Genomic DNA, 288,358 nt, shown 5'->3' with positions numbered 1-288,358 from the left:
TGCAGTGGTTGAGAGTCCGCCTGCCAATGCAGGGGAGGCGGGTTCGTGCCCTGGTCTGAGAAGATCCCACGTGCCGCGGAGCGGCTGGGCCCGTGAGCCATGGCCGCTGAGCCTACGCGTCCGCGTCCGGAGCCTGTGCTCCGCAACGGGAGAGGCCACAGCAGTGAGAGGCCCGCGTACCGCAAAATAACAAACAAACAAACAAACAAAAAAAAAGCTTTAAATTTTTCTACATAAAGTTTTGTTTTTGTTAAGTTTATTATTAGTTGCTTTACTTTCTGTGTTGTTATATGGTAGGATTTTCTTTAAAACTATGCTTTCTAATGAATGTTGCTGTGTCTAGGAGAACATTTGATCTCTGTTTTATCGTATCTGGCAAACTTGGTGAACTCTCCTATTCATCTGAAAACTTTGCCTGCAAAATCTCGTATATCTGCTATGTTGACAAGTCTATTTCACCCTTTTCATGCCTTACAAGTTGATTTTCTTATTTCACTTTCCTCTCTAGAAACGCTAATAGAATGTTGAATGACACTGAGGGATGTGACAATCACTCTTACCTTATTCCTGACTACAAAAAAGAATCCTTTTAATCTGTAAATATCATATCATGCATAGTGTCACAGCGTGGACTCTCTGGAGGTAGATGCTAAGAGAGAACTTGGGGCAAAGGATGTTTATGTTGGATCATAACCGTGAAGGGAGAGGAGGTTGACCGGGCAGATGAAGTTTAACTGTGACCAGGTCAAGCTTGGCCAGCCTCCTGGGGAAACTCTAGGGTGAGAGTTGCCGACCAGAGCTGTTCCACGTTGGGCCAAAATGGCCATAACTTTAGTTCCCCTCTCAGCTCATCCCCAGATGAGATTTACCCCAGAGCGGCATATCCTTGGGGAGAGGCACCTCTACTGTTGAGGCTACACCCGAAGGGGCAGATGGCCGAAGACTCGCTGCTGACTCTACTCCATGTAGCTGGACAGAAGCTCCTTCCTTGTAGGAGAAGGACAAGGACACCTCTCTGTCCACCATAACCAGGGTGTGTCCTCTTCTAATTTCCTGAGTTTTTTAATGAATATAAGTTTTTACTAAAAATGCTTTTTTCACAGCTATTGAAAAACATTCCCCTGATTTAGTGTCACTGTAAGGAACTCCATTTTTAAAACGTTAGTGGTACCACATCTTTGGATATGTTGGAGAAACTCTGCTTCGACAGGATGTACCTTCTTGACCATGTACGTTGGCGGATGAGATTTGTAATATGTTGCTATTTTTTAGAAATTTTGGCTCTATTGTCACCAATGAGACCGGACTGCACGTTCTCTTTTTCCTTCCTCCAATTTGATATCTTGGCTCTGCTGGCGTAAAAAAATGGATTAGGTCTGTTCCCCTGTTTTATTTATTTATTTTGTAGCCTATGAGGCTATTTGTATAAGATAAGGATTATTTCATTTCTGAATGTTGGGTTGAACTGTTGTGTAACGCTACATGGACCTGGCCACCTTCTCTCTGGTGGCAAAGTGAGCGTGGGGAACAGAAGAGACCTTGGCCGGGCTTCGGACTGAAGATTTCATTTCTTTAGCGATTTTACATCTGACCCACGCAGTCACCAGCGCTCTCTCATTCGCCACCCCCTCTCCTATTACATTTGCTTTCTATAATGCATCACTCACCTAAAGCTTTATCTATCTGATTGTTTATTATCTTCCTTCCTGACTAGAATGTAAGTTAATTAGGGACTTTGCCCATTTGCTGCTATATTTCTAGATAATGGAAAAGGCCTGCCACATCAAAGCACTTCATAAAATTTGAAAGACTGCGTGACATTATATATTTAGAATATTGAGCTTCTCCTAAGAAAACTGGAATTAGTCAATATTCTCCTTTACTGCATCACATTGTTACATCAGTAGCAAACATAAGGTCATCCCAATAGAGAACAAAATACATTTAGGTAATAAATATATTTTTTAATGAGTCTAAAGATTTTATAAGGATAGCTACTAACAAGTAATATGGTGTGGCAAATACAGGTGCAGATCTATTTCTCCTGGATCCAAAAATATTCTTAAAGTGTGACCTATGCTCCAATTCCCAAGCTAGAGCTGGGAGGGTAAAAGAGACAGTGCCTGCCCTAGGTGGACCTCAATTAGCTACGCGAGGCAACCGAATCCAAATAGTGTACAACAGTGTGGCTTGTTTTCTAAATAAGATGAGCCTGGGGCCCAGGAAATGTTTTCCTCATTAAGTGTCTCCTGTGTGTGGGTCTCAGCCTGTCAGTAAACAGCCCTGTGGCTGTACCAGCCCTTGTGGTTCTTATTATGACTGCAAGATACCCTTCAGCAACAACCATTCAGAAACCGAAAAATAAAGGTTTATTACATGCAGGGATTGCAAATTACACAGCACACCTGGGACCACACAGAGAGGTCATGGGTAGAGAGACTGAGAGCAGACCCCGGGGTGCTGCTTTTATTGGGGTCAAGGGTGGGGCCCGGGGTTATGTGGGCTCACTCTTTAGTGGTGAATTGAAAACACAAGAGCAGGAGTTTAAAGCACTGGAAGGGAAAAAGCAAGTGGCTAAAATGGTCAGTTATCAAAATCCATCAATGTCTCTAACCAAAAGAGCCTCGGTCAGAGGAGGCAGCCTGTCTCTTTACCTAGTCTTGTGGCTGCAAGGTGTCTGTTCTAGAAGACCGCCCTTGAAGTGGGTGCTTCTTCCAATACCCAAGCTTAAGCCAGGCACTTTCATTACAAAACAAACAGCCACAGTTTACACTACAGTATCTTAATTCTTAATTAAAAGGGGTAGCAAATAATAAATAATGTATACTTTAAGATGCTAACTTTCCTACACTGTAGGATTTCACAGAGCTGTTAAGCATATGAGGATTGAAGAAAAGTGTATAGCAAGTATTTCCCTCTAATTTATTTGGCTGTGTGACTCCTTTTTATGCAGAATAACTAGAAAAAGTATATTTCAAAAATGAAGATGAAATAAACATACTTTCAGACATACAAAAGTTGAGATAATTCAGACAGACATGAACGAAAAACATAAATCCTATATCACTCCCCTGTTTTAAAGAACTTTAGTAGGTTCCTGTGGCTCTAAAAACATAACAGTAAGATAGATAGACGGAAGATTAGACAGATAGATAGGTAGGTAGATAGATAGATAGATAGATGATAGATAGATAGATAGACGGAAGATTAGATAGATAGGTAGGTAGATAGACAGATAGATGATAGATAGATAGATAGACGGAAGATTAGACAGATAGATAGACAGATGATAGATAGATAGACGGAAGATTAGACAGATAGATAGGTAGGTAGATAGATAGATGAAAGATAGATAGATAGACGGAAGATTAGATAGATAGATAGGTAGGTAGATAGACAGATAGATGAAAGATAGATAGATAGATAGACGGAAGATTAGATAGATAGATAGATGATAGATAGATAGATAGATGATAGATAGATAGGTAGATAGACGGAAGATTAGATAGATAGGTAGGTAGATAGATAGATAGATAGATGATAGATAGATAGATAGATGGAAGATTAGACAGATAGGTAGGTAGATAGATAGATAGATGAAAGATAGATAGATAGGTAGGTAGATAGATAGATAGATAGACGGAAGATTAGATAGATAGGTAGGTAGATAGACAGATAGATGAAAGATAGATAGGTAGACAGATAGATGATAGATGATAGATAGATAGATAGGTAGATAGATAGATAGATGATAGATAGATAGATAGACGGAAGATTAGATAGATAGATAGGTAGGTAGATAGATAGATGAAAGATAGATAGATAGACGGAAGATTAGATAGATAGATAGGTAGGTAGATAGACAGATAGATGAAAGATAGATAGACGGAAGATTAGATAGATAGATAGGTAGGTAGATAGACAGATAGATGAAAGATAGATAGATAGACGGAAGATTAGATAGATAGATAGATGATAGATAGACAGATAGATGATAGATAGATAGACGGAAGATTAGACAGATAGATAGGTAGGTAGATAGATAGATGAAAGATAGATAGGTAGACAGATAGATGATAGATAGATGATAGATAGATAGGTAGGTAGATAGATAGATAGATGATAGATAGGTAGATAGATAGATGATAGGTAGATAGATAGATAGGTGATAGATGATAGGTAGATAGCTAGATGATAGATAGGTAGACAGAGAGATAGATAGATGATAGATAGATGATAGATAGATAGATAGATAGATAGATAGGTGATAGATGATAGGTAGATAGATAGATAGATGATAGACAGATAGATAGGTAAATAAGTAAACCCAATATGTTTGCTGTGTCTTTGTAAGAACCTTTGGCATCTGGGTACAGAATCCTAGGTTGACGGGTTTCCCTCACCCCATCCCTTCACTGTCCTTTAAAGCTGCTAACCGCACTGTCTTCCAGCTCATGTTGCTTCCAGCAAGAAACTTTCCGTTATTGTTGTCTTTTGTAGGCACTGCGTCTTTTTTCTCTCTGTGTTTTTAGCATCTTCTCTGTATGATTGACCTCGAGCAGTTTGATTACGCTGTGTTTGGTGAAGGTCTCTTCATATTTATTGTGCTTGGAGTTTGTTCCACTTCTGGGATCCGTGGGTTTATAGTTTGCGTTGAATTTGCAAAAGTTTTGACCATCATTTCTTTAAATACTATTTCTGCCCCGCCCCATCATCTCCAACCTTCAGGGCATCCAATTACATGTACATTAAACTAGACCCACAGCTACTGATGCTCTTTCCACTTTGGTGCAGTTTTTCCTCTGTCTGCTTTATTTTGGATCAGTGCTATCCCTGTGTCTTCAAGTTAACTGACCTTTTCTTCCTGTGCTGTGGACGACAATGAATGCCAGAGGAGAATCAAGCAAAAATGAATGAAAAGACAGTTTAACTGGGTCTCAGAAAGTTATACAGAGTTCCCCAGACAGAAGGGGCAGGGAGGGGGGCATTTCGGGAGGACGGGCAGGTGGAGGCGTCTGTGGGGCAGGAAGCACTGTGTGCACGCCTGGCGGCTCAAACCCTACCAGAGCCACGGGCACATTTTCTGTCACTTTTGCTGAGACGAGTAAAGACCCTGAAGCTGCATTTGGGTTCTCCGGGCTCTCCTGAGGCTTTGTGCCTCTGAATACCTGTGCATGTTCCCCAGAGAGTCGCCTGGTGTCCTGCAGCACGTGGCGCCCCAGCTTCCCTGCTTCTGCTCCGGCGGATGGATTTCCGTGTGCTCCCAACAAGGAGGGTGTGACAGCCCAGGCTCCTTGGAGTGGCCGAGAAGAAGGTGCTGTCACTTGCCCTCCCTGCCCCCAGCCCTGGCCGAGGTCCATTTGCCGTGCCCCCTGTCCCGACCCCGGACCACGCCCCTCTTGAGCCTCCCCAGAGCTCTCAGGGCTGCATCTCTCCCACTGCCCTCAGGTCACTATCCTGCTGCCAGGCCACGCTACAGGGAGGGCAGACACTTCCGGTTTTACTTATGTCCAGTGGGACCCCTGCATCCCGCACAGTGCTTGGCAAACAGCAGGCACTCAGGACATCTGCCTATAAAGCTTGCATTACTTGGAAGCAGATGGCAGCTCTCGTGCTGCCTTCTTAGAGGCCCAGTGTCAAATTTCGGGGGCTGTGGAATGAAGGAGATGGACTGGGTGCTCAGCCTGTGCATGGGGACACCCCAGGGCGCCCTGGACCGGAGTTGAGCCCCCCTAGTGACCCTGTGCTGGGACCGAAGGTGCTGTCTCCATTACTCCTTCCCTGCCCCGGGGACAACTTACAGAGGGAGATGCCGCCCATCCCAGCGAGGATGTCCATGCCTCGGCCCCACTAGGGGACGCCAGTCCCCCGCCCACTCCTGGACAGGAATTCAGTACTCATCTCATTCCACACCCATTACTTCTGAAGCTTTTGATTTCACATCAAGAGGCTGGGCCTGGCGTTCGATAAATACGTCCTGAAGAATCTTAGAGAAGCTAGAGTGGATAAAACTGCTGGAGCATGTGGGGCGTTGGAGTATTCTCCCAGCATTTCTCCAGGCACCTCGGAGCTCTCATCCTTCCTCTGGACTGGACAGGTTCAGGGAGCACCGTGGAGCATCCTCCTGCCAGCCTCCCACCAAGACACCCACCAGGACGCCCACCATACAGGCCCTTTGCAGTTATGCTGAGCACAGAACCAGCCCAAACTTCTGTTTTCCTTTAGAGCTCCCAGAAATCCAGGTCTGCTTTGTCCCCTGTATGTCGGGCTACACCACACCAAGGTGTCTAGATCAAAAGTGAAAACAGCAATCACCTGTCCCATTTTGTCTCTCTCGTGAAATGACGGACTGGCTGTTAGCGTTCTTGGATGAATGATCTCACTTTGGAGAGGGTCTTCCAGCCGTTTTGGTGCCGCGGGCCAGCAGGTTGGGGCAGGGGGAGCCGGGTTTCTAACGCTGTCCTTCCTTCAAGCAGTGACAGATATGCTGTGTGAGGGGGAAAAGGGTGGTCGTATTTCGTCATTTACAGGATACCTGGAGAAAATATGATTCCCGGTGGTATGGAATCAAGCTAGATAAAGAAAAAATTTCTTATTTCAGCCACTCTTTAACATCACTTTTTAGCTGTCTCCAGGCCTGGGTATTATGAGAAGCAGAGAGCTGCGCTCCATAAAAAATCTTGCAGCATGATTTTTGCCAAGTGAGTTCTCTTGTCTCCCTCCCCTGGCGAACGATTAGGCAGAAGAGCTCGTGCGAGATGGTGAGGCATAGGTGCAAAGTGAACGTCTCTTCGGGTTGGCCTTCCTGTGCACAGGCCGGCTTTTCTGTTTATAGCAAGCGCGTTTGCCCCCGTGGGGGGGCGGTGTCTGACCAGTCAGGCCGTTTCAGGTGCTGGGACGCCCCGGCCTGGTTCTGTGCCACCAGGAGGACACGGTGGCGAGTCAGATCCTTTGCACCTGGACCGAGGGTCAGCCCTCAGGTGGTTCCTACCTGGACCATGGGAGCCAATACCAGCACCCGCCTCTCCAGCAAGGTCAGATCCATCTCTTCCTAGAATTCGCAGGGTCCCCTCAAGCCCTCATGAAGGTAGAACACCTCCCCTCCCCCAAGGACAAGGCGGACCAACCTCTGAGTCCAGGACAAGGAAACCTTCCCAGGGTACTGACCACCCAAGCGTTGAAGTCTGGAGGGATTCAGCACTGCCCCCCGATCCTGAAGAGAGCCTTTCTCATTGTTCATCGGCGCCCCATCTTCTATGCCTGAGGAGCTGCTCTTTGGCATAGACTCATTGCTTCCTTTGTGCCCTTTAGGTGTCAAGAAGGCCACTTGGTGACTTAGCTATTTCCATCTTCTTGCAAATGAACGAGAGCTCCCAACCCCAGAGCAGCTGAGGAGGGCCAGGTGGTTGGTATGAGAACACCTGCGAAGGACATTAGCAGAGGGAGTTGAAGGTACCACACGCAAGGGCAGTTTGTAGGGTCACCACCAAGCCCAAGGGGCCCCGAGCGCCGGCCCCGCTCCCTCTGGACTGTGCCTCTCCGGTCTTCCTTGCCCCCAGCTACTCCATTTCACCTGGAAATGAGCCCCGCCACACATGCCTCATCCCCCTTCTCATTTCCTGCCTGTTCTCCCACTCTCTGGACTAACTTTCAATGTGGGAGCATTGATGAGTCTTCCTTGTAAAAACACCTGCACAATCGAGGGGTCCTCAGTGCCTCACTCCGGGCTCGTCTGAGATGCAGGTATGTAATCAGAGGACGGGTCAACAGCACATTCCTGGGCACCTGGGTCACTTCCCGGGGCTGGAGCCGGAGCCGCAGCCACTGTGAGACCGAGTGCCTAATACATGGCGGAGCAGATTCCAGCCGAGCGGGCGTGGCTGCGGCTCCGATGTGCTTTTGTTCATCTTTCCGGCTTTCTTGTTTCCACTCTGAAGCCCTCCAGTTGCTATGGAAACAATGGGATCCTCTGGGCTCCCTTACGGTTACCCACAAGGAGCATCGATCTCCATCACGGTCTGACGGCAGAGCCCAGCACACGCGGTGCAAACCATTACAGACTCCGCCTCCCCTCTTCCGTGTGGCAGAGACCCTGCCCGCCCCCGCCTTGAGCCCAGGTGTAGGCACCACGCTTTCCCCTAACTCATCTGTGAGCTGTGAAATCGAGAACCCAGCCACACCGCCATGCAGCTGCAGAGAAACGTCCATTTTGATGTGCGTCTCCTCGTGTTTCTCTGCCCTCTCGGGGCCTCTTGTCTGAGACCCCATCAGACGCACCTCCACGGCCTCGCACGCTCTCCCTCCGTGGCCCCTGCCCTCCAGGATTCTCCTCTGCTCCCCCACTCCCGGTGCTCTTGGGGGAGCCAGGCCCGCGGCCGCTCGCATCCCCGTCCTGAGGCCCCGGGACTAGCTGAGTGACCCCAGGATGGCTTCTTAGGGCTGGTCCGGGGCAGGCTTACCTTCCAAGACCCCAGGGGCATGGAGCCAGGACAACCCGCGGTGCTTGCCCCCCTCCAGGGTTTGTCAGGTTGGTGTTTTGTCTCCAAAACAGGCTCCTTGCGGGGGCAAAGACCACATGCTTCTCTGAGACTTGAACAGCCCTGCCTCCCCAGGGCCTCTGGCTCCTTTCTGAGCCCAGCGTCTGGGTTCTTCAAGCCCCTTCCTGGAGAAAACCAGGTGTTATGGGTGTCAAGGACTCTCAGAGCTCCTGAGCCTGGGCAGGGCCGGCCAGACACTGCCTGGGGCTCCTTACCTGCTGGGGCACAGAGAGGGCGCAGGCCACCTCCCTGGACCCCGGGTCCCAACACTGGCCGGGCCTTTCACTCTTCTGCCCAGGGAGGGGCTGCCCTTTCCGGCTCCAGGGGACCCCCTTACCGTGAACTCCGACAGTGACATTGAATAACCAGGTCCATCTGCTTCTGTGGCCTGTGACCTCTCAGAGCAGGACACACACCAGACATGGGCCTGCAAAACCCCGTGGGCCGTTCGCCTACGTGGACGGCAGGGCCGTCACCCCACCCACAGGAAGCTGGAGACTCTCCCAGAGCAGCATATTACATGCAGTCTTTCATGATGACGTGCAAAGCAAACGCCAGGGTACTAGAAGAGACGGGAGACGTGTGTGCACGTGTGTGTGTGTGTGCCTGCAGAGAGAACGAGGGAGCATGTGCACCGACATACTGACGCTTTGGGGGAGGGCTTTTCATCTTCTATAGTCTTTTCATATATTTCTCTAATGACTGAAGTTTATATAAGATGCAGAAATTATTTTTGAAATCAGAAAAAAAGCAGGCAGTACACCGTTGGCGTGGGAGGATCTGAGACGGTGAGGCCAGTGTGGTGCAGAGATGCTCCCCGTCGCCCTGACTCCGTGTCCCTCTGCGTGGCCATCATCCATCCATTCACGTCCACTCCCAAAGGTCCACTGTGGAAAAAGCACAGTGACTTGCTGTCTCTGCTGAACACTGACCGCCTCCCAGATCATTCCAGGAGCCAAAGGAGTCTAGAATGTTGCCGAACGTGGGAAGAGAGGGACGCACACCAAGCCTCAGCGAAGAATGAGGTTTCTGGATGCTTCCCTGATGGTGTGTGTGACGAGTGTGCTCCCGCAGGATAAGCGAAGGGCTGTCCAGAGACCTGGGAGCTTGCTGAGTAACTGGCAAGGGCAGGACAAGCCCGCGGATGGATTCTTGGAACGCTCACTGCACAGACTTGTTTGCGCTGCCACTTCTCAGCTACCCCTTAGCTGTCTGAGCCCAGCACTCTGCAACTCCCTGGTCTTCCCCGCTCCCTTTTAGGCCAGAGGGTAGGGCTGAAATTCAGTCTACCTGGGAGCCCAGTTCTGTGGAACCATGAGCTGCGTCTGAAGACAAAGAAGTGGTATTTAAATTATCTACTAACCCCTGCCTTCATGCAGAGGATGGACAATTGACCAAAGCCTGAGTGGATGAGGATTAACGAGCTGGCTGATGAAGGTGTCAGCTGGGCAGGGCCCCACCCAGGAGAAGGATGGATTGAGTCCAGGGCAAGCATTTGGATCATCTTGTCCACAGTCCTGGCCGTGCAAAGAGCAGTGAACTCAATGACTTGATCCAGACTGTGCACTTGGAGGCCCTCATGCGTCTTGATGCTCCGGAAGGCTCCTCCTCCATCTGGAGACCCACCCACCTCCCAGGCTGGGCTCTGGACCGGCGCAACCCAGAGCAAGCTGTTTACCAGGCAGAGAAGCTGGTAAACAACCTCGCCCTGGCTCACGTGTTGATTCAGACAGTCTTTTGCGTGAAGTTGGAGATTCGGATGAGAACACAAGGGGCCATGTTGCTGAAGCTCATGTTTATAATCGCGTGGCCTCCAGGGGCGGGGCTGGTCCCTGCGGTGAGCTGGGGCAGGACTCAGAGAGCTCAGAGCAGGGCTGCCACAGGCCTTCCGAAGACAGACCTAGTGGGCCCCCTGAATCTCAGAGTCTTCCTTGTATTTCCTCTCTCCCTCCCTCCTTCCCTCTCCCCACTCCTCCCAGGACAGAATTCACCAAAAGGACTCCTGGCCCGTCAAATATTTGGGGAATACCGTTTAAAATGGCAAGTTGTTTATCCACAGACCTGCTTCCCAGCCTCTCTCAGCTTTAAATAAAAACATTTGTAAACAAGCTTATAACTGTCACAAACGTCCCATCTATGAAACAATCAGAACAGAACAATCCGCTCAACATATAATTGAGAAGTAATTTTCTGGATAAAAGGATGATTCTCTTGAGATCAACAGAGAAGAGGCTACATCCCAGGATTGTCACGTACCTAATGGCGAGACCTCAGCAGAGCCATAAACACTAAAATTACAGATTTGCTAAATGCTTCTCTTGTCCACGCACCTGTTGCCCAATATGCCTTTACTGGGAAGGACCGCACACTGGGAGGGGGGTTGGGAACAGCGCCCATGTGCGATGGAGCCAGGTGTGCAAGTTGGAACTGGTTCAAGGACATTTCAGCAAAGTATTTTTCTTCCTGTATATTTGGATGAAAAATTGTATAATTGTATGTTTTGTATATATACGTGCACCACTACAGACACACACAGTGTCTATATGTGCGTTAGTGTATGCAAACACATGTATGCAAGCCCCCCTAATTTTATCGCACTTTGCTCCATCGCACTTAAGAGAACTGCGCTTTTTACAAACGGAAGGTTTGTAACAACCCTGCTTTCAGCAAGAGTACAGCACCATTTTTCCAACAGCGTTTGTTCACTTCATGTCTGGGTCATGTTTTGGTAATTCTCACAATATTTCAAACTTTTTCATTATTATCGTATGTGCTGTGGAGAGCTGTGGTCAGTGATCTCTGAGGTTACTACTATGACTCAGATGCTGAAGGCTCATGTGATGGTTGGCACGTTTTAGCAATAAAGTATATTTAATTAAGGTGTGTACATGTTTTAGACATAATACTGTTGCACACTTAATAGGCCACAGTATTGTGTAAACACAACTTTACATGCAGTAAGAAACCAAAAAATTCATGTGATTTGCTTTATTGCGATATTAGCTTTACTGGGACCAAACCCACAATACCTCTGAGGTTTGGTTGTACAGCTATATGCATATATAGTCACACATGTATGTGTATAGCTGTGTATACATATATATACCATACATACATATAAAAGAAACATTAATTTATTCAGATGCATAGAGAGACCAAACAACATGGGGAATATCACACAGAAACACACACACACGCAATTCTGCCAGTAGGAAAGCTGGAGGGGGCCCAAGGCACAGTTCAATCTTGACCTTAAACTAACAGGGGCCCGCTTCCTAACCTTTATTGACGAGCTAAATGGGCCGCGTGTCCAGGTGCGTCCAGGACACACACAGGAGGGTCTAGAGAAGGTAACCTGAGGAAAACAATCACAGGTTTTCCCCTCAGCCGTCAGCAGACAGATGGAGGTGACAAGAGGTAATGCACGTAACCCCTTCCTTTGATCCTAAATTGTCTGTTTTCTTTTTAATGAAATAGATGGTGGCATTTGGGGAGGAGAAGCACTGATGCATTTTGTGCTTAAACAGTAAGCCTGAGCTCTCTTGTATTTAGTATTTTCATTGGTCAAAAAAAGTCATATAAAACACCTTCCCGGGCCCCACCTGGGATTGCCCGTCTCTGTGATGTGATCCTGCAACAGTCCAGCCGATTGCCTTAAAGACATATTTGTTCAAATGATCCAAGTCAACAGCTTTATAATTTTGTCCACTCTATTCCTGGATTTAAAGGCCTTGTAAAAAGGGGACATTCGAGTTCAACTGCTCACCGAGTTATTCTCCATGGTCAGGGGTGTTCTTTCCTGTTAACTATGACTGAGTCAGCAACACATCTGCACAAGGCTCAGAAGGGAGCTGTGCGTGCTTTAGAAAATTCCAGAAGGTGTTTCTTGTTCCAATTCCAGTAAGTATTGGAAATTGCATTTTATTCCTTCTAAATGGAAATTAATCAAGGCTGTCACTTAAACTTAAAAACTGTTCCCAGCTCATCAGAAATGAATTTGACATATTCCACAGCAGCCTGACCAGTCCTGGCAGCATGTACTGGCTCTGCAGCCCTAGGGCAGCGCTTCCAAGATGGGCGTTTGCTGCTGTATTGGTCACGCAGGTGGGTGACGCGGCCACCGCCGGCCACCCAAAGATCTCAGTGCAGGAAAGAGCATCTGCCTCTCCCTCTCACCACCTGTCTGTGATGTGACGGCCAGAGGGGGCTTCTGCTCTGTCGTCTTTGCTTAGGGACTCAGGCTGCAGGAGGAGATAACTTCCTGTTTCTGTATTGTTCAGGAGGGAAGAGGGGACACAACAAATTGGCCCCGGGCTCTTCACCTTTCCGCCCAGAGGTGACATGTGTCACTTCTCACACCTCATTAGTCAAAGCAAGCTCCAGGTCGTGCTTTATGTCATCAAGGGCAGAAGCTCTGATTCTCCCTTGGGTCCGGAAGGAACTGAGTGGTAGATATTTGCTCTGCAGATAAATATGGAACCCATTAAAAGCACCTCCAGGAAGCTGGGGATGCTGGGGGTGGAAATAAAGACACCTGCAGACACGTCAGAGGCTCTCGCTCTTGCTTCCTCAAGGTGGAGGCCTCCTGCACCTAGAAACTGAAACAGTGCATCTGACTTCATTCTAGAAGTATAGCCACCACCCTGACAGCCCCCATCTCTGCTGGAAATGGAACTGGGGGCACAGCAGGTCACAGCCCCCCAACATAGGCATCCTCTCTTCTTGGGAGCCCGTGAAGTGCCCTGCGTACAACTGTCTGTGTCCCCCAAGCCCCCCACCTGGCACACTCTACCAACCCTGAACCCCTTAGTTAGACAATATGGGGCACGTACCTCCCCTCCTGTAGGAGAAGGGCCTGGGGGTGGGCTGTGTCTCTGGTCTCGGAGCCCCTCCTGGACCTGGGCCGAGTCTTAGGAACGAAGCCTCAGTCAGTGCGATGATGGAGGTGGACCCACGGTGGGGAGCCGGTGCCCACCTTCTGCTCGTGTCCCGGATGGACTCTTCTTATTCTCAGGGCCACACAGCACACGCATCGCCCTCCCCCCAGTTGCTCTCTTCTCCCCCGCCCCGAGGCACAGCCTTTTTTTTCTTGAGTAGGTGCACGGTACCGGAAAGACAGCTTACGCTGCACCACCACTTTCTGGTCGTTTGATTGATTCTAGAAGCGCTTTCCACATTATTCCGAGGGAGCTACCTGGGTCATCGAGGAAGGGCTGGAGGAGAAGCATAGTATTTCAGAGTTGGGGGAGCCCCACCTCTTCATCTGAACTCTAGGAAATGAAGGTCCTGAATGGTCTCAGAAGAAGGACTGGAACCCAGGGCCAGGATGCCCAGGCCAGCCATCACCAAGTTGCAGAAAGCACCCTGTGCCCCGGACTCACCCCGGGATGATCTCTGGCAAAGGCATTTGCAGAAGCCTGGTCTTGAGACCAGCTTGTCCCAGGCCACACCAGGCCCAGCGGGGCAGCCAGACTGAACCCCATCCCTGGGGGCAAGGTCAGGGGGACACATCGGGCGGGCCTGACCCTTGTTTCCGGTGTGATTGCGGCAGTGGGTGTTTACCAGGAAGCAGAGTATTGGGGGTGGGGGTGAGCCGAGGAGACAGAGCCAGCGCTGCCCGTGGTGGGGGCCTGGGGGGTGACGTCCAAGGAGCTGCCTGGGAGGGGACCAGCGTCGGAGCCTCTGTTTGCAGGACAGTGGTGCCCCTGTGTTACTCTCCTGGGGCTCCGTGACAAAACACAACACAACACACTGCAGGGGCTTAAAACACCCGAAATCCATCCTCTCGATGCTCTGGAGGCCAGACAGAAAACAAGGTGTCGGCAGGGCTGGTTCTTCTGGGGCTCCGAGGGGGATCTGTCACACCCCTCCCCTCCCTTCCAGCGGCCCCTCCCTCCCTGGTACCCCCTGGGTTGTAGACACATCCTCCATCTCCACATGGCCTTTCCCTCCCATGACTCCCCATTTCAGGTCCCCCCTCTTTTCTCTTGCAAGGACACTGTCTTCGATTTGGGGTCCAGCCTGAATCCAAGAGCCTTCACCTGACTACACCTGCATGGACACTAATTCCAAATCAGGCCACGCTCACAGGTTGGGGGGTTACAATGAAGACACATGTTTTGAGGGTGCACTGTTCAATCCACTCTGGTACCCACGCACTCTGGTTTCTAAGGATGGCTGGGGGCATACAGAAGAAGACAGCTTGGGGGTCCTCAGCCTACAGGGGGAGAAGGCAGAAAGCAGAACTGGAGAGAGACCATGGGCCTGTTTAGAAACGGGAGCTTTTCAATCCTGCTGGGGCTGGAACGAGCCCCACGGCCAGCAGGGTGAGGTGCGGGTTGCAGCGGGGCCATGGGGAGGCAGGGCTCCTCTGAGAGCCCTGGGAGGGCTGGCCCTCAGGAGGGGGCCGCGTGTGGGCGCTGCGTGCGGAGGAGCCCTCTCCCTGAAGTTGAAACTCCTCGGCACCCTGCCCAGCTCCGCAATGCCAACAGCGGTGTTCCGAGGAATGACTGAATAAATAAAGGAGTCAAGTCAATAATTTATACTCCTAGCGTTTCAGTATTAATAAATTCAATGCTCCATTTGTTAAATTTTAAAAATGAGAACAAAACACCAGAAATGAGACAATTTCCCTATTCTAATCACAAATTCACATTCCTCTGTTTCACCTCATATCACCATGTAGAACATGTTATTATATTGAAAAATCAGATTATGCCGTTCAGGTTGCAAGGCTCAGAACTAAGCCTCTAGGAAAGAGAATAAGCCTAGAATATTAAAGGTTGAGTGTAGAGTCTGAGGCGCTGGGAGGCTGGCGCAGTTTCTAGCTGTGACTTTTCCACAGCCGAGCAAACTTGACTGTGTAAGCCACGGACCTTCCTGCCTCTGCTCCCTGTCGACAGAGCTGCACCAGCCCTGCATCTGGACCCCGTGGCCAGGGGCCCGTGAGACCCAGGAGGCAACACATGCAGAAGCTCCCGAGAGATTTAAAGTGTTCGATGAAAATATGCTTCCAATGAGCAGTAAGAGAAGAAACAGAATAGATGTTGATGGAGAACCTGTGTCTCACTGTAGTAGATGTTCTCCTGTGTGTTTCAGCCCCTAAAACTGCTCTCACATTTGTCTTTTAGGTGACAGCACGTTGTGATTTGTCTACGTCTCTCTTTCCCTCCCTCTCTCACTTTCTGCTTCATATGTTTTGAAGCTCTGTTATTAGGCACACGGGTTTATGATTGTTATGTCTTAGCAAATGTATGGCTCTTTTCATCATGAAATGTTATTTGACTTTTAGTTGTATTTCTTGTTCTATTTTGCATGATATTAACAATATAGCCTCCCCTGTTTTCTTTTTTTTTTTTTCCCTTTGCGGTACACGGGCCTCTCACTGTTGTGGCCTCTCCCGTTGCAGAGCACAGGCTCCGGACGCGCAGGCTCGGTGGCCGCGGCTCACGGCCCCAGCCGCTCCGCGGCACGTGGGATCCTCCCGGACCGGGGCACGAACCCATGTCCCCTGCATCGGCAGGCGGACTCTCAACCACTGTGGCACCAGGGAAGCCCTCCTCTGTTTTCTTATAATTACTGTTTGCATATACATATATATAATTTATAATTAATACATATAAACTTTATAAACACACATATATATAAAGATATTTACACCTTTTTATTGTGGTAAAATATATATAACATAAAAATTTACATTTTAACCATTTTTAAGTATACAATTCTACAGTATTAATCATATTTACAATGTTGTACAGCCGTCACCAGTGATTCCAAAACTTTTCGTCATCCCCAACAGATACTCTGTACCCATTAAGCAATAACTCCCCTCCCCCTGGCCCCTGGTAGCCTCCAATCGACTTTCTGACTGCATGAATTTGCCTACTCTAGATAGTTCATATAAGTGGAATGCTATGTATCTACCCAAAAGAACTGAAAACAGGGACTGGAACAGATACTTGTACACACATGTTCACAACAGCCTTATTCACAATAGCAAAAAGGTGAAAACAACCAGGTGTCCATCAACAGGTGATGGATAAACAGGATGTGGTCTAGTCATACAATGGAACACTATTCAGTCACAGAAAGGAATGCATAGTATATGTTTTTCCTTCATTTGATTTTATCCTAGTGTTGTCTTTGTTTTTAAAATGCATTTGTTTTTGCTGAGAGCATCTGATTGGGTCTTACTTTTTTAAATCAGTCTGGCAATCTTGCCAGACTTGCCGCAGCACAGTCCCATTTACCTGCTCACTTTCCTCTCTGCTCTTCCACATCCGTTAAAGCACAACAAAGAGTTCATTTTTTGTTTGCATTCATGAGTCATTTTATGCACATGATCACCACATCTGCTGCTCCTTGTGACGCTCTGCTCTCATTTTCCTTCCTTGTGAAGTTTTCCTTTAGTATCTGCCGCTGACAAATCCTCTCCATTTTTATTTACCTACAATGTCTTTATTTCATCTCTGTGTTTGAAGGGTCATTTCACTGGATATGGAATTCTGGTTTGACTTTTTGTTCCTTTCAGTATTCCATTGCCTTCTAAGCTTTATTGTTCCTGATGGAAAGTCCACCTACATTTGTATGATTTCTTTCTCTTATATCCAATGTATTTCTTCAGATGCTTTTACGATTTTCTCTTTGTATTTGGGTTGAAGCAATTTGATCATGATGTGTCTGGGTATAGTTATTATTTATTTATTTATGCTGCTTAGCATTTCTTTTTTTTAATTTTTTATTATTATTTTTTTAACATCTTTATTGGGTGCTTAGCATTTCTTGATCTTCATGGATCTATAAATTAATGTTCTGCATCAACTTTGGGGACATTTTTGCCAACTTCTTCAAGTATTTTTTTCTGCCCTCTCTTTTGTCTCCTTTTAGAACTTCAATTTTATATATATATATATATATATATATATATATATATATATATATATGCTAGTAGGCTTGATATTTCCATGCATGACTTTGAGGTTCTGTTTTATACTTTTAATTTCTTTTCTTTCATTTTATTCTTCAGATTAGATCATTTCGGATGATCTATCTTCAAGTCTGCTTTTTTTTCTTCTCAAACCTTCTGTTATGCCTTCCTAGTAAATTTTTTCATTTAATTTTTGTACTTCTTGAGCTGTCAATGTTCCACTCGGTTCTTTTTCTGTCTACATATACGCTGAGCATCTCTGTTTCTACACTGTGTGTTTATTCTTCTTCAAGTCCTTGAACATGTTAAGAAGAGCTGCTCAGTGTCGCCACATCTGGGTCATCTCAATGTCAATTTCTATTCAACTTCTTTTCACTCTTAGTTTGGATTACATTTTACTTTTTATCATTATTATTATTACAATTAGATAGTGGGTGTTATGAGTGATATGTTGTGGAGACCCTGGCTGTTCTTACGTTATCTGAAGAGTGATTTTTGTCTTAGAAGGCAATTAACTTACTTGGAATCAAACCATCTTCTCTGTTTCTTCTGTGGTGGAAAACTCAGTTATTTCAATTTTCAATCCTTCTTTTCTACCAGCCCCTGTCCCTCCACACGCAGGTTTAGTATAACGGAAGCCAGGGATTTGTCAGGTCTTACACACAGTTTGGGAGGTTCCCTCCCTGCCCGGCTTTCCTCACTGATTTTATGGCTGCCCTGAGCATTCTGTTTGCGGTCAAGTCTCACTGGCGTGAGTGGTCTTCTCCCACCCCAGTCAAAACCCTGCAAACTGGCAAACCTCACCCACTGCAGTTCAGTGCTCAACAGAAATTCCCTCCAGTTTCCCTAGTTTCCAGTCTTCCTCAGTGCCTGCCAAAAGTTATATTCTTGAAAAATATTTTTAGTCTAACATTTATGATTATTATCTGTGAGCAAGTTGGTTTGCTAAGCGAAGGTCGTTAACCTCTAATAGCTTTTTGCTAACGATCTGGTTAAGTAACACTGATTCTGGATTCTTAAGGAAGAATGTTTAAAAGGCCATATTTTAGGTTTAGGCAACAGCTAGAAACTCAACAAGATGGTGACAATAGGCTTAATCATTTACCTCTACTAGTCAGCTTAAAAAAAAATCATTCTGTGATTAAATTATGAGGTGCTGAAATCAGAGTATAATTATTGTACCCACAAAACATTGTTGCTAAGGTTTTTGTACAGTTCCCTAGGGTTTCAAATCAAACTGTGTCAGAGACCATTCCATCAATTACTTTGGTACTTGTGCTCCTTGATGTATGGTACCTAACGAGCTAGTCGACTGCCCGTGGGGTTCCAGACACTCCCTTCCTGAAACACAGGGAGACTCCACAGTGTGAGTGCCCGTGGGCGCCTCCCCGCGAGAGCAGAGAGCTCTGGACACAGGCTGTTCATGGGACACCAGGGGGACAGGAGGGGCCGCTCTCTGGCGTTAGAGCTGGGCCAGATGTGAATCTGAGCAGGCCCACTCCTGGCTGCGGAGGTGGGATTTCACCCTGATGACAGTGAGAAAAGCCTGCAGGAAGCGATGAGGAGCGGATGGTGGAGAGAGTTTTTTTTTTTTTTTTCCCTAACTTTTTGTTACTTTCTGTGTTTGTCCTTCCAAATTTGGGAAAAATACTGCTTTATAGGCTAGGGAGGATGAAATGAAAAGAGAGTATTTAGTGATACAGGAGGAGAAGGCGTAAATGTGGGGACAGGGTCTGCAAAGGGCTTTGGGAGCGAGATTCAGGTTTGGATGGAGGGACCTTGAGTGGGATGAGTGGCTTTGCTCCATTTCCACGGAAGTGACAGATGGAGCGAGGGGTGCCGGTAGAGATGTTAGCAGGTGAGAATTAACCCCGCTTCTTGAGCGATCAGCAACACCAGTGCCTGGTACCAGGCCGTGGGAAGGCGAGGACATCTTCCTGCTTCCCTCGTTACTGAGACAACACAGGCAGATGGACCCCTGCTGTTCTCACCTTCTCATCCGAAAGCAAGGCACAGAGGTCATCCTGCCAGGTTACAAGAAGAAAGAAAAGCATCCCTGCAGAATTAAAGATTGACATGCCATCATTCTATCTTGGGGACGAGGAACAGAGGTTGAGACAGGACCTGGGAAAGGTCCTGAGTGAGGCCCCGAGCTTCCCCGTCCCAGCTCTGCTGTGGGCACAAAAACCGTCCGCAGAATCATGTTCACTGCAGAGCCCGCACAAAGAAGAGCACGGCGTTTCCTGTTTAGAACACTGACACGAGCCAGTACTGAGCGTCTTCTCTTGGCAAAGGTACACACTCCAGGATGGCATCCACTGAGGCCGTGCTGCCCTGCCCCTGCTGTCCAGGGTTGGAGGGGGTAGGGACACGGTGAGGCGCGCTCTGGAGATCCAAGCACAAGGTCGCCAGATGCAAAGGGGAGACAGAAACAGCCAGACCCTCACAAAACCAGGCTTTTCTTACGTTCCACGAGTGAATAGCGTGTGTCATGTCCACACGGGGATGGACACTGGCAGTGGACACCTGTCTGGACAGCTGGGCAAAGTGAGGATTCCAGGAGCGCTCAGGCCCCGCTCCATCTGGGCACAGCTGCTCACCAGTCCTCAGACCTCGGGCTCCAGGCACGAGGAATAACCAGCCGCCAGGTGCTCTGGTGGTCCTGCTTATCGTGGCTCACTGCCCTGCCCCACCCGGGAGTCACCTGCCCTCCAACAGCCCCCGGGAGGCCAAGGGGGCTGCCCAGGCTCTGGGGCTTGTCCTCAAAGGGATCCATCATCCCGACTCACTCAGGCTGCGATGGGTCCCTGTGTCCAGCTGTCCACGTGGGAGCCGCCCGCCCTCACGGAAGCAGCATGTCTTTCCTGAGGTGAAACCCCTTGGGCTGCCCAGCTCGGGTTTCTCACTTCTGCTGGCTGAGCCGTCAGCACCAAGAGCATCTCCACTGGTATTTGTCAAGCATAATGTTTTCTCCCGTGTTGCTCAAAGCACCTGTTTCTCAATAAGACAGGCTTCTTTTTCCCCCCTTTCTAAAACCAACGTTCCAAGCCTTTTTGCATATTATTTAAGAAACGTCATCGTTATAGGGACAAAAATAAACATTTCCTCTCTTTTCCCTCTTCCTGAGGGAAAAAGTCTTAGAGGAGGCCAGCTGTGTTTTCAAGGAGACCATGAAAGATATTGTGAAGAGGCAGTGGGTGTGGGAACAGGGTTGGGGGGCGGGGGTCCCTGTTCCGGGGGCGGGAGGTTGAGCTCCAACCCGTCTGTGATGCAGAGCGAGAAGCAGAAGCTTGAGGAAACGAGGGGCCTGGCAAAGCTTCGGTACAGCCTGAGAGCTGGGGACCCGGCTGACGTGCCTGCAGGGCGGACGGGAAGGGCTGCCAGGGGCCCAGAAGTGACCCATGTCAGCGGGAGTCAGGAGTTTCTCTGTGCTCAGAATTCCCTTGTGTTCTGTGGTCGGGTGGGGTCTTCCCTTGGAAGAGTGGCCAGGACTGGGTTCCCCCTTTCTCCTTCCCCCCTCACCCCGTGACCACTCACAGCCACAGAAGACCAGGGGAAGCCACAGCCGGGCTCCCCAGGGCCTCCGTCTTGGGCGCTGGCCTCACCTCACCTCACCTCGTCTGTGGCTCTGATATCTCTCAGCCTCTGGGTCTCCAGACCCCCTGCTCTACCCCTGGTTCAGACACAATCCCCACCGGGTCCAGGAGTTGACCTGGTGTTTTCACTCCCTGCCTGGGGTGCCTGGGGGCGGAGACGCCCTCGGGCAGCTGGGCTCCTGCCGGCCTGGTGGGCATCTTTCTCCCCTTCACAGCCATGGGTGGACACACAGGCAGGGCTTCCCTGGTCCCCCCACAAAAGGCAAGTGCCGGCAGAACAGGAGGCCCCCTGCCTGGGTGGAATACGTGCTGGTCGTCAATTATCCATTTACTCTGTGATGGTGTGTCCCCAGCCCCGCCCATCCCCCCAAGTGTCCTTGCCCTGTGGGAGAAGCCACGTGTCACGTGACTTTGCACCCCCTTAAATGGTAGGACATCTTTTCATAGGTCTTTGATTCCCAGAACGTTTTCCTAGTCTTGGCTTCGCCAGGGATCCAGCCCAGTTTCATACACAGCGGCAAAGTGTTCCCTGTCTTAGAAACTCACGTTCCCTAAAGAACCATAGAATAGCGAGCTTCCCTGCAAAAGACTGGCTTCCTCCACCAGAAGTGACTGAGGCAGAACGGGCTTTGCTGAACTGATGAAGCCTTTGAAGCCTCCGATTTCTGGCTGCCTGCTGTGGTCCCCCCGCTTGAATCTCAGTCACTCCTGGGTTCCTGGCCCCAGGGACTCAGAGCTGCCTGGAGATGTGTCTGTGTGGACGGAGAAAGGGGGGAGAGGGGGGCTTTCTCTTCCTTCCTCAGCTGTAGGCTCTGTGCACCGTGTGGCCAGGGGCCTCCTGCACACAGAACACCCCCGGGGGGATCAGGGGCCTCGGGGCTGTGGGAAGAGGCCCCATAATCCTCGGAGGGCTCTGGTCTGTGTGCTCCTGGGGGGATCCCCACGCCTGCATGAGGCCGCCGCTCAGTATTCAGGATACGAGTTCTTCCCTTACTGGATCTGTAAGAAAAAGAAGAAAGGAAGACAAGTCTTCTTGTTTTCACTTATTAGACACAAGACAGACATTGGCAGGGACGGAATTCTGGTGAAGCACTTGGTGGAAATACGATTTCACCTGTTGAACTATTTGAGGCCAAGAGATTTACGGCCATGACCCCTCTCACTCCTCATGAATGCCTCTGAAAGTTCCGGGGGCCAGCCTGGCCACGCCACAGACGTTTGCATCCTGGCTTTGCACAAAAATATAATCTGGTTTCACAGTCAAGCTCGAAGGCAGCATATGGACTTACAAATCTTTTCAATAATCCAGTCTGCACCTGTCTCAGCCTTGTCACGGCCAAGCAGTGCTGTGGGCACCAGCGGCAGGAAGGGCACCGCCTCTCCTGCTCGAATGGTGGGATCTCTCCAGGCCAAATTTGCTGCTGGTTAAGGACCTGTTAGGGATGGAGAGCGATCCATGGGTGGTGATGGGGAGCAGCAAAGTGTCAGCATGCAAATAATGACCCTTCTCTCTTTCCTGCTTGTCTGGCCTCAGAAATGATGAGGGTGTGAATTTCAGTTCATGTCACCCCACCGTGGCCTAATATAGTTTCCTCAGAGCTACCATCTTGGTTCTTATAATGGTTCTCCATGTTCTCATGTCACAACTGGGCTCTGGTTTTGAGGACAAGAAAAAGCCAATAGGCTTCTATTCTGACGAAGCCCCTGGATTCTCCCCAAGGCTTGCTAAAGGGATTCTATGTGCCCATCATTCCCCTGGGCTGCCAACTTGTGGTAAGAGATCCGACGTTAATATTCCTTTCCCCACCCCTCCTGCCACACCCATTCTCTGCCAGTCTCACAGGATGGGTCATCCCCACCGATGACATAAGAACCTGTTCTGTGAAAGATGGTTTCCTTTGCATTAATCGATATGTTATTTACTTAGGAAGTTAAATTACCTGCACGTTGACCTTGAGGTGCTAAAATATAGATGGTTTTTATAAGCTGGGAATGAAACACAAGTAACACGTCTAAGTCATAAGTTTTGTGATAAATGAAGAGAACAAAATTAATCTGATATTTATGGCCATTTTGGGTCTGTTTCATGCTGCCAGCCATGAGGAGAGAAATCAGATTTACGCTCCAGAGCAAGAGAGCTGAGGCCCCTCGGCAGCCTTGAAGATGCTGCATTCTGCTCTCACTGAAACGCTGCGTCTTTCCGGGGAGCCCTGACTCCCGAGGACCTTCCCCGCCCCCAGCACACGGGGCCCGGGGGGTCAGGGCGAGGGTGCAGCAGCAACATGCCCTGGACTGTCCCCCCTCCATTGATCCATGCCTGTGTTTACAAGGAGCTGCATAAGTCTTGCCAGTTAACTGCACCCTGCAAACCATTCTGCTCCAGTTGGCAGCAAAGAAGAACAGTGTCGGAGGTGGGGCTTGCAGCTGGAAAAGCCCCTTGCTCTCCGTGACCCCATCTGGTTCTCTCAGTGGCAGGGAGAGCAGATGCGGCACGTTTGCAGGGGGCAGGCACAGAGGAGTGGATGAGGCTGGGATGCTCAAGAGGGGAAACTGAGTCTGGGATGCACTCAGAGATTTGCTTAGGAGCTCAGAGTGGTAGAGCCAGAACCTGCACCCAAACTATTGACACGTTAGCCCGGGTCGTACCGACCATGCCTGCGGACTTTTCATTAAGTCCTGGGAATGATTTCAGTGCTTAAACACACGGCGAGAATTTGAACTGCATTGTGATGCCCCGAGGGTATTTCGTTCATTTTTGAATGCTAGACCCTAACACAGGGATCAGTGCACAATTGTACACAAATCCATTTTGTGCATAGCTCGGACCAGTTAAAAGTCTTTTGTTTGCGTCCTTTGTGATGCCTTTTATTGCATCAGATGTCATTGAGCTGTTTTGTCTCCAGAGAGAGGCAGAGAGTATGGTCCCTTTAGGAAAGGACCCCTGCCTGTCTTCCTGGATGGAAAGGGCTCCCTGGCTGATAAACATTTGAAAAGATGCTCATCACCCCGGAATCAATGCAGGTGTGGAGAGCAGGGAGCTCCACAAGATTTCCTGTCGGTTTGCTGGGGTGGGGGCGGGGGGGGGCGGGGGGTGTGGGGGGGTGGGGGGTATTAATTAGTAAAATTACTTTGGAAAACTGTTTGACATTCTCTCCTAAAGTCAAATATTCATATGCCTTTTTCCACAGACATTTCACTCCTAGATAAATACCCAAGGGGAATTCCTGCCTATGGACACCTGGAGACACACGTTCGTATGTTCTTAGCAGCACTGTTGATATAGCAAAGCCCTGGAAATAAGTCAAATGCCCATCAGTGTAAATGGATGGATAAAAACTGTGGTGCACTCAGCAAAGCATTTTCTAGAAACCAAAGCGAATAAACACAATAATACAACCTGATACGGCTTAATCTTAGCAATATAATGTTAAGCGAATAATTAAATCCCTGAAGGTTACAGGCAAGAAAATAGCGTTTTTATAAAATTAAGAGTAATGAAAATTAAGAATAATGAAAATTAAGAATAATTTTTTTGGCAAGATCCTAATTTTTGTTTTTGACAGTGGATTTGCTGGCACTTAGAATATCATAAAAATAACTTAGTAAAATATAACTAAAGGAAAGAGCTACATGTTCTGATAAAAGGTTCCTCTCAGAAAGCCCCACTATGTGCAAGGCAGTACTTTAAGAAATGATGTAATATTTAATACCGCAACTTTTTTATAAGGTAAACACTCTAAATTTCAAAGATGCTGTCTAAATTTCAAATCAGGAAACAAAGGCAGTTTCTAAACCCAGGCTGCCTAGAACATAGTCTAAGGCACGTTTAAAAATTGCAGGCACAGCAAATTCATTGTTTTGAAGAACCACCTTGAAATAAAAAATGTTTTCAGGAAAATAAAACCAGGCAAATTGACCACCCTCAAAGCCTGCTCTAGGGAGTTCTAAGACATGCACTTCAAGGGGAAGGACTGTGCTCTCAGGAGGGCGATCTGAGGGGGCAGCAAGACTGGTGAATGGGGTTCAACCTAAATAAAAACAGACTGTGTGAAAATAATGGATGCTTTGGTTTCTGGTGGTAAAATGGGGACAGGTGGTAAAGAGCCCAACAGTGAATGGGGAGCTGGGGTCAGAGTTCAAGTGCTTTAGAGAATTTGTGTTTTTCCTGCAGAAGAGGGAACTATCGATTATCTAGTCTCTGTTCAGCCTACAGTGGAAATTTCCAGCATAACCACGAAAGGACAGCACTGGGGCCTTGGGGAGGCTCTGGGGTGAGTGTCTCGGGGTAGGGGGGTTATGACGTGCGGGGTGGCGTGACCTCCAGAAAGGACAGCTGGGCATACGGAGGAGATCCCAGACAAGACTGGATTCCCTGTCTTTCAGCCATAGGTGGAGAGCGACAGTAGTGACCCTCCGGAAGGGCCTGCTTGTCTGGGCTCTGGGCGGGACCCGGGGCTGCGGTGTGCCCCCCGGGCGAACCTAGCCCCTGTGCACAGACATCTAGCACAGGGAGCTCACACCAGGCCAAACGTACTTTCAGCACCTCTAAGAGTGTTGTTTTTCTCACCTTAAGAATATAGCTGGGTTTTCTTTTCTAATATAACTTTAGACCCAGTAGCGTGTCTGTGGGAGAGAAGAAGTTGGGAGTGTCTACGGCCATCAAGAGAGTGGTGGGAGAGGGGGTTCATAGCTTAGCTGTTCACCATTCTGGCATCAGGAGAACGTGGTATGAGCACTGAGATGTGAGGATCTCCAATGCTTAAGATGCAGTCTAGGAAATCCCCCAGACACCCAGACTTTATGAAATCTGCATAGCTACTGGCCCAGGTCTGGTCCCCTAGAACCAGCACTGGAGATGGGAATGCATGGTCCATTGATGTGTTGTGGGGATGGCCCTGAGGATGCGGGTGAAGGAAGAGGGTGGGGCTGAGGACAGCTAAGCAAGGGTGGGTCTCGGCTGGAGACTGGTTTCATTCTGAACTGCGGAATCTCACAGGAGAGCATGGAAACTCCTTGCCATCGTCCCATTCAGGGCCCTGGAAGCCTCTTTCAAATCAGGAAAGAGATGGAGGGGAAACTTTCTCCCTTCTCTCCCCATGAAAGATCCATTCATCTGCCCCATGGTGATTTCATGCAGACGCGCTGTGTGATGTCCATCCCGTAAATGTGCCTCCACCTCTGCTTTCGAGGAGGCTTGGAGGAGGTGCTGGCGCCAGATGGTCAGAGGCGGAGTGCGCAGCAGGGAGCAAGTGGAGGGAAACTTATAGTCTAAGTAGCAATAGCAGCTCCTCGTGTGTCCTGACGGGGGCCCAGCAAAGGAGTTTAGATAAGGGTTTAGATAAGGGAGTTTAAAGGGAGTTTAGATGAGGAGACCACGAAGGCACCTGCATGGTGGCCGTGCTCCTCCTTTCCCAGGAAAGCATCCCTTGTGGACCAGAGCGCATTTCCTGACCACTGGCCTCTCAGTCATTCCCAAAGCAGCACTCCGGGAAGGCATCACGGGTCATTCGGGGTGGGCAGGCGACTTGGACTCTATTTGCCTTGGCTAATCTAGTCCGCGGAGCGATACCGAGGCGTTTTGATTAGGGGAATAATCTGAGCGATGCTTTAGTAAGACTAACCAGGCAGGAGAGATGAAGGAGCGTAGAGGCCAGGACCACAGACAAGGGCTGTTGGCTTTGACGGTCATCCTAGTAAGGGGTGAGGACTGCTAGGAGGTGGGTGGGCGCCGCAGTCAGTGCGATGGGAGTGGAGCAGTGCCTGCGTGGGTTGTTGGTGTGGAGGGGGCCATGCTCTTGCCTTTGATGGAGAAGGAGGCTTCCAGGGGGTCCTCTACCCACAGCCTCTGCCCAGGAGAACAGGATCGGAGATTCGGAAGCAACGACTGCTGGGGGACGAGCACGCTACCTAGATCCAGTCAACCGGGGCACCGCCTCTCCCCTTTCCTGATGGTTACAGGCAGGAGGGAAGGTGAGTCCCACAGCCACAGAACTGGCTCTAGGGCATTCTCAAGAACGTCCCCGCCCACACCCTCAGCCCCTGTGCTCACTGGTGTGAAGCTCACAGCTCACTGCCTGAGTAAAGGCACCATCTCTTCTCCCCGAGAAAGGGCACGTGATGCGTAGAAAGACCATCTCCTCAGTGCTTCTCCTTTCCGGGAGCCGGGGCTGCAGGACTCACTGCAAGCTTCCTGTCCCCTGTCCAGAGTGCCATCCCAGGAACTGAGGGGAGCGAGGCCAGGCGTGGAGGCACCCCAGCGTCTGCAGGGGCACCTGTGCAGCTCCCAGGCTCTGTCGCAGGCTGGTCACTGTGTCCAAGGTCATCGGCTGGGCTCGTTTGTCTTAAGCAGAGCCACGAAGCACTCATGTCAGGAGCCTCGCTGGACACTGGCCGGACACAAGCTGCGCCTCCCCGAGGACCTGGGCGCCCCGGGGTCACACTTCTGTAGGAAGACGCTGACGCCCCTGGGACAAGGGAGCTCCTCCTGCTGCTGTACGATGAGGCAGCTGCTGCCGGGGAAGAGATGCTCGTGTTCCCGGGTGCTTAGCGCAAGTGAGGGACAGGACCGGGTGGCCTGCATCTGCCCCTGCCTTGTCGTCCCCAGGGACCTGTTCCCTGTAACATGGGCCAGTAAAGTACAACAAGAAGCTCAGGCCTTCCCCTTCTCCCTCTCTCTCTCTCCCCCAACCACTACCTCTCCCTCCCTCCCTCCCCCCCCCTCCCCCCCCCCCCCCCCCCCCGCTTTCTTGCAGTCACCATGGCAATTTGAGCAGATGTTTTCGTCTCTCTCCTTCACCCCGCCAGAGCACTTGGGTGGGTGCAGCTGAGCTTCTGATCACTGATCTTCAATATCGCACTAATTATAGCCACAGAAATCAGGCCACAGGGGCAGGAGAAGGGAAACCAACGTTCACGGAGCCCACTGTGAGCCGGGCCTGCGCTGGCGCCCTGGCGCACAGCGTCCTTGGATCCACACCAGTAGCCAGGGTCCAGAAAGGCTTCTTGTGCAGACCCTGGTCCCGTGGCTGGTGCGTCTGCCCCCTCCAGGTGAGTGAGGACCCCCGCAGAGCCTGGGGAGCCGACCTGAGTCCAGATCAGGCCAGGGCACCGCAATGAGGAAGGCAGGTGGGTTCTCCCACAGCCCTGTTGAGGTCCCTTCCAGCCAAGACCATGCTGTTGGTCTATGTGGAACTCAGCCTCAAGCACCTCCAGTGTGAGGGGACGGGCTACCTCATCCTTCCTTTGGCATCTCATTAGAGGGAGAGGGAGACAGAGAGAGAGAAGGCGGGGGAGGGGAGGGGGGGAGGGGAGGGGAGGGGGAGGGGAGGGGAGGGGGAGGGGAGGTGGAGAATAGAGAAAGGCGGGCAGTTCTTGTTCAATTTTTCCGCCTTTAAGCATCTTGATCTGGCATCCTGGGGGTATAGCTTGTAAATGAGAAATTTCTCCACTAGAAAAATACTACAAAACAACTATTAAATAAGGGGAGCAGGTACCATTCATACCTTAACATATGACTAGAAAAATAGAGCAAATTTTCTAATTTTTGAGACAAAGATGCATTTTGCATCTGCTCTCTGCCTGGCACGTGTAGGTTCACTGTGGAGGGAAATAGTGACCAAAAAAGGTGTGGTTTCCCCAGCACTTCCTCCACTTTCGTATTATCTAAATTCTAGCATAGGGACAGAATTTAATCATAAAATATACATTAAACAAAGTAGTCATCTGATAAAATTATGCAGAGGAACATGGATTTGCTACAACATTTCTTTTCCTATTCGTGTTTTTCATGTGAAACACCCAGTCAGTCACAGGTTAGCTCCAAGGTGTTATGAAACCCAAATAAATCTGGCCTTTTTGCTACTTGCTTTAAGGCCCATCTCAGCCTAGTTCCACATCTGAAAGAAATACATTTACCTCTAGAAGCCTTAAAGTGCACGAGTATTCAAGGAAGGCATTTTTTAAGGGGCTGTATCAAGAAATGACATCGTGTAACTCAGGGCAAAATTTCTGCCTGATCCCGGCACCATTAATCTCCCCACAGTGCCCCCAAAACCCCTTTCACAAGAAACTTGCCTCTAAATAACACTTCCCCTCCCTCGCTTCTCTCCTCGCCACTCCCCTTTCTGGCCACCACCAGGAACGCTTAAGACAAGAGTTTGGTCCCTGTCATAACTGCAGTGGACCTTCCTTCTGCCTCTGGGAATCTCGTGGGGGAAGAGACAGAATTTAGGAGCTCAGAGGCCACTCTGCCAGGCTGTCACACCTGGAGGGGGAACAGCATGGGCGAGGTGGACTTCCAGCACGGTCCCCATGGATGGATGCCATGTGCCTGGTCCCCCAGGTCAGGGGCAGAAGGCCACACTGAGAGTGCTGTCATTGCATCCTGGACACAAGGACTGACCATCCCCAGGCACGGCGGCCTCGTGCACGTGGAGCCTTGTCCACGGGAGCTTCCACTTTCTGGCCTAGCTGGGGGCCAGGGGACAGTCCTGGGGGGCAGAGGCCAGGGAGATTGAGAGCTGGCCAGCCGTGCAGGGGGGAAGAGGAAAATGTAGGATTACAGAGGAGAGAAGCTGTGAGAACAAAGGCTTGGGCGGGAAGTGGCTGGTGGGCTGGGAGGGTGTTAACCACGGTCGGGGAGGAGGCTACGATGCTGTGAGCACTGTGTGAAAGGGACAGTGGGATGAGGGATAACTAGATGCTGGACTTAAGGGGAAGGATGGGGTAGCCAGGTCTCTGGCTCCGGAAAGCGGGACCCCAGAAGCCATGGTTAGTTCCAGTAGGGGACAGAGAAAGTAGAGTGAGTCTCAAAGGAAAAGGGGTGGGAGACTTTCGAACACCTGAGTTTGAGAGGTTGTGAATGAAACTATGTAGATCGTCAGAAATTAGGGTCAAGAGCAATAGAGTTGGGGTCTCATGAGTAAAAGATGGTACCTAAAGCCAAGAGAGTGGCTGAGCCTCCAAGGGAAGCATTGTGACGGTGGCATGAGAGGAGGGACAGGGGGAAGTCCTAGGAGGGCACTGGAGGAGAGACTCTGGGGAGAGTGAGAAGATGTCTGAGATGTCTGAGCAGAAATGGGAGAATGTGGGGTCAAAGAAGCCAAGAGAAAACATCTTGAAAATTAAAGCATGGAGATGGTGCCAGATTCTTCCAGAAGAGGGAGATGAAAGGGAGGAAACGTGCGCTGGCTTTCCCGCCAAGGCCGAAGCCCTCTTTCAGATGTCACGCTTCGAGGGAAGAACGCGAGCTGAAGAGGCGAGAAGACCTAAAGCAAAGCATTCTTTTCTATGACGCTTATTTCTGAAGGAAAAGAGCGTGTGGTGGGGAACCCTGGCTCTGGGCATGGATTCCAGAGAGAGATTTTTGACAAGAGACACAGCCATGTGAATGCCGAGGGGAGGACACTCCTGGAGGACACCTGCCAGAGATGCACAAAGAGCTCACCTGGAGGAGGTGCCCAGGTAGGAGGATGAGATAGGACCAGAGGGAGGGCGCCTCTGGAGCCCAGTGCACGGGAAGGAGCCAGGGAAGTGTCAGAGGCAGGAGCACCTGCAGGTTTGCGGTCGGGACATTGATGGGGCTCCTGGAGCCCCATGACGCCTCCAAACTCTAGGTCCCCAGATGGCTCCTCTCCTCCCAAAGCCCTGGGAGGGACCCTAGTGAAGTCCCTCTATATTTATTTTTTTTGCGGTACGCGGGCCTCTCACCGTTGTGGCCTCTCCCGTTGCGGAGCACAGGCTCCGGACGCGCAGGCTCAGCGGCCATGGCTCACGGGCCCAGCCGCTCCGCGGCACGTGGGATCTTCCCGGACCGGGGCACGAACCCGCGTCCCCTGCATCGGCAGGCGGACTCTCAACCACTGCGCCACCAGGGAAGCCCTGCAATTACTTTTGACTGAAATGGCGTGGAATAGAATTTATCAAAATTCCCATCCCATATGGCACACAATTAGCAGGACTGCCTAGAGCCCCTTTCCCCACCCAGTCCGCTGCTCTCACGCACTCACATAAACTCACCGGGGAAGTATTTATATTCTCTGCTCAGATGACACGAATGTTTGCATCAAAGAAGATAACATAAGACTCATACCGCATGAGTCCGTCAATGACAAACTAGTTAACGAGTGTTGGCAGCTCAGTGACTCATTGAGATTCAGCAGCTGCATAGGACACTCAAATGCCCTGAAGTATTAGGGTTCGTATATGAAAGAAACCTGACGAGATTTTCCCACATTTGACCACAGTCCTAAAATGTACACAACGTTCCCAAGAAGTCGGGAAGCTGAAAGCAATTGTCTAAGCTATCGATTAAAAAGAAAAAAAGAAAAAAAAAGTTTGATCTACCGTGCTCGAGGAAAGAACTGATTCATCTTATTATTCTATGTAGAAAATGTTTTGCAAAACCACGTTAAGTGAAGAGTCATTGAAGAGCCCACGGTCAAAAATGTAGTAAAAATACAAAGGATCCTGTGAATGTCAGGCTGCTGACACACGTACGGTGGATTCTCTGCTGGGGGAAGGGGTTTGTGATGTTTCTGGTAGTTGTCATTATTTTCAGATTTTGTAATTTGTTGTGATTTCTCTTGTCATTATACATATGTATTTGCGTATCTAACTTACATTTGTAATTTCGTTGTCTTTCTCAAGGGTTTTTCTTTTTCCTCCCCATCAGCAGGGCCTGGCAGGTGATGGAGCAGGCAGGAAAGGATAACTGTCTTCCTAGGGAAGGACACGGGGCTCAGATAAAGTGACGTGTTGTTGATCCAGACCAGGTGGAGATGGACGTGAAGACGAGAAGGAACTGGTGGGGCAGAATAAGGACCCGGGGCTGCTCGCCCTGATGAGGTCCAAGAGGGGTGCTGGGAACCAGGACATGCGATGCAGAATGACAGGCGCCAGGGCACATGTTAGTTTCGGGTCTCAGAGATGCCCCCGTGCCACGGCGAAACTGGGTGCGGGGGCTGCAGCGTGTAGAGGTGAGAACAAGGCACGAGGCCCAGGCATTCGGATGGCTCGTTCCCAAGGACCTAGGTCACTCCAGATGCAGGCGGGCATTCGGGCCCAGGAGAGCATCATACTGTCCAAACACCGTCTTCAGGGCGACCAGGACAAGAGTAGATAACAGATAAGGAAGAGGGAAGCTTTTCTCAAGAGAACACGAGCCTTGAAAGAAAAACAGAGCTTTGTTGTTCCTGTTTTGTGAAGAAAAATGGAACATTACCTGGAAGGAGAGTGAACATTCTCTCTCCTCTGAACTTGGAGCAGCAGTTAATGACCACGGGAGATGCCTTTGGTGTTCAAGTCACATCCTCTCCACCCTATTCCCATTTCAGCCACAGCAGCAGCGGATGGCACAGGCGCCATGCTAATAGCTGGGGCGCTTGCCCCTCAGACCACCCCCCCCAAGCTCCCCTGAGCACCGGGGGGCCTAGAACTGGGGCTGCAGAGGAATGAGACCTCAGCGTAGAGGGAAAGCTTGGCAGTACGCTCTGAAAGTGAAAGTCCAGCAGGCAGGTGCTTTCAACACATACACAGGAACCAGCACTTTAGATCTGACCCCATTCTTGAGAAAAGATCAAAATCCAAATATCCCCCCTCCACTGTGGACACTGGAGATAATGCCCATCAATATATAGCAAAGACTGCAGCAGCTGTTCTCACGGCACCTTGCCTTCATTTGCTCAAAAGTAAAGACACACCGCCACTTTACAGGAAAGTAAGAACCCTCCACGTTAAAGAGTAACTTCTCTTCTCAGAGTTTGCTTTTTATCTGCTCTATTGGAAAAAAAACTGCCTCTGTGCTCAGTGAACTAATGAAAGGTTTCCGCCCACCCACCTCCACTGCACAGTGTGTAATCCCTTTAGCATCACAAACGGGAAAATGAGCCAGTCTTCCTCCAGGCTGCCCCCCACAGAGTTAATCTTCAGGATTGTCAACAGGAGGGGCACACTTCAGTGGGCCCAGTCGGTTGCAGGGGGAATGATGATTGGGACAAATGACAATATTTTTCAATTACTCATCCCTTGTGCTTGGATGACTCAGGCTAAAGAGACCCCAGTGGGTGCTGCCCTGGGCTGTCTGGGTGCCTGGTCCCTGCTCTCCAGGGATCCTGGTTCTTCTCCTAATCCCTCTCCTGGTCTGATTCGTCAAAGCAACACTTTACTGAGCAACAGAAATGCTACCACACAATAAAATACAGTTGTATTTTCCACACAGTGAGGCAAGCCACTAATATCACTTTTTAACAGTTTTCTGAGGACTTCCCCGGTGGTCCGGTGGTTAAGACTCCGTGCTTCCACTGAAGGGGGCGTGGGTTTGATTCCTGGTCAGGGTGAAGCCAAAAAAACAAAAAACCCACAACAACATTTTTCTAGCAGCCACATTTAAAAAAAAATGAAACAGGCGAAACTAACTTCAATAGTATTTTATTTAATCCAATATATCAAAAATATTATTGTTAAAACATGTAATCAATATAAAAATCGTTAATGAAACATTTCCCATTTTTTTCACACGAAGTCTTTGAACTCTAGCGCGTGTTTCAGCCTTAGAGCCCGTCTCAGCCTTGCTCAGCCCCATTTCAAGGGCTCAGTAGCCTCACGGGTCTAGGGCATCGCTTGCCATAATCCTCTGTGCAAGAACTTCACTGACTTATTATTGCTTCTTCAGGGGTTCAGACTGTGGGGTGCAGAGTCAGACCACCTGGGCTAAATCCTGCTACACCTCCTCTCGGTGACCTTGGGCAAGTTGTTTCACGTCGCCAAGACTTGGTTTCCTTATCCATAAAAATACCATAATACCAGTGTGTAGTTCATGGACCTGATGTGTCATGGCGCTTGTCTCATAGGAAGTGCTGAGTCTGGGATCCCCAAGCCCGTTGGGCAAGACTGTGGGGCTGCTCCCACCGCAGCCATGGTTTTGAAAGCAACTCTTTTGTCTTTTTCTTTCTTTTTTTTTTTTTTTGTGCGGTACACGGGCCTCTCACTGTTGTGGCCGCTCCCATTGCGGAGCACAGGCTCCGGACGCGCAGGCTCAGCGGCCATGGCTCACGGGCCCAGCCACTCCGCAGCATGTGGGATCTTCCCGGACCGGGGTACGAACCCGTGTCCCCTGCATCAGCAGGCGGACTCTCAACCACTGCGCCACCAGGGAAGCCCTGCCCTTTTCTTGTTTGCCCGTTCCTGTTCCCCTCTAACCTTAAAAAGAACCTGATTACAGGAATGTGATCACAGGCACTTTAACCTGACTTCTGACATGCTCCACTCAATCCGCACCATGCCTTACCTGACCTGCTGATTCTTCTCCTAGATGAAAAGAAGTAAGAATGAAGAATGAAGTAGCTGGCTGGTAGCTGGCTCGCAGTCTCAGGGTTTATGGGGATGGGGTTAGTTTTCAGGTTGTCTCTGGCCAATCGTCTTGCTTGGCCCGTATTTGGTCTGACTCAGGGTCCTTCCTGGGGGCACGAATATCTCTCATCCAAGAGGGACTCCAGCACGAGGGTTTTTGGGAGGTTGGCAGGACATATTATGGGCTGGTGTCTCCGCCCTCTTGTGTCCCCTCCCGAATTCTCCCAGGTAGTTTTTGGTGGCAGTAGCATCATGTTCCTTATCAGACCTCCTGCTGTGAGACAAGTCATGCAAGCGGTTATCATTGTGCCTGGCCAAGGCAGTGGTTTCTTTCAACAATTCCCTAACAGAATCAGGTAGAATACCAATCATTACCACCATGTTATAGCCTCTAATAATCTTTATGTCCAGCAGCCAGAATTTTTAAAAACTACTTTGTCATTATTGATGTTTTTTTTGACATTTCTTTTAACATAATTGAGGTAAGCAAAGAAAGGAAAGCACAGCAGAGAGAAAGTGTCCTGGAATTTACTTCTGTCCCTGAGTGGAGTGGGAGTCAAAGGGCACAGAGCTTCTTGTTAAGGTTGTTGGCAACTGACACACTTAGCAGTGCTTTACTTCTGTGCATCTGCATAAGTACATTGGAGAATTTGGATCATTTCAGAGGAGAATTGCTCTTTTTGAAAAGACTGTAATTTAAGCAAAACTCAAACTGGTCCCAAGGCAAAAACTTTGCCTTGAAACACCCTGAAAGGCTGCTCATTTCCTGCCAAGTAGAAAAAGCCACATAAAAGTGGGAAGCCATGAAAAAAATCCTGGGTCCTGGAAGAAACTGGATTTGTAGCTTAGAGTGGAGGAACGGAAGGGAAGCACTGCCTCTGTTTAATGATGCAGCCCTTTCATGTGACACACCTGAGCAGGTGTCCCCTCCTCATGCACCCAGATGACTCCACTGGTACCTGCTTTCCACTGTGTCCACTTGTTACCAAACACAAGTTCACATGCCCGACATACAGCGAGGCCAAACAAACTGAAACATCAGAGTTTGGAGCAAAGAAAGTTTTATTGCAAGGGCCAAGCAATGAGAACAGGTTGTTCAAGGTCTAAAAACCCTCACTCACTGATGGCTTTGGGGGGAAAGTGTTTCTAGGCAAAATTTCAGGTGAGGGCTGCAGGGTGTATGACTTTCTTCTGGTTTTTTAGTGGTGGTGCTCCGGGGATCTTGTGCTAAGCCTGAAGTTACCATCCTCAGCCCGGGTGCAGGCCTCAGTTCCTGCAGAAGAACTCAAAGATATTGTTATGTATATCCCTTGAGGAGGAGCCAGGACCCTGCTTTAACTGTTGGATAACCATTTCTTGACTATTCCTCCCTTTTTTCTGCATTCCCTCCCTTCTCTGATTAACAACTGTTTGAATCTGTACCTTGGAACTCAGGGAAGCTCTAGGAGGCTGAATGATACCTATTTCCTCCAAACAGGAAGTGGGGGACATGGAAAGGATTTGTCCCCGGGAGGGTCCCACAGGGTCCTGCTCAGTTTCACACTCTGCCATCGTGATCTGTACGCTTGCCTGTCCTTCTCTTCCATCTCCTGCTTCTTTTTTAAACTTCAAAGGATGTACGTATCTTTGAAATTGTGGAAAGTTTTCATTCTAAGAGTAAGTCTGACTCTAATAATAATCTTAGTATTCAATACACAGACAGGATGCCTCCTGTGTCTGGCAACCCATCTGGCTGTGCTGCTTTTGGTGTAGGAATAAGTGCCATGAACCATCCTGTCTCTTCACATCCAATATCAGATTACACTCCAACACCATCAATTACCTGGAAAATGTCTATGACCATGGATTTATCAAATTCATAAGAGACAGTCTTGAATTACTGCCTTTCAAGAGATTTTTTGTCAAGAAATGGAAGTAGGATGTAAGATTTTTCTCCGCAGAAATCCTTTTGCTTTTCAATCTGTTCTTAGGTGCCCACTTGAAACTCGTACATACACTTCGATTTGCGGGAAAAGAGGAGGTGGCTCTGGGGACAGTTTGACAGGAGAGATGTAATTCACAGCTCGGCTCGCTTGGTGAATTCTGCTGACATATGGGCAAGGTAAGCAATGTGATTAAAAGTCCCACCACCACCACGTTGAGTGCGACTGCAAAGTTTCCACGGAAGAGAGCCTTGTGCTGCTTCAGAAATTCAGGGCTGCCTCTCCCATATTTCTGCAGACAAAAGTCCAGAAGAAAATACCTTTCCATTTCTCTTTAAAAAGGAACCTGGGGCTTCTTCCAGCAAGATGGAGTAGATGAACTTTTCCCTGTGCTTCCCACTGAGTCCACCACCACCCCAGATGCTGTGTATGTTATAGACACGGGAAGACTGTGCCCGTGCAGGGAGCGTGGACGGGTGAGCCACCTCGGAGGTCAAGGATGACAGGCTGCCATGTCCAAGTGCCAGCTCCACTTTCAACTCACTTAAGTCCGTCTGTGGAAATCTTCTCGTTGACTTTTTCTGTTATTTAAGTGCACTTTTTTGTCTTACTGGTCTAACGAACATTTGTGTAAGGTATCTTACATGAACTGGAAATCAATTTTTGCATGAGAAAAAATGAAGGCTAAAAGACATTTCCTACAAAATGTGGACACTTGTTTTTATTAAAGATAGTTGTCGGGGCTTCCCTGGTGGCGCAGTGGTTGAGAGTCCGCCTGCCGATGCAGGGGACACGGGTTCGTGCCCCGGTCCGGGAAGATCCCACATGCCGCGGAGCGGCTGGGCCCGTGAGCCATGGCCGCTGAGCCTGCGCATCTGGAGCCTGTGCTCCGCAACGGGAGAGGCCACAACAGTGAGAGGCCCACGTACAGCAAAAAAAAAAAAAAAAAAAAAAAAAAAAAAGATAGTTGTCTCTGGTGCGATATACCACAACTGTATGCAAATGTCTATAAGCATGTGTCAGTAGAATATAGCTTTGCTCAGAATCACAGAGATCCATGATCATATATATATATATATATATAGTGAAGAAGCACTGAACTTCTAGACTTTAATAACTTGTAGAATTTCCCAGTAGGAATTACTTGCAGAGTGTAGTTTAGACCAAGGGTCCCCGACCCCTGGGCCTCGGCCTGTTAGGAACTGGGCCGCACAGCAGGAGGTGAGTAGTGGGAGAGCGAAGGTTCACCTCCCGCTGCCCATCGCTCCCCATCGCTCGTATCACAGCCTGAACCAACCCACCCACCTGAGTCCATGGAAAAATTGTCTTCCGCGAAACTGGTCCCTGGTGCCAAAAAGGTTGGGGACCGCTGGGTTAGAGCATCTGCATATTATTTACTGAGAAAGGAAGATGAGAAAGAAGCTGCTGTCCTCAGAAAACAGAGGCGCGATGCATTGGGTTAAGAGCATACGCACGAGGCCCAGGTGGCCTTGCTTAAAAGCGTCGCTCAGCCCTCGCTGCTCTGAGCCCCTGTTGCCTTTCGGAGAGACGGTGCTTAGGTCTCTGAGACAATGACGTCAGTCCCGGTCTAAAAATGACCTGCTATGGAATATCAAAACCGGAAATCTTTCACTCTGGGTGATAATCTCCCTCCCTTGAGTTTCAAGCAAGGGCCTTGGTTTCCTCAACTGTGACACGAGGGGCAGATATGAGTTATTACTAAGATCTCCCTGTGCTGATGCTTGGAGACCACGTGTTCCTGCATATGTTTGAAGCATCCTCTCGCTGGTTAAGCAGTATCGCTTCTTGGCCCTCTGGGCCTCTACTGACGTGGCTGTCTTTGGGTTGAGTGCTTGTCATTACTATTATTTTTAGGAAGTGATACATGCTTATAAGGAAGTATAAAGAAGAGACATATTTTAAAGCAGAAATGTATTCTAAAGGCCTATAATGCCACAACCCAGGGGTAAGCACTGTTAAATTCATCTGCATTTTCTGCTGGGCTTATGCACAGAGATTTACATAATTGGAATTATACTGCATGTGCAATTTTGTATCCTGATTTTTTTTCAGTTAATATTGTGTAGTAAAATTTTGTACGTGTCGTTGACAATTTTCGAGAGGTATTTTCCTGGCGGTACAATTATCTGTTGAGTGATCTGGCACGATTTAATTATTCCCTGTGGTTGGACGTAAGACTTGTGCATTTTTTCACTGTTATGGGTAATATCAAGACGAGTACTTTTACCAAGAAGTCTTTGGTGGTCAGTTTGACTGTTTCCTGATACTAAGAAAAGTAAAACAGATACTAAGAAAAGGAATCACTGGGTCAAATTTTGTGAGTCAAGAAAGAATGTGCCAGTTACCCCTTAAGTAGCAGAAGCAAAGCTCGCCGCACTCTTCCCGGACAGGCAATAACTATTGTCGTTATTTTTAAACTTTTCTAATTTAGTAAGTAACAAATATCTCACTGTTGTGATAAATTGTCTCTCACTAATCACCAGCAAATTTGAATAATTTTTAAGTTGGTTTATCAGGAATCTCCTTGTAAATAATCTACTCATTTCCTTCAACCACTTTTCAATTAAGGAAAACAAAAGACTTTATTGATTTCTCTTGAGATTTCGTCACTTAGGAAATTAACTCTTTGTTTGTTTGTAGAAATTCTCTTCCCTAACTCCTGCTCCCCAGGTTATAAATCATCTCATGTGCTTTTCAAATAATGTTTTAAACATTTATTTCATCCTATCCAGAACATCACCTTCTTGTGATTTCTTTTATTGTTTATCTACTTCAAACAAAAAAGGAAACAGCAAACAAGAAATTTCCACTCATCCAGATATCAGGTGATAATCTCCTAAATTTCCTTCTTTTCTCCTGTCCTCAGCGCTGTGCTTCTGCCTTTAGCTCCACGTGGCTTTTGTTTTGTTATAATCGTGTAGTGTAAGAACCCTACGGCCCCCTTATTTTTTTCAAGATAAGAAATGTCTTGGTAGATTACACTGACTAATGCATCTCTCCCTGATTAAGCAGCAGCAATTCTCTGATTAAATATTAAGCCCTCAGACTCAGTTGGTTCCATCTGTGAAAAGTCTTTTCTGTTTCTCTGATCTCTCCATTCTTCCAAAGGCATCCACTGTTCCAGTTCCTTCAGGATTACAGCATCTGAAGACTTCCTCCAAAATGGCCCCAGCTCTTCTCACCTGCCGATTATTCAAACACGTTTCTCTGAATGACCGAGTGTAAGCAACTGTCTGATGGGCGTCTAAGAAAGGAGCGCTGCCCCTGCCCTTCATGGGAATTGCGCTTTTACAACCCACCTGCAAGCACAAGGGGGTGGAATGCTGGAGGCCAGCAGGCTCAAGGGCCCCCTAGTCCACCTCCTAAATCCTACCCCACTCGAGGCCTGTGGCATTGCCGCCTGCCCCCGCCCTGGCCCCTGAGGGGCCCATCCTTGGTGACTCAGGGCTGCTGACCCCTCTGGGGCTTCCTGCACCCGCAAGGACCTGAGCCCTCCAGAGCCACAGGGAGCGAGTCACTACTGCCCCCGTGAAGATGGTCCAGAGTCTATGGAACCAAGTTTGAGACAGAGTTTACGGGGCGGGGCCTATCAGGACGCAGGCTCTCGGCGGTGGGGAGATTCTTCTGCTCCTTGGACCACCTAGGAGATGATCCTGAAGTGATGCCTTCCAAGGACCAGACTTACGGTTTCTTCCTTTAGACAGTGCACTGCGTGAGTCTGGATAAGGAAGCTGGGCTGGGAAAATGTCATTTCTGATACAGAAAGTAACAGGAGTGACTCTAAGCCGATGAGGAAATTTGAGGAAATATCCTCGAAGAGGCTGGAAGTCTGGGTTTTCATCCGGAAACCTGGGGACACTTTTTGAAAAAGTCAGCCTTAAAATGTACATTTCGTCTGAGTGCCGTCTTCCAGCAGGAATGCTAACATGATAAAATCCATGACTATTAGAAAGATAGGAAAAACTGTTTGTTAAAAAAATAGGAGAAGAGACTATATCCTGCATACATCTTTAACTTAGCTCACAAAAGGAAAATTCAAGGTTGACCAGTGATCATTCAATGAATGAATTTTCTCGAGAGTTTTAAATGCCAACATTCTGAGAGAAACACAGAAGTAAGTAAGAGTGGTTCTCTGCCCTCACGTGTAAACAACTGAAAATAAAACAAGATTCGATTTTAAACTCTGTGGGGCAAGGACCGGGACTTTCCTTCAGCCCGTGGTGCCCAGTTCCTGGCACAGGCTACGTACTTGATAAGCGTCGTTGAAAGAGTGGGAAGCAGCCGTCCCGGCAACCTTCAGAGCTTGCTGTTGACGTGACTCTCCCACCTGTCATCGTGCTGGCGTCTCCAACAGTGTGTGGGGGAGCATTTGCTATTCCACAGCAGTTACTGAGGCAGGAGCCGATCACAGCTCGGCTCTGCGTCGACCTCTCAGCCCCACCAGTGCCCCTGCCCTCACCGCACACGCGCCAGGAACACTTGTGGTTGCGGGGCCACAGCTCTCCTGGCATCCTCGCCGCGGGTGAGGTGCCCCGGATTGTGGGAAGATCTGTTTGCTGGTGACACACAGGAAGTGGGTGTCTGGGTTGACACGTGGCTTTGTGGGGCCAGTAAGGACCAGGTGGTCCCCAGGGTCTGGAATTGTGGCCACTGTGGATCCTGCCCCATTCCCAGCTGGATCCCAAACACTCGGGGCTGTGTTACAGCAGCAGGGCCAGCACCTGCTCTGAGGGAGAGCTTCCCTCTCAGAGTTTTGTTGGATGGGAACAGTGGTCAGACACAGAGTGGTGCTTCCTGGAAGCTCCGTAGCAGCTCGGCCCCCAGAGCAGCCGGCACAGGGTGAGGGCTATGGGGGTCACCTCTCAGGCACCTCCCACTCACACACAAGCACTTCTTCACGAACACTGGGGTCCAGAGCGGGGGAGCTTGCCATGAGATTAAAGACCAGCCTAGGGCTTCCCTGGTGGCGCAGTGGTTGGGAGTCCGCCTGCCGACGCAGGGGTTGCGGGTTCGTGCCCCGGTCCGGGAAGATCCCACATGCCGCGGAGCGGCTGGGCCCGTGAGCCGTGGCCGCTGAGCCTGCGCGTCCGGAGCAACGGGAGAGGCCACAACAGTGAGAGGCCCGCATGCCGCAAAAAACAAACAAAAAAAAACAGCCTAGAGCACCAAACCGAGGAATTAACACAGCTTTTCTTTTCATTGAATTTCCATTCTTTTCCTTTAATTGAGGTATGGTTGATTTACGATATTATATAAGTTTCATGTGTACAACATAGTGATTCACAATTTGTAGAGGTTATGTTCCATTTACAGTTATTATAAAATGTTGGCTATATTCCCTGCGTTATACAATAGATCCTTGTTGCTTATTTATTTATTTTATTTTTTCTGTATTTTTTTTAATTGAAGTATAGTTGATTTACAATGCTGTGTCAGTTTCAGGTGTACAGCAAAAAGATTCAGTTATACATATACACTTTTTCAAATTCTTTTCTCATATAGGTTATTACAAAATACTGAGTATAGTTCCATGTGCTATGCAGTAGGCCCTTGTTGTTTATCCGTTTTATTTATAGCTTTTTAAAGAACTTAACCCCGACCCATCAGTGCATCCAGCTGGTGCTCAAACTCAATGGGCACAATAGGTGTTCATCTAATGCCTGGTTTGCTTAATGTTGAGGGAGGAGGCTGGCCGGGCTCAGAGCACACGGCCCTTTCCTCTCACAGGAAGTTCTCTCAGGAGCTGGACCTCTCCCACCTGAGCATGTCTGGCTGCCATGGACAAGGGCCACCCTGCATGTGGGACACAGAAGCTGCGGCCTCTGCTCCTACAGTCTTTTATTCCTTTCTGCCGGTCGACCCAAGTCCTGAATGCACAGCTCCTGATCCATGGTAGGTCTACATCTCAGAGGTTGCACAGCCGGTGAAGCAGACACAGTGAACCCCTCTTGTTTTCACCCTGTAGTTTCCAAGGACACAGTGCTTGGACACAGCCCTGTGTGGAACTTCATGCTTGATTTGTGGCTTCTACAAATCCCAAGGCCAGTTCCTGATTAAAACAGCAACAACAAAGATGCTCAGTTAGGTAGGAATTGATGGTAACAACCTTGACGTGATAACATATCCCTCAGTCCCAAAGCCAAGCTGCTTCCTAATAAGAAAACGCGGTGAGACGCCACGTGCACCGTCTCCATGCCTGCTGAATGTTGCACAGGAGGTGTCAGCCAGTGCAATCAGACAGGAGGAAAGAATAGAGGGGCAGGAAGAAAACCTCCTGTTTGCAGCTGTGTAAGCATATCCCTAGAAAACCCAGGAGGATCAAGGATAAAGCTAAATTTACTAAAGTAAAACTGAAACCTAGATGTACAAAAGCAAAGCTAATTCAGTGAAGTATCAGGATATAAAATTAACACAATAATAAATAGCTTCTGTGTGTAGAAACGATCACATAGAGGGGATGGTGGATTAGAGAGCACCATTTAAATAGAATAAGAAGAAAAAAAATACAAAAACTAAACTTAACAAAACTGTGAACTTATATGAGGACATCTTTTAAGTACTTAAAAAAAATAAAACTAGACTTGCCTGAATAGAAAGGCGTCTTCTCTTTTGGGGTGAGACTATTCAAAGCTATGAAGATGCCAGGTCCCTCAGGTTAATGTATAAATTTCCTACGATACCAATAAAAATACTAATGAGTTTATTTTTTTCTGAAAACAAACAAGTAGATTCTAAATTTCATATGGAAGCTAAAGCAAAAGATCTTTTAAAAAATTAAAAGAAGGACTTCGCTAGTGGCACAGTGGTTAAGAATCCACCTGTCGATGCAAGGTACATGGGTTCGAGCCCTGGTCTGGGAAGATCCCACATGCCGCGGAGCAACTAAGCCCATGTGCCACAACTACTGAGCCCATGCGCCATAGCTACTGAAGCCCACATGCCTGGAGCCCGTGCTCCGCAACAAGAGAAGCCACTGCAATGAGAAGCCCGCGCAGCACAACGAAGAGTAGCCCGCACTGGGCACAGCTAGAGGAAGTCCATGCGCAGCAACGAAGACCCAATGCAGCCATAAATAAATAAATAAATAAATTTGTAAAAAAATTAAAAGAAGGGCTTCCCTGGTGGCACAGTAGTTGGGAGTCCACCTGCCGATGCAGGGGACGCGGGTTTGTGCCCCGGTCCGGGAAGATCCCACATGCTGCGGAGTGGCTGGGCCCGTGAGCCATGGCCGCTGACCCTGCGCGTCCGGAGCCTGTGCTCCGCAGCGGGAGAGGCCACAACAGTGAGAGGCCCACGTACTGTGCAAAAAAAAAAAAAAAAAAAAAAAAAAAAATTAAAAGAAGAGCAATGAAGGGAAACATTAGATATTAAAAATATGATAAAGCATCTATGATTAAAAGAGTGTAATATTGGGACATGAATCAACAGACCAATAGATGAAAATAGAAATCTATAAATCAACACAATTATATGTGGAAATTTAGTATGTTTTAAAGTATATTTGACTATCTCTCAAGTCTCTGGGGAGAATATAAATGTTGTTTAGTGATTTTAGGGACTTGACAGCCCCTTGGAAAATGTGGCCATCCCTCTCATCTTTCATCATAACGCAATTCAGATACATCTGAAGATAAAAATAAATATATGCAAACATTAGGGGAAAGCAGGGGTGAACTTCTTTGTAACCCAGAGATGAGAAAAGCTTTTCAATTTGGAAATAAAAATTTAGAAACAATAAAATGAAAGACTGATAAACGCAGCAGCATACTTTTAAAATTGTGTGGTACAAATCCCCATAAATAAATTCAGGAAAAGAGCAAACTGTGAAAATGTATTTCCAGCTTTACTCATATAGGAGAGTAATACGTTAAAACAACGTGTTGATCCCATTTCTCACCTCTCAGATTAACACGAATTCATAAGTTTGACGACACTCCCCTTGGCAGGTAGGGGGAGGAAGGGCCCCTTTCCCAGTGACGGCTGGCGTACAGAATGCTGCTTCCTTGTGGCGGGAACTAAACTGAATGTCTAAGAAAATGGCATAAGCACACACCTTGGCCTCAGGGTGCACGTCTAGGAACCCCCTCAAAGATGAACCCGCCTTTGCACACATTCACCAGGGCAGCGTTTTTCCCTCTGGGAATAGTGGAAGCATCCCGGAGATAGTCATGTGGACCACAGCACCTCCTGCTGGTGGGAAGTCAGGAAACTGGAGAAATGACCAGGGGCCTCTCTACGCTGAGAGGGCAGGACCTGTTCTATTATTACTTTTACTTTTTAAAAAAAATTGGAGTATAGTTAACATACAATGTTGTATTAGTTTCAGGTGTATAGCATCAGGTTTATATATATATATATATATATATATATATATATATATATATATATATATATATATTCTTTTTCAGATTCTTTCCCATTATAGGTTATTATAAAATACTGAGTAGAGTTCCCTGTGCTATACACTAGGCCCTTGTTGTTTATCTATTTTATATATAGTAGTTTGGTAATACAAAACTCCTAATTTGTCCCTCCCCCCACCTTTGGTAACCATAAGTTTGTTTTCTATGTCTGTAAGTAAAAACAAAAAGTATAAAAAAATGCACATAGTACACAATCACCTAGTGGAGAACGGCCGAGCTGGAGAGCATGCGTACCTCCCCAAGTGGGGAGAGGGGTCCTGCTCAGTCCCAGGCTGGTCACGTGGCCCCAGTGGGGTCAGTTCTTCCAATTTCAAGAGGATGCAGAAATTTGGATCTTTATATGAAAATTTCCAATGTTTAGATTTTGGCAGCCAATCTACAACATTAAAAAAAAAAACAAAAAACAAAAAAACAATGGGGCTTCCCTGGTGGCACAGTGGTTGAGAGTCCGCCTGCAGATGCAGGGGACGCAGGATCGTGCCCCGGTCCGGTAAGATTCCACGTGCCGCGGAGCGGCTGGGCCCGTGAGCCATGGCCACTGAGCCTGCGCGTCCAGAGCCTGTGCTCCGCAACGGGAGAGGCCACAGCGGTGAGAGGCCCGCGTACCGCAAAAAAAAAAAAAAAAAAAAAAAAAAAAAAATATATATATATATATATATATGAATAAAATTCCATGTATCTCTGGTGTAATCGGGTGCATATATGTGTGATGTGTGTGTCTATACGTGTATGTATATATAATCTCCTGTATCTGCCCAGTAAAAGGAATCAGCATTCCTTGGAGCCTGGTAGAGGGACAGTGGCACATGAACCCAGGACACCTCATTCTCCCAGAAATAAGGCAGAGCCCGAAGCCAAAGGACTCCATGGCAAAAGGACACAGATGACGATTTCAAGGGCCTCTGACTGGCCACATCTGAGACCATTTGAGCATCAAAAAGGATACTGGTGATAACGCATTGAGAAACCTGTTTGTACAGAAGACCACGAGAGAGGAACAGGCAGAAAGGGATATTTCTCTTGACCAGTGTAACACACGTGTCCCACTATTCTGCCGCCTGTCGTTCCCTAAGTGAAGGGTCGTGACCCTGGGAGGGAGGCGGCTGGAACCAGGCGTCCACGCAGGCTCAGCATCGCCCACTGAGTGCCCAGCACTGCAGAGCGCGTTTCCAAGGACACCTCCCACCTTGGGGACCGATGACGGAGCAAGCGCCATCATGCGCCTCCTGACAGGAGGCAGGGGGAGGATGACATAGTCGCGTTCTGGGTGAAAATGCTGATTCCGTGGTTAACCACGTGGGACGACCCGACAATCCCAAGTGCCGCTGCTGATCTTCCAAAGAACCAAGGTCCTGAAAAATAAACAAAATACTGGGAAGCAAAGGGAGTTCCGGATTTTTAAATGTCCAAAGACAACTGACCAAATCCAGTGAGTGAAATTGATTGTATCCTGAGGGAGGAAAAAGTCCGACTTTTTTTTTTTTTTCCGGTACGCGGGCCTCTCACTGTTGCGGCCTCTCCCGTTCCAGAGCACAGGCTCCGGACGCGCAGGCTCAGCGGCCATGGCTCACGGGCCCAGCCGCTCTGCGACATATGGGATCTTCCCAGACCGGGGCACGAACCCGTGTCCCCTGCATCGGCAGAGTGGACTCTCAACCACTGCGCCACCAGGGAAGCCCCTCATGTTTTTATAAATAGAAAAAACTTGAATGTGGACCGTGAGCTGATGTTATTGCATTAATGTCAAGACGCCTTACGTGTGACAATGGCATTTCTGGCTAAGTGGGCAAGAGTCCTTATTCTTTGGAGACTCATGACGAAGCATTTAGGGGTAAAATGTCACGATGTCTTAAATGCACTTTCAAATAATTTAGAAAAAAGGTAAGTGTGTTCATAGATGTGTATGTGTACGTATGTGTATACATATGTAAAGAGAGAGCACAGATATGACAAACTGCTGAAAACTTATGAATTTGAAAAGTACAGGACTGTTTGTTTTACAATTTTTAAACTTTTTTTGTAGGTTTCAAAATTTAAAACTGGAAGCCAGGTAACAAAGAATAATTCTATGTACACAAAGCTAGGTCATTTCTTTAATCGCTAATATGAAAGGTGAGTCAGAGCTGATTCTAGCTGGAAAAGAAGGAATCCCTCAGAAAAGCAAGTATCTCAGGCCACCACCCGACAGGGACCGGAATTGCCTCTGGCCCTTTGGGACACGGGGGAAGAGTGGGCTCTGGGCACAATGTGGACAACGGCCGCATCCTCCTCCAGTCCTGGGCAGAGTGTCCTGGTCTCTGCCCTCCCATCCCTGGCTGGGTGGTTTGTTTTCAATGCCCAGAGATTCCTCAAAAATACCCCCTTCCCTAAGCTGTATCCCTCCTAATACACGCTTGTAAAATTGTTCGGCACGAATCTACTCGCCCATGATTCCATTCATGCAACAGCTATGTGATGTCCGATGTTTATGTGCTCACTACGAAATATTTTTATAGCAAAATAAAATTCATATTTCAAAAGGAAGTAATGCCTTTAATCATTTCCGTACCCAAATTATCTCACACTTGCATTTCCCAGCGTGTGTGGGTGTGTGGACACAGGGTGCGCTGGGTCTTGTGTTGAATGAACACACATCCAGGGCTTTGTTCTCCCCGTTGTCAGGAAACCATAGGCCCCGTCTTGCTGCTGCCTGCCATCCAATCCTGCAGTCCAGGTGTGGACAGATCACCCACCACGTGGCACTCTTCTCCTTTCCTTTCCATGCACACACACGTGCACACGCGCACACACACACACACACACGTGCGTCCTTGCTCCCCAGGTGCTTTCAACTCTACGTGGCATGTTTAACCCTCATAGCTCAGACCGTAGAGCGGGTCCCTACAGCATCCATGCTTCCAGAGTGTGAGAGCTCAAAGCATCCCAGCCCAATGGGTCAGTGGTCCCTGCATCCTGGTGGCCCACACAGCTCACGCTACCTCTACCCTGAGCACCCCTGCACCCAGCCTGGCCTGGCCTCCACTGCTGCCTGTCTATCCAGGCTGAGCTCAGTAAATGTCGTCCAGGTAATTGAGAAAAGCAGAGTGAAATTGTTGGGTTGGGGCTCATGGCAACAGGCATGAGTGGCTGAGAGCCACAGGTCAGCAAGGACAGAAATGACCCTGACCCAGATGGAGAGACCCCATGTGTGATGTTCCAGGGGAGGGCCCACCTTAGAGCCCCGCTGGGCATGTGCTCTGGCCATGGTCTCAGCCCCCAGGGACTCTGTTGGAGGGAAGGGTGTGGCATGTGTCCCTGCAACACAAAAGGGGCTGCTGTGGCCCCTTGAGGACCGGCACCAGGCTGTCTAGAACACGGGAGGAAAGAGCCCAGGAACACAGAAGTTTCCACCCAGAACCAGGCGGCTCTGTGGGGTCTGTGGGACAGCCTCGGGGCTGTGCTCCTTCCTGCACATGACCCCATCTTCAGATCGCTCCCTTCTCAAGCAGATCCCCGGCCCCTCCTCCAGATCTCTGCAGCCCATTCCTTTCCTGACGGCAAAGCACCCCGAGCACTCCCTTACAGAAGACCCTAGTCACAGGGAGAGTCCTCACGTCACCTCCACGAAGGCTGCTGAAGCCAGAGGCGCACACGCGTCACCGTCACCGGCACTGTCCCTCCAGCCTCACAATGGCACACACGACCCTCCCTGCAGGGCTGCACCCGGGCAGGGCGTGTGGCCTCAGTGAAGGGCCTGGTTATGATGGGGGGAGCTCATCCGGCCCTGGCTGCAGAGTAACTACCCTCCAGTCCACTCAAAGCACAAGCTTTTCGGTCCAGGGGTTTCGGGAGACATTCTTTTCCTGCGTTTCTGTATTGAGTCTGACCAAGAGAGTTCTCAATGCCTCTCTCGTAGAAAGAAAAGTCTTTTAGTTAATCAATAGTTGTCTAACGACTCTGCTGAGACTATCAATAAACTTCTAAAGATGTAGGTTTTGTCCTAAGCTCATTATTGGCCCTTCATCACAAATTTCTATTTCGAGCAGCTGATTCTAAACTCAAGGAACAGCAGGAAGGTCGGCTGACCTTGAGCAGTGCGGGGTCAGGCCCTTGATGACCGAGGACCCAGCAGGACCTGAGAGGCTGGGCCCACGCGGACGAGCGGTTTCTGCACCTGCTGAAGCTCGTCTTCCCAGGAGAACTGGGCCGGCCACACCCAGATGTCACCTCCATGGAAACTGGTCTACACGGCACAACGCCGCCCAAACAAGTGCACGCAGAACCGAAAACGAAAAGAAACATCAAGCCAGCCGGTGCACAGAGGACCCGGCGGGCCGAGAGGCTGGATTTCCGCGGGCCTAGGGAGGAGGTGGGCTTTGTTGGGAGGTAGACGTGGGCTGGTCATCCCTCGGCAGCACGAGGCGGGAGCAGGGGCCTGGGGGCCGGACTGTTTCTCTCGTCATGTCACAACCACAGGGTCAGGGCCGTCTCCACTCCGGGCAGGGCTGAGAGGGGTGCTGATGCGGGCCTTGTGCCCAGGAGCCCTCCTCCGTCACCTCCTGACCCTAGGTGCTAGCTCTGTGGAGTCTGAAGTCTGGATCTGGAGGAGGACGGGGCACCCAAAGGCTCAGCTGTGGGGACTGGGATTTGGGGTCCTGGGGGTCACTGCTTTCTCTCCACTCTTCTACATGTTTGAAAAATTCCATCTTAACATTTTTTTTTTTTTTGCGGTACGCGGGCCTCTCACTGTTGTGGCCCCTCCCGTTGCGGAGCACAGGCTCTGGACGCGCAGGCTTAGCGGCCATGGCTCACGGGCGCAGCTGCTCCGCGGCATGTGGGATCTTCGCGGACCAGGGCACGAACCCGCGTCCCCTGCATTGGCAGGCGGACTCTCAACCACTGCGCCACCAGGGAAGCCCGGCATCTTAACATTTTTTAAAGGCCTTAATTCATCCAGGTCAGCATCTCGTCTAGGTCCGTCTGAGTGTTGCTCAGAAACAGGGAAGGGTGAAGGTTAGGACGTGTAAGGACTTCGCCTTTCATTCTTCTGGTGCCGAGTCAGCCCTTGTTCCCTCCTGGGACCTCGCTTTCCCCGTCCTGGTCTCCAGCCGTGCCTCCATCCGCTTCGGGCCATCACTGCTTGCCGAGAGGAGACGTGTTACTCCCCATGCGGTCCCAGCCTCGCTGCCTCCTGGGTCCATCCGCTCCCGGGCTGAGCAACCCAGACGCGGCCAGAGCCTGCCGTAAAGGCGGCCCAGCCCTGGCCTGGACCCCTCGGTCACCAGCGTGATCTGAACCGGCAGCGTCCCTCGCCTCCCTGCCTTTGCTCCCAGACAGCCTCTCGGTTTGGTGCCAGGACTGCTGAGAAGGTGACTAATTCATGCAATATGCATAAAGGTAACGAGAGGCTCCACTAAGCTCGGAGCATTCAGCAAGGCCTCTGCGGCGACCTCCTTCACAGCCCGGGGACGCTGCCAGAGGCTGGGAGCAGCACAGAACCCACAGAAGGAGGCTTGGAGATGATGGAACCCAAACCCTCACCTACAGGTGGAGAATTACAGTCCCACAGAGGAGGAGGGATTGGCCGGCTTGTGCTGTTGGATGCCGCCCCCCAGGCCAAGCCCGGACCAGGAGGAGGCGGTGCTGCTGGGGGGGGCGGAGCACAGGTGAGGACACCGCTTCCCCCCAGCCACGACCCCCCACCTGATCAGAGGCTCTTTAAAAAGCCACCCTGCGCCTGGCCTGCTTTCTCAGCCTGTGGACGAAAGGAACAGTTAAATCCTCAATATTTTCACATAAATTTGTCTTTAGACTTAATACTAAAACCACAAATGATCGTGGAAGTGAACACCATAGCTGAAAGGCTGATTTTTTTTCTGGACATATTTTCATTATTTGATAAGGATATAAATGGATTTTAACTACCTCCCCAGATAGTTCTTTTTAAATGTTTTAATTTTAAGAGCTTCCTGGCTTCATATATTATATGGTACATAATCAGGTTACATATTCTCTATCTTAACTCTGCCTGAATAATAAGAAAATGGGATTATAATAGTATCTCTGCAGGGGCGATTAAATGCAGCAAGGCTGGCCTCCTCCCCAACTGAGCTGAGCGGGGGGAGTCTTTGTCCCCATACCTGCCACCTCCCCGACCTCCTCCGCCCCGCTTCCACTGTCCGCCTCCGCAGGCCCAGGGTCCTGGCCACGCCCAGTGCAGTCCAGACCCCAGGGTTCCTTCCCTGAGATAAGGACGTCTTGGAGGCCTAAGATGTTTTGTGCATGTGGCATCGGCTGGGCCTCTCTTGTGCCAGCCGCCTGCACGTGTGACCCCCTCGCCCTGCAGCCCTCACGAGACGGGAACCGCTATCTGGCAGCAGAAGAACCGAATGGCCTCTTCCGAGAGTTTACAGGGCCAGCCCTAGCTTGCTGGCTGCCCGCCAGCCCTCGCTGACCCTCTGGCTCTATTCCAAACAACACTGGACCTGAGTCAGCCCTGGAGGGACCACGAGGTCGGGTGTGGGCTAGCTCTGTGGCCCTAGGTATGTGCCTTCTGTCTGAGCCTCAGAAGGCATAAGAAAGGACTCCTGAGACCTGGGTGAGTGCGGGAGGGGAGGGGTTAAAAGGATTGATGGGGCTCTGGGCCCAGAGTTGTCATCACAGGAAGGTCTCTCTCCCTGGAGGTCACCTCCCGTACTGACTGTGAGGGGGCCGTGTGGAACGGTGGCTGGACACCCAGGTCCTCGAGACAGCCAGCTGTGCTCCAGTCACCGCCCCAGTGCACACGGCCTCTCTTTGACTCAGTCTGTCCATCTATAAAATGGGGCGATAATCTTGACCAGCTCCTGGGTGCACGTGAGGACCACAGGAGTCTGCAGTGTGAAGCAGAGAAATGCCTGGCAGGGGGTCTGCACTGAGGGCATTGAGGGCCATTGTTGCCTTCGGCCCATAACACCCTGGACCTGGTTGCGCTAGGTCAGCAGGGCCCCGTCTCACCTCTCCCTTGTCTCCACTGTGAGCCCTGGATGCAGAGGCTGGGTCTGCCCCTTCCATCTCCAGACCGTAACAGGCCCTGACACTTGGTAGGGATGCAGCATCTGTTTTGCCAAGTTGCCACGTGGGACCTAGTTGTCCCACCGTCCACAGCTAGAGATAAGGGTGGTGGCAGGATTCGGACAGATGACAACCCCCTGGGCAAGGGGCTCCTCAAGTCGAGAACCCAGGGTTTGCTGAGCTGACCTCAAGGAAACTGTCCCGGCTGCCGGAGTTCACAGTCCCCTGAATTGGCGCCAGGAACCCTTTACGCTTTACTGCGAGCAGCCTGGAGGGAAGCAGCCCTTCCCTTTGCCTCCCGGGCTGTGCTGATGCGTTCACGGCGGACTCACCGGCTTCTTTATGGGCTGTTTCCATTTCTAAAATATGGTGTCAGCTGACAAGTGGTAACGCATGTGACAAGAAATATTTATCATGTGCAGGACCGTAACAAATATTTCTTTTATATCCTAAATAAAACCTAAAACTCATGAGCATTTTGTGGGCCTATTTTATGTCTTCCCATTATGGACCTTGTCCTGTGATTTAGCCAAAATGTAGTGGCCTTGCACGTGAGCTACTGTGGGGCTCCCCCGACCCCAGGCAGCTGTCAGCACTTGGTGCCCAGAGTAGGTTCCATCACCTTTGTCCCGAAGGGAGACCCCTAGGGGGGCGGAAAGCAGGGGGGCATGGCTGAGAGGGACAGCTTTCAAAACACGGGAAGTGGGGCTTCCCTGGTGGCGCAGTGGTTGAGAGTCCGCCTGCCGATGCAGGGGACGCGGGTTCGTGCCCCAGTCCGGGAGGATCCCACACGTCGTGGAGCGGCTGGGCCCGTGAGCCACGGCCACTGAGCCTGCGCGTCCGGAGCCTGTGCTCTGCAACGGGAGAGGCCACAGTGGTGAGAGGCCTGCGTACCGCAAAACAAACAAACAAACAAAAAAAACCACGGGAAGTGGCCTCTGATATGCTGATTCCTGCCTTCAGGAGCCATGGTTAGATCAGGATTTCTGTTTTCAGATCTCGGAGGGCAGTGCGTTGTGTAAGAGGTAAGAAAGGTGAAGACAGTATGTTTGCAAATACTGCTGGATTCAGAGAGCATCTCAGCGCTGTCGGTCAGACCTACAAAATGGGGGGTGCTGGTGTGGGCCTCAGACTTGCATATGGAGTGTGGGTATTGGCGGCAAAGTGGTAGAAGTTGGAAGGAGTGGAAGTGTGTGTCATTCCTCGACACCCCTGGCCAGAAGGTGATTTATCGTAAGAGGCATATGGGATGCCCACATTCTAAGGTTTCGCTGGCAGAATAGGAGGATGGGAACGGAGAGGTTCACCTCGGACGACGTGGAGATGAATTCCGATGAATCCAGCAGTGCTACCCACCAACGCCAGCACCCAGTCCACCCGTGACTGTAGGGGTGTCTGTCCTCCCCGGGGAACCGTCGTCCTGTCTGTGGTCGTAGGGTCCTGGCTGTTATCCCCACGAGGTGGCAATCATCTCCCTAAGACTGGTCCACACAGGACCAAGACAGGGCCCCTGGAGGACGGCTCACGGAAGAGAGTTCAGAGAACAGACACATCCAGGTGGGGCACAGGGGAACTGGAACCACTCATGGTCCCCAGCATCCTGCTGAGACGCTCACTCTAAAACAGCCTCTGAGGGGACGGACTGCCTAAGGACAGGTGAGCGCGCGCCAGAAGGTGCAGAGAGACGGCGCTGTTTTGGTGCACACTTGTGCTCCAGGCGTTGTCACGGGGCTGTTCACACACACACCGCACACGCGTGTACACATAGAGACACGTGCACACACCTCACACACGGGGACACACACTCACTGAGGCGGGAGCAGCACGGGCTGCTGGGACCTCCGCCGCCGGCCACCAGGCACACAGAAGGCTTGATCCCGGCTCTGCTCTCCAGGGCAGCAAAGCCACAGGGCTATTTCTCCTGATACTGCAATCAATCCTCTTGAAATGAAAATGTTTCTACTCCTTCTCGCCGCAGCTGGCGCCTCGACCCCCTCTGCCTTCTCTTAGACGATCCCCTCCTGCGAGGGGTGGTGGAGGCAGTGAGGATGGTTCCGGGACCGAGGGACGACACGGAAGCAGGTGGAGAGTGTCCTCTTGCTCTGACCGGTGTCCAGTGAGCCCGCTTCCTGTAGCTCACAAGGTCATAGCCCAGCAAAAGCAGAGAAACAAGAATCCAGACCAAAGGACAGGAGTCCCCCCGTCCACAGAGACGCTGTTTTGGACCATCTGAGCCAGGCCTGCGTGAGCAGTGGGTGGCGAGTAGGTGCCCATCTCACGGACGTGAACCTACCAGTAGAGATACTGCTTTAAAATCCTGCCTCTGGTTCTCGCAGAAAACACACGTTCTCGCGTGGAAAAGCCCTGCAAGGGAAGAAGCTGAGCCGCGCGGTGAGCTGAGCACAGAGGCTGTGGGTCCCCGTCTCCTCCCGGCAGGTGGAGGCTGAGACGGTCCTGGAAGAGCTGGTGTTTGGCCTGGAGGAAAGAGGTTCGGGCCGCGGTGGAGGATGTGACATGGGCAGGTGTCCCCCAGGCTGGCAGGCCCGCCGGGCACAGGCACTCCCAGGCCGGGGCACCTGGAGCCCAGGGTCCCCGCGAGAGCAGGTGAAGGGGCACATGTGCTGCTGGCCACCAGGCAGCAGGAGGGTCACCTGGGCTCTTCCCATCAGCTCCGTGGCATTTCTGAGAACAAGGGACCTGCCGATATGTTACTCGATCCTTATTTCCCTTTCCTCCCGACCCCCGATCCACCACAAATTGAAAAGTGACAAAGTTCAGTGTGTCCTCAGAGAACCAGCTGGGTGGCCTGCTGGAGCCCGCGTCTGGGGCATTCCCACCAGGTGCGCGGGGGTCTGCTGACCTGAGTGTCCGGAACTCCCGGAGGATTGACGATACCCCCAAACAGAGTCCACCAAAGAGGCGGGTGGAGGGCTGGCCTGGACAGAAGGTTGGCAGACAGCTGGCTGAGGACTGACCGTGAGGGCACAGCACTGCTGGCGTGAGGCTTTACCTGCTGGAGACAGTGTTCCTGGAGAACGTGGAGGAGGGCATTTGGAATAAAGGGGGAATGGGGACGGCAGCCCCCTAGGACATTCTCCATGAGCAGCGGCTGGAACCCGGCCGGGGGGCTGCTAGGGTCGCCGGGAGAGTGGTACCTCCTGGGTACTGCATGGGACACCCTCTGCTGTTCTTGGGGCGACAAGGATATCCCAGATCATGCCAGCCTGGGAACAAAGCCAGGATCCTGGGGACAGGGGCAAAGTGGAAAAATAGGGACCCTCTGGTTTAGGCCCAACCTGCTAAGGCATGAGCACCCTTGTCACCCCCCCTCCACAGGGCGACATGGGCCATTTCTAAAGGTGTCGTCTGGCTTCACAGCGGCTCCGGGGAGGGTCCGTCACCCATGTGTTTGGGTGCGTCCTGATGCCCTGGGCGGGATGGAGATGGAGTTGGGTTTCGGCTGAGGGCTCGGCTTCTGCACACTCCGTTCTCAGGTTATTCTCTCAGTGTTCACAGCAAAACGCGTGTGCCGGGCTTCGAAGAGAATGAGTTGATAAAGTCATCTGATTACAAGTTTTCTGTGTCGGGGCGAGGTGTTACGGAGCAGGGAAGCAGCTGTTTTCATCTGTGGTTTGCAGGAGGTCACCAGGTTGAAGGCCTCGGGGTGAGGTGACCGGGCTGGGAGCAATTGGTCATTTCAGGACGGTCTCGGCCAGCGCTGCAAATTCACAGCCGCCTGACACCAACTGCATCTGCAACCCGGAGCCTGTGTGCTGGGTGAACGGGGAGACCGCACAGCTCATTGGCTGCACCGTTTCTCTCACGCGATAGCAGGGAGATGGGCGGAGCTGAGGAGCTGCCAGCTGGCGTCACCCAGGCCAGGCACACAGTGGATTTAAAGTCACCCCTTCCCTTTCCTGGGGTGAGAGGACACTGACGTCCCAGCCCCCGGGGCCTGAGCCTATGAGACCGAGGGCAGGGCAGGGACTGGATGAGAATGGTCCCGTGACGGGACCCAAATCAGACGTGAACTGGAATCAGGGTAAGGGCAGAGATGAGACGGGCTCCCGGCCAGTGACCAGCGAGGTCTGGCTCCGCCGGGATGGAGGGCTCCATGCTTCTAAAGAACAAGGGGGCGTGAGGCTTGGAAGACCTGGGAGAAAATGGGGCAAATACCAGTGGTGCTGATTCAAGTACTGTCCAGGGTGGAGGCTGGGTGAAATGACCCTGAGGACCATGGGCGCCTGGGGAAGGCCGTCCCCTCACCGGGGTGAACGTGCAGCCCTCGCACCCCTGTGGCTGACGCACCCCTACAGAAGGTGCTCTCTGCTCCCACCACAACCGCCACATCCTCCCAAGAACCACGGCGCAGCATGTTCACCGGCCCTGGGGTTTTGGTCCCACTGAGCCCTTGACCTGGGACCTGCCCCCTCCCGTGCCTGCCCAGCCCCATCTCCGCTCCCTGGGAGGCTTCCCCTGACTATCTACACTGGGCACATGCCCCTGGACCTCTGTCCCAGCCACGACCCCTTTGTGACCCCACATTCAGGCCAGGTCATTCCCAGAGGGCGGGGTCACATCTCTTCGTTTCCCCATTTCCTGCCTGACACCTCCTAGAAGCTCCCCAATATCTGTGGGTCAAATGAATGAGACCAACCAACAATATGACCTTGCTCTCCATGGACACACATGTTGCAGACTCTGAAGAAGCTCCCGGGCCATGTCACTGACTCAGCCTTTGGTGTGTTTGTGCTGCATGCTTCCCAGGAGGGGCCGGGAACTGGGTCCTCCCTGGGCCTCAGGTGCGTGAGACATGCCCTCGCGGGGTCACTGATGCTGGGGCAGGATGTCGCGGGAAGTTCCCGGGGCTGACCTCGCCCCCTCCTCTGAGCCTTTGCTGAGCTCTTCCCTCCCCCTCCAGCCCTGCCCCTCCTCACGCTGCCCTGCGGCCTCTCCTGCAGCACCTACCTAGCTCTGCATTAACCGCTCCATCACGGGCTGAGCCTCCTGCTGGCCTGGGAGCCGCTGCTGGGGTTTCCTTCCCACAGGGCCTGGTGCGAAGACACACGGTAAAATGTGAACGTCCCTGAGTAAAGCAAGGAATGACCACTTCCGACCACAGGAGCCTGAGTCCCACGTGCCCTGTGGGGGTCGGGGGTCAGGGAGGGTGGTGGTTTAGAGCACAGATTCCAGAGTCAGACCGACTTCTGTGCAAGCCCTGCCCGCGTGGCAGTCTAGGTGCCTTTGGGCAAAGTGCTCACCCTTCCAGACCTGAGATTCTCCTGTGAACGGAGGGTGGTAACAGAACCCACCCCAGAGGCTGCCGAGAGGACCCGGGAGGCCCTCGGCCAGTGCCTGGCACGGAGCAGCGTTCGTGACACCAGCCACCATGATTGGTGTCTCCGTTATCTGCACATCAGGTGTGCCGGTCACTTGGAGCCAGGAGCTTGTCCCGGTTACCGAGTCACTCTGAACCGCGGCGGCTCCCAGCAAGGGCATGTCCCGATTTGCTCCCAGGCCTGCAGTTTGGGTGAGGCTGGTGTCTGCTCCCCGCAGGGTCAGCTGCTGCCTCTCTGAGGCCGGGAACCACGTGCAGGGCCCCCAGCTGGGGCCGTGAGTGGGACACCCGCACCGGGCCTTTCCCAGGGGCCAGGGCTTCCGCACAGCACGGCGGCTCCCCGGAGGAGCTAGGAGAGGCGGCACCCTCTCCCCTCCTGGCCCGGGGAGGCTCGGCACCGCATCTGTCTCTCTGCTGGTGCAGGCGGGTGCAGACTCCCACCAGCTCCCACCTTGTTGGGAGCGTCAGGCAAGACGAGCAGGCAGGGTGCGAAGGGGGGCACTCATTTTGGGGAAACACGATTGGCCACAAAACTGCACCAGAGGGAAGTGTGTGGACTGAAAATGTCACGGCCATACCAGCAAACAAAGGATGTTGCTGGTGAGCCCGAGGGAACTTGGGATAGAGGCAGGATTTGCCGCCCACTCCCCCACCTAGCTGTCAGCCCCTGCAGCCAGCGGTGCCCCGAGGGCACTCAGGATGGAAAGCACAGGACGCTGGCCCCAGAGAGCTGAGGTGCACATCAAAGGAAGGATTTCAGTGAGCCGGGCTCCCGCATCTTCTCACACACAGAGAAGTGCTCCATTCCTTAACCTGAGATGTGTCTGGTTTTCTTTATTTGACAGTAATCTTTTGATGTTCTGACTGCCTGGTCTTTGTTGCAAAAACTCCTCTGTATCCTGGCTTCACCCTTACCTCTTCAGAGCAGTCCCTCAGGGCGATCTGAGATGCTGTGTCCCGGGATTAAGTCCTCAGTTTTGTCCACCGAATAAAATATAACTCGCATCTTCTAGGCTGTGCGTTTTGTTCAGTCGACAAGAGGATGCTGCTGGGCCCTGTGCCTGGGAAAAGCACACCCAGGTCCTAGGAGAGGTCAGAGCTCCCTGTTCTCCCACTTCTGCAAAGAGCATGGATCCTCTTCATGGTCATAAAAACAGTTTTAAATGTAATGCAATTTTTAAAGATTGTTTCTTGGGAAATAGAAAGTGGAGGAGGAGAATGATCACACGGCAAAAATCTCTAACGTTCCATTTAAACAACCCTGTTTGCCCCGCATTCCATTCTCCTGAGAGGCTGTCTGAGCCCCTCTCTCCTCTCGCTCGTGCCCACCTGCCCTCTTCTCTCCCCACATCATCCCTCTGCCCCCCACCCCCCGGCTCTGCCTTTGGACCTTATAATTGTCTGCAGAGGCGAGCACGGTGGTTTTTCAAAGGCTTTCCCCTAAGCATCCTTTCATAGCAGTGACCCCCTGCGAAATCATCGCTTCGTTATCTCAACAGCTGTTTCATGAATCGTCAGGAGGCTTTAACCTAGTTGACACTTCAAATATTTTATGGGGAAAATATAAACAAAGCAAAGTTTACGTATTTGGGGGGAAAAAGACACAGGAACAACTTTCCCTCATTATTGTTGATGAATTGTTTGAAGCATGTCATCCCAATGAAGCAACCAGAAAATGAACAGTAAAGACAGTAAACATTTAGTAAGAAAATAAACACTCAGCAGATCAAGGACAAGAAATCTGTCACAGCTGCCAATAAGGACACAAGTGGGAAGGAATCCACTCGTGTTTGTCATTCTCGTTCGTGTCAGCAGACAGTTCAAAGGTCCATCCTAATATCACTGCTCCAGGCCAGTAAGACCCAGGTCCAGGCCCACTGCCCGCCTTCCAAGGACCCTCCCTGCGGGGCTGGGGACCCGAGGAGGGAGATCAAAGGGGCTGAGCTCTCCCAGGACGTCTGCCCTGAGCGAGAGGTCCTAAGTTGATGAGGAAGTGAGGGACGTGGCATCAAGAAGGACTTGAAAACTGTCAGCTGGAGAGAGGAAGCGGGTCACTGCCGACCCGAGGACCGCAGACAGGACCCCACCTGTGAGTGGTGTGTGGCAGGATAGCGGGGGAAGCACGGTCTGGAGGACAGGTTCTTGTCTGGGTGACACACGGGAAGAGAAGCAAAGGGAGGGGGTCAGGTTGAAGCGGAGCAGGACCCTAGGGTCCTTCCCCTTCTAATCATCCTCCGCCTACCTTTGGTCTGTGGAAAAACTTAGCCAAAGAATAAGTTTAATCAGAGAAGTGAGAAAATGCAGAAACAGAGGAAAACAGCCCAACAAGACTAAATAATAACAGTTTAGTCATTAAGCAAAGTCAAGGACATTTAGTTCCTCCTCAAGGGCTGTAGATCATATTCTGAGCCGTAGCCCGTGAGCTGTCTTGTAGATACTGAAACCCTCCACCCACCAACTCCATGATGACCAGGCTGTAGCCGTGGCATAAGCTGCCACGATCCTGAGAACTGGCCTCAAGGAAATGGGAACAAACGACCCTGGAACTGAAGAGTCCCTGTACCTAAAACAATCAAGAGGACGCTGGTCAGACCACCGATGACCAGTTTCAAGATGACTGTCAGAGCTGCCTGGGCTGTTTCTGCACGGAGCCCCCTCCCTCCGCCTGTAAAATCTCTTGCCCCCTGATGGGAGGGGGAGGGGGAGGGATGGCGGGGGCGGGGGCGGCCTTTGGACAGGTGTCCGCTCTGCAACCCCACCCCCGCCCCGGTTACCGGCATACAAAATAAAGCAAACTTTCCTTTCCACCAACTTGCCTCTTTATTGGCTTTTGAGCGTCGAGCAGCCGGACCCCACTTCCGGGTACAAGGTGACAGAGGACCAGGATCGGAGCCACGTGTCCTGAAGCTCTGGCCTCTGGGGCGTGAAAGGAGGTTTAACGCAATGATCAATGACGGAGAGACCCACCTCTTCTTCCAAAACTCACCTTTGTCCTTTGATTGGCTTCGGTGTTAACTGAGTGACATGCTCACAGTGTCCTGCTAACTTTTTTTTTAAGAGACACAAATGAGGTTTATGTTTTTTCTCTACTTTTCACCCATTTCTCCCACCTCTACCTCTTGCCCCTGGCAACCACCAATCAGTGGTTAGTGTCCTACTAATTTTTAACAGCTGAGAAGTCACTACTGAGTTAACCTAATCTATGCTAGTGGCATTTAAAACGAACGTGAAATGTGCAAACATTGAACTTACCATTTAAAAGAAATCTTTGTCTACTGTATTTTTACAATGACTTAAATATATACAGAAGTCTAAAAAATGTTGACTACTTCTGCAGCCCTGAAAAGGAGCAAGTATTTCAAATATAGTCCATGTACAAAGATAAACCAGCTTTTTTGAAACTTGTGTTTCTCCTTGAGGGCTTGTCTGATTAGACCCTAGCTGCCCTTTCCCCTCCTGCAACATACTGATTGATAAGTGATAGGTGTGAATCTAGATGTTGATATAAAGACAATCATAGAGATGATCTGTCTATCCATCTACAACTTTAAACCATTTAATTTTCTTAGATTCAAAATCACGATTATTATGTGAACTAAAATGTAAGCTTCCAAATACTTGGGTGAAAAGCAAAAACGTCTAGAAATTTTCCTACAGGCCGTCAGGCACCTGTGTCTCTCTAAGCACTAAGATATGTATAAGTTAAGCTTATAGGCAACATTCCTTTAGTGATTAACTTGTAGCAAAAGCAGTAGAATACAAAGGTTAAAGTAAAAGAAACAGATCCAATGTGGAGTCAGCTTTGTTCTTCCCGGTTACAGTTTCAGTTCCAAGAGGAGTCAACACGGCCAGAATCCAAGCGCCTAACTGAGCAGAACCAAGGCGCTGGGTTCTGCCCTTGGGCACCAGGCCCTCCAAACTTACCAAGCTGTGGGCAGTGGGAGTAAGAATTCCCTGCGTGGGTAACTGAGAGGGGGCCCTGCCCCCTCCCCTCCCACTGCAGTCGGCACGGGGAGACAGCCCCACACCCTAGCTGCGGGTTCGCCACCTCCTGTGAGAATCACCCAGCCTCACGGGGTCTGTCCCTCCAGTGGCATCGTGTCCACACCGTCAGCGGGCTGTCCAGCACTTCATCAAGCCAGCTGCTTCTGGGGGATGAGACCCACGGTCGCACCAGTGAATTTGGTGGGCAGAAGCCCAGTGTTGCATTGTTTCCCTTAAAAATAGTTCCGTGGTCAACAGGACGTTCTGTGGGAAGCCAGGACGATAGACAAGTCCTCCTGCGAGAGCATGGACTGTAATGATGGCGGAAGCGCTTTGGGCAGGACAGGAATCTACATCTTAGGGATTCATTTCTGCACGAGGAGAAATTGCTACCCCGTTAACAGCCGGAGGATCCACGTGATCTGCCTGGAAGGGGGCTGCAGTGGGGACTCAGAGCCACCTCTTGTGGCAACAGCTACGCCACGGTGACAGCGATGTTGCTAAACTCTCACACACACACACACCCAGCATCGCAGTCTCTCTGCAGGTTGGACCACGGAGCAAGGATCCAGGGGAGGACGCGGCTGACATCCTGCAGGACTGCCCACCTGGCCCACCTGGCGTTGAAAGCTCTTTGTGACGCTCGTGGGGCATCAGTACCCCAGCTCTGTGGTGACCTCATCATCACCCATCACCCCAGCCGCTGGTGCCGCATGAACCCCAGCCCAGAGCAGCGTGGATTCCTGCCTCGGGCCACCTCCCCCTAGTGCAGCGGATGACGCAGTTTCCAGAACGGTTGCTTGGAACAGCCTCAAGCTCCCCACCGAGAGACTCTACCTCCACTGGTGCTTTTGGGGTCTCTCCTGATCAGGGCTGCGAGGGGCAAACAGCAGCTCATGGCTGGGGCCAGCGGCACATGAATTAGATCACTAACCCAGGCCGCACCTTCTAGGTGATGCACAGGAGGCAGGAGGCAAAGCCGTAGACGGGGAGAGGCAACCGGAGGGGGCCGTGGGTTCTCTTATGCCTCCAGAACGGCTGAGGCCCGGTCTCGGCTGTAGTCGTTCATTTTATTTATTTATTTTTCTTTTGCGGTACGTGGGCCTCTCACTGTTGTGGCCTCTCCCGTTGCGGAGCACAGGCTCCGGACGCGCAGGCTCAGCGGCCATGGCTCACGGGCCCAGCCGCTCCGCGGCATGTGGGATCTTCCCAGACCGGGGCACGAACCTGTGTCCCCTGCACCGGCAGGCGGACTCTCAACCACTGCGCCACCAGGGAAGCCCTGTAGTCGTTCATTTTAAACGATGCTGTCATGCACATCTGGTGCTATGCTGCGGGATCAGACGGCAGTTCATGGAGGGCGACCCGGGCTGCAGACGTCTGGTGTTCTGTAGTCAGGTGGCCAACACCTCCCCACACCCCGGGCCAGAAGCAAGCAGCTGGCTTGCAGATGGTGCAGATGGCAGGAGAGAGCACAGGTTTCGTGCAGAGCCCCAGGGCTCCCCGGAAGCCCCTTACTGCAGCTCCCAAGGGCTAGGGAGCCAGAGCCTCCCCTCCCAGACACCTTTCCTGTGGTTCTGGGCAGAGGGCAGCTAATGAGACATGGCCACAGGGCAACCTTCCCCCAGAGGGTGGCTGACCAGCAGCTCCCGTCGGCTTCCCGGCAGTCTGCTCAGCTGAGCTGTGCCCTCTCTGGCTGTGTCTGGACCTCTGCGCTGGTGGGGAAGCTTGTCTGAGCTGGGGCAGTGGGTGGGGATGGCCGCTCCTACCTCTGCTGTTCCCATGTCCTTCAGACTTGTCTCTACTCACAGCCCTCATCACCCCAGTTCCCTTTCTGTTCAGTTCCTCCCTTCACATTACAAGGGGATTTCTATCTCCTGAGGGACCCTGTCTGATCTGCCATGCATCTCAGAGCCCATCCCTGCAGCGCTGACGGCCGCAGACCCCCAGCCCCACCGGGTGATGGTCTGAACCTGAGCCATAGCTCCGGAACCCACAGAGGTCACTGGCATAGACGGTAACCAGTTAACAATACGGGCATTAAGACCAGGGCGCACCCCAATAAAGAGAGGATCCCTCCTTGCCCACTTCCCTCCTAATATGTGTGGCAAAAAGTGTTCTTTTTTTGGGAACTGACTGATGAGAAAAAGGGTAGGTGTGGAGGAGGTGCCGCTGTGAGCTGGGGACAAAGACAGCGCATCCGACAGTGACTCCATAAACCTGAACTCTATGGACAGATGCTCAGTAACTTACAGAATGCAATTAATTAGCTGGAGTTCTATCAAGTATGGTTCCACCCGGAACTCGTAATTTGAAAAGCAAGATTTCTATTTGAGTAGTGCTTTCACAGCCCTTACGTGCAATCGTAAATATTTGTATGAATCTTTCCAAATAGAGTATCTTTAGCTGAAACACAGTTTTGTTGCTTAAGATTGTGTTGGAAGTCTAAGCCACAAAAATACACTGGTTTAAAATATTTATTAATTCAAAAAAATTTTGAATTTTTTATACAAAGATGGTGAGAAAAATCTCATGCAAACTCTGGGCATACAAGAAAATAACTTAAATATTAATAGGATGATTTTGTACAAAATAATTCTTTTTTAAGTAGGACCTCCCACAGAAAGCACAGCCCCCTTCTCCAGGCCCGATGTCCCCGGAGGGGGCTGGGGCGATCGCCCTTTGACCTGTAGGTGGTCCACGGTCCATGTGTCCAACGGTCACAGGTGTCACTATGATGATGAACAGCCTATACACTACTACTCAGAAAACTAGACCCGGGGACCCGAGCCGGGACGTCCCAACACCACAGAACTCCTGAAGGATGGAAGGAACTCATGAAGATTTTCAGAAAAGTTTCAGATAATCAGCTCGACTCATGAAAACACCTTGAGATGGTGTTTGTTTCTGCTGAGGTACAAACCTGCAGCAGATTTAGAATCTGTCTACATTACAAGTAATTTGCATAATTAAAGCAATGAAGGGAGCAACATATCATGGCAATTAGAAATGCATCAAACTCGGAAAGTTGTACCAAAGAGAGCTTCAATATGAAACAATAACCCTCTGAGAACGAAGCCCACGGCCCCTGGGGCTCCCGACCTGGCTGCGTGGGCGCCCGTCCGCCCAGCCCCTGCCACGCCCAGCCTGATGGCATCTGCACACACTCATCTCATTTTCCGCAGCCTGAGTCTGTTTTCCTTGTCCCGTTTCTTGAGAATAAGGATGAACTGGTTGAAAAAATGCTCCTGGTCCTTCCGTTTTTGGACAAGTCGAAACCTCTGATCCCGGCCGTACTTCTCAGCAAACTCCTTAAATGTGGTCCTGAAAGACCAAAAGCATCCTGTGACCCCTTCCTGGAGAAGAGCAGGTCCTGGGGCTCTGAGTACCTCCTGCCCGAGCTCAGGGTGGCGAGCTCCCTCTTCCAGACCCGGGAGCAGGACCCTTGGCAGGAGGATGGGCAGAAGAAAGAGCGCTGGGCCGCCGACACCACCTGCCTGCTCCCTTCACGGGCTGTTATTCCCCACTCGGCCCGGCAGGGGCCTGAGCCACGTAATTCACACACTTGCCCATCTCTGCATCCAACCGGCCTGTGGGCATGAGCCTGGCCTCACCTGCCTCCTGGGCCTGGTGTCACTCCGAGCTTCTCACTCCCCGCCCCCGTCCCCGCTCCGGCCACACAGGTCTTCTGTCCGCTACTCTCACCGTGCTGCAACTTGCCGTGGTCGTTGCCTATGCGGTTCCCTCTGCCTGGCACACCCTTCCCTCATTTCTTCACTCACCATGTGAAGCCCTCTCCTCATTAGACGTCAGGACCAGCCTGTCTTCCTCAGGGAAACGCGTCCTATCTACGGGTCAGAGAACTGGGTATCATCTCGATGAGCCTCAACTGTGCAGTGTTACTCGCCTCTCCCTGCTCGAGGAGAAGTGTGTCACCTGCTTTGTTTTCTGTGGAGCATCTCGAATGTCTAAGCCCAATGGCCGGCGTGTGCTCAGCACCCAGATACTGACTGAGTCCATGATTGCCAGGCCAGGGAGTCCCCCGTAAGAGACTCAGTGGCGCCAGCCAGGCCAGGCCAGAGCGGGTGGGGCAGCTCAAAGGGCAGAAGGAGTGGACGTGGCTTTGCAGACAAATGGAACCTTTGCCAGCAGCAGCTCCCCACGGCTTCCTCTTCTCCCAGGCCGGAGCTTGAAGCCGGTGGTTGGGGCGGCCCCAGGCGGTGGGGCGGGGGCGGGAGGGGAGAGCGGAGGAGCCGGTTCCTGCAGACGCTTCCGCCTGCCTTCTGCTTGCAGAGAGCTGGGCTGGAGCTGCAGGAGGGGCCCTGGGTGAGCAGAAGCGTGCTCGCCCTGTGCCCGGGGAGGCCCCTTGCTCCTCCTATTTCTCTTTGTGGAGAAATGTATATTTCATTGCAGACATTTAATTGTTGCATTAAATTATTATAACTTAATGGTTCTCTCTTTATACGTGAATAACAAGATTATACTGACATGGCTGTTAGGAGACAAGATGAATAATTAGTAGACCCATCCTCACTGCTGTCACTAAACGATGAGTCTCATTCCTTCCTCACCAAGCACTGCTCTCCTCCCTGCACAGCCCGGGATTCCGCGTGCCAGACGCTTCCCGAGGAGAGAAAACTCTTCTCTCCGGTTTTCAACTTTCTCCGTTCGTACTTTCCTTCTTTTCCTCCCTCCCTCCCTCCCTTCCTTCCATGATTTCACAATTGCCATGAGGTGTGACTAACACACACTTATTTGAGCTTCCATCGCTGACCTTCTTGGGAAAAGCAAGATGCTGAGAGACACAGGGGGCTTGTTATTTTGGTCGCGTGTCTAGGGGGAGCCCGAGCATCTTCAATCAGGGGCTGGGCGGAGCCCCTTCTAGAGAGGTCCTATTCTGGGCACCTCTAAACAGAAGTATCCCTGAAAAGAAAAAAGAAAACTCCGACCCTTTAGCCGGGCCCACGGGGACAGCCTGGCTTACTGCTGACCCTGGCGGACCGTCCAGTGAGCCTGGGGAAGTCCTCTGAGTCACCTGCACTGCGTCTCTCTTTCCCCTGGGGACGTGGCCACCCGCAGTTGAAGGAGGTGGCCGCTGTGGCCAGAGCACCAGTCCGCCAGCCCACGGGGAGGTCCCCGGAGGCTCCTCTCCCCTCTCCAAGGCCCTGAGAGCTGGGCAGGGCTGGGATCTGGCCCTGGACTATCCCCACGGCTAGGATCAGAGCCAGGATGACTGGAGGCGGGGCTGAGGGTACTCAGGATGCCTGCGCTGAGCCCGCTGGCGACCAGTGGACGCCTGCGAAATGGCGGGAAGAGAATGTAAAGAAGACCTGAAGAGGGTTTTGAAATGTCGCAGAATTAGCTACGTTTGCAATAAGAACTAGCTTTATAATTATAAAAGCAATATATGCCCAGTGTACATTGCTAACAAACGGCAGGCAATCACATCTAACTTCAAAGAAGAGTAGCTTCATTTCTACCGCTGACTTTCCTTCTCTGTGTGCGGAATCGTCTTCGCAATTGCTGAATACATTCTGAACATTTCTCCTTTGCCTTCATAACATATTCATGGGAGGGGGACTAGGTTGGCTCTTGTTAACATTTTGCCAATGGATGGACACAGACAGCACCGGTGGTAATGATGGGAGCTCTCCAGGACCTGCCAGGAAGACCCACACACCATCCTCCTAGCGGCCTGGGGGGCAGGGCGGCTACACCCCCTCAGATCAAGACACCTGAGCTGTGAAGGTCCAGTGCCTGACCCTGCAGCGGGGGCCAAGGATGGGCAGGGCTGCTGCGCACTGAGGCAGGGCTCTGGATCCAACTCCCCCCTCCCACCCAGGGTCACCAGCTGGGGGGACAGGGCAAAGCCATGGCTAGAACCCAGAGTTCTCACAGAAAATCACAATTTACAAGTCGTTAGGCCCACATTTGCTTTCCGAGGTTAGCATTTGGTGATGGGGACGATTCATGTGAATTTTTTTCCCATTCAGAAAGTATCTATCCTTTAAATAGTCGAAGAAGTTTTCTGAGGCCTATGTTACCAACACTAAATTATATTATCCAATTATTGGCCAATGAATTAAGCAATTATTGATCAAAATGTAGATGCCTACATCTGCATGGAAGGCAAACATCAATTAATGTTCATTTAAATATGATTTATGCATTATTATTAAAAATGCATGATGTCAGCCTTATTAAAAATCATAATGTGTAAATGTCCATTTAAAAATAATGTCCCAATTTAAAATAAAAATACATCAAGATCAACCATTTTTCGCTCTTAAAAGTTATACTTGTATAAGTAAGTAGTTCTTGTGCATTAATTTTTAAATGTCAATTAAAGCTAATTTTAAAGTCGAGCTCAGCTTATGTATTCTTCTAGTTTCTAACATCGTTTTCATATTAGTTTGTTGTATTTCATGGGAATAATGCCTGAGTATCTCAGGTGAGGTTGACAGCCAAGTTCACTCAGGCCCTTTGCTGGTGTGGAACGTCTTCACTTCACACTCTGGACAGCTGCCCAGGCGTGTGGAACCCAGGGGCTGGTGGGGTTTATTTTGCTATTGCTGTGTATCGTTTGTCTTGCATTTGTACCCCTCCATCATTAGATCAGGGGAATCAGGCCCCATCTCACGAGGGCTGACCTATTGATGAGTTATTTTGGCCTTAGAGTCAGGGCTGCTGACCTGTGGAAAACCACCACGTAAGCTGGACAGAGCTGCTGGGATGCCTTTGGTTAGCAAGCAGGGCTGGGAGGTTTGCTCACGGCCGGCACAGGGGAGAAGGGCTTACCTCTCCAAAATTACATGTTTGATGTCTGTGGAACATAGGTCACATGATTTAACCCAAACTGACTTTAAAAGACCCCTTACAAAATTTGGTAAATTCCCAGCCCCAGAAATCGCCTGGACTTAACTCACTTTCCATACCTGGGTGAGACTTTAGATTCCTCTAGAAGTTTTTTGAATTCTTCTTTGGCCAGCAGCAATTTGCTTTTCTTTTCCTTGTATTCTTCTTTTATTCTTGTCTTGACAAACTGTTCAAATATCTTAAGACACACACAAAACAGAACTATTACAAGAATGCGTATTGGAAATGAACTCCTGCGCTTCAAACACCACACAAAACACAGCAAGAATCTGAGATAAGCCTGTCTTTTTCACAGTTGCTGGAGCTAAAAACCAGAGCCTTTAATCTGGCCTCTCCGTGAAAGCAAGTGTCTGGACAATTACACCTGCTCTCCCACGAGGCCAGTGCGCTTTTCCACGTCCAGACACCATCTGGGGGCCAAACGCTGAATCAGCCTGCTTGGAAATCCTGGGTATGAGTGGGCGGCCCTCTCTAGAGGTGTGGCGGGAGCAGTGGACAGTTTGGAAATCCCAGCTCCAGTGCTCCGATATTTCTTGTTTTGGAACCTCTTGAGCACCACTTACCTGCACGCACTGTCTCACCGACTTTCACATCCTGGCCAGCGGTACCATGACACGTGAGAGTCTGTACTTTGTTCTAGTAATCCCTGTGGCAATGTAACTGGCATTTGAGTCTCCAAAATGACTTTGAACTTGTGAAAAGAAAGTCAACCTAGCATCTCTTGTTTCCCACACTCTAGTCTTCAAGAAGACCCACTTGTGAACAAGGGTCTGGTTCCCCAGGGGCTCCTGTGGGCAAGGTGAGCCTCTCCTTGGTGTCATGGAAACACCCAATGAGGAGACCCGACCACCGGGCACTGCACTCCCTCTCCCCAGCTCGACGAGAATGGGCTTTGAAGGCTACCTCCACAGGAAAACCAGACCCTTAGCCCACAGGATATCGATATTGTCTGGTAGGCAAATCCATCCAAGACCCTGGGAAGGTTTCTCTTGGGTACTGGCAGCCGACATGACAAAATGCCAGCAGGGAATCATCCTTTGCAGTAGACCATAGAGTGAGCCTCCCTTGCTTGGATTAAGACCGCTCATTGTTCTAATATCAGAAAATTGTCATTTGTAGACTAAAGCCAAAGGGAGGTGGAGACAGCTGTTTCATTCCCAAAGCTCTCCAAGCCTCGAAAACGTTGAAAGGAGAATAAACTGGAGAAAATTTAGATGTGTGTACGAACGCAGATAAGAAGATCAGCAAAGAGCCCACATCTGATCCTATGAGGCCAATGAATAGCAATTCTGTACCAACCCAATCGGTGGCCACTGCAGATACTGGAATCTGACGAAGAGCTCAGGGAATCTCCCGCCCTCCTGCCGAGGACATGGAACCAGGCGGTGGCGACTTGGCCGAAACCCCATCACTCCCCTGCAGAACGGGTGTCCCGGCTCTGCCTGATGGTTTCAGATTCCATTTCAGTCACGGCCAGCCTTTACAGGAGTATAAATACAAAATGCTACTCGCCTCCTGAAGAATCATCAGCAAAATGAAATATTCAGGAACAGGCCTTAGATGGAGAGCGTGCGTATATATTTCAGTAAGAATATGGTTGGCTTATTTCACCTTCAAGGCAAGCGGTCATGTAAACTCTCCAGTTCTTCTATAATTTAAGCTCATAAAGAAGGTAAATGCAGGGTTATTATGCAAATAAAAGCGTGTGGGTCCATCATTAGTCAGAGTTTTGCTCTATTAATTCTAAATCTGGATAGAAACCCTGGCTGGTGGTGGGTCAGAGCTGGTGAGAAAGGCCTCCTTCTCTCTCTGTCTGGAATCATTTATCCCTCTAATCAGATTTGCTCCCTCCTCTGCCTTTGCTCTGCTGCTTTATTTATGCCGCTATAATTTAATGTAACAGTTTTCTTCCCCCTCCTCTTTAACAAATTATACCAGTTTTATTCAAAATGGGGCATGACTTTTTAAAAGAGAGACCATTGGCCATTATCTCGTCATGGCGTGTCCCAGTGAAATAAGATGGAACACTCTGTGTTACCATAGAAACAGGTCTGACGAGCGCTCCCAGGACCCCTACGCTCTACTTCGGCTCAGTCACATCTCCTCTGCAGACCCCGTGGAAGGGTGGGTGCACACACCATGAGCCTCGGCTTTTCCCACGAGCACTACGTGACAGTAGGTCCCACGCAGAGTCCATGTCTGGTGTTGCCGGCCCAATTCATTCATAAATAGGACTGTGTTTTCTGAATGGGGCCCAAATATTGTTTCCTTCATCAGTTCAGCTTCAGCCCTGTGCCTCTTAGAAACCACAACCCTGTCGATTTGCTGGGGTGGGGTTTCCCTTACGATGCCGGCATGCAATCTGAGGCCTTTAGCTACGGGGAGCCCTGCTTCCTCCTCCTGGTGGGGCTCTGGGACCACGCTGTGGTATGAACACAGGCCTGCTGTTTCCTCTGCACGATTTCCCAGGGACGTCTGAGGGCCCCCCACCAAACGGCGGGCTCTGGCTGTGAGCTGACCTTCTAGTCTGATCTGTCTGCCCCGAGAGCACCCTGGCAGTCACAGCCCCTCTCGGTCAGCGCCTGTCTTTCTCACCAGGGCTGTGGGAGTCCAGCCGCCCTGCTCCCGTGGGTGAGTCTTGTGCCATGACCACCCCCCAGACACCCGGAGGGCAGGAGACCCTGCCCTGCCCAAGAGCCTGGTCCATTCCAGGCAAACAGCGCCCTGAGCTCCCTGACGTCTGAGAGACGGGGCTTAATAACTGAATCATCAGCTCGGCTTTTCTCGGGGGTGTGGTGGGAAGGGTCTTACTTCTTCACTTCTTCAGCTTCCTTTAAAGAGGCTGATGGCCTCTAAAACCATCCATGGACTAGAGATGGAAGAGCGCTGATCACGACAGTCAGTGACAGAGTCTGCAGCTGTGCTGACCTTTATCTGTTACGGTTTAAAGTGATCTTGCCACCAAAATAAACGGGCTTCTCTCTGGTCACAGCTGGAGAGCTGAACTTTGTGATTTGTAACAGGGCGACAAAAGGGTGAGATATTACCAATGGTTAAAATCACCGAGTTTCCTCGGCTGTGGGGAAAACAGATATAAAACACCCGAACACAAAGCGAGGCCCCGCCCGCCTGGCCTGCGTGGAGCCCCTTGGTCTACACCTAAGGGAATTTCACGAGTTGAGGACAGAATTGAAAATAAAATTGCACGTTCCATCCCCCTGGCCCGGGCTTTCCCAGACCCTGCTGTCTGAAATCAGACGGATGCCGCCAGGGCCGCGACATCGGAGGTGAGATGACCCTCGTGGGCTTGTGTCTCCAGCGATGACGCCTGGTCGCCCACTTTCCACATGTATCTGCTCTGCACGCAGAGGGCAGAGGGAGGGAGACGCGTGACTGGGGCGGGAACACAGATGCAGACGCAGAATCTGGATCCTTCTGGAATTTATCTCGGGGCCCTTGCTGGATGTGCCCCAGGAGCCACCAGATCCTGGCAGGGTGTGAAAGCTCAGGCGTCCCCACCGGTCAGCACAGCCCGTCCCTCTGTCTGTCTGCTTAATCCGGGAGACAGTTCTGGCTCCGTGACTTGACTTCTCAACAAGCCAGGGCGGACCCCTGTCACGTGTCCATTTAAAGTGACCTCTGGGCCAGCTATCTCTAATCCATTCTTGCTTTTCTGGGGACCCACTTTCTAGAAAAGTCCATCCTTTACTTTTGCTACTGTTGTTCCCTGGACCCTCTCCTATTTCACTTTTATTATATCAGATCTTAAGTCTTTTTAATACAGTCACCCAGGATGTGGGCAATGTTCCCCAAAGCTGAGTTTTCACCTCTGTGTTTGTCTCATGGGGTCACGACCAGGCGGCTCGCCAAGAGCAGGCGCCAGGGTAGCCTCCCGCCGCACCCGTAGCTCTTCCCGTTCACAAGCTCACAGGCCAGCAGTGGATTCTCATGGCTTCCCCACTGACACGGCAAAGGTGACAGGCACCTGCTCGTCCGCAGAGCTGTCAGGACGGAGCATCACTTTAACTCTGCGTCCCCGAGTCCGTCACCACACCTCCTACCACCTTACCTGTTTCCGCTCCTCGGAATTTAGCAGGAGATAGCGCGGATCAAACACGATTTTATGTAATTCTTTCTCCCAGGTAGAAAACGCTGACACCTGAAGAAAGAGAGTCAATAGAGCTGCTTTTAGCATCTCATGCTGAGCCTGGAGTCACACTGAAATGATCAATGGTGAGACCCAGCACTAAGGAACCGGGGGTTGAGGGATGTGGCATCGTTTAAAAGTGTTCAACTTGTCAAACTTTTAAGAAAATCAATATTTAGAGCATTTGAAAATCGAATTTCTAGACTCATGACACTATTTCCTCCCTGGATATCTTCCAGAGCCATGCGTCCTGATCTAAAACCCCAACGACGCCTGTGAAGCTGGGACATTCTGAAATGACACATTGTGAAAGGACGTATTTGTAAAACTTTTCAGGACACCGCAGGTCGTAACAGAGGACAGTGTTTTAGAAATAATCAGAGTTTGGCACAATTTCAATTGATTTTTAATCAACATTTAAACCTTTTTTAGGTAAGTCACCTTTTTAAACAAACCACCCTACTTTCTAATAGTTTTAGATTTATAGAAAATTTTCGAAACTATTATGAAGCTACCGTCTACCCCATACCCAGTTTCCTATATTGCTGACATCTTAATGTTAGTATGCTACGTGTCTACACTGTTATTAACAGGAGTCCACACCTTACTCAGGTTTCTTTAGTTTTTGCCTAATTTTTTTTCTGTCCCAGGATTCCACGCAGGACCCCACATCACTCATGTCTCCTCGGGCTCCTCTGGGCTGTACAGTTTCTCACTCTCCTTGGTTTCGATGACCTTGATCGTTCTGAGGAGTACTGGTCAGGTATTTTGTGACATGTACCTCTGCTGGGATTTGTCTCAGTTTTTCTCTTGGTTCGACCAGGGCTGTGGGTTTGGGGAGGAAGACCCCAGAAAACGTGCCCTTCTTGTCACATCCTATCAAGGTCCATACTGTCAATGTAACTTATCAGAGCTGACGTTGACCTTGACTGACCAGCTGAGGTCTTTCCTCTATGAATTTATTCTTTTTCCCCTATCCCATGCTGTCCTCCTTGGAGGGAGGTCACAATGTATAGCCCACACTTAAGGGGTCCGGCTCCACCTCCTGAGATGGGAGTATCTGTATAAGCTCTTTGGCATTCTTCTGGATGGGATATTTGTCCATTCTCTCCCATTTACGTATTTGTTCAATCATTTGTTTATATCAATATGACTCATGGATATTTATTTCATACTTTGGGTTATAATCTAACATGATTATCGATCTGCTCCTGGTTTGGCTGTTGTGGTTGGCTCCTGTGTCCCTGGGACGTACCCCATCATTTTGTTTTCTGGGCCCTTCAAGATGCTCCAGGGTCATCTCATATCGCTCCTACCTTGGCCCTAGAATCAGCATTCTCCAAGAAGCCCTGGTCCCTCTTATTGGAGACCTGGGTGCCGGGTGAGCTCACTGCTGCTGGGATGTTGTTGATCCAGACTCTCTCAGCTGATGGAGCAGTGAAACATTTAAGTCATCCAAAAATAATTTATTCATTTAAAAGCATTGACCAAATATTGACTGTGCCTTAGGCCCCATGCTGGGTGCTGAGGGTTCAGAGAAAATAAATCAAGGCCACTGACATAAGGAGGCCCACGGTCTGGGGTGAGGCAGAAAAGCTATAACTCAGGATCTCCTGGGGGGCATTAGCGTCCTTCCAGAGACATGCCCAGGAGCCAAGGGGACACAGAGAAGGGCCTGGGGAGAAGTTGTCTCGAATAATGACTGTGCTGGAACTGGGCCCATGAAGGGCCTGGGAGGTGTTCAGGAGGAAGTGTCTGTGGAGCAAAGGCCAGGCTCCAGGAACTGTGGGGAATGTGGGGATTACAAGGGTGGAACATGGTTGGGATGAAGGAGGCTGTGAGGGGCTGGGAAGAGGCAGGAGAGACGGGCAGAGCAGATGTGCAGGATACTCCCAGACCTACTTAGGAACTAGGGCCTTGTCTGGAGAGCAACGGGGGAAGAAGAGCCAGATGTGATGTGTATCTAGGAGCCGGGGCAGGGGAGGGACTCCCGGGACGTGGGGAGGTGAAGCCAATGGGCAGTTTACAAAACCAAGATCCCTTCACATTCTTACTTTGAGCAGGTTAGAATATTTCCGGTAGAGATATTATTTCAATAGGAATTGTGCTTTGCTTTGTACATCGTAACATAATGATTTTTCAAACTTGACAACTCCTATCTTCAGTAATAAAAAGGAAAGCCCTTTTTAATACTCATGAGCTCTTCTATCAGGCAGGGTGACCCAAACTCCACCCAGGGACTTTTCTCAGTTGACTAAAAACATGGTGAAATTTTGACACGTTACAGGGATTGGGGGTAGGGGCTCTGGAAAAGCATCAGGGCAGAATGATTCCTCTGTTTTTCGAGAGCTGACACTTGACCACGTGAGCATTAGGGTGGCTTTGGAGAGAAGGAATGGCCAACTTCAATACAGCCCAATCAGATGGGCATCTATCCACCATGTAGACCTGTAAACCCCTCCAAGGTCCTAGTTTTGTAAGGAAGGCCAACAATTGTTAAGAATTGGCGTCACATAACTGATGCCACCAGTTTGTTGAGAAGTTTTGGAGTTCTAGATGTATAATAAACTATATTTTTAAAAAATAATACATTGTCCTTGCCTCCAGAGGAATTTACAATCTGTATACAAGGCAAGATGAGCCGTCTCCCCAGTGACTGTAATTTGTGATAAAACAGACGTCGTCGCATAACCTGACAGCCACACTAACAGATGCTCTTGAAGTTCAGAGGAGGGTGGCAGTTCTGGACAGAGGGGCAGCCGGGCTTGGGACCTGCGACAGAGGCTGGAGCAGAAGGGAAGTCTGGACAGTTGAGTGTGAAACAGGGCCCATCACTGCCTGCGGGTGGACACAGCCTTGTCTGTGAGACAGACTCTTCCCAAAGAAGGACCCTGATGACTGTCATTCCCTCGACTGTGAGACTCACTCTTGATGGAAGCCCAGCCTCCCTGGACCTGTGTCCCCACGGTCATGTTGTCTGGTAGGTTCATTCCATGGGGCAGGGGCTGAGGCCTCCCCTTTCTTGCTGGAGGCCTGTGGGGAGCCTTTCTCCACTCCCAGGGGTCCCCAAGTTCTCCACGGTGGGCCCTCCACAATAGGCTGGCTTCCTTAAAGCCAGTGGGAGAATCTCTATATATGATACCCAATCTTACATAACATGGTGTCACACCGACATGGGGGTGGCCCCCCCATCCTATTTGGAGTCCTGCCCACTCTCAAGAGAGGGGGTTATTCAAGATGTGTGCCCCGGGGTGGGAGTCTTGGGGCCACCCTAGAACTCTGCCCACATAGCAGGTCCCCAAGACAAATGCATGTTCTTGCCTCTAACTTGGCCTTCGTTTCTCAACAGTGATCTCCATCCCTCGTCTGCCCAACAGTCCTTTGAATCTTTGACATTTTACATGTGATTTGGTCCAGGATCGTGGAATTCTTCAGCCAGTTTTAGACCCTTTCCTGCAGAAGTCCCGTCCTTCCCTGCAGCCTGACCGTGTTGTGTAGTGCCTCCGTCTCCCTTCCTGGGTCGTGTTCTGTGATGTATACATCTCCTGACACTTGGCAACCTATTCCATCTCAGGGTGCTGACACCAGGTGACTCTGTGCCGTGGGCGAAGGTCAGCAGTAACTGTCTTGGTGAGAGTGTGTTTGGACACTGTCCCGGCCCACGCCGCTGGCCTCTGGTTAACACTCATGCACAGCTTTATTTAACTCCCCTCTGGAACATCACCCCCCATGGGCTGGGAATCGGGACACATGGGCAGCGCGTCCCTTGAGCTGTACTGGAGGCCAGCCTCCTGCAGTCCTGTGCTTCTCCCGCCGGCAGACTCCCCCCTGAGTCATCCTCGGTTGTCTGAATTGTGTCCCCTGCCATTTCTACAACAGAAGACACCAGCGCTGGTGGTCTGAAACACAGGCACAGAGAGGGAGCCGCAGAGTGGACCGGCCAGGGCGCAGTTCCCAAACCTGGACAGATGCCGCCATAAAGTGGAAACTGTCAGCAGGCGTCCGCCCCCGGCATTGGCCCGAGGCCGCCGCCTGGCTGGCTGACACGTGGGCATCCCGTGTGGCGCTGTCTGCACCTACAGGTGTCACTGCTGGAGGCATGACAGTTCCAGCGAGGCTGGAGATCAAAGGGGAGACACGGGTACCCTCTCTGCGGCCACACACACCAGGTCCTTCCTGTCACAGCTGTTGTCAAGCTTCTCCCAGAAAAATAACCTTGTTTAAAACCCCAAAGAATCGTGCCAGCACAAGTAGCAAAATGACAACGTCATCCTTGTCGCCTTTGGGGGTGGCCGTCTCCTGCCTGCGGCCACAGCAGCCTCCTGACGGCTCCCCGCCCCCCAGCATCATTTTCCCTTGACTCGCAGCCCCCATCTTTCCAAGAGCCCTCAGACCAATGGGTCGGCCACTCGGCCAGCACCGAGGCCTCTCGGGTCTGGCCCCAGCTGTCCACCCAGCGTCCTGTCCAGCTGAGCGGCCCTGAGCGACTCCCACCAGCGAGGGTCCCACGCCGGGTGGCTGACCCCTCCACCCCCTCCACCTGTGGGGCACGGCAGGGTGACGCCCCCTCGGAAGCCACCATGAGATGACCCTTCCCCGGATGACACCGCCTCCAACCTCAGCCCCACCTTCACGGAAACCTCTCCGAAGGCCAAGGAGTGGGTCCTGCATTGCTCCTGGGGAAAGGGACTCCGTTAAGTAACGTGGTCTGAGAGCGTTGGGTTAAGGCTAAAAAGCGAGATAATAATGCAAGTCCCGTGGGTGCCACGGGGCCATGGCCGTCCCCTCGGGGTCCTGCCCCCAGGCTGGGCACCCAAAGGAGGCAGGCATGCTTCGTCTCCGAAACCAAAGGCAGTTTTGAGTGCTTGTCAACCCTTGGGTCACAGAAAAGGCCAGGAGCCGAAGGAAGAGAGGAAGGCACCCGTCTGCCTGTCTGTCTGCCTGCACGTGCTGGTCGGAACCTTGGCTGGCATCCTCTCTCCCCTTCCTATCACCTCTGGTCTCTCCTGGTCTCAGGGAAATGGACCAAGGCCTCAGCCGGGTGGTATGAAGGCCTCTCTCACCTGGGAAGGGGAGAAGCAGGTGCGGGAGTTCTGAGGGGGCACGAGGCCACTGGGTGGGACCTGACATGCTGAGCCATGCAGGAGGCCCAGTGGCCCCTGAAGACGGTCCCTGAATCTCCCTCCAGCCTGAGCCCACTGCCCTCTGCTTCCAGGGGCCGGAGACCGTGGCCACAGCCCCTCCGTGCATTTGCCCAAGTTTGCCCTCCTGGCTTCTCTACCTCCAGCCCCCACCTGCGCCCCAACACCACCTCCCTCCGTCGGTGCTCACCTCACCCCTCCCGAGCCCAGACCCCCCCCTGCCCACTAGCTCTCCCTGCGGGGCCACCCTCCTGAGCGCCAGACCCTGCCGCCCTGACACTGCGGGTCACGCGTGAGGATGTGCGCAGCATCCCCTGATCCTCTGCTCTGTCCTCCACGCCGCCCGTAGGCTCCGCTGATGACAGATGGCGTGTTGCTTGTAATTAGCACTCACGCCATTACCCTCTTTATCCAATTTCCTGGAAGGCACAGCTGTGTCTTCTAGTTCTGGTTCTGGAGCTCCTGACAATTAAAGTGGCCTGAGGTGGACACAGCACAGGACGAAGTGAGCTGACTGCGCTCCTGGCTCATCCCGGACAGGAGGCCGTGTCATCTCCACAGTCATCTAGAAGCAGCCACAAGAAGGGAGCCTGGGTGACGGCGGCGCATTGGGGAGGTGATGCCAGGCGTGCAGGACACTGACACGTGGAGGGAGAAGAACCAAGGATGGTGCCTAAGTGGGCAGGTGGCCCCTGGGGGGCTGCAGGGCGCCGTGTCCCCAGGGAACCATGGAGACTCATGTAGAACACGCTGGAATCTGCCTGCAATTCATCCCACCGAAGGCGGGGGCGTGGGGGTTTGCCTCCCACTCCCACCCTCCCTGGTGGAACGCTGCCCCTGGAGACGCTCGATCCCTAAATGTAGAGGGGGGAGTGGTCGGCATGTGGAAGGTTCCCCTGAGCCCAGGTGAGCCAGGTGACCCACAGGTGATCCAGAAGTGAGAAAGGGGCTGCGTACTTCCCCCAAACTCTGGGACGTGTCGATTCCCACCCTCAACTCCTAGTACTCATGGTATTTTGCCAATTTTGGCACTTTTTTTGGTATTTTGATTTGATAAATAAAATTTTGTACTGTTATTCCACCGTATCTCAGCTAATTTTGCTTACTTTTCTTTCACGTTAGGGACAGTTATAACCCCTTTCCAGGCATTAGAGTGGGTGGTCCACAACTCCCCCAAGGTCGTCTTCATGATTAGACCGCCATCTACTCACTAATAGAGAGGTGACCACAGTAATAACTGCAGAGCTGAATCGCCAAAGGCCATGAGAGCTAATTCAGGAAAGAAGAACCACAGCATAGAAACCAAGAGAAAACCCAAACCAAAGGTGAAGAAGAATGAGATTCAAAAAATAACAAACAGTAAATATTTATACTTCTTACTATTCAGTGCTGGTGGAGCACGCCGGTCAAACACCGCTGGGAGAATACATTGTAAGAAAACGACTTTTTCCAAAACTATTTGGTAATATAGGTCAAATGTTGACAGCATGTAGGAAACAATCCTACACACAAAAAAACCAACATCAAGGCATCGATATGGTCACCAGAATATTATTTAAACTAGCAAAACTGGGCCATAAACTAAATAAATGAAAAAAGGGATTTTTGAACTGACAATGAATTGACTACTACACCCGCATCAAAAATGTTTCCAAAGGTTTATAGTAATAGTTTAAAAATGGGTAAAAGGAGAAAACAGTATACAAATGTATAAGTTAGGTTGAACCTTATGAAATTGACTATATTAAAAAACTTTGGTTCAGCCATGTTCAACTACAGTTCAATCTTGGTTATACTGTATAATACAAATGTTTATTTTTGCCATTTCTTTGGTTTTTTTTTCTTTTTTGCGGTACGCGGGCCTCTCACTGTTGTGGCCTCTCCCGTTGCGAAGCACAGGCTCTGGATGCGCAGGCTCGGCGGCCATGGCTCACGGGCCCAGCCGCTCCGCAGCATGTGGGATCCTCTCGGACCGGGGCACAAACCCGCGCCCCCTGCATCAGCAGGCGGACTCTCAACCACTGCGCCACCAGGGAAGCCCTATTTTTGCTATTCCTTTAAATTCTGTTTTTGGAAAGAAAGACTGGAAGGAAGATACCCATTGATGATAATAACTGGGGTGGGGATGTTTATCCTTGCTATTCCTTTAAAATCTGCTTTTAGAAGGAAAGACTGGAAGGAAGGTACCCATTGATGATAATAACTGGGGCGGGGCTTCAGGTGATGGTTTTCGTATTTCTATTCTTTGGGTGTTGCCACTCTCCTATGATGAGCATGTGTTCTTCTGAGAGCACGATTCTGTCTTATTAGCTGTATGTGCCTGGTGAGGCTCTGAAGAGCTGCCATCGGAACACGAAGCGCATACGTTTCCCAAGGAGCAAAGATTCACCTCGTGGAAGAGACCCTGCAGGTGTCCACAGCTCCAGAGCTACAGCTCAGGCACCTCAGCTCCAGAGCCGTCTTGCCTGTGATGTGTACCTGCACTGCGGGTGAACGAAACCCTCCCTCACACGTCTCGGCCCAAGTGCCGCTACAGCTCCAGGCAACACCACTTCTGCATCTGAGGGAAGGGGCGCCGGCCATCCCCCACCAGGGAGGGGGTCTTCCTGCCACATGGGAGAAGATGCAGCTTCCCTGATGGTGGGAGGACACCTGGTAAAGAACCCCTCCTTCATCTGGACCAACTTTGCACCAGAAACCTCATGGTGGATGCCTCTCTTAGCGCAGAGAGAGACCACCGTGGCTGGGCTGGCGAGGGCCTGCGGCCTGTGGGTTCCATATTTCAACACAGACTTGGACCCAAGTCCAGGGGTCTCAGCTGCAGAGCTGGCCGCTGTGTCAGTCAGTCTCCCCAAGGCTGCCCGCTGCTGGGAAGCTGGCTGGGGGTCACCCGCAGACGGACCCTGGAGGGCCTGAATCAAAGTCCAGGGTATGGAAGAGTCTTTCTTTCTCGGCGCCTGGGAAAGCCACTTCCAAGGGATACTTTGCAGAAGGAAGACACCTTCAATAAAATGTCTCTAACGCATTTATCTAAATAGACAGGGTTAAATTAATCCTCTGCTACTCAACGAATCCTGCCTCTTTATAGACCAAAGTTTAAAGAAAGCCCTACTGTGGTTTATACTAGTGAAACAATATAAAAACGAAACCTTCCACTTACATATTTCAAAACCACAAAACCGAAGGCCCCTTCCCCAAGCCATAATCCCCAAGGAATGCCCCAAACCATGCACTTTTTAAACTACTAGAAATCCACACACCTAGTGCCATCATTCTATAAGCACATGAGTTTCTGAGCTGAAGTCCTGAAAAATGCGATTAAAAAATCTTATTTATCACCCAACCTATGAAAAAAGGGACCGTTCTCGGCCTCATTTTTAAGCAACTGGGAATCTGATGGGCTTAGCTATCAAGTCCTCTTGAGTGTGAGCAACTCATGAAATCTGCCGGCACACTTTATAACGTCCAGAAGTCATAAATGGGGCTTCCCTGGTGGCGCAGTGGTTGGGAGTCTGCCTGCCGATGCAGGGGACACGGGTTCGTGCCCCGGTCCGGGAGGATCCCACATGCCGCGGAGTGGCTGTGCCCGTGAGCCATGGCCGCTGAGCCTGCGCGTCCGGAGCCTGTGCTCCGCGACGGGAGAGGCCACAACAGTGAGAGGCCCACGTACCGCAAAAAACAAACAAAAACAAAAACAACAAAAGTCGTAAATGCTGGCTTTGCTTTACGACATCAGTGTGCATTCAGGTTGGCCTTTTCTCTTCGTGAACAGCATACGGGCTTCTTCTGAAACCCCTGTGAGATAGGGGTCTAGGCTCACCCCAGTGTCTCTCCAGAGAAGACCCAGAGCACTGCAGCTGGTGCCTCCCATTCCCAGGTGTCTTTGCTGAGGATCACGCATGAGTACCTATGGAATGGGTGGGCCAATGGAAGCAGCCACCTCAACGAGACAAGAACACTGTGAAAATCTCCTTAGTGAAACTGCTCAGCTGAGGCCACTGGGACACAGTCAGAGACGCACATCCTTGGGAAGGAGAGGGAGGCGTCTCCGGCGGCCCTAATCTCCCACATGGCTTAGCCTGATGTTGTGCTGGTAAGATGGGCCTGGTTGGTTCCGAAACAAAGGGGTGGAAAACTTAGACATTGATGAGAGAGATGCTGCATGTATTTCTCAAATGCTCACAAGGCCATCACGTCTCACGGAGGACGGGCCATGCCTCCCAGTTAATTCCACTGGGACAGACTGGCTGGGTCCATTCAGATACTCGGGATTATGAATATTTCTGCGCTGTCCGTGCAATCAGAAGAGGTGTGGCAGCAAAACTCGGGAGTGTCCCTCCCAATGGGTTTGCAGAAGAGAATCGTATTCTCAGTGGCTCTGAGGGCAGAGGAATCTGCTTCATCACATTCACACGAGCGATGCCACAAGCCCTGTCGTGCAGATGCTTTGGGGCCACACGAGTCGGGGAGAAGGAAACAGAAATGGCAGCTGCTCCAGGAGATAAACCCCCTTATCCAGGCTCACGGGCCCACTCCGGGATCAGTGCTGGGCCGGCCCGGGGCACGTGCAGCAAGACCAGAGCTCAGACACGAAGGGAGTCCTGGGAAATCATTGAGCGCCTCCTGGGAGCCAGGCCCTGGGAACCCAATGGCGCATTGGAGAGTCCCACGTCTCCAGGAGCTGCGAGCCAGCACGGTGACCTGGCGACGTGGGAGGGACACAGAGCAGCCGTGTGGCATCATGTGTCAGCTGGGCAGCCAGGGGGCGAGGGAGGGAGGGCCTCCCAGGGAAGGGACCCCGTGCCAAGAGTGGACGGTGGGTGAGGGGGGCTGTGAGACAGCTGAGGGCGGCCACCAGGGATGGTGACCGGTGGTGACACTGGGTACAAGCCTCCAGGACCAGGAGGACACTGACAGCCACGGAATAAGCAACCCCGTCGAGTGGCAGTGACGACATCTAAATGGAGTCAAAGCCCTGCTGGCAGAATCCTCCCGGGGCGGCTGGAGAAGGGAACGCGGGCACTGGACCCATTTCTCCGCTGTAGGAACAGAGGGGCTGGATGGCCAGAGCTCGGAGCCCCGGCCTGTGTTCCTGGCCTCCTCTCCTTAGCCAGGTAGTGACACTGGCTTTGTCTGCACGTCTCTGTTGTTGAAGTGGGAAGGCTGAGAATGGGGCGAGGGCCGAGCAATGGGCCAAGGGAGAGGTCGGCCGGAGCCCTTTCCCAACTGCCACGCGGAGTCTTCGGTGCGTCGGGCAGGGAGCCCACACCACACACACAAACACAAGCATGTGCACTCACAGGCGCACACACACACATACACACAGAGACACACCTCTCACAAGAGTCAGTTGTTTCAAGGCTATTTCATCCTGCAGGATTTGTTTAATCAAATCATCTCTATGTCTTGGTAAAAAAAAAAAGGAAAGTTGCATGGGGAGGGAGTCTTTTTTTAAAAATAAAATTTTAGCCAAGTAAATATAGTTTTAAAAATTATGTCTTTTTACAAAAACACGTCCTCCATCTACACCAGGGACCACTCCAGTGTGTGTGTGTGTTCGCGGCCTTCCCATTTTGCACTTCTGGGTTACTCGGCATATAGGTGAATATAGGCTTAATCCATTGCATTGCAGTTTTAAGCTCACAAGCCTACTTTTCCTTCCAGGTCCTTGTGCCAAGGGCTGTATTTTATTTTTGAGTGAGTCTCTAGACAGATAGAGCAATGCATGCTTTAAAATTCATGGTGCAGAGGAAAAGAGGTCTCCCGCGGAAGGTGCCTGAGATAATCTCCTTCTTACTCCTAATTCTTAAGCGCTGGCACTGTTTAGTTTCCCTGTAGCCCCAGGGCCTCACCCTGCCCAGCTGCCAGCACTGCTGAGACCCGCTGCTCTGGGGGAGAGGAGGTCTCCCCAGGCCGCCCCCCGCCTCAGTTCCCAGCTGCACCTGCTCTGGGAGAGGCCGCGTAGGAAGCAGCCTTGGGTGGGTGCTGACTGCAGAGGGAATCTGCTTTTGAATTCCCAAGGCCATTTACAGTGTTCATTATAATTATCATTACACACCGGTTCCTATTACTGCCTTCTGCGTTCGGTCTCATTTTATGAAGAAATCCAACTGGGCTAAACTATTGTATCGGGCCCATTTTATACCCAAAAGCCAAAACAGGAACTACAGTCATTGGGAGGAGATTCAATTATAAACTGCTTTTTCCTCCTCAATTCAAAATGAGATTCAGACGTCAACTACCATTGAGACAGCCCAGGTGTACGCAAACCGCTGGTTGATGAAGAGGTGTATGAGTCCCTCCCTAGTGAAGGGGAGGGCTCGTCCCTCTGGGGGTGTGGACTCCGGAAGCCAGCAGGGCCCCAGCAGGAAGGTCAGCAACACAGACCAGTCATTTCTCCACATGGCCCCGGGGACCGTCCTTCCAGGTGACCCACACCTGTTCACCTGTCAGCCACCTCCTTGGACAGGCGGCGACAGCTGCCCCTTCAAAGCCTCCTTCCCTTTCAGGACAAGAGGCGGGATCCATTTTCCTCTGCTTTGGCCTCACATCACGCGGCCCCTGAATGTCAGGCAGCGTGACTGCGGGCTCGGTGAGGAAGGGGAGGGGTCTTGGGCTGGGGGACAGTAGCTCAGCCACTCCCACGGAGGGGCGCTATCGTGTGACATCCTTACCCCTCTCTCCAGGAGCATGTCTCGGAAGTGGGTCACCCGCTCCTCCAGGGGCAGAAGGATCTGGGGCGGCGGCGTCTTGGCACCCGTGTCTTTTCTCTCCGCCTCCTCGGGCCCGGGACTCACGTGGCCTTCCGTCCTTCAGGGCACAAGACACAGAGAGTCAAGCGTGACCTCGGAGACCCAACTGCTTCTCACTGCAAGCTTTCAAAACCCTCTGGTAACCCTGTAAGGGGCAAAGATTCTTTGGACACTTTGCAAAGCCTGGAACAGTCAGCCCAGCAAAGCAGAGATTTTGCTCTTGGGATGCAAACAGCTCTGCTGCCTTTGGGGCGGAAAGTTGAGACTGAAGCCCTCACAGGATGGACGCTCTCGGGAGGGAAGGCAGCGCTGGGAGCCCGAGGGCCGAGGGCACCCCGCTGGGCCACCAGGAGGGAGGCTGTGAGTCCCTCACCGTTTCACCGCCAGAGACCGGTCGTCACCCGAGGGAACGGAGCGAGCCTGTCACTTGGACCAAGCGGTGGAGCTTCAACCTGGTTCCGCTTTTGTTTTTAGATACTGTTTCATTTTGGATAAATGCATGGAAGACATTTACGGGGAGACTATTCTATCCACACTCAGGGGACAGAAAACATTGTCCCGACGTCTAACCTGCGAGAGACATTTCAGTGACAGCGGGGAGACGGGATGCCGCCTGGGCGATCTGCACAGGGACGGGGACAGCTGGGCAACGTGTGCCCAGAGCCGGTCCGTCCCCCCCCACAGGGGTGGCTGCAGCCAAGGCCCGGACACAAGGGGCAGGGAGGAGGGGTCCCACCGCGGGCCCAGGGCAGGGGCCAGGCAGGGCGGCGGGGAGGAAGGAGAGAGCCTGCTTTTCCAAAGCACCGGCTCGGCAACTTGCATACTTCTATTTAACTGGCCATTTGATGGATCTCTTTATGGTTCTACGCCTTCTTCTGAAAGCATCTGGAAACCTCCTTCTAAAGCACCTTGACGTTTGCTGCTGGAAGAAGTCATCTGGCCAAATGCAGACGTGTTACCCCCACTCCTCTCCCTCTCGCTCCCCAACCTGGGAGCGGGGTCTGCCCAGCGCCATCCCCGGTCTCCTCCCAGGCAGCCTGTTCTCAGCCAGGATGCACAGACTGGACCTCCACCGCCTAGACAGCAGCCCTGCTTAGACACCCAGACCCCTCTGCGGGGCCTCCTCCTGGCCTAGCCCTGCCCCCCCAGGACCTGGGCCCTCGGGCAGAGACTTCAACAGGCTGGTGCAAACCTGATCCTGAGGCCACCTTTCTGATATGCGCTCAGGCCAAGCGAGGCTGTCAAACCTGAAGAGCAGCCCGCTGGGAAGCACCGGGACCTCGTGTCTCCTGCATCCGTGACAGCGTCCTAAGTGCTTGGAGGTCCCGAACAGCAGGGCACACACACATCAGAAGCCTGGCGCTTCCCCCCCTCCTTGCAAAACCAGCCTCAACCCGGGAATTGCAGGGTTGAAGGTGCTCACGCCACGCACATCCGGGTTTTCTGATGTAGGTCAAGATCAGGGCTCAGGCCCTGGGGGTTTGTTCCTGGGGGACTTGGGCAGAGTGTCTGGAGACATCTGGGGTTGTCACCACTGGGAAGGCGCTCCGGCACATAGGGACAGAGGTCAGTGGTGCACAGGATCTGGGCACATCTGCACTCCCGCATTTCGGGAGAAGGAGACGGCCCGTTCAGCTCACACAGTCACTTAACGACTCAACCAGGGCAGCCCCACCTCCTGACGCCCACCAGATCTGCAGCTTTCCCACCTCTGTCCAGGGTGCTGTGAAAATATGCAGGTCACCAATGTGGGGACGTGATGAGAACGTGGTATCCCACGTGCTACGTCTAGCAAGGGTTTTCACGCATCAGGGTTATAACGTGGGTTAATCAAACCTCATAAAAAATGTGCAAAGAAAAATACCTGCTTGCTCAGCCCATTAGGGAATCTTATTTATAGACCGACTATTGCAGGAGAACTTACATTCTTAGCTTCTTATGCAATTATGCGGAATTTTGAAAAAAGAAAATTACCAGTGGATTTGCCATTGAATCACACTCCAAAGGGTATAATTAGGATTTCTTTGTAATAAATTTTCATTAGTTAAAAATAGAAGTGTGGAAACAAGTCTCGCATTGTTGTAACTTGAAATAAGATTAATAAGAACGTTTTGAGTGTGGCAATGATCACGGATTCCAGCTTATTCCACAAAATATTGTGTTCGGAACCACTGGGCACCTTCCAGGCTGCAAAGCTATCAGTTCAATTAGAATTAATCAAAAGCAAATGAAAACTTGCTAAATATATTTTCAATATTCTTATGGCTGAAATATTTTGGTACAAAAAGTAAATTCTGGGAGGAGCTTCAAGATGGCAGAAGAATAAGACGCGGAGATCAGCTTCCTACCAACAGATACACCAGAAATACATCTACACGTGGAACAACAACTACAGAACACCTACTGAATGCTGGCAGAAGACCTCAGACCTCCCAAAAGGCAAGAAACTCCCCACGTACCTGGGTAGGGCAAAAGAAAAAAGAATAAACAGAGACAAAAGAATAGGGACGGGACCTGCACCAGTGGGAGGGAGCTGTGAAGGAGGAAAGGTCTCCACACACTAGGAAGCCCCTTCGCGGGTGGAGACTGCAGGAGGCGGAGGGGCGAGCTTTGGAGTCGCGGAGGAGAGCACAGCAACAGGGGTGCGGAGGGCAAAGCGGGGAGATTCCCGCACAGAGGATCAGGGCCGACCGGCACTCACCAGCCCGAGAGGCTTCTCTGCTCCCCCGCTGGGGTTGGCGGGGGCTGGGAGCTGAGGCTCGGGCTTCGGGCTTCGGTCGGAGCGCAGGGAGAGGACTGGGGTTGGTGGCGTGAACACAACCTGCAGGGGTTAGTGTGCCACGGCTAGCCGGGAGGGAGTGCAGGGAAAAGTTTTCTTGCCTCTGTTTCCTGGTGCACGAGGAGAGGGGATTAAGAGCGCTGCTTAAAGGAGCTCCAGAGACGGGCACGAGCCGCGGCTAACAGCGTGGACCCCACAGACGGGCATGAGACGCTAAGGCTGCTGCTGCCGCCGAGAAGCCTGTGTGCGAGCACAGGTCACTATCCACACCCCACTTCCGCGGAGCCTGTGCAGCCCGCCACTGCCAGGGTCCCGGGATCCAGGGACAACTTCCCAGGGAGAACGCACGGCGCGCCTCAGGCTGGTGCAACGTCACACCGGCCTCTGCCGCCGCAGGCTCGCCCCGCATCCGCACCCCTCCCTCCCCCCGGCCTGAGTGAGCCAGAGCCCCTGAAGCAGCGGCTCCTTTAACCCTGTCCTGTCTGAGCGAAGAACAGACGCCCTCTGGCGACCTACACGCAGAGGCGGGGCCAAATCCAAAGCTGAGCCCCTGGGAGCTGTGAGAACAAAGAAGAGAAAGGGAAATCCCTCCCAGCAGCCTCAGAAGCAGCGGATTAAAGCTCCACAATCAACTTGACGTGCCCTGCACCTGTGGAATACCTGAATAGACAACGAATCATCCCAAATTGAGGAGGTGGACTTTGAGAGCAAGATTTATTTTTTCCCCTTTTCCTCTTTTTGTGAGTGTGTATGTGTATGCTTCTGTGCGTGATTTTGTCTGTATAGCTTTGCTTTTACCATTTGTCCTAGGGTTCTGTCTGTCCATTTTTTTTCTTTTTTTTAGTATGGTTTTTAGCGCTTGTTTACATTGGTGGATTTGTTTTTTGGTATAGTCGCTCTCTTCTTTCTTTCTTTTTATATTACTTTTCATTTTTTTTAATAATTACGTTTTATTTTTTATTTTAATAACTTTATTTCATTTCATTTTATTTTATCTTTTCCTTTCTTTTTTTCTCCCTTTTATTCTGAGCTGTGTGGATGACAGGCTCTTGGTGCTCCAGCCAGACATCAGGGCTGTGCTTCTGAGGTGGGAGAGCCAGGTTCAGGACATTGGTCCACCAGGCATCTCCCAGCTCCACCTAATAACAAATGGCGAAAATCTCCCAGAGATCTCCATCTCAACGCCAAGACCCAGCTTCACTCAACGACCAGCAAGCTACAGTGCTGGACAACCTATGCCAAACAAAAAGCAAGACAGGAACACAACCCCACCCATGAGCAGAGAGGCTGCCTAAAATCATAATAAGGTCACAGACACCCCTAAACACACCACCAGACATGGACCTGCCCACCAGAAAGACAAGATCCAGCCTCATCCACCACAACACAGGCACTAGTCCCCTCCACCAGGAAGCCTACACAACCCACTGAACCAACCTTAGCCACTGGGGACAGACACCAAAGACAATGGGAACTAGGAACCTGCAGCCTGCAAAAAGGAGACCCCAAACACAGTAAGATAAGCAAAATGAGAAGACAGAGAAACACACAGCAGATGAAGGAGCAAGGTAAAAACCCACCAGACCTAACAAATGAAGAGGAAATAGGCAGTCTACCTGAAAAAGAATTCAGAATAATGATAGTAAAGATGATCCAAAATCTTGGAAATAGAATGGAGAAAATACAAGAAACGTTTAACAAGGACCTAGAAGAACTAAAAAGCAAACAAACAACGATGAACAACACAATAAATGAAATTAAAAATTCTCTAGAAGGGATCAATAGCAGAAAAACTGAGGCAGAAGAATGGATAAGTGACCTGGAAGATAAAATAGTGGAAATATAACTACTGCAGAGCAGAATAAAGAAAAAAGAATGAAAAGAATCGAGGACAGTCTCAGAGACCTCTGGGACAACATTAAATGTACCAACATTCAAATTATAGGGGTCCTAGAAGAAGAGAAAAAGAAAGGGACTGAGAAAATATTTGAAGAGATTATCGTTGAAAACTTCCCTAATATGGGAAAGGAAATAGTTAATCAAGTCCAGGAAGCACAGAGAGTCCCATACAGGATAAATCCAAGGAGAAACACGCCAAGACACATATTAATCAAACTATCAAAAATTAAATACAAAGAAAAAATATTAAAAGCAGTAAGGGAAAAACAGCAAATAACATACAAGGGAATCCCCATAAGGTTAACAGCTTATCTTTCAGCAGAAACTCTGCAAGCCAGAAGGGAGTGGCAGGACATATTTAAAGTGATGAAAAGGAAAAACCTACAACCAAGATTACTCTACCCAGCAAGGATCTCATTCAGATTTGATGGAGAAATTAAAACCTTTACAGACAAGCAAAAGCTAAGAGAATTCAGCACCACCAAACCAACTTTACAACAAATGCTAAAGGAACTTCTCTAGGCAGGAAACACAAGAGAAGGAAAAGACCTACAAAAACAAGCCCAAAACAATTAAAAAAATGGTAATAGGAACATACATATCGATAATTACCTTAAATGTGAATGGACTAAATGCTCCCACCAAAAGACACAGATTGGCTGAAAGGATACAAAAACAAGACCTGTATATACGCTGTCTACAAGAGACCCACTTCAGACCTAGGGACACCCACAGACTGAAAGTGAGGGGATGGAAAAAGATATTCCATGCAAATGGAAATCAAAAGAAAGCTGGAGTAGCAATTCTCATATCAGACAAAACAAAGACTATTTCAAGAGACCAAGAAGGACACTACATAATGATCAAGGGATCAATCCAAGAAGAAGATGTAACAATTGTAAATATTTATGCACCCAACATAGGAGCACCTCAATACATTAGGCAAATACTAACAGCCATAAAGGGGAAATCGACAGTAACACAATCATAGTGGGGGATTTTAACACCCAACTTTCACCAATGGACAGATCATCCAAAATGAAAATAAATAAGGAAACACAGCTTTAAATGACGCATTAAACAAGATGGACTTAATTGATATTTAGAGGACATACCATCCAAAAACAACAGAATACACTTTATTCTCAAGTGCTCATGGAACATTCTCCAGGATAGATCATATCCTGGGTCACAAATCAAGCCTTGGTAAATTGAAATCATATCAAGTATGGTAAATTGAAATCATATCAAGTATCTTTTCAGACCACAACGCTATGAGATTACATATCAATTACAAGAAAAAATCTGTAAAAACTACAAACACATGGAGGCTAAACAATACACTACTTAATAACCAAGAGATCACTGAAGAAATCAAAGAGGAAATCAAAAAATACCTAGAAACAAATGACAATGAAAACACGACTACCCAAAACCTATGGGATGCAGCAAAAGCAGTTCTAAGAGGGAAGTTTATAGTAATACAACCCTACCTTAAGAAACAAGAAACATCTCAAATAAACAACCTAACCTTACACCTAAAGCAATCAGAGAAAGAAGAACAAAAAAACCCCCTAAGTTAGCAGAAGGAAAGAAATCATAAAGATCAGAAATAAATGAAAAAGAAATGAAGGAAACAATAGCAAAGATCAATAAAACTAAAAGCTTGTTCTTTGAGAAGATAAACAAAATTGATAAACCATTAGCCAGACTCATCAAGAAAAAAGGGAGAAAACACAGAGCAATAGAATTAGAAATGAAAAAGGAGAAGTAACAACCGACACTGCAGAAATACGAAGGATCACGAGAGATGACTACAAGCAACTATATGCCAATAAAATGGACAACCTGGAAGAAATGGACAAATTCTTAGAAATGCACAACCTTCCCAGACTGAACCAGGAAGAAATAGAAAATATGAACAGATCAATCACAAGCACTGAAATTGAAACTGTGATTAAAAATCTTCCAACAAACAAAAGCCCAGGACCAGATGGCTTCACAGGCGAATTCTATCAAACATTTAGAGAAGAGCTAACACCTATCCTTCTCAAACTCTTCCAAAATATAGCAGAGGGAGGAACACTCCCAAACTCATTCTATGAGGCCACCATCACCTTGATACCAAAACCACACAAAGATGTCACAAAGAAAGAAAACTACAGGCCAATATCACTGATGAACATAGATGCAAAAATCCTCAACAAAATACTAGCAAACAGAATCCAACAGCACATTAAAAGGATCATACACCATGATCAAGTGGGGTTTATCCCAGGAATACAAGGACTCTTCAATATACACAAATCAATCAATGTGATACACCATATTAACAAACTGAAGTAGAAAAACCATATGATCATCTCAATAGATGCAGAGAAATCTTTCAACAAAATTCAATGCCCATTTATGATTAAAACCCTCCAGAAAGTAGGCATAGAGGGAACTTACCTCAACATAATAAAGGCCATATATGACAAACCCACAGCCAACATCATCCTCAATGGTGAAAAACTGAAACTATTTCCACTAAGGTCAGGAACAAGACAAGGTTGCCCACTCTCACCACTATTATTCAACACAGTTTTGGAAGTTTTAGCCACAGCAATTGGAGGAGAAAAAGAAATAAAAGGAATCCAAATTGGAAAAGAAGAAGTAAAGCTGTCACTGTTTGCAGATGACATGATACTGTACACAGAGAATCCTAAAGAAGCTACCAGAAAACTTCTAGAGCTAATCAAAGAATTTGGTAAAGTAGCAGGATACAAAATTAATGCACAGAAGTCTCTAGCATTCCTATACACTAATGATGAAAAATCTGAAAGTGAAAATAAGAAAACACTCCCATTTACCGCTGCAACAAAAAGAATAAAATACCGAGGAATAAACCTACCTAAGGAGACAAAAGACCTGTATGCAGAAAATTATAAGACACTGATGAAAGAAATTAAAGATGATACAAATAGATGGAGAGATATACCATGTTCTTGGATCGGAAGAATCAACATTGTGAAATGACTATACTACACAAAGCAATCTACAGATTAATTGCAATCCCTATCAAACTACCACTGGCATTTTTCACAGAACTAGAACAAACAATTTCACAATTTGTATGGAAACACAAAAGACCCCAAATAGCCAAAGCAATATTGAGAAAGAAAAACAAAGCTGGATGAATCAGGCTCCCAGACTTCAGACTATACTACAAAGCTACAGTAATCAAGCTACAGTAGTCATGCCAGCTATATGACACTGGCACAAAAACAGAAATATAGATCAATGGAACAGGATAGAAAGCCCAGAGATAAACCCACGCACATATGGTCACCTTATCTTTGATAAAGGAGGCAAGAATATACAATGGAGAAAAGACAGCCTCTTCAAGAAGTGGTGCTGGGAAAACTGGACAGCTACATGTAAAAAAATGAAATTAGAATATTCCCTAACACCATACACAAAAATAATCTCAAAATGGATTAAAGACCTAAATGTAAGGTCAGACACTATCAAACTCTTAGAGGAAAACGTAGGCAGAATACTCTATGACATAAATCCAGCAAGATGCTTTTTGACCCTCCTCCTAGAGAAATGGAAATAAAAACAAAAATAAACAAATGGGACCTAATGAAACGCAAAAGCTTTCGCACAGCAAAGGAAACCATAAACAAGAAGAAAAGACAACCCTCAGAATGGGAGAAAATATTTGCAAATGAAGCAACTGACAAAGGATTAATCTCCAAAATACACAAGCAGCTCATGCAGCTCAATATCAAAAAAACAAAGATCCTCCAAAAATGGGCAGAAGACCTAAACAGACCTTTCTCCAAAGAAGATATACAGATTGCCAACAAACACATGAAAGAATGGTCAACATCACTAATCATTAGAGAAAAGCAAATCAAAACTACAATGAGCGATCACCTCACACCAGTCAGAATGGCCATCATCTAAAAATCTACAAACAATAAATGCTGGAGAGGGTGTGGAGAAAAGAGAATCCTCTTGCACTGTTGGTGGGAATGTAAATTGATACAGCTACTATGGAGAACAGTATGGAGGTTCCTTAAAAAACTAAAAATAGAACTACCATATGACCCAGCAATCCCACTACTAGGCATATACCCTGAGAAAACCATAATTCAAAAAGAGTCATGTACCACAATGTTCATTGCAGCTCTATTTACAATAGCCATGGAAACAACCTAAGTGTCCATCAGCAGAAGAATGGATAAAGAAGATGTGGCACATATATACAATGGAATATTACTCAGCCATAAAAAGAAATGAAATTGAGTTTTTTGTAGTGAGGTGGATGGACCTAGAGTCTGTCATACAGAGTGAAGTAAGTCAGAAAGAGAAAAACAAATACCGTATGCTAACACATATATATGGAATCTAAAAAAAAAAAAAAGGTCATGAAGAACCTAGGGGCAAGATGGGAATAAAAACTCAGACCTACTAGAGAATGGACTTGAGGACACGGGGAGGGGGAAGGGTAAGCTGGGACGAAGTGAGAGAATGGCATGGACATATATACACTACCAAATGTAAAATAGCTAGCTAGTGGGAAACAGCCACATAGCACAGGGAGATCAGCTCGGTGCTTTGTGACCACCTAGTGGGGTGGGATAGGGAGGGTGGGAGGGAGGGAGGCGCAACAGGGAGGGGATATGGGGATATATGTGTATGTATAGCTGATTCACTTTGTATACAGCAGAAACTACCACACCATTGTAAAGCAATTATAGTCCAATAAAGATGTTTAAAAAAAAAGAGTAAATTCTAACACTTAAAATAAAAGCTAGCTCAAGCCAAAATTGTATGGACGGTGAGGGGCAGCATCCCCTAGGGCACAGTTGGGTACCCAAGCCTTGCTGGCTGTGGGGGGCTGGGAACAGCTGCAGTGCTGGGGTCTCTTCACTCTGAGGGGCCTCATGTCCCGTGCACCTTGTCCCCCTCTTGGAGACATCATGGTGGCCACACCCTCCTGGAGCTCTGCCCCCAAACACACCCTGCACTGCCCCTCCCCCAGCCCTCTAACTGCCACTGAGCTTATCCAGCTGAACCCCTAGCGACGGGTGTGCACGTGCACACGCGTGTCAGTCCCATGTGGGTGATCTGTGGGGCCAGGGTTTTCGGATTCTGCCCGTGCGCACAGTGCAGCACATTATTCTGTCCAACACGCTAGACCACATGCAGCACAACTGGATTCTAGACACAGCGAGTACTTTTACGAACAACAAACTTTCATTAGTTTATCTGGGGCTGAGGGGACTCGGGCCTCTGGACCTGGCACATCTGCTACCTGTCCAGAGGCCACCTCTCCGACACACAGACACACCTCCTTCCGCCTCCTGAATCTTTCCATGGAGCCATCCTGGGGTCGGAATGGTCACCCTGGCAAAGAAATTATAGCCACTGACGAGCTGCCTGTTACAGTTCAAAGGAAAGTGTTTTTTTTATTGTCCAGTCTATGAGGGGAGGTGGTGAGAGAGAGAGAAGGAAGGAAGGAAGGAAGGGAGGGAGGGAGGGAGGGAGGGGAGGGTGAGAGAGGGAGGGAGGGAGGGAGGGAGGGGAGGGCGAGAGAGGGAAGGGAGACATTGATACAGAAGACTGCACTGTTGTTTCAGCAGGTGCACACTGGGGAGGTATATTTCTCAGCAAGTCTGAGGTCCCCCAGTTGACTCAAGTATCAATACAGTTGTGCCCCCTTATCCACAAGGGGTATGTTCCTAGACCCCCGGCAGATGCCTGAAACATTGGCTAGTATTGAATCCTAAAGATATAGATATATGTTATGCTTTTTTTCCTATCTAGACATACCTATGACAAACTTTAATTTATAAATCAGGCACAGTAAGAGATTAACAACAATAATAAAATAGAACAATGATACAATATACTGTAATAAAATTATGTGAACGTGGTCTCTCTTTCTCAAAATGTCTTATGCAAATTCAATGCCTTTTCCATCTTATCTTGAGCTCATCGCGCACTGTGGCCAGAAGTATTGCAGTGTGAGGTGTAATAGCAAAACTAGCATGAATTCCCTTTTTCCTTCTTCACAATTTCATGGGTGGAAGATTCATTCTGACCGGAGATCTTAGCAACTTTATCATACAATTTTTTTTCTTCCCTTATTAAGTCAAGAACTTTCACCTTTTCACTTACAGGAAGCACTTTCTGGCTTCTCTTTGGTAGGTCTGAATTGCTATCCGAATTACCAGCATCACTACTCTTATGCTTTGGGGCAGTTATTAAGAAAAGTCAGGGTCACTTGAACACAAGCACTGTGACACTGTGACTGTGGGTCGGACAATCGAGATGGCTACCAAGTGACGACCAGATGGGACAGGCTGGACAGAAGGATTATTCACGTCCCGGGCGGGATGGAGCTGATGGTATGAGATTTCACGTTACTCAGAACGGCATGTGATTTAAAACACATGAGTTGTTTATTTCAGGAATCTGCCACTTAATATTTTTGGACCTCGTTTGACCACAGATTAGCTGAAACTGCAGAAAGCAAACGCTCAGGTAGGGGGGGACAACTGTATACACATGTGTCGTCATCCCACCACCCAGATGGGCAGGAGCTCAGAGTACAGAGCGGAATGCATACAGAGACAACTGGGGCAAACTGCACACCTTCATGTCCTCACGTGGGGCATCAACAGTGCCCACCTTGTAGGGTCGTTGTGAGAATTCAATGAAGTAATCCAGGCCACTCCCTCAGGGCAGCCCCTCACTCAGCGGGTGCCTCCCTCCCTCCCTCCCTCCCTCTTTCCCTCTCTTCTTCCCTTTCTTCCTTCCTTCCCTCTCTCCTTCTTCCTTCTGTCCTTCCCTCCTAATACTATACTTTGAGAGACTTTGAAGAAATAGAAGGTTTTTGATTTGACTATTGCCTGAACGCAGAACTTGAGATGGGAAGAGAAATAAATGCCGACTCAGGCTGAGATGGGCGACTGCAGCCCTGGTGATTCCATCTTCTGTAAAGACAGTGCTGACATCTGAGCATCACCTGGTTCTGGAGAAAAAACCAAATGTGGCTGGTGGGGTTGAAGACGCTTCCCAGGTGGGGACGTCTTGCTGCAAAACCTGGGGCAAATGATGGGAGCGCTCTGGACCTTTTTTTTTTTTTTTTTTTGGTAAAACGGATAGTTTGGACAGGAAGCTCTTTACACGTCTCCAGGCACTGCAGTTCTGTGACGCAAATGCGATCCTGTTCTTCAGTCCTGTTGAAATATTTAAACATCTTGATTCTGCCATCAATTTATTAGCTCTGTCTCCCAATTTTGCAGTTCCTATAAATGTGATAAGCGAGCCTCCTGTCTCTTGGTCCAATCCATGCTTTCCTGCTGGTGATGAGCGGGGGCAGGGCGGCCACCGCGCCCAGAGGTCTGGGGGGCCCTGGTCTGCCTCCTGCACAGTCTGTGTCTGCTCCTGCCATGGCCACCGTCTGGGGTCCCCGCTGGTGGCCGGCCCATGGTGGCCTCCGAGGCTGTGCAGCCCCGGGTAAGGAGGGCCACTGAGTGACTCGGGTTTTGTGCCAACCCACACTTCCTCCCTCCCTGCCCCTAGTCTGCTCCCTCCCTGCTAGGGTGGCTGGGACGCCTTCCTGCTTAACCCACCAGCTGTCCATAAACTGTGACCGCTGGGGGCCACAAGCCGCCAGCCCCCAGGGCGGGTGAGCAGAGCGGTGTCCTTGCAAGGATGGTCCCATGAGACAACGAAGAATGTACCTGGTCTTTATCCCCGTTCCTGGCACAGAGCTTCAAAAAGGTGTGAAAACTGCTGAGTGAAAGGAGCCCTTTTGGCCACACCTGAGTTGATGCCAGCAAGGCAATGCAGAGTGGGCCCGAGATGCTTTCAAAGGAGGGGTGGCCCACCCTGTGGCTAGAGGGTTGGAACTTTCAGCCTCACGCCCCCCACCTGAGGAAGGGCAGGGGGCTGGCGACTGAGTTCATTCACACAGCCAGTGATTGAAGCGCTCGTGCCTGCATCACGACACCGGATGTAAACTCTGCAGAATGGGGCTGGGGATCGTCCAGGCGGGATCGCATATCCGTGTAAAGGGAGGGGCTGGCAGGCGCACACTGCGACTCCACGGGGACGGCAGCTCCTGTGCTCGGGCCCCTCCTGGACCTCACCCCCTGCTTCTATTCCCTCTGGCTGTTCCTGAGCTGTACCCTTTATGACAAAACCGTCACCCTAAGCATAGCGCCCTCCTGAGTTCTGTGAGTCATTCTAGAGAATCATCAAACCTGCAGAGCGGTCATGGGAACCCCTGAATTTACAGCCAAGTGAGCCAGAGGTGGGCACGGCCAGGGGACTCCACTTTCCACTGACATCTAAAGTGGGGCGGGGTCTTGTTGGGACTGAGCCCTTGACCTGGGGTCTGCACTCACTCCAGGGGTTCGGGCCAGAGCAGTGCTGTCAGGAGGAGCGGCAGCTCAGTTTGTATCAACCCTGTGCAGCGGTGTGGCCCTCGTCAGCCAGGGCAGCCGGCACGGCTCCCGGGCGCCACCGTTCCCTCATCGGTGACCCCAGTGACCCCGGCTTGGCTGTAGGGCTCAGCTAATCTCCCTGCCCTGGAAGAGCTCCCGAGGGGCACACTTGTAGGATGGACACAGGCCCCCCACGGCCCCGGGCTCACCTATGTGAGAGAGGGGCAGAGAGCAATAACTAATCAACCTACTAAGTGTGCAGTTAGGTGGGGTATTCAGAGATGTTACCCGACTAGGAAGTTTAACACAAAAAAACCCAGATGCGGGTGGGATAGGGGCCATCATGGGGGCAGGCGGGACCCTGGGGGTCAGGGCTGCCTCCAGAAAAGGGTGCCTGGGAGCACATCCCAGAGAGTGAAGGAGGTCCGTGCACGTGTGGAGAAGGGGACCAGGGCTCTGCTGTGCAAAGGCCCTACAGAGCATCCAGAATGTTCCAGAGACAGCCAGAAGGAGGCCACGTGGCTGGAGCACCTGAGTGCTCACAGGGGCAGTGCTCACAGGTCCCTGGGGTCTCCTGGGCCCCGGTGGTGGCGGGGGGACACGGCCTGTTACCCGAGTGAAGTGGGGAGACCCGGAAGGTTAGGCGTGGTGTGTCCTACGGTCCCCGCTGCCCCAACCCCTGACTGGGCCCTCTGCCCCTTTGACTGCTCGGCCAGCGATGCCCCAGGTGTGAGGTCCAGGGCCGGCTCGGGCAGCTGACGTGGGGTCCCTACCGTGGCCTGCGTCTGGAGCACGTGGTTATTCATCCTCAAGACTCCGGGGGGCTGAGGTTCGCCAGCCCACATCTTCCCAAACGTTTCCTGGACATGAAACGATTCCTGAATGCCTGTTTCCTTGGTGTGCTTTTCCAGCTCCTTCATTATTCTAGGCGGCGCACAAGATGCTGCCGCTGCCTGCGGGGAAGGACGGAGTTGACAGGTGCAGCGCGTGCACAGAGACCCCGCGTCCCCTGCAGAGGCTCTCGGGGCTGTTAGTACCGTGCATTCCCCTTGCTGCTTTACAGACGCTCTGACCTGCTGACATCACAAGCTTCACGCAGGTTTGCACATGAGGCTGCGCCCTTTGGTCCATGCTTGTCACCCAGTTTGTGCATTTGACCTTGGACGTGTCCCCAAGGCTGTATTTTAGGGGCTTTGTTACCAGACTCTGAGCGATGAAAAGTCCAGCGGAGAGGTATTCGTGTCATATTCCCTCAGGCATATCCTGCAGGCAGAAGAGCCAGGAAGACAGCCCGAGACTCTGACGAAATCTTAACTGACTCTGAAAACGAGCTGAAGTTTTCAAAGCAAATGGTGGATGCCAAAAAGTAGCAGCACATATCAGACAAATTCAGGGAAAGAAAGGCTATTGGACCAAAGAGAGGTCTGAAAAGACATCTCAGAGATCCAAGAAATTAGAAATAAAAAAGGAAAAAAAACACTTCAGAAATGAAGCATAAACCAGAAGTTGCACAAACTTGAGTAGAATAAATGCCACACAGGTAATGCCTTAAGACTAACAGAAGTTGAGGAGAGGAAAATCAAAAAACAACAAGAAAATACATAAGAAGGATGCAAAACAAAGTGACACAGCAGAAGGGCAGAGAAGAACCAAACAGCATACTTGGAGCTGCCGACGTGGAAACTCAAAGCAAAGAAATAGAACGAATACTAAAATGTAATTCAAAAAAATACCTTTATATAGAAAAGATGCACACCTGCACTTTGAAAAGGTGCACATCATACCTGGGACAATTACCCAAGAATCACCAAGATAGAGACACACTGTGTCATTTAAAGGCTAAAATTAAAAACTAAGATGGATTGAAACACATCAACTGTGTGTCAATCTAGGGATTCATAATAAATTTGTCATCATTGGAGGATGCTCTTGCTAGAGAGCTGACACAGTATTTTGAAAATCAGTATGAAAGGGAAGGAACCGAGCATCTACCCTGCTTCTTCTGTTTGAACCATACCTCAGTGGAACCAAGTGGTTTATGAGGGTATGTTTTTCTTTATAAAAGTAGTTAAGGTAATAAATGCAAATGAAATAATATAATTAAAATATCAGCACGAAAAAGTCCTTCTAGAAATAGAGGATCTGGACAAGTCACCTGCTCACATCACAAAAGACAGACTACCAGCCATCACATGCCTCTCGACAGAAGGAACTTAACACTACCATGAAGAATCCTTCCCCAGACAGTAATCAAACGTGAACTGATACAGCCTCCTGGTCTGACTACGGAGTTACAGAACTTACTAGGGCCGGGAGAACCAGTCAAAGCACACCACGGAGATTCAGTGCTACCAGTGGGTCAAGGTCCAGACTATGGGAAACTCCACAGTTGAGAAGAAATTCTGGTTTCTTTAAACACAAATGAAAAAAAAAAAAACAAAAAACAAAAAACGCTGAGGCAGAAGGAAGGAAACTTACAGATTAAAATAGATTTAGGAGAGAGCCACAGAGGGCTATGTACAAACTTAATTTAGATCTTGATTTGAAAAATAAAATTGTAAAATAAAATAAAAGTCAAGGAAATCTGAACAATGTCTGGGAGGCTCTTTGATAATAGAAAGGAATTATTATTTGTTGTTTATTTTTTAGGTGTGACTATGGTTGCATTAAAAAAATCCTTATTGTTTAGTTATGTGCTCTGATATATTTACAAATGAAATTTATATGACAGCTGGGGTTTGTTTCAAAATCATCTGAGTTGAGGGGGCAGGAGAACTAAAGATGAACACTGGCCTCGAGATAGTTCCTGAAGCTGGGAAATGTGTACCTGGGGGTTAAACATCCTGTTCCATTTTTTATATTGAAACTTTTCATATTAAAAAGTTAAAAGGGACTTCTCTGGTGGTCTGCTGCAGAGGGCCCGGGCTTGATCCCTGGTCGGGGAACTAAGAACCCATGAGCCATGCAGTGTGGCCAAAAAAAAAAAAAGTTAAAAATGGGCAAATCAACTCTGATCTCTTCATTGGGCACATTGAGCCATTTCCACTGTGTTGGGCCTTTTCCAGCACCATGTCTGACAGCGGAATAAACTCATAGCCGCTCTCTGTCTCCCCTCCCATCATATGAAGATCTCTTTGCCTTACTAGAAGTCATCTCAGCTGGGCCTTTTGAATTTGCCTGAGCTGCCTCTTCCCTCGGCGCTCATCTCTCCGTGGCCTCTCCCTGCGCTGACAGCAAATCTCTCACCGTCCTCCATCCTCTTCAGGACCAGCCTCCGTCCCCATCACTGGGGCAGCGAACATCGAGCTGAGCACGCTTTCCGGCAGAAGGCATCGCAAGATTGAACAGAGCTAAACCATTAATTACCACAAATAGGGGCCAAATACGTGGAGATACGACGGAAGACTCTCAGCTGACTGCACAGTTATACCTCCAAGGGGCTGTACAGAATGGGCCAAGATTCTTGATAACCAGTCTTGGGAAGAGGATGGTGGGTCGATGTGAGATGTACTCCCCGCCTGGCGATGTCTCTCTGTGTCCCTGCGATGAGGTGCAACAAACCTCCGGCAGACCATAATCACAAAATAAATAGGGATTAACTCGATCACACAGAAGGATTGCTGAAGACACACCTGCCATCTGCAAGGAGGCACATCTCCTCCAGTGCCCACTTCCTAGAGTCCTCTGCTCCCTTGAGAAATCTGTCAAAAACCTACTTAATATTTAAGACTCAACTGACACGTCACCTCCCTGGTTGCCTGATGTCTCCATGGCCTTGTCGAAGTCCCCGAACTGCTTTATCACGGATACAGCACTGGCTGGGATGCAATAGCTCGGGTGTTGATGGGAATCTCAGAGACCTGACTCCTGGGCCGTCCCTGCCCACGGCAGGAACTCAAATCAGACAGCAGCCACGGCTCCAAACATGCAGAGACCCAGGCTTGTCCACCCGGAGACCCTAAGGAGAAGCCAGGGGTTCATGTTTTATAATCCTTTTGTGGAGAGAAAATAAATGCCAGGTAATATTTATGCTTCAGTCTGAAAGGACAAATTAAAATACCATGACAAATGACTGTGCACACAGTCTTCTCATGGACAGGTATCAACGAGGCGTCCATCCCAGGTAGGATGCCCTAATGACACAGGGCACAGACTCCGTACGGTTTACAAAACCGCAGGTTTCTATAGAAACTAAAATCATGAACTATGTACAGAGACTCACTTACAAGGCAAGTGGATGTTAATAATTCATTTTCCATGCATGTCCAAGGCCACAAAGAGACGCACACTGCCCCATCTTATGAAGAAATCCAGACTCCGGCACCGGCACTGGACTGTAGATCATTCTCTTGTTATCTTGGGACACATCAAAGATGTAATTTTTTTTTTTTTTTCCAGTATGCGGGCCTCTCACTGTTGTGGCCTCTCCCGTTGCAGAGCAAAGGCTTCAGACGCGCAGGCTCAGTGGCCATGGCTCACGGGCCCAGCCGCTCCGCGGCATGTGGGATCTTCCCGGACTGGGGCACGAACCTGCGTCCCCCGCAATGGCAGGCGGACTCTCAGCCGCTGCGCCAAGAGGGAAGCCCCCAAAGACGTAATTTTATAGCAATCTTAATTGGGATGCACACACTTCCTAGCATCACCTTATAGCATTTCAGAGGAGCCGTGCTCTTACTTTCTCAATAGCTAATTTGTCTGGGATTCTGGAAATCATGTATATGGAAATGAAAGAGCTGGTCTCACAGGTCATGTGAGGACAGGTGCAGCATGCTGGCCCCTCCTTGCTGCCCACACTCACTGACCATCCTTTGCCTTTGCACCTTGGGTGGCAGCAGCAGCAGCTGTCTATGAACAGAGGGTTTCCTTTCCTCTGTCACAGCTGACTCTAGGTGTGTGGGCTTGATCTGGGGACAGGCTCAGGGGTGGCGGCTACAAAGCCTCCAGACGCTAGATTGTTTGGTCTTGTCCTGTCTTTTGGATGGTGGTATCCGTTTTTTGTCCTAGACAGATGCCCCCTGCCCCAGGGGGCCCCCAGGTGGGATGCAGAATTGCAGGTGGATGGATCATAGCCTCACAGCTCTGTGAGGGCACCTCGGTGTCACAGATGGGCGTGGGGGCTGGGGACTACCTCCTCAGGCTGCCCCCAAATCCTTAAAGATGCAGCCTGGTCCAGGGGACACGCTTTCAGTGTGACTTGGTCACCTTGGTTTGTCAAGAGGGGAGTAATGGAGGGCGTATTTGGGGAAAGCAGAAAAGGGCCACAAGGTCACTTCTTGCTAATTCCACGCTCTTGTGTCTCCAGCCGTGGCTGTATGTGACTCCATGGAAGCACCTACTGTAGAAGGTCAGCTTTACCACTTACATCCAAGGCCATCAGCGGGGCTTCCCCAAAGTTTACACGCTACCACAATAAACAATGTTCCAAACCAAGAGATTTCTTTTAGTCACTTACCGTAAAAGGCTCCTGTACCAAATGGCCTAGAAACATAAACACATTTCCAAAGCCGTGGGGCCGATGATATTGAAAAAGTCAAAAAAGTAACTGCACCCTGTCACACTACAGAAAACCACTAGTTTAGCAGGAATCCCCTGGCTCGGCAGCTGGCAGAAACCGGCACCCCGTGAAGGGGCTGGAAGCCATACGTACCACTGACAGTTTCTTTACTAACGGGTTTTGTAAAGAGTGATCATTTCACTCTGGCTTTTAAACCAAATGACATACTTTTGCTGAATCCTTCAAATAATTCAACTCAATGATTTGAAATAAATTCTAAATTCTTTAAGTAGACAGCACATTTGAAAAGCAGGTCTGAACCAAAAACAACCTACACGTCAGAAACCAGCCGAACCCCTGGGCACTGCACACAGTGGGGAGACGCAAGCCATCAATTTTCCGGTCCCGGGGGAGACACACCATCGTGCGTCACAAACACGTTCCACTAAACAGTAAATAGCACGCTATCTGAAACCGCGCTTACCAGGCAGCTGAAGATACTTGGGGAATTTGAAAGCTTGTCATTGTGACATATTTCCCTTCCCAGGGAACTTTAGGAAAAGTTATCATCTGGACCTGAATCATATGCACAACTGATTTAACCCCACCTGTGTAAGAATATTCAAAATGTACATGAACCGGGCCAGGGTGTGGAAAAGACGCAGGGAGCACAGAGCTGCGTCCAGAATGTGCCCTGTGGTTGAGGCCAGGATATGGCCGCTGAAGACTCATAATTTGCAGAAGCATTTAAGTGCTTTCTGATGTGAAAAATTACACTATGTATACGAAAGGGAAGGTCAAAAGGGACTGATTTTGGCAGGTCCTCTGGAGCCTGGCCTCTTACTAGTTAGGCAGCGTCTACTAAATACAAGTGCCCAGAAGCAGCTGGAAGCTTGAGGAGTCTTTGGGCTTACTGACAACAACCTTCCCCAAAAGGACAAAAGTGCCAAGACGATGCTGGTGTCCATGCACCCGAGTGAAGAGCTCTGAGCGAGGGGCACACAGGCCCAGGCTGGGAGGCAGCTTTGGAAGAAGCCACGAGGGCGAGGCTTCCCCTAGAGTGGGCGCAGTTTGCAAAGCGGCTCAGAAGTGAATGACCAGGACTCACGGAACATTCCAGACCCTGAGTGCAGATCCCCAACTTCCGCTGAAACCTTTTCCCCCTGGATCTCAGTGGCAGAACAGAGTGACCCAGGGACCGAGGCCTGAACCATGGCGGGAGCCAGGTGCCTGGGCACCTGAGGGCCGAGGGGGCTTGGAATCATATGATGGCCAAAAGCTTCATGCAAACACCCGTGTTGGTTTCAGAGTCAGTGCTGAGTCACGGAAGAAGTCTTTCAGGTGATGAAAACCAAGACTAATGCTTTGACATTATTTCAATGCCAAGTGTTCAGAGTTTGGGGCCAGTCGCACGGGAAAACGAATAAAACTGGGTGATACAAGCAGACGTCCCCACTCCTTTGGAGCTAGCTGAGACCTCCCTCCTGCACGAGTTCAAAACGCATCCAGTAATGGCCGGAGTGCTGCTTCTCTTGTTCCTCAGGAAGCTCATCTTGTTTTTAAAATTATATACATATATCCAAAGATCACAGAGACTGGCTTAGCTGACAACCAGGGTGTGAACATAACAATAAAGAGATGACGCTTGATTTCCTTTCCTGGAGCCCTTGGTCCCCAATGAAGACACTTGGTGTCCATCCCCTGCGGCCCACGCAAGTGTCCTTTGACCCCAAAAGTGACTGTCTAAGCAGAGGATATGGGGGAGCAGAAAAACAGAGGCCTGGGCGATTGGGTGGGAGGTACCTTGCTCCAGCACCGCAGGGAGCCCCCGGTCCCGCCAAACTGCTGCCCCTGGTCTCCTTCACCCGCGGAAGGAGACCCCACCCTCCACCCAGACTGCCTTCCTGTCTTGGGAAGGACACTGCTTACCCTTCCCTGCATTGTTTCCAGAAAGTTCTGTGGTGTCTGCTTGGTACCAGTTAAAATGACAATATACCTGGGCCCTGGTCAGCGAAACAGTTTTGTGAGGGGTGCACAGTGGAAAAAGGCCAAAGGTGTTGAAATAAAAGGAATAATGTACCCACTTAGGACTAATTCTGTAGGCTTGTGTCTCCACAGGCACCCTGACCCCTGGCTGCCAGCCCTGCCTCCACTTCCTGTCTCCCTTCCTCTCCCACCGTCTTTCACCAGGAAGCCACAGGGCAAGGGTGGAAGAGGTGAGAACGGGCACCGGTTCTGAGTCAAGACTGCATCTTCCTCCATCACCGCGAACACTTGTTACTGCAAAAGGACTTCTTCTAAGGCGCATTTTTTTAAAGAGAAAATACGCACAGTGCAAACGTCCTGACAGCTGCTCGGGGATTCCTGCCGCAGGCCTGGGGTGTCCCATGATGGGGGCTGATAAATGGGCACCCGGTACAGGACCGAAGGCACTGCTAGGCTGGGATGAGGGCCATTCCCGCCGGGACACGGGAACCACGTTGGCTCAGGAAGTGGCCTCGTGGGTCCTGTTTTAGATTCGCTTTCCTCCTTCCCTGCCTCGTGCCTCCCACCTCCCCCTTCTGGGAACTTGGACACACAGACCCCGAATTTTACCCCTTTACGTAGAACTCAGTAGGAAAGGGACCACAGACCGGGCCTTCCGGGAGGGGAAAGCGGGAACCACCATTCCCCGCCCCCGGCTTGAAAGGAAGGGGCGGAGTTCCCTCCCTCCTGTGCTGTGGCCACAGGTAAACCGTAACAAGCAAACCTGGATGGAGAACGTATTCTCCTGGGGCCACAGGAAGTCACACGGGCAACATCTCACCAGGGCATCACCCACTTTGCAGATGAGAAGCCTGATGTGGGAGTGAAATTACTTTGCCCAAAGTCACTAAGCAAGGCAGACACGGAGCTGGACCTCCAGCCCGGGGCTGCCAGACGCACAACCCACCGCCCACCCAGCGCCACCTTCACCTCCGTGCTCTGTCCACTCCTCAGGGCCCCCAAAGCAAGGCTAGGGGTGAACGTGGCCCCGGGGAGGCCAGGGGAGGGGAGAGGACATCCAGGGTAGACCCGGGGCACCCAGAGCACGTTCTGCTAAGACAGACCTGGGACCTCCCGCCCTCTGTTTAGGGGTTGGACCCATCCTTGGATCAGTCAATAGAGTCACAGTGATCCCTTCTCTTTCTCCACCACCTAATCATCCCTCGAGAAAGATGCGCAGGAAAGCATGTGGCCACCTACCGATTCCTCTTGGTTCTCACGTGTGGGTCTTCCCTGCCGTCTTCGGAACTGGATCCATCGCCGGGCTTGGCTGAAAGAAAGCCAAGGTCACCTGTTAACACGGAGCCTGTGGCTTTGACAAACCGTTGGGAAGCATCACTTTCGAGCAGACTCATCTTGAAATTAAGAAAACAGACTTCCCTTAAAGATGGACCTCAAATCCTGTAACTACGCTCTCAGGGTGCACCCCTTTCATATTTCAGCAGAAGAGAAATCTGATGTGCTTTGGTGCAGAGAAGTCATCTCTAGCTGCTGGCTGTGTAGAGGCTGCTGGACCTTCCAGAAGGGCTGGAAGAGGAAGGGGCGTCCCCACCCCTCACAGGACTTAGGCCCTGGACCAGCTCTGCTAGCCACGCTGCCTTCACGTCCTTGTGCTTGAACCACAGACCCGGACTCCCCGCTTTGTCTCCTGCAATGAACAACCCGATTTCTCCTGCATGCGGCGTGCCCACCACTGCTGTCTACAAGTCTGCTTTCTAAAAGCTAAATTGATTTTGAAGTCGGGTCCCCTACTTACATCCTGAAGAGGCTGGCCCTATAAATGTTAGATGAGCTTTCGGAATGAAAAAGTAAAAAGGTGCTTTGGTGTTTCATATCTGTCTCCAAAAGGAAAGAGGAAAAATGAGTATAAAGATGGTTCTAGAGCATCATTGTTTCGGTGCTGACAGGTTGAATGAGGTCCAAACACTCCCTGGCATCACAACGGCCTCCTCGCCTGCTTTTTATTCTGTGTCTGTCATCCCCAAGAAACCACTTTCTCGTAACCACGTCCTGTGTGGGCACAGGGGCAAGGTTCTGGGCTCTGCAGTGCGTGACCCATGTCCTCACCCGCTGCCCCCGTCCCCCAGGACTGCTTGAACCCACGTCCTTCCTGAGGACGCTCTGTAATGAGCTCATAATGAATGTGAAGCTTATGGGAAAAAATATGAATTTCCACGACTGCAAAGCCCTCCACACCTTTTCTTTCCATAAAACCTGACGATTCTCCATTCGCGCGGTTTGAAATCCCAGCAGTGCCCCCTGCTCCGGCTCCAACCCCCATCTACTCTCCGGTTCGCTTTCGGTGCATCGCGTGGGGCTGCAGCGAGCTGAGAGGGTTGGGTTCTGGTGGCCTCTTCCCACCGACGGCCCATCCACAGCGGGTCCTGCCCAGTACAGCATTGTGGGACCAGTGGGCGCTCCCTCGGCGAGAGCCCAAGCCCAGGTGGGCCTTTCGGGGCTCTCCAGTGGGGCTCTCCCCACCTTGGCTCCAGTGACACGTGGGGCTGGATGATGGGGCGTCCCGTGCACCATAGGGTATTGGCAGCATCCCTGGTCTCTGACCCCCAGACGCCCGGCACCCCTCCCAGTACTGATAACCACAGATGTCTCCAGTAGTTGCCAAGTGTCCCCCAAGGGACAGAGCCTCACCCCACCCCCTGTCCCGATGAGAACCAGTGGTCTAGAGAGAGACCTTTGCGGTGACCGAGCTGACGGCAGGGGACGGGCTTTCTTCTTCACTCCCATGCTCTCTCCCCACGTGCCCATACGTGGCGCCGACAGTCAATCCCCTCTCTGCTGTGCCCCCAGAAGGCACACTTACCTCCCCGGCTCCTGCCCGGCTCTCCACCTCCGTGTCCCACGGGCCCCTCATCTCAGCACATTCCACCTGGATCTACCCTCGCTCCCACTCTCCCGTCTCAGCCTCCAGTCCGCCGACACCCCTCCACGTAGGAGCTGCGACTCTCCCTTACGATGCCCCTCCTGGCCCCCACTGGCTCTGGCTGGCTTTTGAAGAAGGAGTGGGTTGTGTTTGCTTGTCCTTCAGGCGGATACGCAGAGACATCATCATCAAGACATTTACTAAGGTGTAGACGAGGCAGCCCTTCCCCACACCCCGCACAGGACACACTCGGGAAGACCAAAGGCAAGCCAGGAAAACTGAAGAAATACTGTTTTTACGTGAGGTCACACAATTATAAAGATGTTGGTTATTTTCTAGGGTGTTTTTGTTCATTTTGAAGAATTCTATCACGAGTGAAGTTTCCTGATCAAGATTCAAAATTCAGAAGTCATAAAGGAAAACACAAATTTACTGCCTTTAAAAATACAAGACCAAAGGAATGTCAGGAAAAACGGTGGAATAGGGGACTCTCGGGTCCGTCCCTCCACCAAAACAGCTGCTGAACTGGAAAAGTGATGGGAGTCAAGTATTTGAGAACTCTGGAAGCTTCAACATCAAGGGCAGTGCTGGCTGCGGGGAGAGGCTGCTGTCCTTCAGCTGACCTCATAGACAACGGAACAGAAACTTCAGTTTGGGGACTGAAAGTGACAAGGAGTACACACATAAAAACTAGTTTGGGGGCTTCCCTGGTAGCGCAGTGGTTGAGAATCTGCCTGCCAATGCAGGGGACACGGGTTCGAACCCTCGTCTGGGAAGATCCCACATGCCGCAGAGCAACTAGGCCCGTGAGCCACAACTACTGAGCCTGCGCGTCTGGAGCCTGTGCTCCACAACAAGGGAGGCCGCGACAGTGAGAGGCCTGCGCACCGCGATGAAGAGTGGCCCCCATTTGCCGCAACTAGAGAGAGCCCTCGCACAGAAACGAAGACCCAACACAGCCATAAATAAATAAATAATTAATTTGGAAAAAAAACAAAAAACAAAAACTAGTTTGGAGGGACTTCCCTGGTGGTCCAGTGGCTGAGACTCTGCACTCCCAGTGCAGGGGGTCCGGATTTGATCCCGGATCAGGGAACTAGAGCCCGCATGCCGCAACTAAGACCCAGTGCAGCCGAATAAATACATAAATATTTTCACAAACTAGTTTGGAAAAGTCACAAATGGGCGGCTCCAACCCTCAACAAGCAGGAATCAGAAACCCTTGAGGAGTAGGAGAACCACGTTGCCAGTGTTGCCACGTCATCACACTCAGAAAGTCCAGATCTCGACCAAAACTACAAAGCATGCAAAGAAATAAGAAAGAAAGTATGGTCCATTCACATGAAAAAAAAAGAATTTGACAGCAACCATCTCTGAAAAAGCCCAAGTACCAAAATTCACTCAAAATGGCTGAAAGAGCTAAACTTAAGAGCTAAAACTATGCAAATCTCAGACAAAAACGTAGGGGCTAAAAGCCATGATGCTGGATTCGAAAATGGTCTCTTAGATATGACACCAAAACACTGGCAATAAAAGAAAAAAAATAGATAAACTGGACTTAATAAAAAATTTTAAATTTCTTGCATAAAAGAACACTATCAACAGAGTGAAAAAGCAAACCACAGAATGGGAACCACATTTGCAAATTAAATATCTGATAAGGGATTCATGATATATATAAAACCCCTACAACTCAGCCACAACAACTAAAACAACAACAGCCCAGTTACAAACGGGCGAAGACTTAAATGGACCTTTCTCCAAAGAAGACACGCAGAAAGCCCACGAAAAGGTGCTCAGCACGGAGTCATTGGGGAAATGGAAACCAAAACCGCAATGAGGTACCACTTCACACACTCTGATGGTAACAAAATAATAATAAGAAGAATTTTAAAAAGGAAGACAAGTGTTGGCAAATAGTATGGAGAAGGACGTGGAACCCGTGGGCACTAATGGTGGGAATGAAAGATGGGGCAGCTGCTGTGGTAAAAGGTTTGACCGCTACTCTAAGAGTTCAACATAGAATTACCATGTGAGCCAGAAATTCTACTCCTAGGTATGCACCAAAAAGAACTGAAAACAAGGATTCAAACAGGTATTTGTACGCCAACGTTCATGGCAGCATTATTCACAAGAGCAAACAAGTGGAAACAACCCGAGAGTCCATCAGCAGGTGAACCAATAAACAATGTGTGGTTTACCCTACAATGGAATACTACTCAGCTGTGAAAAGGAATGAAGCATTGACACGTGCTATAACACGGATGGGCCTTGAAAACGTTATGCTAAGTGAAATAAACCAGACACAAGTGGACAAATACTGCATGATTCCACTGACACGAGGCATATAGAACAGGCTAATCTATAGACATGGGAAGTAGAAGAGAGGTTACCAGGGGAATTATCAATAAACGGTTACAGGGTTTCTGTTTCGGGGGAGGAAAAAGATGGGAAATAATGGTGATGGTTACATAATACTGTGAAGGTATTACTGATAAATGCCTCTGAACTGGGCACTTAAAAATGGTTAAAAAGGCAAACTTCATGATATGCGTGTTTTACCACAGTAAGAAAAAAGTTCAAGATCAATTCGTTTTATGGAAAAAGAAATCAAAAGAAAAATATTGGAATCACACTATAGACAAAATATTGATCTCCTTGATTTACAGGACTCTGTATAATTCAATACGGAAGACAAACACACACTTCACAGGAATACAGAACAACACAAATGGCCAATCAACCAGTTGAAAGGTTCAATTTCACTCACAATTAAAGAAATGCCAACTGACACAATGAATGGGTCTAAAAACTTAAGATTGGATGATGTTCAGTGCTTATGAGAACAGGCAGAGTCTACTAGTGGGCATGTGAACTGGGTGATCTTCTAGGAGGACGATTTAGCAAAATATCTGTCAAAGTAAAATGCATGTACCTTTTGACCTGGCAATTCCAGTAATATGAATTTATACAAGAAAGTACTCGTAAAAATGCTCCTAAGATAAATATATGCGTACAAAGGTGTTCATATCAGCATTCTATGTGTGCATGAACAAACAGATGACCTACAAGTCCACCAACTGGAAAGAGTCATGGGTATCCAGCCGAGAGAGAGGGGAGAGAGAGAAAGAGAGAGAAGAGAGATGGGCTATGGGGGGAGCGGGGCTCAGAACACGGGGAGCCGGAAAGATGCCCACAATGGTGAAAAGCAGAAAGTGCAACATGTCAATTCCTCAGCTGTCCTACTAAAAATATATTCAATACATACTCACAGACATCTACCTATTTTCAAAATTTATTGTCTTATGCCCTTAACCGGCAAGGAAAGGCATGTACATTTTTTTAAAAAAGGCACTGAGCGGGCTTCCCTGGTGGCGCAGTGGTTGAGAGTCCGCCTGCCGATGCAGGGGACACGGGTTCGTGCCCTGGTCCGGGAGGATCCCACGTGCCGCGGAGCGGCTGGGCCCATGAGCCATGGCCGCTGCGCGTCCGGAGCCTGTGCTCCGCAACAGGAGAGGCCACAGCAGTGAGAGGCCCGCGTACGGCAAAAAAAAAAAAAAAAAAAAAAAAAGGCACTGAGCATACAGTGAGGCTGGAGCAGGTGGTCAAAGCTCTTCTGAGTCTGTGAGTCAAATGTCTTCCTTTGGGCAAGTGGAGGTGATGACCCCTATTATGTTCGGTCCCCTCTCTCAGAAGGGAGGGCACAATGTCTGGTTAAACTTGCTGGAGAACTGCAGGAGCGGATTTGTTGGGGGAGGGCATGTTTGCATTCAGAGGAGAACCCTGGTATGCGGCATACACCTGTGCCCCAGGCAGATGCAACTTGGAAGAGTCCAGGGCTGTAGTTGCCCCCGGGGACCTAGGAACAGTGGCGCACTGGCCTGTGAACTGCGCGAGTCCAAAGTTCACTCCTTAATGGCAGGTGCTGGTCACCAAGGCTGGGGTCGCGTCCATCACCTGAGCGGGCTCCGCTCCTCCGCTTCCAGACTCACTAGCTTTTTCCAGGGGAGCCGTATGCCCTTAACACAGATGAGCTTCCACCTTAACACACGTGAGCAAAGCACGTGACCTGAGATCTTCGGGAAGTTCTAGGGGCGTCTGCAAACATCTGGCTGAAAAGACTGACAGCGGGTCAAATAGCCTTGATATTCAAGAAATGCACAGTCTGCTCAGCGGAACAAGACCTCAAAGTTTCTCCACCCCTGGAAATGCTCACAGCCCACAAAGAGTGCTGGCCCGAGATGGGGCTGTCATAGCAGTGGGATGGCCCCTCCGGCCGAAGTTCGGTCCTTTCACCGGGGTGTCTGCAAACAAGGCAGTCTGGGAACCTAGCAGACAAAATGATGCAGTGCTTCCGTCCTGGTCTCTGCGAGTCATCGACCCCTAGTGGGTCGCCTGCCCAATGAGGCAGCGCTGAGCTGAAACCTTCGTCAGCTCCTGAGACTGTGAGCTGGGAACCCTGCCGAGAGAACGTGTGCTCTGCCCACCTGGTTCATTCACTGTGCAAAGAGGAGGCGCAGGCCAGGCTGCCAGGTGGCGGCGGGCTGTGGATGGAACACAGGTCCCAGGTGATGGTCAGGGCTCCTCCCACACAGCCAGGGCAGATGACTTCTGCATGGGGAGAGCCCCTCTCATCCACCTGAGTCCTCGCGGATGAACAACGAGGCACCTGTTTGCCACTTTGGAGAACACCCAGCATCTGCGTTTTCAGCAGTCCTGGGTCTTCTGGAGTACCGGGCACCTGGTCCCACTGTCACCGTCCCTGGGCAAACAGTGCTCGGGAACGTGACCCGTTCACAAGTCCTAGCTGGGATTACTCACAGGGACGGTTTCATGTCCTCCTTGGTGAAATGCATGTCATTGTCAATGTACATTTGTCTTGAATATAAACGACTGAAATGTTTACAGAGCAACTGAGGCCAAGTGACTTCCTGCCACGTGGAAGCGCCAGGCTCCCCGCACCTGACTGTCCTGTGTCAGGCACAGGGAGCAAAACGATTTCCAGAAGCTCCTTTTTATCGTATGCTCGTAAGATGCCCGGCGAGGCCGCCCCTCCTTAGCTAGATCTGGAGTCAGACCCTCTGGGGGGCAAACCCTGGTCCCGCACTGGATAGAAGTGTGACCTTGAGCACGTCAGTTGGTCTCTTTCTTTAATTCCCTCTTCTGTAAAACAGGTATAAAGATGATGGATTGCAGAATAATGGCCTCCAAGGATGTCCACAACCTGATCCCTGGAACCTGTGAATACATTAGGTTGCGAGGCGAGGGGGATGAAGGTTCCTAACCGGTCGACCTTGAGACGGTGGTGAGCCTAAGCCATCCAGAAGGGCCCAGTGTCATCACAAGGACCCTGAACAGCGGAAGAGGGAGGCGGAAGACTCAGCCAGAGAAAAGGGCTGAAGGTGCATTGCTGCTGCTTTGGAGCCGGTGGGCAGGGCCATGGAGCCCAGGAAACCAGGGGGCCTCTTGAAGCTGGAAGAGGCAGGGGAACGAGTTCTCTCCTAGTGCCTCCGGAAAGAGTGCAGGTCCAACAACAGCAGTGAGACGTAAGCTGGGCTTCTGAGCTCCAGGACTGGAAGGTAATACATTGGTGTTGGTTTACGCCACTGAGTTTGTGATGATGTGTTACAGCAGCAAAAGGAAGCTGAGACAGATGGTGCCCACCTCCTGCGGCTGCGGTGAGCATGAGGAAACAAGCGCCCCTTTTCCCTGCAGGTTCCCTCCCCGCTCCCCCCTCAGCACTTCTCGCCCCCCCCCAACGCTCACCTCCCCCCGCCCCAGCCCCGCTTCCTGTCCTCCTCATCCACTGGGAGGCACCCGAGGGAGACGAAAGTCAGGAGAGAGGGGCTGGGAGACACTCCTCCTAATCTCTGTCCCCGTCTCCTGTCTCCCCCACCCCAGAGGATGGGCCCACAGGCGTTTCATCTGATCGCCCTCTGATACACCCACCAGACTGCGCCAAACCCTCCCAGCAGAAGGGACGGAACCCCGCTCTGTACGGTGCAGGGGACCAGGCAGCAGGTGCCTCAGCCAGACTGCAGGGAGATTTCTACCTCGGACAAGAAAAGAGGTCGCCTGCCATTGCAGTCAACGAAGAATGTTTGTTTGACCGCTGACAAGCCATGAGCCACAGCAGCTGTCCTGATGGTGGGCCCTGAGGGGACTTCAGGATGGAGAAAAGCAGGATACCGGCCCTAGATAGTTGAGATGCATATCTAAGGAATGATTTCAATGAGCCCAGACTCTGGGATCTTCCCACAGAAAAGCACTGGAATCATTCACTTGAGATGTCTGGTTTTTATGATTAGCTGTAATCTTTGATGTTCCATTAAATGTGTGTGTCGTTTTTGTTTTTCCTCAACAAAACCTCCTACATACGCTGGCTCCTTCCCTGGCCTCTTTGGAGCAGATCCTCAGAGCCATCTGAGAGGCTGTCCCCCTGGCTTTCAGTCCTCAGTAGGTCCCCGAATAAAACGTTAACTCACAACTTTCAGTTTTCCTTCAGTCTACACTCCCCATCGCTCAGAAGAGAGGTCTTTGGTGCTGCAGGTAAATACAGTGGAAGAACTGAGCCGCTAAGAGATCTGAGAAACGCTGAAGCTGGCGGAAAAACACGCATGGGTGTGGTACCCTCCACGCTGCAGAGCCTGTAGCAGCCCCGAGAGCATCAGGACAGAGAACGGATGCGGGGTGAAGGCGGTACTTCTCGTTTCACGTTAGCTCAACGGGCCCTTATTCCCAACTAACAGTGTGTCTGCTAGAGACCTAAACAATCTGGATGTGCTGCAAGATAATTAGGAAATAATTCAGGCCTTCATCTGAACCTCTCAGCAATGAAAACAGAATGGAGAAAAAGGCGAATTTTCCCTTAGTTCCTGAATGATGAACTGCTTAGCACTTTTGGCATCCCGGTATCCTTTTCCCCGTAGTTGTCTGACACTCTTAGCTCTCCCTTCCACAGCTGACATTCCTAGTACACACACACACACACACACACACACACACACACACACACACACGCCCCTTCAAACCTACTAGCAGTTAAACGTGGCAGTGATTTTGTCAAATTCATTTATTTCATTTGTCTATTGAAAAATAATCAATATCAACTGGAATGTTTAATGCTTCCATTTCAGGAGAGAAACAGGCTTTAATACTCAAATCTATAATGACTCAGAGTTGAACAAAATGTGAAAAACAAAATTCTACACTGAGAACAATCTCTTCTAGAGCTGGTTCTTATAAAAATTAGGGTCAAATCATTGGGTGAATCATGATGGATGACCAGCCAGGGAAAAACGCCCCTTGCTGGTGGCCTGAGGTCACCCACTCTGCCTGCTCTTTGCTAATTAGTCCTCCAGAAATACCTCCTGTCCTCTTTCGCAGCAAACAGAACAATTGAGGTGAGTGGCTCTCAGGAAATTAGAAGTAATGCATTTAAATGCCAATTCTACTCCGCAAGGGCAAGTTGAGAATTGAGGTCATTTGCATACCTTTAAGATTCAGGTTAAAATACACTGGTTTAAGGCAGTGTCTTCCTCTTTTTATAAGAGTAAGTAAGGTTACAGCTCATTTTGTAACTGCTTGTAAGTTTACAATCGCACATCTATCGAGATAGAGTAGTTAAGGGGCCGCCATTATAAAGGCGGCACACAAAATGACTTGATATGTTAAATCTATGAGAATCAGGTATTTCCGGTTGTGTCTGTTAGATTTAAGGTTCCATTCTCCACCTTTTTAAGTGTAAAATGAGATTCAGGTCAGCAGAGTGAAGTGGAGCCATGATCTATGATCCAGATAATTCAATTAATTATACAAGGAGGCCATTGGACCAACATCTAAGCCAGCAGAAGCCTCAAGGCTACAAATCGATGGAAACGCTAAGGAGGACCAGGCTCGGCAGCTGGCCGGGCTTTACCTGCCACCCGTCAGGTGATCTCCTTTCTCTGCTTCTGCACCTTCACCAGGTCAGCCTTCCCAGGCTCTAACCACGTCCAGCCTGATGCTGTGGGATTGGAATCGATTTTTGCTCAAATGAACTCCTCGCGTTTCTGACATGCCTGCTACTCTTTTAACGCTGTCTTCCACGTACAGTCCTCACAAGCCTTGAAAGGGCAGAAGACTCAGTGGGGGACTCTGCAGACCCCTCTCTGCTCTCGCAGCCCTGACTCGACTGGGTCCAGAGGAGAGAAACAGGCCAACAACTGTATGCTGACCGCTAATGAGTGCCTTCCTTGCTCATTCCTTCCAGGCCTTGGGAAAGAAAAAGAAACAGCACCTAATTATCTCCAAGAATGACAGCAGAAGAAAGGAGCAAGGAATCTGCCTGCATTGTTTGCGTCTACCAAGAAAATAAACATCATGGCTGTGACAAACTGCACCCAGGGCTTCCCTGGGGGCGCAGTGGTTGAGAGTCCGCCTGCCGATGCAGGGGACGCGGGTTCGTGCCCCGGTCCGGGAGGATCCCACATGCCGCGGAGCAGCTGGGCCCGTGAGCCATGGCCGCTAAGCCTGCGCGTCCGGAGCCTGTGCTCTGCAACGGGAGAGGCCACAGCAGTGAGAGGCCCGCGTACCGCAAAAAACAAAACAAAACAAACTGCACCCGACTGTCCTTGAGGTCTGTAGGTCTCAGGACACCCCCTCCCAGGGTGTGCTGTTCTCTCTTGCCCAGAGTGAGGGCCTTGGGATATGGGTGTCTGCGAGGGGTTTGGGGTTCAAGCCTCCATTCAGCATGCAAAGCACCCCTTTTAAAAATGGATGCCACTGAATCAAAGGAGGAAACAAAATCACAAACCCAATTCTTACTGTCTCTGAGCACAGCTCAGTGTTACAGACTCAGTTGGATGTGCACCTAGAACGTTCCTTCTTCTCCACAGCAGTTGACCTGAGTTGACTCTTGGCAGCAGGTGGGGTGGCGGGTACAGGGGTTTACTCTTTATCTTAAGTGGGGGGGCCTATTAACCGTGCCAATCTCTCCGTCCTAGCAAACTGCTACCAGCTTTGCAAGAACAACCTTTCCCATGTCTTTCAGCACTGATAAAAATGTTAAAACTTTTATGATACCTTTTCCTAAATCTCCATTCAAATACCTCTGGCTCTCACTAAAAATGGGGGCTGGTCTCTGTCATCTGTGTTAGCCCCACCTGAGGCGGAATCAAAACTATCACTGCAAACCCAATAAAACACCCACAGAAATAAACAAACGCTTCTTCAAGGGGTCAAGCTCCTATGTCCGGGCCTTTCAGTCAAGCTCTGCGGGTCAATCAGGGAGAACTGCTGATCTCAAGTTTCCCCAGTGAAGCCAGTACCGTTTCAACCCCTGCGCTCAGGGAGTGGGCCTTTCCCAACACAGCAGCTGATTAAAAATGTACGAGCTCGAATCGGAAAGGATCCTTTCTGAAAATGTTAAGTGTTCTCCTCTGACTCTTGGGGAAACGAGATTTGCTGGGGCATCATTGGGAACAGTCAGCCTCTGCGAGCATCCTATTCCTCTACAGCTGAGAAGAATCTTTCTCCTCTCCACATGCACTTCCACTGAAATCAAGCATCCCTTCAAATAAGGAACGGATGGATTTCATACAAAGCTCTGAAGTGGGTGTGTGAGGAGGAAGGGTTACGTGCTCCCATTCGTGGCATGCGGTCTCAAGGGGCGTTCCTATGACATTTGGAACAAAAATTAAATGCTGGAGGAAAAAAACCAAACAGGAATTAGTACATCAAAATGACCACCATGCGTGAGCTTGAAAGGTGAGACTTTTCTGCATTTTCTAAAATGTTTAACCAGTACACACTAATTTGAGAGTAGAAAACAGATTTTAAAAGCAAAAAAAAAAAAAAAAAGTTAAATGCAGGCTAATGTCTGTGCTGGAAAGGAAGTTTTGAGTGGCTGACAGATGAGAGGGCTTCCCCAGGTTAGTAACTTCATGCGAAAAGAAAGTCATTAGAGAAATGCAAATCAAAACTACAGTGAGGTATCACCTCACACCAGTCAGAATGGGCATCATCAGAAAATCTACAAGCAACAAATGGTGGAGAGGGTGTGGAGAAATGAGAACCCTCTTGCACTGTTGGTGGGAATGTAAATTGATACAGCCACTATGGAGAACAGTATGGAGGTTCCTTAAAAAACTAAAAATAGAACTACCATACGACCCAGCAATCCCACTACTAGGCATATACCCTGAGAAAAACATAATTCAAAAAGACACATGCACCCCAATGTTCATTGCAGCACTATTTACAATAGCCAGGTCATGGAAGCAACCTAAATGTCCATTGACAGACGAATGGATAAAGAAGATGTGGCACATATATACAATGGAATATTACTCAACCATAAAAAGGAATGAAATTGGGTCATTTGTAGAGACGTAGATGGACCTAGAGACTGTCATACAGAGTGAAGTAAGTCAGAAAGAGAAAAAAAATATTGTATATTAATGCATTTATGTGAAATCTAGAAAAATGGTACAGATGAACCCGTTTGCAAGGCAGAAATAGAGATGTAGAGAACAAACGTATGGACACCAAGGGGGGAAAGCGGGGGCAGGGGGTGGGATGAACTGGGAGATTGGGATTGACATATATACACTAACATGTATAAAATAGATAACTAATAAGAACCTGCTGTATACAAAATAAATAAATTAAATTAAATTAAAAGAAAAAAAAAGAAAGCCAGAGCCTCCCCCTTGGAAGGATCAGTGTTTCTGCAGAAAGCACCACAGAAACTTAATGACTAAATTCTGAAACAGGGAACACGATTCCTTCAAAATCAACAGCCGACATAACCGGGAGAACCCTGCTTCCCTTTCACGCGCACTGGGAATGTACAGTTCAGACTCTCATAAAACTGGGCTCACAGGGCCCGTCTCTTAGTTACTTGTTGCTGCCTCCAGCTTGCGCTTGTGGGGAGGGTCTTCGATGATCCTGTTGAGGTCCCCGCGGTTTCTCAAGTCCATCGGCTTCTCCCAGACGGACAGCTGCATCGTCGGGTTGAAGAAGAAAACCCGGTCATCGCCCGTCCAGACCACACACCTGTGTGAATCGAGAAACTCCTCTAAGTTTCCCTCGAAGACCCTCGGCATGAGCCCTGCCTCAAAAAGCCCTTCAGGGCTGAAATCCACACATTTGCGAAGGTTATTTACGCTAAGTATGAATGACAGTAGCCATGTCTGGCTTTCAGGGTGATTTACAGCTATTTCTCATATGTGATCTCATTTGATTCACAGGTAGACATCGTCCTCACCTTCATTTTACCGGTAAGGACACCAAAGTTCAGAGAAGTAAGCGGCTTAACCGGACCCCAGGAGGTCTGAGCTCTTCCTGTAGGCCAGCTCTCTCCTTTTAGCGGAATTCCCGCTCTGGCCCTGGATCCAGGGACCGAGTAACATGGAGCGTGGTGCCCGGTAAACCTCCCTGGCTGGGCGCTGCCCGTGCGGCAGGGTTCACAGGCCCTGGAGGCCCACACAGGCGGGCAGCTCACCCTCTGCAGCAGAGAAGTAGCACATGGGCCGCTTGAATCAGCCTGAGCCTCAGCTCAGGCCTGGTGTGTTTTCAGAAGAGCAGGGAATTAAGCTTTGCGTTTTCACGTGTAGGATTCTAAAATCTCCGAAAGGAATAGTATGCAATTTTAAGACCTCTTATCTGTGAAAGGTTATCAGGGAGGAGAAAAGGATTACAAAGGAAAAATAGTGAAGAAAAGAAAAACAGAAGAAAGGAAACGCTTCCTTCCTAAGGAATACGTCTGTAACGCGGGAACGCACACAGGAATTCAGATTTGGCCTCAATGTGTCCCAACAAACAAGGCCAGTTAAGGCCACCAGACTGGCCTCTGGCTGTGTCCTGTGACCAGTCTTGTGATGGTGCAGAGAAATGAGCTCTGTGCCTGTTTCTGGTCTGGGCCTTCCAGAAGATTCCTCTTGGGCAAGGCCTCTCCCCCTCCCGGACCTCAGCTTCCCCCAGTGGCCTCTGAGGGCCCTGAAAGCTCCAGGACTCTCCTCAGGCACCTCAGAAGCTGCGGGAAGGGGCAGGACAAGTCCACGTGACCTGAAACCCTCTGATCTTTGATTACTCTCTAGGGGGAGACTGATCAGGGACACTTCTGGGCGGTGCCAGGGCTCCCAGCAACCAGCTCCGGCCCTACCAGACAGACACACGTGGGTGTCTGCCCTCTCTCTGCATCTGAGCCAGCACAGCCACTCTGCTTCCCAAAGAGAAAATCATTTCCACCCTTGAATCTCCATGCTCAGCCCAGCCGGCCACTTCCCACAGGCCGGACAGAGGGTTCAGGGGACGAGCCTCATGTTAGGGAAACTCTGTACAGACCAAGTTCCTTCGTAGAAATGACCTTGAGATGGTCTGCTTGACTTACTACCCGGCCAGGCCAGGTTCATGGGAGTGGTGGACCGAATAATGGCCCTGAAGAGGTCCACATCTGACTCCCTAGAACCTCTGAATGCTACCTTACATGGCAAAAGAGACCTCGCAGATGTGATTAAGTTAGTATCTTGAGATGGGGTGAGTAGCCTGGACTGTACAGGTGGGTTCAGTGTCATCACATGGTCCTCATAAGAGAAAAGGGGGGGGGGTCCGAGTCAGAGAAGGTGTGAGGACAGAAGCAGAAGTAAGACAGACAGACAGGCAGACACACGCACACACCTGGGGTGGGTGGGTAGAGGGAGAGAGAAATTGGAAGATGCTCCACTGCTGGCCTTGAAGTTAGAGGAAAGGGCTAAGGAATGCCGATGCTTCTAGAAGCTGGGAAGGCCTGGACCAGATCCTTGCCTGGAGCTTCCGGAGGGAACCAGCCCTGCCCACACCTGGATTCAGCTCCGTGGGGTCCGTGTTGGATTCTGACCTCCAGAGCAATGAGATGACAGATTTGTGGAGATGAAAGCTCTGAGTCTATGGTAGACTACCTAGCGCGCTTCACCTCTGGCCCCTCTCCGTCCTGGGTGCCAGCATCCGGGCCTGCCTCCCTCTAGCAGAGACCCAGACCCCAGCACTGTGCCCACAGCATTGGCCCCTGCTGGCCTGGTCAGCCAGGTGGAAGGCCATGACCCGCCTCTTCGGTGGACACACGCTCCAGCTCTAGACCTGCCCTTGACCTTCAGGTGACCTTGAGAGCCACCCTCACCCTCTGTGGCCTTCGTCCCATCATCTGCGTAGGCGGGGGCTGGAGTGGAGATTTGTGCTGTTCTGACATGCTCACCGCTGTGGGAAAATTCAGGCAAGACACGAGGGTCCCGCCTTTCTTAGACGATGGGCGGCTCCTGGGCCCACAGAGGCTGGAAGTCGAGGGGCAACGCAGGCAAACTGGACTAGATCCCTGCCTATGGATTGGATCGCCCCCAGCCCCAGCGAGCCCAGGCAGGGGACAGGTAACCTCTCGGGGCCTGGAGGAAGCTGCGTGCCTTTTGGTGCAGAACTCAGCTGGCATAAGACGTTTTTATCGAGTATAAAGCTGCAGGTAATTATGCTGTGCTGTAGGTTACGTATAGCTCCGCCCTGAGTGAATGTCAAGTAAGAGGCGAGCAGACCGGCAGCAGCACAGGGGTGATGGCAGGTCCCACCCGGGCACCCCCCTCCCTGTTGAGCGCATTGAATCAGGTTTGTCTGGGGCACAAAGGCAGCTGCCCACTCGCCCAATTCAGGCTTCTGAAGCCTTCTTTGGCTGGGCTGTGGCTGGAAAGATTTGCTCCAAGACCAAAGCTCCTGGCAGCCACCAGGCTCCGTTCGTAACAGTCTGGCTTGAATTTTTTTTTTTTTCATGATGTTTGACTTTACTTGGCCCGAGTGAAAACTTCTAGAAGCATCTTTGGCTCCCTGCATCCCTGTCTATACACTTGAAAAATTTAGGAGCTGCCGTGTGGACCCCAGGACCCCTGACCTCACTTGTAGGACAACGAAGTTCTGCAGCTGATACACCTGACAGGTACCGCTGTCCTGGCAGGAAGTCATCCTGTCCCCACCACCCAAACACACACAAACACGCACACACCAGAGATCTGGGCTTCACAGCCCAGCCCCCAGCAGCCTCATGCCCACAGCTGACTGGTCTATTCCCTCCTCTAAGAGTCATAGAGGGGAGCTGGCGGGGGGGGGGGCGTGCACGCAGGAGCCCAAGGGCGTGGAGACCTGCCTTCCAGGACGGGGAGCTGGGGGCGGAGACGTGCACGCAGGAGCCCAAGGGCGTGGGGACCTGCCTTCCAGGACGGCTCTGTGTCTCAACACCTCAGCCAGCGAATTCAGTCTCCTGGGCCTCAGTGGGCGAGGCTCTAGCCCCAGGTGATTTCTTAAATCCCTTCTGACTTGTATTCTAGCTTCTGTTCTTGTCTCCTAATTTTCAAGTTCGGTCCAGGGCCCCAGTCATGGTCAAGTCGGTGCCCTCCCCCTGGATCAACCTCATGGGCAGGCGCACCCACCCCCAGCCCCCTGAGCTGGTCTGCCCTGGGCTACGGAGAGTCGTGCTCAGTGGGTCACTGCCTCATCTGGAGACCACGCCCACCCCAGGGCCGCCTCCCCTAACAGCCAGGGGGTGAAAGCATGGGACAAATCCAGGTGTTCATGGCCCAAGGCACCCAAGGTTTGGCCTCCAGCTGAGACCACATCCTCGCTTAGCCCAGCCCCCTCCTGTCCTGCGTCCCCACTGCCCCACCCCTGGAAATCACTCCTCAGGTAACTGGTAACTCACAGGCACCCAGAGCGCTGTCCCAGGTGCTGCTTCTGGGGACCCCGACTCAGGACAGACCCCAAAGGTGAGGAAGGACTAAGTATTCAGGAAGACCTTCCGAAAGCAAGGCAGCAGGTGGTGTCTGGGACGGGCCACCCTCCCCCACCACCTCCCTCTTCCCTAAAGACCTTTACTCTGGGTTTTCAAAGATGAGACCTGGTCCCACCAAACCCAGCACCGCCATCGCTACAGCAGCTGAAGGACCCAGGGAGCGATGCGCCTGCTGAGAAAGTGCAGTCAACTAGGATCTGCCCACGTGGGAAATGTAACTCCATCCCACAGGGGACAGGGTATTTCAGCGAGAATTACTGAGGAGCCGGCAGCCTCGGACGCAGAGGCAGGGAGGTGGTCATGTGTCCATGGGCGCAGAGAGAGCAGCCCCAGGGCAACCGCCCAAAGGCTGTGAGAGACCAGCCTCAGCACACCCCAGTCCTCCCACTGGCTCTGCAGGGCGTCCCGAGGTCCTGGAGCTGGGGGCCTGCCGGACATGAGAAGGTTCCGGTCGGCAGGGGCAGGGCCTGGGTAATAAGAAGCAGCTGGAAATGGGTGAGTGAAGGTGTCCCGGCCCCTGGCTGCGGGGAACGGGCCCCGTCCTGTGCTGCTGCGGGGTGAAGAGCAACGGAGTTTCAACTTTCAGCCCCGGTAGATGCTGACAGATGTCACCTCCACCTGATGCTGGGCTGAGGGCAGACGGCTCAGCTGGGAAGGTGTCCTTCCCCGAAGAATCGGATACACTCAGACACAGGGAAACATGTGCTCCAAAAAGTCCCCCTGACGCGAGGCCCCACATGTTCTTTATCAGGTGGACACAGTTCAGCATCTCAGTTTCCTGGGTACCCGCCCCTCTGGCTCCAAGCCTGGCTATTAAGAAAGAAGCTTTCCATTGGGGGATTGACTTGGGCCAATTCTTCCCCGATGCTGGATGGGTCTGTGTTTTACCTTTGCTGCCTCGGGGATGCACTGACTCTGTAAGCGCCCGGGGCTGTGTCCACGGACGCCCACACCACACCTTCGTCGCAGGGAAGAGCCAGTGCCCAGGACCACGGTGTAGGAAACATTCACAACCTCCTACTTTCACCACCCACTGAGCCTCTCCAGCGAGGGAAGAGAGGAGCTAATTAGGGACTTAATAGGGGATTATTACCTGGGAGATAGAGGAGTGGCAACAATTAGCACGGCACATGTTCCTATCTAGGCTACAAAAAACCCAGTTCCTGTGCCGTAGGGACACGTGTGGGACTGAAGCAAGGAGCTGGTGGCCAGGTAAATAAACATGATTCCCCAAGAGAAATCTGCTTATCCACCTGTTACGGTTGGTCTCGGCTAGACCAAGCCAGCTGTGACACGCAAAATTAATTTTATGTATCGTTTTATGCACATTTTAAGTAATATGTATACGTTCCTCTGCTTTAATCACTGCTGTAAAATTTCTGGATGGTTGCCACATTCCCTCTTCTCTTTATCTGTCCGCAGATCCCAGAGGACATAATTAGTGCACCAGAGTTAGTTAGGTCCAGTACAAAGCATCCAGACTTAGCAGCCCTGTTATAGGAAGATCTGGACTTTAGCGCATGGAATCGGGGACTGCTGGTTTGTCATACAAAAGGATCCCTGCACTCACTTTCACATTGCAAATCCAGATGTTTACGGGTTCTGCAAGATGGAAGTCATCTTTGCTTCTCTCTCCAAGCGTCCATCTCAGCCCAGTGGGGAGAGGGGTACATGCCTTGCCACCCCCGACAGAGACACACCTAGGTCCCTCTCTGCACCTGTTGCTTGCCCCCAAGCGCCCTGTCCCAGGAGGAGTGTCCCATCTGCTGGACATTCACTGGGTCACATCCCCAGGGCTGAGGTCTCTGAGCTGAAAAGGCAGCACCTCTGTGTCCTTTGCTCTCTGTTCCTTTCCTCATTCTGCCCACCTTTGTCCCTGGGAAAGGGCTGACCTGGAAGGACTGAGCAGCCCCGGCTTCACGGGGCAGGTTGGGTGAGGCACACTGGGGCCCGCAGACATGAAGATTTGAGGGAGAGTAGAAACCTCACTCCCACTTTCCCTCCTGGGATATCGTGATTTATGCCCAGACATGTGTATCTGGTCCCCGTCCCTGTTTCTGCGCAGAGCTCCTAAACTCTTCCCAAGGGAGGAGGGAGGAGGGGTCGAGGTGGAAGGAGCGTCTTCTTACTCACATCCCAGGCTCCTTCCTCCACGCCCGAGTTCAGTGAGGGACTCTGGGAAGGTCCCTAAGGAAGGGGGCTGGTGACCAGGGGACCAAGCCTGTGATTAGAAGGTGGGAAATTTCTGTCCCCGCCCCAACCTCTGGGGAGGGGAGAGGGGCTGGAGGTTGAGTCAGTCACCACCGACCAATGATTTAATCAACCGTGCCTATGGGATGAAGCCCCCATAAAACCCCACAAGGACTGGAGAGCTTTCAGGTTGGGGAACATGTGAGATTTGGGGAGTGTGATGCCTGGAGGGGCCACGGAAGCTCTGAGCCCCTGCCTCATACCTCACCCTGTGCAGCTCGTCCATCTGGCTGCTCCCCAGTTGTACCCTTTAATAACAACTGATGACCTAGTAAGTAGACGGTCTTCCTGAGCTCTGTGAGTCGCTCTAGCAAATTAACTGAACACAGAAGGAGGTGCTTCGAACCTTGATTTAGAGCCGGTCGGTCAGAAGCACAGGTGACAACCTGGACTTTCACTCGGCATCTGAAGAGGGGGTACAGTCTTGTGGGTCTGAGCCCTGAACGTGGGGTCTGACAGTGTCAGATGGGTTGACCTGTGGGACACCCAGCTGGTGTGCTGCAGAACCGCTCCATGCGGGTGGACCACACAACCTGTGTCCGAAGTGAGGTCAAGGTTCAGGGGGGCCTTGAGAGCACAGGACACACCGGCGTGTTGTTTTTCACCCTCTAAGCCTGGTCTCCAGCTTGGGCACCTCCGGCTGCCGCGCCCACCGACACCAATGTGCGTTTAGTGACCTGATAACCTGCCGGCTGGAGATGAGGGCAGTGACCAGCCACAGGAACGCCTCGTGTGTGCAGGGGAAGCACCCGCGCGTCCTCAGCTCCCAGCTTGGGACACAGGCGTCTGGAAGGGCCCCAAGACCCTGGCGGCGTGGGAGCTGCCTGGAGGAGGGGATCCACCTGTGCCCCTGAAGACCTCACTTGCTTTAACTTCTTTGTGTAGCTCCTGAAAGATGCTGCCTGCCAGCCCTCAGTCATTGACCATGAACTTATGGTCCCATTTTCAAGTGGTGGAGACAGGGGACAGCACAGAAGCGTCAGGCAGCCCTGCGGAGAGAGTGGCCCCCGCAGGAGGCTTGTTCTCACATCAGAACGTCGTCCAGGATCCCAGGCCATCTTCACGGAACAAACGGCTTCCGGGCGGCTCCACCTCGACCAAGGCCCAGGGCGTCCAGGAGAATCCGCCTTCAGGAACAGTCAGTGTTTCCTCCTCTGCTGTTACATCAACCAGCCGTTGCCCTCAACCAGGCAGAGAATGTGCCGGGGACCCGCTGCAGAGTCCAGCTTCCTCAACCTGGGGGTCTCTCACTGCAGGGAAGTTTGAGCGCTGGCTTCCCTGCCAGCCTAAGAGGGCAAGATGGGGGTCGGCTCGGCGGGAGCGGGCCCGGAGTTTGACCGGCTGGGGGCCTCCATGGAGAGGACGCACCGTCAAGGGAAGAACACACTGACTTCGGACACAGAGAGGCACTCCGGGCGCTCGGCCGTGAGAGGTGGAGACCCACTCGGTGGAGACAGCCGAGCCCTCCCGTGGCCCTGCCCCCTCCTCTGGTCACCACAGCCTCTGACAGCGCCTGGAGACCCGCCGGGATCCCTGGACTCGCTGAGTCTTACAGACCCAGTCACCTCCCCCAGTCTCCCCAGTGCACTGTCGCGTGGACGCCCCACTGTGAATCCCTGCTTACCAGAGAGTTACAGGCAGCGGGTCCCTGGCACGTTCTCGGTCTGGGCGAGGGCTTCCTCAAGCTTCCTGGCCTGCGGCGGCCGGCGGGGGCGACAGGTGGGGGAGGCCGTGCTTTGGCTCCCGCACCTCCAGGAGGCCTCTCTGTCCTTCGTCTCCTGAGGACCTGGCTGACCCCAGGCCCAGGCTGACGACGAGCCCGCTCCCTGGACGGGGTCGTGGCGGGTGACCCGAGCTCACTGGGTGCAGCAGGTGCAGCCCCCAGGGCAGAGGAGCTCTTCCCAGAGGCAGATTGCGGTCACGCAGGGCGTGTCCTCACCAAGGCTTCCGTGGGTGCAACACCAAGGTTAAGGGCGCGTCAGACCACGCTGCGCACAGCCTCCCCCAGTCGGGAAGGAGGGAGGCTGCAGTAGAAGCCGGTCTGGTGCTGCCCCTACGCCCCCCTGCTCCCTGCGAGGTCCAGGTCCCTCTTCCACTTTTCAGGGGATGCACAGACCCAGCCTCCCAGGTGTGGGGTTTTTTACACACTGGCACCCTTTACCCCGGGCTGCTCAGTGAGGCCGGGCAGCCTCGCTCAGGTGGGCCTGAGTCAGGAAGGCAGGGAAATAGGGGAGCAGAGGTGGGAAGGATGCCCAGGTCCGGCCGGCGGGCCTAACTCCCACTCAGAAAGCGCACCACGGCCTCATCTGAAAGTCCAGACCGCGGCCTGGACACGCCTGCCCTGCGGCACGACTTGCTCGTGCCGCGTGACAGCCTGTGAGTCAGGAGAGGGTGGCTCCCTCCATGGCCGCCACGCTAATAATTCAAGGCCAAGGACCCACACAGAGGGGCAGCGGCAGACGAGGACGGTGTGACTCCAGGACCTCAGGAAGCATTTTGTGCTGTAACACAGTACTGTTGAGGAATTGACACCACAGCTTCCACAATCAGAAGCTTCTAGGGCCCAAGGTCATGTCTTCTCCCCAGTTATAATCCCCAAGGGCAGCATCATGTACCCAGTAGCAGGGCCACGCGCCCGCACTGAATTTATTCTCACCCCCAGTACGATCTGTGGCAAAGTGAGCTGGCCTTAGAAACACATGTGAGGAGTCTGGTTACAGAAGACCCCAAACAGCATTCGTGGCGTCATAAAAAATAAATAGTTGAATTTTGTTTTGTCCCCCATTCGGTTCCTGGCACCAAGCTCCTAAAGCCCTTGGCATTAGCTAAGTGACTGAGCGTCTGTTTTTACTCACAAGGAGCCCCTCTGAGCACACTCGAGTCTGCTCCCATGCCCCACGTGGTGACTCCTGGAGGACGGGGCTGGGCCCGGAAGGACCCGCTACGGGTCGAGAGGGCTGGTTTGTGGCCTCACCTCACGCCCTCCAGGAGGGGAGAGGGCGTGCCTAGTAATAAGACGTCCATAAAACCTCCTTCAGGTCAGAGAGGCTGAACGTGGTGATCACGTTGGTGTCCTGGGAGGGTGATGCCCCCAAGAGGGAATGGGGGCCCCGAGACCCCTCCCACACCTTGCCCTGTGCCTCTCTTCCACCTGGCTGTTCCTGTGTTGTGTCCTTATAATAAAACCGCTATCATAAGTAAATCACTCTTCTAAGTTCTGTGAGTTGTTCTAGCAAATTCTCAAACCGAGGGGAGGTCGTGGGAAGCCCTGAGTTCGCAATCAGCTGGGCAGAGATGCCGGCAAGCCGGCTGGGTCTGAAGGAGGGGAAGAGGGGTGGGACTGAGCCCTCACTCAGCCTGCGGGGTTTTGGCTTACCCAGGAGTTGGTGTCAGAAACCAACTGAATTAATTGCAGGACACTCTGTAGGCGTTGGAAACACTGTGTCACTAAGTGTTAGCACAGGGAGCCCGGACCCGTGAGGCATCCCCAGGGTGCCGAGCATTTCAGCTAAAGGCAGAGGGCGGGGGGCCCCCAGATGCCCGCAACACCGACCATTGACCGACCAGAGGAGCAGGTGCCCCGCCTGTCCAGTTAAGAGCACAGGTTCTCGCAGTGAGCAGGTGACCGGGGCAGGGCTGCAGGGCAGGACAGATGCCAGACGTCACTCAGGACACCATGCAGGGCGAATGCCACAGCCTGGGACCACGGACGGCTGCTGCTTCCGCCCTGATGGTGCATTAAACGATGCCAATGGTTCTACTTCTGTTCTCTAAATTAGCTGTTCCTCCCAACTGTATCCTGCAATCTAATCTTCAGGTTTTAAAGCTAATTTTACTATAATAACCTTTTTTTCTGCTTCCAAATTACTCCATTATAAAAGGACATTTAAAAAAGCAAAGCCAGTGGCTCCCTCGTGGAGGGCGCTTTGAGTGTGGCGTACTCAAAGACCAGGAATCCTCACAGGGCAGCTGCAGAGAGCCAGACACATCTTTAATTAACAGCTATTCAGTTACGCTCTTCTTGGAGTAGAGGGAAAGGCCTTTGAAGCTCAAGGCGTGCTGCCGTCTCTTCAGACACTGCCTTTCACAGATACATATGCAACAACATTACTATTTGAATACATATTTGCAAATATATTCGATCAGGATAACTTATCACTTAAATGCTATTTTTCGGCAGAAGGTGGCCACAGTGTGGAGAGCTGCCTGCCAGGAGCTGCAAGTTAATTTTTTAAAACAGCATTACCGACGGAGTATGCATTTCTCTCTGGGGACAACAAGCAAATGCTGGATCAGACAGGGCTCCCAGCCTCCGGGCGTCTTACCAGGGGGATCCGGGCACCGGGGTGGAGGCCACGGGTCTTGTGCCTTTGGCCGCTCTGTCTTCGCCCGTCACTAGGATCGATGGAACCTCCTTTCAGCAGAGAGAGAAGGAGAGAACTTTAAAAAAAAAAATTAAACAGTCCTCTTCAGCTACAGGCAACCGAGTCAAGAATAACAAGTCTTCTGCAGACAGACCTGCCCACAGCAGCTATTAGGTAATGGCCTGCTCAGCAGAGCCAGCTAATGGGACCCGGCAGCCACATGAGAATTTAGAATTAATGGTACCACTGACCGTGTTGAGTGATTCAGACTAAGGCTTCCCTCTAATTACCCCAAATGGGCTCAGCTGCCTGCTTTTGTAGAAACAGACACAGGTGGTGGCGGCTGAGAGGTTGCTTCCAGATGCCTTAGTGTCTTGGGGGCAGAAACTCCCACTGGATTCGTCTCTGGAGATGGGCTGACCCAGGGGCTGGAGTCACTCTACGGCCAAACACTGCCTTCAGCGGCAGAGAACCTTGGAGCAGTGAGGGTCCCAGGTGTGGCTGGGCTGGGCCGTCCCGTCCCTTGAAGGCAGGGGACGTGACAAGCCTGTGTCCTTGCGGTGACTCCCCCCACCCCCTCCTTCTAGAGCGTCCACGTGAGGGCAGAGTTCAGGGCGTGTTCTACATTGTGCAGGTGACTGTGGTGCACAGCTGGGTTTGAAAATCACTCTGTCTCTGTCTTCAGGTAGAAAATAAAGTTTGAATATGACATCACCCAGAAGAAAATGAAGATTATTCCCTAAAGTTAAAAAAAAAAAAAAAACAACTATGGCTGGGACACTTGATCATTGTTCATTATGGTCAGAATCTGGAGAGAAACAGAAGTTGTTTCAGATTAGAAAACATGGGCAATTATGACGCCAACAGAAACACAGATCCAAGATTCAGATGAACTTATTTAGCTGCACTGATGTACGACAGGTATCAAGATTTTCTTAAACAAAGGGAAACAGAACCAAACTCCTACAGGTGGAACTGAAGAATTACCATGAGGAATTTTTGTTTTTTTAAAGTCAGTGCCATCTCAATTTTGGAACAGCTATAAGAAAGAAATGAAACCGTAGTTAGCACAATAAATTCTAGTGGTGAGGAAACACTGTTTTTTCTTCTACCAGCTGTTTCCATGGTTTTAATCTCAAATTTAGAACAGTATAATAAGGACTGTGTTCTCTTTCACAAAATCAGGTGAGATTAAAAGATACTAGTGCATAATTATTCAACGCAGCAGCCAGGTTCTGAGCTGAGAAAGTCAGGAGCGATCAAAGCTCTAGATTCGTTTTAAAAAAATTAAATGTCACCCTAAACTCTGCGGATCTGTTTCTACCATCATCAGCGTCAGTGCTTTATGAGGTGGTGTGGGTGAGGAGACGGTTAGCCATTTGTGGGAAGGATTCAAAGTCAAGGATGCCAATGCTGCCACGCCCCACGTGGGCACCGCTGCCAGGCCGGCTGCACAAGGACAGGAGTCCACAGGCTCGTTCCAGGGCCCCCGAGGGCCACACCGGGACCAGCACTCATGCCCACCGTCCCAACCTCCCTTGAAACAGAATCGTTAGCGAGCAAAGTGCTACGTTATGAGAGCACTGAAACATAAAATTCAAATATAAAGTTAAAAGATCACCAAGGGTCTATAAGGGTAGGAAAACCCCCAAACAAGTCACGTGAACGCCGGCAAAACCACAGGCAACGGGGTGAACCTGCCCCCTGTTCACTCGGGAGTCGAGCCCGCGACATCAGGAGAGAACGGCCAGTGCCGGCAGAGCCAGGCAGAGGATGGATGGAAGGGCCGGGATGAAGAGCTCATCCGGACCAGGTCTAGCGCGGCCTCTGCGCAAGGACCATGGGGAACCGCGTCAATTAAAGGTTAGACAGGTAAGATCCATGACGTGAGGGGTGATCTCTTTCACGTCTGTCCATCCTGGTCTCTTACTGGGGGCTTCCTGGGGCCCTTCATTCATTGTGATGTACAATTACACTGACTAAATGATTTGTAATTTACGTGATTATCCCTAAGTTCATAAGTTGAGGAACGATCTTTTTGTAGAATTTCGGGGTGGTAGAAAATGTCTTTGTTTCCTGTGAGAAAATAGCATAACTGGGAGTACTGAGAAACAGTTGTGTTAGAAATATATGATTATATCAAGACCAGAGTTTACATTACTAATCCAAGCAGAAAAACGAGGAGGGATTTTCACTATGAAGCTAACTGAAGAATGAAACCTAAGGAGGGGCCTCTGAGTCGTAGATTTCCCCCACTAATTATTCAAGTAAATACGGTGGGACGTGATTTCTGATGGGGACTAACATTTCAATTTGGCAAAGCTGGGGTTCTCTTGGTAATTCTCAAATTACCAAGGTCGCCTTCTTGAGATGCACGCTGGTTATGATTTCCTGTGGGTGATAAAAGTGGCTAATCATGGGCTTCCCTGGCGGCGCAGTGGTTGAGAGTCCGCCTGTCGATGCAGGGGACACGGGTTCGTGCCCCGGTCCGGGAGGATCCCACATGCCGTGGAGCGGCTGGGCCCGTGAGCCATGGCCGCTGAGCCTGCGCGTCCAGAGCCTGTGCTCCGCAACGGGAGAGGCCACAACAGTGAGACGCCCGCGTACCGCAAAAAAAAAAAAAAAAAAAAAAAAAAAAAAAAAGGCTAATCATGGCATAAAACTCCCCTTCACACTGAAGTAATAAAAATGAATTAGAGGCACAGAGCCCAGAGATGAAGAAAGCAGCTAAAACAGAAGAAAGACGATCTGTTTAATAAACATGTAATTCTGACACGGATGTTAATCTCTTATAGAGAAATCCTACATCAGGGAGCAACAGTTTAATTTGCACTAACGTTCGTGATCCATTTATACCATTTAGCATCGGCACTAATGATGGGGAGGAAGGCGTGGCCCACAGGTGAGTGTGTGCCCAGGGACGTCACTAACAGGGAACCGGTAGGACAACCATCTGGAACGGGGACGTACCAGGCTGAGGCAGAGACACACCTGGTAACAGCAAAGGAAGAGAGAATGTTCACACGACACCGGGGCAGGCCAGAGGCCAGCAGCGTAGCTGACAGATCAGGCCAGAGGCCAAAGTGCCGTTTGTGACTTTCAAAAGCAGCAATAAACGCTGATTTCTTGGGTTAGTCGTGGGAAGAGAAATGCATCCAACGCGTTCACAGTCTATAAAATGCCGTCTGGTAAACGAGCAAAGGGAAGGACCTGAGACTCCAATGCGTTCGGGAAACACAAACGTGTGCTGGTTTTCCTATAACAGTGAAACCAAACGCAGACCGCAGCCTCGCCTGAGGGGCGTCCAACTGCACGGCCTGGCTGCCCGCGTGCCCGTGCCCGTGCCTGCTGAGATGTGAGGGCGGCGGACCCAGAAGGCCAGGGTCACTACTCCTCTGAGCAGTGCTGGCCAGCGAGCTCTGGACCCAGACCAGGAAGGGAAGGCCAGGCTGCTTCTGCCCGGCTCCCGGATGCCCCTTCCCTTCCACAGGGCTCTGGAGCTGTCCTGCTGGATCCGGCCCTGTTCCACACAGGGGACCGCAAAGCACCACTGCCGAGAGCCAGGTGGGAAAACAGGGACGAAGGCCGTGCGGGCCCCGCAGCCCCCAGCCCGGGGTTTCACATCTTCGCAGCCCACTGACCTTGGCTGGTCTGTCTCCTGCCGGGCTCTTCGTCTCCCCGTGCAGCATCAGGGCCGGCGGGCAGGGCGCCCGGCTGTGCTCTCTGCTTTTATCTGCGGGGCCAAAACAACCGTCGTTAGCATCTGTTTGTCCTGTCAGTTTGTAAAACTGAACAAGGACAGACAGTGGCTTGGAGAATTCAGAGTGGTGGTGCGCACGGTGCATCCCACGGGAAGCTGTGCCGACTGGTACTGGCCACGCCTCCACTGCGACTCCATGGTGAGGTCCTGGCAACCGCATCTGAGCCTGCACAGCACTGTCCACGGAGCACTTGGCCACGCACGCATCCTGGACCAGGCCACGTGGGTCACAATGGACGGGACTCAGGTCTCCCTGACAAGGGGCCCAATGTGGGCAGCAGAGGCAGGCTTCCGTAGGCTTCAACAGCCAGTGGCCGTGATGGGCCACCCTGAGCCCTGTCCCAACAGGGGCTGGGGGTCCATGCTGGCCAGACTTCCTGTTACCGTTGTTTGCCCATCACTAAAGTGGACTCTGGCCCCCATGCGTGGCCTGCACAGTGCTTTCACTGTGCCGACAGTGACTGTCTGGGAGGAGGGAGGGGAAAGTGGAAACAACCTGACTCCAGATATGAAAACAGACTTAGGCTTCATCTTATTCAAAGACGTTGCGTAGCCTCAGACGTCTGCGGGCAGTGACGGACAGCAAGATTAACCACGGTGTTAGGAGCAAGGATTAGTAGAAACACCAAGCCACCTAAACACACCAGCCTCACAAATAGATAAATTCACCGAGGAGACCCTGGAAGGGTCTGGAAGGGATTGCTTGACCTGGAGCTCCTGTCTGTGCAACACAGTTGAGCAGGTCCCAGGGTCTCTCCTTCCCAGTGGAAGGGAGGAGAGAACAACAAGCACTGCTCTGTGTGTGTGCGCGTCTGTGTGTTCTCACGAATGTACGTGTGTGTACGTGTCTGTGTGTGTGCGCGTCTGTGTGTTCTCACGAATGTACGTGTGTGTACGTGTCTGTGTGTGTGCACGTCTGTGTGTTCTCACGAATGTACGTGTGTGTACGTGTCTGTGTGTGTGCACGTCTGTGTGTTCTCACGAATGTACGTGTGTGTACGTGTGTGTGTGCATGCTTGGGCTTGGCTCACACCTGGGGCCCGGCCATGGTGCCATGGTGGGCATCGGTACCTGGCACCCTAGTGGCTGCAGAGCCAGGTCCAGGCTGCAGGGCAGTCGCCCCAGAGCCTGGGTGAGGGAGCAGGCACCCCACTAACAACTGTACCTCAGAGATGCAGCAGTGCCCCGGGGCCAGCTCTGGACCTGGACCAAAAGTCCAGTCCCCACAGAGGTGCTGCGTCTGGACGAGGCGGAAGCACGCGGGAGCCAGCCCTGAGGCCCCGCCTCCACCTGTCACGGACATGGATGGACGGACAGAGGTTGTTAGGACCGCAGCCAGACTTGCTGTCACTCTGAAGCGTGGCCTGGCCTGCAGGCTCTCCCCAGGGGCCAGCTGGCTGGTCCTGGCTCTTAAAGGGACCTTAGCTCAGGCTGGTGGCAAACAGACCAAGTGTGGACCCCAGACCTTGCGGCTTCCGGCTGCCCTCACATCTCCAAACCGCGTGCGTCTGGAGCCTGGAACGCACATCCCCTTCACACGGGGGCGGTAAGTGCCGACCACTGGGCTCCCGGGGAGCCGTGACCACCACCCAGAGGCTCGCCTCGGGCCTGGCAACACCACTTACAGGGCCATTTCACCATCGGCCTTGGGGAAGGGACTGTAAAGCAAACCTCAGTCAACAAGCCACACCCCAGCCTCGAGGAATGCGGGTGGTTCCACTGAGTCAACAGTAGATTCTCTGATACCTTGTCCCCACTCGTCCTGCAGAGCCCGGCCTGTCACGAGGTCTAGAGCCGGGGACCCCCGTCTGGGCTTCAGCTCAGGCCCTGATCCCACCAGCCACCAACTCCGTGCCAGACGGGAACGGGGGTTTGCCAGGGGGCATCCACGGGGCAGTCCTGGAACCCAGCCCTTCCCGCCGCTGCAGCTGAGGAACAGGGTGGGAGGCTGGTGCCCGAGGTGGGCAGAGGGGCTTTGCAAGGATGCCTGGGTGTGGGCAGCCTTAGCAAGAGGTCTACACCGGCCAGAAAAGCGCAAGGGCCTGCGCCGGGGTGGGGGCACTGAGGAGAGAGCCACGGAGGGTGGTGTCTGAAGAGGCCACCAGAGCAGCTCTTGTGCGAAAGAGAGGCCGGGGACACAGGGACACTGCCTTGCCCAGGAGACCAAGCCTGCAGAACCTCCCCAGAGCCGCCCGCAGGACCTGGGACGCTCGACCCCTGCTCTGTGAAGGAGGCCAGAGAACAAAAAGGAAGCTGAACTCTCCCTGCTCCCACCTTGCCTCCCGGCAAGGCCCAAGGAAAGGGGAGAAAAGCTTGAATTTGCAACGAAGTGGAAGGGCCTGGTTATGACCCTGGGCTCTACTTTCGAGCTGCTGGACCGAGACCTGAGGGGTGAGTAGAAATGAGCAGCTTTCCACCGCCTGAGCACACGGTCTGGGCTCCTTCCCAGTCCGCACGGGCCGTGCCCGGAGGGAGGGGCCGTGTGCCGATGCGGGGGCTCTGCACAGAAAACAAAGCCGTCGGGCGTCGCTGGAAATGGGAGGATCTTCTCACCTCATGCAAATACTACACGTTGTAAAAACAGTGCGAGGAAACCGACCGCAAGGCCCTGGGTGCCCATCGTAACGCAGTTCTCAATGAGAGCAGTCTTGCTTACGTGTGTGCCCTCATTATTCTGAGAAAGTATATTAATTTTTTTTCCTTTATTGAAAACACTTGATCTTCGTAAAACTTAGCTCTTCAAATCTGGCATTTGGGCTACATGCACGGCGCTGCTCGCTGTGACGGCTCCTTTGCAAAGACGGCCCTGATCATCACGCTGAAGGCCTCGCGGCACACGCGCCCCCAGAGCGCCTGTGACAGACGTTGAGCCTCGCCCTGCGCGGCTTCCGTAAGAGCCCGCCCCCCTCACAGCCGTGGCTCGTGCAGCCTCGCTGCTTGGCTCAGCTGGGGCGCCCAGATCCCTCTCGTAATAGCCTGGGTCTCCACGTTCGTCCCGGAAGAGCCGATGCTACGTCTCCCCGAGGGCCACTCCGGGGCCCACTCTGACCTGCTGAACCACCCTGTGCTTTGGGCCTCTCCACAAACCCCGATGATGCTGCCATCAGATGCTCCCTTGGGTGTCAAAGAGAACTAGTTTGTGGAGGAGAATCAACAAGTCTGAAGACCTGGTGCTGAAGTACTTAGGGGCGTGTGTGATGCCCTTCCACCCTGTGAGGGGGGCAGGATGGTCAGATCTTTGGGGGCGGTTGGTCTATTGATCAAGCCCAGCCCTGGGAGGGGAAGGGCTCTCAGACAGTTTGCTTTTCCTCCTGCCAGGGCTGAGCGACAAGGAAGCCCAGAAAGGTCGCATGGAAGCCGGGAAGAAGAAAGGGGCCTGCGTGAAAACTGCACACAGTCCACTGAAAACACGTACTTGCTGCCTGTACAGAACCCAGCACAACCCTGGCTGTTCGCGGGGAGAAGTGGGGGGAAGTGGGGTGAGCGATCCGACAGCACCTTCCCTCAAAATGCTGCAGGAGTTGGCAAGGGTGACGGGAGGGGATACACAACAGCCCTCGGAAGGTGAACAGTCGGCAAAACTTGTCCCGTGGAACAAAGGGGACAGAAAAGCCATGCTCCTCATAGGCGAGACTTAGCCGTGGAAACGTCTAGCTCGGCAATCAATCAACCTCGTTTCCCTAGAAGAAGAGCGAGGTGGGCTTGCTGTGTCCTAATCTGAGGTCAGGGGTCCATGTCAGCTTCCCAGCATGTCACCTCTTGGTCATCAGTCCCCATCTAAGCCACCTGTTCCCTTAGAGTCCCGGGGACGTGAAGACTCAAAGTTATCTGGTATCAGGCCTCAGAGCAAAGATAGCTCATATACAGTGGTAATGGGACAATTACTATACACCCAAAACTATACTGAATAAAGCACTAGGATTGTCTTAAACATTTAAAAGTTGCTTTCTTAATTATTAACATAAAGAACCACTGCAGACGAGTCAAAATTGTCTAACTTGTCAAAAAGATATAAAAACACGTCCGCATCTTTTAATTCAAAAGGTGACTCTGAAATTCAATCTCATTTTAATCCAATAAAGTTGGCCCTCCCTTGGTCTCAGTTTCCTCATCTATAAAATGGACCGATCTCCTAAGTTTCTTCCAATTCTGGGATTCTGAAAGTCAACAGGACATCTGCAACTGCTTGGGGTATATTCCCCCAAAATAGAAGATATGAGCAGTGAACTTGGAGGGCCAGAATAATCTTCTGGTTTCCTCCCGGGGAAGAAGGAAATGGATTAACCCCAAGGAAGAGGGCAGAAGAGACAGTTAACCTTTTCTATCCTGAAAACCAACAGTGGCTTGTGACGAATTTGGAATTAGTGGGGCATCTCCTCTTAGACCAAGGGGACCCCTGATCCACAGATGGTCTGCACCACACGACCCTGATTGTGACCTCCTGGGGGAGCCCGTGAGGTTGGGGGGACAGCAGGATGACTTGAGTTCCCTGGTCATTGCAGACCACTGGCCACGATGGGAAGGTTGACAAAGCCAGTCCACGCCACTAAACCCCACGTGCGCACAGGCCTCCGCCTGCAAAGACTGGAAGTGAACAGACGGGTCCCTGCTGGGGAATGTGCTCAGAAACAGAGGTTTCTCCCCAGTGACCCCCCCCCCAGTCCTGGAGAAGCCTGTGTAGGACATGGGGTGCTAGGGGCAATCCTGGAGTGCTGGGGTCCCATTTTCTGTGTCTGCCACGATCTAGTGACCCCACTTCCATACATGAATGTTCTCACCTCCAAGAACCAATAGTGTATCACTTAAAGAAATGCCTTAAGGAGAATAATGAATGGTATTTTAATCTCGAATACTGTCTCCTGTAAGTGCTGCCTTAAAATAATTTCTGCGATGCTTAAGCAAAGCAGAAACAGTCATCTCATTTCACACCTAAGAAAACTAGACAAGGCCTTCCAGCCTCCACTGTAACTGAATATCATTTTCAGGCAAATGGCATATCATTTGTGAGCCCCCCTACATTTTTCATACATTCCTGTAGACTGCGAACCATCATTTAAAACACTTCTCTTTGGTTCAGGTAGCGCATATTGCAAAAGTGCGGCATTCAATCTTTTCCAAAAAGCATAAATCCATTTCACAGTCCCAGGCTGAGTTATGTCAGCAACGCCCACCTTTCAAGGCAGCACAGGAATTACAGCTGCTGAAAGGGGGAAAACACCCGCCCATCCCTCGACCTCGCCCCGGGGATGCCAGAGAGCACACACCTGGCAGTGCTGCTGCCACCAAAGTGGGTGTCACAAGGGTCACGGCTGGGCTTGTCATGGCGGTTACCCTGAGGACCCGAGCTGGCACCAGGGGCTCAGGTGCCCATCCACCTGAGAGGCAAGGGTGCACCCCCAACACACACGGGCACGTGCTTACACGCAGACAGACAGACATACACACACACGTACCCACACACACAGAAAAGACTACTATTTTGATGACTTTCCAGCCATCGCAGCAGTTAAATGCATTACACAGAAATCCACTACTTAGTTAGGTTACTCTCTGGTCCACCCATGTCAGAAAAGAATGACACATGAGTGCAGGAAGTGTGATGACGTTTTCTACAGCTGACATCAAAAATAAGTTGTCTGTTATAAGAACTATATAGACTATGCATTGCTTTCAAAACACGGACAGCGTCTTTGAAAATTGTCCTACGGTCTATCATTTCCCCTCTTCTGCCTCTGAGGGTGCTCTGTCACCTCCTCTTGCTTGGGCGCTCACGCCTGCATGCACGTGACGGGTGGAGTGTGCGCCGTGCCCCCGCCTCCAGCAAGCCTCCCGCGGCCACAGCTAACAGCCACCTCCGGGGCTGGCACTGAGCAGCAGGCATGGGACAAACGTCAGCTGGTGGGCAGGTGAAAAGCTGGGGGGCGGGTTCCCAGGACAGGACTCCCCACGATACCCCCTGTATGCTCCCCCCATATCTCCCGTCTCCACCGACGTCTGACCATTCTAGATCCAGACTACAGTTTCTTTTTGTCTTTAATGACACTTGTGCTCCCAGACTGTAGCCGTCCAGCCCCCAAGCCCCTCTGCCGTAGTCCTTTTCTCTCCAGTAACAGGGCCGGCATGTTGCCATTTTTTACCTAAGTCGCCTCTACCTTCCTGGACAGTTATTAAGTCTCTTCCTTCTCTTTGTTCTGAGGCTTTTTCAAGCTCCCTCATGTCCTTCTCAGAGCTTTAAGAAATCGCGGCTTCCACAGGGGACTGAAGTGACAGGGGAGGGAGGTTCTGACCTAGTGTGGTCAAAATGGCAAAGCCTGACGCCTCCCCGCCAGGCAGGTGCAGACCTCGGCCCATCCCTGGGCCCCTGAGAACTCTGCCTCGCAGCCGAAGTCTCCTCGGGAGGGCCGCCTGAGGAAGCTTCGTCCAGCCTCTGCACCCCGAGGTTACCTGCTTTAATAGGACATTGAATTTGAAACCAGACAATGGCCAGAGAGATGCTCGTAGGAGCTTAGTGGTGAGATTCTCGTGGGCTGGTGCGAGAAACGAGAACGCCCGCTGGCTGAGGTCCTTGCAGTCGTTCTGGACAAGGATGACGTGCTTCGCAGTTTGAACGTCTCTCGTTCCATCAGCTGAGCTTCGACGAATGTAACGATGAGCATCTCACGACTGCTGAGAGCTCCTCAAAAGGCCTGAAGGAAGCCCCTCGGGGCTGAGCATGATTCCAGGGTCTCACTCGACAGGCAGGGCTCCTCCAGCCTCGGGGACAGGACCCCCAGCTCTCACGGGCACTGGCTTTAATGTAGAACCTGGTCGTGGAGACTCTCCCCCATCCCCCAGACGTGAGGTCTCCCCAACGCTGGGGCTCCAGGGGAAGCACACGACACGGGGCGGCCTCCCCCCGCCCCACCTACCAGGTGTCTCCAGATCCCTCAGGATCCAGCATCTGCCTCAGTGTAAACGCTGCCAGGTTGACTGTCCAGCTTCCACACCTGCCGGCTGTCTCTTTCATCAAGTTAAAGAACAGAACCAAGAGACAGGACCCTACTGTACCCCCCAAAGAGCCCCAGATTAGTTGTTGAATGAGGAGACACAGCAACTCCAAGAGAGAAGTGCCAACTCCTTCATTGGACTCCAGCATTTAATAACTCGACATGATCCTTGACGCTGGTTTTGGTCCCTTGGGGACACGCTCCTGTACGGTCCCCACCGAGGAGGGCCTATGATTCTCTCTCGTGGGGACACCAGGCAAACATCTCTCCCTGGGGCACCTGTGTGGGCACCTGGCAACACCTCCCCCTGCCCTCCCTGCGGTGGGAAGGGTGAGCGGGGCCCCGTCACAGAGTGGACAGGTGGGGTCCCCAGGCCACCTGGGTGGGAGCTACACGCGTGAGCAGCCCCAGGGGAGAACCTCTCTGTTTCCTTTCCTGGGTCCTGGTGACAGCCCACGCTGTGCCCTAAGGGCAGGACTAGCTCCAGTTAAAAACACAGAAACATCAAATTGGTATCATTTAAGTTAATTTTTAAACTTTCTTCTTCTCTATTCGAGAATGCACTAAGCAGAGGTGTCAAGACTCCTCTGTTTAAAGCGCTGGGATGTGAAGAGCTCAGCCTGTCCCGCCGCACAGGCCACTGGGTCCCCCGGGTTTCCCTGGGTGTCAACCTCACAGCAGCCAGGAGGCCGAGCCAGCCTAGGCCCAGGAACCTGGGAAGTTCAGGCACAGCCCAACCACCAGTAAGACCACCGTGGAGGGCTGGGAGACGGGGGCTTCCAGCAATTTCTTCAAATCCGAGGTCATTAAAGCAAAAGGATCCCAGATTTTTATTTGATGTGGGTTTTGAGGTTAATGGAAAGGTTACTAATTTCTGATCTACAGCAGACGAATAGAACCCGCATTGGCACGTCACAGGGACGGTTTGTCACACCGCTGATCAGGGCAGGTCCTTCCACGAGAGGGGGCCCATGTTCCCTGATTCCCCAGAAGCCACTTCTGATCTGACCGCAGAGGGGTGACTGCCAGTAGGTTCCGTAGTCACCACATTCTCATTTCTGCACCTGGTGACAGCAGTGCTCCAAAAGGCTCACGACAGTTTCTTCATTTTTTGGTCAAAACATGTGGCAGGTGTGGCCCTGCTCTAAGGTGGCATGAGGTACAAGGTGGGTAGAGGGAAAAGAAAGGCACGTGAGGACTTGAGGACACAGGGAGGGGGAAGGGTAAGCTGGGAGGAAGTGAGAGAGTGGCATGGACATATATGCACTACCAAACGTAAAATAGCTAGCTAGCGGGAAGCAGCCGCATAGCACAGGGAGATCAGCTCAGTGCTTTGTGACCACCTAGAGGGGTGGGATAGGGAGGGTGGGAGGGAGATGCAAGAGGGGATATGGGGATATACATATGCATATAGCTGATTCACCATGTTATACAGCAGAAACTAACACAACAATGTAAAGCACTTATACTCCAATAAAGACGTTTAAAAAAAAAAAAAAGGAAAAGAAAGGCACGTGAAGCCAGGTGAGCTGCAGGCCTCAGGACCAACCAACCCTGCGGCCAGGGGCACCTGGGAGAGGACAGGACAGGTTCCTCTGGAGCTGGCAGGTGAATCGACAGGTGGAGGGAGGGCCCAAAGATGGACAGGGGTTGGGACAGGGGGCGGGAACAACTTATGGAAACAAGGAATAGGAGGTCCCAGAGCTGAGACCCACATCCGGGACAGGACTCGGACCACAGATGCCAGGGCAAGTGACAGAAGGCAGGGCCCAGTGGGGAGATAAGGCCACGCAGGCCAGCGAGAGAGCAGCCATCCTCCTCCCCCCCACCACGTGGATATGACAAGGAGCAGTGAAAGCTAAAAATACGCGGACAATGGCATATAAAATTGTCAATATAAATAATGTTATACATACTGCATTATACATAGTATATTATAGAGTGCTTTATACATGTAACAAAATAATTACATTTTATTTTCACACTGAAGATTTTTTCAAGGCTACTAGCTACTGTTACTATTATTTCATAGAAAAGGAATCTCAAGTGAGGCCTGTAGCAGTCCTAGGAGCCTTTTGACAATGCTAAAATTAAGCGTTAGAGTCTTAGAGTTCAGATATCGTATTTAACACATTAGTTACCTTGGCATAAGTATTCATGGCCTCAGATTTTAAAACATCCTCAAAGTACATTTTTTATATAACCGTTAGTTATATATGGAAGAGAAACGCATGATTAAATATATTCATATTCTAAATTACATCATTAAATTTTATCAAATAGGAACATTTATGTAAAAAAAATTCAATATTAAAGCAATTGTAATATAAAAGGGAGATTTGTGAAACCCTTGTTGCTGGAATGGGAATTATGATCACTGAGCATGTTCTATTGTTAGCAATGTCCAGCCCCATGAAGAGGAGGTGTGTGGCTGGGCCCTTGGGTTTGATGTAGCCATTGGAGGGGATTCTCATCTTGGGGAACTTTAGGGCTCAGGACAGGGGGGCACAGACTCCCCTCAACACACTGCCCACCATGGAACTGAAGCAGCCGTCCTGAGTCTGAGGAATCTCCTGGGTCTGTGTGGTTGGGACATACCCTCTGGTTCTCCTGCCGGGGTTGGGCCCTCCCCCAGCAATGGGTCCCTGGCCTGGGAGGAGGGAGCTGCAGTGGGGTTCAGTTAGGGACAACACTCTCCCTTCACCTGGTTTGGGAAGCTCAGGGACCAGGGAGTTTGGCACAGCAGCCACTGCCTCCTGGGGTACCAGACTGGTGTTGGGCTCCGCACAGAGACTGGGGTTCGGAATTAGGCAGGCCTGGGAGTCTAAACCCAGCTTAGCTACTTATTTTAGGCCTGAAATATGGGGACAATCTCTCACCTCCTTTGAGTTTCAACTTTTCCAACAGAATAGGAAAAATAATACCTTAGTCAGCTCAGGCTGCTATAACAAAATACCACAGATGAGGTGGCTTAAACAACAGACATTTATTTTTCCAGACTCTTCTGGAGGCTGGAATGCCAAGATCAGGGTGCTGGCATTGTGGGGTTTTGGTGAGAGATCTCTTCCTCTACAGATGCCACATTCTCCAAGAGTTTTCATACGACAGAGAGACAGACTGCTCTGTGTCTCTCTTATAAGGGCACCAATCCCATCATAAGGGCCTCACCCACATGACCTCATCAAACCTAATAACTTCCCAAAGGTTCCACATCCAAATCCTATCACATTGAGGGTTACAGCTTCAACATATGAATTTGAGGGGGGTGGCAGGAACATTCAGTCCATAGCAGTACCACATGAAGGTTCTGGCTGTGGACAGAGATACTGAGTATACTATAGTGCTGAGCACAACGTCTGCCAAGGCAGGTGCTCATGAAATGGGATCCCAGCAATAATTGGGGCAACATCGTCCTAAACTAGCCTCGTCTACTGCACAGGGTCTGCCTGCCATTGAGCAGGCAGAGAGCACCCCAGGCTGGATGGAGACCCAGGAGGGGCCCTGTGAGTCAGGAGCAGAGGGGCTCCCTGCGTCCCTGCTCCCCACATGTGTAAACTCAGCCCCAGGTCCAGTTATCTTCCATGCAAAATACAGCTGGTTCTTCTGGCCAGATCTTCAAAAAAATTGTAGTAGCAACTATTCTATCATGAAAATTTTAAGGGAAACTTGTCAGCCCTTTGCAAATACTATAGGAAAGACCATTTATTGCTCCAAAGCACCATCGCTCATGTTAAGATGTAGCTGCAAATCAGAACACAGAAGTCAAAACCATTCTGGCGGACCCACCACCAGTCCCTCCCATCAGGAAGCTTGCACAATCCTCTTAGATAGCCTCAACCACCAGAGGGCAGACAGCAGAAGCAAGAAGAACTACAATCCTGCAGCCTGTGGAAGGAAAACCACATTCACAGAAACATAGACAAAATGAGAAGGCAGAATACTTTGTACCAGATGAAGGAACAAGATAAAACCCCAGAAAAACAACTAAATGAAGTGGAGATAGGCAACCTTCCAGAAAAGGAATTCAGAATAATGATAGTGAAGATGCTCCAGGACCTCATAAAAAGAATGGAGACAATGACTGAGAAGATGCAAGAAATGTTTAACAAAGACCTAGAAGAATTAAAGAACAAACACCTAGAAGAATTAAAGAACAAACAAACAGAGATGAACAATACAATAACTGAAATGAAAAATACACTAGAAGGAATCAAGCAGAATAACTGAGGCAGAAGAACAGATAAGTGACCTGGAAGACAGAATGGTGGAATTCACTGCTGCAAAACAGAATAAAGAAAAAAGAATAAAAGAATGAAAAGAAATGAAGACAGCCTAAGAGACCTCTGGGACAACATTAAACACAACAACATTCACATGATAGGGGTCCCAGAAGGAGAAGAGAGAGAAAGGACGCGAGAAAATACTTGAGGAGACTAGAGATGAAAACTTCCTTAACATGGGAAAGGAAACAGCCACCCAAGTCCAGGAAGTACAGAGAGACCCAGGCAGGATAAATCCATGGAGAAACACGCCAAGACACATAGTAATCAAATTCACAAAAATTAAAGACAAAGAAAAATCATTGAAAGCAACAAGGGAAAAAATGACAAATAACATACAAGGGAACTCCCATAAGGTTAACAGCTGATTTCTCAGCAGAAACTCTACAAGCCAGAAGGGAGGGACATGACATATTTAAAGTCATGAAAGGGAAGAACCTACAATCAAGATTACTCTACCCAGCAAGGATCTCATTCAGATTTGATGGAGAAATCAAAAGCTTTACAGACAAGCAAAAGCTAAGAGAATTCAGCACCACCAAACCAGCTCTACAACAAATGCTAAGGGAACTTCTCTAAGCGGGAAACACAAGAGAAGAAAAGGACCTACAAAAACAAGCCCATAACAATTAAGAAAATGGTAATAGGAACATGCATATCGATAATTACCTTAAACATGGATGGATTAAAGGCTCCATTCAAAAGACACAGGCTCGGTGAATGGATACTAAAACAAGACCCATATACATGCTGTCTACAAGAGACCCACTTCAAACCTAGGGACACATACAGACTGAAAGTGAGGGGATGGAAAAGGATATTCCATGCAAATGGAAATCAAGAGAAAGCTGGAGTAGCAATACTCATATCAGATAAAATAGACTTTAAAATAAAGAATGTTACAAGAGACAAGGAAGGACACTATATAATGACCAAGGGATCAATCCAAGAAGAAGATATAACAATTATAAATATATATGCACCCAACATAGGAGCACTTCAATACATAAGGCAACTGCTAACAGCTATAAAAGAGGAAATCAACAGTAACACAATAATAGTGGGGGACTTTAACATCTCACTTATACCAATGGACAGACCATCCAGACAGAAAATTAATGAGGAAACACAAGCTTTAAATGACACAATAGACTAGATAGATTTAATTGAATTTATAGGACATTCCATCCAAAAACAGCAGCTTACATTTTCTTCTCAAGTGCGCAGGGAACATTCTCCAGATAGATCACATCCTGGGTCACAAATCAAGCCTCAGTAAATTTAAGAAAATTGAAATAATATCAAGCATCTTTTCTGACCACAACACTATGAGATTAGAAATCAATTACAGGGCAAAAAACGTAAAAAACACAAACACATGGAGGCTAAACAATACGTTGCTAAATGACCAAGAGATCACTGAAGAAATCAAAGAGGAAATCAGAAAATACCTAGAGACAAATGACATTGAAAACACGATAATCCAAAACCTATGAGATGCAGCAAAAGCACTTCTAAGAGGGATGTTTATAGCAATACAATCCTACCTCAAGAAACAACAAAAATCTCAAATAAACAATCTAACCTTACACCTAAAGGAACTAGAGAAAGAAGAACTAACAAAATTCAAATTTAGTAGAAGGAAAGAAATCATAAACATCAGAGCAGAAATAAATGAAATAGAAACAAAGAAATCGATAGCAAAGATCAGTAAAACTAAAAGCTGGTTCTTTGAGAAGACAAAATTGATAAACCTTTAGCCAGACTCATCAAGAAAAAGAGGGAGAGGACTCAAATTAATAAAATTAGAAATGAAACAGGAGAAGTCACAACGGACACCGCAGAAATACAAAGCATCCTAAGAGACTCCTACAAGCAACTCTGTGCCAATAAAATGGACAACCTGGAAGAAATGGACAAATTTTTAGAAAGGTATAACCTTCCAAGACTGAACCAGGAAGAAATAGAAAATATGAACAGACCAATCACAAGTAATGAAATTGAAACTGTGATTAAAAATCTTCCAACAAACAAAAGTCCAGGACCAGATGGCTTCACAGGTGAATTCTACCAAACATTTAGAGAAGAGCTAACACCCATCCTTCACAAACTCTTCCAAAAACTTGCAGAAGAAGGAACACTCCCAACCTCATTCTATGAGGCCACCATCACCCTGATACCAAAACCAGACAAAGATACTACAAACAAAGGAAACTACAGACCAATATCACTGATGAATATAGATGCAAAAATCCTCAACAAAATACTAGCAAACAGAATCCAACAACACATTAAAAGGATCATAAATTTGTATGGAGACAAAAAAGACCCTGTTTAAAATTTTTTTCTTAGATATAAATCATGATGTGTGATAAATTCATCCTAACCTAACCCACTGGTGCGATTTAAATGAACAGATACTTACAAGGGTGTATGCCCAATGCACAAACGTGTCCTTATGTTTCTTAAAACTCCGCATGGCTAAAGCAAAAGGTGATTTGGAAAGAGCTATGCAGATTCCCTGCATAGTTGATGTGGTGGCCATGGATTTATATAGCCCCCGCTTTAGCATCTGTAGGCTGGTTATTCTCCAAAGAGCTCATACGGAGGCAGCTCTGACTTTCTGCAGACTAATCTATATGAACCTTCAGCCCTGGCCGAGCTGATTTATTTTCACATTTAGATGTAATAAAATTAATAATGCAGTTCTATGTCAGTTGATGAAATTAACTCAGACTTTTTTGGGGGGGCAGCCAACATCTTTCAGTTATTTTCTTTATTTTCAAAAGGGAAGTCGTTTCAGTCATTTGATACAAATGGCTTTAATTAGTTTAAGGCAAACATAACCTTTAACAAAAATACAGGCTGGGGACTGCAGGTCTGTGCGCTACGGGAGAAGAAACAGTGCAGCGCCCACAAGTTGGTTTGTCACGGCTGCTGTATAATCCAATTTGGTTCGACGTCTGAGTAAACAGCCCGTCACCTGGGAGAATGATTCCTCTGTTGAGGCCATCGAGAAGCCAGCCCACTCCCGCACACAGATGTATTTTTATGACAAGTGCAGGTGCCTGGAAGGATGGGGTCGAGGAGACCCACTGCATCCACGTCCTGTCTATTCTGCTCGGTGCCGCCCAAGACAGGGCTTGCACTGGCTGAGAGCACAGGAGAAGTTTTCTAAGGGACTTGCATTTTTAATGACTAGCTTTTTTAAAGGTATTAAAAATTAAAAACAGTCAATCCTACACTTACCATGAAGCACCTGGTAAAAAGAGACCCTTTGTTTTGGAAATACTCAAATGAAGCTTCTTATCCTAGGTTTACCCTTCCCCAGTTCTGTGGGGCTGGTTACCACCTGGATCAGCTCTTTGTCAACTAGAATCAGAAGCATTGGTCCAGAAATCAGCCCTTCTGTTGTAAATCTGACCTTGGACCTCCCATGCCCTTCAGTGGCACCCCTTTCTCTACAGGACAGAATCCAATCCGTTCTTTCCTTGTCCTAGGACTTGTCAATCTTGTTCTCTAGGACTCCTGCTGCTCTGAACCCCTCCCCAGAATAAGCACAGGGTGCAGTTTCATGTCCCCACTGTGTCTGCAACGATTTCCTGCAAAAGGGGCTCAGGGCTCATCCTCTCCGACGCTGTCCATGACTTTCCACGTTGAGCAGAGCATCCTTGCTCTGCCCTGTGTTCTGTCCTTTTCTTATCTCTTTACTGAATTGGTCGATGCATCTCTCCTGGAAGATAAACTCCATAAGGTAAGAGCCATGTACCTACTCTGGCACTGGTGTTCAGCAGGGATCGTCTGACCCCTTTGGCCAAAGTCACCTCCCCACTTTGACTATTCCTTCTCTCTGCATCTGGTTGGGCTGGGATGTTGGCTTTTCCACACTCCCTGTGTCTGTGCCTCTGCACTAGAATTTTCTGTTTGCTGGAATTTGCTTCCCTCTCTGCCTGACAAAGTCCTTCCCTCCTCCACAACTGTCAGCACCACTGTTCCTTTCTTCTGCACTCAGTGCCACTTGGAGTATAGACCTCATGTCCTTCTGTGTTTGAAAATCCGTGATAGATATTTCTATTCCCGCATATCACTTTTAAATGACTGATTTCATAGCTGTGAGCTCCTTGAAAACAGAAGGAGCTCTTTTTTTTAACATCTTTTTTGGAGTATAATTACTTTACAATCGTGTGTTAGTTTCTGCTTTATAACAAAGTGAATCAGATATACATATACATATATCCCCATATCCCTCCCTCTTTCGTCTCCCTCCCACCCTCCTTATACCTCTCTAGGTGGTCACAAAGCACCAAGCTGATCTCCCTGTGCTATGCGGCTGCTTCCCACTAGCTATCTATTTTACATTTGGTAGTGCATATATGTCCATGCCACTCTCTCACTTCCTCCCAGCTTACCCCTCCCCCTCCCCGTGTCCTCAAGTCCTCTCTCTATGTCTGTGTCTTTATTCCTGTCCTCCCTCTAGGTTCTTCAGAACCTTTTTTTTTTTATAGATTCCATATATATGTGTCAGCATACGGTATTTGTTTTTCTCTTTCTGACTTACTTCACTCTGTATGACAGACTCTAGGTCCATCCACCTCACTGTAAATAACTCAATTTCCTTTCTTTTTATGGCTGAGTAATAGTCTATTGTACATATATGCCACATCTTCTTTATCCATTCATCTGTCAATGGGCATTTAGGTTGCTTCCATGTCCTGGCTATTGTAAATAGTGCTGCAATGAACATTGTGGTACATGGCTCTTATGGTTTTCTCAGGGTATATGCCCAGTAGTGGTGTTGCTGGGTCCTATGGTAGTTCTATTTTTAATTTTTTAAGGAACCTCCATACTGTTCTCCATAGTGGCTGTATCAATTTACATTCCCACCGACCGTGCAGGAGGGTTCCCTTTTCTCCACACCCTCTCCATGCCTTTTCATCTTTAAATCTACTTTAAATCAACTGTGAAGGACACAAAGTAGGTGCTTAAGAAGTGCTGAATGGTTGAGTAAATGTGCACACAGATGGATGAATCTACCCTGGAAGAGGTAAGTGTGCTTGTCAACTGCCCTCTCCCCTGCAGAGAGCAACCAAACGAAGAGGAACAAATCAGCAGACAAGCCTGAGACTGGACACGACGCCTGGCAAGAGCCGAGGCAGCGGGTGTGGGGTTTCTGCTCCAGAGCAAAGCCCTCCGCACCAGTCAGCTGAGGAGCCCACTACCAAGGGGTGAGCTCCAGCACACCCACACCAGCCTCAGGTGAGATCTGTCTACAGAGGCTCTGCGGGAACGCAAGAGACCACAGCGGGAGCTCACTTTTCTACTGGCTGATTCTAAAGTGTGGATGGGCAGCCCAGGACTGCCGGACACCTGAGCAAGTCTGCTGTGTGAAAGAATAAGGTCAACTGTAAACACAGGGCAAAGAGTGGCAGTGGATCTCAGATTACAGAGGAGAAGGCAAGACATCCCACCTAGGGTCTATTCACGTTTACATAGTGTCCTTAGAGGGACCAGAGAAGGTACTTTATCCATGAAACAAGAACAAAGTGCTATCAAAAAATAACAATCAGAAAACGTAAATAAGCTCTAGGAAGCTATATATATATAAATATATATATATATATATATATATTTATATATATTTATATATACTTATGTTTATATTTCCCAAAGAGAACTTTCTTACTCTATAATGTATATAAATATAATATATGTATATGTTTATATTAACATATGTATATTAATATAGCTATGGATATATATCATCCAAACAGAAAAATAATAACTAGAGGTTTGAAAGGCACTATCAAGTAAATATCCCCAACTAGAGAGGAATGTGATAAAGATTTTAAAAAGAGAGACATGAACTTGGACTTGGCAATGGGTTCTTAGATATGACACCAAAAGCATGAACAACAAAAGAAAAAAGTAGATAAATTGCACTTCACCAAAATTGAAAACTTTTGTGTATCACAGGACAATATCAGGAACGTGAAGAGACAACTTGCAGAATGGCAGAAAATATTTCCAAATCAGGTATCTGATAAAGGTGTAGGATCCAAAATATATAAAGAACTCGTGCAACTTAACAAGAAAAAGACAACCCAATTTAAAAATAAGCAACAACTTAACTAGCTATTCCTCCAAAGAAGATACATAAAAGGCCAACAAGCACATGGAGAGATACTCTACATTACTAGTTGCTAGGGAGATGCAAATCCAAACCACGGCTAGAGACCACATCACACCCACTAGAGACCACATCACAGACACTAGAGACCACATCACAGACACTAGAATGATAACAATAAAAAAAGGAAAGTAAGTGTTGGTCAGGATATGGAGAAATTGGAATCTCTGTACATTACTGGTGGGAATGTAAAACGGTGTAGCTGCTGTGGAAAACAGTTTGGTGGTTCCTCAAAAAGTTAAACATAAATCAACATGAGACCTGGAAATTCCACTCCTAGGTGTGAAATTTTCTCAAAAAGTTGAAAACAGGTACTCAACAGATACTTACAGACAAATGTTCATAGCAGCTCTATTCATAATAGCCAAAAGGTGGAAATAACACAGAAGTCTATCAATGGATGGTTGGATAAACCAAAAGTGGTCTATCCACACAATGGAATATTATTCAGGCATAAACAATAATGAAGTACTGACACCTGCTGCAACATGGTTGAACTTTAAATAGTATGCTACATGAAAGACGCCAGACACAAAAGGTCACCTTATGTGATTTCATTTACATGGAATATCCAGGTTAGGCAAATCCACAGGACAGGCCATAGCTTGGTAGCTGTGTGGGGCTGAGGGAGGGAGGAGTGGGGAGCACTGACTAACTAATGGATGAGGGGTCTTCTTCTGGGTGATGAAATGGTTTTGGAAGTAGACAGAAGTCGTGGTTGCACATTTTGTGAATGCACCAAACACCACTAAATTGTTCACTTTTAAACTGTTAATTTTAAGTTATGTGAATTTTACTTCATTCAAAAGAAAAAAGAGAAAACATAAGAAACAAGGAGACATAGAAAATTAATCCAGGAAATTGAACATCCAATTAATAGAAGGCCCAGAAAGAGAGCAGAGAGTGACAGGGAGGGTTTCTGAAAGCTTCAGATTTAATGGCTACAGAGTTACATCTGTATAGATCAAAGAGATATTTTGGAGCAGCAGTGGTAAGGATCAATCTAGAAAGTTCCAGAAAGAAAAATAAAACCTATTTTCCTACAAAAGGATGAGGACAGGTTGCAGGTAGCCGAGCATTAAACGTGGTCGATAGGAAGACCCCTGTCCTTGTGCATCAGGTTTGAGGACAGGCAGAACGGCCTCAGCACAGAAACTTCTAGACCTGGGTCTGCCCCTCTACACTGGGCATCGCACACACCACTGAGATGCCCTCAACATCCTTGTTGCTCATTGGCTGGTTTTTGCCTTTTCTCACCAGTCTCACTGGGATGAAGATAATACTTTTGTTTACCCCACAGGACGGCTGTTAGCCTAATGCAAGGTGATATTTATGCAAGAGTTTTGAAGACCTGGAAGCTGGGGATGAGAGAGGCATCTGGGGAGCCGCCACTGGCTATCTAATCCCCAACCCACACTGCCAGCTGTAGGCCAGTGGCCCTTCACCCCATGAGGGTCCTTTCCCACCCAGCCCACTCCCTCACTCCCTCCAGCACACAGCTCTGGCCCTGTGACCAGAGGCAAGTCCACCAGAGCTGACACGCACAGTGGCTCCAATGGTAACAGAGAAGCATAGGCTGAAAGCTGGACGAAGGACAGAGTCTGGAGATACCAAAGACAGTGACCTCGGTGACGGCAGGGCACCTGGGTCAAGTTCACTGTCACCGCCACCCTGACCCCAGCTCTGGGGCAGGAGGGTCTTTTGGAAGAGGGGGTGATTCACGGAGGATCAGGTATTTACTAGGGCTGCGTGACCTCGGAGTCAGGGTCCACCCTAACCCACAGCTGTCCTGGACCCTCCCGTCATCCAGGACACGACAATGGACGTCCCAGAGGCCCAGCAGGGAGCATCCCACCTGGCGCTCCGCTCTGCTGATGGTCAACCTGGTGGCCTCACTCAGGACTGCCTGGTCCCTCCCTGTGCTCCTTGTAAGGAGGGCAGGTTTGCAGGAGGCAGCCAATCTCTCCGGCACTGTGTCCTTAACACCGAGACGGAAAGCCAGAGGCTGAGGTATGTGCCTCTGTGGCCGGGGTCTCCTTGGTCTTCCTCAGGTCCTCAGTTTCCCAACTTCCCGCCAGCCGCCTCCCTATCCCTCACCCACAAAACAGCCCTAAATGGTGGTGTTTGGGTCACTTGGGGACTCTCACGCAGGCCCGTGCTGTGCTCCCCTGTGACATGCTCTGTCCCCTGCTTTGGGGGACTCAAGATGAACAGGTCAAAAGAAGGAAAGGACCACACGGTCTCCCACAGAGGGGGTGTCCCACACAGCCTACATGGTCAGCACGAGCCCCACACCTTCCCAGCCTGCCTCCTGCCTAATGGATGGAAGGGGGTCCATTTGGAGGTGAGTTAAGTGCACGCCCTGCATCCCAGGATGTTCCTACTCTCCTGAAAGGCAGCCTGTCCTTTGTCCCCAGCACACTCTGTGCTGGGAGACTGCAGACACCTCCATCGCCCGCCTCGGTGCAATTAGAGCCAGGAGCACACAGCTTTCGACAAGAAGATGGAGGGCTTGGCTGTCCTGGCGGCTAATTGGGGGCGTTATTTATGTGTTTTGAATGGTTGTGATGTTCCCTGGCTGTTTCTGATGCAATTCGTTTCATTGACGGCCAGGTTTACAAGTTGAAATAGTGGGAATCAAAGTACCACCGGATACAATACAATAAAAATGGGCAGGCTCTGCTGATTTCCATGCAGAACACCTAGAAAATGGGTTTCAAAGTTTTTACAGGGAGATAAAATCTCCCTCTTGCCTACACAATTACTTTATCTACTTTGGAAATATATGGGCAGCAGTCAGGGAGAAATGAGCTTCTGAAATAAGAGGTGAACATAAACGAAAATAACTTTACTGGTAAGGCAGCCGCAACATCTAATTAGTGTGGCAAAAACAGCTAAATTTCTACATTTCACTTACTTCTACATTCAGTAATGGGCACATAATTAACATGAATTCAGGACAATTATTACAGAAAAATTCAAACGATGTCTCACGCAAATGTTTCAGTGGTTTGACTTTGTATTTTTTGCATGTGTAAGTAGGACGGGACTCTTCTTTTTAAATCAATTAAAATTTTTATAGATATACTACTGTGTCTTTGGGATCCAGGTGAATAAAGCACACACTGACCTTTTGAGCAGCTCAAGATACCCATTTCACGGATGCACCAGCGTTTGTTTTCTCTAGTCTTTTGTTGTAACATGCAGCGCTGTACACACCCACCCGGCACCAGGGAGTTTACTGAAGCCCAGTCCCCTCAGGGGAGTAGCTGGGTCAGAAGCTACACGAACTTGTGATTTTGATAACGTGGCCAAACTGACCGTCTCATCTTTAATTGTAATGAATGACTGAGCCTCCCACCTGGAGGCGAGTCCCTGGCTTCCTGCGTCCTGGCCTCACAATGGGACATTCATGACCTGTGCCAACCTGAGAAATGAAAATGCAGGTCTTAAAAGAGATTCACCTAACTTTCACTCCTCCATTCAACAGATACTTTTTGAGAACTTACTGTGTCCCCGGCACTGTCCTTGGCCTGGAAGAGCACAGAACAGATGAAATTCCCTGCCCCGTGGAACTTACATCCTGATGGCGGCAGGCAGTGTATCATTGCGATCGAGGCTGAGCACCTCCCCAAGGCTGACAACGCCGCTGTGCTGTGCCTCCTCTTCTGCGACCTACACACTCGTGCTTCTGCTCTTCTCCCTTTTGGGTTGTGGCTCTATCGTCTTATAGATTGAAGGGCCCTTCTGTCTAGGATAAGAATGGCAAAATACTGCTTTCCTTCTGACTTTCCTTGTGATTAGGGTTTCTACGCCCCCAGTTTTTTAAGGGGTTTAATTTACCATTCTTTTCTTTTAGAGCTTCCGGGTTTTTGTTGTCTGGGGAAAGACCTGCTTCACTCCAAAAGTTGGTAATAATCCTCGCGTGATTTTTCTCTGGGAGTTTCACGGTTTCATTCTGCCATTGTTAGGTCCATCTGGACTTTATTCAGGTGAAGGTGTGAGGTGTGGCTATACCTCTGTAATTCAGCAGGTGGCTTCCCTGTTTCCTCAACACCATCACCCTGACGATCGATTTCACCCCTTGCTTTGAAATGCCTTCTCATCCTACACTAATTGCCCGCAGGGACCTGAGTCTATCCCTGGACCTATACGCACATATTTACATACAGGCAGACCTCGCTTTATTGCACTTTGCTTCACTGTGCTTCGAAGGTGTGGTGTTTTTTTTTTAACAAATTGAAGGTTTGTGGCAGCCTTGCACTGTCAGACGATAATTAGCATTTTTATAACGGAAGTATTTTTAAATTAAGGTATTTCCATTGTTTTTTTTTTACATCTTTATTGGAGTATAATTGCTTTACAATGGTGTGTTAGTTTCTGCTTTATAACAAAGTGAATCAGTTATACATATGTTCCCATATCTCTTCCCTCTTGCGTCTCCCTCCCTCCCACCCTCCCTATCCTACCCCTCTAGGTGGTCACAAAGTACGGAGCTGATCTACATTGTTTTTTTAGACATAATACTATTGTACACTTAATAAACTGAAGTATAGTGTAAACATAACTTTTATGTGCACTGGGAAACCAAAACATCTGTGTAACTGGCTTTATGGCTGTATTTGCTTTATTGCAATGGCCTGGAACTAAACTTGCAAAATCTCTGAGGTGTGCGTGTACTGTCCATATACTTTTACACACACACACATGCATGCACACATGCTACTTTAAGATGGTAAAATGTGGCTGATGATACACGTTACTAAATCCAACCCACCAAGGTTTTTACCATTCCGTTTCTCGAGGTCCCTGACAGAGGCAGACAGCCCTGGAAAGCCAGCCCTTCTGGTGTCTGTAGAATTCACCTTCGAGACAATGGCCCAGGCTGTGTTTCAAGGTCAAGTGCTTGAGACTCGTGCTGACAAGTGCGGGGAACAGAGGTGAAATGGGGATTAGCAAACCCACGCGGGAGCCTGATGTTATGAACACCATGCCCGAATCACAGCCTGTTCGTCCTCACCTGGCAGGTGGGCGTGCCGTCTTCCTTACATGTGGGTGCACATTTCAGTTCAGAAACAAGTGCTGACTGACAGAAGGGCACCTCACCAGATCCCTCGTGTCAAAGGCTTAGAACATCGTGAGTATAACCAGACCGGCCAACGAAATCAAACTGACATTGAAACAAGGAACTCCCCTAATTTCAAGGTTGATTGGCATTGGGAATCCCTTCCTGAAATGGACCACGAGAAGGCTGACTTATTTCTAGAGGCCCTCCTGGATGGTCTTCCCAGCTCCCCTCCCTGAGGGCTGCCGGGGAGGGGCCCACAGGACCAAGACAGAGCCCCGCCTGCCCCTGGGTGCCTGGAGCGTCCATCAGCAGTAGGATGTGGTCCCCACACACCAGCCCTCTTTGTGGGCTTGGTTCTTCCCCTGGGCTGGGATGCTTCACTGTGGTTCCCCAAGCCTATCCTTTGCCCCTGCTCTATGCACCCTATGAGGGATGCCTGGCTCAAGCATCGCCCCTCTGCAGAGCCCCCCTGCACAGCCAGGGCCGTCAGCTCTGCTTACGCCTCTCTCATCCCTCTGGCAGTGCAGAGGGGGTGAGCACAGCTGCTTGCATCCCAGTCTCAACTGGACTGGGGGTCCTCGAAGAACCATGTCACATGGGTACAGGAAGCCCATCCCCAGAGCCTGGCCCGGGGCTGGTATGCAGTGGGCACACTAAACGAGGATGAAGGTCAGCCACCCTGACCACTGGCCGTGCCCACATTTTCGTTAGCCCTACGGGGCTGCCAGTTGGTAAAGAGTCCAACGTTCATGAAACTCACATTGTAGGGGACACAATGACAAGGGGAAATTAATAGAGAAATGAAAGTGATAAGATGTTCTGAATACAGTATAAACTAATAACAGACAAAGCTAGCTCACGACCCGTCCCTGGGTGGATGCCAGGGTGTCAGGGCTACAGCCTCTTGACAGCCTGCCCCCTGGACAGCTTCAGTTTGGGGGTAGCCTCTGTCTCCAGCAGCTGTGGGTACGGGGTGCTTTATGTCAGGGAAGAGAGTAACTTCCATGCACTGTAAAGTGCGCCTCCGTCTGTCCCAGCAGATGGAGATCTGACCTCTGCCCTGGAGACGGGGCTTTCATAGGCTCAGCGCCATCTGCACACCTGGTGACAACACCCTCCGGTCGCTGCTCGTCCAAGCCTGGGTGATCACCGTCTTCCTTGAACCCGAGACAGAGGCGCAGGCATGTGGCCTCTGTACAGTCACCTCCCACGTCTGCAGGCGTGCGGGCCCCTCCCAAGAGGAAGAGGAGGCAGGACACTGGAGGCCTGGGTCACGGGGGGCATTAGTGAGATTGGTGCACCCACGCCTGAGGCTGGAGTAGTCCCTGCAGACGGCCCAGATGCGCCGGGGACGTCTCCGCTCTCTGGGCTCGGAAGGGCCAGTCTCCACGGTCCTGAAAGTCTGTGAACAGGGCCTGAGCTCCAGTGCAGACTTAGAGACAGGGCAGGAGGGGCCGCGGGGGCAGGAGCCCACCTTCCCACCCCTCGGGGTCACTGCCCAGAGTCTCAGCTTTTCTGCGGCCTGAACGGATTCACTTTGCCTGGCCAGACTGGCTGGGATGCCACCACCAAGCAATTTTTAGAGTAAACATTCTAAAGACAAGCACCGATCACTTCTACTAACGTCACGTAGCTTGTTCACCTCTCAGTATAAGTGGGTCAGTTTGTGTTGTTGATACCAGCGATACTGAGAGAAGAGAAAGAACTTTTTAGAGTAGGAGGTACTTAGGAAGGGCCCTAATAGGGAGGCAGAATGAGGGAACTGGGCAACAGGACAGTAAAAGAGTCGGGGCTTCTCCAGGGAAGCAGAAGGGCAATAGGAAGCTGCCGATGGGAGCACAGCCCGGTTGGGAGACCCAGCCACACACGCCTCCCTTTGTGCACACGGCACTTCCCTCCCGCTCCTTCAGCATCGGACACAGCTTTCAGTGGGGACCCAACTCGGTTCCCTCTTCCTAGGCATCACCCAGGGGTTCCCTTCTCCCTCTGTTTTTCTCTGACACTAACCGCAGAACGTTTGTCAAGGATCAAAATGCAAAATGAAGCAGAAAAAGAAAACTACCCATAATCCAGTATCAAGAGACAATAACTAAACCCTAGTGAATATTGTGTTTACATCCTAACCTTTACCGATAAACACACCAACCCAGTTGAGACGATTCAGGGCAGAAGGCTCATGTAGATGCTGGGCCCTCACTAAGAAAAATAACATAAAAGTATATGTATACGTATATAGATCACCAAATATTGTATATATGTATCACCAAGTCCAGAAAAATAACATACTATTTACATCAATTCCCTTTCATTTTTCTAAAATTATTTTTGCTCCTACATCTTCAGGCTGCATCCTTGTCAAATGCTGCTTCATATGATCATTTTGTAACATCGTCGCATCGCTCTATAGGAGAACAGAAATGTAATTCCATTGTCCTGTAGTCTCGCCGGTAACAGTCGCCGCACCTAAAGCTGTTTCCACACGTGCAGACATGCTGGGCGGGTGCAGCGTCCCCGCCCAAAGGCGCAAGCATTCAGGTGAATTGTTTTGTGGCATCCCCGTCACTGGGCACACGCTGTGTTATAAAATATAACTGGACCAGAGAGGACTCGCATTTGAGTGGGTGTGGTTGAGAAATGAAGCCTCCTCTCAGCTTCTACGTCATACCGTTTCTATGTCACTGTATTTTGGTCTTCGAGGTACACTGCTAAGTAAAAAGTCAGAAATACATGCACGATACAGCCCCACGCTAGTTTAAAAAAATCCTTCATATTTTTAAGAATACGTGTGAATGCCATAAGGAGTAGGAAATATTTGATTATCACCCCAAATTGCTAACAGAAGTCTCCTTTATGAGAAGAATAAGGTGGAGAGGAGCAGAAGCTACATCTAAATTGTTTCCATGTCTGAAATAGAATATATTCACAATTTATTGTTTAATTAGAAAAAATGTAAACATTTAAATTATTAAGTTTCTAGTCTACAGAGACACACATCTCAGCTTAAGATTGCCTGGTGATTTATGTTAATCGGTCTCCATCCTAAGTGGTCGTTTGGGGTGAAGAGGCTGCTTCTGATTCCTGGACGATGAGAGGTGGGGGGCGGGGGCAAAGGCCACGCGGACGCGCGTCCGTCTGCTTGGTTTATCGCAACGCCGCTGGGAGTGCCGCTTCTCAACTCAAGGATCCCTGAGAACAGCCCCTGCAGAGCGTGAATGACTGCGACAGCTCCTCAAGGAGCAGCGACTGCACCTATGAGCGACGCCTGAGCCCCACCGCCAGCCTCAGAGCTTCGCGCACTCCATTCCCTGAGAGCGGCCGCGTGGGAGGAGGGTCTGCCTTACGACTTTCAGCATGCTCCACGGTGACGCCACGGGGGCCCAGCTCTTCAGACCAGCTCATCTTGGTGAAGGACGGCGTGTTTAGTGAGGCTGATGACTAAGCAGTCCCCAAGGCTGCTCTTCTGTCATAAGACACACCATTTCCGGTGGAATACCCAAGTTGGCGCCAGGCACGCATAGATGTTTTCACCTTAAGAAAATGCAGTCTAGGCCTTGTTAGCTCTGCCACGGAAATGTCGCTCTGTGTCAACCCACTCAGGTTGGAGATTAGTCATCCCGCGTAAGAACCAACGACTCAGGGACATGGTCCCTTCCTTTGGGGGTCCTGCCAGCCCCAGAGTCTCAGAGGGGTTAGAATGAAAGTTAGGTGGGGGACAAGAGTGGAAAAGGCAAGTCCTGTTCTTGGCCACCGTGCCGGGGAGCTGGTCTCACCACTCTGCTCAGTCTGCCGGTGTGTGGTCCACGGTGGATGACCTCAACTCAGGGAAGCAGGGAAATGCAGTCCTGAGCCAGCAGCCACGTTCCAGCTACAAGCCTGCACCTGGCAGGGGGAGCAACCTTGAGTGGATGGCTAGTGCCTCAGCACAGCACAGCTGGCCCGGAGGGGGGGACATTAAGTCACAGACCAAGAAGTGGGCTGATGTCACGGGCTCCACCTCTCAGGTGTCCACAGATCACCAGGGCTCGTGGGTCTCGGCATCGCTGGTAACCCTCATGTAGGTCCCCTTGAGCATCCAAGATGGGGGTCCGGGGCATCGACATCATGCCCGCAACTCACTTGGTGGCTCTAAGTGCTACGGAGGGTCACTACTGTAGACACTGGCTCACCCAAGGACAAAGTGGATATTTTTGTAGGAGACAATGAATTATAATGTTTGCTTTTTTTTTTTTTTGCGGTACGCGGGCCTCTCACTGTTGTGGCCTCTCCCGTTGCGGAGCACAGGCTCCGGACGCACAGGATCAGCAGCCATGGCTCACGGGCGCAGCCGCTCCGCGGCATGTGCGATCTTCCCGGACCCGGGCACAAACCCGCGTCCCCTGCATCGGCAGGCGGACTCTCAACCACTGCGCCACCAGGGAAGCCCATAATGTTTGCTCTTAATTACTGTCATTTTAATTGGGTCATTTGGCCTTTGGGTGTGCTGCCACCCAGCGTGAATTCTATTACGTCGTAGAAATAAGTGGAATATTTTGACGAAGTCGGCCGTGGGCATGTAGCTAGGATATCCACCCCTACTGGGCTTCTCTGTTGAATTACATTCACTTCCAATGTCATGGCACCTTCATGAGCTGCCAGTGCTGTTACCAGACCTCCAACAATAAAAGGTGCTTGGGCCGCAGGTGTGCACCACCCTCTGTGTAGTGGGAAGGGTCCCGCTGGGCCCTGGCTGGGAGGGGCTGGCTCAGCCTGCCTGGAGGGGTCTGTTCCCTCCCATCTACGATAAGCTTTCTCTTCTCTGTGGCCTGTGCAAACTGAGCGTATTCCAGGTGGAAGTGAAGGGGGTGGCCAGGGACGGGTTCCAGGAGAGGATGTTGACCGTGAACCAGAGCCACAGAGAAGAGAAAGCTTGTTTTCGGCAGGTTCCGAAAACCCTGCCAAGTGACTTGTCCTCGCCACCTCCACACGCACGACTGAGAAATGGGGTGAGAGGGTCAGACCCGTCCCAGGCGCTAGCAAACACCTGTCCAGCCCTTCCCAAAGGGAGGAGTCCTATCAGATGGCAGCAGAGCTCACAGCTGACCATCCCTTTAGCTCTGTGGGTGGAAGGATGGGGTGAACCAAATGCACGTGTCCTCAAGTTGAAGGACTTTGGTGGAACATTCTTCCTCTGGAGGATACAACAAACCAATAAACCTGCAGTGTTTTCAGAGCAGAAGCCTTCAGGGAGAGGCCCCCCTTTTTCTTTTCATTGGGGTACAGTTGTTTTACAATGCTGTGTTAGTTTCTACTGTACAGCGAAGTGAAGTTCCCTGTGCTGCACAGCACGTTCTCATTAGTTACCTATTTTATACATATTAGTGTATATATGTCAACCGTAATCTCCCAATTCATCCCCCCCTCCCCCTGCCCCGCCCGTGTGGGGTGTATTTTCCATCAGCCCTTCGCAACCGGCCTGCAAGGGGACCAGACCTGTGAGAGCCTGGACGTCAAAGGGTCTCTGCATAGATAAAGCAGCGCAGACGAAGATGCAGCAACACCTGGGGAGTGGGGGGAGACGTCTAAGGTGGGGGGTGGTCACGATGTCCTGTGCTGTGTCATAGGCATCACACACACCCCTAATTTATCCAAACAATGTCACGTTGCCCAGTGTATTAGTGTCCTGGGGTTGCCAAAATAAATTACCACAAACTGGTTTAAACAGAAATTTATTATCTCACAGTCCGGAGGCCAGAAGTCCTAAGTCAAGGTGTCGGCGGGGCTGAGGTCCCTCTGAGGACCTAGGGGAGGGTCCTTCCTGCCCCTTCCGGCTCCTGGCCGCTCCAGGCATCCATGTCTTATGGCCCCATCACCCCCATCTCTGCCTGTCTTCACATGGCCTTGGTCCCTAGGTTTCCGTGTGTCCTTCCTTTTCATGTAAGGACACCAGTCCTTACATTGGGCTTATGGTCCATCCTAAGTCCAAGATGATCTCAAAATCCTTAACTAACGATATTACAAAGACCCTCTTTCCAAATTAAGTCCCATTCTGAGCTTCCTGGTAGACATGAATTTGTGGGAGGGGATGCTATCCAACCCCGTACACCTTCTGAAATAGATTTCTTCCTAGAAGAGGTTACAAGGATGGTTCCTGCTTCCAAGTCGGTGTAAGTTGAAACCATCAAGGGGTTTGCACAGGAATGAAAACACTGAGATATTCAAAGGTGTAAACGTTACTTGGTCCTTTGAACTAAGAAGGGATCTGGGGAATAATGCCGCCCACCTCCTGGCTTTATCAGTGGGTGGAGGAAGAGGTTCCTGTCAAGGCTGGAGAGTCTTGGACTCCAGGGTCAGGTTCCCGCAAGGCCAGGGCTCAGCCTGCCTATATTTGGGATCCAGACTCCATCTCTGTCTCTGGGACTGACCCCCCCAACCCTGCCCCTTTGCTTGTCCTGGGGAGGCTCTGGGAACCCAGCCGAGTCAACTGGCTCATTTTGTTAGCAGACCCATCCTCCCTCAATCCAATCTCATCACACCTGGTTTATTGCCTTTTGTTCCTGATAAGCGATTCCCTTAAAAAGGGAAAGAAAATGTTCATCTTAGTGCTTTATCCTTTCATCCCAACAGATCTCTTTTGTGGGAAGCTGCATAATTAAAAAGGGAAGGAAGGTCTCATTGTGCAGCATAAATTAGACGCATCCTGGCTACTGGCTGTGTCACTTACTTCTAAAATGTGAAGCGATGAAATCTAAACAGGTTTTCAATTTCTCCTAACGTCAAAAACTGGCAATAAAATCAAAAAGTGAGAGAAAACGGGGGAAGGAGAGAGACTCGGGAACACTGTCTGCCCCGAAACGACATCAGTGTGAATTATTCCCACGATGATTTCTCTGTAGAATTGCCTCATTCCTGCCTCTCTCTCACACTGAACTGCTTTCACAGGCTGACATTTTATTTGGAAAAAAATAAAGACTTCCTCCTAAGGAGCCCAGCTGCAGGGGGCACTGCCTCCTGGGACCGCAGCACCTCACCCCCGACCCAGGGGCCTCCTCGCTGAGGACACCGGCCGTTCAGGCCCAGCATCGCAGGGACTTGACTGTTTCTAACATGCAGTGCCCAAGGGGACCAGAGGCACAGGAGCCCCGGACACAGCGTCTGGCACGTGGCCGATGGCGTAGGGCCCAGGTGACAGCTCTCTTCCCATGCGCCCCACCCCTGAGCCTCTGCGGGGTCTGCAGAGCCCTGGGGATCTCTGCAGGGGCAGAGATGGATGGATGCTGCAGACCCCTGCACCCGCCCTTAAGATTCCCCGGTCTGGAGAACCAGCTGGCAGCCCTGCATTCTAGAACAAAAAAGCACAGACGCACCTAAACAGTGCCTTGGGCACCAACCGGCCTCACAAGAGAGGGGCCTCCCAAGAACGGCTGAGGGGTCCCGCCAGAACAGCTGGGCTGGTGACTGGGGTCCATGACCCAGTGGACTCAGGCGGCAACGAACGGCAGAGGGTCCTCCGGGGGGACACAGGCTGCTGGTTCGGACACGGGCATGTGGATAGAGAACAGTCTCAGGGAGCTCGGACCCTGCCTCCACGGCCCTCTGACGACTGGGACGGACGGGACCTGGCTTCAGGACACGACAAAAGGCAGAGTCGTGGTCCTTTCGTGCGCGTACCGGCATTTGTGGAGGCCAACTGTGAGCCAGGCGGTGGGGCTCGTGGTCCCAGACAGGGACCCGCGTGGCTGAGCTCACGGCCAGTGGGGAGGGCGGCTGTATCCCCAGCGAGTGACCATGATGGGAGCCAGAGAGCCATGAGAAAGTGCTCCCTGCTCCTGGAGCCTGGAGGGAGGGCTGAGATCAACGAGGGGCCGAGGGGAGCCTGGGGCAGCCCCGGGGCACAGACCTCCCGGGAAGCAGCTCGAGGGCTGGGTTCACTGCGCAGAGGATTAGGAAGGTGGGGAGAGAATGGGGTGCATCCAGGCAAGGGGTGGGGCACTGTAGGGTTTGGGACAGTCACTTCGCGCCCAGGGAGGCCACGAAGGGCCAGGGAGCAGACGGTCTGCCAGACTCTCCTAACCGCGGAGAGGTCTATGCGGCACCCGTGGCTGGCGCCTTCCTCAGTGCCCGGTCTCAGACCCGATCCAGGAATCTTCCAGGGGTGCTGTGTCCCTGTCTGTGACTCTGGGACTGGGCGCTCCACACACGCTGCCCGTCGGCAGAGCCCAGAGAAAGCTGCATGCTTATTCGTGGGGAGGTTACCCCTCTCTGATCCCAACACCTGGGTCCCCACTTCAACCTCTGCTCCAGGCAGGGTGATGCCAGCTTCCCCGAAGGAAGGAAGGTTCTGTTGGAGACACGGTGTTGTCACCTGTGCTTTCCAAACCAGCTGAAAGCAGCAGAAGTGTTGCGCATGGAGAGGGGGTTGCTGTTGACCGAGGCCGTGCTGCCAGGAGGGTCCCCAGGCACAGTGCCATCTCAGTTCCTCCACCAGAAGCCAGTCACAAAATGCCCCCTTCCACTCAGGCTGGAGCATTCTCTCGCCTCAGTCACATCCGTTTTATCCTGTCCTGGCTGCAACCAGTGGGCGAGGAAGAGCTGCATGGGGTTTAAGAACGCGGACTGGCAAAAACTAAAAATGGAGAGAAGGGTCACGCAGATTGGGAACGTGCACCCCAGCCTGGACGCGAGCACCGCCCCTGCAGACGCAGGGCACTCCCGGTGACCACCCTCCGACCCAGACTCAGTAGGCCCAGGGGCAGCCAGCTGTGAAAAACCAAGGTTCCCCAGTGGGTCTCTGGCAGGGTGGCACTGACGTAAGGAAGAAAGAGGGCACCAGTATCAGCTGGGGACAGGCTTGACCTCCGAACGAGAGCCCCCCCAGGCCAGGCAGCTTCAGGGCTGAGGCAGGAGAAGCAGGGCTGGGAGACCCCCAGGGGCCTGAACTGCCCCGCAGGCTGGCCCACCCCTCCCACCTGGCCTGTCCCACCCTGTTCTCTTGGGCACCGTTGGTCTGTTTAGCCTCCATGGACCACAGGGCCAACCTAACAACTTCTCCTGGAGTCTCTGGCCTGGAACGCACCTTTCTGAGCACACCAGCCGACCCAGAGTCTACACCGCACAGCCATCTCCCAACCTGCCTCCACAGCAGTGCCGTCTCCCCTGCTGAAGGAGACCACCCGCACCCAAAGCCCACCGAGGACATTCAACCCAGCGGTCCTGGGCCCTCTCCTCAGGAGCCACCACGAAGGTCTGGCCTTCCAGTGGCACTTGTCTCTCCATGTGGTCACAAGTCATCTCTATGAATTAAATCCCAGACACAATGTTAACCAGCTTCACCCAAGCCCCCAGGACCCTGAGGACTGCAAGAGGACAGGCCTGAACTTCATCAGCCACCACTGGCCGCATCATCTGAGTCACACTGGCTGCAATGCCCGGGAGGGTCAGCAAGCCTGGCCTTCCTCCACCGACCTCTGCTGCGGCCCAGTCCAACACCCCTCCCCCATGAAGGATCCCCAAAGCCAGTGACCCTCCCCCTAAGGGATCCCCTAATCCAGTGCCCCTCCTGCAGGGAGGATCTCCAGATTACTTCAATTGGAAAAGCTCTCTGCCTGAGCTGTGACAGCGCCGCCACCTGAGTCGTCCTGGCCGCCATGCCTGGGAGGGTCCACGGTCCTGGACTTCCCCAGCTTGGCTCCCCCATTCCAGCCATGTCCAGAAGCACCAGGTCGGTAGAGATGACGCGCTCCAGCCTGGGCTCTGAGTGGGCCTCTGTGGAGGTGGTGTCTTAGCAGACAGAGTTTCGTGGTCAGAGTCAAATATAAACAGCACTGATGTCTAGGTGCTGTGTCATCTGTCCCCTGCCTGACCACAGGGAAACACAGTCTGCCTGCAGCAGAACCCCCCTTCTCAGCCCATCCTTAACAGATATGAGAAAATCTGGGAAACCATGAACCATTTACGTACAAACGCAAACTTAGTTCTCGGATAATTTCCAGTGTAACGGTAAGGGGAGTGTTTACCTGCATACTGTAATTGTGATTAAAAATAGCAGTTTTGTTTAAAAATCATTAAGAAATCACTATTACAGCTTAGAGGAATGGAAATTTTTATATGCACATGGCACGATGAGTACAATAATTCTATTATCACAAATGCAAATGCTCTAGATAAGCGTACTTAGCGACAGAAAATGAGCAACCGCTACCCCTTGTGAGACCTGCCAACCTTCTCTGAACAGTCACTCAAATTCTGTAGGTTCTGACAGCTAAACACCCCTATCTGTCTTCCCCGCATAATGACCGGCACCACAGAAGAGCATTACAATAATCACTATGTTTTATAACTATTTAAATACTTATTAAAATAAGTTATGAAATAAAACATTTTAAATTATCTAAATAAAGTACCGATTTTAAGCTGAGAGAATACTTTATGTTTTTAATATTAATTTTCAGAAATAAACGCTTTATAAATATCATTGTTTAATATATCAGAATCTTAACGATACGTCAGCGCAAATAGCTGTATTTCGGACATATTGTTTACCTACAAATGCAGCATTCATGGGTCAGACCGTATGAGGAAGATACCGTAATTTCACTGGGCTGGTCAGGTCGCACCAACAAAAGTGAGAATTTTGAAATCTAGAAAAATACTTTCCCTAGTTTTCAAAAAGGTATTTTTGTAACAAATATCCAGGAGATAAAGATTAGCAGGAGAAATATAAAAGGCCTGATCTGAAATTTAGTATAACACACTTTCACGCATCCTGACACCCTCTCTGTCTCTGTATAGCCATCATTTCAAGAACGCTGGGAGCTGTTCTTGTGCCCATTTTGCAGATGCAGGCACTGATGCTGGAGGGACGCGTTTTCCCCAAGGGCTCCAGCTTTGTAGGGAGTGTCAGCTCACAGGCCGACACCAGCACCTCCTGGTTCCTCGCCAACCCCCAGCCCTGATCCCACCCCAAGCAGAGCTGAGAAGCTGCCGTCCTCGCTTTAGTCCCCGCTCTCACCTGGGCCACCTCTGAAGGGGCCCTCTCTGCAAAGCCCCTCCTGTCAGAGAGACAGCAAAATGGGAAATGCCAAGGGGGAAACAGGAGAAAGAAGATCATTTGGGGAAACTAGGGGGTGTGCATCCAGGCTTTGCCCCTTACAGGTGGTGTGGCTTTGCTGAGCCATTTAAACCTGGCGACTCTTGACACTGCGGACACTAAGAACATGCTTAGCCCTGGGAGCGTTACAGGATGAAGTTCTAGGTCAGGAGGAGCCCGGCAGCTCCGTCCTGGGGCCGCATACTCCTCTCCCTCTCCCTCGGGGTGCCCACCCCCTCGCCAACATCTTAGTATTCCTTCTTCCGGCTTTGCTAACCACCCCATCAGGCCCAGGTTACAAACATATTTTGCTCATTAGCAAAATTAAATCTGCCGTCGATAATTCATTTTCCGAAAATTAACTTGGGAGCAGCAATACCCAGCGCCCTATGTAAACTCAAGCAGGCGCTTCAAGCCTGGGAAACACGAAGCCATTATTTCACGTTCTTCCTGTTTTCTCATTTTCCGCCTGTAAAGATTTACAATTTCCATGAGGAGCTGCCACACACTTTAATGTTTTAATCAAAATAAAATGTCTGGAGACTTTGCGTTCAGTCTCCCCTTCTGACTCAGTCCCACCTGGGGACCTGCTGATGCTTGTTTTCGAGTCTCCCCTTCTGACTCAGTCCCACCTGGGGACCTGCTGATGCTTGTTTTCGGACTCTGCCTGCAGCGTGTGCATCTGTGCTCTGAGGTCGGCAGCAAAGGGTAGCGCAGCAGGGCAGGGAAGACTGTCCAGGGATGCCGTGTGGCTGGTGCAGTGCGGTCAGGCCCAGTGTGGCCCAGGGCTTGATGCCAGAGGCACTACAGCCCTCCAGCTGCAAGTACAAAAACTAGGACAGCCTGGTGGGGACAAGGGCCATCCTGGGCCCTCAGGCCTGCAGCAGGTAGGACTAAAATTAGACCAGATGCCCCAAATCAGGACAGTGCCTGGGCACCTGAACATGCAGGTACCCACGGCTCTGTCTTACCCCACCATCGCCCCAGGAGGTGACGAAGGGCTTCCTGCTGCAATTCCTTTCCTGGTGTTCTGGACCCAGACTGTGATGGGGCCCTGCCCTTAAACACAGCACTTCTACCAACACTGACATACATCATCCACCACTGCCACTACTGCTACCAGATCCGCCTCCGTCACCATCACCACCACCATCAGCCTCACCATCATCACCACCATCATCACCACTACCATGACCACCATCACCACCACCATCAGCCTCACCATCATCACCACCATCATCACCAGCACCATGACCATCACCACCACCATCAGCCTCACCATCATCACCACTACCATGACCACCATCACCACCACCATCACCACCACCATCACCACCACCATCATCACCACCATCATCACCATCATCACCACTACCATGACCACCATCACCACCATCACCACCACCATCACCATCATCACCACTACCATGACCACGATCACCACCACCATCACCACCACCATCACCATCATCACCACTACCATGACCACCATCACCACCACCATCAGCCTCACCATCATCACCACCATCACCACCACCATCATCATCACCATCACCACCACCATCACCACCACCATCATCATCACCATCACCACCACCATCATCACCATCATCACCACTACCATGACCACCATCACCACCACCATCAGCCTCACCATCATCACCATCATCACCACCACCATGACCACCATCACCACCACCATCAGCCTCACCATCACCACCATCATCACCACTACCATGACCACCATCACCACCATCAGCCTCACCATCATCACCACCATCACCACCACCATCATCATCACCATCACCACCACCATCACCACCACCATCATCATCACCATCACCACCACCATCATCACCATCATCACCATCACCACCACCATCACCACCACCATCATCATCACCATCACCACCACCATCATCACCATCATCACCACTACCATGACCACCATCACCACCACCATCAGCCTCACCATCATCACCACCATCATCACCACCATCACCACCATCACCACCATCACCACCATCATCACCACTACCATGACCACCATCACCACCACCACCACCATCAGCCTCACCATCATCACCACCATCATCACCAGCACCATGACCATCACCACCACCATCAGCCTCACCATCATCACCACTACCATGACCACCATCACCACCACCATCACCACCACCATCACCACCATCATCACCATCACCACTACCATGACCACCATCACCACCACCATCACCACCACCATCACCATCATCACCACTACCATGACCACGATCACCACCACCATCACCACCACCATCACCATCATCACCACTACCATGACCACCATCACCACCACCATCAGCCTCACCATCATCACCATCATCACCACCACCATGACCACCATCACCACCACCATCAGCCTCACCATCACCACCATCATCACCACTACCATGACCACCATCACCACCACCATCAGCCTGACCATCATCACCATCATCATCACCATCATCACCACTACCATGACCACCATCACCACCACCACCACCATCAGCCTCACCATCATCACCACCATCATCATCACCATCATCACCACTACCATGACCACCATCACCACCACCACCACCATCAGCCTCACCATCATCACCACTACCATGACCACCATCACCACCACCATCACCACCATCACCACCACCATCACCATCATCACCACTACCATGACCACCATCACCACCACCATCACCACCACCATCACCATCATCACCACTACCATGACCACCATCACCACCACCATCATCATCACCATCACCACCATCACCACCACCATCATCATCACCATCACCACCACCATCACCACCACCATCATCATCACCATCACCACCACCATCATCACCATCATCACCACTACCATGACCACCATCACCACCACCATCAGCCTCACCATCATCACCACCATCACCACCATGACCACCATCACCACTATCACCACCATCATCACCACTACCATGACCACCATCACCACCACCATCACCACCACCATCACCACCACCATCACCATCATCACCACTACCATGACCACCATCACCACCACCATCATCATCACCATCACCACCATCACCACCACCATCATCATCACCATCACCACCACCATCACCACCACCATCATCATCACCATCACCACCACCATCATCACCATCATCACCACTACCATGACCACCATCACCACCACCATCAGCCTCACCATCATCACCACCATCACCACCATGACCACCATCACCACTATCACCACCATCATCACCACTACCATGACCACCATCACCACCACCATCATCATCACCATCACCACCACCATCATCATCACCATCACCACCACCATGGCAGCTGCCATCACCATCTTCACTATAACTGCTCACACTTTTGGAGCTTTACTTGGTACAAGGCCCTGCATTAATTATCCTCACTTGTAGCATTTAATTAAATTCTTCCCTCTACCCTCTGCACTATAAATATCCACATTTTATAGTAAAGAATCTGAGGAACAGAGAGGTAAAGTAACTTTCCTAAGATCAAACAGCTTTTACATGATAAAGCTTAATTTTGAACCCTAGATCTCTGATTCTAGGACCATGGTGTCTAAGCCCTAAACCATTCATTAGGGCCCCGACACTGTCCAGTGCTAACCAGTTTCAATCTCCTCATCTCTGGGCCAGATGTCTCTTTTCTAGTGCGAGACCATCATTGATGGGAAGGTGAGGTTGCCAGCCCCGACTCCCCCTTGACCTGTGACCTGTGGCCTGGATGCCCATCCAGGTCCCCCTCCAGGGCATCCCTCAACTCTTGCTCGTGTTGCTGTGTCCTGGAACTGAGCTGGAGGTGTCATGGTCCTCTGGACAGTGGCTGGTTTCCCTGCAGGGAGATCAGAATCAGCAGAGCCAGTTCTAAACACCCACCTCACCTCGTGTATCTTCTCCCTGGAGCCTCCTGAGTCTCCCTGAGCTCTGCCATGCACATTTGACTATCACTCCATGTGGTTCCCAGGGAGCAACTCCTGGCCAGAGACTGAGCACGGAGCCACAGGATCGGGGGTTCCAGGGTGAAAGAAGGGAGTGCACTGGACGCTGACACAGGCCGGCCTCCGCCTGGAAGTCAAGGCACCCAGAGGAGAGAGCCCATCCCCCATCAAGGCCCTGCAGGGGATGGCATCCCGGAAGGAGAGTGTAGATGGGCAGCACAAAAGACAGGTTCCCATGGAGTGTCCCCTTTACATGGCCTAGCACCTCTCCCTCCCTCCCTCCCTCCCTCTCTCTCTGTCTATCTCCCTGCCCCGTCTGCTCTGCTTATCTATGGACCCATATACATAAGGCTGGGAAGCAGGTACCTCCGCCACAACCTGCCACATCCCATCAGCTGAAGGAGACAGTTTTAGAATGAAATCAGCCAACAGGCAAAGTGATACAGAGAACCACAATAATTGTTTGCATGTGGACAAGTTAAAACCCACTGTTGGAAAAGCTTACGACGTTTTGAGGGTCCATCAATCCAATGTCACCAGGTGTTCTCAGAAAGCTTCTTCCCCTTTCTGCTGAGTGCCTCAGTGAAGTTCTCCTGCACTTTGAAGTTAGTAACTGAAGAGCAGGGGCTATCAAACTGAGGAAACAGCCCCCAAGTCTGGAGGGGTGGGGGGGGCTTCTGGACCATCTTGCATGTTTCAGAGAGCACAACCCTCACCCATGAGGATCCTGGGGCGACAGTGTACAGGTGAAGTGAAAGAGCTCAGCGCACTGGCAAAAATGGTGAACTCTCCGAAAAGAAATTAAGGAAACAAAATCCCATTTACAATCGCATCAAAAAGAATAAAATGCCTAGGAATCAACCTACCTAAATGAGGTACAAGACCTGTATTCAGAAAACTATGACACTGGTGAAAGCAAGTGAAGATGACACAAACAGATGAAAAGATATACCATGTTCTTGGATTGGAAGAATCAATATTGTTAAAATAATCATACTACCCAGGCAATCTACAGATTCAGTGCAATCCCTATCATAATACCAATTTTTCACAGAAATAGAACAAATAATTTTAAAATTTGTATGGAAACACAAAAGACCCCAAATAGCCAAAACAATCTTGAGAAAGAACAGAGCTGGAGGAATCATGCGCCCTGACTTCAGACCACACTACAAAGCTACAGTCATCAAAACAGTATGGTACAGCCATAAAAACAGACACATACATCAATGGAACAGAATAGAGAGCCCAGAAATAAACACTTATGGTCCACTTATCTATAACAAAGGAGGCAAGAATATACAATGGAGAAAAGACAGTCTCTTCAATAAGTGGTGCTGGGAAAACTGGACAGCTGCCTATAAAAGAATGAAATTAGAACATTCTCTAACACCATATACAAAAATAAACTCAAAATGGATTAAAAACCTAAATGTAAGACCAGATACTATAAAACTCCTAGAGGAAAACAGGCAGAACAGTCTATGACATAAATTGCAGCCATATATATATATATATATATATATATATATATATATATATATATATATATATATATAATATATATATGATCTGTCTCCTAAGGCAAAGGAAACAATAGCAAAAATAAACAAATTGGACCTAATTAAACTTAAAAGCTTTTGTACAGCAAAGGAAACCATCGACAAAATGAAAAGACAATCTATGGGATGGGAGAAAATATTTGCAAATGATATGACCGATAAGGGGTTGATATACAAAATATATAAACAGTTCATACAACTCAACATCAAAAAAAAACCAAAAACCCAATTAAAAATGGTCAGAAGACCTGCACAGACATTTCTCCAAAGAAGACATACGGATGGCCAACAGGCAGATGAACAGATGTTGATTCAAATCAGAACCATTCATATCCAATTCAAATTGGAAAAGGAACTATGCCTCTGATGCAGTTTATTTTGCAGGCAAAATCCTTTAAAACAAGAATCCATGGTGTGGAGAGGTGCGGCATAATGGGAGACCCGTGGGTGGTAGACAGTTGCAGGGCCCAGGACTCAGGTGCTCGATTTGATAGAACCTCATAAATTGCCACGAAGTGTTACACCCTGGGGCACAGCGACACCTTCATTCACCTCCCAGACCCATGGAAGAAAAGCCAGGCTGCAGCCCAAGTTCCAGCCAGAGGTGGAAATTTGTAAGAAAGACTTTAAGTGGCTTCTTTCATCCACACAGTGTACGTTAACATTTAGAGCCTCGAACTGCCCTAATGCTGCGCTAACTGCTCAGCCACGGCACAGGAATTGCCCAAGTGGAGGAAGATGACTCTGGGATGTGGACTCAGGCCTGAGGGTGGGCTCTGCCCCAGGAAATGCCAGAGAGCTGGCTACCTGGCCACTCACCCATAGGCACCTCCTGGACACCCAGTGGCTGGCAGCACCCATTTCTCTGATTGAAAGGATTACGCCAGAACTGTAGAGCATCCAAGTCATCAAACAGACAGAAGTGTCCACAGAACTAGTCCTGGGGAAGATCCTCTTGGTGCTACTGCTGAGCGGGTATACAACCACTCATAGATTTTCTTATTTTCTCCAGGTTATGAAGCAACGACAGATGATAAGACACGGTAAGTCTAAGTCTTCGTGCAGACATGTACACAAACACACTGAGGGCCATGCATCCTTTCTGTGGAAGCTGGTGCTGCCTGGGGAAGCACAGGGAGGGGACTCCATGGAGAAACCACTCTGGCCCTCTGGCTGTGTGGCCCCAGGAGAGAGGCACAACCTCTCTGTGCCTCAGCATCTTAATCTGGGGAGAGAATCATAGCAGCACCTACCAGTGCCTTCCCCAAGGGCTTGCAAGGTGAGCAAGATAAATGCTGTTACTACGATTATTATTCTCATGGGATTATTAAAAGTTTCACCAGAGAAGCCTAGATTATTTTAGGGGAGCACTTTAGCATCCTGAGTTGGCTTGGACAGAATTGCATTTCTGGGCTGCAAGCTTACGTTTGTACCCACTGCTAAAATCTCCCAGCTACATTTAATTCTTGGTTTGGCTCTCACTCTAGCAAAACTCAGACACAACACACAAAGGCTTTGAGACACAAGGTGCAGTGAGCCTCGTTACCCTCATCTCTCAGGTGGACAGGAGACCGTCTCATCCCCTGAGTGATGCACTGAGGTGCGGGTAAGGTCAGCCAAGCTGTGTCTGCTTCCCTGTCCTCTCTCTCTGCCTGCTCACACCATCTTAACTCAGCCTCAGAGACCAGGCAAGAAAGCCGTCCCCTCTCCCCATTGCCCTCAGACCCATGGCTCAGTTTATTTTGCAAGGTCTTATAGAAAAGATCTCGAAAATCCTCCTCAACGTCCATATCCATGACCTGATATTGAGTATCCCGAGTGCATGATGGGAAACTCATCCATCCAGCCAAATGCATGATGGGAACTTTCATTCATTTAGAAATGGCACCTGTAAGATGATAATTATTAGACCTTACCTAATGAACCCATAATTAAATTTAGCATGCAGAAAGGAAGGGAAAATAAAAGAGGCGAGGTTCCAGGTGATTTGACAAATGTGTGTAGATAATTCTTTGAAGGGTCTCCGGGTCCCTCTAATTTGCACATATAGAAGTCTGCTATTCCAAGATTCTTAATTACACCTGAAACTACTAAATTAGGCCTGTTGTTTACTGATGGCTGATAAAACAACTAATTAACTTGTGAATGCTGAGTAACCACAGATGCAAATAAAAGCTCATTTTACAATAAGATGAAAATTGCTAAGGCGTGAGTAGTTAGGACTGTTTAAGAGGATATGGTGCAGGCCCTGGGTGACACATGCTATGACAGGTGACAAAGGTGCCCCTGCGGGGCTGTGTCCCTGGAGCACTCTTTATAGAAAGGTTCCAAATACACCCTCCCCACAGCCCATTGTTAGACCTTCAGCGCTTGTCGGATCTGCAGACTTTAATCACTAATCAGCCCCCAAATGCCCCTTTCCACCCCTGCGAGGCAGGCAGCCCAGAAAACCATTTCCTAATCGGCCTCAATCAGAGGCGGCATCAGCAATGGGGGGTGTGGAGCGGCTGCAGCCCCCTAGAGTCCAGGCGGGGCCCCTCCTGTGGCTGGTGCAGTCCTGACACCCCGGAATGTCTTGCATTTCAGGGTGGGAGAAAGGATCACCCAGACTCTACAGAATCAGCACCTGCATTTCGATCTTCCCTGAGATGCTGGGAGGGCTGGAAATCCAGGACATTTCTACAGAAATTCAAACAGTGAAAACAGATGTAATTGAAGCCATAGCTCATATTATAAAATAATTCTTCACTAGGACCAGCCATTTGTGAACGTCTATAAGGTACTTAAACATGATTCTGTTCTTCAAATTCCTAGTAAACTGTCAGAGAGCAGCTAAGAGCTCAGACTCCGGGAGCCCCGCAGACTCAGTCAGGTTCTGGCTCAGATGGGGCCGCTCTCTGTCTGTCCAGCCAGGCTGTGTCTCAGTCCCTTTCTGCAGATCTAGACAATCCCCAGAGCTGTGTCCAGTGCTGCGGGGGAGGTTCAGTGAACTCCTTTAAGCAAAGCACTTACAAGGGCATGTGGATCAAGGTAAGCCCTGAACAAATGCGGTTGCTGTATCCTGTCTCTGCTTTGTTTGCTCAACAAATGCCTGATTCAAAGAGCGATTGACACATGAACGTGAGAACTTAGGTCAGCAGAAGCTTAGGGCTACTGATGTGCTGAGCTCCAGAGACAAAAACGGGGAAAACCGGACACCTGCCCCGCAAGAGGCTGGGATGCTTAGTGGGAGGACTGTGCATTCCCGGGTCCTGAGAAACTCTCCCAGGTACCGGTCTGTCCTACAGTGGGGATGCTGTGAATCAGTTTAACCCAGCAGAGGTTCCCTGTGTGTCAGAATGGGGACGGACTTTCCATGTAAAACAAACAAAACGAAACAAAACTCAGTGACTCTGTTGACTGAAGAACTGGGCATCTTTTGTGTGAATTCCCAGCTCCTTGCAGATACCCACAGGCTTCCTGGCATCTCCTGCACGTGGCTCTGAGGCCTGCCAAGAGAAGGGTGAGGTTCTGAGGGGCCGGGGCTCACGTCTGAGCCAGGTCGGCTGGTCCTGAGCTCCCACGTGAAGCTGATTCACCAGACCTCAGTCCCTTCCCCTCTTCAGTTAGCCCTCAGTGGGTAACTGTCTGACCATCAGTGTCAAGGGACATTTGGGCAAAGCCGGGCAGGTTACTGGAGTAGCTCTGCTGTCCCGGATGGACCCAGATCACTTCTAAAGTCACCATGTTGTCCTCCACAAAGACACAAGCACGTGCTCGGCAGCCCTGGTGCATTCCGGCCGCACTGAAAATTCAGAGTGGCCAGAGTCCCCTGCTTCCCAGACAGCCCTTGTCCCTTAGAGAAGTATAATACGTCCTGTGCATCCTTCAGACTCTGACCCAGGTGCCACCTCCAGGAGCTGCCCGTCCTCCTCCCGCCAGGCAGAGCCCCGGCCGCGCTCCTGGAGGACCAGACCACTCCTAGACGTATGCGCACGCAGGGGCTGGGCGGTGGACTTCTGGTCTGAGTCGTCCCCACCAGCAACGGGCTGCCTGGACATTTCCTTCTCTCCCAGGTGATCCCTGTGCTGGTCATGGAGCCTGGCACACAGTAGGTGCTCAATAAATATTTGCTGGGGGTTGCATGGCCCTTGGCCCAAGACCAGTCAGCAGCCCATGGTCTCCGACCCTGAGCTGCACAGGGTGTGGTGCTCAGGCCCCTGGGCGGCTTCCTCTCTGCTCTCCGTCCACATCCCCAAATCCCCCGGGAAAGCTTCCCCAGCCGCTCCCCCCGAGGAGGCTCTGGGGCACAGAGTCCACCTACGGGCAGGCACCCCAAGGCCACGGCCATGGGAGTTAAGGCTCATCTACCTGCATCTCCCATTTATGCCACACTAAGTGATTTAAACCAGAGTTGTCACCACAAAACAGTTATGAAACAACTGGAAGGCGAAATTAAAGTCGATTGTTACCGTAAAGGCTGTGGTTGAAAGACCGCCCTCTGCCGCCCTAGGACCCTCCTGGGGGGTGGGCTGAACCCCAGCCCCGGTGGAGCTCTGCCTGCTCGGCAGGTCCCTGGCACCCAGCACAGAGCAGAGCGCGGGACACACCCACCCACACCCACACCACACACGTGCACAGACAGGCACTGTCTAGAATCCGCCATCCTGCCTTTGTGACCTGGACAATGTGCCTGGGTCTCAACCCACGGAGACGCTGGCGAAATAAAAACAGCCCAGAACAGACGCCAGCGCTGCCGGGGACGCCTTGCAGCCCTGCCTCCCTCCCAGCTCCCCAGACCCGCTGGGCATGTTTTACATCGTGACCCAGAGCACGGACTTCGGCTCTGGACTCACCGCCTCGGAGTTCTTCCGTAAGTTACCTGGGCTGCGGCTTCCTCTCCTGTAAAATGGGGATACGACCAGCACCTTGCCCCGGGCTTGACTTGAGGGTCACAGGAGGTAAGATGTATAAAGGGTGCACATCACGAAGTAAGTGCTTCACAGGTGCTGAATGAATACTTAGTTAAGTAAGTGCTGAATAAATGCTCGGCGCTCTGTAAGCAGGATTTTACAATACTGGCTGATGCCCTGTCTTTCCTAGACTTGATTAACACCCCAGGCACGGACCAAACGGGGGACCGTTCCCTGTCGGCCTGGACTGATCCGAGAATGAACAGAGAGGACACTCTGACTGGCAGCCTCCACTCTGCAGACACCAGAAAACTGACCCCAGAACACGAGTGTGGGTGGGCAGGTCACACGTCAGCAGGTCACCTCAGATGCAGAGCAGCTTCTGTCTCCAAGCAGCAGGTGAGGATAGAGATCCTGGTCTCCCAAGGAAAGAAGGAAGTAAATTCAAAAGTGTTTTCCTCTCCATGACTGAGACCCAATGTCCTACCTAATTCTCCGGAACGTTTTCAGCTCAAGGAAAGTGCTGTTTCCAAAGTTCATCAGCCGATTTTAGAGAAAGAACACATTCAGAATTTTCAAACCTATGCCTTTTAGAGACATTTTGAGGAGAATGCGTCTTAAAATTTTATCAAGGAAATCATCTCTTTATTAGCAGCAAATTTCATTGGTAACACCAATTGTATATTTCTATGCATTTAATTTATAAAGATTCCTAAAGGAGATATTTCCTGTGAATTAAAAAATTTAACCACACTTCTTCTTTTATGCTACGCTAGTCTACTTGTATACATACAAACACAGTTTTTATGCTGAGAAACATGCTGTTATGCGTTAGGGAGGAGATTCAGTTCTGAGATGGTAACACCAGTACCTAGAACCGAGGGGCTTTCCTCTCAATGTCAACTTCTACAGAAACCGCCAAGAGATGCCACGAGAAGAACCCCCCGGTGGGGGCAGGGAAGGCAGTGGAGAAGGACCCTGCGCAGGAGAAAAGAGCACCATCCCCAGAAACCCACCTCCTCCGAGCAGCAGCAGGCAGCCCGCAAAAGACGGGCTCTTCCAACCAGGTCTCCAAGTGGGAGATTTCCAAAAGGTATATAACAGGCATACAGCATCCGAAAGTAGTACACGCTTAAAATACGCCAAACAGGTTAAGAATTACATGTGCTTTTATTGTTCATTAAAAACAGATTTGAGAACTTCCCTGGTGGCTCAGTGGTTAAGAATCTGCCTGCCAATGCAGGGGGCATGGGTTTGAACCCTGGCCCGGGAAGATCCCACATGCCGCGGAGCAACTAGGCCCGCGCACCACAGCTACTGAGCCTGCGCTCTAGAGCCTGAGTGCCGCAACTACTGAGCCAGCGAGCCACAACTACTGAGCCCGCATGCCACAACAACTGAAGTCCGTGCCTAGAGCCCATGCTCTGCAACAAGAGAAGCCACCGCAATGAGAAGCCGGCGCACCGCAAGGAAGAGTAGCCCCTGCTCGCCGCAACTAGAGAAAGCCCGCGCGCAGCAACGAACACCCAGTGCAGCCAAAAATGAAGAAATAAAATAAAATATTAAAAAAAAAAACACACAGATTTGAGCTCTTTGCAAAATGAACTTGGTACCATGTTTTTTACAGCCAGGCAAGTTCCCGGGCTGCCACTAAACACAGACCCCAGGATGCGTCATCCTCAGACAGGAGGCAGCGTGGCCACTGTCTGCTGCACTGACATCGTCCAGGAAGCAGTGGGGGTCCCTCTGCGGATTGCTGGCCCCGTCTCGCACAAGAGCCTGTGCAGCCCCCCCACCTACAGTGACCTCAACCTGCGGTGAATGGAGGAGCCCAGCTGCGGCCACAGGGGGATCCCTTCCACCCGGGTCCTCCCAGGCCCACAAGTCCTAGCCCTCAGGGAACACGGAAACCCACTGAATCCCTCAAAGCCCTGGCAGTAGTCCACATTCTGCAGCAATCCAAACCCGGGCTACCTTCCTCCGTCTGGAGCTCAACTGTGTAATGTGTTACGTGGTAAAAATGAAACAGTCACAGGTCCCAGGCCGCTGAGATGTTGTCTCTCTGCAGGTGCTGGTTTTATCCTGGCAAACACGATGACTCATCCAAAGATGTCCCACCTCTGACAAACACTTCAGAATTATTCACGCAGGGTGTTTTTGTTTGGAGAGCGATGGTTGTATTTGGAACCACGTTCTGCTTACTATTCGTGCGTGAATTCGTGCTGCTCTAACGGCCCATGAGTCTGAAAAGTGCGTGGGCTCCTTTACACAAAATTCAGCCTTCTGAGAAAGGTGCGTATCTCTATTGGCAGACGGGAGACTCACTGTAATGTCTCCATCTAAATCAGGAGGCACCACAGGGTGTGTGTGTGGCCAAGGTACTAAGTTTCCTGATGAGAGAGGAGAAAGTTCGAGGTTTTCGGGTGCCCTGCTCAGGGCAGTGGATCTCTGCAAAGTGAAGCTCTGTGAAACAATGAAGATGTGGCCTGGCTGTGTGGGACCGTCCCTCTCAGCAGAGGACATCACGCACACAGTCACCGGCATGGCCTGTCTCACGTGGGCATTCTTGCCTGGTCCCCTCGTGCCCCCTCTCACGTGTGGGCAGGGTCCTTCCCAATTCAGAGCCATGAGAGGAGCCCTGGGGTCCCGTCAGGCGGGGGCAGTGGCTATGCCCAGTCTGATCACCTGCCCTCCCTGTCCTGTGTCATTGACCTTGGGGCAGAATTCCATCCTTGGTAACGACCTGTCCCCAGCCCCATCCCTGGGGCCACAGAGCACGCAAGCATAGTTCTTAATTCCCCACGAATCAACTAGGAGGGGTGAGGACCCCAAAAGTTCCCAATCAGCTGTGCGTCTAAGGGAGCAGAGACCAGACGTGATTTGCGCACTTCGTCAGAGCTGCGTGTCACCATTTCCCTCGGTCAAGCACCTCACTGTTAACTAATGACTCCACATCAGGCCTTCGCGGCCACGGGCCTCAGAGACGCCCCGGTGGGCAGTGGGGCAGAGGAGCAGCTGAGCAGCGTCCCACTCGGCACAGGAAGACCCGCCGGAGGCCCACCGCCGGGTGCCTGGGGCCATCTCGCCTCTCTGCTCCCCTGGGCTTCACCCCCGAGGGCTCCCCCATTACCACAGCTGGGTTTGTGTTCTGCCCCAGGGAGGGTGAAGCGACACCACTGTGATTTATTCAAGTTTTCTTTGAAGACCACCCTTTTCTGTGTCTTCAATTGCTCTCTGTTGACTCTTAGAATATAAACAGATCCCAAAGTCTTTACCCTAAAAACCAATAACTACAAACATTAAACAAAGTGTGTGTGTGCACACTCACATGGGGTCACACGGCACTCCGACACAGAGGCTTACACACACGCACACACTTTGACCCAGGTGGGGTCCCGTAACCGCTTGGTCAGCTTTCTTATTCCAGGGCACTTTCCTGAAACATCAGACTCTGCTCTGAGTCTGTGTCCTGCCCCCTTTAACCCCCGCCCCAGCCAGTGACAAGATAATCAGATAAACTTTGCTCTTACTGCAGTGACTTTACAGACAAAGGGCGCAGGGTCTACCCTGGCTCTGCCCGCATGGCTGCTCTGAGACTAGATGCTGGTGACGGGCGTCCTGGGGAAGCATCGTTGGGACCCATCGGCCTGCAGGTCTGGTTCAGCTCTCGGGTCAGGGTCAGGGTCACCCCCTCATAGTCTGCCCCTCACTCACCGAGCCCCTCCAACACCCGGCGTTGCCCAAGGGTCCTCCTGGTCACTCTGTCCCGAGTCCCTCCCCCAGATCTCCCAGATAAAACATAAGAAAACACCAATAATCTGTGCAAATAACCAAAAAAAAAGCAAGTCTGGCAAATTTCAATCTTCATAAAATCACTGTTTCTACGCTAATGAGAGCACTTCTGCTTTAGGAATTCTGAATACAGCGATAAGTAGAAAGTGTTTCTGATCATTGGAGACAGTAATAATAATTTGGAGATAACAGGACAATGACAACATGGTGTATAATAAGAATAACCCACATCACTGCAGTGTGTCTGTCCCTCTGCAGTGTGTCTGTCCCGCACCAAGTCCTGGTCTGGGCACTTTTGCTCATTAATGCCATCAGCATGTCACTGAGGGGAAACCTGCTCGTCCCATTTCACAGGTGGGAACAAGGAGGCGCTGAGGGCACAGCCCTTGTCCAGGATCCAAGCTTGCAGCACTGGGATTCCAACACGCTCCCCTTGGACGAGCGCGGGCTTCCTTCCGCCTCAGGCATCTTATCAGCTTAGCAGAGGACAACACTGCAAGGACAGCCAAACTGCTACAGGCTGATGAAGCTTCCTCTGTGACGGACCACGTACCCCAGACACGAACATCCAACAGCGAAGCCCAGAGACAGCGACCTGGCCAAGCTGCTCAGACCGGAAACTACAGCCCGAATCGTCAATAATGATCTAAGAAGACTGGCACCTGATCTAAGAACAAGCACATTCAGAACCGGGGGGTGGGGGTCGGGGAGAACACAGGCCGTCCTCATTTTCTTAACGAAAGGACTCCAAGGACACCAGCTCAGAGCACTGCCCTTGTGACACTCCCACTTGTTTTTATTCCAGACGAGGATATGCTTCGATTAATTTCAAGACCCAGTTGCCATTTAACGCTGACACCCGAAGCAGCACATCAGAAGGAAGCCCCCAGATCTCACAACCAGTACAGAAGGGGTCCCCCCAAAGCACTAGGATATGGGCCCCTGAGATGCAGATGAAGAAACGTTCCCAAGTCGCTGCACATCCCTGGATCTCACACACCGTCCCTCACATGAGCAGTGCTCTGTGTGTGTAACGGTACCCAAAGTTAGGCTAAAATAAGTGTTCTCGGCTGCATGAATGCAGATTCAAAATTAGTGACTTTGTTTTAAATCATTATAATGAGATGAAATGACTTAAAGGATACACACCTCAGTGTCACAAACCCCAGACTCCACGTACGAATGTCCCTTAAGCACCTAACTTGCCCTGTGTTTCTCCACTCGGCAGAACTCTTGTCAGTCTTAGAAACAGGTGACCACCTTTCAAAGCACAGTGGAGAATCCAGAAAATGATTGGGTTTTCAAGTTTTCCTTCAGAGCCATAAAAATTAAGATTAGAGCCATGGAAATCAGAATTCAGAAGAAGCAGTTTTTCCTGCTCCGCAGCTGAGGACCTGAAGCATGGTCTTATTAAGCAGACAACTAAAGGAAGTGAGAAATAATCAGGGCAACAGCTGGTGTGAAGGAGAGAAAACTACATCCACAAATTCAATTTCAAGGCATTCAAGGTAAATTAGCCACACAGTAAATACACATAATCAAAAATAATAATTATCGTTTATAAGTTTAAAAGCCCAAGCAATGAAAACTGGGTTCATTTTGAACAAAGAGGAATCCTGTTTTTGCCTCAGGGCATATGGACAGAGAAAATGTTGTGTTTCAATGTTTGTGCAAAATTTGGAAGGAACTGAGCTTTCCTGCTTCAAAATAAAAGCACAGAAGCCAACAAAGACTGGAATGTGGGACATTCTTACACCTGCTGGCCTCCGTGTCAGCTCCCAGCTGCGGGAGGTCGCTGCGCCGGGCCAGGTGGGCTCCGGGAGCAGGCGGGACGTGCCTCCCACTCTCTCCCCGCTACTCACGTCCTCCCTCCGGTGTGTCCCCTGCCTCTGGCCTCCTCACCACAGCAAGGCTGGCAGCCCCAGGAGAGAGCCACAGCCCATCAGAGGCCTGCTGTCCAGAACTTGCCATGGCGGTGGCCACGGGTCTCAGGCAGGGAGATTCCCTTTAGTGAGGAGTCACCACCAGGCGTGAGCCGCCAGCACCTGTCCCCGTGGAGGGCTCCCATCTCTGTGCCCGGGCAGGGTGGTCTGGGGAAAGGCCGCCTCCATTTCTCATCCTCCCGGGCTGCACGCAGAGCTGAGAAACTCAGGAGCGGGATGCACTTGGGGGTCAGGAGGTACGGGCGGCCATGGACACAGCCCCCCCACGCAGCCCCAGGCTCTGCCCGCTCCCAGGCGGGGCTGTGGATCCCCGGTGTCAGGGCTGGAGCAGAAGGGAGAGCCCACCCATCCCTCACATACACCTGACACAGACCTGAGATGGCAACGCCTCCAAGGAGGAACGGGAGCACATCTGAAACCACAAACACTGTGCTTTTCACTGAACAGACTCTCCACCGAGCCAAACAACCGGTCCCGCCGAAGCTTCAGAGTCCATCAGGCTGGCTGTCTCTGAATTGGCCATTTTGGACTGAACAGATGAACAGGTTACGGACAGGAGCACACGGCCTAAGAGGCGTGCTGTGATTATTACAGAAAGATTACAGTCATACTCGCTAAAACACTGATTACTTACGAATGTTTTCTTTTTCTATAAAACCTCCGTTTTATTGTATATTCTTGTGTTTGCATTATTGCATAAGAAGCACATGGCAAGTTAAGGCTACCCTGGCTGCATTCACAGAAGTTCAGACTTACTGAAATATTCCCAATTAATCTATCAACCACAGATACATACGCTGAATATAACAACAAGTGCCTGGCAGAGTTATTAGAGGATATGATTAGAGGATTACAGACGCTGATAATGTATGCAACACAATGCCTTGCATATTAATAGATGCTCAATAAACTGGACTATAATAAAATATATTCAGCAATGACAATAGTCTTAATTATTATTTACTGTACTTACTAACAAATTTATATCATTATTAGATAATTCAGAAGTTAACTCAGAACCTGGAAGTACCTCAAGGTCATTGTCCCCTAAATCCAGTTAGTCACCAATAATGTTCTTTATTTCTCATTTTTTAACAGAAAAGGGAAACTCTGCTCATGGTGTCTGTCTAGCATTTTCATCTGGGCACGAGCATCTTTAAAGTCGAATTCAGCAGCAGCCTGGACACACCTGCTGGAGACACTCAACCATGTCTCACTCCCGCTGCCCCGGCAGTTCCCACCTCTGCCCTCATCAACCCAGTCCTCCCTTCATCCCGACTTTGATCCTTCCCCCGGCCCCCCAGTAAGGCCACCGCCTCTCCTGCCCAGCCCCACCTGTCCTTCGCTTTCTCAGTAACATCCCAGGAGTAAGACTCTGGATGATTTCCGTGTACTTCAGAGTAAGGAAACGGTAGCTCTCAGTGACCCTTCGAATCTCTCCTCCCGGTGTAACCTCTGGTCAGAGTCACTCCAAGCCGGCAGGGGCCACGTCCCAGGACAACAAAACTGGGGGTTAGCTCTTCCTTCAGAATTCCACACAGATTTTTTATTTCTCCCCAAATAGATGGATTGGGGAGGAAGCTAAATGCCTTCAATAAAATATCAAGGTCTTTAAGCAGCACGAACGTCGGCAGTCAGCGACGTTCGCGTGTTTTATGCTTCCCGCCCTCACCCGCCGCCAAAGTGCCTACTGACATTCATCCTCCAGCAAGAAGGCTGTTCAGCATGGCTCCCTGCACACGCCTGACACAGAGCAACGGAAAGGCTGTGCGCCGGGAAGCAGAAATGCCGACGACTGATTAGCACAGTCACGAACCTCTGATTCTGGGAGGGGAATGAAAGCCTTAAATCACCCAAGAAATAGAGGGACAGTCTACGTAGAAAAGCGAACGACTAAGAATCAAGGGGTGGATGAGTAGCCTTCTAATTCGAGTACAAGTGTGACCTTGGAAGAACGGGATCCCGTCTGGCTCCCCCCCACAACCCTTACTGCGTTTAAGAGAACAGAGCCTGCCCCCCACAACTGGCCCCGAAGTTTCTCTGATCTGCAAAGAGGGGAACGCTGGTCACGGATAATCAACAGACTCGGCCCCCAACCCCCAACACGATGAGCTGACTGTCTACACAGCCCAGCGGGAGCACTTTTTAGAGCTGTGTTCCTACCAGGCGTCAGCAACCTGAGAGCAAATGGCCACCAGGGAGCAGCAGCCTGGGTGAAGCAGCCTGCGCTCCCCGCGGGGGCAGGGGCGCCGTCCAGCAGCCTGGGTGGAGCAGCCTGTGCTCCCTGCAGGTGGCGGGGGGGGGGGGGGGGGGGGGGGCATCCAGCAGCCTGGGTGAAGCAGCCTGCGCTCCCCGCGGGGGGCGGGGGGGGGGGCCGTCCAGCAGCCTGGGTGAAGCAGCCTGCGCTCCCCGCAGGGAGGGGGGCCGTCCATCGCAGGGGCCCAGATGGAGGGAGAGAGTGGAGGAGGGAGCTGTTGGGAGCCAAGAAGTTTTCGCCATTAGAAGATGGCCGACACCCTGCTTCTCTTCCTGATTTATGAGATAGAAGTTCGCGCCTAAAATGAAAGCCCGCGCACGCAGCACCAATGATGATTAGCCAAGTACTTCCCTCATTCTGAATCCCGCCCCCCTTTCTCTGCAGTGTATAAATACAGCTACCGCAGCAATAAAAGTTTGAGGCTTGATCAGGATTTTGTCTTGCCTCCATTCTTTCGCGTCTCCTGCCCTTCCCCCTTTTTTCAACCCCCACAGGTTCCTCCTCGGACTCACAAGGATTTGTCCTGCTGGTCGGGACTCCCGGGGACGCCCGGGGCCGTACACAATTGGCGCCCAACGTGGGGCTCGAGGAACGGATCCTGACGGAGGTAGCACGCTTACGAACGCCTGGCCAGGCACCCACTGAGCCGCGCGAGACTTACTCGAAAGTGCAGCTTGATTAGGTCCCCGGAGGACTGGCCGCCCTTCGGCAGTCGTGACCTGAGGATAAGGTAAGCGGAGCTATAAATATGGGACAGGAATTGAGTTCCCATGAACTCTTTCTTCAGGGGATCGAGGATTCCCTCAAGATGCGGAAGATTAAGTCTAGAAAAAAAGATTTGCGTGAATTTTTTATGTTCTTGTCTGATGTTTGCCCATGGTTCCCACAGGAAGGGACAATAGATAAAAAATGCTGGAATCGTGTAGGAAATTGTTTAAATGATTATTATCAAACCTTTGGGCCTTCTAAAGTGCCTGTGACTGCATTTTCGTATTGGAATTTAATTAGGGAGATTCTCATGGGTCATTTTTTTGACCCCGATGTCCAAAAGGTTGTAGAGACCGGGGAAACAATTCTTAAAGCAGCCTCTCGTCTCCATTCAGCTTGTCCATCCGTTACCATTGATATGGGTTCAAATGAAGAGTTCCCAAAAATTCCAGAAACCGGTCATCATTATCCCACAGATGATAAAGTTATCCCAAAGATTTATCCTTCCCTTACTGCTATTAAGGGTGATCCCAATGATGACCAGCTTTCCCCCCAAGATCAGGAAACTCTCGATGAGCAGGCTGCTCGTTATCATCGCAATGATGATCCCTGGGGATTCCCCCTTTTGAAGCCTCCACCATCTTATAATACTCCTCATCAGATGCCTGCCTTTAGCACCCCTGCTCCCATTGCCCCCCTGATTGATCCCCTTCGACAGGCTAAGATGGCCTTAACCCAGGAAATTTCCTCTTTGAGAGATGTTTTACAACAAAAACGGGAACGCTTGGATCTCCTAAAGGAGCTTAAGGCCCTTGAGGTGGAGCTTACTTCTTTTAATGTCTCGAACGGTCCCAATAAACCCCCGCTTCGACAAAAACCAGGATCCATTAAGTTAGCCTTCCCTGTTACTCGCAGTCAAAATTTACCCACTCAAGGTGAAATTCAAGCTGAAGATAGTGAGGAAGGGGAAGAGGAAGAGGGAGAAGAATCTCCTGAACCTGATGAGGGACCAGATATTCATAATTCTTCTGGGGGCGGCCCTTTTGAACATAAATATCGCCGCCTCAATTTAAAACATATAAAAGATTTAAAATCTGCTGTCAATAATTATGGGCCCACAGCCCCTTATACATTGGCAATCTTGGAGGGATTAAGCGATCGCTGGCTGACCCCAAATGATTGGCTTACCCTGGCTCGGGCCACCCTTTCTGGGGGAGATTTTGTTTTATGGCGCACTGAATTTGCAGAAAATTGTAGAGAAACTGCCCAAAGAAATGCTGAAAACAGAACTTCCCGATCATGGACCCGAGATAAATTACTTGGCCGTCCCCCCTATGAATCCAATGAGTCTCAGGCTGCTTTTCCCCCTGGTTTGTTGGCTCAAATACAACATGCTGGCCTTAAGGCCTGGCGCCGTCTTCCGCCTAAGGGTTCGCCCACAACTTCCTTGGCAAAAATTCGCCAGGGACCAGAAGAGCCTTATTGTGAGTTTATTAGCCGCCTCACGGACGCCGCCGAGCGTGTAGTGGGTGATAGTGAAACTGATAATGCCTTTGTTAAACATTTAGCTTATGAAAATGCCAATCCGGCCTGCCAAGCTGCCCTTCGGGCTCATCGTGGTGGTAGCCTGGCTGATTACATTAAGTTGTGCTCCGGAATTGGTCCCTCCCATTCTGTTGGTCTTGCGATTGGAGCTGCTCTAAAAGATTTTATTAAAGATACATCCGTCCTAGATAAACAACAAAAAACTTGCTATAATTGCAAACAACCTGGACATTTTGCCCGGGATTGTTCATTACATAGACAAGGACAGTCATTAAAGGCTAACCCACAACAACCCCAATATCAATCCCAGGCTCCTCCCACCACCGTTTGCCCTCGTTGTAAAAGAGGCAAACATTGGTCTTCAGAATGTTTTTCAAAAACGGATATAAATGGCCAATTGCTCCCCAAAAAACAGGGAAACTTTTCACGACCCCTCTCTCAGGGCAATGATTTAGCTGATAAAAATGCCCGCCTGATGTGCACCGTAACCTCTGATTCTGTTTCTCAAGCTACTCAATTTCATCAGCTACATCATGTTAATGCACATACTCTTCGCTTAATGTTTAAGCTTACTCGAGAACAATCAAGACAAATTGTAAAAAATTGTCCAGGGTGCGTTACATTTTTACCTCTTCCACATCTTGGGGTAAACCCAAGAGGTCTATTACCTAATGAAATCTGGCAGATGGATGTTACCCATCTTGCTAAATTTGGAAAATTAAAATTTATTCATGTGTCCATTGATACCTTTAGCGGCTTTATATATGCCTCCCTTCAGGGAGGAGAAGCCACAAAAAACATTATTTCACATGTGCTCCAATGTTTTACAGTTTTAGGCAAGCCTCAAATAATTAAAACAGATAATGGGCCTGGGTATACCTCCCAGGCTTTCCAAGATTTTTGCACCCGGCTTCAAATAAAACATCTTACGGGAATTCCATATAACCCCCAGGGTCAAGGCATAGTAGAAAGAGCCCATCAAACCCTTAAAAATACCATTTCCAAGCTTAAAAATAATGATTTAACTGCTACAAAAAATTCCCCAAAAAATATTCTTAGTCATGCCCTGTTTGTAATTAATTTTTTACAATTAGATAATAATGGTAGATCTGCCGCCGATCGCCTTTGGCATCAAGAAACTAAAAATCAATATGCACAAGTTATGTGGAAAGACCCTTTGACCTTTAAATGGCATGGACCCGATCCACTCCTCATCTGGGGGAGGGGATCCGCATGTGTATGTAATACCAAAGAAGGTGGAGCACGCTGGTTGCCTGAGCGCCTTATTAAACCTATAAGTTCTATAAAGTAATAAATTTTATCCAGGGCCCTTTTCCCTGAGATTGTATTTCTTTTTCTTTTTCAGAAAAAGATGGAGACCCTCCTAATATTGAAAGAGCGGCAGAGACGACATGAGCTATCCGTTGTGACCCTGATCCTGTCATCTTTGCTGGTTGTTGGACAGGCTGAAAGCACTCCCCACTTGCCTCAAAATTTAACCTGATACATTACCATCGCCTCGCCATTACAGAAGCAGAACCAAAGGATGATTCTGGCTGCCCCTCCACTGGAGCGGCATGAAACAGAGACATGCCTACCCCCCTCTTTGATGGAGGGTATGGGTACCGAGTTGAGTGTGGCAGCAAAGCATGCACAAGGGAAAACGTGTATATATGTATATACAAGGTAATCTCTGTTATTCCCTGTGAGTATACCTGAATTATGATAGAGGTTGGTATCTAAACATTGTTTTTGGCTTTTAGTAGCTAAGATTATCTTTGGCTCTGCCTCTCCTCCCCAAAAGATACCAAGAGCCGATGAGTGTGGACACACATACCTTGTCCACGGGAGGATTCAGGTCACTACTCCCTCACTCGGTTAATGCCCACCTCCTTAAAAGAAATAAAAAGGGAGGAAATGTTGGGAGCCAAGAAGTTTTCGCCATTAGAAGATGGCCGACACCCTGCTTCTCTTCCTGATTTATGAGATAGAAGTTCGCGCCTAAAATGAAAGCCCGCGCACGCAGCACCAATGATGATTAGCCAAGTACTTCCCTCATTCTGAATCCCGCCCCCCTTTCTCTGCAGTGTATAAATACAGCTACCGCAGCAATAAAAGTTTGAGGCTTGATCAGGATTTTGTCTTGCCTCCATTCTTTCGCGTCTCCTGCCCTTCCCCCTTTTTTCAACCCCCACAGGTTCCTCCTCGGACTCACAAGGATTTGTCCTGCTGGTCGGGACTCCCGGGGACGCCCAGGGCCGTACACAAGGAGCCGCGCTCTGCCTGAGCCGGCGCTGGGGTGTCCTCTGCTCCTGTCTTCGTGCTCCGGTTCTCAGGCCTTCAGACACGGCTGGGATCCGCCTTCCTGCTCTCAGGCCTTTAAACCTCCCACCCGCTCTCCTGGGCCTCAGCTTGCAGCCGGCAGGTGGGATGGTGGGACTTCTCAGCATCCGTAATCACAGAGCCACTACTGTACAATAAATCTCACTATAATCCTACAATCTCAGGCTATAGAACCCTTAATAATACAACATACGTACAAGCGTCTGCACGTGTCTGCACGTATGCACGAGTGTATGAGATGTACATGTGTATGCATGTATCTGTATGATGCATGTGTATACCTTTAAAGTGAAGAGGGACCTTCACTTTCATGGACAATTTTGAGATTCTAATTGTTAATATGTAAATATGTGTCAAAGGGAAACCTCACTCATGTGTGATGGAGCATTTAATGGCCGATCTTTCCCGACGTCAGGGACCACAAAGGCTGGGCGCTGCTTCTGGGTGGCCTGTGCCTGAGCGGCAGCAGCAGCCTGAGACCATCAGGCCTGCAGGCTCTCAGACCCCCCCAGACGCGGGAATCAGAATCTGCACGTCATCCCAAGGGCATGGCAGTGTGAGTCACGCTGGCTCAGAACGTTCCCTTCAGCCTGGAGAAAGCTCTGAACCAGCGCCCAGTGTGTGCCCCTCCATCTGCTGTTGGGCAAGCAGAGCCCTTTTCCCAAAGGACAGGCCATGGGGGCTGCAGGACCCACGCAGCTGGGACACAGTGCAGCTCAGAGCCGAGCTGGGACAGCCCTGCGCTCTCACCAGAGACACAAGTCGTATCTGCAGCCCCCTTTCTGAAATGTAATTCCACGCCTTCACTTGAAGGCAGCCTTTATCAGACATTAAAAAAGAAAAATGAATAGCAGTCCCTAACTTGCTTGCTGATACGGAAACCAAAGATAAGCAGACAGAGGTACGGCCGCCGCAGACATGTACGGGGCACCCAGAATAAAACCGAGAATTAAATGTCACTGTATATCTTATCTCCCCAAGATAAAACCACGTCAAACAAAGAATATGTCCCGTTTGTTATGTTTATTACCTCAAAAGAAATCTTTTCACAGATTTTGACAAGTGGTCAAATAGTGGAAACAACTTTGTTAATGATCAGATATCTTTCCCAAACGTCACGGTCCACAGTTTCTATTTGCAGGGACTGCCAAACGCCTCTGCCATTCAGAGCTCAACTGCTGAGACACAAAGTAATGAGAGGTCAGCGGATCAGCAGAGAGCAGAGGGGTTTTTATGGGATTGGCCTCAAAGCCCTCGACGCCAGGCGTGCCGGCGAGAAATTGCTTCCTGTACTGTGGAAATCTAGCCGCTTGACTTTCACCCAGGATCCTGCAGAAAGGGGGCTGTGGCTGCTTCCTAATCTGCAGAGACCCTGCACCAGCTCGGCTCAGCACCGAGACCCTTCCGGGGTCCTCACAACCCCCTACAATGCGGGGGGGAGGTCATAAAGTGCCCAGAAAACAGAGGATTGCGATCCCAGCCGGTCGGGCACAGGTCAGGTGGGGTCAGAAAATGCGACCCTGGGGTTGGGGAAAGAGTCCTTCCCCTGGACCACTCTCGCTGCCCATCCCTGTGATGGGAGGTGACCCTGGATCTTAGAATGCCGTCCCTGGAAGCCCAGGAACACCATGTCACCCCCGACTTTAATTCTGTGCAGAGACATGGCCTTGTTTGGGGGACACAGTGACCTGCCATGCCAGTCCTGGGCACAGAAGCTGCTGAGACCAGAGGCAGTGCCCTGGCCATGTGGCCGCCCTGGCTGTGTCCTCCCTCTGGCTGCAGGCGTTTGTTACCAGCACGGGAGTTAGGGATGTATTTCTCGTGCCCAGTGCTGTCCCCTTCATTCATTTACTGAGTACATTTAGGGGCTGATTTATTGTGTTTACTATCTACCTCCTCTTGCTACCCTGGAAGCTTCCTGAGAGCAGAGAGTTTGGCCTTTTCCATACACTGACAACCTCAAGCACCCGACACAATCCCTGGCAGCAGTAAGACCTCGATGAGTGTCTGCTGAATGAATGAATGATGGTCTATTCCTGAGACGAGGTGTGGAGATGTGACAATGACCACCAACGCAGTCCCCACCCGGATGGAGTTGAGTCTCGTGGGAGGACACGAATCCACTGCTCTCAAGGACTAACGCCCATCCTGATGCCTCGAGGTTATGGAGAGGTGCGGGTGCCTGATGTCCATCCCTCCCGAAATACAAGCGCCAGGGGATGAAGCGATGAGAGGAGGGGGAGCCGGGCTCCCTCCACCAGGGGGTCCACAGGGCTCAGGGAGGTGAGGGGCAGACGCAGCCAAGGCCTCAGGCCCCGGGGACGGGGGGCAGGGGCATCGGGTAATGCGGCTGAAACCTGAGAGGCTCCGGCCGCGTTACTCCAGCGCAGAGGAGACCCTAGCCTCAACTAGGAAAGAACAGCCGAGCACGGGAGGGACACGGGACGAGACCCAGCAGTGAGGGCAGATAAGGTGGGGAGCTGAGCAGAGCTGACAGTGAAGCAGGATGAGGGACCGCATCCAAGGCGCGCGGGGCAGACACCACGTGAGCCACGGGAACAGGAAGACGCGCTTAGAGGATGCAGAAAGGTGCTCTGACGTGCAGACAGACACTGAAAAACATTCAGTAGATTTGGGAAACAAAGACAAGGAACACTCCCAAAATGTGGAAAAGAAGTCAAAGTGGCAGAAAACATGAGAAGAAAGAAGAAGAGACCAAGGGGAACAATCCAGGACAGCCAGCAGCCCAGAGATAGGGACCCAGAAACAAAGCACACACACGGAGGGGGGAAATCGCGTAGAACAGATCATTTATGTTATACTATATGTCATATGCATTTTATACTATATGTTATACAATATACTATGTTATACTATATGTAGTATAAGCTGTAAATATAGCATAAAGATATAACATATATATTAACGGCATGTGTGAATACGTGTGTGTGTGTGTGTGTGTGTGTGTGTGTGTGTGTATAAATGGAAGAGAATTTCCCAGAGCTAAAGAATATGAAGCTTTGTATTGAAAAAGTTCATAGAATTTTCCATGAAATTAATATTTTTAAAATGTGTATATATCATTAGAAAATCACTACACGTCAAAGAGAAATGTGACACCATTACCACAGTATTATTTCACATAGAAAACACAAGTCACCTACAAAGTAACACCAACTGGAACGTGTCTTTCCCTTTGAGAGTTCAGAATTTAGGAGATATTAGAGGAATGTCTTTAAAATTTCTAGGGAAAAACAATTCAAGCAAATGTTGTATAACTCGACAACCTATCAACCAAGTTTGAAGGCAAATGAGAATTTTAAGCATCAAAGAGATCAGACGTATTGGGACGTTATTTCAGGATACCCTCCGGGAAAGGGTGGCCGTGGACGAGGAAAGGAGAAGCTCTAAATTCGAGAGATGGTGGCTCGGAGCCAGCAGAGCAGTGACACGGAGCTCTAGCGTCCCAGCCCCGAGGGAACTGCCAGGAGGATGTGAATAGATGCTCTGAGGAAGGAAGGGCCCGGGGGAAAAAGAAGAGGAACAGAATAGAAAGACACAGCGAGCAATTCGAAAAAGATATCGGCAACATGTGAGAGAAGAGAAACAAGGAATGGCAGGACAGCCAGCCAAAGACGTGAGAAAGCCATGGCTTTACCTGGCATGATTTTAAGCAATTATAGGTGCGTCACACATCTGTCTGGCTCTGACGATAACACGTAGTCCCAGGGGGACTCTCTCCGGAACAGCATCTACTTAATTATAACACTGAAAATGTACTTATTTACCTACTTATTTATTAACTTGTAGAACCAGTCTCTGAATGAATCCAGAAAATCTCCATGGTCCCTGTAGAATATACCCTTGACCATGTAAAAGTGTAGCTGACCGAGGTTAGCAATGGGAAGGCGGCAGGGAAATGGGGAGGCTGAAACCCTCATGTTATGCAAAAGAGAGTCACCACGTTAGGGAAGAAACTCGCCATCTTATGGAAGAAGAATTGGACGTTTAAGTGTTTTATTTGCCTATAATTTATTGAAAGTGATTAGATTGAAATATCTAAGACAATATAAGCATCATGGTTGGGACGGTGTAAGTGAGCTCAACTCTTGAGAGGCAGTGGCAGTAGACAGCGGACTCATTTGCTCACGCCTCCCTGTGTCCAAGCCCCTTGGATGTGCACACACCCCAGCCCTCACCTTGACCATTAGACCTGCATCGCCAATGGGACAGGAGCAAACGTGACACGAGCAGAGACCTGAAAAGTGCCTGCAAGTGCGGTTTGCCCCCTCCTGCTGCTCCTAGCATCCTGCAACCTCCATGTGGAAAATGCGGTCTCAGAGAGGAGGGGCACGTGGCCTATCCCCCTTCCTCCCAGCTGAAACCAACCGACAGGCATGTGGGTGATGCCACCCTGGACAAGCCACCACAGGGCAAAACGGCAGCTGACAGCGATGCATGAGGGACCGGCCGGGCGCAACAGAAGAACCACCCAGCTGAGCGCGGCCCCAAGTGCTGACCCAGGGCACCGCGGGCTAAATCAACAGCAGCTGTCTTCAGCCACTAGGTTTTGGGGTAGTTTATTATGTAGCAGTAGGTGACTGTCACAGAGAGTGGGATGGAGAGAGCCGCCAAAGCAAAAAGCCTAAAAGCGTGGCATTTACATCAGGACCGGTCGGAAAGCGGGTGCCGGGTCCTGTTATGCAGCATCGAAACCATCAGCAAGGCCACGGCCTGTGGTCATTTGGAATATGGAAAATACACTCAGGGACCTGAGTCACTGACCTTGGAAGACGATTTGCAGGCCAAAGGCTGCAAGTGCCAGACAGCCCACTGTCTGCGGGTGACGAGATGTGAGAGGAGGACACAAGCTACAGGGAGAACTGTGCAGTTCGCGAGTGGGACTGAGAGGGGCTACGACCCGCTGAGCTGGGAAAAGCAAACCCTTTCTCATTCCCTCCATGCTGGGAGGTAAGTGATCACTCACCCCCAGCTGGTAAGTGATCTTCAAAGTGAAGTGAAGCCTACGCCAAAGGCCAAATAAAAGAAGTTACTGGAAAACACTTTGGTAATAAGACCTCTGAACGATTTAGGGCGATGCCTGGCGGCTAGATAAAGAGGCTTCCAAGCAGTTTTGCAGGTGCAGTCATACAGAAGCCTAACCCTGTGACTGTTGACAGGTCTATCTTAACCCACGTGGGTGTGGCTTTTGTTGAATCTGACGCGTGGAAAACCCACAAAGTTTTTGAGCGTTGTACCAGCAGAAGAACCACCGGCCTGAACCCAGCCCAAATCGCTGACCCACAAAGTCATGAGTTAAATGAGTGGTCATTCTTTTAAGCCGCTACACGGGCTGTTTGGTTAGTCACCAAAAGCTCACTTTTCCATTATGCAGCCGGAGATGACCAACAAAATTCTTCATCTCTCATATGACATCAATAGCCGTTGTCTAAAGTTGAGAAATCAAGAAATAAAAATATCAACAGTCTAGTTACAGTGGAAAAGTTAACTGACAAAAATACAAAACTGAAAAGTAGCGGCCATAGAAAGAAGCTGCCTCTGGGGTGGGGCAGGAGATGGGTGAGGTCCTGCGGCAGGAGACCCTCACTCTCCGTCTTGGTCTTCTGTCCCCATGTGCCCAGAGGCATAAGTAAAAATACATGTGCAAAACCTATGGCCTTAGAGCCACAGATGAGAAGTGCTGGATGGGTCATGCCATGTGGCGGGCACACGCTGTATCTGGGAGTTTGGGCACATGCCCACGAGAAAGGGAGATGTGGGTTCAAATCGGGCAGCCCCAGGGACTGAACTGTGTAAAGTGGGAGGGGTGGTTTGGGGGTACCTGAGGGAGGCAGCCTGCAAAGGTTATTTAAGGTGTGATGGGTAAAGGATACGAGTGTGATGTCACCAAGATTTACAGAAAGGGGGCTGGAGGTACAATTACAATTAAAGTTTGCCTGGAGAGCAGCCAGCAGCCAGCTCGCTCCCGACGCTGTGTCCCCTACCGCCCAGCCGGGACCTCAGTGTCAGGTGTCCCAGTGTGCTGGGACATCCTTGATGGGTTCTGGTCAAGATGACTGGCTGGGGAGGGCTTCCTCCAGCTCACGGCCATTGAAATCATGGAGCAATCTGAATTTTCTTTCCCTCTGGACAGAGTCATCTGTGTGGCCACAACAGCGCCATAGACTGAAGGGCCCAGGTGTCCCCAGCCCGGCTCAGCTGCTGCCTAGACTACTGACGTCCTTCCCCTTATGGGTTGGGGGAACCACGAAAGACCTGGTGCATTTCCGATCTCACGAGCTCAACTGGGGCCGGGTGTCTTCCTAGCCAGGACAAGGTGGCTTTGGGGCAGCAGCCCGGGAGCAGCAGAAGCTGAGGAGATCACGGGAAGAAGCAGGTCCTGCAGGGGACCCAGGAGAGAGAAGCCCCACTCAGGGCTGTTGTGGTGACGCCTGGAAAAAGCCATGTTCCAGCCCCAGAGACCGAGATACACTGGTGGCGTCACTGTCAACCACGCCCAGACCCTAGGCGGGCTCGCTGGAAATGAGCCTGCCCTCAGTCCCATCCTCCCCGCTGGAGAAATCAGGACTCCCTGGTGACAGATCTGCACTGATGAAAGGCCAGCAGGGCCCCACGCTTTCTCGAAAGGGCCTCATTGGTATTTCTGCCACTGGCGTGAGAAGCAGGGCACCGTGACCCACAACACACTGGAAGGAGTGTTGGTGAAACATAGTTACAGAGGCAAGTGAAAGGAGGCTGCAGGAGCGATAGTAACCACAGCATTTAACCCGTGGGGCAGCGCTGCCAGCTTAACCTCTTCGGAATTCTGAGTTCGATCAATTGTTTTTGGAAGTAACAGCCGACATCACAGCTTGTTACCAGGTTTAAAATAACAAATTACAGAAACACTGTGAGAGGTTTGCGTCGGCTTTAGCTTCCTAGCTGCCCGCAGCAGTTTCCCTTGTAAAGCCAGCCCATCCCCTTCCTCCCAAGGCGTCCTCCTGCATCTGCATCCTCTCCCCACAAAGGCGCAGCTCTCCTAGTGCGGCAACAGCAGGTGCATGAAGTGAGCAGCGCGTGACCCTCCCAGAAAGCCACGCGCGGTTCTCCGCGGTCCAGACCAGAGGTGGGGCCGCCCAAAGCTGCCAGAGTGATTTGTTCTGGTTAACGATTAGGACCGAGTCCTCACACAGGGCTGGCCCAAGGTGTGCGCTGGCGGCGGGGATACGGCGGCGCTGCGCGCGTTTAGGAACTGTGCGTGGGCTGCTGTAATCTGTGCGTTGGGGATGATAGTACTTGACTAGAAGCCTGGTCTGGGCGGCAGAGGTCTCTATGGGGGGCAGACGTGCGGGCGGAGGGCCTCCGACAGTCAGTATCCCCCATGAAGACCGAGCACCTCCAGGCTCTGAGGTCTTCGCCCCCAGGGTCACTGCTGGGGGGCGATGCTGGGACCGACGTGCAGCATGTTCATCCCGGTCACGGTGCTGTTGGCTACCTGGGTGCTGGGCTGGGCCGGGGCAGCAGGGAGGGTCACACTTCATCCGGGCCCTCAAAGGTTCAGTTTGGTGACAATGGACAATCAGGGACGGGCACAGCGCTGAGCACAGCACACGTAACCCACGTGCACTCGGGAGGCTTTCTGGGGTGACACCAGCTGAACGTTCAAGGCTGAGCAAGTGTCGGCCGGGACCACTGTGGAGAGAAGCCTGGGGGTTCCTAGCAGAGAACGCTGGGCCTGGAGAGAAGAGCCAGCATGGTGGGCAGGCTGGAGGGGGAGCAGAGGCCGGGGTGGGGACAGGTCCGCATGCCAGGCCAGGACCTGATGCTGGAGCCTGGGGAGCGGCGGGGGTGCAGGGCGGGGCCCACATGGCTGGGGCGGCCCTCGGGCTGCAATGTACGCCTGAACGTGGATAGAGTGGGCAAGCCGGCTGGAAGAAGCCAAGGGGCTTTGCCAGTGGCAGAAAGGATGGTGGAGCAAAGGGGAAGCGGGGGGCCATGAAAGTCCCCTCCACACCCTCACCTGCCTTCATGCATCAGCTGGTATCCCGAGTTATACTCTCCAAGGACAGAGTCACCAGTACTCGGTGCTGAAACATAAACGCAGACCCCTCCCCTGACATCCTTGGCACCCAGCACTCAGGAGCCTGGGCTCAAAGAATTCCCAAGTTCACGCGTGTGCAGAGACGCAGACACGTGAGTTCACTGAACACTGCGCGTGGATGAAACACACCACCATCTCAGGTAGAGATGGAAACATGAATTCTGCATGTGCACGGCCATGAGAGCACACACCCAGCACCCCCTTCCACACCACACCACACACCCCACACACACAGCAACTGGCACACTCACTAGAAGGGGCACCTAGTGCCATGACTCAAACCTGCCTTATGCTGGGCTGGGCAAAGTGTCTACGTGCGTAATTTATTTCAATTAATTACTAGAAAGTATTATGTATTTGAGTATATGCGTTAGCTGTTCTTGTGCACGGTCATCACACTTTGAGACGTGTGTACACAGATCTGTGTGTCCACAGGGCACGTGTTTATCCCCTGCTCCCTCCAGGGGTCCCTCCCTTAAATGACCTCACACACCCATAGCCCTGACGGATGAGCCCCATGGGGCATGGAAACAAGACAGCGTTTCTGAGGCAGAGGAATTTACAACTTGATAAGAAGCACAAGGTAGGACAAGATGGGACAAAAGAGATGAGAAGAAGCACGAGTGAGTAAAGCTCCTCCCGAACGAGAGCACATGAAGGAGATTTTAGGACAGATCCTCTTGGACTTTTCTCCCCACGTCCATCCTGGACAGACCCCCAAGCCTTGTCCGTGCACTGTTTCCCAAACGGCTCCCAAACCTGCCCCTTAAAGCTCCCTCTCTCCACCGCCCACCAGCACCAGCAATGGTCACCTGGCCTCCAGCCTCGGCCTAAATCACACCCACACACACCACCTCACACCCTGGGACACACAAGCACACACACGTTTGCACACAACTGTAAATCTGTGTGAGTCACTGAGCAAACTGGAGGAAACATTATGGATTCTGGAGAGAAACGCCAGGTCCTCTGATCCCTATATAATCTTTGAAATGAGTAAGAAAGACCAACACAGTTCCCGGTTCTGGCTCACACGTGGAATGAGCGGGAGGTTTCCCTGAAGGGTTACTGATGCGGAGGCTACGGAGACGCATCCCGCAGCCACATCCTCACCCTCGGAGCGGGAGCCACGACCCTGAGCATGTAGGGGCCCGGCTTCCTCCACAGCTCCATGGGGCCTGCCCTCCCCCAGGAACATTCCAGAATGGCTGACGGAGGGGGCAGACCTGCAGACACAGGGGTTTAGAGCCGGGGGACAGGCGGCTGCCAGGAGGTGCTGGAATCCATCCCTTCAGCAGGCGGTGCTGTCAGCCGCGTCTGGGCAGCGCTGGGCAGGAAGGGGGCTCCCTGTGGACGGACGTCCGGCCTCTGTCTGGCTGGAACCTCACCCAGCCCGCCTCTGCTCTGCCCTACTGAGAAGGATGTGGCCCCTCTTGTGTGTTCTCTGGGGAACAACGGGGGCTACCGCCTGTGCCGACCACAGCCAGAAGCCTCACCGCCAACGTCCAGTCCGGGGCACCGGGGAGGGCAGGGCCTTACACACACAGGAGGGAAAGGCTCCTTGGATTAAAAAAAAAAGGGAAATAAACAGCAGCTGTGGTAAACTCAGCCCCTCCCGCAGGCAAAGCCTGTGCGTTTCCGGATGTCACTCCTTCTGTAAGTCAATGAAGGATCTTCAGAAGGCTTTAGCCGGAACTGTTAGCTACGAGCAAAGCTAGACTATAGGTCACCTCCCCATGTTATCTCTACAGAAAAGGGACAAAGGGAACCGCTCCCATAAATGTGCATAGAAATGCTAAAATAAGTTTATGTGCCGTTGGGAAAACCATAAAGTCAATTTCAAGTCACAGGTTCACCAGTTACTTCAATGTGCCTGAGGATGTCTGCTGACCAGATGTGCGTGCACCTCTGGTCCGGACACACACTCTGGTTACGGGTCCCCTCAGCAGCGCTCCTGGTCTCGCCTGTAACAGGTAATGACGCATTCCAAAAGAAGGGCCCCGGGAGGCCCTGCCGGTCACAGCGCCCCCTGTCTTCACTGCACAGGCGCAGACGCTGCCAGAGAGGTCAGCATCCTCCTCCCGCTGACGGGATCCGGGCGCTGCCCAGGCCTGACATCCCACTGCCTTTGAGTCCTCTCCCCCATCCCCCATCCCTCCACCCAGCTGACCCACAGCCTCTCCTGAATCTCCACCCCTCCATCCCAGCGCCCAGGGGACCCTCCCCCGAGGACGAGGGGCCGGAACCTCAGGTGGCCAGGCCAACACAGCGGGGCAGCTAGCATCCCCCCTCTCAGGGCCCGAGCGCCCCTTGCTAAAGGACCCCGGCCTCAGAGGTAACAACGGCTACGATCATGCAGATCTGCAAAGCTACCAGGAAAGGGCTGGAAACGACCTGAAAATGTATTTAAATAGAAAAATCACTGAAATGAATGGGCTTGACAGACCACGCCTGCTCTCCCTCCAGGACGGATGTTTAACCCCTGGGACCTGAAGCGGTTTTCACACGTCACCTTATTCCAGAAGGACGCACTGCAACTCCCCGCGGAGCTGCACACGGCGGGGGGGAGGGGAGCGAGATGGGGTGTGTGTATATTTGTTTTTCTACTAAAGCTTTGTTGAGATATAATTCACATACCATACAATTCACCCTCTGAAAGCGTCCGAGACACTGGTTTTCGCTAGATTCACAGAATGGCAACCATCACCACAAACGATTTCAGAACATTTTGCCACCGCCCCCACCCCCCAAGCAAAGAAACCCCGGGCCGCTAGCACTCGCTCTCCTTTTCCACACAGGTCTCCCTCCCACCCTCACCCTAGGCGACCACTAATCTCCCCCTGTCCCTACGGACTTGCCTGTTCTGCACATTTCATATAAATGGAATCGTACGATGCGGTTTTTGTGACCGGCTTCTTTCATTTAACGTAATGTTTTCAAAGTTCATCCACGTTGTAGCCTGTGTCAGCGCATCATTTCTTTTTATTGCTAATATTCCATTGTTGGATCAACTACATTTAATTTCCCCATTCATCAGCTGATGAACACCTGGGTTGTCCCACTTTGGGGCTGTTATGAATAACGCCGCTGTGAACGTTTGTGTACGGTTTTGTGCGGACATACGTTTTCATCTCTCTCAAGTATATACCTAGAAGCGGAACTGCTGAGTCTTAACGGTTATTCTATGTTTAGCCACTTAAGGAATTGCCCGGCTGTTTTCCAGAAGTGGCTGCACCATTTTGCATTCCCACCAGCAGCGTATGAGGGTTCCAGCTTCTCCACATTTTCACCAACACCTGTCCATCTTTTAATTTCAGCCATGAAGTGAGTATGAAGTGGTGTCTCACTGTGGTTTTGATTTGCATTTCTTGATGACTAATGACGTTGAGCGTCTTTTCACGTGTTTATTGGCCATTTGTATGTCTTCTTTGGAGAAACATCTATCAGATCCTTTGCTTATTTATTAATTGGGTTATTTATCTTGCATATATCCTTTTATAAGTCCAAATGAATCTTTAACAAATGTCATAACTCTATGACGTGGCAAATGGCAGCTACATACACATAATTAACGCAAATCGGATGGCTTGGGTAGTGCACACAAGCTCCTCTCTGTTAGACCAGGGCCTCTTACCAACGTCCACACAGCCTCTCCAGGAACAAGGGCACAGTCTCGGTGACCACAAAACTACTACCAAAGGATGCCCAAAGAGCCACAAGTGTCCCTGCCTCCCGCCCCCAGCCGTTGCCCCTTACATACTGTCCACTTTCATACCCTACATCCCCTTTCTTTTTATTTTTCCCCAGTGGCTGCCTTGAGGAAAAATGAGTGCAATAAAAATTATAGCTTATTTGTTGGAATTATAAGGACACTTGGGCACAGTCTGAGATCTGTTCAGTGCGAGGTGGTTACTAAACATACCGGTAGGAATGTCGCATGGACTTTTGGCCACGCGCGTCTGGAATTGGGGGGGACGCTGTAGAGGTGACAACGTAGCCGTGAGACTGGGCGATTTCACTGGACTTTGTACCCATCAACTCAGGCGGCTTTGTTGGAGAAGCTGAGTGGAGACTCTGAAGGACTGAACACAGGTTGGCTCCGTATTTGGAGGATGGGGGGTCACCAGAGACACACAGCACACACAAGGGGAGGTGCACCCAGGAAAGTGGGGTAACCAGGCTCATGGTGACCTGGAGGCAAATCCAACAAGGGTGTGTCAAGGAGGAGAGAGTGATTAACTCCGTCAAATGGCATAAAGTTCAGTAACAGGAGGACAGAGAATGCACCATGTGAATTCAGGAAAATCCAAGTTGCTGGTGACGTCTATAAGAGCACTTTCAGTGGGGTGGAGAAGCCAAGACCTGCTTGGATTGAGCTCAGAAGAAAACAGGAAGACAGAAATTATAACCAGGAATAGGCGGCTTACTTGGAGGAAGGTTGTCTAAGGAAAGAGAGACGCAGGCTGGTGCTACAGGAAGAAGCAGGGTCAGAGAAAACTCCGGATCTGCCTTCCCAGGACAGCCCTGCTCAGATGGCCCCTGTGTGATGCAGGGTGTTTCCATTCGCTCAGTTGCTCAGGACAAATCTTCGATGCCACCCCTGACTCCATCCTTCTTGCACATCCACAAACATTCAGCACCTAGTCTGCTGAGTGGACCTTGAATCCAGACCCCAACTCAGACCGCTCCCCAGCCCCCATCTTGATCTGCTTGGTCCAACCTCTAGCATCTCACACTCGTGTCACCTTGGTAGCCCCCTCCCTGCTTGGCCGTCCAAAACAGAATAAACTAACCCAATAAAGACTGCACAAGACCCTTAAATACACTACAAAGACCCAACAGGGTTGATGCAAGAGCATTGAACCAGGAAGACATTCACAAAATGTACCTGGCATCCTGGCTGTGGTCTGCCCTGACCTTGGAAGGTGCCAGGCTCCTGCATCCCTGCACCGGGGTGCACGGACCCTGCTCTGCGGTCTCATGGCTCAGTAGAGCCGGGGGCATCTCAGGGATGACCTCACTCTGGCGTCTCATTTCACCGCTGACCAAAGCAATGCCAGAGAGAGAAGCGGATGGACCCCTTAGATTTCTGAGCCCTTTTGAACAGGGTCCCCAGGCTGAAATCTCTTTCTGCCAAGATCTTTAACATCACGGCACTCTTTTGCCACGGGGCTCTTCCTGGCTTCGCACACACTCCAGGTCCCCACTGCCGCCCGCTGTGGGGCTGGGACTTGGACCTCCGTAGACCCCTGCTGTCACGGTGGTTCTGCTGGTGTTTTCTTCTTATGTCCACCTGTTTATTCAATGGGCACTCACTGAACACCCACCGTGTGCTGGATGGTTCCATGGGCTAAGCCCAGTCCTGGCACCCATCACTCAGCAGAGCCGCATCGGCTGCCTCCCCTGGCTCCTGTGTCTGCCTGGCCACTGCCGCCGCCCCGTCACCCGGAAAGAGGCTGTCCTAACGGTCAAGAGAAGCCTGGGGGAGCCCTGAAGGACGGCCTGGAAGCTGAGGCCTCCTTCCCCGGCCAACATCTCAATTCACTGTGAACCACGGGAGTCCCCTTCACTGTTCACACACAGGACGGCATGCAGGCCCCACAGCCACACCTGGTAAGAAACGTCACAGCTGTGAGAACAGTCCACAGGTCTTCATGACCTCACACTTCATCTTTGGTTGTTCTGACCTTTAGAGAGGTCAGGTCACAAACCAAGCGCACCGCATCCCTCCCTGCACCCCTGGGAGCTTGGCTCCCAGAGGGTCCGCGGTCCACAGGCTGCCCCACCGCGCTCCAGAAGCCCTCACCTTCCCATGATGCCCAAGGCCTCCTCCTGCGACCACGAGGACTGACTCTCTCTGCCTCAGGGCTGTGTCTGGTGGGGGGCGGTTTTGGCCTTGGTGTGGGGTGAGCAGAAATGCCAGGAAATTGGAGCCACCCGGAGCTGCCCTCAACCAAACGCAGGCAGACGCTGATGGGCAAGAGCCTAGCTTCCTCCCTGCTTTGCTAGAAGAACGTGGTAGACCTCCTGCTGCCTTATTGCTTTCCTATCACACGCCCCCTCCTCCCCGCAGGCTCACATAAAATCTCCATCCCAGAGCCGCCTTCTGGGGCCACCCAACCTGAGACAGCCCTGCAGGTCCTGTGTGCCTGGGCCAGCTCCCGCATGACGACCAGCCCCCGGGGCGCGATGCAGTGGGCGCTGACCTGCTCAGGACACGTGGGGTGGCTGGCTGATGTGTTGAGTGGGGAATGGGACGAATGAATCTATTTAAGAAAATTCAGATTCTTTCCACTCCCTTTGCCCCTGCAGAGTCCATGATCCTAAGCAGATCTGCGCAGTTGTCCCTGCCACCTTAGCAAATGCAACGTCCCAATTAAAAAACAGAATAACAAAGGGAAGACGGCCCGCTCGGGAAAGCCATCCTCCAGGCTCACAGAGCATTTAAACGTCAGTGCCACTGACAGCGGGCTCGCGGGCTCCAGGGCATCGTTTTAAAGCCCAGCGTCTGGGAGTCCCAGACAAGAGGGGTCCTTTTCAGCACAAGAAGCACGTTCTGTTCTTTTGGTCACTATCACAGTTTCAGTTCTTTCTTGAAGAGCCTCAGATGTGCGTGTTTTCCTTCCCCGTGTGTAAATTAGCAAACTACATACATATATCTGCTGTCAGAACCTGGGGCGCATGAGTCCTTGCCGGCTCTCCTGGCGTGTCCTGACCTTGACCCCGCCCGCGCGCGCACACCGGTGGCTGCTTCAGGGGACAGTTAGTGGAAGCCGAGTCTCCTTCCTTTCAAATCTTTGCAGGATAACAAGAGCAGCTGGGGACCTGGGAGCAGACAGTCCTGTACGGCGCTCATAGAATAATTCAGACACTGCTCTCTTCCCCTGAGAGAGCTCTGCTCACAGAAGTCAGCTCACACCTGCCCGAATGCCCAGACTGGACCCCGTGCACAAGCACTGCCCCTGGGCCTGTGGTTTAACCACGTGCTTGACCACGAGGGCTGCCAGCGGACCTGACCAGAGTGGAGAGCAGGAAGCTTTCCCAGGCTGGGCGTAGTGGAGAGGGCGGCGTGGGGTCTGGACCATTTTGTCAGCTCTTTTCTAGACGATCAGGAACTGTTCCTCTGTCCTGAAGCGATGGGCTCCCCTTCGCCTCATCTCCTGGGAGCCAGACCTCCCTGGCTCTGAGGTTCCACCTGCCCAGCCTTCCCTGCACCCCTCACCCCTTGGGACCAGTGGGATGTAAACACCTGGCACCTGGCCGGTCCAGGCTCCTCTCCAGCCCACGCTTGAGTGCACAGAGACAGGTGATCCTGGGCGACTTCCCAGCCCCACTCAAGGTAAGCCCCCAGATGTGGGTCATTTGTGAGCACCGTGGGCCTTCTCGGGCTCTGTGCCTTTAACTCTCTTTTATGTTGAATAGCCCAGAGCATGGCTGTTTTCTCTCCAGCAGAAAGCAAATGAGAGGTAGCCGATGCCTCCTTCTGTGGCTAGAGGTGCGATCGTGAGTACCCACGTCTCCCCAGTGAGGCTGAGCAGCTGTGGGCAGGGAAACACAATAACACCTTTAGGAGGACATGTACCGGATGATGACTGTTTCTTTCTTCAGTCGGTAGGACTGTATTTACACAGCGGAGAACAGGAAAAAACATGTTCTCTACATGCTGTATAAACAAGGAGGGGGCTAGTCTACAAAGCGATTTAACTGTAACAATTCAGCCTAACTTGACCGATGGAAGTCACTGCCTGTCCTCTAGTGGCCGAGCCTCCCATCTGGGAAATATCCCCAGAGCTGGTTTAAGTGCTGAGCGGGGAGACAGCCAGCCCCGTGGCCCGGCCCCGTGGACGTTCAGCGTGGAGATGAAGCGCACTCTTGTGAACAGCTTGGCTGTCAGTTAAGTGACAGGTGAGACAAGGACAGCACAGGAGTTTGAAGGCTGGAAGGGTTTTGGTGGACCGAAAGGGTCAAGGCAGTCACCATGGACAAAGTCAGCTCTCAACTGGACTTCCAATGAGAGGCCAGGATGTGAACAGAGCAAGAGGAAAGACCATGCAAGCAGGGCCAGATGGGAGCCCAGCAGTGAGCATGTAGGTGGTGGTTCCACCATCTTGTCCTGACTCCTTTCTGAGGGTCCTCCCAGGAGCATCCTTTTCATATCCCTTTTCTCATGAAGGTGGGCCTGCAGCCCATCCCTGGATGGGCCCAACCTGCGCTGAGACAAGGTGCCAGGGGGAGCCTGGGACCCCAGCACGAAGCGGGGGCTCCGTGCCGCTCCCCCACCGTCAGTCCTCCCAAGTGGAAAAACGTCCTGTGCATCCGAGCTTGAGAAGTGTCATCCCAAGAGCCCTGGGAGCTCCGGAGACACACGGATGGTGAACTGAATCTTGGACGTCGGTCATAACCTAGGTTCGAGCACAGCCATTCTTAAATACATCAGGGAAGGGGAGGCGAGTGGTTGAAGCCAGCGCTGCCCAGGGTCTGCTTCAAAGCAGCGCCCTCCCCTCTCCACTCCCTGCAGTGGCGACAGGTACAGCTGTTAGCTGAGCTCCTGAGGAAATGAGGAGCTCGTGTGTTGTTAGCTAAGTAGGCTCGCTCTCTTAACTATCGGCGTCTATAAACTGCAAACCACCGATAGGATATTTCAACAGGGCGTAGCTTCCTTAGCTAAAGTTTCCTAAGCGCTCACTTCTTTCTCGCGTGACCCAGCGTCACACGCAGGGCGGACACTGACCCTGTGCTGGTGTCCTCGCCCTTCCTTAGCTGCTCTCCACAGCTGGAGCTGCCGGAGGACTGGGCGCCTTGAGGACGCTTCCAGCAGCTCCCCGTGGGCTCCAGAAGTTTAAGCACCCAGGGGCAAAATGCCAGCTGCCTCCCTGACTTGGGCCAGTGAATAAACACAGACCCCGCACTCCCACGAGGCAGTGTCCTCTGTGTGTGTGGCCCAAAGCAGCTGGGCCCACAGATGCTCCCAGGTGCTTCCTGGACCACGGCCTCCAGTGAGTGCCCATCGGGCACCTCATCCCCTCCCGCATCCTCAACTAGATGCCACGGATACTGTTTCCAACGGCGCTGTTATCACAGATCACATGAGACAGCCCAGCCCAGGAGGGGGTGGCTGCTCTCGTTACCGGGAACTCGCCAAGACCAGGCTCTGACCTGTGGCTGTAGCAACGGGACCTCATGCGGCCACCAAGGATGCGCTCTTAAAGGATGCTCTCCGTTAAAGCGACAACCCTCAGGGCTCCTTCCTCCTTCCTCCGTCTGCAGACCAACCTACCTTCTCAGTCTTTCTAGGGTCTCTTCTACAAATGCCCACCCGCTGGAAGAGCTCAGGCCCGTTCCAGGGATCAGACCACATGCATCACGTGTGTGAGTGTGGCCTGGCCACCCTCTCTGCCTGGGCTGGTCACAGAGCTGAATTTGGTCCATGTCCCTATAGCGCCAACAGCCCAGCCAAAGTCTCAGTCATCAGGTCATGGGTTCTAGCTCAATGGCTCAATGGCTCAAGGTGAACTGTGGCTAGCGGGAGGGATCGATGGTAGGAGGGGTTGATGGTGATGCCTATGAAAGAAAGGCAAGGCCCTCAGGAAACGGGGCTGAGTCCCAGGTTCGCTCTGCCCTTCTTGCCTTTGGAACTTAGGTAAGGAGGTCTTTAATCACCTCCCACTCTGTCCCCCCGTTTAAAGAATGGGATCAGCTGCATGGGATCCGTGCAAACTTTCAGGGTGAAAATCTGGGGTTTCAGGACACACCCGTCTTCAAGGATGTCGCACCTGGGTGTTGGCCATCCTTTGAAGTCCTTCACAGAGTAGCCTGGTTTTCTGCTGGGCATCCTGATTGGACGTCCCGATCAACGCCAAGATGGAGAGCGACGTCAGCAGCCAGGCTCTGCGGCCGTGAGCACCACCGAGGAGCCCTGGCGTGTGGACGGCTGCCCCGATTCCCACCTTGTCTGTGAGGACTCACTGGGCTGGGGCGGGGGCGCTGAACGAACATCTTCAAGCAGGCCCACCCCCTCCTCTCTGTCTTCGAGAACACAGGGAGCAGACTGCCCCTTCCGCAGAGGCAAAGGGGAGACCGTTTTGCCCCAAGCACTGACCTTGGCCCTGAACTCATGGTGAATAAGACCCAGAGGCCCCTGTCATCCTGGATCTCACACATCCGGGGATGGGGGAGGGCAGCAGAGGGAAACAAGCCAGGAACAGACACTGAGGTAATTCCAGACAATGAGAAATGCTATCCAGGAAGTAAACAGGTGATGAGAGGGAGTTGATTCCCAAGGGTCCTTAGGATGAGCAAGCAGGGGTGCTTCTCAGCTGGGCCTGAACGGTGAAGGAGGGCCTCTAAGGCAGGGCAGTGGCCAGTGCAAAGGCCCCGAGGCAGCCAGGCTGGGTGTGAGGCTCGCTGGGAGAAGGGAGAGTGGCCAGCAGCAGCGGCAAGAGCACGGGCTGGGGCCACAAAAGGTGGCTTCCAGAGACTCTGGGGAGAAGTCTGGGATTTGTTCTAAGCTCCACAGGAGACAGTCAGTGGGAGTCTTAAGCAGGCGCAGGCTTGGCCTGCTGTACGTTCCTGAGAAGGGAACTCTGGCTCCTGTAGGGAACAGTGGCTGATAAGGGTGAGCGGAAGCAGAGAGATTTTGTGCGGCCACTCAGTCAACAGACGGTATCGGTCTGGACGAGGAAGTTGGACTTGGGCTGCAGATTAGGAGGGAAGACAGCGCTGATGGGTGGATGTGAGGTTACCAGGCAGGAGGAACCAAGGATGACCCTGGGGTGTTGGGTGCAGACACTGGACAGACGAGTGCTACTTATGAATGAGAGAGTGCTAGTGGAAGAGGGGGCTTTCCCAGAAGCCTCCAGGAGAAACCAGGTGTTTTGCATTGTTTCATAAGCAGGACCATGGGCAGGAAATCAATACTGCTTTTGTAGAAAAGTGCAGCTTGAGGTATCCATCAGAAACTGCATGTGTCCAGGGGGAAACTAGCTCTATCAACCTAGCACTCAAGGGAGAAACAGGGACTGAGATGAAGTTGGGATTAGTTACTACCTAGGATAAGAACACTTGGGATGCCAGAGAGGGAGGGTCCTGCACACCCCAGACTCTACAGATCTGTGCAAAGACCCCCCCCACCCCAAACCTGGAAGGACTATCAGAAGGGGAGGAAAGTGCTTCCAAAAGGAAAGAGGGGGCAATTGTTCCTGACATTTCAGGAAACAGTCCAGATGCCACCAGTAGCGGAATGGTTGATGCATTGCGTGGATTCAGACCAAGCAGCCAATGCTATGCCGCAGTGAACGTGACGGCATCACAACCACAAGGTCCCCCCTCGGCGGGGACTTCACAAAAAAACAATACATCGTTTTGAGCAAAAAAGGCAATCACGGAAGAATGCACGGACTATGATGACGTTTATGTAAAATTCAAAAAGCGCCTAAACTATGAAATACATCGTTTAGAAATAATGCTTATATGTAAACAGATTTCTCAAAAGCAGCACAGCAACGACTGGCACCTGTTTGGGAGAGTAATCGTTGCTGGGGAGGGCTGAGGCTCCCAGGAGCGCTAGGGGTACAGAAACATCCATTTCTTGGGCTCAGTGGGAGGTACTTGGGGGTCTACTGTATCAGTGTTCTTTTTTTTTTTTTTTTGCGGTACGCAGGCCTCTCACTGCTGTGGCCTCTCCCGTTGCGGAGCACAGGCTCCGGACACGCAGACTCAGCAGCCATGGCTCACCGGCGCAGCCGCTCCGCGGCATGTGGGATCTTCCCAGACCGGGGCACGAACCCGTGTCCCCTGCATCGGCAGGCGGACTCTCAACCACTGCGCCACCAGGGAAGCCCGTATCAGTGTTCTTTATACTTGGCATAGACATAGACATGCTTTTCTGTGCGTGCTGGGTTGCCAATTTTTCTTTTCAAAGAAAGAGTGAATTGGAGCTAACAGTGCAGACGAAGAATACAGCTCAAGTGATGGCAGCTCCTCAGGGAGGTTGCAGCAGACAGGTCACAGGAGGACTTTTGTAGACGGACAACCTTAAACAAGCTGACTTGCTGAGAGGAAGGGCTCACAGCTGGATCTCCATTTAGACACTTCTGCACCCGGCACGGCCCAAACGCGTTACCACCTGCTTGACTCTTTCTATCTCGCATGCATAGTACGAGTTCACTTGTGGGTAGCAAACTATACGAAGTCCTTTTTCGTTTGTTTAAATCCAATAATTTTTCTACTAAAAGCAGCTCATTCTCTCATTAGAAACACATATGTCTTTCTCACAGAAGCCAGCTGAGTCTCAGGCACTCTGGGGTATAAGTAATTACATTGCAGCAGGATTTTTGTCTCTACGAATCTCCAAAATGTTGATATGTATTATGACATTTTTTATTATACTGGAGGAGGAAACAATTCCTGGATAAGAAGAGAAAAGGCTGCATCCCCAAACGGCTGGGTTACTGTGGCTGCAGAGCCCATTTCAGCATCCTTGGCTTCGCTAATGGGATGAGTGGACAGCCCCACAGAGGCTGCGCGGAGAGTGTCTTGGAGACTTTCCTGCCTTGTTATGTAGCCTGGCGGGTACGTTCCTCATTGAAAAAAGGATCGTCACTTCCCAGCTGTTCTGTGGCAGGACAAAATGTTAAATTTAGACCATTAAATTGTTCTGGAAGCAAAAGAACAGGTGGTAAATGGCTTCCAAGGCAGATGGTACTTTTTAATAGTTGTATTTGCTAGTCACTTGCTGTACTGGAGGCCACAGCTCTCACTCATATTTTATCCTTTTCACTTCGATGCTTATGAAATGGTGGGCTAAGTTTTGAAAATAGCTACCATCATCCTTAAAAAAGAATCACTTCGCTTATTTCACCAAAGAGGGGCAGACGCTGGAGTTGCCTGGTGCTTGTATCCTCCTGAATGTGGGCCCCCACTTCCCACTTCCCTGTAACATCGAGGGGGCAGGTGAGAGGGTGCGGGCAGGTGAGGGGGGGCAGGTCCGGAGGGCTCCAGCCTGCAGAGGGCCAGGAAAGTAGTCCCATTCCCTAGGGCAAATCCTTCCGCACATCTTCCATTCCCCCTAGATAAACTCCACCTTCTCCTTAAAAACTAAGAAATAGGATACAAGACATGCTTTCCCCCCGAAAGTGTTCCTTCTATAACCTGAAATTCCAAGGCTTCAAGGAATAGATGGGAACGAGGCAAAGTGGATTAGCTGAGACCTGCTGGGAGGAAACGAAGAGAGCACCCCACCCCCGCCCCTGTCTGCTCATCCTTCAACCGCTGGCTCCCAACCCACGTGTGAATGCCCTCCGACGAGACCTCTGACAGTAAACCCTCCGCTCTGCCCACGCTTCCCTCTGCCCGTGCCCGATTCAGGAGCAAGCATGAGAGAAACAGCGTTAGGGATTACGTGGAATCAGCTGGATTCATCCTTGAATGGATCTGAGGTTCGGGAAACCGCCCGGAGCCGCTGCAGGCTGGGCAGGGACAGGGCGACAGGGCCCTCCAGCGGGTGACTCACAGGCTGGGAAGGGCAGGCGAGTGAACAGACTGCCACAAGCACGAGGCCAATGGGAAGCCCTGGTGTGCACGGGCTCCTGCGGAAGAGCAGCAGCAAGGACTAACTTGGCTGTACACGCTGGCGACACTCTGGAAGAGAAAACCCACTTTCCCATTGAGTCTGGAACTGGTCAAGGGGTTTGTATGTATGTATGTATGTATTTATTTATTTACTTGCCTTTCCTCAGGTTTATTTTTTATTTTTCATTTTATTTTTTTTTACAGCATGTTCTCATTAGTTATCCATTTTATACATATTAATGTATATATGTCAATCCCAAAATCCCAGTTCATCCCACCACCCACCCCGCCGTGGCTTCCCCCCTTGGTGTCCATACGTTTGTTCTCTACATCTGTGTCTCTATTTCTGCCCTGCAAACTGGTTCATCTGTACCATTTTCCTAGGTTCCACATATACGCATTAGTATATGGTATTTGTTTTCCTCCTTCTGACTTACTTCACTCTGTATGATAGTCTCTAGATCCATCCATGTCTCCACAAATGACCCAATTTCGTTTCTTTTTATGGCTGAGTAATATTCCATTGCATATATGTGCCACATCTTCTTTATCCATTCATCTGTCGATGGACACGTAGGTTGCTTCCATGTCCTGGCTATTGTAAATAGAGCTGCAATGAACATTGGGGTGCATGTGTCTTTTTGAATTACGGTTTCCTCTGGGTATATGCCCAGTAGTGGGATTGCTGGGTCATACGGTAATTCTAGTTTTAGTTTTCTAAGGAACCTCCATACTGTTCTCCATAGTGGCTGTATCAATTTACATTCCCACCAACAGTGCAAGAGGGTTCCCTTTTCTCCACACCCTCTCCAGCATTTGTTGTTTGTAGATTTTCTGATGATGCCCATTCTAACTGGTGTGAGGCGATACCTCACTGTAGTTTTGATTTGCATTTCTCTAATAGTTAGTGACGTTGAGCAGCTTTTCATGTGCTTCTTGGCCATCTGTATGTCTTCTTTGGAGAAATGTCTATTTAGGCCTTTTGGATTGGGTTGCTTGTTTTTTTAATATTGAGCTGCATGAGCTCTTTATATATTTTGGAGATTAATCCTTTGTCTGTTGATTCATTTGCAAATATTTTCTCCCATTCTGAGGGCTGTCTTTTCATCTTGTTTGTAGTTTCCTTTCCTTTGCAAAAGGTTTTAAGTTTCATTAGGTCCTATTAGTTTATTTTTGTTTTTATTTCCATTACTCTAGGAGGTGGATCAAAAAATATCTTGCTGTGATTCATGTCAAAGAGTGTTCTTCCTATGTTTTCCTCTAAGAGTTTGATAGTGTCCGGTCTTACATTTAGGTCTCGAATCCATTTTGAGTTTATTTTTGTGTATGTTGTTATGGAGTGTTCTAATTTCATTCTTTTACATGTAGCTGTCCAGTTTTCCCAGCACCATTTATTGAAGAGACTGTCTTTTCTCCATTGTATATCCTTGCCTCCTTTGTCATAGGTTAGTTGACCATAGGTATGTGGGTTTATCTCTGGGCTTTCTATCCTGTTCCATTGATCTATATTTCTGTTTTTGTGCCAGCACCATATTGTCTTGATTACTGTAGCTTTGTAGTATAGTCTGAAGACAGGGAGTCTGATTCCTCCAGCTCTGTTTTCTTCCCTCAAGACTACTTTGGCTCTTCAGGGTCTTTTGTGTCTCCATACAAATTTTAAGATTTTTTGTTCTAGTTCTGTAAAAAACACCACTGGTAGTTTGATAGGGATTGCACTGAATCTGTCGATTGCTTGGGGTAGTATAGTCATTTTCACAATATTGATTCTTCCAATCCAAGAACATGGTATATCTCTCCATCTGTTGGTATCATCTTTAATTTCTTTCATCAGTGTCTTATAGTTTTCTGCATAAAAGTCTTTTGTCTCCCTAGGTAGGTTTATTCCTAGGCATTTTATTCTTTTTGTTGAAATGGTAAATGGGAGTGTTTCCTTAATTTCTCTTTCAGATTTTTAATCATAAGTGTATAGGAATGCAAGAGATTTCTGTGCATTAATTTTGTATCCTGCAGCTTTACCAAATTCATTGATTAGCTCTAGTAGTTTTCCGGTGGCATCTTTAGGATTCTCTATGTACACTATCATGTCATCTGCAAACAGTGACAGTTATACTTCTTCTTTTCAAATTTGTATTCCTTTTATCTCTTTTTCTTCTCTGATTGCCGTGGCTAGGACTTCCAAAACTATGTTGAATAACAGTGGTGAGAGTGGACATCCTTGTCTTGTTCCTGATCTTAGAGGAAATGCTTTCAGTTGTTCACCATTGAAATGATGTTTGCTGTGGGTTTGTCATATATGGCCTTTATTATGTTGAGGTAGGTGCCCTCTATGCCCACTTTCTGGAGAGTTTTTTATCATAAATGGGTGTTGAATTTTGTCAAAAGATTTTTCTGCATCTATTGAGATGATCATATGGTTTTTATTCTTCAATTTGTTAATATGGTGTACCACATTGATTGATTTGCATATATTGAAGAATCCTTGCATCCCTGGGATAAATCCCACTTGATCATAGTGTATAATCTTTTTTTTTTTTTTTTGCAGTACACGGGCCTCTCCCATTGCGGAGCACAGGCTCCAGACGTGCAGGCTCAGCGGCCATGGCACACGGGCCCAGCTGCACCACGGCATGTGGGATCCTCCCAGGCTGGGGCACTAACCCGTGTCCCCTGCATCAGCAGGCAGACTCTCAACCACTGCGCCACTGGGGAAGCCCCAGTGTATGATCCTTGTAGTGTGTTGTTGGATTCTGTGTGCTAATATTTTGTTGAGGATTTTTGCATCTATATTCAACAGTGTTATGGGTCTGTAATTTTCTTTTTTTGTAGAGTCCTTGTCTGGTTTTGGTATCAGAGTGATGGTGGCCTCATAGAATGAGTTTGGGAGTGTTCCTTCCTCTGCAATTGTTTTGAAAGCATTTGAGGAGAATGGGTGTTAGCTCTTCTCTAAATGTTTGAGAGAATTCACCTGTGAAACCATCTGGTCCTGGACTTTTGTTTGTAGGAAGATTTTTAATCACAGTTTCAATTTCATTACTTGTGATTGGTCTGTTCATATTTTCTATTTCTTCCCGGTTCAGTCCTGGAAGGTTAACCTTTCTAAGAATTTGTCCATTTCTTCCAGGTTGTCCATTTTATTGGCACAGAGTTGCTTGGAGTAGTCTCTTAGGATGCTTTGTATTTCTGTGGTGTCCTTGTAACTTCTCCTTTTTCATTTCTAATTTTATTAATTTGAGTCCTCTCCCTCTTTTTCTTGATGAGTTTGGCTAAAGGTTTATCAATTTTGTTTATCTTCTCAAAGAACCAGCTTTTACTTTTACTGATCTTTGCTATCGATTTCTTTGTTTCTATTTCATTTATCTCTGCTCTGATCTTTATGATTTCTTTCCTTCTACTAACTTTGGATTTTATTTTTTCTTCTTTCTCTAGTTCCTTTAGGTGTAAGGTTAGCTTGTTTATTTGAGATGTTTGTTGTTTCTTGAGGTAGGATTGTATTGCTATAAACTTCCCTCTTAGAACTGCTTTTGCTGCATCTCATAGGTTTTGGATTATCATGTTTTCAATGTCATTTGTCTCTAGGTATTTTCTGATTTCCTCTTTGATATCTTCAGTGATCTCTTGGTTACTTAGTAACGTATTGTTTAGCCTCCATGTGTTTGTGGTTTTTACGTTTTTTGCCCTGTAAATGATTTCTAATCTCATAGCGTTGTGGTCAGATAAGATGCTTGATACTATTTCAATTTTCTTAAATATACTGAGGCTTGATTTGTGACCCAAGATGTGATCTATCTGGAGAAAGTTCCCTGCGCACTTGAGAAGAAAGTGTAAGCTGCTGTTTTTGGATGGAATGTCCTATAAATATCAATTAAATTCTACCTAGTCTATTGTGTCATTTAAAGCTTGTGTTTCCTCATTAATTTTCTGTCTGGATGGTCTGTCCATTGGTATAAGTGAGATGTTAAAGTCCCCCACTATTATTGTGTTACTGTTGATTTCCTCTTTTATAGCTGTTAGCAGTTGCCTTATGTATTGAGGTGCTCCTATGTTGGGTGCATATATATTTATAATTGTTGTATCTTCTTCTTGGATTGATCCCTTGGTCATTATGCAGTGTCCTTCCTTGTCTCTTGTAACATTCTTTATTTTAAAGTCTATTTTATCTGATATGAGTATTGCTACTCCAGCTTTCTCTTGATTTCCATTTGCATGGAATATCTTTTCCATCCCCTCACTTTCAGTCTGTATGTGTGCCTAGGCTTGAAGTGGGTCTCTTGTAGACAGCATACATATAGGTCTTGTTTTTGTATCCATTCACCGAGCCTGTGTCTTTTGGTCGGAGCCTTTAATCCATTCATGTTTAAGGTAATTATCAATATGTATGTTCCTACTACCATTTTCTTAATTGTTATGGGCTTGTTTTTGTAGGTCCTTTTCTTCTCTTGTGTTTCCCGCTTAGAGAAGTTCCCTTAGCATTTGTTGTAGAGCTGGTTTGGTGGTGCTGAATTCTCTCTTAGCTTTTGCTTGTCTGTAAAGCTTTTGATTTCTCCATCAAATCTGAATGAGATCCTTGCTAGGTAGAGTAATCTTGGTTGTAGGTTCTTCCCTTTCATGACTTTAAATATGTCATGTCACTCCCTTCTGGCTCGTAGAGTTTCTGCTGAGAAATAAGCTGTTAACCTTATGGGAGTTCCCTTGTATGTCATTTGTCATTTTTTCCCTTGTTGCTTTCAATAATTTTTCTTTGTCTTTAATTTTTGTCACTTTGATTACTATGTGTCTCGGCATGTTTCTCCTTTGGTTTATCCTGCCTGGGACTCTCTGTGCTTTCTGTACTTGGGTGGTTATCTCCTTTCCCATGTAAGGGAAGTTTTTGACTATAATTTCTTCAAATATTTTCTCGGGTCCTTTCTCTCTCTCTTCTCCTTCTGGGAACCCTATCATGTGAATTTTGTTGTGTTTAATGTTGTCTCAGAAGTCTCTTAGGCTGTCTTCATTTCTTGTCATTCTTTTTTCTTTATTCTGTTTTGCAGCAGTGAATTCCACCATTCTGTCTTCCAGGTCACTTATCCGTTCTTCTGCCTCAGTTATTCGGCTATTGATTCCTTCTAGTGTATTTTTTTTTTAAACATCTTTATTGGAGTATAATTGCTTTACAATGGTGTGTTAGTTTCTGCTATATAACAAAGTGAATCAGTTATACATACACATATGTCCCCATATCTCTTCCCTCTTGCATCTCCCTCCCTCCCACTCTCCCTGTCCCACCTTTCCAGGAGGTCACAAAGCACCGAGCTGATCCCCCAGTGCTATGCGGCTGCTTCCCACTAGCTATCTATTTTACATTTGGTAGTGTATATATGTCCATGCCACTCTCTCACTTCGTCACAGCTTACCCTTCCCCCTCCCCATGACCTCAAGACTATACTCTAGTAGGTCTGTGTCTTTATTCCCGCCTTGCTCCTAGGTTCTTCATGACCCTTTTTTTTTTTTTTTAGATTCCATATATACGTGTTAGCATATGGTATTTGTTTTTCTCTTTCTGACTTACTTCAGTCTGTATGACAGACTCTAGGTCCATCCACCTCACTACAAATAACTCAACTTCGTTTCTTTTTATGGCTGAGTAATATTCCATTGTATATATATGCCACATCTTCTTTATCCATTCATCTGTTGATGTAAACTTAGGTTGCTTCCATATCCCCGCTATTGTAAACAGAGCTGCAATGAACATTTTGGTACATGACTCTTTTGGAATTATGGTTTTCTCCGGGTATATGCCCAGCAGTGGGATTGCTGGGTCGTATGGTAGCTCTATTTTTATTTTTTTAAGGAACCTCCACACTGTTCTCCACAGTGGCTGTATCAATTTACATTCCTACCAACAGTGCAAGAGCGTTCCCTTTTCTCCACACCCACTCCAGCATTTATCGTTTGTAGATTTTTGATGATGGCCATTCTGACCGTTGTGAGATGATATCTCATTGTAGTTTTGATTTGCATTTCTCTAATAATTAATGATGTTGAGCCTTCTTTCACGTGTTTGCTGGCAATCTGTATATCTTCTTTGGAGAAATGTCTATTTAGGTCTTCTGCCCATTTTTGGATGGGGTTGTTTGCTTTTTTGATATTGAGCTGTATGAGCTGCTTGTAAATTTTGGAGATTAATCCTTTGTCAGTTGCTTCATTTGCAAGTATTTTCTCCCATTCTGAGGGTTCTCTTTTTGTCTTGTTTATGGTTTTCTTTGCTGTGCAAATACACATTCTTTTCAAGTGCACATGGAACATTCTCCAGGATAGATCATATCTTGGGTCACAAATCAAGCCTTGGTAAATTTAAGAATATTGAAATCGTATCAATTATCTTTTCTGACCACAACGCTATGAGACTAGATATTAATTACAGGAAAAAGATCTGTACAAAATACAAACACACGGAGACTAAACTATACACTACTTAATAACCAAGAGATCACTGAAGAAATCAAAGAGGAAATCAAAAAATACCTAGAAACAAATGACAATGAAAATACAACAACCCAAAACCTACGGGATGTAGCAAAAGCAGTTCTAAGAAGGGAGTTTATAGCAATACAATCCTACCTTAAGAAACAAGAAACATCTCGAATAAACAACCTAACCTTACACCTAAAGCCATTAGAGAAAGAAGAATGAAAAAACCCCAAACTTAGCAGAAGGAAAGATTTCAGAAAGATCAGATCAGAAATAAATGAAAAAGAAATGAAGGAAATGATAGCAAAGATCAATAAAACTAAAAGCTGTTTCTTTGAAAAGATAAAGAAAATTGATAAACCATTAGCCAGACTCATCAAGAAAAAAAGGGAGAAGAATAAATCAACAGAATTAGAAATGAAAAAGGAGAAGTAACAACTGACACTGCAGCAATACAAAGGATCGTGAGAGATTACTACAAGCAACTCTATGCCAATAAAATGGGCAACCTGGAAGAAATGGACAAATTCGTAGAAATGCACAACGTTCCGAGACTGAACCAGGAAGAAATAGAAAATATGAACAGACCAGTCACAAGCACTGAAATTGAAACTGTGATTAAGAATCTTCCAACAAACAAAAGTCCAGGACCAGATGGCTTCACATGAGAATTCTATCAAATATTTAGAGAAGAGCTAACACCTATCCTTCTCAAACTCTTCCATAATATAGCAGAGGAAGGAACACTCCCAACCTCATTCTATGAGGCCACCATCACCCTGATACCAAAAGCACACAAAGATGTCACAAAGCAAGAAAACTACAGGCCAATATCACTGATGAACATAGATGCAAAAATCCTCAACACAATACTAGCAAGCAGAATCCAACAGCACATTAAAAGGATCCTACACCATGATCAAGGGGGGTTTATCCCAGGAATGCAAGGATTCTTCAATATACGCAAATCAATCAATGTGATACACCATATTAAAAAATTGAAGGGGAAAAACCATATGATCATCTCAATAGATGCAGAGAAATCTTTCAACAAAATTCAACACCCATTTATGATAAAAACCCTCCAGAAAGTAGGCATAGAGGGAACTTTCCTCAACATAATAAAGGCCATATATGACAAACCCACGGCCAACATCCTCCTCAATGGTGAAAAACTGAAACCATTTCCACTAAGATCAGGAACAAGACAAGGTTGCCCACTCTCACCATTATTATTCAACATAGTTTTGGAAGTTTTAGCCACAGCAATCAGAGAAGAAAAAGAAATAAAAGGAATCTAAATCGGAAAAGAAGAAGTAAAGCTGTTACTGTTTGCAGATGACATGATACTATACATATAGAATCCTAAAGATGCTACCAGAAAACTGCTAATCAATGAACGTGGTAAAGCAGCAGGATACAAAATTAATGCAGAAAAATCTCTTGCATTCCTATACACTAATGATGAAAAATCTGAAAGAGAAATTAAGGAAACACTCCCATTTACCGTTGCAGCAAAAGGAATAAAATACCTAGGACTAAACCTACCTAGGGAGACAAAAGACCTGTATGCAGAAAACTATAAGACACTGATGAAAAAAATTAAAGATGATACAAACAGATGGAGAGATATACCATGTTCTTGGATTGGAAGAACCAACATTGTGAAAATGACTATACTACCCCAAGCAATCGACAGATTCAATACAATCCCTATCAAACTACCACTGGCATTTTTCACAGATCTAGAACAAACAATTTCACAATTTGTATGGAAACACAAAAGACCCCAAATAGCCAAAGCAATCTTGAGAAAGAAAAACAGAGCTGGATGAATCAGGCTCCCAGACTTCAGACTATACTACAAAGCTACAGTAATCAAGACAGTATGGTACTGGCACAAAAACAGAAATATAGATCAATGGAACAGGATAGAAAGCCCAGAGATAAACCCACACACATATGGTCACCTTATCTTTGATAAGGGAGGCAAGAATATACAGTGGAGAAAAGACAGCCTCTTCAATAAGTGGTGCTGGGAGAACTGGACAGCTACATGGAAAAGAATGAAATTAGAACACTACCTATCACCATACACAAAAATAAACTCAAAATGGATTAAATACCTAAATGTAAGGCCAGACACTATGAAACTCTTAGAGGAAAACATAGGCAGAATACTCTATGACCTAATCACAGAAAGATCCTTTTTGAACCATCTCCTAGAGAAATGGAAATAAAAACAAAAATAAACAAATGGGACCTTCTAGTGTATTTTTCATTTCAGTTATTGTATTGTTCACCTCTGTTTATTTGTTCTTTAATTCTTCTGCGTCTCTTTTAAACATTTCTTGCATCTTCTCGATCTTTACCTCCATTCTTTTTCCGAGGTCTTGGATCATTGTCACTATCATTATTCTGAATTCTTTTTTCTGGAAGGTTGCCTATCTCTACTTCATTTAGTTGTTTTTCTGGGGTTTTATCTTGTTCCTTTACCTGGTACATAGCCCTCTTCCTTTACATCTTGTCTATCTTTCTGTGAATGTGGTTTTTGTTCAACAGGCTGCAGGATTGTAGTTCTTCTGCTGTCTGCCCTCTGATGGATGAGGCTATCTAAGAGGGTTGTGCAAGTTTCCTGATGGGAGGGACTGGTGGTGGGTAGAGCTGGCTGTTGCTCTGGTGGGCAGAGCTCAGTAAAACTTTAATCTGCTTGTCTGCTGATGGGTGGGGCTGGGTTCCCTCCCTGTTGGTTGTTTGGCCTGAGGTGACCCAACACTAGAATTTACCCGGGCTCTTTGGTGGAGCTAATGTTGGACTCTGGGAGGGCTCACGCCAAGGAGTACTCCCCAGAATTTGTGCTGCCAGTTTCCTTGTCCTCACGGTGAGACACAGCCACCCCCCACCTCTGCAGGAGACCCTCCAACACTAGCAGGTAGGTCTGGTTCAGTCTCCTATGGGGTCACTGCTCCTTCCCCAGGTCCCGATGCGCACACTACTTTGTGTGTGCCCTCCAAGAGTGGAGTCTCTGTTTCCCTCAGTCCTGTCGAAGTCCTGCAATCAAATCCCGCTAGCCTTCAAAGTCTGATTCTCTAGGAGTTCCTCCTCCCGTTGCCAGACCCCCAGGTTGGGAAGCCTGACGTGGGGCTCAGAACCTTCACTCCAGTGGGTGAACTTCTGTGGCATAAGTGTTCTCCAGTTTGTGAGTTACCCACCCAGCAGTTATGGGATTTGACTTTATTGTGATTGCACCCCTCCTGCCATCTCACTGTGGCTTCTCCTTTGTCTTTGGATGTGGGGTATCTTTCTTGGTGAGTTCCAGTGCCTTCCTGTCAATGATTGTTCAGCAGTTAGCTGTGATTCTGGTGCTCTCGCAAGAGGGAGTGAGAGCACGTCCTTCTACTCCACCATCTTGAACCAATCTCCTTCAAGGGGTTTTTTAAATAGGGTGTCTTACTCGAAATCCTAAACCTTGTTAAAGGCATATGATTCAGCCACTCTCATGGCTGATCTTCTTTCCAGCACAGAGCCTTCTTCCTTTTGGGTCCTACAGTTACTGGACCAGAACTTCTTCATACACCAGTCCTGGTTTCCGCGGTTTAAGTAGACATCTAGAACACGAACTAGGGTTTCTTGATGGAGCCCCTACTAACATTTGGGGCCAGATAATCCTTTACCACAGGTGCTGCCCTTTGCTGTCAGATGTGTAGCAGGATCCCTGGTCTCTATCCTCTAGATCCCAGTAGCAACCACCAAGTTTCAATGACCAAAAAATGTCTCTGGTCACTGGCGAGTATCTGCTGGGGACAAAACTGCCCCCAGTTGAGAACCATAAAGCTGAACCACATAGGGCTTCTGAGGCTATCTGGCTCTTATCTCCAAGCTTAGGGTGTAAATAAAATAGTCTAACTCATTTATCTAAAATGGGAATTATTATCTTCTGAATAAAAGCAGGATTATTCATCTGTAGATAAATTAAAGTTCATGTGCTTTTATAAAATCAATTTGAATATGGAGCAAACTTCCCAGAGAGGTGTGTTTTTCTGGGCCTATGATATCTCTCTTTCTGTCGATGCCATTCTATCCCCTTGGCCCCCCTCCCTCCACCAGCCGTCCTTTCTCCTATCCCCACCCCTCCTCCACTCCATCTGTTTTCAGGGGGGTTAGGGATTTCTGAGCAGAATACCTGGACCTCCACTGAGAATCAGGACTATCCACTCTTCAGTCTCACTGGCTCACATTCCATAGGGCTACTGACGGGGGTTAAAAAAACCCAGCTCTGATGGACAAACTGTCTGCCCTCAGTCTCCTTCAAGGCTTGGTTCTCAGAAAGTATTCAAGGGAAATTCTGAGAAGGTTTTCATCAGGGACCTAGCCAGTCTCTCTCAAATGCCTTCTTCTAACATCAAGAGGAGAGCCAGGGCTTCCCTGGTGGCGCAGTGGTTGAGAATCTGCCTGCTAATGCAAGGGACACGGGTTCGTGTCCCAGTCCGGGAAGATCCCACATGCCGCGGAGCAACTAGGCCCGTGAGCCACAACTACTGAGCCTGTGCATCTGGAGCCTGTGCTCCGCAACAAGAGAGACCGTGATAGTGAGAGGCCCGCGCACCGCGATGAAGAGTGGCCCCTGATTGCCACAACTAGAGAAAGCCCTCGCACAGAAACGAAGACCCAACACAGCAAAAATTAATTAATTAATAAACTCCTACCCCCAACATCTTCAAAAAAAAAAAAAAGAAAACCACAGTTTTATTCCTTTAAAAAAAAAAAAAAAAAAGAGGAGAGCCAGGGCAACACTTCTAGGTAGGTAGGTGGTCCTCCCTGCCAGAGAACCACTTACAGGGGCAGCCCTGGAAGTACCATATCCAACACTGGGATCGGCCAAAGAGCTCAGGGACCACCCACTGGGCTGGGGTCACTCGTCCAGACCCGCAGCCCCAGTTTCAACCCCTGTAGTTTCAGATCAAAGGGACCAACGCCAGCAAGACAAAGGCCATATCAGAAGCACCTGTTAAGTAGGGCCCCTTCATCTTCTGACTGTCCACTTCGGCAGTTTTGTACAAGATAGATCACATGGAGGTTGTCTTTCTAACTGAATGCACATTATGGCAGATTTGATTATAGAGCCTTCTAAAATGCCAACATGGAAAGACGCCTAATGATTATGTCACTTTATAAATCATATAAGAGACATGAAGAGTGAAGCCGCCCCTGGGGTACACAGGGCTTGGTTTTGGGTTCTTTCTAAGATTAATTTGCTCAGAAAATAGTAAGTCATCCTTAATAAATGCCAGTAGACTGATGGATTTTAAAACCAGAATCTTGACACAGCTGTAAATTATGTTCCACACAGGAGATTATCCATGTGCTTTATTTATTCTCCCCGTCACACCCTAACTGCATGTTCACTAACACACTGAAATAGAAATAAGATTTGTTCTTGAGAATACAACATTCTATTACCAACGAATTTATCAGGTCAACATAGAAACACAGAAGCCAAGGTCCAGTGTTGAGAAGACCACATCAGATTTACTAGAAACACGACCAGAAAACCAAAAGCACTCCCCAAACTGGAAAGTAATGAAACCAGGTTAATCTATTTCTACCATGAAAAAAGATTATGTGTCTCACAATCTAAAGATGCTTCTATGACAGATAACCTAGCAATTAATGATATAGTGCTAATATACAATTCTAGGGTTAACTCTAGTATAGAATTAATATTATGATTCAACAGAATTTCTATCCAAGTCTTACTGTATCATGTGAAAAACTAAAACTCAAGTAATAGTGCTGACTCCCAAGACTCCAGTACTTACTAAAGGTTATTCCAAGTCAATGCTGTTTTTGTGACATTTAAGGACAGACCCAAACATGCACTCACCAGGACAGCTGGGACACGTGGAGTGCTGGTGACAGTTAGCAGATGTGCGCGTACAGCTGAGAACATGTTTGGACAACAGAGTTGCAACCAATGCAGGACCAGGCCTTCCGCATCTCATCCTGCATCTCAGCATCGCTCACAACACCAGAATGTAAGCCAGCCCCGTCTCCGCCCCGCGGACTTAGAATAGTACACCTGCTGAATGGGTGAGCTCCAAACCTTGGTGGCTACCCTGTCTCTTCCTCAGCCACGGGCTTCGGTGGACCTCTGCACCAGTCCCACCGTGGTGGGGAGGACCCCACTCCATGTGTTCAGAGCAGGCCCAGCTGGCCAGCCCAGGAGGGATGGCTCAGTGAGGGCCCCATGTGAGTCTGAGTTTTGTACTTTTTTGTGTTTTATTAACTCCGATGCTTGACTGTTTTCCATCATGTTGCCTTTGCTTTTATCCAAGCCCCACACACGAAAATTAGAAATTTCTCGGTCATGTGCATCACTCCCCATGAAGAGTTAGTAAAGGAATGTCTCATTTCTTCAAACAGAAACTTTACACTTCGCTTTATGGCAGAAAATGCCCGGGTTGACTAACATGACCTTGGTCAAGGGAACTGAGGTCCGTTTGCGTGATCTGAGGATGAGCCCTCCCCGACGCCCCCAGCACGCAGGGAACCATGAATCTGGGGGACAGCAGGTCCCCGCCTTGGTCTCCACGCTGTGGACTCCGAAGCAGCCCGAGGCTCTGAGAGACCAGGCTGTGGACTTACCAGAGAAGGGTGTGGTCCGCAGGGGTATTTTGATGGGCGCCAGGGTCAGGAAGTGGCAAGGCTGCACACTGGAGGGGGATGGGCCCCCAAGTCCCTCGGGGTCCACGGAGACCATGGTGGTGGTGGCAGTGGTGATGGCAAAGGTGGGGCCGCTGCCGACAGGCTTAAGGCTGTTGTGATGACCACCTGAAGAGGGGGGACAGGGAGGTCAGCACAGGTTGCCCGGTGTCCCCTGGAGACGATGCCATTTCATCATGCAACATACGAGCAGCCAGAAAACAAGGCCGTGGTAACCCCCTTTCTTGGAAGCCTGTGCCCTGGGCCACTGTCCCTGAAATAAGTGTGATGAGCTCTTTACCCACCCGAATGTCACCTGTGCACAGAGCTGTGTGTCCTCATAAGGCTCACAGTCACCAGGGGACACTCCTGCCTCAAAGAGAAGCACGTTGCTGCAGCTCACAATACGACGCTCAGTAAACAAAGCTGATTATACAGTCATTTCCATTTCTACACTATACAGTCACTCGGTCAACAAATTTCACTGGGTCAGTTAGATGCCAAGCATGTTCTAGCTCTTAGGGACAGAGTCACACGTCTCTCACTTTAAATCGAAAGGGCACGCTCACTCCCAGATCCTTGAATTTCTTTTTATTTCTGTTTTTCTGTACTTTCCAAACGTCCTATGATGGGCATTTACAGATTTTTAAAATGCAATTTAATTTTTTTATAGAGCAGGTTTAGGGTTACAGAAAAACGGAGCAGAAAGTACAGAGAATTCCCACATATTCCCCCACACCCGGTTTCCCCTCTTATCGCCCTTTTGGGTTGGGTGCTACATTTGTTACCATTAATGGATAAACCAGCACTGATACATTATTATCACCCAAAGTCCATAGTTTACATTAGGGGTCACTGTTTATGTTGTACATTCTATGAGTTTTGCCAAATGCAAAACTAAAAATCCCGTGTGCTCTGCCTGTTCATCTCCACAAGCTAGAAATGACTGAGCTCAGTGAGGAAGGTATGTCGAAAGCTGAGACAGGCTGAAAGTGGGGCCTCTTGGACCCTTAGCCAAGTCGTGAATGCAAAGGGAAAGTTCTTGAAGGAAATTAAAAGTGCTACTCCAGTGAATACACAAATGATAAGAAAGAGAAACAGCCTTATTGCTGATGTGGAGAAAATCTGAGTGGTCTGGATAGAAGATCAAACCAGCCACATCATTCCCTTAAGCCAAAGCCTAATCCAGAGCCAGTCCCCAGCTCTCTTCAATTCTATGAAGGCTGAGAGACGTTAGGAAGCTGCAGAAGAAAAGTCTGAAGTTAGCAGAGGTCGGTTCATGAGGCTTAAGGAAAGAAGCCATCTCATAACACAAAAGTGCAAGGGGAAGCTGCAAGTGCTGATGTAGAAGCTGCAGCAAGTTATCCACAAGATCCAGCTCAGATCATTAGTGATTTTCAGTGCGGATTAAACAACCTCCTATTGGAAGAAGATGGCATCTAGGACTCTCATAGCTGGAGAGGAGAAGTCAATGCCTGGCTTCAAAGCTTCAAAGGACAGGCTGACTCTCTTGTTTGAGGCTAATGCAGCTGGTGACTTTAAGTTGAAGCCAATGTTCATTTACCATTCTGAAAATCCCAGGGCCCTTAAGAATTATGCTAAATCTACTCTGTCTGTGTGCTATAAATGGAACAACAAAGCCTGGATGACAGCACATCGGTTTACAACATGGTTTACTGAACATTTTAAGTCCACTGTAGAAATCTACTTCTCAGAAAAAAAATTCCTTTCAGAATATAATCGCTCCTTGACAATGCACCTGGTCACCCAGGAGCTCTAATGGAGATGGAGAGGAGATTAATGTTGTTTTCGTGGTAACACAACATCCATTCTACAGCCCATGGACCAAGGAGCTATTTTGACTTTCAAGACTTATTATTTAAGAAACACATCTCATAAGGCTATAGCTGCCACAGACAGTGATTCCTCTGGTGGATCTAAGCAAAGTAAATTGAAAGCCTTCTGGAAAGGATTCATCCTTCAAAATGCCATTAAGAGTACTTGTGATTGGTGAGAAGGGATCAAAACATCAACCGTAGCAGGAGTTTGGAAGAAGACGGTTCCAACCCTCATGGGTGACTTTGAGGGGTTCAGACTTCAGTGGAAGAAGTTACTGTAGATGTGGTGGAAACAGCAAGAGAACTAGAGTTCGAAGTGGAGCCAAAGATGTGAGTGAATTGCTGCAATTTCACAATAAAATTTTAATGGATGAGGAAGGAGTTGCTTAGGGATGAGCAAAGAAAGTGGTTCCTTGAGATAGAATCTGCTCCTGGTGAAGATGCTATAAAGATTATTGAAATGAAGACAAAGGATAAAGAAGATTACATACACTGAGTTGAGAAAGCAGTGAAAGGGTTTGGGAGGACTGACTCCAATTTCGAAAGAAGTTCTACTGTGGGTAAAATGCTATCCAATGGCATTGCCTGCTACCGAGAAATCATGCTTGAAAGGAAGTCAACTGATGCGGCAGATTCTCTGCTGTCTTTACTTTAAGAAATCGCTGCAGCCTCCCCAGCCTTCAGCGACCACCACCCTGACCAGTCAGCAGCCGTCAACGTCGAGGCAACGCCCTCCAGCAAAAAGATTACGACCCCGCTGAAGTCTCCGATTGCGTGGGCATTTTTAGTAAGAAGGTATTTTTAATTAAGGTTTGCACACTGTTTTACACATTATGCTATTGTACAGTAAATAGACTGTATTAAGTGCAAACACAACGTTTACATGCACTTGGAAACCAAACAAATTGCTTTATTGACATATTCCTTTTACTGCAGTGGTCTGGAACCAAACCAGCAACATCTCAGCGGTGTGCCTGTATGTACAAAGTTCCTTTGTGTCTTTTCACGGCAAGATAGCTCATTTCTTTTTATTACCGAGTAATATTTCATTGTCTGGATGCACCACAGTTTACCCATTCACCTATGGAAGGACATGTTGGTTGCTTCCAAGTATTTACGATTATGAATAAAATTGCTATAAACATTTGTGTGCATGTCTTTGTTTGTACACGAGTTCTCAACTCATTTGGGTAAATACCAAGGAGTGTGACCGCTGGGTCATATGGTAAGACTAACTTCTGCTTTGTAAGAAACTTCCAGACCGTCTCTCAAAGTGTCTGCACCGTTTTGCATCCCCACCAGCCATGAAGGAGTTCCTGTCAGTCCACATCCTCAACAGCACTTGGTGTCAACGTCCTGGATTTTAGACATTCCAGCAGGTGTGTCGTGGTGTCTCATTGTTGTCACAGACAGATTTAAAGTCAGCAAAAATACCACACTATTCAATATATATTGTCTTAATTAACAATAAAAACACATTCTAGAAAAGGTCTAAAAGGGAGTAAATAAGCATCTAAAAATGTCCCTATGGTCCCCCAGCTGAACACTGTTGATCTTCTGTCATGCAGCTAACCAGAAGCCTCCAGAGGCATGGTCTGGCTGTACCGGTGACGGACCACCAGTACGCTGCACACACTGCCCTCCCACTTCTCCTGTCATTGAATGGCCTTCCCAAGTCCAGTTATTAATCAGAGACTAGTATTCCAGGCAGTGGAACCGCCACACAAATCTGCCATGCTCCCTTAACCGGCCCCCATCATAATAGGTGTTGCCTATTATAAATAAACATGACATAAACAACTGTGTGCAAAAGGTTAATTTCTGCATTTATTGCCCATTCCAGGATGCTTGTTCAGGGCCAAACAGGGTGAGCATTTTGAGTGTGCATGTGTCAGTTTAATGAGGCAGTTCTGTGAAAGTCCACACACTATGGAGCTGTACACAAATATTTCTTTGTAAATTCAGCTTCCCTCCTTCAAGATTCCTTTATTTACATTATTTTACCACAGGTGTTTCCACTGCAATTTAACCACTTGTTGGCCCTGTTCAGAGACAGCTCCACTGGTGTGACACAGGGCTTCAAAGAACTGCGATTCTCAAAGCCAAGTTCAATGACCCCAGTGATAGGCTACCTGATGAATTTGTTGACTGAACTTGATCTTTTGTTCAAAACGAAGATGACCCTTCAGCAAAGAATGAGAAAGTAACAACAGTGACTTAAAAGAAACAGTGCCACGGCAAGAGCATTTTACAGATCGAAGTGTGGGAACAGTTTTATCATCGCATGACTTTGCTGTCAGAAATGATAAGTCAACCAAAAAGGAAAAAAGAATAAGTAAACCTTATCTACCTCTTTAAAAAAAGACGCTGGAAAGACAGTTTTTAACCTGCTTCGAATCCATCTGGGTCCATATAAAAACGCACCACTCACCAGTTAGTTCACAAAATCGACTGCATAATATCAGTGGAGATAAAAAGTTAATAACCAACGTCGACAAAATTACTGTCGTAGTTGGTGGATGAGATGAGATGGAAAGAAGGGGTCATATCACTGCCAAGCTCCCACCAGCTTCAGGCCTTGTGCAGGTGTGTTGTGTGTCGATATTAGACCCAGGCACCTGGTGTGGGAACAGGATCTGGCTCCCAACCTCCAGGGCACAGATGAGCTCAACCCTGGCCGGCAGGTGGAAGAGGTAACTTGCAGACTGGGAGGGGGGGCTCAGGAACCTCCTCTGACCAATGGTAACCCCTGATCCCCATCTGGAGCGCCGTGTGGGCGGGAGCTGCTGGCAACTTCCTGCTTCCCACTCCATCCCCCCGCCCCCAGCTCAGGCATTTACGGAGCATCTCCACCTGCCAGATGGCACACAGCTCGGCCAGGAAGACGCTACCATAGGAAACACTGCTGCAAAGAGATAATCACCCGCCAGGAGGCAGGCAGGGCCGAAGGGGCCCTGGGACGCCAGCTGCTCCCAGAGAGATGCCTCTTGAGCTGAGTCCTGGAAGATGAGGCAGGCACTCAATAAACTGTGTCGACTGATAAGTAATTATCATAACTTGCTTTCCCCAAAGGACAGCACTGAATCCCTTAGTTGAGTAAATAAACTGAGATAAGAGGCCAAAAAAACCTGCTAAGCCAGCTAAGAGATAAGACAGCAATGCAATCCCATCAGCATCACTAATAAAAACCAATGTTTTAGGCAAAACAGTAATTAACCCTGTGCTTCTCTGCAGGCAGGCAGCTGGGGGGGGGGGGCAGCCATCCCGCCCTGCGCTGCCCCTTCCGTCACGTCACGGCCACCTCCCTCCAGATCCCTCTCTGATGGCCTGACCGGCAAAGGCGCTTTCTTTGCATTTTTCAGCTGAGTGACCCCAGGATAGATGGACGAAGGAGAACTTCTGCGGTCCCTGTCTGTCGCCGGAGAGCAGGACTCAGCGACTGACTCAAGGCCAGGCGTGTCTGCCCAAATCCCTCTGCAGGGCGGGCACTGGGGCCCCACCTGGCTGAACGCGTGCCCCATCCCAGCTAGACTCCTGGGCGGGCTGGAGCGTCTGGAGGACTTTCTCCTTTGTGCCACCAGAGGCCACCCTGCTGTCCGCACAGGGGCCTTCGGTCACTGACACACTGATAGACTCACAGGAGAGGGCGGGCAGGCTCTGCGCGGCCACCTGTGCTCACAGGCACCCTGACCCCTGACCTCTCCCGGTACCTGCCTCCAGAACTGGAACCCAGCCAGCGGCTGGATTTGCTTTTCCCAGGATTCAACAGAAAAAAAAGGAAGAGAAAGGCTGGTGGCCCTGGGACGGCGGGACAGGCAGGGGCTCTAACCATCCGGCCTCAGGCTGAGATGCTAACTGGGGACTGTGCAAGTTCAGGGGTGTCCGCTCAGGCTGGACGGTCTGGTCTGTTCCTGCTCCCTTGGGTTTTCTCTTCCTCTTAGGCCTGCACTGGAACAGAGCTGCTCTCAGCCCCAGGTTCTCTGTCGCTGGCCGCATTCCCCAGAGGACGAAGGGAAGGGCAGTGCTGGAGACAACATTGACCTCATCCCTACTGGAGGAATACTTGGTGTGGAAGGCACCAGAGGAGCCCCAGAATTATAACCACTAGTGGGCTGCAGAGTAGATAAGATGCTAGACATTTAGCTTCCAAATCTTTACAAGAGAGCAGGACGGAGGCCTCGCCTGTAGCGTCTGGCACTGAGGACACCACGCAGAGAGGAAGACCTTTATCTTGGGATGCAGAGTGTATGGAGGAAACACCAGGATGGCAGCAGGTCTTCCGATGAAGAGGAACCTCACCTGATACACAGGAGATGCTGTGCTCTCCTCTCAGCCACGTCCTCAAAACAGCAAACAGTCATCGGCTAATTTTGTTTATTACGTCCGTTTAGCATATGATTCAGCTCTGGTGGAATCCTTCAGGCGGTGTATCTGCCAACTGGTAATTATTTCTGCAAACAGGACCAGTCAGGGGGTGACTTCAGGCAGTGGTCCATATGTGGAGGCTTCGCCAGGAGGAGGGTCTGGGGTCTCTGGCAGCATGTGAGGCTTTGACAACAGGCAGAGGGGAGGGAGGGGGCACAGAGTCAAGAGCACAGGCTCTTCCTTCCTCCCCTGTGCTCTGAGGGCGTCGTGTCCCTGTGCCCTGACCCCCAGCTCTGTCAGTGCTTACCCGGCTCCTTTTAGGAAGAACAGTGACGGGCCTTGGTGTCCAAGTTAAAGCCGGCGCCAAGCTCCCGCACACGTGTTTGATTTTGCTTTGCCTTTCTTGGTGTTTGCCATTCCGGCAGTTTTCTTAAGGAGACATCCGGCTCCTGGTGCTGGTAAAGTTTTCCACGTTCCGGGGAAGCAAACTCGTAAGCTGGGCTGGATGGTCACCCAAGCTCCAAGGCCGCTCTCACCTTGCCCAGCAAAGTATCTGTTTCGTGATTGGCTCTGGCGGGTTGTGAGCTGCGCAAGACACGCACCACATTTGTCTTTTCTGCCACCCCGGCACCTAGGCAGCACCCCGGTGCTGACGGAGTGTGTGTCTGCCAAGAATAGCCAGGGGTAGTGGGTGGGCAATCCTGGCAACCTGCACTCGCAGCTCACTGGCACCGCCCTGCCCCTTCTCCCAGACTGTGCCCTCCCTCGGAGCCCTTGTAACCTGCAAGCTGGATGGGGGGGCTCTCCTCTCCTCCTGACAGAACCGCCAGCCCCCCATACCACGGAGCAAGTACAAACGCCTTCCCAGGCGACACCTCTCATCTCCCCCAAACCCCCCTGTTACGTGCTGACCCACAAGTAACAGAGTCTCGTACCTTGCTGCCTCCTGCCCCCGAGGGAGGGCTCGGACAATGCCCTTTGACCCAAGAGCCCCCTTTCTGTGTCCCCTTTTGACACAATCACCTATGTGTGCATCTGCCTCCCCCAGGGGACCCAGAGAGCTACAGCGCTCAGCTGGTGGCCTAGCTCAACGGCGATGTGAGCCTGGGCATGAGGGGGTGAGCGGTTGCCTGGAAACCTCTCTTCTCCATCTTTTCAGGAAATAGGAAAATGATGTCGGGATGTGTCCCTAAGTAAGAGTCAGCAGTGAGAGGGATACGTATGCACAGTTTGCTGTGAGGAATGCACCAGGAGAAGTAAAACTCTCTGTTTGAATCTCCCGTTTCCCACTGTTCAGATGCTAGAACAGCAGTGTGTTGGTTTGGCGTGTCATACAAAGTGACAGCCCTCTGAAGTTTCGCCCCTCATTTCCCCTGCTGGGCTGTGACTACACCTACCTCATGGTCCTGCACCTAGAAGCACTGGAAACGGAAGACTGAGAAACAGCATTTCTAGAAGGACCTACGCCTTCACTTTCTAAAGCATCGTTCAGTTCCTAAAATGATGCTCAGCACAGAGTCCAACCTGTGGACCGACGGAGCATCGCAGCACCACCTCTCAGGGTGATGCCTGCTCGCGGGAGGTGCACCAGCGTGGCCAGAGCTGACACTGGACCATCAATCGGAACCCGTCGCCTCCCTGCCCCCCAACAGGAACTAACGTAAATCTTTAAGTCTCCGGGTCTGGAGATGAAGAAAGGAAGCTACACGGAGAGAAAACCAAAAACCAGAAGGAACCCGCTGGGACCAAGACGGTGATGAATCTGACCTCTGACCTCCCACAGACCCGGGTCCCACGCTAGGCTGATTTCACTACATTAGCGACTAAATGACACACCCAGCGGAATGACGCCATGACTGGAAGTCAGGGACTGAAAAAGGATACAAAGGGGTGGCAGCCTGCTCCCTGGGAGAGCCCTGCCCTTCCCCGGAGACTAATGCATGGGCCTCCCCATCTTCGGCCTCCCCCCTCCTCCCTTTGTCTTGACTCTAAAATCAAACCCCTCCCCACGTGGGCAAGAAGTCGACCTGTGAACCAAGTTCCCGCTTCTGCATTCTTTGGCCACACAGATCCGAAGGGGCAAAGAACCTTTTCCCTCCAAGGCAATTGGTCCAGCCGGGCCGGGGGTTATCCACACAACTTAATTCGGTAACACAAGCCCGGCTCCCATGCACGTGTTCATTTCTGCTCAACCCATCTGGGCTGCCTCCCCTCATTTCTGACATTTGGAAGAGGACTTTCCCGTACAAATCCTCCTCATCTGCCCACAGAGCCTCCTCTTGGTTCTTTTGGATCTGCAGGCATGTCTGGCACAGAACTGCTCTGCAAAGGGTGGATTTCGGTCTGATTGCCTCACTTGAAACTTCATCAGGAACCAGCCCTTCCCACGGAGGCACTGCCACTGTTTGACTCATTTTACTCCAGCTTTCTGTCCGCACATCCGTACACACTTCCAGCTATGCCCCAGCACTGGGACACCCCAGTGACCCCTGATACATCTAGTCTGTGGGCACCGGCCCTGAAGACCCCTTGGCGGTGCTCGGAGCCCCCACCCCAGGACTGGCGATCCCTCCAGGTCACCGACCATAGGATGAAAGGTGCTCCCGGCCCTGAAGCTGGCGCTGAATCCCAGCCAGGATCCGTCCGGCCCCTTCCCCTCTCAGCCGGGTCCCCTCCCACAGAGCAGAGAAGCACATGGCATGGCTTTGATGTGTGTCTCTGTCAGCGTCACTGATGGCACAAGCGCCAACGGTGTGCTGGACCCACTTGGTCACCGTGAACCTGCACCCACCTCCACGGGACAGAAGTCCATGCACCGCAGCAGAGTCACCCCTCGGGAGGGTCACGTGTGGACCAGCCCTCCCCCGCCCCACCCCTCATGGCAGATGGTGACAGGCAAGAACATATGAGTTACCTAATGCTAAGAGGGGGGAAAATTCACTCAGCTTCGTGCATCAGCTTAGAAATCCTAATTTACTGTTATGTTTATGATTTCATGTAACTTGGTACACAATAATTTGAATATTCACTTTATTAAAACTAGAGATTAATTACACTGCCCCGAAGAACAAACTGTCACTGATACTGGGTAATGGAACCGTCCTGATGCCGTCATGAGCTGAGTCAGTGAAGAAGCAGGAAGACAGCAGCGCAGGAACCATCTTCACGAGGAAACAACGGACCGGCTGACACTGACATCTAAGGAGCCCCGGCAGCGTAGCCTCCCGCTCGCGGCCCACACCTGCTCTGGAATCCCAGGTCCACTGCGGAAGGAGTGGGGTGTGCAGCTCAGGGGCCTGGGGTGGGAACGGGCTGTGACGCGGCCATGCACTGTGGCCAAGCGGACCCCAGGGCTGGACCCCAGGGCGGGCTCAGCAGAGCAACTGCCCCTCCCACAGACACACTTTCCACCAGAACGCCCAGACCACACACTCATGAACTCCTTGAGGGCAGGACTGTGCTCATGGGACACATCCAGGTACCGGGTATAGAGCAGGGGCTTAACAAACCCACAGCAACCGAGTGGCTCCCAGGCAACATTTGTCTCCTGAAGGATTCATCTCGTAAGTGGTTCAGTGGGTCCAAGCAGATTCTCCAACCTCTGAGTTTACTCTTAGCAGGGTCACCCTCGGGGGTCCGGCCACACCTGTCCCGTGGAGGGTCCCAGGGTGCACGTGGCTGTCCCCAAAAAGAGTGTCATCTTCCATGGAACGCAGTGGCATTGGCAAAAACGTAACCTTCTGCCTTGAAATAAACGCGTTTCCCCGTGAAAGCTGCAGCAGATGGATTCTATCCGTCACAGGCAGCCCGAGGTTTTGTTGACCTTCAAAGAGGACACAATCCCGTCTGTCTGCACAACACCGCAAGTGTGGGAGGGGCTTCTGCGAGGCGTTTACCAACACCGTGCTGTTCGGCACCAGGCAGCTCTCTTCCAACCACTTCATTCTGCTCAATGCACACGATTTACGCTCACCTCTTACCTGTCTCGTAACGTCCCAGGCAGTAATAAAGCACAGGAAATATGCTCAGCTCGCGTCTTTCTCTTCAGAGACGCATTTAGACAGCGACGTGATCAACCAGCGGACGATGTTTAGGAATCTTCCTGCTTGACGGCGTCTCTCCTCATTATGAAATTAAGATGATTGACAGCCTCGCAATGGGGACCCCAAACCCGCCTTTCCCTTCAGCACCTGCCCAGGGTGGGTTCCGCCCCGAGCCCCACTCGGGTAACGGCGTGCGGCCCATCACAGGACTCGTGGGGGCGGCGAAAGGGGCTTTAATGGGTCACGTCCACACTGACATCTCCACTCCTCAAAACCCAAACAAACTCCCAGGAAACAGCCACTGGATCAGGGCTCCATACATAACCCCAGGGAAGATGCCCGGTGTTTGAGAATAGGAATGTCTAAGACAGGAATTTGCAGAAAAATGTTCTCATCATATGCAGCTGCTGCTAAACTGTGCTGCACTGAGCCCACGTTTCGGCAAATAGGGGGCGTCTGTGCCTGTCCTTGTGGAACTGATGCCCTAAGTGAGACGAGTATTTGAGTTTGCAGAGTCAAGGCATCCATCGGTGGGGATGGGTTGGGGGGTGACATCCCTGCTGACGCAGGAACAGGAGGGAACAGAACTCTCCCCTCACACGCAGACCCGGCCCAGGGAGCCTGGGGCAGGCTCAGAACTGCCAGTGCCGGCAGCCCACGTGGATCTGGTTCAACACTGCCCTCCCGGAAACTGGCCCAGCCTCACCGCAGAACGAGTGTCCCCCAGGGCAGGTGAGGACACTGTTACCTGCTCCACAGAGGCCTGTGAGGGTTCGGTGAGGTCATCCCCGTGCACAACAAGGTCGTTATAAAGTGTCTGCAAGTAACTCGTGCTCAAAGAAAAACGCGTCATTTTTCTTACAATTTTAAGGCATTCTACACATGTGTTGACTTTACAAAGGGACAGAGGAAGGGAAGGGGGAAGAGAGAAGAAAGGAAGGCAGCAGTTGGCAGGCAGGCAGGAGAGTAACTGTTTGCTGCAATATATTTACCTGTAACTGTCATTCTTGCCAATAACTTCCAGGGATCCTGTCACACCTAGATTTTTTATGGCCTAAAGCATCCCAGGAAAGGCCAAAGAAAAGTCATACCATCAGAGCTGACAGCAAAGTGAAGGGTCCCTGGGAGAAGTGACACTGGTGAGACAGACTTATGCTGCACGTTTACTGTGCCCAACACAAAGAGAAGACTGTGTCCACGTTAGCCTGGAATCCATGGAAATTCCAAGCAAAGAAGGTAGAAAATCAAGACAGACCTGGAGGAACGCCGGCCATCCAGCGTCCCCGAGAGGATGGCCACGCTTCCACAGATCCACCCCGACCGTGACAGGGAAACAGCCCATCAACAGTCCGAAGGCATAAAACATGGATGCGTTCACGACGGCAGCGGGTCTCAGGTGGCCGTGACACCCAAGCAAACGCGTCCAAACCCACTTCCAGCCCCTCCTCCGCCTTCCATCGTCCCGGTGAAGCCACCCTCTCAGGCGGTGTTTCCTCTTCCCACAGGGAATTCCTTGATGAGAGAGTCTCCCTTTGTAATGGAGCCGAGCAGAGCCAGCTGCATCCTTAATACTAAGCTACCCGTGACATCGGTGCCTCTGGGAAGATACACACGCACCTGTTTCCTTCGTGTGGAAACAGCCACATGTTTACCTGCGTAGCCTTGGAGAGCCACCTGTGGCAGGCTCAGGACGGGCAGCAGTGGGACTTGTCACCAGAGGCTCTGAGGCCAGAGGCACCCCGAGTCAGGGCTCCTGGGCCCTGTCTTTGCGCATCCGTCCAGCATACAGAAAAGGTTCGTCATCCACGGAATCCTGCAGCCCTGCCCCTCCTTTTGTGTCTCAACGTTGATATCTTGGCCGTCAGCGTCCATCACAAGGTTTCAGTTAGAAAGTTGCCATGGTCCTCTGAGGACTCCTTTTCGCTCATCCGTCAAAGTCCATGTGCCTCTTAGGATGTCAAGGGCAACGATCTACCACCAAGAGCCACTAGCCTTCTTCTTTCTATTGCAAATGGTAAAACCCCATTCTCTGCAACCCACATTGCATCCAATCTGCCTTTTCCTGAATCAACCGACATTTGTGAGTGTCCGCCACGTGCACGGTCTCGCAGTAACGCCTCTGACGAGTGCCCTGCACTGCCTGCGTGGCATGAGGAAATCTACAAGCAGGTTTGTCTCTCTATCACAGGGAATGGATGCAAATAGGCTAATTAGTTCAGAAGAGATTCAAGGTTCATTTCCAATGCAAAAAATCCACTCTACTGAGGATAATACTGCCTGAAATGAATACTTATTGTCCTTAAAGATTGAATAATATGTTGTTTATATAAACGGCATTTGAGTTGATGCCAGAGGAAAAAGGAAACTGCAAGTAAGACTCAAGACCACCAGGTCATCATCACGAGAAAAAACGCAAGCCTTCATCATTGGGAAACACTCATATTTCTGTTCTTTCCAAAGGCAGACAGATCTGCCTTAAGCTGACGAGGCTTGAGCTCCAGGGTCTTCATTCATACAAACTCCACCAAACCTCCAGCCCTAACTCCGACCAGGGATTTTGTATTCTTTTCCTTAAAGAGGACAGAGAGTTTCCTAAATGTCATCGTCCAAAACACCTGGTCTGCCCCTGCTCACCAACTTCAAAACCTGAAGGTAAACACTGCTGGATACAAGTGCAAAACCATTCTTCCACAAAGGCACCGAGAAAGGTTCTACCCAAATCTTCATCTCCGAACCCTCACGTGATAGCTGGAGACTGAGACCTTAAGCTTTCAAGCTTCTCAGAATTCTAACTGAAGCCACATTTACATGCATTCAAGAAATACAGTGATGACACAGATGGCCATGACATGCAGGGAGTTTTAGGAACACACATTATTTTTTGTGATTCCTGATGCAGTTTTTTTTTGAAGGTTGTCGTGTTGGTGATATTTGGAAGCAGAAGGGAACTGATTCTTCATTACAGAAACCAGGGACAGTAGCCCCAAGGGTCACACCTGAAAGACTAGGTCTCCCTATCTGAAAACTTCCCACTAGGAGTATTTTAGTCTAGTAATACAAGTTAGGCAGTAAAATAGTAACACAATAAGCTGGGCTGTAAGACCTAGGGCAGCAGAAGTTTTCATCGGTTTTGTTTACTGCAGTAACCACCAGCACGCGTGCCAGCGCGCGGTCCACGGTAGGGCTCAATCTGTATCTGTGGTATTGATTATTGATTTAATATTTGCCACGTGCTTGTTAGAGACAAGACACTCTACCAGGCACTGGAGGTTCAGTAGTAAATTAGACAGACAAGGCTACTGCCCTGTTGAGAACACATCTTCTTACCTGAATGACATGGACACTGAATGCTTAAAGGAAGAAAATCACGGTAGGGGAAGCGGAATATTTAATTTTCACCAAAACATTATTTCTCACCATTTATTTCTTACAGGCCTTGAACCTAAATTTTGACTGAAATAAAGTCGTGGTGATCATCTGTAACTCAAGAGAAATCTAAGAACCTATCTATCCAGCTCTTTTCCTGGCTATCAGACCACAGGGTATGTAATCTGAGAAAAAATGTATGCTCTGATGAATATTTCTTATTACACAATTCTAGAGATAAGTGGGTACGGGCCACTGAGCTGACCAGTCTTTTCAGTCATATCTAAATTACTATAACAAAACGTAACCACTGGCGAACTGGGAATGGAATGAGCTTTCCTAAGCTCGAGGAAAGGTAGTTAATAAAATCTACAATCCATGTCACTGACAGAGGGAAGGGTTAGCAGCATCCCTCGGAAGCGGGAACTGCAGAGTCCCTACCGTCACTCCTGCGTGAGATGCCGCACCGGGAGTCCTAGACAGCAAAGGCAAAAGCGGAATTTTAAAAGTGAAATTAAAGAGCTCGAGAGTAGAAGGAAAGAAACAAATCCTTTTCCTGTTCATCAACTCTTCTGTGGCTCTGCAAGGCAGCGTTGCATCCTTTAAAGCAGGTGAAAGACTCTGACGACTTAGATAAAGACGCCTATAAGAAGTCTCAGAAAGCATTATCACAAAATGATGCCAACGTGCCTACAAAATATTTTCAGACAGAATCTGGAAATCGTTTTCTCTGGCTACTGATGTTAAGGAAACTCTGCCTCATCTGCTGGATTCTGAAACATTCATTCAAGACAACATTTACTAACTTATGCTATTATTGAGAAATATATACTAAAATAGTAAATCACAGTAGGATGCAAAACTGTGTTACAATAGCGCATCATGCACGGCGAAGCACCGATACACTAGCGATGTTTGTAAATATTTAGTGGAGTTGAAGCGGAGCAGGACCCTAGGGTCCTTCCCCCCCCGACCCCACGTCCTCAGCCTGCGTTTTGTCTGTGGAAGAAATTTAGCCAAAGAATAAGTTTAATCAGAGAAGTGAGAAAATGCAGAAACAGAGGAAAACGATCAAAGGAGACCAAATCATAATAGTTTAGTCATTAAGTATAGTCAAGGACCTTTAGTTCCTCCTCAAGGGCTATAGATCATATTCTGAGCCGTATCCTGGGAGCTGTCTCGTAGATACGGAAACCCCCGCCAGGTGGAGGAAGTTAACTCCGTGATGGCCGGGCTGGAGCCATGACATAAGCTGCCACGATTCCGAGAACTGACCTCAAGAAAATGGGAACAAACCTGCCCTGGAACTGAAGATTCCCTGTACCTAAAACAATCAAGATGATGCTGGTCTGGAACTGAAGATTCCCTGTACCTAAAACGATCAAGATGATGCTGGTCAGACCACCGATGCCCAATTTCAAGATGGCTGCCAGAGCTGACTGTATTGCTTCTGCATGTAGCCCCCTTCCTCTGTCTGTAAGCTCTTACCCACTGGCTGTCACGGGGGGAATCGGCCTTTGGACAGGTATCCCCCTGCCCCGGTTGCCAGCACCCAAAATAGTTTGCTCAGGAGCTGGAGGGAGGCACGAGTACACCAGCCGGGTGGAGGACAGGCACTAAATGGGCCACCACAAGGCTGAAGTGCCCTTGCGGGTTTCCTGTTGTCTCTAAGAGTCAAACACATCTGCATCTTCTCCTGAAATATCTGTTTTTCCATGATAGGAAGGTAGAGTGTCTCCCCCAACTTTCTAAGTAAAATTGGGGACCTGAAAGGTGTATCTGTTTATCCTTTTCCTCCAGAAATCGCGAGGCATTGGGTCACCCCCCCCACCCCCAGTCTGAGGGCTGAGGCAGAGGGACAGCGGGAGCATCATGGTTTGACTTCCTAGTGAGTGGGGCTGATCCCCGACTAGGAGTGAGTAGTCTATTTATACTTTACACTCCACACCCACACCGGCACCAGCACCTGGACGTACGATCTCAGGTGAAGTCAGACCTGACCATTCAGGAGGGGTGCTCTGTGGGGACACCATTGCGTTGCCACCTGCACTGGACCCCAAGGCCCCACAGGGTAGTTCTAAGGAGGAAACGAGAGACCTCTGCCCAGCGTTCTTCCAGACGTCTAACGCTGCGGCTGTAAGATGGAGAACTCCTCCTTACCCAGATATGAGGAGTGGCTAAAAGAAATCAAGCTTTGCCTCAGCGGGGCTGTTTCTTTGTGGAAACAGCAACTCCAAGATGGACACAACTCCATTACAGGGCTGTCAGGGTCACACGGCTGACGAGAGGCTCAAACAGCACCGAATATTCTCATTTTCAATGGCATGAAGAAGAAAGAAGTATTTTCATGTATTTTATGGCATTCTGTATTATACTGTATAAGTAAATTCTGTATAACCTAAGTAACGCATGCTCATTAAAAATGAAAAATAAAAGATATTACATCCAGCATCCAGAAATAACCACTAGGAACACTTTCGGATGTTTCCTTCCGTCTTTCATCAGCATGTGTGTGAACTGTGTGTGTACGATGCTCTCAAAACTGGTACCATCCTGTTCATTCGTGTTGTAACCTGCTTTTAAAAATTTACTAAAACAAAAGCATTCTTTCGTCTAAATAATCTTCCGAACGTGATGCTACTAATGGTTGAAGACTGTTCATTTTTACTGCTATGTTGTAACTCACTTAACCAGTTATTTAGTCGTGGACATTTGAGATTTTATTTTTCCTTTTGGTATAAATTACGAGGTGCTGAATCACTGTGCATACATATTTGTTCTTCCTTTAACTTGCCATAGAAGGAGAACCACTGAGTGAAATTATATTAATTTTCTCAGAGGATCTGAAAGCCAACTTCCATGACCCAGTACACACTACATTTAATACCATGTACGAATGGGCGTACATTCTGCTGCCCCATTGCGAACACCAAGGAGCACCAAGGCTTTTTGAAAGTCTGTGCTAATTTAATAGGGGAGTATTATATTCGGTGGTTTAAATTTGCATTACCTGAATTACTTGTGAGTAAACCATATATTGCGTAATGACCATTATAATCATTCTGTGAGTCATCTGTTTATGTCTGTCTTTTACTATGGTATTAGAATATTGTCTTATATAACAATTCTCTTAAAACTCATTGCATTAATCTATATGTGGATTAGTATATCAGTATCACATTTTTAAAAAATGAGGTAACTTTAGAATAATAAGTTGGGGACTTCCCTGGTGGTGCAGTGGTTAAGAATCCACCTGCCAATGCAGGGGACATGGGTTCAAGCCTTGGTCCAGGAAGATCCCACATGCCTCAGAGCAACTAACACTACTGAGCCCTCATGCCACAACTACTGAAGCCCGTGCATCTCGAGCACGTGCTCTGCAACAAAGAGAAGCCACCACAATGAGAAGCCTGAACACCACAACGAAGAGCGGTCCCTGCTCGCCGCAACTAGAGAAAGCCCACGTGCAGCAACGAAGACCCAACGCAGCCAAAAATAAATAAATAAATAAAATAGAATAATAAGTTAAGTCCTTCATAGATTTTTAAAGTATATATTTGTTCACCTCATGCGTATTTCCATGATCAACAATTTTAAATGATCTTCTCATGTTCTAAAAAGTAATATAATTAGCATTATATTATATCCATAAATTAATTTGAGAAGAATTGATATGATCACAATGTTCCATTTTCCTATCCAAGCTCGCAGTGAGTCTCTCCAGTTGAAAAATATCAAAGTCAGCAAATTCTTTGTTTTCTTTTTTAGGTTTCATTCATAGTGAAGGCTCTGATCTGTATACCTGCGTTGACAGTGTGCCCAGGAACTTTATGCATCGCCCATGCTGTGTGAACAGAGGCTCATCCCTGCTGCTACATTTAAATAACTATTAATATGTAGGGACTGTGTTGTCTTTTGTATGTTTATATTTTATCAATCCATTTTGATGAACCGGCTGTTTAATTCTGAGAGTTTTTAAGTTGAATTTTGTGAGTTTTCAAAATACAAAGAAGTATATAAACCCCAAGTGGTGTTTCTCTTTCATTTCTTACTGCACTGACTGGAACTTCCAGAAAACAGCCGAAGTAAAGAAAAAATAGTGACTGATTCTCATGCGAACGGCAGTGATGCCTGCCACGTGACGTGGCAGTTTTTAGAGAAATATTATGTATCATGTTAAGGAATTACAGTTCAGTTTTTACTTTCCTGATTTTTTAATGGCTGTTTACTTTTATCACACGATACATCTTCCTGTAGTCTAATGAAATGAACACATGGCCACGATGTTGCTGTCAATGCCTTTCTTATTGTGACACAATTTCTACAATCATGAAATGCACTCCACTTAAACTTGGCAGATGTTAATGTCACTATACCGTTAAACTTTCAATAATACTTTTAGGATTTGTACAGCTAACTTTACAGCTGAGATCTGCCCAAAAATATGTTTGCTGCTTCTTTTATTTTTGAAAAACATGGGTAAAATGGGTAACCAACCTCATAATCTATGTTAATGCCTCACCGTTTTCTATGTTCTGAAAAAAACTGTATCAGGAGAAGATTCTCCTTGGAGTTTGAGAGATTTTACCCATACAATCCACGGAGTGCCAGGGTGTAGAGGGGACTCAGGCTAAGAGAAAATGTGAGGATAAGGTCCCCACGCACCTGCCCAGGTAGAAGAGGGAGGAGACCTGTGGGCGTGTAGATGGGCTGCTCCATCGTGATTCAAGTTGCAAAGCTGCCAGAAATCAGTTATTCTAATTGTTAAGAAGCTGCCGATATCAAGCAGAGATGTCTCCATTGAATGCGTTTCTTTTTTTCTGATCACGGGAGGGGAGATTTTCATCAATTTAATTCATTTCCGTTTTTGAAACTATAAATGTTTGCCTTTACTTTTTATCACTTGCTTCCTCAGATTTTCCTTGGTTTTCGCTAAGGAAACTTTTCTAATGCCTTGATTTAAGCTGATTTATTCTGTGCCTGTGCTCTCATAGTTCACATATCACTTCTGGCTCCACATTTGCCCTGTAGTACTGTTGGCTACATATTATGACTTCTAATATGGGCACATCATGTTTGGTTACCTTATAGAAGGTTTATTTTGTAATATTGATTTCTGTCTCGTTCATTTATTTTGGGGGCAGCCTTTTAACTTCAAGACTGCTGGGCATCTCTTTATAGCTTATTTTAAGGTTGCAGTTTTGTTGCACTGTGGCAGGTATATGAAATCTATGAAATCACTCTTTGCGATTTCTTGAAGTGTCCTTCATGCTATTACTTTTTACTCTTTTTTCTTTAATTTTTATTATGAAAGTTTTCAACAGTAATATAATAGAGAATTATATAATGAATCCCACGTCCCATCACCCACCCTCCACGATTATCAGCTCATGACTGGGCTTGTTTCATCTTCACACCTGCACTCCTAGCACCCACACCTGGATTACTGATAAAACATACAGATTTTACTTCAGCTGTACATGTTTCTGCCGGCATCTCTAAAATATACAGGTTCTTTTTAAAAGCATGAGCATAGAACTCTAACAACACTTACAAATTAACAAAATTAATAATTTCTTGGGCTTCCCTGGTGGCGCAGTGGTTAAGAATCCACCTGCCAATGCAGGGGACATGGGTTCAAGCCCTGGTCTGGGAAGATCCCACATGCCGCGGAGCAACGAAGCCCGTGTGCCACAACTACTGAGCCTGCGCTCTAGAGCCCGCGAGCCACAACTACTGAAGTCCGTGTGCCCTAGAGCCCATGATCCTCAACAAGAGAAGCCACTGCAATGAGAAGCCCACGCACCGCAACAAAGAGTAGCCCCCACTCGCTGCAACTAGAGAAAGCCCGAGTGCAGCAACGAAGACCCAAGGCAGCCAAAAATAAAGATAAATAAATAAAATACGTAAATTTTAAACAATCATTTCTTTAAACTGTTAAACATTTAGTCAACTGCTCCAGTTTCTCCTGTTGTCTCACAATTTTCTGTATGCCTTGTTCAAACAAGGGTCAATAAACGCCACACACTTTACTGGGTATGTCTCTTTAAGTCTCTCTCTTTCTAAAAGTTGGGTGCATTCAGGTGTAATTTATCTACAGTGGAATTCATTCTCTTAGTGTACAGTTCTCTGAATTTCTGCAAAGGCAGTCATGTAACCACCACCACAATCAGATAACTGTCCACAACCCCAAAACCTGCCCTCTGCCCCTCTGTGGTCAGTACCCTCCTCCCACCAATCCCTGGAAACCACTGATCTGTGTTTGGTCTTATAGTTTTCCTTTTCCTATAACGTCATGAAAAGGGAATCATCGGGCTTCCCTGGTGGCGCAGTGGTTGAGAGTCCGCCTGCCGATGCAGGGGACACGGTTTGTGCCCCGGTCCGGGAAGATCCCACATGCCGCGGAGTGGCTGGGCCCGTGAGCCATGGCCGCTGAGCCTGCGCGTCCGGAGCCTGTGCTCCGCAACGGGAGAGGCCGCAACAGTGAGAGTCCCGCGTATCGCAAAAAAAAAAAAAAAAAAAAAGGAATCATCTATGATACAAACGTTTGACTCTGGGTTCTTCCGCTCAGCACGATCTATTAGGATTCAATCATGTCACCGCGTGTGTTAGAAGTCCATTCGTGGTGGTTTCTGTTGTGGTCCATAGTTTGGATGTGCCTGAGTGTGTCAATCTATGCAATAGTTAATGGCTATTTGGACTGTTCCCAGGTTTTGTTACTCATAAAGCCATTATAAACATCTGTGTACAGGCTTTCGTGTGGAAACATCTCTTTATTACTCTTGGGTAAATACCTAGGAGTGAGATTCCTGGGTATAGAATAGATAGCCCTTCCAGTACGTGTGTAGGGACTCTTCATTCCGGATTTTATTTGTGTTTCCCTAATGATAGATAACATTGAGCATATTTTCATGTGCCCATTTGACATTATATATCTCTGTTGGTGATGTGTCTGATCACATATTTTGCTGGGTTACTTGTTTTCTTATTATTGTTTTATGAGAGTTCCTTGTATATTATGGATATCAATTCTCTATTAGATCTATGCTTTGCAAATATTTTCTCCCAGTATGTGGCTTTTCTTTTCATTTTATTAAAAGTCATTTCAAAGAGCAACAGTATATAATTTTGATGAAATCCAATTATCAATGCATTTTATTCTATGGTTCATCTTTTGATGTCATATCTAAAAACATTTTGCCTAAATCAAGGTCAGAAAATTTTCTTTTATGTTTCCTTTGAGAAGTTCTAGGACTTTGGTTTTAAAATCAGATTTATAAGCTATTTTGAGGTAATTTTTATATATGATACAAGGTATTTATCAAGGTTTGTTTATTTTAAAGATGAATGTTCAACTGTTCCAAAACCATTTATTGTAAAGGCAAGTTTTTCTCTACTGAATGCTCTGTAAAAAAATCAGTTGACCATGTATGCGTGTGTCTGTTTCTGAAGGGTCTATGATTGTGTTCTACTGATCTCTGTTCCCCCGACTTTGCCAGTTCCACGAAGCCTTCATTCTTGTAGCTTTATCATACGCATTCACATCTGTTCCATAGGAGACCTCCACATTTGCTGTTCATTTTCAACACTGTCGTGGCCATTCTACTTCCTTTGGCTTCCCATATCAGTGATAGAATTAGCTTGTTAATTTCTGTGAAACTGGGATTTTGTTTGGGATTACACAGAATTTATAGATTAATTTGGAGAGCACTGACATCTTAACAGTATTGAGTCTTCCAGCCCATTAATACAAAATATCACTCCATATATTAGTCTTTGATTTCTCCACTCAATGTTTTGTAGTTTTCAGGATTCATATTTTGTTAGATTAATCCACAAATATTTTCTGGGTTTAGTGCTTTAGTGAGACTGCTATTTATTTTAATGTCTAGTTGTTTATTACTGGTCATACAGGGATACTATTGAATTTTCACACTGACCTTGCATCCTGCAGCCTTGCTAAATTCACTTATTGGTACTAGCAGCTTCTGGTAGACTCTCTGAGACGGTCGATATGGCAACAATTTTGTCTGCACGTAGAGACAGCTTTATTTCTTCCTTTCCAATCTGTATGCTTTTCATGCTTTTTTTTTCCTTTTCTTTTTGCCTTATTGCATTGGTTAGGTCTTCAAGTATAATTTTGCAAAGAAGTGGTGGAAGCACAAGCCCTTGCCTGGTTCTCTATCTTAGAGAGAAAACATCAGGTGTTCACTCTTACATACAACGTTAGATATGGTTCTTTCATAGATGTCCTTTGTCAGTGTAATATTGAAGTATGGCCCCTGAATATCCAGTTTGCTGAAGTCTGGGGGTTGTTATCACAAAAGAATGTTGTATTATTGTCAAATTCTTTTTCCGCATCTATTGACATGATCATGTGATTTTTATCTTTCATTCTATTAATATGCTATATCACATTTATGGATTTGGATATGCTGAACCAACCTTGCATCATAGGGACAAATCCCCCTTGATCATGGTGTATGATCCCTTTAATGTGCTGTTGAATTTGGTTTGCTAATAGTTTTTGAAAATTTATTTTTTAATGTAGGCATTTTAGTGCTATAAGTTTCCATCTGAACACTGTTGGAGCTATGCTCTGTGATAATATTTTTAATATTGATTTTCATTTTTATTCAATTCAAAATATTTTGCAATTCTCTTTGCCACTTCCTTTTTGGCCCATGGGTCATTCGGGAGTATTTTTTTAAATTTCCAGATATTTGGCAATTTTTCTGGGTATTTTTCTGTTATTGATTTCTAATTTAGTTATACTGTGGCCAGAGAACAAATTGTGTATATTTTCATTTAAAATTTGTTGACTTTTGTGGCTTAGAATAAGGTCTGTATTGCTGAATGTTCCATGTATACAAAAAAAAATGTATTATATTATTGTTAGGTATTCTATAAATGTCAATTTAATGAAGTTACTGGATAGTATTGTGTAAATTCTGTAAATCCTTATTGGTATTCTTCCTTCTTGCTCTATTAATTTCTGGGAGATGAGTGTTGAAATTTCCGAACATAGTTATGGACTTGTCCGTTTCTTTTTTAAGTCTGATTAGCTTTTGTTCGCGTATGTTGAAGTTCTTTTGCTAGACGCACACACATTTACAACTGTTATGCCTTCTTGGTATGTATTTAGTTATGAATTTTAGTTATGGAGTGTCCCTTCCTATTCCTGCAATACTTCTGGTTCTGAATTCTAATTTACCTAATATTAATACAGTACTCCAGTTTTCTTCTGATTTGCATGCTGTATCTTTTCCACGTTTTTACTTTCATCTGCTCTAGGGTTTTATATTAAAAATGAGTTTCTTGTGGACATAATATATATAAAGATGAAAATCTTTCCTTTTAATTATAAAGTTTATACCTTTGTATTTCTTTATTTCTTTACTTTGGCTTAGTTCTATTTTTATTGAAGTATAGTTAATTTACAATGTTGTAGTAGTTTCAAGCATACAGCAAAGTGATTCAGTTATACAGATATGTATATATTCTCTTTCAGGTTCTTTTCCATTATAGGTTATTACAAGATATTGAGTATAGTTCTCTGGGCTATACAGTAGATCCTTGTTGTTTATTTTATATACAGTAGTGTGTATATGTTAATACCAAACTCCTAATTTACCTCTCCCCCATCCCCACTATCCCCTTTGGTAACCATACGTTTGTTTTCTAAGTCTGTGTGTCTATTTCTGTTTTCTAAATAAGTTCATTTGTATCTTTTTTTAGATTCCAAATATTAGTGAAATCATATATTATTTGTCTTTCTCCATCTGACTTACTTAATACGATCATCTCTAGGCCCATCCACATTGCTGTAAATGTCATTATTTCTTTCTTTTTTATGACTAACATTCCATTGTATATATGTACCACATCTTCTTTATCCATTCTTCTGTCCATAGACTTTCAGGTTGCTTCCATGTCTTAGCTATTGTAAATAGTGCTGCTATGAACATTGGGGTGCATGTATCTTTTTGAATTAGAGTTTTTTCCAGACATATGCCCAAGTGTGGGATTGCAAGGTCATAGAGCAACTCTATTTGCAGTTTTTTAAGGACCCTCCACACTGTTCTCCATAGTGGCTGTACCAATTTACATCTCCACCACCAGCGTAGGAGGGTTCCTTTTGCTCCACACCCTCTCCAGAATTTATTATTTGTAGACATTTTAATGATGGCCATTCTGACTGGTGTGAGCTCATACCTCATTGTAGTTTTGATATACATTTCTCTAATCATTAGTGATATTGAGCATCTTTTCATATGCCTGTTGGCCATCTGTATGTCTTCTTTGGAGAAATGTCTATTTAGATCTTTTGCCCATTTTTTTATTGGGTTGTTTGTTTTTTGATATTAAGCTGTATGAGCTGTTTTTATATTTTGAAAATTAATCTGTTGGTAGCATCGTTAGCAAATATTTTCTCCTAGTCTGTAAGTTGTCTTTTGTTTTGTTTATGGTTTCCTTTGCTATGCAAAAGCTTTTAAGCTTAATTAGGTCCCATTTGTTTAATTTTGTTTTTATTTCCATTACTCTAGGAGATGGATCCAAAAATATATTTCTGCAAATTATGTTAAAGAGTGTTCTGCCTATGTTTTCCTCTAGGAGTTTTATAGTATCCAATCTTACATTTACGTCTTTAATCCATTTTGAATTTATTTTTGAAAATGGTGTTAGAGAATGTTCTAATTTCATTCTTTTACATGTAGCTGCCTGGTTTTCCCAGCACCACTTATTGAAGAAACTGTCTTTTCTCCATTGTATATTCTTGCATCCTTTGTCATAGATTAATTGACCATAAATGTGTGGGTTTATTTCTGGGCTCTCTACCCTGTTCCATTGATCTATGTGTTTGTTTTTGTGCCAGTACCATACTGCTTTGATTACTGTAGCTTTTTATCAATAGTATAATTTAAAGTAAGGGAGTGTGATTCCTCTAGCTCCATTCTTCTTTCTCAAGATTGTTTTGGCTATTCAGGGTCTTTGTGTTTCCATACAAATTTAAAATTTTTTTGTTCTAGTTCTGTGAAAAATGCCACTGGTAATTTGATAGGGATTGTACTGAATCTGTAGATTTCCTTGGGAAGTATGGTCATTTTAACAATACTGATTCTTCTAATCCAAGAACATGGTATAGCTTTCCATCTGTTTGTGTCATCTTCAATTTCTTTCATCAGCATCTTACAGTTTTTGGAGTACAGGTCTTTTTCCTCCTTAGGTACGTTTATTTCTAAGTATTTTATTCTTTTTGATGCAAAGGTGAATGGGATTGTTTCCTTAATTTCTCTTTCTGATATTTTATTGTTAGTGTATAGAAATACAACAGATTTCTGTATATGAATTTTGTGTCCAACAACTTTACCAAATTTGTTGATGAGCTCTAGTAGTTTTCTGGTAGCATCTTTAGGATTTTCTACATGTCTGCAAACAATGACAGTGTTACTTCTTCTTTTTCCAATTTGAATTCCTTTTATTTCTTTTTCTTCTCTGATTGCTGTGGCTAGGACTTCCAAAACTATGCTGAATAAAAATGGCAAGAGTGGGCATCCTTGTCTTGTTCCTGATCTTATAGGAAATGATTTCAGCTTTTCACAATTGAGTATAATGTTACCTGTGGGTTTGTAATATATAGCCTTTATTATGTTGACGTATGTTGCCTCTATGCCGACTTTCTGAAGAATTTTTATCATAAATGGATGTTGAATTTTATCAAAAGCTTTTTCTGCATCTACTGAGACGATCGTATGGTTTTTATTCTTTAATTTGTTAATGTGGTGTATCACATTGATTGATTTGCAGATATTGAAAAATCCTTGCATCCCTGGGATAAATCCCACTTGATCATGGTGTATGATCCTTTAACACATTATTGACCAAGGGATTTTTGCAGAAACTAATGCCTGTGGCAATAATACGTCTACAGTGAGTAATGTTAATGTATTGTTTGAGTTAGTGGGCTAGTATTTTGTTGAGGATTTTTGCATCTATGTTCATCAGTGATATTGGCCTGTAATATTCTTTTTTTGTGATATCTTTGTCTGGTTTTGGTGTCAGGATGATGGTGGCCTCATAGAATGAGTTCAGAAATATTCCTTCCTTTGCAATTTTTTTTGAATAGTTTCAGAAGGACAGGTGTTAACTCTTCTCTAAATGTTTAGTAGAATTCACCTGTGAAGTTAACTGGTCCTGGACTTCTGTTTTTTGGGAGTTTTTAAATTACTGATTCGATTTTGGTACTGGTAATTGATCTGTTCACATTTTCTATTCCTTCCTCATTCACTCTTGGGAGATTCTACCTTTCTAAGAATTTGTCCATTTCTCCCAGGTTGTCCATTGTATTGGTGTATAGTTGCTCATAGTAGTCTCTTATGATCCTTTGTATTTCTGCAGTGTCAGTTGTAACTTCTCCTTTTTCATTTCTCAGTTTATTGATTTGGGCCCTCTCCCTTTTTTTCTTGATGAGTCTGGCTAAAGGTTTATCAATTTTGTTTATCTTTTCAAAGAACAAGCTTTTAGTTTCACTGATATTTTCTATTGCTTTTTAAGTCTCTGTTTCATTTATTTCTGCTCTGATTTATGATTTATTTATTTAAGGTTTATCATAAATCTTTACGATTTATTTTCTTTTATTAGTTTCGGGTTTTGTTTGTTCTTCTTTCTCTAGTTGCTTTAGGCATAAGGTTAGGTTGTTTATTTGATATTTTTCTTATTTCCTGACATAAGCTTGTACTGTTATAAGCTTCCCTTCTAGAATTGCTTTTGCTGCATCCCATAGGTTTTGGTTCATCATGTTTTCATTTTCATTTGTTTCTAGGTGTTTTTTGATTTCCTCTCTCTTTTTTTCAGTAGCATATTGTTTAGCCTCCACGTGTTTGCATTTTTTTGCAGTTTTTTTCTCTTGTAGTTGATTTCTAGCCTCATACCATTGTGGTCAGAAAAGACGCTTGATATGATTTCAGTTTTCTTAAATTTACCAAGCCTTGATTTTTGACCCAGCATGTGATCTATCCTGGAGAATGTTCCATGTGAACTTGAAAAGGTTTATTCTGCTGCTTTCAGATGGAATGCTTTATAAATATAAACTAAGTATATCTGGTCTAATGTGTCATTTTAAGGCCTGTGTTTCCTTATTGACTTTCTGTCTGGATGATCTGTCCATTGATGAAAGTGGGGTGTTAAAGTCCCCCCCCCCCATTATTGTGTTACTGTTGATTTCTCCTTTTATGTCTGTTAACATTTACCTTATATATTTAGGTGTTCCTATGTTGGGTGCATGTATATTTAAAATTGTTATATCTTCTTCTTGGATTGATCCTTTGATCATCATGTAGTGTCCTTCTTTGTCTCCTGCTACAGTTTTTATTTTACTGTCAATTTTGTCTGAAAAAGTATTGCTGCTCCAGCTTTCTTGTGATTTTCATTTGTGTGGAGAGCCTTCTTCCATCCTCTCACTTTTGGTCTGTATGTGACTTTATACCTTTTTATTTAAATATACCATATTGTAGTTATTATTTTTTTAATTATTTACTTCTTCTGTGCTTTGATCTTTTGTTCTCTTTTTCTGACTGAATTTGGGTTGAGTATTTGTTATGATTCCAATTTTATTGATTATTGTTATTCTGTTGTTTTATTAGTTATAACTCTTTTTAATTCTTAAGTGGTTGCTATATGCTTTATAATATGTATTTTAATTAATTAGAGTTCACCTTCAAATAACATCATACCACTTAATGTATGATGGGAGCTTTGCAGTTATATCCTTCCAATTCCTTACTCCCATCTTTTGTGATTGTTGACATCGTTTTGATTTCACACATGCTATATGCACATACTACATCACTCACCATTACTTATCCTTATACAGTTAATTATCTTTCGGAGCAATTAAAAACAAGGTAAAATATATATTTTACCTTAATGTACTCTTTATTTCTTTGTACAGATGCAAGTTTCTCTCTGCTATCATATTAGTTCTGCTTGATAAGCTTCTTCATAATTTCTTGAACTGCAGGTCTACCGACAATTAATTCTTTTCAGTTTTAGTTTCGGAAAAATCTTCATTTCACCTTAGTTTTTGATAATTGTTTTTGCTTTGTATAAAGTTCTTGACTGAGAGATTTTTAGTTCAGTCTTTTAAAGATGTCACTTTGTTGCTTTGGGGTTTGTATAGATTCTTATAATACAACTCCTGCAATTTTAAATTTTTGTTACTATCTGTGTAACGTGTCTTTTTTTCCTTGTTTGTCTTCAAGATTTTCTCTTAACCTTGGAAACAGAAGTTTGAATATGTTTTGCCTCATTTTCAGTCTTGGGGTTTTCTAAGTCTCTTAGATCCATGTTTTGATAACTTTTATTAATTGTTTATTACCTTTGGTCACTGTGACTTCAAATGTTTTTTTCCCCCCTCATTTTCTCTCCTCCTGAAACTTCAATTATATGTATGTTAAACCATTTGATATTATCTCATACCTCTGGGAAAGTATGCTCCATTTTTTCACTGTTTTCTCTTTGTGTTACAATTTTAGTAGTTTCTGTTGACCTATCTTTAAGTGCATTCATACTTTCCTTGGCTGTATCACATCTACTCATGAGTCCACCAAAGTAATTCTTCATTTCTGATACCATGTTTTATTTTTTCTAGTATTTCAGTTTGGCTTTCTTATCTTTTCCATATCTCTGATAAAATTCTCTATCTTTTCATGCATGTGGCCCGCCTTTTCCATTAGACTCATTAATATATTAATCATCGTTATTTCAAAGTCCCTGTCTGAGAGTTCCAAAATATGTCATCTTAGGATCTGGTTTTGTTGCTTACTTTATCTCTTGACAATGGTTTATCATTTTTTGCTTTGTTTGTGTGTCTTGCAACTTTTTTATTCAATGCCAGACATCATGATTAGAACGATAGAGAATGAGGTACTTAGGATTTACTCCTGGAAATGGGCACACCCCTTCTTCTGTCAAGCTGAATGAGATGTGTCAATGTATTCAGGTGTTGACCTGGATTTGTATTTTGTTGCCACAGTTTCCTACCATGCCCCAGAGGCTTCAAAATCCTTTAACGATGCCTTTTTCTTAGAGTAAGTTCTAGGGTGTCTGATAGTCTTAATATTTGTGTCCCCCTAACTTTCAGCCATCCCCAAATTCCTGCATCACAGAAGAGGGTCACTCTCCATACCCGGTCCCTGCACCAGTGGTAGGTGGCTGTTGCTTTTACTCATGTTTATAAGGCTGGCTGTGGGGCAGGATGTCTTGTCTCGTGTCAGTCTTAAATACCCTTGTTTTCTGGGCTTCCAGCATGAGAGTTTCCTAGTGTTTCAGCTTCTTTTAACTATATAAGGGATTTTGAAATAATTTGTATCCTCAGATTTCTCAATTCTCCTCTTCCCAATTTTACCAACATAATTTGAGGTTACGTATTCAGATTATAATTATTCTTTTCAGCTTCAGTTTGGGGGAAAAAAGTTGCTTAGAAATTTTCAGTCATTCCTGTAACCAAATTAATGAACATTTACATATATTCTATGTTATTGACAAAAATTGTTGACGATTATAGATAGTTTGAAACCTGACTTCCCCATTCTTAGCTCTTGCTTTTGATTAATTTCTCAATTAGTGGAGGAAACTGAAGAGAAAAAAAAATTTATGATATAAGTTTTTCCCAAATTTTTCATAGTCTATAAAAGAATTCTAAAGTGAGAGTATTGTCATAATTTGAAAATTAAGAGAAACATAAAGCTTAAATCTGTTTCTTTAAAAATCTTACTGGTAATTGCTTGAGAAAATAGGATCAGTATGAACATATTCCAAATCACCATATAAAACAAAAATAAACAAAATCAAACAAAACATACATGGCACAGCAAAAGAATAAAAACAGACTAAAATAAAGAAATAGCAAAACACTATAAAAAACAGGATATAGGGCTTTCCTGGTGGCGCAGTGGTTGAGAGTCTGCCTGCCGATGCAGAGGACACAGGTTCGTGCCCTGGTCCAGGAAGATCCCACAGGCCGCAGAGCGGCTGGGCCCGTGAGCCATGGACGCTGAGCCTGCGCGTCCGGAGCCTGTCCTCCGCAATGGGAGAGGCCACAACACTGAGAGGCCCATGTACCACAAAAAAAACAAAAACAAAAACAAACAAAAAAAAAACAGGATATAATAATATGACAGAAGAAACATAAAAATAGGAATTCAAATATAGGTACACCAAACTCCATTTTTAAAGGCAAAAGAAGAGACTGTGCCTTTAAATGACTGACCTAAGCTTAAAACAAAAGACAAGGTAAACACTGATAAGCAAGATAAAACAGAAATGTAGAGTGACAGCAACATTAACTTGAGACAAAGTAGAACTTGAGGTGAGAACATTAGACGTGAAGCAAGTCTATCCATCGGTTGTTTGAGAAGGTCTTTTCCTTGCTTATGCGTATGGAGGCCTTTCTTGTTGGGCATATATTACTTTGATCACAAACGTTTTTCCTCCTAATTCTCTAAAGTTTTCCGCATCAGGTGATCACATCTAGTGCTGTACATTGATCTGAAGCTGTGCCCACTTCAGTGTTCCTGGAAGGAGTGGCTCTCCCATTCGTACACTCCACCAGGATACAGTGAGCAAGGTATATGTCACGGCCACATTTAATATGTCTGTCACATTGTATTTGTTTTTCGAGGAGATCACATCAGCATCGATGTGTTGTTTGCTCTCTATCTCACTGTCACCTTCTCATGATTACCATCCCTTTGTTCACTGCCACAGCTACACATGCTTGAGAATCCATCTATGTTGTCTGCCATCATCCAGTTCAAACCGTCTTGCCACGTGATTTCATGCCTCCGCCAGCTCGCTTTCGATTTTTCTTTTATTGCTTTTCTATAAAGCTCTTCTGTTCATATTAAGGTAAACTGAAAGGTGATTTATGCAAAATGCTTACAAGCTCCTGTACAAAAGCTGTTTCCCAGATTTTTCTTTCTTCTGCATCTTTTGAGTAAACAAATCTTTCATGAAGCAGAACAGTTTCTGTTGTCCCACCTCATCTTCCACTTTCCCTCCCTGTCTCTCTAGTCATCTTTGAATGGCACAGCCAGGATTTTTTTTCCAACAAGATATTGGTAGAATCACGCTCTTTGATCTTCAGCCCAAAGGCAATGTGATATACACAACTTTTAGACAAATCCCCAGTTTCCAGCAAACTATAATGCCATGTGTCCTTACCGGATAGAAGCTGAGTAAATTATTCTCCTGCCTGATACTCTGAATCTAAGCACTTGTATTTCTGAATAGCTTGAAGGACTCTGAAGTTCTCATTTTTAGAAGTGAAGCACAGGGATGCTTTGGAAAGCACGATTTCCACGCTGGCCCTACTCCCACCTCTATTTGTGATAAACCTCATATCCTTAGAAGCAATGCAAGCCCATTTCTCCCTGGGATGAAGAGGGACTTAGCACTGCATGGGAGAAGGGAGATGTTGAGATTGGAGACAAAGTGATGGGGTCTCATCCTAAGTGCAGAGACTCCTGAAGAGGAGGGGGTGCCTTGTCCTCATGTGTCCTCGCCTTTCCTGCATCAGCCTCTGAGGACTGGGAATGAATGAGTCCCAGCTTATTTCTCAGTTCAACCCATTCACACTGTAATTAGGGATGATTCCTTAAAAAGCCACTAAGTTATTCACTGGAGACTTTACTTTCCAGTAGAGTTGTAACTTGCATATTTTTGGACGCTTGCATTTACTTTTCGGTGAGAAGACTCGGCCCTTTCTTTGTCTGCTCTGCTTCCTGAGGACAAATTTACACTTTCCTGAAGAAACCATGGCTCCCAAGCTGAAGAATGATGGAACATCCCAGGATACTCTGGACAGCGCCCAGGACTTACTACACAGGTCCCATGGGATGATGGGATTCATCTTGCACGAAGTGGCCCTGAGCTGGGCCACCACTGCCGCATCCCACCACCGCTGCCACACCCCGCCACCGCTGCCGCATCCCGCCACCACTGCCGCACCCCGCCACCACTGCCGCGCCCCACCACCACTGCCGCACCCCACCCCCACGGCCGCGCCCCACCCCCACTGCCCCATCCCACCCCCACCGCCGCGCCCCACCCCCACTGCCCCATCCCACCCCCACGGCCGCACCCCACCCCCACTCTCCTCCTTGGTTTAGGCTGCTTGACTGCTTGTCATCACCTGATGAAACATCTGTCGTAAGTTTGTGACTTTACATGTCCTACTGCTCCATTCCCTCTCCTGCCCTGGTCAGGTTCTGCTGATCTTTGTGGTGTGTTTCAGGTACACCATCCCCTGGAGACCTTCCCTGATGACCCTCCTGAGACCCTCCTTGGACGCCTGCAGAGAGCCCCTAGGAAGGCAGTGCTGGGTAATGATCTAAGAGTGCACTTCCCCAGGAGAACATGTGCTGCGAGGGCGCCTAGCAGAGCCCATGTCTGCACCGCCTGCAGGAGCTCCTCGGATGAATGCAGGTGGGAACACGACTGACCTTCACGCTTCTAAGTGGCCAACAGGCTTGCTTCAGGTCTGAGTATAACAGCAAATCATTACCTCTATCGTTAACATAAGTGAGTCTAGTATATATCAAAAATAAAGTCCTTCAAAACATTTATTAAATTTTAGATGACTTACCCAAATTCGTTCAAGTTGTGCTAATATTCTATGAGACGTTGCTGCAGTGCAGTTACTTCTTAACCAACCATAGATCAGGAGGGGAGCGATATTAACATGAGCCTCAGAGGTCACCCACCTGACATCTCTGCCCATCACACCTTCTAACTCAGTTCAACAGACCACATGCTTACTGAAACAAAACCACTTTCTAGTGTCACATCATTGGAGCTCATGCTACGTAATGCCATTGTCAAGAATGATTATTACACAAATGTACTATCTATCCAAGAAAGGAAAATGTAATGAGGCTGTTTAAAATGAGGCGAGTCTGTCAGAATGGCCATCATCAAAAAATCTACAAACAATAAATGCTGGAGAGAGTGTGGAGAAAAGGGAACCCTCCTGCACTGTCGGTGGGAATGTAAATTGATACAGCCACTATAGAGAACAGTACGGAGGTTCCTTAAAAAACTAAAAATAGAACTACCATACGACCCAGCAATCCCACTACTGGGCATATACCCTGAGAAAACCATAATTCAAAAAGACACATGCACCCCAATGTTCATTGCAGCTCTATTTACAATAGCCAGGACATGGAAGCAACCTAAGTGTCCATCGACAGATGAAGGGATAAAGAAGATGTGGCACATATATACAATGGAATATTACTCAGCCATAAAAAGAGATGAAATTGAGTTATTTGTAGTGAGGTGGATGGACCTAGAGTCTGTCATACAGAGTGAAGTAAGTCAGAGAGAGAAAAACAAATACCATATGCTAACACATATATATGGAATCTAAAAAGAAATTAAAATGGTTCTGATGAACCTAGGGGCAGGATAGGAATAGAGATGCAGACGTAGAGAATGGACTTGAGGACAAGGGAAGGGGGAAGTGTAAGCTGGGACGAAGTGAGAGAGAAGCATTGACATATATACACTACCAAATGTAAAAGAGATAGCTAGTGGGAAGCAGCTGCATAGCACAGGGAGATCAGCTCGGTGCTTTGCGACCACCTAGAGGGGTGGGATAGGGAGGGTGGGAGGACAGGAGACGCAACAGGGAAGAGATATGGGAGCATATGTATATGTATAACTGAGTCACTCTGTTATACAACAGCAATTAACATGACATTGTAAAGCACTTATACTCCAATAAAGATGTTAAAAAAATCTAAAAAAAATATTAAATTAAATTAAAAAATAAAATGAGGTGAGTCTGACTCACTCTCCTGGTTCTCCTGGAGTTCTAATAGTGCTTCATTGATTAACTGAAAGGGGATCAATAAAATATATCTAAGATTCTAAGGCCATTTGCTTCTGAATATAACAATTTACAAATGGATCCACTTAAAATATCAATCATATAATATATTCATACATTATATATTAATATAGTGTGTATAAATATTTACATTTATAAATGCATAACTTTATATAATGTAAACCAATATAATATTTCAATTTATCAATATATAGCAAGATACGACTTAATAGCAATTATAACAATAACTTTTAACAACATATCTGAAAATTTACATGTAAAATGTTTTAATGAGGCTATATTTTCTCATTAATTACATTAAAATTGAAACAATGTACCTTAACTTTTAACTGACTGGGAGCTACCCTACCTTCCACCTTTACTTGCTCCCCCTTCCAGGTTCTCGGTTAAATAGTTAGTGACATATAAACAACAAACATGTAAACAACACCCTAAATGTGTTCTTTGGACTAACAGTCACTTAACACATGTTTCTAGAATAGTAATTTCTAAGAATCTGAAATGTATCAAAAAATCAAAATTTTCATGAAGCAGTTCAGAAATGCCATCTCAGAACAAATGCCTATACGACTGTTAGTAAAATACCTCTGGGCACAGATACATTATTCTCCAAAAGATAAGTAAAGCATGTTGTATTCTTATGGTTCATGAGTCCAAAAAAAAAAAAAAAATCCAAGGAAGAATAAAAGCAGAAATTTGATAAATGTTAGATGGGGTGGACAGTTATTCTATGATCGACCATGTTAGTAAGAAATATTGTTTTATTTTGTCCTTTAAAAAGGCTTAGTCAAAAAGTCAAAAGGTGGGGCTTCCCTGGTGGCGCAGTGGTTGAGAGTCCGCCTGCCGATGCAGGGGACACGGGTTTGTGCCCCGGTCCGGGAAGATCCCACATGCCGCGGAGCAGCTGGGCCCGTGGGCCATGGCCGCTGAGCCTGCGCGTCCGGAGCCTGTGCTCCGCAACGGGAGAGGCCACAACAGTGAGAGGCCCGCGTACCGCAAAAAAAAAAAAAAAAAAGTCAAAAGGTAAAATTAACATGAATATGCTTTAAGTATGAAATAGGTGTCACACAATGGCAAGTCAAAATGTCCACATGATATAAACGCTATGATAATTTGCCATAAGCTTCTTCGACAAAATTGGTAGTTAGCGTGTTCACAGTATGAGTTTTCTAAGAGGACAGAGGTACAATGCAAATGTCTACATGCTATTCAAGAGTGAGCGGACAGGAGGAAAGGTCACTCGAAGCTCTTGTTGGAACAGTTAAACTAATTTCACTGTTTTTTAAACTAAATGTGCTGATTATTTTGGTGACAGCATTGCCAGTGCATTAGGAAAGTAAAATATTATCCTTTCATATACCGAAAAAGACGTCCAAAGCCCTGGAATACCATATATTACATGCTATCTGATCATCCTTTGTCATCGTTCAATTAAAAAGGATATGTGATCATCTTCGTGTAAAATGTTTATAAGTGTATGTATGTATGACGCTTATTCAGATTTTAACAACTCAGTAACAGATGATTACAAGGGCAGAAGGCAAGTTTCAGTCAAGAATCATTAAGGCCTATGAAAAAACACACAGAGTTGAGTGTTCTTCCTGACTTATTACTAAACAGGACACATAGCAAATTATAATACATAAGGTAGAAAGAGAGAGAAGAAAGTAAATATGTCTCTAAACCAGCACTGATCTATCCACAGATACACGTCCTTATTACTAAATTTTAGTGCTACATATTGGGACAATCTTGGTAGGTAGGAAATTACAAGGAAGATAATATAGTTCTGAAGTCATAAAATATTCCGTAATGGGAGGTGTTGCAAGATAATTTGCGCATGAGCAACATCTGCTTCTCTAATATGATCATATGTTAGGGTGATTTTAAAAATCAATTAAAAAATTCATAAGATGATTTTATTCTCTTGTTACTATATAGGTTTATTACACCATCTTTCAACCAGGGGTTATTTCATGGGAGTCTGTTCCAGGACCACTGTTCTTTTAGGTCACTAGACTCCAAAGAGAACAAAACCCATCTTCCCAACAGCACACATTTACAGACCATCGCCAACATCACCCCATATTCGTGAAGGCAAAACGTATAAAAATCTTACATGTGCCCGTGTCCTGCGGACCAGGGAGCTATGCACCTCACCCCACATAAGGAACATTTTTTAAATGAGTTGCCTGATCAATTAGGGCTCCTACTAAGAGCTATCAGCAGAAGATTTGGTCCAATTCTAAAAACAGAGCCCCAAAAACATGATTCTGTACGAATCCCCTCAGCCATCTCTTCGCCTTCAAGCAGATTCCATCCTCCAAAAACACAGCGAATAATCTACCCCAAACTCAATGTCGTTATGAAAAGGAATCACGCCCGTGAAAAAAGAAATTATATTTTACTGAAAGAACTGCTTCATTAAAGTGACATAGTTTTCCTACCCAAAGCTAATTTGTAGCTACAGCAAAAGCAAACAAACAAAAACCAACCACACATGTTTACAGCTATTTGGGCACCAACCTGGGATAGGCTGAGGTGTTAACACCACTGTGGGAAGAGGCCTAGAGGCAGGAGCGGGCCTGGACAGAGACACGGCTACTTGATTTGCCAACAGTTGAGGCTTCTCAGGCCCATGGAACAATCTTGATTCCTCAGGATAGATCCATGTTGAGTCCAGAGCAAAGGAATTATTAAAAAAGATCTGTCCAAAGAAAGAGCAAGCATAACACTTAAGGCCATGCACAGAACAAACGCTGAAGACTGTAGAATACTTGTCTCACGTTGAACATTGGAGATTCTATGCATGGAGATTCTATAAGGCCACTATCTTAAAACCTGAGGATCCACAGGGCTCTGACACCAATCACCTTCTCGTTAAGTCTCCTGGGCTGGTCTTCAGCTATTGACTTGGTTAGTTCATCCCAGCAGCCAGTTAACAGATACAGAATCACCCCAGTGAGATAAGCAGTGTGTTGTAGAACAAGTCACTGAACTACTTTCTATTGGTTTTCAGGTAAACAAAGTGTAGCCAGTATATTTGAATTCAAAAGGCAAGAAAAACCATCCGAAAGATGAACACTCAAAGCAATAATACCAAGGAAAACTTACTTTTAAAATGTACACTTGAGTTATATAAGGTTGAAGGCTAGATTCTGAACAATAGTTATGGATTTAAAAACTGAAAAATTCAAAAAGTAGTACTTCTGATTCAGAAGTAGGAATTTTATATTATCCTATGGAAACCAAATATTTTAAGCGAAAACAAAATCCCCCACCACCACCACCATCTACTGGTGCTTTTGAACAGACCAATCTTATTCTGAAAAGACTTCTCTCCAGACCGAGCTGGTTGATCTATTGCAGTTAGAAACTAAAAATACACAGTGATTTCTGTTACAGCAGTACCCGACAACTTAAAAATTAACAGCCCATTTATCCAATCAGGCTAGCTGCATTTTTACCTTACAATTAGGTATCCTTTTGTCTATCCAACTTTTCCCAATGGGAAGTGGAAGAGAAGATGGGCAGACATGTGGGAAAATGGGCACCAATTCCACAGTGGAAGAGGGGGACAGTCCAATCGATGGAGAATGACCACCAAACAGCCACTGAAACCCAAGAAAAGAGAAGGGTGTGCTCATTAGCCTACATCAATCAACTCTCCTTTGTACCAAAAGATGCTGGGATAGCTGCTTTAAAAGGGAATTTTAAAATGCATGCATTTGATTCTGAGAAAAATCTCCTTTTTCCCAGTCCAAAAAATCCCCACAAACATTCAAAATTCTAAAAATTTGAAAAAATTTTCATATCTGAATCATCACAATGCATTTACAACACTGCTTTCTGTAATATTAAGAAAGAACTTCTAAGCACAAAACCATGAGAACATGGTAAGAAATGGATTTCTGCCCTGAGAATATGAAAAACCACAAGGGAAAGGTGAAATGCTGGGTATTCCTTTTATAATTCTTGAATTCTTTTTATAAGCAAGCAGAGAGCTATATTTTATGATATTCTTTTCCATATATCATTTTATATTAATTATATTTATCATTTTTAAAACAGGCACAAGTAATATTTTTAAAATAAGAGGTTAGGATTCAAAGTTTCCCAAGGTTCGCAAATGCAAATAGATTCCAAGGCAAAGAAAACATAAATGAGCTTATCACATAACTGAAGACCCCAATGCACAGAATAAAATAGCAAACGTTGAAAGGGGGCAGACAATTTAGGAGACAGTCTCTCTAATTAAATTAACTGAATCCTTATCAGTGGAGAATAAGATCATTGTTCAATGGTACGGAATACTTCAATACGCATTTGTTCTAAAATCATAAAAGCATTTTTGAATTTCCTGTTATGTGAAAATGTTCTTCTGGTTTAAATAGTTATTTAACAGAAAATATGGTAGCACAAAATATTTTAAAGATTAATACTAAGTTTTGGGGAGATTTTTCGTTTTAAATTTACACAAGAAAAAAAAAGCATTTTCTATATGGAAAAAAAATAAAAGGTAGTTCCTTGACACCATATACCTCTAGTGGTAGCACTCGCATATGACAACCCCTTCAAAATATCAAAAAAGCTACCAACGCTTATTCAAAAAAAACCCCAACGTGAACTGCATCACACATCAAAATACCATATCCAGTACCACATATGTGATGTATCATTACATGTAAAGACCAGTTTAGGAGAGTTAACATCTTTTAGAAAAGCTCACGATATAATATTGGAATTAAATTAATTATGTGGTGTATTCTAACATCCACTCATTTGAATATGCTAATTAGGACAGTCATTGGAATAAAATACATGTTATTCCCTGATTTAAATGCATCTGCCTAGTTAGATAGCAAACAATGGATCTTGCCAAAACCAGCTTCCCTTGCTCTGTTACACCATTAATCAAAGGCACAGTCACTTTTCCTTTTTAATTCCAGGTTTTAAACGCCAAACTCTTCTAAAGTGCAATATGACACTAGGTAATTTGGTCGACTCAGGCAGACCTAGGGTGGGAGTGGAAATCACCGGTAGCATTTCTCAGTACTAAAGGCAGGATTTCCCTGCAGGCTTCCATTGGTTTGAATTTTCTTAAGCATTGTCCTGAGTCTATTTTCAAATGAAAAAAACAGAAACAAAACAAAAACTAGATCAGAATCAGAAACAGCTATTGATTCCCAGCTTGCTTTCCAAGCCTGTCAGAGACTGTAAAAGTATTAACTTCTATTCGGTAAGTCGGCCACAGTTGGCAGCTGCAACGCCGGGCTCCGGAGGCGATACTTAAGCACCGCGCTCTGGACAACGACCCCGGCCCGGGCGAAAGTTGTGGCCGAGGCGGTCCCAACTCTGGGCTTGGGGTGCGGGTCTCCAAACTGCTCGTCTGAGAAACCGGGAAGACATACTGCAAAAACTGCCGAGAGGCAGAACGAGACGTCGAAGCATGAACTTTGTTGCCGATGCATGGCTGCCAGGCTGCGCCGTGATGGGCTGGGGAGCCGAGGACCACCGCGGGAGGAAAGAGCGCAAGCCACAGGGCCGGAGCCGCCGGAGCGGGGCGAGGGCCGCGCCCAGGGGCCAGGGGGGAAGCCGGCGACCCCGAACCCGGGGCCAGGGGCCGGGGGCCGGGGGACACATTACCTGCCCGTTGAGCAAGGGGTAGTGGTGCACAGCTGCGGCGGCGGCGTGGTCTGGCGCAGAGGGCAGCGGCAGCAACGGCAGCCAGCCGGGCAGCCCCGGGAGCAGCGGGGCGGCAGAGGGCTGGGCCGAGGCAAGCAGCCCTGGCGGGGGCGCGACCCCGGCTCCCAGCCGGAGCAGCCCGGCCGAGCCGGGGACCATCCAAACCCAGGGCGGCGGCGGCGGCGGCGGCGGGTCTGCGTTCATCGGCCAGAGGAGAGGCTGCCGCCGCCGAGGCTGCTGCGGCTGCTGCAGCTGCCGCCGCCGCCGCTGGAGCCCGGCGCCCACCAGCATCCTACATCCCCGCGCGGGCGGCGGCTGCGGGCGCGGCGGGGGCGGCGGGCGCCAGAGGCACGGGCCGGCGGCGGCGCGGGCTCCGGTGCGAACTCACTTGGTTCCGCTGCGCGGCCGCACGCTCCGCCCCTGCCCCGCGCCGGGAGCCCCTCCTCCTCCTCCTCTGCTAGCGCTGCCGCCCGCGCCGCCGCCGCCCCCCAGGCCCGGCCCCGGCTCGCAGCGTCCCCTGGTTCCGGGCTCCGGCCAGCACTCACCCCGGGACCCCCGCGGCGGCGGCGGGGGTGGGGGCGGGGAGCAGGCGGAGGCGCGGGGCTCCCGCGGATTGCGCCCGGAGCTCAGGTTCGGCCGCTGGAGGCCGCCGGCTGTCGCGGACGGAGCGCACGCCGGGGAAGGCGCACCCGGCCAGGCCGGGAGACGGGGTCCACCAGCAGCAGCGAGGCCAAAGTGGCGGCGCCTGAGCCAGGCACGTCCAGCCGCCGGGCGGTGCTGGGGCCGCCGACGGGGACCGCGCGCGGGCCGCTCTCTGCCTGGCGTAACCTGGGTCGAGGGCGGAGGGTGCCCAGGGGATGCTGCCTGCAGCCCCCGACGCCCAGCGGGCACCGATTGCCACTGGGGACAGGTAGATTTCTCTCCCTGGAAAATCTGCCAAACACTTTCCTAAGACCCCAGCGGGTCCTCTGCCCCGGGGGCCCCTACCCCACGCCCTACTAGTTCAGGCGCCACACACTCCAGGCGGGTCGCCTCTGGGCCTCTGCACGGGACAAACGGTTCTCGCTGGGATTGCCCACTGTGAACTGGTCCTGGATTCTACCGGGCCCAGAATTGTACTCCTCCTTTACCCACCGCACGCGGCCTCTTCAGTGCAACCTGGGCTGCCTGAGGCCAAGGACCACCCCTCCTGCGAGAACCCTCGCTCGGTCCGCACAGCAGAGGCTGGTTCCGCGCGGGTCACACGCAGTCGCCGCCAGGCGGCGCGCGCCCCGGCTGACCTCCCTCCTGCCGCAGACCCCGGTCCCGCGCGGTATCTCCTTGTGATGCCGGGGCTCTGAGACCCCGCCCAGCTGTGGGCTGTTCGTCGCCGAGCTGGTTGGAGACTTCCACGTGCTAATAAACTGCTTAGGTCGCTACGCCGGAGAAACCCCACCAGTCAACAGCGCAAGCACGGTGTTTCTTAGGAGCATTTGGTGAAGGGCCTTCCTGCCGCCTAAAGCAGAAGGAAGGTATTATGAGGCATGCTTTTAAGAGCTTGTATGAAAAGCCCACCCTGACCTGGGCAGGAGAGCATGCACCCACCCAGGTACACCACAGACACACCTGGGACTCTCCAAACACGGGCTCTCCTCACCTCTGGACTGATCCGTCGACCTCTCTCCTGAGATAAACTAAAGCACCAGAGTGCTTTCAGTTTGCTTCTAGGGTTGTTTCCTCATTCTTCTAATTTGCTTATTTCCTCCTGGCCTGGCATGATTTCTTTTAGATCCTGGCATATGCTAATTTACATAGCTGGCATCTCCGTGTTTTCCTCCAGGCAAACCGTTTTTCAATTAGCAAGTTTATCTCTCTCTTTGATGCAAAAGTCCTGGCAAGATTTTGTTTTTTCTCACCTACAGTCAGAAAGCTCTGCAGATTAGAAGACTGTTACTATTCAGCTTCAGCCCTTAATTCATGCGCATATATTTGTATGTGCACACACTCGTGAAATGTGTCTTGATCTTGGTGGCCACAGCCAGACTAAGGAATCGGGGCAGGTGGCTTTGGGCAGGCTAAGGTGAACCCTTAAAGGGTGCTGTTTGCATGGGAGTTATTCATCCCTCCTCCATTGTTTGGAGGCTGGCAGTGCCTGGCTTGCATGCTGCCCTCAGCGAAAGCAAGTGCAGTGTGCGCAGAACCCACACTCCCAGGAAACAGGATTTAGCCATGAGCTGGGGGTGCTTCAGCAGGTGCTCTGGGGGAGTCTCACCCGTTCCCACACAGCCCAGTCCTTGAAGTGGTTCTGTTAAAGTATGCTTCTGTGAACTGGTTGTATTTATTCCCTCCCTGGGCTTTCCAGTGCTGTGAGCACAGGATGCCTTGGGCAACTGGTCGCTCCGAACAAGAGCTGGGAAATTACAAGTATGTTCATTCAAAGAACCTCAAAGTAGCCCAAACTCCTTTGCTGCTTCCTGCCATGGGCTTGACTGTATTCATTTATTACAGCGTTTTGAACCCCTTTCCCTACCATGCTGTGCTCTGAATTCTGGGAACACAGCAGAGGACAACAGAGGTGCAGAGCGATTTTCACTGATTAGTTAATGGATATGACAGGGGAACCAGGAGATGGACTCATCCCCTATTTCTGGCTCTTGTTTTAATCACATTCATCTCAAGGTTTTCCTCACACACCCCACTCAACCCAGGAACAACCAGACACCCCCGTGGATAGGAGAAGCCCCCTTTCCTATGGGTACTGTCTTTCCAATGGGTATTTAAGAAGACTCTTTTAAAGCAGGAAGACTTGTTCTCCATGAGGACCAGAAATCAGGGGATCTCCCATCTGTGCACAGAGGCTCCATGCCAGGTAGACCTGTGCCACTGGTGGACAGGTGCGCTTACCTATCAGTGCCCCCAGGGCGTTAGCACCCCATAAACTCAGGCCCTTTATCTCCCTGTAACAATCAGTGACAAATTCTCCTTGGAATGGGTTTTATACACAATCTAGTCTCAAGTTCTCCTAACCAATAAAAACAACCTTAAGTCCGTCTGTATCATTCGGGCAAAACCAGCAGAAATTTCCAGCTAATCTGTGACAGACTGAAGAAAGACGAGATCCGCAGCGCGAGAAAAGTGCGGATTATCCTCATATGCTACTGAGTTCTGAATTGTTTATCACCTTTTTGGAAAAAAGAATGTTGGGTGTTAGGGAGAGATGGATGAAGTAAGATTTTGCAGCTTGTAGAAGGATTTTTTTCAAGTTTTTTTTTTTTTTTTACTCTTTTTCTAAGTAAAATATAAGAGAAACTCCCACCTCAAAAGAAAGAGAGAGAGAAGCATGAAGATGCCTTCTCCAGGCCTGCCAAGTTAAGATAATTCCCAGAGCAATGGGGCAGGCGGGAGTGGGGACATGTGGGGTGGAGAACTGAGATGTTGCCTCAGCAGCGGCCCTGTCCTGCCCACCAGCTCACACTGCCAGGACATCTTTCCAAAACCAACGCTGATCCGACTGGGTCCCTCCCTGCTGAAGACTCGCCAAGTGTGCTATGATGAGGCCCTGGATGAAAGCCACGAAAGCGAACCACCGCCTCGGGAGACTGGCATCTTCAGGAGGAGGAATTGGTGATTTGATACCTGACTCGGTGTGGGCTGACACGGAGCGGGCGTAAGAGTGATTTTTCCAAAGTTCTGCCAAACTCGGGAGTCTGCAGCTGAGCATCCCTTCCCAGATATGAGGGGCCTTTGGGGATGGGCAGCAGAGAGGAGAGGTTGCTCCAGACAGGACGACTTGGAAGTCTCCGAGGGACACCTGGAAAGATCCGTCCGTGTCGCGGTTGCCTGGAGTCAGGAGCAAAGTCTTCGATGAAGACACGGAACTGGAATTAGCACAAGGATGGAGAGGGGTAGCCTTCCGCGGTGGTGGCTGAGATCAGAGATGTGGATGGGGTCACCCCAGGCGAGCACAGAGCGGGAGAGGAGAGGCCGTCGGGGGGGTCCCCGTCATGGGGAGTGAAGCTCTCTAGGAAAGACGGAGGGGAACCGAGGCAGGTGGTAGCACGAAACCACCCTGGACGGGCAGGAGTGTGCTCGTTTGTTAAAGGGTATTATTATTGTTTTTATTATAAATGTGGTATTGCAGAATATCTGGAAAATACAGAAAAGCATCATGCATCAAACCCACTCAGGGAAAAGGAATATGAACCTTCTGTTGGCCTCCCCGCCATAGTATTTTGTTCTTCTCATCTCTCTCTATATAGCATGATAATGTATATTGTATATATATCACATATAGTAATATACGTTAGCATATATTATAGCATCTTATCGTATGACATTTTATATTAAATTGCATTTTATAATAATTCGTTTTAAACCTTATTTTTCACTCAGCATCATAGCATGAGCGGGTTCCCCACATTGTTGAAAATACCTAGAGGAACCCCGTTATCAACAGCAAAGCAGAAAGCTCACGGAGGAAATGTAGGAGTGGAGGTGAGTCTGCCCTGAGTGGGAATCAGTAGCCCACGTGGGACAGCAGCGCACCCTACTCAGCAGCCGGTCCATTTTGTAGCTATAAAGAACTACCCGTCTACCCACCTAACTTCCCACCATCCATCGATCTAAGTCATAGGTAAAATGTCGCAAACACTGGAGTGCATAGATGCCGTGTGGGACACAGTGAAGGCCTTGAAAACCAGACACCCCGGGCAGTTATTGAGGGATGCTCAGACAGCGCAGAGGCCTCCCTCCCTGCGTCCAGACCCGCCGCCCTCCGTGGAGCACTTCCCAAGGTCCACCCTGATCTCGGGTCGGCTCAGTAGAGGCCCTGGATGGCAGGAACCGCGTGCTCTCCCCTCTCCTCTCCACAACAGCTGAGTGTCCAGTGACTAGAACAGAATACTCTTCATGCTGGATTGAAACCCCAGCCTGGGATCATTACTGAGCCCCCAGTGGGTGCAAAGACAGGCCAGCTGTCTGACCACGTCCCATCCAACAGACAATAACCCAGCCAGGGCTTTGCAGGTTGTGTCCTGCATAAGGGTGCCCGGCCAGGAGAGGGACTGGGGTCCAGCCAGGCACAGGAATGTGTCCCCCCAGAAAGACAGCTTCCTGGGACCCACACCAAGACAGCCTGGGCTCTGGAGAATGATGGTGAGGAAGACAGATGTCCCCCATGAAGCTTAGAGTCTGGGAGATGGTGACAACCCCAAAGAGGTGACAACAAAGAGCAGTGGCCCTGCTTATCCTAGGTGCCCCGGATCCAGAGAGCCAATGGTGGGAGAGGACCTGGCCCAGCATCCCCTCTGAGGTCACCCCACCTCCAGCTCATTCTTTCTGCTCCTGGCCCCTTCCTGTGCCCTTTCCTTTCCCAGGGCTCTCTGGTGATCCCAGCTGCTGGGGGAGGGGACGGAGGCCTTTAATCTCATCAGAACATGATTTACGGGCACTTAGACAAGGAGGGACAGGAAGACCTTTGATGCCATGCGTTCGCACAAGCCACAGGATTCATCGCCTTATTCTCGGCACACACATCTCGTGGCATGATCTGTGGGGTCTGGAGACATGAAATCGTGTGCGTTTTCTCTACAGAGCCTGACCAGACAGCTGGAAAGCCGTCATGATGTGTGCTAAGTAGGGCTTTGCCAGTCAGAAAACCCCCGAACTTCCTACGTGGACACAAACATTTGTGCTCGTGTATAGTTTTATTTTATTTTGTCAAAGCATGCTGATCTCACACCAGGTGAAGCCAGTGTGTTAACCCTGCTCCAATCTGTCCCACATGAAGCGCTCGTTCCCTGGATTTCCTAACTGGAGCGAGAAGGGGGCGGGAGGGCGGGAATTCCCACCCTCCGTGTCCCTTGAAGGGCACCCTTGGCTGTCACTCTGCTTAATTATATGGTGGCCAGGCCACACGCTGGCACGTAAGAGGGGCCACAACTGGGAGACTTGTTACAACAGCCCTGCTAATTGGAAATAATTCAGGAGGAGAAGCAGCTTGGTCTGAAGTGGGAAAGAATGTAGATTATCAAGTGCGTTTTTAACGCAGTCTTACTGTTAGGAGGCGAAACCGGGGGCACGAGGTAACGGGAGGTCGGGGAAGGCCCACTGTGGCGGACTCGAGCAGGTGAGCTGCTTCAGCAGTTAGCCTCTGCCTTCTCAGGCCATCAGCCTCCTCTGTCCAAGGCTACACTTTGCAGTTCCAACCAGGTTCAAATTAGCACCAACTCCAAAGTACAGGGCCTGAATGCATGACATAGTCCAGAACACGTTTCTTTAGAGGCACCAGAAGAACGAGATTCCTGGGGAGAGGATGGCCCTCACCGTTCCCAGTAGCAGAGCTGACCGGAACGCCGAGGGTCACAGCACCCCTCCCCTGCCTGCCAGCAGCAACCAAGCCACCAGGATGCCAGGCCTGCCACGTGGGCTCGCCAGGCAGGGTGGCCGTCCACGTCTGGATCCAACCCGTCGTGTGAGCCGTGTGCCGGCGCTCAGAGCGCTGAGGAGGGCGGGAGTGGGGTCCTTCAGCAGACCAGTCACCAGCGGGCGGTTGTGCTCAGGCCAGGGTGACACGTCGTCCATCCTTGACCTCACACGTGTTCACACGCTTCCCTTCATGTTGGCAGGGTACAGCCGGGCAGCTATTCTCTACAAGTCTTCGATTTCGCCAGCAGCTGCTTTCCTGAGCCCAGGGACCATCATCCTGCAAATCCAAATTCTCTAACCTCAGCGGTGAGTTATGTCTCAGCAGAAGGAAAGGTGGAGATGCCTAAAGTGCTCTCTGCGCCGCTGACTGTCTTAATAGTTTTCACCTTGACAAAATATTCTTAGGGTAAGAAAAAAATACAATTTCACAGAAGATAGTCTGTGTTTTCTTCCCTGAACTGTTCGCTTAAATAATTCTGTGCATTCACCACATTCTGCCACTTAACCTTTTCTCCAGCTCATTAATAAATGTATTGAAATAGACTTGCTTTGGGACCAATCTCGGGGGCATCCAACTTCTGACCTTTTTCTATGTTCAGAACTCTACACAGGGCAAAAGTTTTGATTATTTAAGGAGCTAAGTAGTAAAATAGAGGTGCATACATGAAACCGGGGGCCAGGAGTGAGGTTTTCGTAGGGACGCCGGTGGAAGGACAGCTGGGCCATCTCGCTGCTCAACAACCTGTTCTATGAGCTTCCCAGAGTGCCCAGGAGATCAGACAAGGCAGGATGACTCAGCAGAGTGGCAGCCTTTGCCCTGCACGCAAGCCATTCCACAGGATGTCTGTAAGTGGTTGTGGGGGGCAGAGACCCCACGGCCCAGCCTCCAAGCCCTATCAGGCAGTTCAGGGCCCCCCTGCCCCCAGCACCTGCTGGCCGAGTCCCTGACATCCCTGGGCCTCAGTTGTCCACACGTGAGACAGAGTTGGATCAAGCCAGTGTTAACATGCAGCGTGGGATCTCAGCTCAGTCTGTGATCCATGTGTCCTGAGTGGCTGCCTGCTTCTGGACAAGTCCTGCCACCTTTGCAGGCTCAGTTTCCCCCAACGGAAGCTAGAGGTAAGTCACATCAACTTAGCAGGGATCCGATGGAGGCAAAGCGAGGGAGACCATCTGGGGATGTTTGCCAGCCGATCCACTGAGTAGGATGTCGCTGAGGCTCATGAAGGGTCAATAAAGCACACGTGTGCCCTTCTGCCCTCGTGTCTCTGTCCAGCAGCATGTATACCGCTCCTAAGCCACGTTGTCGGGGCTGTGTCCCCACTGCCTGGAACACAGTAGCTCAAGGAGAGATACGGTGTCTCAGTCCATCAGCTGCTACAACAGAATATCATAGACTCGACTTGTACAACAAGCCTTTGCTTTCCATAGTTCTGGAGGCTGGTGCCGTCAGATTCCGTGTCTGGTGAGGAACTGCCTTCTGGCCCACAGATGTGGCTGTCTTCTCGCTGTGTCCTCACATGGCCGAGGGCAGGAGGAAAGCAAGCTCTCTTGGGATTCTTATAAGGACACGAATCCCGTCATAGGGGCTCTCCTCTTCCATGAGCTCATCACCCGATCCCCTCCCAGAGGCCCTACTTCCAAACCATAGTACATTAGGGGCTAGGCTTTCAACCGTGATTTTAGGGAGGCACACAAATGTCGATAATGAGAGCACGTGTGTGCAAAAGTTTCTGAACTCCATCCCGAAATAAAACAAAATGTGCAAAAGCCCAAAGAGCTCGTGCTGTTCGGGGCCATTCCTCCCATGAGACGGTGACCGCACAGCAGGCTTTCTGCGCTCCCAACCGGCAAAACTGACGCAGGGCCTCGCCCACCCCTGGGCACCCGAACTCTGGGAGTCCGGCTCACTGCCTGGGGTCCATTGACTAGGTACCGGGCCAGCCAGACATGGCCACCCTCTTAGGGATACCATCCTCAGCACAGAGAACAAGGCAAAGGTCCTACAGTACAAGACAATACAACACAATACGACATAGAGGAGAAAACAGCCTTGAAGGAGGGAAGCAGGTAAATCATCCCAGACCCCATGCTCTTCATTTCAAGGTGAGAGCTCCTTTCGCTCGACCAGACGCAGATTTGTGCATTCCAGAACCAAGCCCAGACCGGGCCCCCAGACCCTTCTGGACGCTGCCGCGGCCTCTGCTTTGTGGGAGAGGAGACACCCACGACGCTGGGGCTCCAGGAGCCCGGGGAGCTGTGCGCTCCTTACCAAGTCCCCGCTGCTGCCCCGGGTGCCTGAGGCCCCTCCAGCAGCCCAGTCAAGACCCGCGTCCTGGTTCCTGGACAGCTAGTCCAGAGCTCTACCTTCTATCAACAAGACCAGGACGAATTACAGATGGACAGACTTGTCTGGGGAGGAAAGAGGGCACCCTCGGGGCCGTCGCCCAGAAAGGCCCAGCCCGGCGGGACCCAGACCCGCCCAGAGCCTGGCAGGGCCCCGGGAGCCCGGCCCAGCTGTGTGGTTCTAACCAGTGGCGCCTGCCCTCCCCCAGCCTCTCCTCTCCACCCTCTCTTTCTCTGACCAGGGTGACTGTTTGAGTCTGTGAAGGTTAAATGTTCACCTGAAGTGACAGCCATGCTGCATCACCACGCTGCCGGGAGGCTGAGTGGGCCTCTGCGCCGGAGCTGCTGCGCTTCTGCCCGAGACCGTCTGCGCGAACGCAGAAGCCAGCGCTGGGGAGCAAGTCGTGTCCGTGGCCCCTCGGCCGGAAGCAGCCCTCAGCCCAGTGCAGCAGTGTCACCTTTTCTTATTTTAATATACAATTGGGTAGCACGTGGGTGTGGGCACCGCACAGGGGTTCGCTCAGGGAGCCTCTGACCTTCACCGGGACCTGCCTGGGCGTGGTGGGCCGGGGGTACAGGTCAGCTCAGTGACCGGGGCTGAGCCGAGGAGCGGGTCTGAGCCCCAGGGTGGCCGGCTCTCCCAAAGGCCCGCTGCCTCTCGGATGGTCAGAGCCCCCCACCTCCCCGAGTTTTCCCCTTTCCTCTTCCCGCACAGCCCTCAGAGGCTCCCTGCGGCCCCTGCTCCAGTCGCACTCCTCCAGTAGCCGCTGAGAAGCTGCCTGCAGGCGCCTGGCCCCCACGACCTGTCCCAGGGCCATCTGTCACCCCCTCATCCTCCTACTTCAGGTGGAGCAGCTGCAGGTGCCCCAGGACAGTGACAGTGACTCCCCAGGGCGTGGGGAGGAAGAAGGGCACTCGCTGGGGTTCCCGAGTCATCTGGACACTCCCTGCCCTGAGCACAGGAATCTCTAGACTGTAAGCCACGTGCACTGTGTTCTTGGAACCAGGAGCACAACAGACCAGCACTCATCCATACACTTGTCAAATGAAATGTGTCTTGAACAGAGTTTCTAGTATGAAACATTTTTTTTAAAGTATGATTAAAACTTAAAAAAAAAAAAAAGAGAGACAGGGCTGAATTGGGAAAAAAAGAAAAGGTAGAGAGATTCCTAGAAGCTAAAAATGACAAGAGAACCCAAAATGGAAACATGATTAAGCTGAATCCGTCATCTGACCTGGACTTGCTGCCCCCAGTAACCAAGTGCCCCTGCTTTCTTGTGCTGCCGCTGTGGGGAACAGGCTGCCCGCGAGACTCCCAGGCGGGTCTGGGTCCGGCCGGGCTGGGCCTTTCGGGGTGACGGCCCCGAGGGCGCCCTCTTTCCTCCCCAAACAAGTCTGTCCATCTGTAATTTGTCCTGGTCTTGTTGATAGAAGGAAGAGCACTGGACTAGCTATCCAGGAACCACACAGCCACCAGGAAGACTGTCCTGCAAACAGAGATAGTCAGAAACTTGCTCTTTGTGCATCGGATTCCAGCTGGTGGGTGGAGAATGCCTCCTTGGATAATTTATAACTACGGACTGTCCCACATGAAAAAAAAAAAAACATATTTGAAGTGGTCCCTGATGGGAGGTGGCCCCAGGCACCTGGCAGTAAGGAATACAAACCCTCTCGAGGAAGGCATAGTAAATGCAGTCCCCAGAGACATGTCACAGGAGACGATCAAAGGGACATCGCAAAGCAAGAAGCACAGGAGGAAAGAGGCGATGGAGGTTTGCGGGAAAAGATTAAAACAGAAGCGTCAGACCCCAAAAGATGAAGAGTGTTAGAATGATAAGACATGGAATATAAAATAGGTGTGCTTGACATCTTCAAATAACATTTAAATATTTTAGTGAGCTCTTCCAAAATAGTTTAAAATAATGCACTAAGGTTGCCTCTAAAAAATAAGAGATAATAAAAGACAGGCAGGTGAATTTGTAAATTGATTTAATAAACCTTTTAGAAATGAAAAACACAGTGTTTGAAGTTTAAAACACAGCATGTGGATTAAAAAGCAGATCGGACACAGCTGAAGAGGTAAATGAACGAGAGGAGGAAGGAATCTCCCAGAAAACACCGCAGTGAGAAAGCACCGGATGACGTGAAAGTGATGAGAGGAAACATGGAGGACAAAGGGAAAGGGCTAATGTGTGTCCAGTAAGAGTTCCCAGAAGTGAGGGAAGAGAAAAAGAAGAGAGGAGAGACACGATATTCAGAGATGACGGCCAAATATTTTCCGGAGTGAACAGAAATCACAAGTCCCCGGTGTCTGGAAGCGTGACAGACCCCAGCTCATCCCCTGTGTGCTCTGAAGCAGACTTGAGAGTGTGGTCACCGCAAAGGAAACCCAGGGACAAGCTCTGAGTGGCTCATTGGAAGCCAGGGATCGTGGCCAGCAGCACCGACGGAACAGTTTCTGGAGTCACGATGCAGGAAGTAACACGCACAGTATTCAACCACAGAGACGAGAGACGTGGGCTGGTCCAAGCACACAGGTCCCCAGGGCCACGCACTGCGAGTCACAACAGCATTGCCATCTTTTTCTCCTGTTGGGAAACAAGAAATTGGCCAGGAATGGTGCCCTTGGCAATAAATAACAAAGAGAAGATTCCTGGACCTGAACAGGAAGAGATGGTGTCTCCCAACGACCAAGCATCTTCACGTAACTGATTGGAGAATAAAGCTGCGTCTCTGTCCATTGTTCTAAATCTTCATGGATAAATCATGATACCTCAAACAGACCCATGGGTTTCTAATATATATTTAATTTAAATTAGTTTTATAGATAGCACCCCACATAAAATACTTGCCCAGGGCCCCACAAACACTAGGGACAGCCCTGGCTACAAACAGTAGCCGAAAGAAAGTTGGTTTAGGTACACTGATCGAAGTATACTCTAAAATAAGGAACATTATTAGAGATTGAAGAGAAGCGGCACATAATGACACAAGAAGATAATTCCGTTCTAATTCTGTATGTACCTAATAACGTAACCTCAAAATATAAAAAATAATTATCAGCAGAATTTTTTAAGTAGACAAAATGAGTAAACACACCGGGAAGTTTTAACACATCCCTCTTAGTAACCAACAGACCAGCTTGACAAATACAGAAATCAGCAAGTGTGTAGAAAAAATTTTAAAGGTGATAACAAAATTCACCTTTTTTGATAAATATGGAACACGGTACCCAACATCCGTGGAATGCAAAAACAAGGTCAAAATAAGAACTTGTGAAAACTGATAAAAACGGGGAGTGCTTACTTCAAGGGCCTCTCGCTAAAGGGAGTTACAGTGAGCTTCTAGAGAAAGAAGGGAAATGATGCCAGGAGGAAGGTCAGGGGTGCCCCAAGCAAGACTGAGCAGAGTAAGTATTACAGTAAAGGCGCGGGCAGGACATACACCTGCACCAACGCAACCATACTTGGTGGGGGTAAAAATTAACTTAGAACTACCTCACTGCACAGAAGTAGCATGGAAATCTGGGGTGAAGTAAAGATATTTATTAAATTTTAACTTTAAGTTAGATATGCATGCTAGAATTTCTAGAGCAAATACTGAAAGAATAAAAATAGAGTTTGGCAAGTTTTGAAAAATCAGTATATAAAAGTTATTTGCATTTTCATCATAAATGCAAGTGGAGCATATAATTTAAAATTATGTAGTATTTAAAATAGTAACAAAAATGATGAGGTTCCTAACAGTAATCTAACAACAAAAAATGTATAGTTTCTCTATGGCTGAAACTGTATAACTTTCTTGAGATATTTATTTAAAAAAAAAACCTTTAAAAGTGGATAGACCATATATATGGACAGGAAGACTCAATATTTTAAACCTGTCAATTCTTCCCAAAGTGATGTATAATTTTAATGCAAACAAAATAATCAGGGGCTTCCCTGGTGGCACAGTGGTTGAGAGTCCGCCTGCCGATGCAGGGGACACGGGTTCGTGCCCCGGTCCGGGAAGATCCCACATGCCGCGGAGTGGCTGGGCCCGTGAGCCATGGCCGCTGAGCCTGCGCGTCCGGAGCCTGTGCTCCACAACGGGAGAGGCCACAGCAGTGAGAGGCCTGCGTACTGCAAAAAAAAAAAAAAAAAAAAAAATCAAAGGTGAGGATACATACATACTTTATATATACCTGATATGCTAATTCTAAAATAGATATACAAGTGTAAAAAGCAAGAATAGCCAAGGCGTGACAAACTGTTCAATAGGGAAAACTGTTCAAAAGTCTTTCCAACAAATGGTGTTGAAACTACTGGATAAAAGTATGAAACACAACACAAGAAAACAAGTATTGGGCCCCTACCTTATACTCCATAAAACTTGATGCAAGATATGTCATAGAACTAAAAGTAAAATCCAAAAGTATTAAGCCTTTTTAGAAGAAAACATGTTTGAAAATCTTCCCAACCTCAGAGCTGACAAGAATATAAGAGGATGCAGAAAGCATGAAATATAAAAGGAACAATGGATAAATTAGTTTCCATCAAAATTTAAAACTTTTCCTCTTCAAAAGACACCACCAGGAACATGAAAGCACAACCCACAAACTGGTAGAAAAAAATTCATAACACATATATCTGACAAAAGAATCCAGAATATATAAAGAATATCCATTATATATAAAGAACTTCCACACATCAACAACAAAGAAATAACAGTCCAGTAAGAAAAGACCTGACTAGTCATTTCACAAAATCAGGTATACAAATGACTGATGCTAGTTAAATATTAATATGCTCATGAAAATTGGCAGAATGTCATTGATTACCAGGGAAAATGCAAATTAACACCCAACGGAGATATCATGTCACACCTCCCCAGGATGGCTAAAATCAACAAAGAAACCAACAAACAAAACTGACCAATTGACCATACGAAACACCATGAGGCTGTGAAGTAACCAGAACTCATGCGTTACAGAGAAGAATTTTACTGGTCGTTTCCACTTTGGGAGTTTGCCATGTGACCAACAATCTCACTCTGAGCTACGTACCTGAGATACAGGAAGACATAGGTCTGCAATAGACTCGTCCAAATTGTCTTAGCAGACTTAGTCATAACTGTCCCAAATTGGAAACACCCCAAATGTCCATCAATAGGAAAATGGAAAAACAACTTGTGGCTTATTCAGATAATGGATTACCACTCATCAATAAAATAGTATGTTATTGATACCTACAAGATTGATTAATACCAAAAAAGATACACGGAATGAAAGAAACCAGACATAAGAGAATACAAACTTAATATGTCCATATTTTACAAAATCCAAGAACAGGAAAAATTATGTATAGTGACAGAAATTAGGACAGAGGTTGTTATGGGGGTAGAGATTGACTTGAAGGGGACCCAGAGGAACCTTCTGGGATGATGGGGGGTCCTGTGTCTTGAGTGGATGGGGTGACATGGGTGTGAACATTTATCAAAACTCCTCGAATTTTACGCTCAAGATCTATGTGTTTCACTCTATGTAAGTTTGTCTCATAAAAGCATAAGTATTATAAATGACTCCTAGGGAGGGTAAGTTCTATTATACGGAAACGCTTGTTTTATGCTTTTAAAAATTAAACTTTCTGTTTGAGATAATTGTCGATTCACATGCCATTGTAAGGAATAATACAGAGATCATGTGTACTTTCACCCGGCTTCCTCCAATGATAACATTTTGCAAAACTATAGAATGTCATCACAACCAGGACACTGACAGAGCTACAGTCAGGAAACAGGACATTTCCACCATCCCAAGGACCCCCATGGTCGCCCGGTTACAGCCACATCCACTTCAGTGCTATGTTGGCTCTTCCTCAGCTCCCGGGAAACACTAATCTATTCTCCGTTCCTATAATTTTGTCATTTCGGGCATGTTATGTAAGTGGAATCACGTGGCATGTGTAGCCTTTGTGGTTGTTCTTTGTCGCTCAGTGTAATTCTCTGGAAGTCTGCGCAGGTTGATGCATGTGTCAGGGGTTTGTTCTTTATAGGTAAATAGTATTTCGTGGTGTGGATGCATTTCCACACCATGGAATTTCTTTAGCCATTTATCCGCGGAAGGCCATCTGGACTGTTTTCATGTTTGCCTATTATGAATAAAGCATCCATAAACATTCCTACATGGGCTTTTGTATAAACATGTTCGCATTTCCCTGGGATAGATATCCAGCAATGCAATTTCTGGGTCATATGATAGGTTAGCTTTTTAAGACACTGTCAAGTTGTTCTCCAGAGTACCTTCCCCATTTTACATTCCTGTACGAGAAATCCAGTTTCCCCTCAACCTCACCAGCACTTGGTGCTCTCACTTTAAAATAAAATTGTCTATCCTGTTAGGTGTGTAGTTGATGGTTTAAATTTGCATTGCCCTAATCGGTGATACTTTTGAATTTCTTTCATGTCCTGATTTTCCATCTGTATATCCTCTTTGGTCAAATATCTCCTCATATCTTTGCCCATTTTCTAATGGGATTGTTTGGTTTTTTTAACATTGAGTTATGAGTGTTCTGTGGATGGTTTATATAACAGTCCTTTGCTGGACAGGTGATTAGCAAATATTTTCTCTCAGTCTTTATTGTGTCTTTTTATCCTCCAAACAAGGTCTTTCATAGAGCAAAATATTTTAATTTTGTTAAGTCCATTTTATTATTTTTTTCCCTTTTGTGGGTCATAGTTGTAGTGTCAAGTGTAGGAACTCTGTGTCCAGCCCTAGACATAAAATATTTGTCCCTCTGCTTTTTTTTCTTTCTAAAAGTTTCATGGTTAATATTTTACATTAAGTTCATGATTCGCTTTGAGTTAACGGTTGAAGAAGGCGTGAGATCTAGGTAAAGGTTCATGTTTATTTGTTTGTTTTGCTTTTACATTATTTCAACTGCTCCTGCACCATTTGTTGAAAAGAATATCTTTCCTTCCTTGAGTCGCTTTTGCACCTCTGTCAAAAATCAGTTAGGCAGGCAGAGAGAAGCTGAATGTCCATCAGCTGATGAATGGATACACAAAACGCGGCACATCCATACAGTGGAACCTTCCCCATAAAAAGGAAAGGAGTACCAACACCTGCTACCACATGGATGAACCTTGAAAACAGAGTATGCTAAGTGAAGGAAGCCAGTCGCAAGAGATCACATATGATATGATTCAACCTTTATGAATGGTCTGGAAGAGACAAGTCTTTAGGGACAGAAGATAGACTGGTGGTTGCCTAAGGCTGGAGGAGATGTAAGGATTGGGGAGGGATATCTACATGGTCTGGGGGAGGTCTCTTCTCAGGTGATGAAGATGTTCTAAAATCAGTTGAAGTGATAGTTGTACCTATCTGTGAATATACAAAAAGCACCGAAAGACACGCTCTAAATGGGTGATATATTGTGTATCTCAATGAAGCTGTTACAAATGTTTTTAAAAAAACCTGGAATGGGGGCTGTCCTGGCCATTGTGGGATGGTTAGTAACTTTAGCCTCTCCCCAGGGAGTACCGGTAGCAACCTTCCAAGTCATAGTTATCAAAAAATGTCCCCAGACATTGCCGTTGAGGGGAAACATCCCTCCACCCAACACTGAGAACCAATGTCACGGAATAAGAAATAGCAAAAGAAAGGAGAGCCTTGAAGCCATGTCCATAGACCTATCATCAAAATGACCACAGCAGAACCATCCTGTGGAGACTCTGGAACAGGTCCAGTAGTTATCACATACGCCTACACATCAACACTTATGTGACCTGGAGCAACGTGGACCACTTGGTAACCATCTCTTAAAACTTGGCTTCCTCCCTCCCTGACTGAAGTCCCATCTCTCTATGTCCACCCCGTGAGACACCAAGTGGAGGTTAGCAAACAGGACCCTAAATCTTCCCGTTGCTAATTTTAATGACAAGGTGGGCATGACCTTTGCACTATGACCTAAGTCTGCACCATCCCAGTGGTTGTCCACATTTTCCTGGTTTCATTTTAACCAGGACGACTCAGGCTGCGGTGCTTCCATTTGCCGTGGTGAAGACCTTCCCCCGGCTGATGAAGCATCCTGCCCTAAAGGCGGGTCCAGCTTTGGTCCTCTTATTCTTCTGCTGTGTTGATACACAGAACGTCTCCACTCTCAGGGAACGTCCGGCAGCATTCCTCCTGAAGAGGAAGGGACCTCTCTTAAATGACATCCCAAAAGGGGAACTCCTTATTCAGATACATTAAGGAAAAACATAAAGCCACAAGCAGCCACCAAAGATATCACACCCGTTATTCATTCGAACTTGACCTTCCGCAGGGAAAAGCATCAACAAGTCATATTTAGCGACTGATGAGTTGCACTGCAAGAATGATTCCACTTTTACTATCAACTGGCAAGATGGTTTTAAATAACATCACTCATGCTGTTGTGGACGTCCCCTGGGAGCCTGCTTCATGACGGGCCTATGAATAAAAGATGCCAAAGCAGGCACTCTTCTGGGCTCGACAGAAGCTGCAGGGGGGCGGTGGTAGGTGAGATGGGACCTCACACTGGAAGCCGGAGCACCTTCCCAACACCAGGAACGAAGCAGCCAACCACCTGTTCAACCTCAGAGGTGTGTCTGTTGCCCTGAAGACCCCCAGAGCAGCCCCTCGCTATGGAAGGAAGCTTCTTTCACATCCAAGTCCTCCTGATGGAAAGGATGGTGTGTCCCCCAGGTTCCTCCTGGTGGGCTGAGCCCAGGGAGCAGAGGGGAGCTTCAGGACAGAACTCCCTGAGGAGGATGATGAAGTTCTCAGGGAGGGTCAATGGAGAAACATGTTGTGTGGTCACACAGGTACAAACCTTCCTTGGAAGTCATGGAGAGGAAGAATAGGCTTGAAACCATGTGCTCCCCTGAGATTTCTGGAGCCAGAGTTTCCTCTTCTGCTCTCCTTCTAAAGGCTTCTTCCCTGGGACAAGCCTTTCTCCCTAGAAGCAGACACTGCTGTGAGAGTGAAGCCAGGAACCTACACCAAAGACACACAGAGGGCAAGTCTCAGCGAAGGAGGGCGATCGGCCCAGAGGTCAGAGGAGGGCAGTGTAGCCCTTACAGGGAGAAACCAGGGGAGCCTGGGCGGCCACTGGGGCACCCCAAAGGGTGATATCTCCATCCCGCCGACCTGGACAGGGCTCTCCTCTCCTGGAATGCGTTGTCCCATCTATGTTAACCCTCCCCTCTCTCCAAGTCCACCTCAAAGTCACTTCTGTGTGGCCCCGGCACATCTAAGCAGGACTAGTCACCGCCTTTTCCACGATCACATAGTGTTGGCACAAGTGGCCATGAAACACTTGTAGTGTTGGTCATCTCTTCCCAAACTGGAAGACCTTCAAGTCCCCAGGACCCAGTGCAGAGCTCGACATACAGCAAACATTCCACCAATACGTTGCAGATTAATGGGAGGACGAGAGAGCGTATGAATGAAAGGATTTTGTGCCGTCAACATCGCCTATGGAATAGGTGACTAGTGACGCAATCAGCTTGTTAAATGCACACCCCGCCACCTGAAAACATTGTTATATATAAACAAACAAACAAGAAGATGCACAATCTCTAAAAAATAAACAAATACCTTCAACAAACAAGTAATATAAAATGGCACTGTTCCTCTTTTAATCTGTCAGTCTATACACAAAACCCTTTCTAGCAAACATAACTTGGCTTTGTTGCAACAATAATATCAAGTATCCAGACAGGCAATTTCAAAACCAAAAGGTATCCCCTGGGCTGCTCTGGGTATCAGGTGGGAAGGCTCAAAGGATGGGAGACCCACCCACCCAGCTGCACCGCCAGCACCAAGCAAAACCCACACTCCCTCCGCTGATCGGGAAGGAATCTTATTTCATGCCAAGGACAGACTTTTTCTGAGGCGTTAATTGCCATCAGCCCACACACTATTTCATCATTTCTCACAGATCGCCAGGGAAGGGTTGCCGTGTGAAACCTCAACATCAGAGGACATTTGGTAAGCCGATCGCTAGAAGTTATTTAGAATATTGGGGGGGGGGGCAGGTGGTGGGAGGCAGACGCTGAAAAATGGTATGTGTACCTATTTTCCACATCGTCCTTACAGCTACTTCTGTCCACCCAGGGACCAGCCCCGCCTTGGCAGAATGCACACCAGTTTCAGTACTTGCTTCGCCCCTTCATTTACGCTTCAGTTTATGAACTTGTTTTTTTCTCTTTTCTTCCTATATCTTTCCATAGGGAAGGTGCCTGGTCCAATGCCTTCATTTACCTCCACTTATGTTCTTTTGATTTTTTATTTTAATTTTTAAAAACTATGGTAAAATACACAAAACATAACCCTTATCATCTCAAACAGTTTAAAGTGTACAGTTCGGAGGCATTCAGCGCACTCACATTGTCGTGCAACCATCACCAACGTTCCTCTCTAGAACTCTTTCATCCTGCAGAACTGAAACTCTCTGCCCTTTAGACGACAAATCCCATTGCCCCTCCCCCCACCCCAGCCTCTGGAAACAAGCATCTGCTTTCTGTCTCTGACTCTGAGAACGCTAGGACCCTCACAGAAGTGGAATCCTACAGCATGTGTCCTTTTGTGACTGGCTTCTTCTGCTTACATAGCGTTTGAAAGGTCAGTCCGTGTTGTGCATGTGTCAGACTTTCTGCTCTTTTTATGGCTGAATGATGTTCCATTGTGTGTATAGATTACACTTCGTTTATCCGTCATCCATGGTCAACACTTGAATTGCTTCCACTTTTGGGTAACTGTGAATAATGTTGCTATGAACGTAAATGTACAAATATCTCTTTGAGACCCCGCGTTCAGTTCTTTTGGGGATATACCCAGAAGTGGAATTGCTGGATGATACAGTAGTTCTACTTTTAATTTTTGGAGGAACCATCATATTGTTTTCCATCGTGGCTGCACCATTTTATTCCCACCAACAGGGCACAAGGGTTCCAATTTCGTCCCATCTTTACCAACACTTCCTATTTTCTGTTTTATTTTGTTTGGCTTTTAAATAGTTGCCGGCCTAGTGGGTATGAAATGGGAACTCGATGTGGTTGGATATGTGTTTCTCTAATGCTTAGTGATGTTCTGCATCTCTTCATGTGCTTATTGGACATGTGCATATCTTCTGTGGAGAAATGTTCTTTCATGTCCTCTGTCCATTGTCTGATGAGGTTGTTTGTTTTGTGCTGTTGAATGTAGGAGTTCCTTACACATTCTGGATATTAACCCCTTATCAGACGCATGAGTTGCGAATATTTTCTCCTCTTCTGTGGGCCGCCCTTTCACCCTGCTGATTCTGCCCTTGGTCGCACGGAAGATTTCGTTTTGATGTAGGCCAGTTTACCTATTTTTCTTATGTTGCAGCCTCCCTTCCTTTTCTCAACCTCTTAGCTCTCTTTGCTGTCATCCTCTCCTTCATCCTCAGTGAGCTGGCGATCTCCAGGAAACCTTGGGCTTTCTGGACAACACGTGCTTTGGAGTCTGACTATCAGGGTTAAAATCCTAGTTCAAATGCTTTCTGAGTGGCATGTAACACCTGCAACTCTGTCTTCTCTGGGAAACAGGACAGACACCCTAACATTCACCTTAGAACGTTGTAATGACAGTGCCAAGCCAGGGTAAATGTTCCCTCTCAGCAGAGTTCTTTGCATCCTGTTTCCAGGAGCACATGGGCTGGGTCTTTACAGTCACAGAGGCCCCACAGACATGCTATGTTCAGTAACCATTGGGTAAACAGGGAATCCTGTGCCCTGCCCCCATTTCACATTCTGTACTGATGCCTTAGGGTCCCCTTTCTTTTATTCTCTGGCCCCACTCCATTTATACATAGGACAGGTGACTTTCTCTATAAGTGCATCTGATAGAAATACTTCACAGTTAAGATAATCCTAAGAAATAAAATCGCAGGTACTTTTCTACCAACAGTTTAGATTAGGTTCATATAACTAGTAGCAAAAACAAACATCTATCTGCTTTGTCCACCTATTTTGTTTAAGCATTAACGTTTGGGGTTTTCTTTCTTACGTGTAGAAGTGCTGAGGGCAGCCATCCAGGGCCAGGGCTCTGCTCCCAGATAACTTTGGGAATGAGCCCTCTGGGTATGTCCCAGATGGTCCCACATAGAGCTCCAGCTAAAGGATAGCAGAATGAGAAAGGGCAGAAGAAAAGTCAACAGGTGCATGCCAGCTGGTCTTTAAGGAAGGTTCCAAAGACTGTCATATCCACTGAGAGCCTATGGTGCACTATTTAGTCACATTGCCATACCTATCGGCAAAGGATTCTGGGAAATTCAACGTTTGGACTTGAGGGGAAGGTGTCTCAGCTGAAAACTTTAATTACTCTGCAGGAAGGAGAAAGGGTGTTAGATAACAAGCAGCAATCTTAGCCATGCAGAACATCCTATGGGGTTTTAGACTTTGCAAAAAATAGAAATCTACAGCGAGCTACGTCCATGGTTTCAGAGCAGACTCGCGGGGACAGTCACACACAGGGGATGGACTACAGGACACAGGAATATCCCTTCGGGAGATACCACACTCTACCCTTCCTAGTTAATTGCCTAAGTCTGCATCCTGACGCATGAGCTGCGTGACCTTCAGCAATGTCCTTGAGCTCTCTGGGCCTGGCACGCTGCAGGCATCCACATTCAATGTGCACAGCACACTGCCACTGGGGCCATATTTTTGTCTTATACACCAAGTGAAACAGAGACTAAGAAGACCACCTCGCTGGTCATGCATGTGTGCTGAGAGGCGAACAGCTTGCTTTGTGCTGGTGGGGGCCAGTAGAAGCGGCCTCCTGAAGCTCCAACACCCAGTGCTTTTGTTGGTTGGTTGTCTCAAGATAAAAAAGAATGAAATCATGCCATTTGCAGCAACGTGGATGGACCCAGAGATTATCACACTAAGTGAAGTAAGTCAGAAAGAGAAAGACAAATACCATATGATATCACTTATATGTGAAATCTAAAATATGACACAAATGAACTTATTTACTAGTTGGAAGCAGACTTACAGATACAGAGAACAAACTTATGGTTACCATAGGGGGAAAGGGGTGGCAGAGGGATAAATTAGGAGTATGGGATTAACAGATACACACCACTATATACAAAATAGATAAACAACATGGATTTACTGTGCAGTACAGGGAACTATATTCACTATCTTTTAATAACCTATCATGACAAATAATCTGAAATATAATGTATAAAATATATATTCAACTGAATCATTTTGCTGTACACTTGAACCTAACCCAACATTGTAAATTAACTATACTTCACTTTTCTAAAAAGCCTCCTTTCCACTCACACCTTTTTGAAAGTGAACTTTTATTTGATGATGTCTCTGTCCTGTAAGCACCAGCGGGTCCTCCACAGAGGTTCCCAGGTGCCGCCATCAATTCATCCACTTAGGGACCAGGGATGGCTAAGTAGTCACACGGCCAATCTACCGTTCTCTCGATGTGGTTGATTCTCCTAGAACTTTGGGAAATATATGGCGTTTCTCCAGTTAAAGTTCTTGGATAGGTGAATTTGCTATAGGAAAACACTGTTTTGGTTTTGCTTCATTAGTTTCTTTTTTTTCTAACTTAAATTTTAATGAAATATATTTTATATGCAATAAGTACATCCATTTTAAATATCTTCACAAATGCAAACACCAATGTGACCACCACCACAATCAAGATCTAGGACATGCCCATCACCCCCCAAATTTTCCTTGAATTCCATCTTCTTAAAAGCCCACCCCAGGCTCTAGGCAAACACTGACCTGCTTAGTGGTCTATTGGTAAGATTTGCATGTCCCAAAATTTCACATAAAAGCAGTTTTGCAATATTCACATATTTTTATCTGATTCTTTTGCTCAGCACAATGTTCTGGGATTCATGAATATTTTTATGAGGATGATCGATACATCCCTTTTTATTACTACTCAGTGCTCCACTATGTAAATATACCCAGATTCTGTTATCAATTCACTTGTGGATGGACTTTTTGGTTGTTTCCAGTTCGGGGTTTAATGAGTAAAACTGCTCTAAACCTTTGTGTACGGTCGTTGTGTGGATGTATGTTTTCATTTCTCTTCAGTAGATATACGAGTGGATTTCCTGGGTTATGTATACGTTTCTGGAATTTCTGGAAAGTGTATGTTTAACTTTATAATGAACTGCCAAACTTTTCCAAAATGGTTGTACCTTATTTAATCTCCAGAAGTACAGAAAATTTTAGCTGCTTCATATTTTCCCCTAAAATTATTACTTGTACATTTTATGCATGCCAGTCCTTCCCCACTGGAGCTTTATTTTGCCTTTTGGTGATTACTAACGATATTGAGCATCTTTTCACGGGCTTATTTGTCATTCATGCGTATTTCTTTGTCAAACGTCCCCTAAAATATTTTGCTGAGGTTTTAATATAAAATTTGAAATCAATTCCACTGATATTTCACTTACATAGAATAAAATGCACTCATGTAAAGTGTATAGTTCAATATGTATAACTTAATACTTTCTCTGTCGAAGTGTCTGTGCAAATCTTCGGCCCATTTTTTATTGGAGTGTTTATCTTCCTCTTATTGAGGTGTATGAGTTTTTTATGTTTGGGATACGGGCCTAAGATTCAGCGATTTTTCTTGGATAAATGCTTCTCAGATTGTTGCAAGTCTATGGTTAATTTACAAGGTCCTGAAAAAAATTGATGTTGATGTTTCTTTGGTGTTCTTACTGCCTGTATGGAGTAGTGGATTTCCAGAGGTCCTACCCACTTTGGAAGTGTTTTCTGAAAAGACTGTTCTCCAATGAATTACCCGGACATTATATTCTGTTCATTTGCTCTGTTGATCTACACTCATGCAAACTGGACATTTTCTTGATTAAGAGAAAGTCTCGGAATAAGTGTGATCACATGACAATTAAAAATAACCAGAAGAGGGCTTCCCTGGTGGCGCAGTGGTTGAGAGTCTGCCTGCCAATGCAGGGGACATGGGTTCGTGCCCCGGTCCGGGAGGATCCCACATGACGCGGAGCGGCTGGGCCCGTGAGCCATGGCCGCTGAGCCTGCGCGTCCGGAGCACGGGAGAGGCCACAAAGTGAGAGGCTCGAGTAACGCAAAAAAAAAAAAAAATAACCGGAAGAGCCAAAACAATTTCAAAAAGGAACAAAATCAGAGAACTTATAAATGAATTTAGCAAGGTCAGTGTATACAAGGTCAATAGTTTATTTTAGATGCCCTCGAGCAGAGTGAGGAAATTCCCTTCTATTCACAGTTCGTTGTGAATTTATTTCTTGTTCCTCAGGGATGGATGTTGAGTTCTGTCAAATGCGTTTTCCACATACATTAAGGTCACTTTTTTGTTATTCTTATAATATGGTAAATTAAACTGATTGATTTTTAATGTAAAATCTCTCTTGCATTCTGAGAATCATCACCATTTGATAATAATGTATTTTTCTTTCATATATTGCTTGATTTGAATTGCTAATATTTAGCTCAGCATTTTTACATCTATATGCATGAGGAATACAGTTTACTTTTCTGATAATTTTTTTTCACAAATGACTTGGGAAGTGTCCCCCTCCTTCATTTTCTGAGGGAGCCTAGGCAATGCTGGTATTGCATCTTTTCTAGACATGAGAAAATTCACCATTAATGCCATCTGGGTCTGCAGTTTCCTCTGTGAGTAGGTTTTAAATATAAATTCAATTACATTACCAGTTAAGATATATTTATTTTGTATCATTCGTGGTTCATTATTGCTTTTCAAGGAATTTGCCAATTTCATTTATCTTTTCATGTTTATTGAAATATAGTTGTTCTTACTAACCACTTATTATTCTATCAACGTCTGTAGGATCTATAGTGAAATCAGCTCTTTCACTCCTGGTATAAATAACTTGTATTTTTTCTGTTTCTTAATATAAGTCTAAGTAGAGAGACATCAATTTTATTGATACTTTAAACTGTCACTTTCCATTTATTTCCTCTTTTTTTGGTCCATTTTAAAAATTTCATTTATTTTTTTCTCTTATCTTTATTATTTCCTTTCTTCTGCATACTCTGGGTTTATAGAATACCTCTTTCTCCCAGCTTCTTAGTGTAGCTTTTGATTAATTAAAACTTTCTTCTTCTCTGATATAAGAATTTAAATCTATATGTCAGCTTTACCTGTATCCCACAAATTTTAAGACACTGTTTTTTACATTAATCT

The 288,358-nt window shown here is 49.0% G+C and overlaps 1 protein-coding gene across 1 annotated transcript; it reads right to left on the bottom strand.

Moving 5' to 3' along the window:
- Window positions 1-63,596: 63,596 nt before the first annotated feature.
- Window positions 63,597-263,679, bottom strand: TCERG1L (transcription elongation regulator 1 like). Its single transcript, XM_060033828.1, has 12 exons — window positions 263,350-263,679; window positions 261,171-261,317; window positions 260,230-260,410; window positions 224,120-224,305; window positions 132,614-132,705; window positions 128,934-129,022; window positions 118,456-118,610; window positions 105,893-105,962; window positions 83,968-84,103; window positions 72,075-72,164; window positions 68,065-68,183; window positions 63,597-64,453 (listed from the first exon to the last, which is right to left on the bottom strand). Exons 1-12 carry the CDS (start codon window positions 263,677-263,679, stop codon window positions 64,297-64,299), a joined length of 1,752 nt encoding a protein of 583 aa, XP_059889811.1. The 3' UTR covers window positions 63,597-64,296.
- Window positions 263,680-288,358: the final 24,679 nt, after the last annotated feature.

Source organism: Delphinus delphis, chromosome 16 (assembly GCF_949987515.2).
Source record: "Delphinus delphis chromosome 16, mDelDel1.2, whole genome shotgun sequence".
Classification (NCBI taxonomy): domain Eukaryota; kingdom Metazoa; phylum Chordata; class Mammalia; order Artiodactyla; family Delphinidae; genus Delphinus; species Delphinus delphis.
The sequence above is the reverse complement of the archived record's forward strand: the minus strand, read 5'-3'. Positions and strand labels throughout refer to the sequence as shown.

Coding starts and splice junctions, on each gene's coding strand:
- TCERG1L (XM_060033828.1), bottom strand. CDS start 263,679: ATGCTGGTGGGCGCCGGGCTCCAGCGGCGGCGGCGGCAGCTGCAGCAG. Junction 260,411..261,170: donor AAAGGATACCTAATTGTAAG/GTAAAAATGCAG, acceptor TTCTTTGGACAG/ATCTTTTTTAATAATTCCTT. Junction 64,454..68,064: donor GAATCTAAAGTCTCACCCAG/GTATGGAAAGTG, acceptor TTGGTCTTTCAG/GACCACATTTAAGGAGTTTG.